This window comes from Phyllobates terribilis, unplaced genomic scaffold (assembly GCF_046119375.1).
Source record: "Phyllobates terribilis strain yellow unplaced genomic scaffold, ASM4611937v1 Scaffold_9__5_contigs__length_417890890, whole genome shotgun sequence".
NCBI lineage: Eukaryota > Metazoa > Chordata > Amphibia > Anura > Dendrobatidae > Phyllobates > Phyllobates terribilis.
Genome location: NW_027362769.1, coordinates 149,612,005 through 149,842,159, shown reverse-complemented (window position 1 = coordinate 149,842,159; position 230,155 = coordinate 149,612,005). Strand labels below are relative to the sequence as shown.

At 44.8% G+C, this 230,155-nt stretch overlaps 3 protein-coding genes across 6 annotated transcripts; all 3 read right to left on the bottom strand.

Annotated features, from left to right (window-relative positions):
- Positions 1–7,223: 7,223 nt before the first annotated feature.
- Positions 7,224–21,189, bottom strand: ARL5A (ARF like GTPase 5A). Its single transcript, XM_073647181.1, has 6 exons — positions 20,936–21,189; positions 16,325–16,385; positions 16,018–16,165; positions 10,505–10,588; positions 8,971–9,122; positions 7,224–7,970 (listed from the first exon to the last, which is right to left on the bottom strand). Exons 1-6 carry the CDS (start codon positions 20,979–20,981, stop codon positions 7,922–7,924), a joined length of 540 nt encoding a protein of 179 aa, XP_073503282.1. The 5' UTR covers positions 20,982–21,189; the 3' UTR covers positions 7,224–7,921.
- A 47,591-nt stretch (positions 21,190–68,780) lies between these two features.
- On the bottom strand, positions 68,781–193,146 carry CACNB4 (calcium voltage-gated channel auxiliary subunit beta 4). 3 transcript variants are annotated; one of them, XM_073647178.1, is made up of 14 exons: positions 192,359–193,146; positions 191,134–191,217; positions 110,706–110,825; positions 107,841–107,963; positions 106,839–106,969; positions 106,236–106,312; positions 98,878–98,897; positions 98,714–98,794; positions 97,232–97,290; positions 96,501–96,610; positions 78,631–78,782; positions 77,557–77,652; positions 75,316–75,501; positions 68,781–70,253 (listed from the first exon to the last, which is right to left on the bottom strand). In XM_073647178.1, exons 1-14 carry the CDS (start codon positions 192,419–192,421, stop codon positions 69,993–69,995), a joined length of 1,563 nt encoding a protein of 520 aa, XP_073503279.1. In that variant the 5' UTR covers positions 192,422–193,146; the 3' UTR covers positions 68,781–69,992. The 3 variants fall into 3 exon arrangements, with proteins under 3 accessions (XP_073503279.1, XP_073503280.1, XP_073503281.1); XM_073647179.1 differs by having other exon boundaries at positions 192,383–193,144; XM_073647180.1 differs by lacking the exons at positions 191,134–191,217; positions 192,359–193,146 and adding an exon at positions 139,450–139,864.
- Positions 193,147–194,197: 1,051 nt separating this feature from the next.
- STAM2 (signal transducing adaptor molecule 2) lies at positions 194,198–229,762 on the bottom strand. Of its 2 annotated transcripts, none has more exons than XM_073647175.1 (14): positions 229,590–229,762; positions 220,534–220,618; positions 216,359–216,434; positions 216,141–216,236; positions 214,897–215,043; positions 214,713–214,782; positions 213,203–213,392; positions 212,481–212,575; positions 208,237–208,322; positions 207,410–207,497; positions 206,644–206,698; positions 204,781–204,934; positions 201,160–201,338; positions 194,198–200,792 (listed from the first exon to the last, which is right to left on the bottom strand). In XM_073647175.1, exons 1-14 carry the CDS (start codon positions 229,627–229,629, stop codon positions 200,603–200,605), a joined length of 1,551 nt encoding a protein of 516 aa, XP_073503276.1. In that variant the 5' UTR covers positions 229,630–229,762; the 3' UTR covers positions 194,198–200,602. The 2 variants fall into 2 exon arrangements, with proteins under 2 accessions (XP_073503276.1, XP_073503277.1); XM_073647176.1 differs by having other exon boundaries at positions 208,237–208,319.
- Between the last annotated feature and the right edge of the window lie 393 nt (positions 229,763–230,155).

Below are 230,155 nucleotides of genomic sequence, written 5' to 3'. Positions count from 1 at the left end.
TGAAACGCGAGATATCTTGAGGGTGTTTAGGGACTTCTATAGTGACCTATATAACTCTAAATTAAGGAACACGGGAGATGATATAGACCAATTTTTTAGGGGAACTCAGATATCAAGGCTTAGTGAGGAGGATAGGGATAGCTTGGAGGGCCCCCTGACGGTGGAGGAGTTGGAGGAAGCTTTGGCTTCAATGGCAAATAATAAAGCCCCAGGAGCAGATGGCCTACCAACAGAATTCTATAAACATCTTAGCAATGAATATTCATTTTCTTTATGTACTATTGCCAAAATTGAAAGATGTGTTTTTGGCGGCCCTGGAGGTGGGAGAATTACCGGAGTCAATGCGGGAGGCTACGGTGGTGGTTTTGCCGAAGGCAGATAAGGACCGGACACAGCCTGATTCGTATAGACCCATATTCCTACTACCGGCTGATATTAAAATTTTAGCTAAAGTATTGTGTAACCGACTGAGCCGGGTGGTTTCTGGTGTTATACACCTGGATCAGTCAAGATTTATGCCGGATAGATCGACAGCCATTAACTTGAGGCGACTATTCTTTAATATGCAACTGGCCGCTGATAATGCTGGGCATAAAGTTGTGGTCTCATTGGACACACGGAAAGCCTTTGATAGTGTGGAGTGGAGCGATCTCTGGCGAGTTCTCCAGTTGATGGGAATTGGTCCGGTTTTTGCGGCATGGATAAAACTATAGTATACACGCCCGGTGGCCAGGTTGAGAGTAAATGGGGAACAGTCAGATAAATTTGATATGACAAGAGGAACCAGACAGGGCTGCCCCCTCTCCCCACTGTTATTTGCCCTGGCCATAGAGATGTTGGCTGCTGTACTGAGATAGTCAGACGTGGTGAGGGGATTCCGGTATGGTGTGGAGGAGGAGAAGATAGCGCTGTACGCAGATGATATTTTATTATTCTTACAGGACGCTCAGTTACAAATTAACTGGGATAAATCTCATATTCTGGAAATAGATACCCTGGATAGTTTAGATCTTGAACAGGTGGAGCGTACACAACTCAAATTGGTACGAGAATTTAAGTATCTTGGAATTATAATAACATTACCAGTAAAGGAGTACCTTCAGTTGAATGTATACCCGATACTGGGGAAATTAAAAGATAAAGCATCTACATGGAGCAAAATGCGCCTCTCGGTGGTGGGATGCACCAATCTTCTTAAAATGGTGCTGATGCCCAAATTGTTGTATGTCTTACATAACTCCCCTGTGTGGATTCCTCAGCCGGTGTTCCAGCGTATTAATTCAATATTTAGAGATCTGGTTTGGGGTGGAGGGCAGCCTAGGATTAAGCTGGAGACACTCCAGAGGCCGAAAGAGGAGGGGGGTCTCGCCCTACCAAACCCATGGGTATATTTCTTGGCAGCACAGTCCCAGCATATTAGAGGGTGGGCGCAGAGGGCAGTGAAGGGGACTATTCAGGCGGTTCTGGAACTTCATCTTAAAAAGAGTCCATTGGTAATGGGTCTAGAGACGGGACTTTTTGGGAAGATGGGCAAGTGATACCCGACCTGTGGCCTAGTCCATAAATTGTGGACAAGGGTGAAGAGGATTAGAGGCATAGTGGGGCTGACGATGTATACTCCTATTTGGGATAACGAAAACCTATGTGAATTTTACAAAATAAGAGAGCTGAGAGGCTGGATGGCAAGGGGTATACAGTACATTTATCAACTGATGGATAATCAAAACATCAAAACCCTAGAGATGTTGAAAGAGGAATTTCACTTATCGGACGGACACAGCTATCAATATACACAGGTTAAACATGCGTTTATTAAACAAGGGAAAATGAGGAACCTATCTGTTCAGAGGGATATCGTCATTGATTATATTTGTATGGGGGGATGTACAACAGGCGTCATATCTACGGTGTATGCTGATCTGCTTCACACCTTTCTACTGAATTATCCGGTCTTGGCGAAGGGAAAGTTGGAAGCAGATGTTGGTACCATTGAAGATGACAGGTGGGAGTCCATATTAGAATATATCCCCAAGCTGTCTCTAAGTGAACCTGCCAGAATGTCCCAACTACTTTTTGTCCACAGAGCGTATAGGTCGCCCGATTTTTTGTTCAGAATAGGGGTACGGGAGACTTCAGATTGCCCGAGATGTGGGTCAGAAGCTGCCGGTATAGTACGTTATGTGGAGTTGCCCAAAACTTGCAAACTATTGGTCTGAACTAGCTGCCCTAATTGAAGGGCGTTATCACTGTATAATTCCTAGAGATCCAATGGTTTACTTGTTGGGATATGTGGAGGAACTTGTGGGGAGTGATGTTTCAAAATTGGCAATTGCCAGACTCTTATATGCAGCTAGAAAGGTAATAGCTAGGTATTGAGTGTGAATGGAACCTCCCTCTAGACAAGAGTATATAAGGCAGGTGGATAATGTGGTACGGATGGAGGAGAAAATCTATTTCAAAAGGAAAAATGCCAAACTCAGTGACAACCTATGGGCACCATGGAAGGTGTGATTAATGCTACTGGAGGAAAGATTTCGGTGAATACACTACGAAATGCATTGAAATGGTTATAGAGTGGTTTGTGTGATATTGGACCATATCTTATATAACGTTGATGGATTATTGTTGTCCGTTAAAGGGAGGGTGGGTTGAGGGGGGGGGTTCTTTTTGCTAATAAGAAAATTGTTGTGTTGAAGTTGTATTTCATTATTTTTTCTTTAAATGAATAAAAATTTATCTGATTTAAAAAAAAAAAAAAACATCACTTTCTTCCACTTTTCAGATGTCCAATCTTGAGACTTCTTACAAAAGGCCAGCGTTTTCTTCTGCATTGCTGCTGTGAGCAGGAGCTTCTTTGCGGCATGGCGACTTGGTATACCCAGGTCTTTCTGCAGGTTGTGACGAATTGTCCTAGTTGCAATGTTCTGGAGAAGTGTAGGGGACTTGTTTATGAGTTCAATGGCGGTAATAGAAGGATTTGACATCATTTCAGGCTTCAAAAGCTTATCAATCCTTGGTGAAGTCTTCTTGGGTGCGCCAGAGCCCGACGTCCTCTGAGGTACCATCCCAGGAGGCAACGACGCCGCTAACTGCTTCAACTGATAAATTGCTATTAGAAAGTTTTTGATTATCTCCCCCACTGTGTGTACTTATAAGAAGTGAAATCATGATGCAGATTTTACATGTAAAGACTTTTTTTTTGCCGCCACTGTATATACACTGCTCAAAAAATAAAGGGAACACTTAAACAACAGAATATAACTCCAAGTAAATCAAACTTCTGTGAAATCAAACTGTCCACTTAGGAAGCAACACTGATTGACAATCAATTTCACATGCTGTTGTGCAAATGGAATAGACAATAGATGGAAATTATTGGCAATTATCAAGACACCCTCAATAAAGGAGTGGTTCTCCAGGTGGGGACCACAGACCACATCTCAGTAACAATGCTTTCTGGCTGATGTTTTGGTCACTTTTGAATGTTGGTTGTGCTTTCACACTCGTGGTAGCATGAGACGGACTCTACAACCCACAGAAGTTGCTCAGGTAGTGCAGCTCATCCAGGATGGCACATTAATGTGAGCTGTGGCAAGAACGTTTGCTGTGTCTGTCAGTGTAGTGTCCAGAGGCTGGAGGCGCTATCAGGAGACAGGCCAGTACACCAGGAGACGTAGAGGGGGCATTAGGAGGGCAACAACCCAGCAGCAGGACCGCTACCTCCACCTTTGTGCAAGAAGGAACAAGAGGAGGACTGCCAGAGCCCTGCAAAATGACCTCCAGCAGGCCACAAATGTGCATGTGTCTGCACAAAGGGTTAGAAACCAACTCCATGAGGGTGGTATGAGGGCCCGACGTCCACAGATGGGGGTTGTGCTCACAGCCCAACACCATGCAGGATGCTTGGCATTTGCCACAGGAAACCAGGATTGGCAAAGTCGCCACTGGCGCCCTGTGCTCTTCACAGATGAAAGCAGGTTCACACTGAGCACATGTGACAGACGTGATAGAGTCTGGAGATGCCGTGGAGAGTGATCTGCTGCCTGAAACATCCTTCAGCATGACCGGTTTGGCAGTGGGTCAGTAATGGTGTGGGGTGGCATTTCTTTGGAGGGCTGCACAGCCCTCCATGTGCTCGCCAGAGGTAGCCTGACTGCCATTAGGTACCGAGATGAGATCCTCAGACCCCTTGTGAGACCATGTGCTGGTGCGGTTGGCCCTGGGTTCCTCCTAATGCAGGACAATGCCAGACCTCATTTGGCTGGAGTGTATCAGCAGTTCCTGCAAGATGAAGGCATTGAAGCTATGGACTGGCGCGCCCGTTCCCCAGACCTGAATCCGATTGAGCACATCTGGGACATCATGTCTCGCTCCATCCACCAAAATCACATTGCACCACAGACTGTCCAGGAGTTGGCGGATGCTTTAGTCCAGGTCTGGGAGGAGATCCCACAGGAGACCATCCGCAACCTCATCAGGAGCATGCCCAGGCGTTGTAGGGAGGTCATACAGGCACGTGGAGGCCACACACAATACTGAGCCTCATTTTGACTTGTTTTAAGGACATTACATCAAAGTTGGATCAGCCTGTAGTGTGTTTTTCCACTTTAATTTTGCGGGTGACTCCAAATCCAGGCCTCCATTGGTAAATAAATTTGATTTCCATTGATGAATTTTGTGTGATTTTGTTGTCAGCACATTCAACTTTGTACAGAACAAAGTATTTAATGAGAAGATTTCATTCATTCAGATCTAGGATGTGTTATTTATGTGTGAATCAACAACAAGTGGGACACAATCGTGAAGTGGAACGAAATTTATTGGATATTTTAAACTTTTTTTAAAAATTAAAAACTGAGAAGTGGGGCATGCAATATTATCCGGTCCCCTTGAGTTAATACTTTGTAGCGCCACCTTTTGCTGCGATTACAGCTGCAAGTCGCTTGGGGTATGTCTCTCTCAGTTTTGCACATCGAGAGGCTGAAATTCTTGCCCGTGTTTCCTTGCAAAACAGCTCGAACTCATTGAGGTTGGACGGAGGGCGTTTGTGAACAGCAGTTTTCAGCTCTTTCCACAGATTCTCGATTGGATTCAGGTCTGGACTTTGACTTGGCCATTCTAACACCTGGATACATTTATTTTTGAACCATTCCATTGTAGATTTTGCTTTATGTTTAGGATCATTGTCTTGTTGGAAGATAAATCTCCGTCCCAGTCTTAGGTCTTTTGCAGACTCCAACAGGTTTTCTTCCAGAATGGTCCTGTATTTGGCTCCGTCCATCTTTCCATCAATTTTAACCATCTTCCCTGTCCCTGCTGAAGAAAAGCAGGCCCAAACCATGATGCTGCCACCATCATGTTTGACAGTGGGGATGGTGTTTTGAGGGTGATGAGCTGTGTTGCTTTTACGCCAAACATATCGTTTTGCATTGTGACCAAAAAAATCGATTTTAGTTTCATCAGACCAGAGCACCTTATTCCACATGTTTGGTGTGTCTCCCAGGTGGCTTGTGGCAAACTTCAAACGAGACTTTTTATGGATATCTTTGAGAAATGGCTTTCTTCTTGCCACTCTTCCATAAAGGCCAGATTTGTGCAGTGTACGACTGATTGTTGTCCTATGGACACTCTCCCACCTCAGCTGTAGATTTCTGCAGTTCATCCAGAGTTATCATGGGCCTTTTGGCTGCATCTCTGATCAGTCTTCTCCTTGTTCGAGATGAAAGTTTAGAGGGACGGCCGGGTCTTGGTAGATTTGCAGTGGTCTGATACTCCTTCCATTTCAATGTGATCGCTTGCACAGTGCTCCTTGAGATGTTTAAAACTTGGAAAATCTTTTTGTATCCAAATCCGGCTTTAAACTTCGCCACAACAGGATCTCGGACCCGCCTGGTGTGTTCCTTGGTCTTCATGATGCTCTCTGCTCTTGAAACAGAACCCTGAGACTATCAAAGAGCAGGTGCATTTATACGGAGACTTGATTACAACAGGTGGATTCTATTTATCATTACCAGTCATTTAGGACGACATTGGATCATTCAGAGATCCTCACTGAACTTCTGCACTGAAAGTAAAAGGGTCGAATAATATTGCACGCCCCACTTTTCAGTTTTTAATTTTTAAAAAAAGTGTAAAATATCCAATAAATTTCGTTCCACTTCACGATTGTGTCCCACTTGTTGTTGATTCTTCCCCCAAAAATTAGAATTTTATATCTTTATGTTTGAAGCCAAAAATGTGGCAAAAGGTAGAAAAGTTCAAGGGGGCCAAATACTTTCACAATGCACTGTATATCCAGGACTATATAATTTTTTTTTTTTTTTTTATTACCGGCCTAAGCACTAACAGGCAGGTAGTTAGTAACAACGTGCCTGGCACCGATTTATGGCAGCACAGATCATTACTGCGGCTTCCTGTGACATCACATCGACAGAGCAGAGGCTTCTCTTCCGCTCTCCTCTGTTGACAGGGCGTGACCGCCAACGTTATACTGGCTGACATTCAGCTCACCATTTCAGGAAGGCAGTAGACGCCCAATGCAGGGCCCCTACTCCAGCGCATAGCATTGTGGGATAAGGCCCCCTAATGGGCATTTGCAAAATGGGGTTGTCAGGATTAGAAAAACATGGCTGCCTTCTTCCTAAAACAGCACCACCCCAAAATACAGGATAGGTCCAATTTTTTAAAGTCACTTTTTTTTTTTGCATTCGTTGACGGGTTTGTTGTTTTTTGCAACAAATTTTTGAAAGTGGTGCACAAGGTTCATGAATTTTGCACAAAAAAAAGTAAAAATACTATTTACTTAAACCTCTTTTTCAACTTTGTAGAGTAAAAAAGTTGCATGTTCTGCTAAAATGGCACAAAATTTGCAAGTCGAAGACTGGAGTACATATTTTTGCAATTTAAAAAATAAAAAAAAATAAGTCGTAATTTTTAAAATCGACCAAACATCTTGAAATCTCCAAATCCTACCCACAGTGGTGAACATAAAAATAAACACACATAGGAGAACACAAAACTAAAAAGATGCATATTAAAAGAAAAAGGGCGCAAAAGAAAAATGGGTGAAAAAAAAAAAACGGGGGGAAAAAAAAAAAAGACAAAAATGCAATAATGAATTGGGCCTGTAGAAGTGAATAGTGACGTGGTTTTAGGAAGAAGGCAGCCGTGGTTTTCTAAGACCAGACAAGTAGGTAAAGAATTAAACAGAAACGACACCAGAGGATTTTCCCCTCCATCTTTACTTTATCACCAGGTCAAAATTTATTTCAGCAGGTTTTCCGGACAAGAGCAGGAGAGTTAAATAAAGAATGATGGTAGGTGGAGGGAAAATAACATGCAGATCGGCATACGCCAAGGAATGTACAATTTAAAAAAAAAATAAAAAAAAGCCCCAAAATCAAAAGAAACACAAAAAAAAGAAAAAAAAAAGTGCCAAACAATAGTCTTATATATCAGAGTTTTCAAGTTGGAACTGTGCAATATTAACGGTCATCAAGGCAATGTTTCTGTATGTTACTGGAACTGAGGAGCATGCGAGAACACGGGAAATATAGAGATATGTACCGAGTCGCTGGTCTCAATGCTGCTCAGTCCGTGCTTGATTCGTAGGCTCGCTGTTGTCAGCTTATTCCCACATTCAACTGGACAAGAACCGAAGCTACGATATAAAAAAAGTTTAAAAACCACCTTCTCTGACTTTCCATGTGTGAGGAACAGAGGGGAGGGGGGTGCAAAGACTAAAAAGAATGGTCAGGTCAATCACAGCTTTCATAGGACACAGGAGCCGCTGGATCGGGGGTCCCTGGTGTTGTCCTGTTGGTGGGACACGACGCTTATAAATACTTGGTTTGCAGCAGTTCAGGGATTCATAAATACAGTATGTCCGAAGTCTAATGTCTCCGCACGTGTGTCACTGGGGTCATCTGGATTTTAGTCTCGACATCATCCACTCCAGTCCTTGACAAAGGCTAAACAATGAGAAAAGGAGGAGAAGTGAACTGCAGAAGACGCACCAGGTATGTCTCCATTTATATCCATCAGTACAGCTACAGCTCCAAAAGCCTTCTCAGATGCAATAAGGAAAGTCTGCCCGATTAGATATACCTTAACATGCAGGGATCTAGGGAACACAGGTAAAAAAAAAAAACACTAAGCGTGGAATAGCAGAGGTGGGTGATCCCCAAAACAGAGACGGCTGAACAGAAGAGAGAAATCAATCGGAAGTTTCTTTAACTCTCAGAAAAAAATTGTACTTTTCTAAAACCAAAAACCCACTTTTTTTTGGCTGATTTGGAATATTCGTGAAGACAATACTCTGGAGGGGACCCCTGTAAATAGCAACCCTCTCTTTGGGGGACATGCCAATGTACTGGTTGCACGGGGTGCCAACTAATATCCAGTGATGGAGTATAACCAATTCACTAACTAGCCAGCTACCATCTTCCTTTGAGAAAGGAGTTGCCTAAAATAAAAAAAGAAGGGGTTATCCTAGGTGGTTGAGATCCTAGGTGAGGCTCTGCATGTCTCGCTCCACTAGAGCATGCTGGGAGATGTAGTTTCTAAACAGCTGGGCACCCAGAGGCTGGCCTAAGAGAATAACCCTTTTCCCAGAGTCCTGGTTAATAACATCACTATTGTTAGTTGTATTCCTACTAGAATAAATGTATTCGTGTCTATCCACTGTATAGGTGATAAAACTTTAGATGCCACTGATCACTACAATATCACCGGGGAGAAGTTTGAGATGAGTATGCATCCCACCACTCTATGGGAGTTCTAGAAAGTTTGCCCATGATATAAGCGCTGATGCCGGCAGAGGGACGTCACCTCTCTGGATGGGCACAGATAGCAGCAGCTGGTGCCCATATGTTACCAAACCTCTATATAAAAGAAAGGAGATGACCCATTCCTGAGAGAGACTATCACGTGAGTGTCACAAGTCAGGACAAATAATGGCCGTCTCCTCACCCCTCTCCAGTGAGCGCACAGCAGGCCTGTATGTGCCACTGATGATCCTTAACCGACGTCAACTTCAAGAACTGGGAGATTTCGGCCACCGTCATGCACTCCTTCACATCTTGTTTATTTGCAAACACCAGCAGTCCGGCTTTCTTTAGGTCCTTCAAATAGCAAAAGAAGTAAAATCTATCATCATTTCCGTATCTTACTTTTCCCTAAATAGCAATGTTTTTTTTACTAATCCAATGCAAATGTTACACACGTGTTCGGATGTCGTTCTCGTCGCGGCTGAGGTTTCGCCTTTAGGCTAATCCTCTGGGAGCTAAACAGCCTGGATACTATGAATTAAAGAGGTCGTCCACTACTTTTTTTTTGATGACCTATCCTGAGAATAGGTCATCAATGTCTGATTGGTTGGGGTCCGACACCCGGCACCTTCGCAGATCAGCTTTTCTCGGGGGTGTAACTGCTTGATTGTGGAGCTGCTCTGTCTTCTGATAGTACCCTGCTGCAGCCACTACACATCCGACAAAACCGAGAATAGCTGATTGGTGGGGGTGCCAGGTGTCGGACCCCAACCAATCAGCCATTGATGACCTATCCCAAGGATAGGTCACCAATGCGAAGGTAGTGGACAACCCCTTTAAGCACATATCTACATTGTATGCTAACTAACCGGACAGGAAAGCAATTTGTGCCGCTGATGAACTCCGCTCAGAGAGGACTGTCTGGACTGGACACAACTAGGTAGGGGCTACCCAGAGACACTGACTATTGCCACATAAAGATCTAGTAATTGCCAACAGGTTCATGCAAAAAAAAAAATAATACTGTTGGATTTTAGGTCACTACTTTGTCCCTTTGTCATGCGACTTGCCTGTGGTGTATCTGATTTGTCTGAGACGGCACCACATACAGCCGTCCTGACCTCCTAGTAAACTCTCAGCTGTGAGCAGACAAGATCAGGACACATTTCCAGCTTCAGAAAGTAAGCAATGAATGTTTCCATCTACTGACAGCAAGCAGAGATCTTCACGTATGATTAAGAGTGGAAGCAAAGCATAACCAGAAGGTTTCCGGACTTTCCCGCCAATTCACATTTCTGGGCACATTCCTAACATACACTTCAAACTAGAAACTATCGTGACATTCTGTCCTAGTGAAAGCGTGCGCACCCACTAAATTTCTCTCCCTTGAGCAATGAACCGGACAGTAAGAAGAAACCACTTATCGCCATCAGCGTGCGACCACTTGAAGTCACCTCTGGAGGCGGCGGCACTTTAAATAAAGGATGCACAGAGCCTCTTCGTACTGTCCCTTTAAAATGAGAGAACTTGAGCAACACTCGGATTAGTAACTATTACAGCCACTGATCGGGCGGTGTTTGCAGAGCAGCGCTCTCGTGTCTTCTTCCCATTTTATTGTATTCACTTTGAGTCCATTGTGAGAAAAGCAGAATACAAATGCTGGTTATCGTGGTATATGCACACAGTGGTTGCAGTTGCCCTGTTTGTTATTGAGCCCTCCCGAAGCTGTAACTCACCTCGTGAGATAACATCTTATAAAGCTCCTCTCTGGTCACCGAGATCCGCTCTCTATCGGTGCTGTCCACCACCACGATCACAAACTGCAGGAAAAGAGAAGAAACGTCTGAGGGGAAAGAGGTAAGAAAGATGCAGAATTCTCAACGCAGACCCAATCATGCCTTTAATTTTTGGACACGAGTGACGCGATTTTTCACACACCTGTCCGTTTTCAATCACCCATCTATTTTAGACCTAGCAATCTTTTTGCCACGGAGCATTAGCAAACTATGAATTAACACATGTGGAATTATATACTTAACAAAAAAGTGTGAAACAACTGAAAATATGTCTTATATTCTAGGTTCTTCAAAGTAGCCACCTTTTGCTTTGATGACTGCTTTGCACACTCTTGGCATTCTCTTGATGAGCTTCAAGAGGTAGTCACCGGAAATGGTCTTCCAACAATCTTGAAGGAGTTCCCAGAGATGCTTAGCACTTGTTGGCCCTTTTGCCTTCACTCTGCGGTCCAGCTCACCCCAAACCATCTCGATTGGGTTCAGGTCTGGTGACTGTGGAGGCCAGGTCATCTGGCGTAGCACCCCATCACTCTCCTGCTTGGTCAAATAGCCCTTACACAGCCTGGAGGTGTGTTTGGGGTCATTGTCCTGTTGAAAAATAAATGATGGTCCAACTAAACGCAAACCGGATGGAATAGCATGCCGCTGCAAGATGCTGTGGTAGCCATGCTGGTTCAGTATGCCTTCAATTTTGAATAAATCCCCAACAGTGTCACCAGCAAAGCACCCCCACACCATCACACCTCCATCATGCTTCACGGTGGGAACCAGGCATGTAGAGTCCATCCGTTCACCTTTTCTGCGTCGCACAAAGACACGGTGGTTGGAACCAAAGATCTCAAATTTGGACTCATCAGACCAAAGCACAGATTTCCACTGGTCTAATGTCCATTCCTTGTGTTCTTTAGCCCAGACAAGTCTCTTCTGCTTGTTGCCTGTCCTTAGCAGTGGTTTCCTAGCAGCTATTTTACCTTGAAGGCCTGCTGCACAAAGTCTCCTCTTAACAGTTGTTGTAGAGATGTGTCTGCTGCTAGAACTCTGTGTGGCATTGACCTGGTCTCTAATCTGAGCTGCTGCTAACCTGCGATTTCTGAGGCTGGTGACTCGGATAAACTTATCCTCAGAAGCAGAGGTGACTCTTGGTCTTCCTTTCCTGGGGCGGTCCTCATGTGAGCCAGTTTCTTTGTAGCGCTTGATGGTTTTTGCAACTACACTTGGGGACACTTTCAAAGTTTGCCCAATTTTTCACACTGACTGACCTTCATTTCTTAAAGTAATGATGGCCACTCGTTTTTCTTTACTTAGAGGCTTTTTTCTTGCCAGAATACAAATTCTAACAGTCTATTCAGTAGGACTATCAGCTGTGTATCCACCTGACTTCTTGCACAACACAACTGATGGTCCCAACCTCATTTATAAGTCAAGAAATCCCACTTATTAAACCTGACAGGGCACACCTGTGAAGTGAAAACCATTTCCGGTGACTACCTCTTGAAGCTCATCAAGAGAATGCCAAGAGTGTGCAAAGCAGTCATCAAAGCAAAAGGAGGCTACTTTGAAGAACCTAGAATATAAGACATATTTTCAGTTGTTTCACACTTTTTTGTTAAGTATAGAATTCCACATGTGTTAATTCATAGTTTTGATGCCTTCAGTGTGAATGTACAATTTTCATAGTCATGAAAATACAGAAAAATCTTTAAATGAGAAGGTGTGTCCAAACTTTTGGTCTGTACTGATATGTACACACACATCTATCTATATCATTGTCTTATCCCGTCTGTCTGTCTGTCCAGGAAATCCCGGGTCGCCGATTGGTCCGGCCCCGGCCAATCAGCAACGCGGCATTTCAGAAAAACATGGGGGCCATTAGCGGCTCATGTGCGGCACGGAGGTCAGCGGCGATGCAGCCGGGAGATGCAGCCGGCTGCTCGCAGCATAAGTCCCCCGACCGCAGGCGCCGCTGACCTACATGCGGCTATCGTCGGAAGATCAGCAGCTACGGCCGCTTATCTCCCGAGGACAAGTGTGACGCCCCTCCCCTCCTCTCCTCTCCCCTCTCCTCCCCCCACTCGATCAGGACCCCGGCACCCGGCATCATACTTACCCCTCCCTGTGCCTGCGCAGCAGCTCCTGTGTCTTCCGCTGCAGCTCTGTGACGTCTCAGGTCAGAGGGCGCGGTGACGTCTTTACACCGCGCTCTCTCCTGAGCGGTCACAGCGCACAGCGTGAAGATGCCGGCTACGCTGGAGTCCAGAGAAGCAGTGAGGTGAGTATTGGATTTTTTTTTTTTGTATGGGGCCATAGGGGACCTGCATGGGGCACTATGGGGGGAGAGGTGACATCCTGCATGGGGTATTATATAGGGGGGATGTGACATCCTGCATGGGGTATTATAAAGGGGGGATGTGACAGCCTGCATGGGGCACTATGGAGAGATGTGACATCCTGCATGGGGTATTATATAGGGGGGATGTGACATCCTGCATGGGGTATTATATAGGGGGGATGTGACAGCCTGCATGGGGCACTATGGAGAGATGTGGCATCCTGCATGGGGTATTATATAGGGGGGATGTGACATCCTGCATTGGGCACTATGGAGAGATGTGACATCCTGCATGGGGCACTATGGAGAGATGTGACAGCCTGCATGGGGCACTATGGAGAGATGTGACAGCCTGCATGGGGCACTATGGAGAGATGTGACAGCCTGCATGGGGCACTATGGAGAGATGTGACAGCCTGCATGGGGCACTATGGAGAGATGTGACAGCCTGCATGGGGCACTATGGAGAGATGTGACAGCCTGCATGGGGTATTATATAGGGGGGATGTGACATCCTGCATGGGGTATTATATAGGGGGGATGTGACATCCTGCATGGGGTATTATATACGGGGGATGTGTCACCCTGCATGGGGTATTATATAGGGGGGATGTGACTTCCTGCATGGGGCATTATATAGGGGGGATGTGACATCCTGCATGGGGTATTATAGGGAGACATATGCTAGAATACCCGATGCGTTAGAATCGGGCCACCATGTAGTAATATATTATATATATACACACACACACACACACACACACACACACATATACATACATACACTGCTCAAAAAAATAAAAGGAACACTTAAACAACAGAATATAACTCCAGGTAAATCAAACTTCTGTGAAATCAAACTGTCCACTTAGGAAGCAACACTGATTGACAATCAATTTCACATGCTGTTGTGCAAATGGAATAGACAATAGATGGAAATTATTGGCAATTATCAAGACACCCTCAATAAAAGAGTGGTTCTGCAGGTGGGGGACCACAGACCACATCTCAGTACCAATGCTTTCTGACTGATGTTTTGGTCACTTTTGAATGTTGGTTGTGCTTTCACACTCGCGGTAGCATGAGACCCACTCTACAACCCACAGAAGTTGCTCAGGTAGTGCAGCTCATCCAGGATGGCACATCAATGCAAGCTGTGGCAAGAAGGTTTGCTGTGTCTGTCAGCGTAGTGTCCAGAGGCTGGAGGCGCTACCAGGAGACATGCCAGTACACCAGGAGATGTGGAGGGGGCCGTAGGAGGGCAACAACCCAGCAGCAGGACCGCTACCCCCGCCTTTGTGCAAGGAGGAACAGGAGGAGCACAGCCAGAGCCCTGCAAAATGACCTCCAGCAGGCCACAAATGTGCATGTGTCTGCACAAAGGGTTAGAAACCGACTCCATGAGGGTGGTATGAGGGCCCGACGTCCACAGATGGGGGTTGTGCTCACAGCCCAACACAGTGCAGGATGCTTGGCATTTGCCACAGAACACCAGGATTGGCAAAGTCGCCACTGGCACCCTGTGCGCTTCACAGATGAAAGCAGGTTCACACTGAGCACATGTGACAGACGTGACAGAGTCTGGAGACGCCGTGGAGAGCGATCTGCTGCCTGCAACATCCTTCAGCATGACCGGTTTGGCAGTGGGTCAGTAATGGTGTGGGGTGGCATTTCTTTGGAGGGCCGCACAGCCCTCCATGTGCTTGCCAGAGGTAGCCTGACTGCCATTAGGTGCCGAGATGAGATCCTCAGACCCCTTGTGAGACCATATGCTGGTGCGGTTGGCCCTGGGTTCCTCCTAATGCAGGACAATGCCAGACCTCATGTGGCTGGAGTGTGTCAGCAGTTCCTGCAAGATGAAGGCATTGAAGCTATGGACTGGCCAGCCCGTTCCCCAGACCTGAATCCGATTGAGCACATCTGGGACATCATGTCTCGCTCCATCCACCAACGTCACGTTGCACCACAGACTGTCCAGGAGTTGGCGGATGCTTTAGTCCAGGTCTGGGAGGAGATCCCACAGGAGACCATCCGCAACCTCATCAGGAGCATGCCCAGGCGTTGTAGGGAGGTCATACAGGCACGTGGAGGCCGCACACAATACTGAGACTCATTTTGACTTGTTTTAAGGACATTACATCAAAGTTGGATCAGCCTGTAGTGTGTTTTTCCACTTTAATTTTGGGGGTGACGCCAAATCCAGGCCTCCATTGGTAAATAAATTTGATTTCCATTGATGATTTTTGTGTGATTTTGTTGTCAGCACATTCAACTTTGTACAGAACAAAGTATTCAATGAGAATATTTAATTCATTCAGATCTAGGATGTGTTATTTGAGCGTTCGCTTTATTTTTTTGAGCAGTGTATTTCTATACATGTGAGTCAGGGGTGTTTTTTTTTTTTTTTCTTTTTTAAACATCACACCTTGGTTCCGATAATTCCAGATCAACACTTTACTGTATTATGTGCACCTTTATAAAAACAAAGATGACATTTCAGTAGGACTTCATATTCTGAGGAGGTCCGACGGCCTGAAAAGTAGCTGTACTGCAGACAGTCATTTTTTCGGATCAATGTGCAACATGAATGGAGGCAACTATCTGCCTAGTTAAAAAGATGAAATAGTCTTTGACAACCCCTTGAAAAATTCAAGTGTTTTTCCCCATCTTATAAAGCTATGGCATTCTGCTAGATTATACAATTCAATAAATTCAATCGACCAGTATATGGACAATCGGCCATCTTTTATGGGTGGATGTGGGCCTTAATAAATTTATTTTTATACAAGTATTCCCATAAATAATTGGACATCATTAGGGATGAGCGGACCCGTGGAAGTTTGGGCTCTGGTACCCGACCGAAGTTTAGTCCAAAGTTCAGTTCAGAACTGTACCCGAACTGGAACCCCATTAAAATCAATGGGAACCCGAACTTTGGAGCTGGAAATATCTCCCTCTCTCCTCCCAGAACTCCTAACATTAAAACAGACTTCCGGGAGAAGTTCGTATTTAGAGTTTAGCGCCGGACACTAACTGTTCGGTACTTTTAAGTTGGGGTTCGCTCATATCACGGCCGTAGCAGTATGGAGAGATGCCATTTTTCATGCTGAGGACACAATCTCACCTCTGTGTTGGTATAATACGTATTCCACGACGAGCGGAGAGATTCCTGACCGCCGATGTCCCACATAAGAAACCTTGTGTTGTTCACCACTATCTCCTCCACGTTGCTGCCTATTGTTGGAGACGTGTGAACTACTTCATTCATGGAACTGGAAAATAAAAGACTGATGGATACATCGCTGACAACCAGCTGAACGACAAGGCGCGAGCTCCACCGCGAATCACGCGACAAACCTAACAGGAGAACATTGAGGCCCAAGGAAAGCCCAACCCTTTAGGCACAATAAAAACACGAAAGAGGTACTTACAACTGATACAGTATGGTCGTCTTCCCCGCGTTATCCAGGCCCACAATTATAACCTTGTGCTCTGAAATACAGAAATAAAATATATACAAATCATTATATGGGCATTTAAAGTGTTTATCCATCTATGAGGATCATAGACTTGTTGGCTAGTGCAATTTACTGTATATTAAAATTTGCAGCCGTTCTTGAGAAACTAACATTTTTATTTTGTTTACAGCTCGTTGCCTAGGAGACCGACCACCGATGCTGTCTAGCTTGTAAGAACTGCCTTTAGGCTTACAAGGTCAATAGGAAAGAGTTTTGGAGCACTGCATATGTTCTGCTGTCTAGTAGTGGTGGTCGGTCACCAAGGCAACGAGCGCAAAACAAAAGAAAAGAGTTGAGATCTCTAGAACGGCTGAAAACTTTAATAAGCAGAAAATTGCAAATGTGCTTGGATCCGTCTATAAAGGCTCCATTCATTCTCTATGAGGGCTGCCAGAAAAAGCTGATCGCAACGCTCGACAGCCCCATTAGGAAATAAATGGAGCTGTGGTCATTGCTGCTCCATTCTGCCCAGCGGTCGGACCCCAAGCGATCAACCAGTTAGGATGTTTTCACATTGCGTCTAGGGTCACGTTCGCTGGTCCCGTCGGGGCATATGTCTAAACCCCCAGCAAAACGAGATCCGAATGTATGAACCGACTAAGACTAATAGTGCCAGCAGAGCGAACATGCGCTCTGATGTGCATCATTTTCGGGACTCTACGCCTACCGGAGACGGACATTCAGATGCCTGTCTATTATCGCTTGTCCTGTGGATAAAGAATCGGAGAACTCCTATTCAGGTTATCCCCTATCGACTGGGGGAGCAGAATGACGAGCTGGTTGCACAAGTGAAACCTGCTGCTCTATTCCAAACCTATGATGATGGCAAAGACGGCCGAGTACAGCATCAAAAACTTGTGACTGGTGATCCTGCCGACAAACTTGTGGCCGTGAGGGGGGGGGGAGAAGTAGGGTAGCGGAGGACCCCTGTTCCGGCGATCAGTGGTCATCCATCACAATTCCAACAGCCTTCACCTATTCGATGGATAACTAATGATTTATAAAAAAAAAAAAACAGAAAACCTCTTTATGTTTGGAAACATTGGAAAAATAAAACAATTGGCTGAAAGATTGCACATTAAAAAAAAAATCTTTAAAATTCAATTACTCCAACTGCAGATGAAAGCTTGTGTGAGGTTAGACGAGGGCGTCCAGGGGCAGAGTCTCTGTGATAAGTTTTCACTATGGAGATCAATTACAGAGTAAACACAATACGCTGCGCAGAGCAAACAATGAATCATTAATACTATGGACTAAGTCACACACCGGGTATACAGCGGACTATGGGCCACCTGCAGCGCAAACAATGAATCATTAATACTATGGACTAAGCCACACACCGGGTATACAGCGGACTATGGGCCATGTGCAGCGCAAACAATGAATCATTAATACTATGGACTAAGTCACACACCGGGTATACAGCGGACTATGGGCCACCTGCAGCGCAAACAATGAATCATTAATACTATGGACTAAGCCACACACCGGGTATACAGCGGACTATGGGCCATGTGCAGCGCAAACAATGAATCATTAATACTATGGACTAAGCCACACACCGGGTATACAGCGGACTATGGGCCACGTGCAGCGCAAACAATGAATCATTAATACTATGGACTAAGCCACACACCGGGTATACAGCGGACTATGGGCCACGTGGGGGCACCTAGAGCACTACTCCTTCCCATTAAAATGCTGCATTTCAGGAAATTTCCTCCAAGCCAATAAATTAGCTTTTTTTTTCTGGCATTTACTTTATGGAATAATACATTTTATGAGATCAGACCTGTCTCATACTAGTAAAGCCCCCTTTGACATTAAATAAGTTCTGGAGGCAAATTCTTGGGGAGATCTATGCCTGGCCAATAGATCTTAAATGCTCATTTACATATTTTTTTTAAGATGTAGATTTCACTGGAATAAGACATTAGATCGCAGATACCAAGGTATCAATTAACTGAATGTCCTATGACCTGCATGTCCAATATAGACGGCTTAGGAGGGATGATCCTACTGACAGCTTCCGTTTAAGTTCAATGCTTTATGACCGTAGCTGGGGCCCAGGCTATAAGTATTAGGGCCACGTTTATACACAGTTTTGATGCATTTTATTTAGCTTTTTACAGCAATAACAGGAGGGGGCATGAAAATATGGAAAAGAACATACATATATTATTACTGAAAAACTAGCCAAAATCCATTAGCTGATGACACAAAGTCGCCACCTTCGTAGCAGATTCAGCTCTTGTTGTACATGAACTTGGAATAGGACTACTCCTTTAAGCCATGTTCATGAACAGAGCGGTGATTCAGGATGTTAAGATGCAGAATTATTACTGTTGCATAAAACTGAAATTATACACAGCTGAAAAACCGGTCGAAGAGTCCAAGAATTAATCCAACAGAGCAAACTGAAAAGAACTAGCCATATACACACCAACAAGGTCCAATGGATTGGTATGGAGGAGCAGGGTTAAATGTGAAGGCCGCTCATTCACACAGGGCGATTGTGGGTTAATCATTTCTAGCAGACTGATCTTTGAAGTCAAAGGTGAAGGCAAATAATACGTATTCATCTGCACTTCTGTCCATAAAGGTTTGTATATTGTAGATGGACAGATGTAATAGAAGTGAATGGTTCATCCCCAATATCCAACTTATTTGTTCTTCACTCCTGAACTGCTGCAGCCAAGTTTTTTGCTCGCTCTGATGCCATGGTGGCATCAAATGACTTCTATGTACCAACTTCCCGTCACGTGATCTCAAAAATCACTGCAGGCTATTCAATGCTGACAGCGCGCGCACTGCACACTGTGAGGATTCTCCGATGCCGGCGATCATGTGACCACAAGTATGTGATTTGCATAATTCTAGCCACAATCCAACTAGACATGCTTAATTCGCTTGCATTGACTGAGGCTGCGCACGTCTAGTCGGCACGTGACCGCATGTATGCAAAGTGTGCAGTGCAAGCGCTGATAGGATTCAAAACTCTGCAGTCACATAGACCCTGGACAACCCCTTTACTTAAATTATTTTATAACTCCTCCGCACTTCCCTCTCCCAGCCCAAAAAAATGCAATAAAAAAAATTATCAAAGCATCATATGTATGTACCCCAAAATGGTACCAATAAAATGTCAGCTCGCCACACAAAAAACAAGTCCTCATACAGCTGCATCAATAGGAAAATAAACAAAGTTAGAAATCTCAAAAAAATGGAAAAACAACCCCCATTTTTTTTTTTTTGCCCTCCTTAAGGTACGTTCCCATGATGAGTATTTGCTGCGTCTTTGATATGCAGATTTTCTGTACCCATTATGTAAATTAGCTTACTTGTGTTTTATCTCACTTTTTTGTTTCTTTGGGTCATGTTGTTATGTCTCCAGTATTTCTCCTCCTCCGGGATGGGGGAGATGTTTCTCTGGGGAAAAAGGGAGAGGGGACGCGGCCGCTTCTCCTCCGGGGGGGAAAGGGAGAGGGGACGAGGCCGCTTCTCCTCCGGGGGGGAAAGGGAGAGGGGACGAGGCCGCTTCTCCTCCGGGGGGGAAAGGGAGAGGGGACGAGGCCGCTTCTCCTCCGGGGGGGAAAGGGAGAGGGGACGCGGCCGCTTCTCCTCCGGGGGGGAAAGGGAGAGGGGACGAGGCCGCTTCTCCTCCGGGGGGGAAAGGGAGAGGGGATGAGGCCGCTTCTCCTCCGGGGGGGAAAGGGAGAGGGGACGCGGCCGCTTCTCCTCCGGGGGGGAAAGGGAGAGGGGACGCGGCCGCTTCTCCTCCGGGGGGGAAAGGGAGAGGGGACGCGGCCGCTTCTCCTCCGGGGGGGAAAGGGAGAGGGGACGCGGCCGCTTCTCCTCCAGGGGGGGGGGGAGGGGACGCGGCCGTTTCTCCTCCAGGGTGCTGGTACCACATCAGGAAGCGTCTGTTTTTTTTTTCTATTGCATAAATCATCATAAATAAGAGAAGCTGCTCAGAAAAGAGAGATCAATGAGTTGCAAACTCCCAATGAGAACGAGCTCACTGATGGAGCCTCAGATTCTGAAGCTCGCAATATACCACACAACAACAGAGGCTATTGAAGGCAAAATAGTGAATGAAACACAATTGCAAAGATGATAATGAGCCAAAACACACATGCATTTAAGAAAAAAAAAACACCCAAGGGTGTACAACCCCTTTAAATAAAAATAAAACAGAGCTGGGAATAGTATAATCGCCCTGAGGCGGAGAATCACGTTATCAGGTCATTTTTACTGCACAATGAAAGCTGTAAAATGAGAAATGGTGGAATCTTTTTCTTTATATTTTCACCGCACGTTGATTTTTGCTCCCATTTTCCAGCACATACGCCTGTATCAAAGGAAGAAAAAAAGTTACGGCTCTAGGGGGGAAAAAAAGGAAAAAAATGGAAGGGAAAAAAAAACATTTTGGAGGGAGGGAAGGGGTTAAATATGATGCTATATAAAGTGACTTTCATTCTATGGGGCATGATGGGAGTTGTAGTTCTACGCCGCTGCACTTACCCTGGTGGCTGAACAGCCTCCATATCTTAGTGAATAGGATTCCCATTCTAGGCCGTTTTCCTGTCGGCGGCACAAGGCGACTACAGGCCGCTTTACATCACGGGCAGCTCTCCCACGGGCATGTCTCGGTCACTAGACGCTTCCCACAGCCGCCATATCCACAGCGAGAAACAGCCACTAACACCCCGACTCCCTCATCTGACACATAGCTCGTCGCACAACTAATGACGTCAGCAGGGAGCGCCCTGAGAGACCCATTCGGCGCTACTAACCATCATTGTGTCCTCGATGCAGCAGCCATTTTTCTGTCGTCCGTCGCGTAGCCTTTCATGATAAATTGGTCTTTGACAAAATGGCTGCCCTTGTTCTACTCTAACCTCGTTACTGGAGACATAAAAATTAGCGTTGAATTCGCAGAAATCTGAAACCACGAAAATCACATGAGGAGAATTATTATTGCAGATTAATTCGAAGATGTAAGTTAATTACTAATCTATTAATTATATTGTCGTCTTCACGTGTTAAAATAAAAGGGCAAATGAAAAGTAAATGTAGAGGTGTTACCCATAGTAACCAATCAGAATCCAGCTGTTATGTTTACTAGCTAGGTGAGAAATTGAAAGCTGAGATCTGATTGGTTCCTATGGCTGTGATAGAAAATAACAACAAAACTGTCAGGAAAAGTGTTTTTTGTTGCCCATAGCAACATAATGCATTAATTTTTCCAGAGTTTTTTTTATATATGAGTTTTTATTGGCAAAATTTTGGGGTATATGTATAAATTACTGGTTAAAGGGGTTGTCCACTTCTGGACAAATCCATCTTAATAGATCTGTAGGGCAAAACTAAGTGAATAAAAAAAATAATACGAGTAATAATAATAAATGTAATACCACACGGACTGGTGGAGTTCCTCCGATGTCGGCGCTGTGTCTCCCCGCGGCCGCATGACATTATATCGCATGATGGCAGTGATATTAATTAAATGGGTCATTAAAATGGTTTTGGGGCTCTACATTAAGTCAATCATTTTTCTGTCATCCATTAAGACCTGGCTGTTCAGAGTAGGGGATCGGTGGGGGTCCCTGTTCAATCAAATACACTTCTCAAAAAAATAAAAGGAACACTTAAACAACAGAATATAACTCCAAGTGAATCAAACTTCTGTGAAATCAAACTGTCCACTTAGGAAGCAACACTGATTGACAATCAATTTCACATGCTGTTGTGCAAATGGAATAGACAATAGATGGAAATTATTGGCAATTATCAAGACACCCTCAATAAAGGAGTGGTTCTGCAGGTGGGGACCACAGAACACATCTCAGTACCAATGCTTTCTGACTGATGTTTTGGTCACTTTTGAATGTTGGTTGTGCTTTCACACTCGTGGTAGCATGAGACGTACTCTACAACCCACAGAAGTTGCTCAGGTAGTGCAGCTCATCCAGGATGGCACATCAATGCGAGCTGTGGCAAAAAGGTTTGCTGTGTCTGTCAGCGTAGTGCCCAGAGGCTGGAGGCGCTACCAGGAGACAGGCCAGTACACCAGGAGACATGGAGGGGGCCATAGGAGGGCAACAACCCAGCAGCAGGACCGCAAGGAGGAACAGGAGGAGCACTGCCAGAGCCTTGCAAAATGACCTCCAGCCGGCCACAAATGTGCATATGTCTGCACAAACGGTTAGAAACCGACTCCATGAGGGTGGTATGAGGGCCCAACGTCCACAGATGAGGGTTGTGCTCACAGCCCAATACCGTGCCGGAAACTTGGCATTTGCCACAGAACACCAGGATTGGCAAAGTCGCCACTGGTGCCCTGTGCTCTTCACAGATGAAAGCAAGTTCACACTGAGCACATGTGACAGACGTGACAGAGTCTGGAGACGCCGTGGAGAGCAATCTGCTGCCTGCAACATCCTTCAGCATGACCGGTTTGGCAGTGAGTCAGTAATGGTGTGGGGTGGCATTTCTTTGGAGGGCCGCACAGCCCTCCATGTGCTCGCCAGAGGTAGCCTGACTGCCATTAGGTACCGAGATGAGATCCTCAGACCCCTTGTGAGACCCTATGCTGGTGCAGTTGGCCCTGGGTTCCTCCTAATGCAGGACAATGCCAGACCTCATGTGGCTGGAGTGTGTCAGCAGTTCCTGCAAGATGAAGGCATTGAAGCTATGGACTGGCCAGCCCGTTCCCCAGACCTGAATCCGATTGAGCACATCTGGGACATAATGTCTCGCTCCATCCTCCAACGTCACGTTGCACCACAGACTGTCCAGGAGTTGGCGGATGCTTTAGTCCAGGTCTGGGAGGAGATCCCACAGGAGACCATCCGCAACCTCATCAGGAGCATGCCCAGGCATTGTAGGGAGGTCATACAGGCACGTGGAGGCCACACACAATACTGAGACTCATTTTGACTTGTTTTAAGGACATTACATCAAAGTTGGATCAGCCTGTAGTGTGTTTTTCCACTTTAATTTTGGGGGTGACTCCAAATCCAGGCTTCCATTGGTTAATAAATTTGATTTCCATTGATGATTTGTGTTTGATTTTGTTGTCAGCACATTCAACTTTGTACAGAACAAAGTATTCAATGAGAATATTTCATTCATTCAGATCTAGGATGTGTTATTTGAGTGCTTCCTTTATTTTTTGAGCAGTGTAGATAGGGGAAAGCTTGCAATCTTGGTACAAATCTTGTAAAGGGGTTGTCCACTTCTGGGGAATTGTTTTTACTTATATGCATGTGTTTGGGGCTAAAAATCGTATTTGCAACGGACATCACCGCTCTTCACAGTCGCTGGGTACTGACGTCACCGCTCTTCACAGTCGCCGGGTACTGACGTCACCGTTCATCAGGGTCGCAGGTTCACTCTGCACTCAGCGAGACCTGGTGGTGACTGCGAATAACAATACTGCTCAATTCACAGTCGCGTGGCCAGATGGAGTCGAGAAGACCCTCTTTTGGCGTCCGTCTAACTAAAGGAACCCTATGGAAACATTTATTGTTATCCTCAAGAGTTTTCCCGGTGTACAAGCTAATCATTTAAAAATGAATGTGAATGGAGCCTAACACAGCTCTGAGATCGGAGAGAACTGCAAACACAGATACGCATTGTTAGGCCATGGCCCCACTATCAGTATTTGGTCAGTATTCGGTCAGTATTTTTTCTCTGGAGTGGGAGCCAAAACCAGGAGTGGGTGATAAATGCAGAATTGGTGACTTGTTTCTATTATACCTTTTCTCTGACTACTCCTCACCTGGTTTTGGCTCCCACTCCTGAGAAAAAATACTGATCGAATACTGACAAAGGCCCCGGCCCCACTATCACTATTCGGTCAGTATTTTTTCTCAGGAGTGGGAGCCAAAACCAGGTGAGGAGCAATTAGAGAAAAGGTATAATAGAAACAAGTCACCAATTCTGCATTTATCACCCACTCTTTGTTTTGGCTCCCACTCATGAGAAAAATTACTGACAGCATACTGACCAAATACTGATAGTGAAGCCGTGGCCAAATACTGATAGTGGGGAATTGGCCGTACCTGAAAAACCGGTACCGGAGATATCTGTGTCCCGTGTGTTCGTGTGACTATGTGTGTCACACATACCGGCGCCTGGGAATCAGTGTACATTTACCACTGTTCCCAAGCGCCAGGTGCTGAACGCTGCCCTCATCATTGTTCCTTGCTCATGCTGCGATCAGCTCGAGCAAGAGATAATGTTGGGAGTAGTAGTGTCTGCTACCGCAGTGTCCCTGTGTAAGAATAAGATTAAAAGAATAAAATCCTTATACTCACCTGTCCTAAGTGTCCCCTGCTGTAATCCTCTGACCGCTGACGCCGAGGAGAATGACTCCTGCAGTGAGCGGGCGTCGGAGCCGCGCTCAATGAGTGACAGGACACAGCTCCTGAGCTCAACTCCGGGGCCCGCTCACTGGAGTGGATAATTTTTCCCGGATCCTCGGTGTCTGCAGTCAGAGGATTACGGTGGGGGACATCTCCGGACAGGTGAGTATAAGGATTTTATTATGTTATTCTTATTTTTACACATGGACACTGCGGGAGCAGAATACTACTCTCAACATTGTCTCTTGCTTGTGCTGATCACAGTGCGAGCAATGAACAATGATGAGGGCAGCGTTCAGCACCCGGCGCTTGGGAACAGTGCTAACTGTAGCACTGATTCCCAGGCGCCGATACGTGTCACACTGATGACACGGATGTCATCCGTGTGTGTTCAGCGTGAGATACTTTTGCAGACCGTGCATCCGCAAAAAAGGGCACGTCAGCGTGTGGAGCACACGGACACACGGTCCGTGGGAACACACTTACATATGCGCAGACCCATAAATTTGAATGGGTCTGCGTGTGTCAGTGTCTCCAGTACGTGTGGAAACTGTCACCACTCATACCGGAGATACTGAAATGTGAAAGAGCCCCTTTAGCCTCATTTTCTTAAAGGGGTTGTCCTGCAATTCAATATTTCTCTGTTAGATCATACAAAAGATTACAATTTTTCCTTAGGAATCATGCAAATTTTTTTCTTTTGAATCATGGGAATACCTCTTAGGCTTTGTTCACACGTTGCGTTTTTGCAGCATTTTTTTGCTGCATTTTTTTATGGAAATTTTCAGCTGTGTTTTACCGTACCAGCAAAGTCTATGAGATTTCAGAAATCTCATGCACACAGCTTGTTTTTTTTTGTCCTTAGTAGTTTGTCAAATACCTTGCTTTTTGCAAAATGCAGAATGTCACTTCTTTTATCGGTTTTGCAGCGTTTTTCACCCATTGAAAGCAATAGGTAGTGTAAAAACTCTTTTGGTGCCAAAACCTGAGGAAGTTGAATCAAGTTATTTTTTATGCACTAAACTTTGTCACCATGCACAAGAGACAAATGTACCCTGAAAAAATCGCAGTAAAGCCACAGCCCCACTATCTATATTTGTTCAGTATTCTGGCAGTATTTCTTCACAGGAATGGGACCCAAAACCAGGTGAGGAATAATCAGAGAAAAGGTATAATAGAAACAAGTCACCAATTCTGCATTTATCACCCACTGCTGGTTTTGGCTCCCACTCCTGAGATAAAATACTGACCGAATACTGATAGTGGGGCCGTGGCCTAAAAAAAACACAGCAAAAATGCAGCAAAACTCATCAGAACCTGCTTTTTTGAGGTTGTTTTTTTACTGCCAAGAGCACAGGTTTTGCCTGCAGAAAAAAAAAACTCAGCAAAAACGCAACGTGTGAACATAGCCCTATTCTAATAATCATGTATAGTCTGACTGTGTACTTTTTCTTTTTTGTGTGCAGTGATACAGTAACAATGCATAGCACTTACGCTGTGACATGCCACGGGACTATGATTAGTAATAATGACGCCGAGCTGCAAAGGTCACACACATATTGACGTGTAACAGCGGAGAACTCGATATCCTGGGGTTGTGATATAATAGGTGTTTGCTAATTGTCCAGTGCTGCTGCTCATAAGAGTGGAGTTCATTTTCTAAAGGAAGCCATGCACGTTAGGATGCGGTTGCATCATGTTAAAGGAGTTGTCCGGTATTCAAAATTAAGAACTTGGCACTCAAATATATTGTGAAGTGAGATGTCTTTCATATATTTTCATGCAATCCAATTAATATGTTACATGTTGGTCATAAACGCTGACCTTCTTCAGACATAAAGAAGAATAACGTAATTGATAGAGAGTGAGAGGGCGCTGCAAGTAAGGCGGCCACGCTGGTGCCGCGATGAGGAAGAGCTCTTTCCTCATGGAGGTGCGACCACCTTACTTGCAGCGTAACTTTGCTAATGCCAAATATATGTTGTTGTTTTTTTAAAATTTCTTCATTTTTTATGAGGGAGTTCAAATGTTATGTTTGTTTGTATTTTTTTTTAATCCTTTCTTTTTTTATAATTGTCCTTATTTTTTTTTTTACTTTTTTTTAGTTTTAAGGGGACATGAAACGGAGATCATCCAGCATGTACCGGGTATGGGAGGGCTCAGTTTCTGAGCCTGCACCATAGCCCCACACCCAGGGTGTGACGTTCATCTACGGTGGATGTGGTGAAACTGTTAGGGCTCTTTCACACGTCCTGATATTTCCAGGACCGGAGATATCCGTGTGCACCTGTGTGGCAGCCATGTGCCGCATCAGGATCACACATACCAGCACCTGGGAATCAGCGCTACAGTTAGTGCTGTTCCCAAGCGCCGGGTACTGAACGCTGCCCTCATCAGTATCGCCTGCTGTGATCAGCACCAGCAGGGGATAATGATGAGAGTAGTATTCTGCTCCCACAGTGTCCACCTGTAAAAATAAGAATAAAATAAAAAAATCCTTATACTCACCTGTCCTAAGTGTCCTCCGCTGTAATCCATCTGACTGCTGACGCTAGAAAGAATGACTCCTGCAGCGAGCGGGCCCCTGCTCTGTGCTGAGCTCAGTGAGTGACAGGACACTGCTCGCTGAGCACAGCTCTGGTGCCCGCTCGCTGAAGGAGTCATTCTCACTGGCTCCTCTTCTGACAATTAGAATAGGTGAGTATATGGATTTTTTAATTTTATTCTTATTTTTACAGGTGGAGACATCAGGAGCAGATTGCTACTCTCATCATGGTCCCCTGCTGGTGCTGATTGCAGCTCCGGCAGGGGCTATGATGAGGGCAGCGTTCAGCACCCGGCATGTGAGAACAGCGCTGTTTCCCAAGCGCCAGTACGTGTCCCACGCATGGCATCCGTGTGCGGTACGTGTTTACACGGACCCATTGACCCATTCCACGGTCCGTGGAAACACATGTGTGCAGTCCCATTCATTTGAATGGGTCTACTTGTGTCAGTGTCTCCAGTATGTGTGGAAACTGTCACCACACATCCCGGACACACTAATGTGTGAAAGAGCCCTTAGACTTATATATAGAGAGTTCTACCCCCCGGGATAGCAGATTAGTGGGGGTCCCACACACTCCACCCCCACTGATCAACTGTTTGTAGCATTTGCAGCAGCACGAACTCTCGAGCCGGGACACCGCTGCTCTGCACATTGTGGAGTGGCGGTTCTTAGGAGCTGCAGATCTGCCCCCCTTCTCTTTAATAGGGGCTGAACTGCAGTGCCAAAGAACCGCTGTGGTGTCCCCTGCTTGCTGCTTACTTCCAACCACCGCGGGACCTGCAAACAGCTGGCGCCCAACCAATCTGCTGTTGATGACTTATCGTAAGGCCTTAAGCAGAAGTCTATTCTTTACATACCGGTTCTGTCCTTGTTTTTCATTGATAGAACACAATCCAAAATAGTCTATGGTGTTTATTCACATGTCAGTGTTTGTCACAGATAAAATACGTACGCACTCGATATTGTTCAAAAATGTTGTGACTTTTGGCATTTTCATGCCAATTTCACCCAGCTCCCCCAAAATGGGCAGAGTTGGTGGTGGAATGGTGGTATGACGCCACAGCTCATCTAATTTATGACAAGCTGTGAACTACCTTATGCCACATCTCTTACTCCAGTCCCTGACTGGAGTAAGATTTGTGGCAATGCCTCTTAATGAACCAGGCTTCTCTGACTTCAGTACGCCACATCAAGACCGGTGTGATCATAAAATGAAAAAATAACAGAGATCTCCAATTTTCATCGATCAAAATCATCCATACAGGTCAATGGGTCCATAAAATTTACGGCCAGCACACAGATGCAGAGCAATGTGGGACAAACTTATTACATTTTTTATTTAATATACAAAAAGAAGTACAGTGCTTAAAAAGGGTTACAAAAGGTGAAATAACAAAAAGATATACATAAAACAAACAGTCAAATGAAAAGGATAAATAAAAAAACCTTACACAATTGGATCGTGAGACTTCTTTGTGGGGAAGACGCCGCGCAAAAAGGTTGTGGTAGAGAACGACCATACGCATGTGGTTCTTCTGGATCTGACCTAGATATTCGGTAGATGAAATATTAAAAAGACTCACTAGTCCCCAAACTTCTCCCTCCGCTGAGATAAGAGGTGGACGGCTGATTAGATTCGATTCTAATCCAGTTTTAGCCCTCGTTTCGGCTGTGGGACATATTTTCCTCCTAGAGAAGCAATATAGTCATCATCTTACCGAACATCCTTCAAGCATTCTAATCATACCACACATGAATATGATATATCCATAATTCAGGGAGATATTGTGCTCCCGTGGGTTGCCAGCTACCAAAAGTTTTGCAATTTTACCCACAGTAAAACTAGAATTATAATACAAAATAAACCTTAAAATATAGGTTTACCTTGTCCTGACTATGCACTTCAGACGGAGCAGTTGCCCAAGATGAAAGAATTGATGCCCCTACATTTAACACCTGAGTGCCAGTGGAGGCATACAGGGACACATCTTCTGGCCGTTTTTGCGGCGTTTTTGAAGCTTTTTTGTGAATAAAACGAACTTTATTAAACATGTACTGTGGAAAAAGCATGTATATAATCCACACTCAAAAAATGCTGCAAAAACGCTGAAATACAGCTGTTTTGAATACAGATCTTTCCTACTAAGAGAGCCGGTTTTGGCTGCAGAAAAAAAAGCAGCAAAAATGCTGCATGTGAATATAGCCTTGTAGTTTTTTGTAGAGGTTTGTAGACCATCATAGTTTTTTTATATAGAGGTCTGCACACTTTTATAGTTTTCTGTAGAGCTCTGTAGACCTTTATAGTGTTCTGTAGAGGTCTATAGTCCTTTATAGTTTTCTGTCGAGGTCTGTAGACCTTTACAGTTTTCTGTCGTTGTCTGTAGACCATTATAGTTTCATGTAGAGGTCTGTAGACCTTTATAATTTTCAGTAGAGGTCTATTGACCTTTATAATTTTTTTGTCGAGGTCAGTAAACCTTTATAGTGTTCTGTAGAGGTCTATATACCATTATAGTTTCCTGTAGAGGTCTGTAGATCTTTATAGTGTTCTGTAGGGGTCTATAGACCTTTATAGTTTTATGTAGAGGTCTATATACCATTATAGTTTTTTTGGCGAGGTCTGTAGACCTTTATAGTGTTCTGTAGAGGTCTATAGACCATTATAGTTTCCTGCAGAGGTCTGCAGACCTTTATAGTGTTCTGTAGAGGTCTATAGCCCATTATAGTTTCCTGTAGAGGTCTGTAGACCTTTATAATTTTCTGTAGAGGTCTGTAGACATTTATAGTTTTCTGTCGAGGTCTGTAGACCATTATAGTTTCATGTAGAGGTCTGTAGACCTTTATAATTTTCAGTAGAGGTCTATTGACCTTTATAGTTTTTTTGTCGAGGTCAGTAGACCTTTATAGTGTTCTGTTCAAGGGCTCCTGACCAGGAAGCTCCCACTTGCTCTCAGACGTGATATTTCTATCACTGTGGCGACCAGACCCCTGGGGTGCTACATAAACCTTTATAGTGTTCTGTAGAGGTCTGTAGACCTTTATAGTTTTCTGTGGGGGTTTGTAGACAATTATAGTTTCTTGTAGAGGTCTGTAAACCTTTATAGTTTTCTGTAGATGTCTATAGACCATTATAGTTTCCTGTAGAGGTCTATAGACCTTTAAAGTTTCCTGTAGAGGTCTGTTGACCTTTATAGTGTTCTGTAGAGGTCTGTAAACCTTTATAATTTTTCGTAGAGGTCTATTGACCTTTATAGTTTTTTTGTCGAGGTCAGTAGACCTTTATAGTGTTCTGTAGAGGTCTATAGACCATTATAGTTTCCTGTAGAGGTCTGTAGACCTTTTTAGTGTTCTGTAGAGGTCTATAGACCTTTAAATTTTTCTGTAGACCTGTATAGTTTTCTGTGGAGGTCTACAGACCTTTAAAGTTTTCTGTGGAGGTCTGTAGATCATTATAGTTTCCTGTAGAGGTCTGTAGATCTTTATAGTGTTTTGTAAAGGTCTGTAGACCATTATAGTTTCCTGTAGAGGTCTGTAGACCTTAAAGTGTTCTGTAGAGGTCTATAGACCATTATAGTTTCCTGTAGAGGTATGTAAACCTTTATAGTGTTCTGTAGAGGTCTGTAGACCTTTATAGTTTTCTGTGGAGGTTTGTAGACCATTATAGTTTCCTGTAGATCTTTATAGTGTTTTGTAGAGGTCTGTAGACCATTATAGTTTCCTGTAGAGGTCTGTAGACCTTAAAGTGTTCTGTAGAGGTCTATAGACCATTATAGTTTCCTGTAGAGGTATGCAAATGACGCACCCCCTGGGCCGTGTGTGCACGTGTGTGGGTTACCAGGAGCCGGGTCTCTGGGGGTTGTAGTCTCCGTGGCGGCGACCCGGTATCGTGGCTCAGGGTGGTCAAACCAGTGGCAGTCTTTTATATGTTTTAGGTTAATGTCCGACTACGCCACCCGTGGATTGCGGTCAGGGTGTACCGCTGCTGCAAGGCAGACCGCTGAGGCTGGTGTGTGCGCAGCAGAGTATGGGACAACTCCCCACGGGAGGAGTATAGCCTCAGGGCAGTGAGTGTGGATGATGGGAGTAATGGTGCACGGGTGTAGCAGGAACGACTGAGAGTCTTTGCAGTGCAGTTTAGGGTCTTTACTGATGATGATAAGGTAGACCCTCCCGGGAGTACTGGCTAGCATAAGAGGCCTGGTCAGTCTGTGAACAAACAGGAGTTCCCCTGACCAGGTGGAGTTGTAGGCCTCCCTGTCTGTCTGCACTCTTCCTGGCTACCTTGCTGTAAGCGAGTGGAAGTAGCCCACGTCCCTGAGCGTACCGTGTAGTGCTCACCCGTATGGCTGGTGACTCGGGGCCTTCTGGTAGCCTCCGCTCCTCGATGGCGGTGCTGGTCCCTTGCTCGTGACTGAGCCTCCGGGCTTCTATGGCCAGAGGACCTGGAATCCCCTGCCGGCTGGTTTCTGCTGCTGGAGTAGAGATCCTCACAGCCTCGGACTCTGTTGTCCGGTCGTAGTGTCTTCATCCAGGACGAGCTATTTCTGCTTCCAGTCCCTGGCACTCAGCTCCTGCTCCTACAGAGCTCCTAGCTGTTGTTTTCCTTGTGTCTGGAACTTCACTCTCTCCCTGCTTCACTTTCTCTTCTCTAACCCCGCCCCAGATCCAGTTTATATAGGGTAGGTTCCTCCCCTATCTGGTCTGGGACAGGAGGTGTTGCATGTTCAAGGGCTCCTGACCAGGAAGCTCCCACTTGCTCTCAGACGTGAAATTTCTATCACTGTGGCGACCAGACCCCTGGGGTGCCACATTACCCCCTAGTGAAATTTAGTACTCGGGGACTAAACACATTTTTGAAACATACATAACAGGGTATAAACAATAATACAACAACATATGTACAAGAAGTTTAGTCTTTAGAGGTCACGGCGCGTCCGTGACCGGGTGTCCATGTCACCCAATGAGCTGAAGTCTTGAACGGTGCGGGGACCTGTCCAAAGCTAACCCCAAATGTTGGCCCTGGGCGTGGCTGCAAGGCGAAGCGAACTACTTTGGACCACACGGGGCCACGCCAGACAGGTTTTTCTTCCGTGGCCGTCTTCGCAAGAGGCACCAAGTGCAACTATTTACAATGTAGTTCCGGTTATTCAGCGTCCATAACCTGACAGTCCAAATAAACCTGCAGGGTAACTAGAGGAACATAATTAATAAACAGGCAACAAAAACATAAACCATTTTCAGCATTTGCAATTTACTGGTTAATCCACATTACATTCTAGATTCTCCAGAGAGCAGGCATCTGTCCTCTAGTGCTCCTGGTGGACCTACGTAACCCACTATCTGGCTCTGCACTACAGGGTGTAGGAGGTGTTGAGGGTAGGCCTGGCAGCTTCCTGCGTACTCTTTGGCTTACTAGGGGCATGACAGGCTCACTACTAGCAGAGGGTTGATTCTCCGGAGCTGCTTGTATGAATCCTTCTGCCTCCTGGGCCGGCTGCTCTTACGACACTCCCTGTTCTTCTGTAGGCCCTTGAGGGGCTGGCTGGAGAAAGGTGAGGATGGGTACCATGACTGCGTTGTTGATCTGAGTCCAGGACCGGGGAAAGTCTCCGAGTACGGTACTGATCATTTCTTCCCTTTCCTCTGCGGGTTGGGGGTTCTCTTGATCTTCGTCAGTGCTTTGCAACTGCTCTGGACACTTTTTCAGGTGGTCTCTGGAGACAATGGCTGTGGTTTCTCCTCCATCCTTACTGATTATACAGACTTTTGGATTCTCATGGCGTGAAGGCAGTACGGTGTACGGTTCTTTCTCCCACTGGTCATCCAACTTATGGAGCCGCCTCTTTCTCTTCAAGACCTGCTCTCCAGGTACCAGGGGAACAGCGGGAACATGCTGGTTATCAGTCTTCTCTTGCCTTTCTCTTGCTTGAGACAGACTTCGCTCGACGCTCTCTTGTACTTTCCGGTACTGCTGCTGCCGTTCTGTATCCCAGTCTGCCTCTGGCGAGGTGTCCTCAGGTGTCAGGACTCCCATATCCAGGTCAATAGGCAGCTTACCAGGTCTTGCTCTCATTAGGTAAGCCGGGGTAGAGTTGGTGGAACTTACTGGGATGTGGTTATACAGGTCTACCAGATCAGGCAGTTTCTCAGGCCACAAATTACGTTCTTCCAGGGGCAACATTTTTAGCAAATCTATCACCACCTGGTTCATTTTTTCACATAGTCCATTGGTCTGAGGGTGATAGGGCGTTGTTCTTATCTTCCTGCAGCCATACAGGTTGCAGAACTCCTGGAAGACCTCCGCTTCGAAGGCTGGTCCTTGGTCCGTCAACACTTGCTCCGAATACCCGTGTGCACGGCAGAAGTGCAGCTGGAAGGCTCTGGCTGCTGTTTGAGCCATCAAGTCTTTGACAGGGACCACCACCAGGAACCGGGAGTAGTGATCTACGTACACAGATCGGCTCGGAGCCAGTTTCACATGGTCCAGAGCTACCAGCTCCAGTGGCTGCCTGGTGATGATGGGCTGCAGAGGAGTCTTCTGGCTGGCACGGTCTTTCCTTTTTAGGTTGCACAGTCCACAGTCCCTGCACCATCTCTCGATGGCTCCTCTCATGCCTACCCAGAAGAACCGTCCACGCAACAGGAACTCCAGCTTCTTCCATCCGAAGTGCCCTGCTCCGTCGTGGTATGTTTCCAGAACCATAGCCGCGTCTCGTCTCGGGACCACTACCTGCCAGGTCAGCTCACGTGTTCGGGAGTTGACCACTCTCCAGCACAGCTTCTCTTTGTAAAGAAACAGCTTACTTTTCTCTTTCCACAGTTGCTTGGTCTCCTCCGGAGCGTCTGGGTCAAGGCGGGCATCAGCCTGTGTCAGAATTTCCTTCACCAGACGGACTGCGGGGTCACTGTCTTGCGTCTCCGCCCAGCCGTAGTGGGGTAAGGGATTGAACGTAGCAGAGCGCCTGTCCCTTACATGGTGGGAATACTGGGTAATCCCATGACGGTGGAACACCGGGAGTTCGATCTCTTCTAGTTCTTCTGGATCTTCTCCTCCGTCCAGTAAGTTTGGCATTCTGGACAGGGCATCCGCATTGGCATTTGAGCGTCCCACCCGGTATTTGATGGTAAATTCATAGTTGGACAGGTGGGCCATCCATCTCTGCTCCAGGGCACCAAGTTTTGCAGTGTCCAGGTGTGTCAACGGGTTATTATCCGTGTACCTGGTGAACTTGGAAGAGGCACGGTAATGCTTGAAACGTTCGGTCACTGCCCACACCACTGCCAGGAACTCTAGCTTGAAGGAGCTATAATTCTCAGGGTTCCTTTCTGTGGGCCGTAGTTTCCGGCTGGCGTATGTGATTACTCGTTCTCTCCCCTGCTGGATCTGGGACAGTACGGCTCCTAGCCCGATGTTGCTTGCATCCGTGTGGAGGATAAAGGGCTGGCCGTAGTCAGGGTACGCCAGGATTTCATCCCCCGTGAGGGCCATCTTCAGCTGGCGGAAGGACTCCTCTTCCAGCTTTTCCCACCTGAAGGGTGGCTTCTGGTTTTTGGCCTTCTTGGACTGGCCTATCAGGAGGTCCTGCATAGGAGCTGCCATTCTGGTGAAACCGGGAATGAATCTTCGGTAGTAGCCTACCAACCCGACGAACTGCCGCACTTCCTTTACGCTGGAGGGGCTTGGCCAGTCCTTAATCACGGTGATCTTATCGGGGTCGGGAGCCACTCCGTCAGCACTCACCACGTGTCCCAGGTACTGTACTTTTGGTTTCAGTAGATGACACTTGGAGGGTTTCACCTTTAGGCCGTAGCTTGCCAGGGCGTCAAACACTTCTGCCAGGTGTTTCAGATGGTCCTCATAGGTCTTGGAATAAACGGTGACATCGTCCAGGTATAACAGGACCGTCTCGAAATTCCGGTGTCCCAGACAGCATTCCATCAGCTGCTGGAAGGTTCCTGTTGCGTTGCAGAGCCCGAACGGCATACAGTTGAATTCGCTGAGACCCATCGGGGTGGTGAACGCGGTCTTCTCCTTGTCCGCCTCTGCTACAGGAACCTGCCAGTACCCGCTAGTAAGATCCAAAGTGGAGAAGAAGTTAGCAGATTTTAATGCAGCTAAAGATTCTTCTATCCTAGGTAATGGGTACGCATCTTTGTGTGTGATTCGGTTGACCTTTCTGTAGTCTACACACATCCTCATGGTGTTGTCTTTCTTTTTCACTAGAACTAGTGGAGCTGCCCAGGGGCTACAGCTGTCCCTGATTACCCCAGCCTCCTTCATGTCTCGCAACATCCCCTTTGCATGCTGATAGTGTGCAGGGGGTACAGGTCGGTAACTTTCCTTTATGGGCGGATGGTCTCCTGTGGGGATGTGATGTTCTACCCCCTTTACTCGCCCGAAGTCTAGTGGGTGTTTACTAAAGACTCTTTCGTACTCCTGAACCACCCGGTAGGCTCCCTGTTTTTGGTGTGAGGGAGTGGAGTCAGTACCCAAATGCAGCTGCTGACACCAGTCTTCCAATTGTTTCTTAGAGCCGTTACCTTCCTCTGGTTGAGACGGAGGCAAGGGTTCTACGGCCTTTACAGAATTTTGGTTTATGGTGAACAATTTGGCTAATGTGGCATACCGGGGCAGGTATACTTCTCTCTCCCCGATATTTATGATGCGGACGGGCACCCTCCCATGGCGTACATCGACCACCCCCCGTGCTGTCAAAATGGTGGGCCTACTGTCCGAGTAGACGGGTTCGACCATTGCTTGGTAGTCTCTACCTCTCAGACCAATAGCTGCCCGGCACCATATCATCATCTCACTTTTCGGGGACATGGCAATAGGGAACGGGTCACACATTCTCACGCTACCAATCTCACCACCAGATAGTTCCACCTGTTGCCGTTTCATCAGCGCCCGGATCTCCTTTTGTAGGACACGCTGCTGGCTGGAATTGGCGTTCATGGCAACCTGCTGTAAAATGAGAATTATCTCTGCAAGACAATTTTCACCCAAGGTTATTTTAGGGTGACTCTCACGACGGTCAATGTCCACAATAATCAGTCCCTGTGCCGCCAGTTCAACTTTACCGATTTTAATGGTCACCTCTTTGAATCCCACCTGCGGCACGGGCTGACCATTGCTGGCGATGATACTCAGGTCGTCATCTGGGTAGCGAGTTATGTCCGAGTCATTCCAGTAACGCTTAAAGAGCACATAAGGGATGGTAGTCACCTATGACCCAGTGTCTAGTAGGGCACTCATAGGAATGCCATCCAGTACCACAGACAAGACTGGACGTCCCCCTACGTATTTATCACGCCAGTTCGATGGGCCTGATGATCTTATGCCTGGGGGTTGGCCCTCTGCCCCAGGTTGTGCCGGTTTAAATGACAGTACCTTGCCATATGTCCGGTTTGATTGCAGCGGTGGCAGATGGGTTGTCCGTCCTCGTTGTATCGGTCGCTGGGTCTTCCTCTGGACGATGGGATCCTCCTCTGTCGGCGCCACGGGACGTCCTCTGGTCCGGATGCCAGCTGGATCTTCCCAGGAGGAGAGACCTGTAAAGACTGCACAGTTCTGGTTAGCGCGGCAACGGTTTTGGTTAGCTCTTGGACCTGATGGTGCAGGTCTGTAGCCAGATTGTTGTCCAAAGCCTGCGCATCAGCTCCCACAGGCCCTGCAGACAAGGGCGCCGCCTCCTTGAGATTAGTGATAGCGGGGCGCCTGTGGGTTACAGTGCCACCCTGTGCCGGTTCTCGGAGCACCCGGATGGCTCTGTCCTTGAACTGTGCAAAATCTAAATTAGGGTCCTGTAGGGCCATTGCCCGCAACTGGGTTCGGTGGGCATTGGACAGTAGACTCTCTATGAATTGTTCAGTCAACAGCTTATCTTCATTCCGCACGCTGTCAGGGTCTGCCTGCTTAATGGCTCTCAGGGCCTCCTGCAAGTTCAAAGCATAGTCCCTTATACTTTCTTGTGCCCGTTGCTTGCACCCGAAAAATCTTAGTTTAATCTCAGCTGAGGTGCGGGTATCGAAAGTGTCCTTTAGACGGGCCAGTATTTCTCTGACAGTCCCCTTCCCCCGTGGTGGCCAGGACTTTACCTCCCTTTGGGCTGCTCCGATTAACTGGCCCACCAAGATGCTCACTTTTTGTTCTTCTGTCAGGGGGTATACTTGGAAGAGGCTGTTTAGTCTTTCCTTAAAGTCACTTAGGGTGTGTGACTCCCCTGAGTACTGGGGTAGCCATGCCGCTCCGGGGATATATGGCATTGTGAACGGCATCATTGCGGCAGCAGCCGCGCTGGCGGTGGGAGCTCCCTCCACTCCTGGTATCTTTCGCCCCCCTAGTTAACCGTGGCCTACCTCTTGTTGCTCTTCCTCCGTAGGCCGCGGCTCCACAAGCGATGGTCGGGGTTGAGGACCTTGCGTCGCGTGCTGATGACGTCGGCGTCCGCTGGGCTCCTTCCAGGACCTTCCACAGCGTCAGGACGTAGGGCGGGGCTTCAGCTCTCGCGCGTTTTCAGCGTCCACGCCCCTCTTCTTCCCGCGCGGCGTCCCGAAGATGGCGCCCAATGGCGGGAAAACGACTGCGGATGGCGGGAAAACGGCTGCGGATGGCGGTAAACTTCACCATGGCAGGTATGACAGTCTTTTGAAGGCACGCAGTACCCGGTGGTTGCGGGCACAAAATCCTGCCGACTATGCCAAAGTTGACGTGCCCCCTGGGCCATGTGTGCACGTGTGTGGGTTACCCGGAGCCGGGTCTCTGGGGGTTGTAGTCTCCGTGGTGGCGACCCAGTCCCGTGGCTCAGGGTGGTCAAACCAGTGGCAGTCTTTTATATGTTTTAGGTTAATGTCCGACTACGCCACCCATGGATTGCGGTAAGGTTGTACCGCCGCTGCGAGGCAGACCACTGAGGCTGGTGTTGTGTGCGCAGCAGAGAATGGGACAACTCCCCACGGGAGAAGTATAGCCTAGGGCAGTGAGTGTGGATGATGGGAGTGATGGTGCACGGGTGTAGCAGGAACGACTCAGAGTCTTTGCAGTGCAGTTTAGGGTCTTTACTGATGATGATAAGGCAGACCCTCCCGGGAGTACTGGCTAGCATAAGAGGCCTGGTCAGTCTGTGAACAAACAGGAGTTCCCCTGACCAGGTGGAGTTGTAGGCCTCCCTGTCTGTCTGCACTCTTCCTGGCTACCTTGCTGTAAGCGAGTGGAAGTAGCCCACGTCCCTGAGCGTACCGTGTAGTGCTCACCCATATGGCTAGTGACTTGGGGCCTTCTGGTAGCCTCCGCTCCTCGATGGCTGTGCTGGTCCCTTGCTCGTGACTGAGCCTCCGGGCTTCTATGGCCAGAGAACCTGGAATCCCCTGCCGGCTGGTTTCTGCTGCTGGACGTAGAGATCCTCACAGCCTCGGACTCCGTTGTCCGGTCGTAGTGTCTTCAGCCAGGACAAGCTATTTCTGCTTCCAGTCCCTGACACTCAGCTCCTGCACCTACAGAGCTCCTAGCTGTTGCTTTCCCTGTGTCTGGAACTTCACTCTCTACTCTCTCCCTGCTTTCTCTTCTCTAACCCCGCCCCAGATCCAGTTTATATAGGGCAGGTTCCTCCCCTATCTGGTCTGGGACAGGAGGTGTTGCATGTTCAAGGGCTCCTGACCAGGAAGCTCCCACTTGCTCTCAGACGTGATATTTCTATCACTGTGGCGACCAGACCCCTGGGGTGCTACATAAACCTTTATAGTGTTCTGTAAAGGTCTGTAGACCTTTATAGTTTTCTGTGGGGGTTTGTAGACAATTATAGTTTCTTGTAGAGGTCTGTAAACCTTTATAGTTTTCTGTAGATGTCTATAGACCATTATAGTTTCCTGTAGAGGTCTATAGACCTTTAAAGTTTCCTGTAGAGGTCTGTTGACCTTTATAGTGTTCTGTAGAGGTCTGTAGACCTTTATAATTTTTCGTAGAGGTCTATTGACCTTTATAGTTTTTTTGTCGAGGTCAGTAGACCTTTATAGTGTTCTGTAGAGGTCTATAGACCATTATAGTTTCCTGTAGAGGTCTGTAGATCTTTTTAGTGTTCTGTAGAGGTCTATAGACCTTTAAAGTTTTCTGTAGACCTGTATAGTTTTCTGTGGAGGTCTGTAAATCATTATAGTTTCCTGTAGAGGTCTTTAGACCTTTATAGTGTTCTGTAGAGGTCTATATACCATTATAGTTTTTTCGTCAAGGTCTGTAGACCTTTATAGTGTTCTGTAGAGGTCTACAGACCTTTAAAGTTTTCTGTGGAGGTCTGTAGACCATTATAATTTCCTGTAGAGGTCTGTAGATCTTTATAGTGTTTTGTAGAGGTCTATACACCAATATAGTTTCCTGTAGAGGTCTGTAGACCTTTATCGTGTTCTGTAGAGGTCTATATACCATTATAGTTTTTTCGTCGAGGTCTGTAGACCTTTATAGTGTTCTGTAGAGGTCTACAGACCTTTAACGTTTTCTGTGGAGGTCTGTAGACCATTATAATTTCCTGTAGAGGTCTGTAGATCTTTATAGTGTTTTGTAAAGGTCCGTAGACCATTATAGTTTCCTGTAGAGGTCTGTAGACCTTAAAGTGTTCTGTAGAGGTCTATAGACCATTATAGTTTCCTGTAGAGGTATGTAAACCTTTATAGTGTTCTGTAGAGGTCTGTAGACCTTTATTGTTTTCTGTGTAGGTTTGTAGACCATTATAGTTTCCTGTAGATCTTTATAGTGTTTTGTAGAGGTCTGTAGACCATTATAGTTTCCTGTAGAGGTCTGTAGACCTTAAAGTGTTCTGTAGAGGTCTATAGACCATTATAGTTTCCTGTAGAGGTATGTAAACCTTTATAGTGTTCTGTAGAGGTCTGTAGACCTTTATAGTTTTCTGTGGGGGTTTGTAGACAATTATAGTTTCTTGTAGAGGTCTGTAGACCTTTATAGTTTTCTGTAGATGTCTATAGACCATTATAGTTTCCTGTAGAGGTCTATAGACCTTTAAAGTTTTCTGTAGAGATCTGTAGACCTTTATAGTTTTCTGTAGATGTCTATGGACCATTATAGTTTCCTGTACAGGTCTATAGACCTTTAAAGTTTCCTGTAGAGGTCTGTAGACCTTTATAGTGTTCTGTAGAGGTCTGTAGACCTTTATAATTTTCTGTAGAGGTCTGTAGACCTTTATAGTTTTCTGTCGAGGTCTGTAGACCATTAAAGTTTCATGTAGAGGTCTGTAGACCTTTATAATTTTCAGTAGAGGTCTATTGACCTTTATAGTTTTTTTGTCGAGGTCAGTAGACCTCTATAGTGTTCCGTAGAGGTTTATAGACCATTATAGTTTCCTGTAGAGGTCTGTAGACCTTTATAGTTTTCTATGGAGGTTTGTAGACAATTATAGTTTCTTGTAGAGGTCTGTAGACCTTTATAGTTTTCTGTAGATGTCTATAGACCATTATAGTTTCCTGTAGAGGTCTATAGACCTCTAAAGTTTTCTGTAGAGATCTGTAGACCTTTATAGTTTTCTGTATTGGTCTATTGACCATTATACACTGCTCAAAAAAAAGGGAACACTCAAATAACACATCCTAGATCTGAATGAATGAAATATTTTCATTGAATACTTCGTTCTGTACAAAGTTGAATGCGCTGACAACAAAATCACACAAAAATCATCAATGGAAATCAAATTTATTAGCCACTGGAGGCCTGGATTTGGAGTCATCCCCAAAATTAAAGTGGAAAAACACACTACAGGCTGATCCAACTTTGATGTAATGTCCTTAAAACAAGTCAAAATGAGGCTCAGTATTGTCTGCAGCCTCCACGTGCCTGTATGACCTCCCTACAATGCCTGGGCATGCTCCTGATGAGGTTGCGGATGGTCTCCTGTGGGATCTCCTCCCAGACCTGGACTAAAGCATCCGCCAACTCCTGGACAGTCTGTGGTGCAATGTGACATTGGTGAATGGAGCGAGACATGATGTCCCAGATGTGTTCAATCGGATTCTGGTCTGGGGAACGGGCGGGCCAGTCCATAGCTTCAATGCCTTCATCTTGCAGGAACTGCTGACACACTCCAGCCACATGAGGTCTGGCATTGTCCTGCATTAGGAGGAACCCAGGGCCAACCGCACCAGCATATGGTCTCACAAGGGGTCTGAGGATCTCATCTCGGTACCTAATTGTTATGTTCTGCTACCAGAGCTAAGGAAAGAGAGGAGATCTGTCCCTACGATAGAACTCAGCTTAATCCCTACGATGTAACAGGGAACCTGATCCTGCGATCAGACCTGCTAAAGTCCTAAGCTAGTCTGTACGGAGACCTATAGATGTGAGGAAGGAATCCCTACAAGTACTAAGGACTGGGAGGAATATGGGACACCTCCTAACAGAAATAGTAGCAGACAGACGAACAAACAAAATATATAGAACATAGAGGTCAGTAGACCAAGCAAACTAACAGAGCAAGACACAGAGCACAGGCTAGCTAGAAAGTAGATATACAATGAAGTCCAGCAAAGCCAGAAGGGCGGAGCAGGATTAAATAGGCCAACAAGGTCATGTGACCAGCAAAGGAAAAAAAACTAAGAGCAAGGTTCTAACAGTACCCCCCCTTCTAAGAGGATCCTCCGGATCCCCTAGGACCAGGCTTATCAGGAAATCTCCTGTGAAACGCTCTGATAAGTCTGGACGCGGAAACATCATCCGACCTCACCCAAGAGTTATCCTCGGGACCGAAACCTTTCCAGGCCACAAGATACTGCAAACTACCTCTATACCGTCTAGAGTTAAGGATGCGAGAAATTTCATATTCCCCGTCCTCCACCACCGGAGGAACAGAGGCAGAGGCGTCACAATCTGATACAACAGCTTTTTTCAACAGAGAGACATGAAATACCGGATTAATTCTCCAGGAGGTAGGAACCTCCAACCTAACAGCAGATTGGTTGACAACCTGAAGCACCTTAAAGGGCCCTACAAACTTGGGACCCAATTTCTTTGAAGGAATCCTCAACCGCAGATTCCTAGAGGACAACCAAACCATGTCACCAACAGCGAACAAAACCTCCTGTCGTTTTCTATCAAAGTAGTCTTTAGATTTTCTGTTGGCCTCCTGAAGATTACCACGCACATCCGTCCAAACTCTCTCCAAATCACCGGAAAAATTCTCCTCCTCAGGCACGGCAGATCCCAACTTGGAGAACGACCCAAACGACGGATGTCTCCCAGAACAACAAAAAAAAGGCGAACAACCAGCAGAAGAAGATGTATGATTGTTCAGAGCAAATTCAGCAAGTGGCAGAAACTCAGACCACCCCTCTTGATTGTCTGCCACAAAACAACGCAAGAACTGCTCAACATCCTGGTTTTTCCTTTCTGTCTGGCCATTAGATTCAGGATGATATCCGGACGAGAACGACAAATGAACTCCCAACCTATCACAAAAGGCACGCCAAAAACGAGCCACGAACTGAGGACCCCTATCAGAAACAATGTCAGTAGGAACGCCATGAAGTCTGACAATTTCCTTGACAAAGGCCTTAGCGAGAGTTTTAGCGCAGGGCAGTTTGACGAAAGGAACCAAGTGACACATCTTGCTAAAACGGTCCACGACCACCCAGATGACAGTAAAACCCTCAGAGGGGGAAAGGTCAGTTATAAAGTCCATAGCCAAATGTGTCCAAGGAGCACTGGGAACCTCCAAAGGACAAAGCAACCCCGCAGCAGGAGTATGTGAGGACTTAGATCTAGCACATATAGTACATTGACGCACCCACTTAATGACTTCCTTCTGCCATCCAGGCCACCAAAAACTGCGACCCACCAGTCTCTTGGTCTCAGAGATTCCGGGATGACCTGCCAACCGAGATTCGTGACACTCAACAAACAAATCTCTCCTAAAGGTCCCAGGCACAAACAACCTCCCATGAGGAGTGTTAGAAGGGGCATTCTCCTGTGCTTTAAGAATCTCATTTTCCAAAACGGAGTCCAAAGCAGCTATCACAACACCTTCTTGTAAAATGTTCTCCTCTTTCTCAGCACCGACTATGGGAGAAAAACTGCGAGACAAGGCATCCGCCTTAACATTCTTAGTACCAGGGATGTAAGTAACGGAGAAATTAAACCGCGAGAAAAACAGTGCCCACCTAGCCTGACGGGCATTCAGGCGCTTGGCAGCATCAAGATATATCAGATTTTTATGATCCGTAAGAACCTGAACGGGAAATTCCGCACCTTCCAAGAAGTGGCGCCAGTGTTCAAATGCGAGTTTAATAGCCAATAATTCCCGATTACCAATATCGTAATTCAGTTCAGTCTCCGAAAATTTTTTTGAAAAAAAGGCACAGGGATGTAATCCATCCCCGTTATCCTGAGACAATACTGCGCCAACCCCCACAGAGGAAGCATCAACCTCAACCAAAAACGGCCTAGTAACATCAGGCTGCATAAGGATGGGAGCAGAGGTGAACCTCTCCTTGAGATACACAAAAGCTTCAATGGCCTCAGAAGACCACTGAACCGCATCAGCACCTTTCCTGGTGAGATCAGTCAGAGGTTTGACAATACTAGAAAAATTTTTTATGAATTTTCTATAGTAATTGGCGAAACCCAAAAACTTCTGTATCGATTTCAAACCAATAGGCCTAGGCCATTCCTGCACAGCCTGAACCTTAACCGGATCCATCTCAAAACCTTTGCTGGAGATAATGTAGCCCAAAAAACTAATTCTCTGTACAGCGAACTCACATTTCTCCAGCTTAGCAAAAAGCGAATTGTCCATTAATAACTGTAATACCTCACGCACGCTCCGCCAATGAGACTCCAGATCCGGCGAATAAATCAAAATGTCATCCAAATACACAACCACATTTTTACCGATCAAAGGTCTAAGGATGTCATTAATCAGATTCTGAAAAAATGCAGGAGCATTAGTAAGACCAAAAGGCATAACCAGATTCTCAAAATGACCCACAGGAGTGTTAAAAGCAGTCTTCCATTCGTCACCCTCCTTCATGCGCAACAGATTGTATGCCCCCTTAAGGTCAATTTTAGAGAACCACTTGGCCCCCATTAACTGGTTAAACAGATCAGGAATCAATGGCAGTGGGTAAGGATTGCGTACAGTAATTTTGTTAATCTCACGAAAATCCAGACAAGGACGTAAACCGCCGTCCTTTTTTTTTACAAAAAAAAATCCAACCGCCACAGGAGACTTAGAGGGCCTAATGTGACCGGCGGCCAAACTTGTCTGTATGTATTCCTCCAAAGCCTTCCTCTCAGGAATAGTAAGGTTAAATAAACGACTTTTAGGAAGAGTCGCTCCAGGGACAAATTCAATAGAACAATCATAGTCTCTATGGGGAGGCAAAACCTGCGATTCCTTCTCAGAAAAAACTCTCCAAAAATCCTGAATAGGAACAGGCAAGTCTCCCCTATCCAAAGCTGCAATACGCCCGTTACAACACTTGTCATAACATTTATGGCTCCAGGATTTAATTTCACTGGTAGACCAATCCAGTACAGGATTGTGAAATTTTAACCAGGGCAATCCCAATATTACTGGAGAAGGCAAGTTATTCAACACTACCAAATCCAATTTCTCATGGTGAACACCATTAATAGTGAGAGGAAATTCACAGACTTTGAGAGTAATATTCTTCAAAGGGGAACCATCCACAGAAACCACAGCAATGGGGGATGATAAAGGTTCAGGTTTTAAATTGAGTCTTTCCACGAATCCCCCATCAATAACATTCAGAGTAGACCCACAATCGACAAACACCCGAAATTCCATTAATTTTTCCTGAGCAATCGTGGAAGCAGCTAAAAATACACCCTTGGAATTTAAACAGGCAATACGGGCATGACTGACCATTTTTTTTCTTTCTTCATACGAAGCTCACAGTCTTTAATCAAATGACCAGATTTTCCGCAATAGAAACACAAGCCTTCAAAAAATCGACGGTCTTTTTCTTGAGAGCGAGGTGCCACCGATCCAATCTCCATCGGTTCACCACTGTTAGTACACACATTCTCATAACCAGAAACTGACATAGCAGAGGATTTGCTCTCATTAACCCTTGCACGCAGTCTTCTATCCACCCGTATAGCTAATTGCATAGCCTGTTGCAAATCTTCAGGTGTAGGATAAGCAATTAGCAGGTCTTTAACCCTTTCACTGAGCCCAGCAAGAAATAGACTTTTCAGAGCAGAATCGTTCCACCCTATTTGAGTAGACCAACGACGGAAATGAGTACAATATTTTTCCACATTACCTGATCCTTGTTTTAAACGTCTCAACTCAGTCTCAGCTGATGCGACACGGTCAGGATCATCATATAATAGTCCCAAAGCAGAAAAAAAACTATCCACTGATCTGAAGCATGTATCACTAGGTTGCAAAGAAAAGGCCCACTCCTGAGGCTCTTTGCGCAAAAGTGACATTATGAACCCTACGCGCTGGGATTCATCCCCAGAGGACTTAGGTCTCAAACGAAAATACAATAAGCAAGCATTTTTGAATGAAAAAAATTCTCGGTGTTCACCAAAAAATAAATCCGGCAAACATACCTTAGGCTCCAAGAAATGTGCTCCAGGACAGTTACTCACGTGCTGACGGAGCTCGGCCACCTCCAGAGAGAGTCCCTGCAGGCGATGAACCAAATCCTGAACCGACACCATGATGGAACAGAAAAATCTTACCTTAGAGAATTTGCAGGCTGGACTTACTGTTATGTTCTGCTACCAGAGCTAAGGAAAGAGAGGAGATCTGTCCCTACGATAGAACTCAGCTTAATCCCTACGATGTAACAGGGAACCTGATCCTGCGATCAGACCTGCTAAAGTCCTAAGCTAGTCTGTACGGAGACCTATAGATGTGAGGAAGGAATCCCTACAAGTACTAAGGACTGGGAGGAATATGGGACACCTCCTAACAGAAATAGTAGCAGACAGACGAACAAACAAAATATATAGAACATAGAGGTCAGTAGACCAAGCAAACTAACAGAGCAAGACACAGAGCACAGGCTAGCTAGAAAGTAGATATACAATGAAGTCCAGCAAAGCCAGAAGGGCGGAGCAGGATTAAATAGGCCAACAAGGTCATGTGACCAGCAAAGGAAAAAAAACTAAGAGCAAGGTTCTAACACTAATGGCAGTCAGGCTACCTCTGGTGAGCACATGGAGGGCTGTGCGGCCCTCCAAATAAATGCCACCCCACACCATTACTGACCCACTGCCAAACCGGTCATGCTGAAGGATGTTGCAGGCAGCATATCGCTCTCCACGGTGTCTCCAGATTCTGTCACGTCTGTCACATGTGCTCAGTGTGAACCTGCTTTCATCTGTGAAGAGCACAGGGCGCCAGTGGCGACTTTGCCAATCCTGGTGTTCTGTGGCAAATGCCAAGCATCCTGCACGGTGTTGGGCTGTGAGCACAACCCCCATCTGTGGACGTCGGGCCCTCATACCACCCTCACGGAATCGGTTTCTAAACATTTGTGCAGACACATGCACATTTGTGGCCTGCTGGAGGTCATTTTGCAGGGCTCTGGCAGTGCTCCTACTGTTCCTCCTTGCACTAAGGCAGAGGTAGCGGTCCTGCTGCTGGGTTGTTGCCCTCCTACGGCCCCCTCCACGTCTCCTGGTGTACTGGCCTGTCTCCTGATAGCGCCTCCAGCCTCTGGACACTACGCTGACAGACACAGCAAATCTTCTTGCCACAGCTCGCATTGATGTGCCATCCTGGATGAGCTGCACTACCTGAGCAACTTCTGTGGGTTGTAGAGTCCGTCCCATGCTGCCACAAGTGTGAAAGCACAACCAACATTCAAAAGTGACCAAAACATCAGCCAGAAAGCATTGGTACTGAGATGTGGTCTGTGGTCCCCACCTGCAGAACCACTCCTTTATTGAGGGTGTCTTGATAATTGCCAATAATTTCCATCTATTGTCTATTTCATTTGCACAACAGCATGTGAAATTTATTGTCAATCAGTGTTGCTTCCTAAGTGGACAGTTTGATTTCACAGAAGTTTGATTTACTTGGAGTTATATTCTGTTGTTTAAGTGTTCCCTTTATTTTTTTGAGCAGTGTAGTTTCCTGTAGAGGTGAGGTGAGGTCTGTAGACCCTTATAGTTTTCTGGTAAGGTCTATAGACCTTTATAGTTTTCTGTAGAGGGCTGTAGAACTTTATAGTTTTCTGTCAATTTCTGCAGACCTTCATAGTTCTTTCGATGTCTGTAGACTCTTTATACTTTTCTTTTTTGTAGAGTTCTGCAGACCTTTCAAATGATTAACCGTAAAAAGGGAATATGTCATCAGGGTTTTGCTATGTAATTTTAGAGCACCATATTGTAGGAGCAGAAACCCTCATTCCAGTGATGTGTCACTTACTAGGCTGTGTTTTGCTGTTTCAATACAATCAGTGTTTTATCAGCAGGAAAGTACAAAACAAGCTGCCTTGTGCTTCCTGGTCCAGCCATGCCCCCTCCACTGATTAGCAGCTTTCTGTCAATATACAGTGTAACCATAGGCGGATTATAATGAGGGCAATCTGGGCTACCGCCTGGGGCTCCGGGGGTCCCGAGGCTCCATGGCCAGATGGCACTCATTATAATATGTGCGGCGCCGCAGCACATACCGGCAGACAGTGGCGGGGGGGCCCCCGGACCGCTCCCCCAGCAGCGGCGCACGGCCACTGCTTCTTCTTCGGCCGGGCCTGCACTGCACCTGTTAAACTTCCCTGTTTGCTGGCCCGACCACGTCACTGCTAGGAGACACGGCCCTGTGCGCGGCCGTGTCTGCTAGTGTGACATCAAGCAGTGCGCGCTCGGCCTGCACTGCTGCACAGGAGAGAAGCTGGACGACTGGAGCTGAGCCGGGGAATGGTGAGTGAGTGTGTATGTGTGTGTGTATGAGTGTGAGTGTGTGTGAGTGTGTGTGTGCAGGCAGATATCATTGTGTGATGTCTGTTTATATGTATTTTTGTGTTTCAAATGTGTTTATGTATATGTCTGTATATGTTTGGGTGTGCGTGACTGCGTGCGGCCTCCCGCTGTCTCTGGGGGGGCGCCGTGCAGCCTCCCCCTGTGTATAGATGGCGCTGTGCGGCCTCCCGCTGTGTATAGATGGTGCTGTGCGGCCTCCCGATGTGTATAGATGGCTACGTGCGGCCTCCCGCTGTGTATAGATGGCGCCGTGCGGCCTCCCGCTGTGTATAGATGGCTACGTGCGGCCTCCCGCTGTATATAGATGGCTACGTGCGGCCTCCCGCTGAGAATAGATGGCGCCGTACAGCCTTCCGCTGTGTATAGATGGCTACGTGCGGCCTCCCACTGTGTATAGATGGCTACGTGCGGCCTCCCGCTGTGTATAGATGGCATCGTCCGGCCCCCTGCTGTGTATAGATGGCTACGTGCGGCCTCCAGCTGTGTATAGATGGCTTCGAGCGGCCTCCCGCTGTGAATAGATGGCGCCGTGCGGCCTCCCGCTGGGTATAGATGGCGCCGTGCGGCCTCCCGCTGGGTATAGATGGCGCCGTGCGGCCTCCCGCTGTGTATAGATGGCACCGTGCGGCCTCCCGCTGTGTATAGATGGCACCGTGCGGCCTCCCGCTGTATATAGATGGCACCGTGCGGCCTCCCGCTGTGTATAGATGGCACTGTGCGGCCTCCTGCTGTGTATAGTTGGCATCATGCGGCCTCCTGCTGTGTATAGATGGCTAGATGCGGCCTCCCGCTGTGTATAGAAGACTACATGCGGCCTCCCGCTGTGTACAGATGGCGCCGTGCGGCCTCCCGCTGTGTATAAATGGCTATGTGCGGCCTCCCGCTGTGTATAGATGGCTATGTGCAGCCTCCTGCTGTGTATAGATGGCACCGTGCGGCATCCCGCTGTGTATAGGTGGCACCGTGCGGCCTCCCGCTGTGTATAGATGGCACCGTGCGGCCTCCCGCTGTGAATGGATGGCACCGTGCGGCCTCCCGCTGTGAATAGATGGCACCGTGCGGCCTCCCGCTGTAAATAGATGGTACCGTGCGGCCTCCCGCTGTAAATAGATGGCACCGTGCGGCCTCCCGCTGTGTATAGATGGCACCGTGCGGCCTCGCGCTGTGTATAGATGGCACCGTGCGGCCTCCCGCTGTGTACAGATGGCACCGTGCTTCCTCCAGCTGTGTATAGATGGCACCTTGCGGCCTCCAGCTGTGTATAGATGGCACCAAGCAGCCTCCCGGTGTGTATAGAAGACTACGTGTGGCCTCCCGCTGTGAATGGATGGCACCGTGCGGCCTCCCGCTGTGAATAGATGGCACCGTGCGGCCTCCCGCTGTAAATAGATGGCACCGTGCGGCCTCCCGCTGTGTATAGATGGCACCGTGCGGCCTCGCGCTGTGTATAGATGGCACCGTGCGGCCTCCCGCTGTGTACAGATGGCACCGTGCTTCCTCCAGTTGTGTATAGATGGCACCTTGCGGCCTCCCGCTATGTATAGATGGCACCAAGCAGCCTCCCGGTGTGTATAGAAGACTACGTGTGGCCTCCCGCTTTGTATAGATGGCTACGTGCGGCCTCCCGCTGTGTATAGAAGACTACGTGCGGCCTCCTGCTGTGTATAGATGGCTATGTACGGCCTCCCGCTGTGTATAGATGGCTACGTGCGGCCTCCCGCTGTGTATAGATGGCACCATGCGGCCTACGGCTGTGCATAGACGACTACGTGCGGCCTCCCGCTTTGTATAGATGGCTACGTGCGGCCTCCCGCTGTGTATAGAAGATTACATGCGGCCTCCCGCTGTGTATAGATGGCGCCCTGCGGCCTCCCGCTGTGCATAGATGGCACCGTGTGGCCTCCTGCTGTGTATAGATGGCTACGTGTGACCTCCCGCTGTGTATAGAAGACTACGTGCGGCCTCTCGCTGTGTATAGATGGCTACGTGCAGCCTCCCGCTGTGCATAGATGGCGCCGTGCGGCCTCACGCTGTGTATAGAAGACTACGTGCAGCCTCCTGTTGTGTATAGATGGCGCCGTGCGGCCTCCCGCTGTCTATAGATGGCTACGTGCGGCCTCCCGCTGTGAATATATGGCTACGTGCGGCCTCCTGTTGTGTATAGATGGCTACGTGCAGCCTCCCACTGTGCACAGATGGCGCCGTGCGGCCTCCCGCTGTGTATAGATGGTGCCGTGCAGCCTCCCGATGTGTATAGATGGCTACGTGCGGCCTCCCGCTGTGTATAGATGGTGCCGTGCGGCCTCCCGCTGAGAATAGATGGCTACGTGTGGCCTCCCGCTCTGTATAAATGGCTAAGTGCGGCCTTCCGCTGTGAATTGAAGGCTACGTGTGGAGACTACGTGCGGCCTCCCGCTGTGTATAGATGGCTACGTGCGGCCTCCCGCTGTGAATAGATGGCGCCGTACGGCCTTCCGCTGTGTATAGATGGCTACGTGCGGCCTCCTGCTGTGTATAGATGGCTACGTGCGGCCTCCCGCTGTGTATAGATGGCATCGTCCAGCCCCCTGCTGTGTATAGATGGCTACGTGCAGCCTCCCGCTGTGTATAGATGGCTTCGAGCGGCCTCCCGCTGTATATAGATGGCACCGTGCGGCCTCCCGCTGTGTATAGATGGCACTGTGCGGCCTCCTGCTGTGTATAGTTGGCATCATGCGGCCTCCTGCTGTGTATAGATGGCTAGATGCGGCCTCCCGCTGTGTATAGAAGACTACATGCGGCCTCCCGCTGTGTACAGATGGCGCCGTGCGGCCTCCCGCTGTGTATAAATGGCTATGTGCGGCCTCCCGCTGTGTATAGATGGCTATGTGCGGCCTCCTGCTGGGTATAGATGGCACCGTGCGGCATCCCGCTGTGTATAGATGGCACCGTGCGGCCTCCCGCTGTGAATGGATGGCACCGTGCGGCCTCCCGCTGTGAATAGATGGCACCGTGCGGCCTCCCGCTGTAAATAGATGGCACCGTGCGGCCTCCCGCTGTAAATAGATGGCACCGTGCGGCCTCCCGCTGTGTATAGATGGCGCCGTGCGGCCTCCCGCTGTGTATAGATGGCACCGTGCTTCCTCCAGCTGTGTATAGATGGCACCTTGCGGCCTCCCGCTATGTATAGATGGCACCAAGCAGCCTCCCGGTGTGTATAGAAGACTACGTGTGGCCTCCCGCTTTGTATAGATGGCTACGTGCGGCCTCCCGCTGTGTATAGAAGACTACGTGCGGCCTCCTGCTGTGTATAGATGGCTACGTGCGGCCTCCCGCTGTGTATAGATGGCTACGTGCGGCCTCCCGCTGTGTATAGATGGCACCGTGCGGCCTCCGGCTGTGCATAGAAGACTACATGTGGCCTCCTGCTTTGTATAGATGGCTATGTGCGGCCTCCCGCTGTGTATAGAAGACTACATGCGGCCTCCCGCTGTGTATAGATGGCGCCCTGCGGCCTCCCGCTGTGCATAGATGGCACCGTGTGGCCTCCTGCTGTGTATAGATGGCTACGTGTGACCTCCCGCTGTGTATAGAAGACTACGTGCGGCCTCTCGCTGTGTATAGATGGCTACGTGCAGCCTCCCGCTGTGCATAGATGGCGCCGTGCGGCCTCACGCTGTGTATAGAAGACTACGTGCTTCCTCCTGTTGTGTATAGATGGCTACGTGCGGCCTCCCGCTGTGAATAGATGGCTACGTGCGGCCTCCTGTTGTGTATAGATGGCTACGTGCAGCCTCCCACTGTGCACAGATGGCGCCGTGCGGCCTCCCGCTGTGTATAGATGGTGCCGTGCGGCCTCCCGATGTGTATAGATGGCTACGTGCGGCCTCCCGCTGTGTATAGATGGTGCCGTGCGGCCTCCCGCTGTGAATAGATGGCTACGTGTGGCCTCCCGCTCTGTATAGATGGCTAAGTGCGGCCTCCCGCTGTGAATTGAAGGCTACGTGTGGAGACTACGTGCGGCCTCCCGCTGTGTATAGATGGTGCCGTGCGGCCTACCGCTGTGAATAGATGGCTATGTGTGGCCTCCCGCTGTGTATAGATGGCTACGTGCAGCCTCCCGCTGTGAATAAATGGCTACGTGTGGCCTCCCGCTGTGTATAGATGGATACGTGCGGCCTCCCGCTGTGAATAGATGGCTACCTTTGGCCTCTCAACGTGTCTAGATGGCTACGTGCGACCTCCCGCTCCGTATAGATGGCTACGTGTGGCCTCTTGCTGTGTATAGATGGCTACGTGCGACCTCCCGATGTGTATAGATGGCTACGTGCGGCCTCCCGCTGTGTATAGATGGCGCCGTGCGGCCTCCCGCTGTGTATAGATGGCTACATGCGGCCTCCTGCTGTGTATAGATGGCTACGTGCGGCCTTTCGCTCTGTATAGATGGCTACGTGTGCTCAATATTAAACCATACAATTAATGTAAGGCTATGTGCCCACGATGCAGAAATGCTCCGGATTTTTTCCTGAGCCTTTCTGCATCTCCCTGGCAAAAAAAGCGCATGCGGATTGTACATACGGATTGTACATGCGTTTTTCCTGCCAGGGACAAGCGGAAGTGAAGCGCTCTTCACATGCATTTCCGCATGCGGGTTGACAAGCGCTTTCCAAGCGATTTTAGCATCACTTGGAAAGTGCTTGACAACTTGGTCACACTATATAAATCCATGCAACCAGCATGGATTTATATAGTGTGACCGTAAAATAATGGTAAAAAATAAAAAATAAATATATACTTACCTTCTGATGGCCTGCCGACGTCAGCGGTCGCGTGACCCCTCACATGACTAAATGACGTCACCACAGGTCCTTTAGTCTACCGCGAGCTGCCGGCAAGCCAGGACGCATCGGATAAAGACACCGGGGGCCATCAGAAGGTAAGTATAATATTTATTTTTTTATTTTATTCTTCTTTTTACAGGTTCTATGGTACCCGAGTCCGGAGGAGAGTCTCCTGTCCTCCACACCCAGGTACCATCCGCACATTGAACCGCATGATATCTGCATGTGCACATGTAATGATGCGGATATTATGCGTTCCCATGCAAGTCAATGGCAGTGAAAACGCCGCTCTTCCGCAAAATAATTGGTAGTGCTGCGTTTTTTTCCGCAGCGGAAATTTCTGCAGCATGTGAACAGCACATGCGGATTATCATTGGGGAACATGGCAGACCGTCTACCAAGCATTTTTTAAGCGTTTCTGCAGCGGAATTGCAGCTGCGGAAACGCTTAAAAAACGCATCGTGGGCACACAGCCTAAAAAAAATTATAATCAATATATTAATATTGTGCCAAATTAATTTCACGTGAACTATCACATGATCTACCACAGGGGATCATGTGACATGTGATACATCAGGTGTGTGTGTGTGGGGGGGGGGGGGGGGCGCGCCTTCTAAACTGCCCGGTCCCTTGCTACTCTTAATCCACCCCTGAGTGTAACCAGAAAACTGCCTATCAGTGGTGTGGGCGGGGTTATACACAGCTCAGCATTCCGAGCTCTGCCTGATCTGCAGCAGAGAAAACTGTGATTCTATCACAACTGCTGCACACTGTAAACTAAGTGACACATCACTGGAATCAGGGTCTCTGTCCCTACATCATGATGTTGTTAGATTACATAGCGAACTCCTGCTGACCTATTCCCCTTAAGCTATATAATTCATTTTACCTAATTTAAAGCCCTCTCCATCCAGAAGTTAAAATAAAGACACAAGACACATACATTTAAAAGATTTTTAATTTATTATAGAAAAAAAAATGTTAATGCAGTTAAATTTTTTTTACACTTCTAAATTTCATAAAACAAGTCCAGAGAAATTAGGATGCCAGAAGCATGCAGTCTGCATTTGCTTTGTTAAATGTTCCTTTTTTTTCACAAAAATAACACCACTTTTTTTTTTGTAATCTCTGTAAGCCACTAAAGCAGAGGGAGAGCAGAGCATGCAACACTTTACGCCTTTGCATAGTCATTTTTTTTTTACCCAGCATGCCTTGTTGAATGCTACACATATCCATAGATAAAAGTAGAAAGGGTTAATCAGCAAAAACATATACAAATATTTTTTTTTTCTTCCCCGACTGTTTTGGTTTAGTAAAGGCAAAATTAATTTCCACAGTCCAGCTTCAAATGTTCAGCTTTGGGTATAGATCGAGTTTCACAACATGATATAAGCATCAGTGGGAATTCACATTTATTATAATGATGACAGATTACCGTAATAATTTTATATTTGCTCAGTTATCTTTAGTTTGTTCTTATTTATCACAGACTTTTTTTTAGTACACCTTCACCTCTTTATAAAGCGCTATCTACTTACATACAGTACAGACCAAATGTTTGGACACACCTTCTCATTTAAAGATTTTTCTGTATTTTCAGGACTGTGAAAATTGTACATTCACACTGAAGGCATCAAAACTATGAATTAACACATGTGAAATTATATACTTAACAAAAAAGTGTGAAACAACTGGAAATATGTCTTATATTCTAGGTTCTTCAAAGTAGCCACCTTTTGCTTTGATGACTGCTTTGCACACTCTTGGCATTCTCTTGATGAGCTTCATTAGGTAGTCACCGGAAATGGTTTTCACTTCACAGGTGTGCCCTGTCAGGTTTAATAAGTGGGATTTCTTGCCTTATAAATGGGGTTGGGACCATCAGTTGTGTTGTGCAGAAGTCTGGTGGATACACAGCTGATAGTCCTACTGAATAGACTGTTAGAATTTGTATTATGGCAAGAAAAAAGCAGCTAAGTAAAGAAAAACGAGTGGCCATCATTACTTTAAGAAATGAAGGTCAGTCAGTGCGAAAAATTGGGCAAACTTTGAAAGTGTCCCCAAGTGCTGTTGTAAAAACCATCAAGCGCTACAAAGAAACTGGCTCACATGAGGACCACCCTAGGAAAGGAAGACCAAGAGTCACCTCTGCTTCTGAGGATAAGTTTATCCGAGTCACCAACCTCAGAAATCGCAGGTTAACAGCAGCTCAGATTAGAGACCAGGTCAATGCCACACAGAGTTCTAGCAGCAGACACATATCTACAACAACTGTTAAGAGGAGACTTTGTGCAGCAGGCCTTCATGGTAAAATAGCCGCTAGGAAACCACTGCTAAGGACAGGCAACAAGCAGAAGAGACTTGTTTGGGCTAAAGAACACGAGGAATGGACATTAGATCAGTAGAAATCTGTACTTTGGTCTGATGAGTCCAAATTTGAGATCTTTGGTTCCAACCACCGTGTCTTTGTGCGACGCAGAAAAGGTGAACGGATGGACTCTACATGCCTGGTTCCCACCGTGAAGCATGGAGGAGGAGGTGTGAGGTGTGGGGGTGCTTTGCTGGTGACACTGTTGGGGATTTATTCAAAATTGAAGGCATACTGAACCAGCATGGCTACCACAGCATCTTGCAGCGGCATGCTATTTCATCCGGTTTGCGTTTAGTTGGACCATGATTTCATTTTCAACAGGACAATGACCCCAAACACCTCCAGGCTGTGTAAGGGCTATTTGACCAAGGAGGAGAGTGATGGGGTGCTACGCCAAATGACCTGGCCTCCACAGTCACCAGACCTGAACCCAATCGAGATGGTTTGGGGTGAGCTGGACCGCAGAGTGAAGGCAAAAGGGCCAACAAGTGCTAAGCATCTCTGGGAACTCCTTCAAGATTGTTGGAAGACCATTTCCGGTGACTACCTCTTGAAGCTCATCAAGAGAATGCCAAGAGTGTGCAAAGCAGTCATCAAAGCAAAAGGTGGCTACTTTGAAGAACCTAGAATATAAGACATATTTTCAGTTGTTTCACACTTTTTTGTTAAGTATATAATTCCACATGTGTTAATTCATAGTTTTGATGCCTTCAGAGTGAATGTACAATTTTCATAGTCATGAAAATACAGAAAAATCTTTAAATGAGAAGATGTGTCCAAACTTTTGTTCTGTACTGTATGTGCTCTTGTTAAAACTTATCCATCAGGTGATAGAATCCATATTGTACGCCAAGCCAGTGTTCTAATTTGTACGTTTTCTCAATTTGTTAAGAATTGGTGTTTTCTTTTTCTAAAACTGCATTTTGGTTTAAAATTTAAAAAAAATTAGTACATTTAAAGGGGACGTCTCAGGACAGATATTGATGGCACATCGTTTCGGATTGCTTAAATGTTTGATTAAATCGATCCGACCCCGGTGACCCCTGCCCATTGCCACTTTTTATTTTTTTATACATATTCAACCCAATAGTGAGTATCCAACACTAAGACCCTTTCAGAAAGCTGAGCCTACAGGAGCTGTAAGTACTTAACAATATGCCATCAATTATCAGGTACAAGACAGTCCATCAAGTCTGTGTCTTCTTCTGTTTGGTTGTTTTCTTATTCGTTTTTTTTCCTTTAAATCTATTGCTAATGAAGTTGGGAAACCAATATGGTCATCATTGCATCACCCATAGGGGTTAACAACCAGTTTTCCAAGGTTCTGAATGGCACTCTCCACTCATATGACTGCATAGGCAGAATAAAAATTCAGACAAAGAATTTGTGGGTGGTTGTATTGATGATCATATTGGTCTTCCCTGAAATAAGACTCACTGAGGAACTCAGTAGGGTAAATAAAAACTGAAAGACAGAAGAGAACAACTCAAGCTTTTTAGAATTTAGGTTTGAAAATAGCCTTTAAGGAGAACCTGTCACTTGCCATAAATATATAATTTTGTCACTTAATGTAAATGCCGCTGTTCTCAAGAATCTGGTGATGTTTTTCTTTTGTTCCTGCGCCTCTCCGTTCCTGAGATATGGCCACTTTTTCCTTGTATGTAAATCTAGGCTTGGAAGCTAAAGGGGCGTGTCCCTAATGAAGACGCCCACCTAAAAGTGTTGATGACCACACCCACTTAGCTAGATTTACATATAAAGAAAAAAGGGTCATATCTCTGGAACAAAGAGGCGCAGGAACAAAAGAAAAACATTGCAAGATTCAGGAGAACAGCGGCATTTACACCAGGTAAAAAAATAATAATTTTTAAAGGAAAGTGACAGATCCTCTTTCTTTACTCACCGTTTCAGGAACACTGGTTCAGCATACAAAAAGGCTGCCACCACTATATCACTTTATGCTGTACACCATGGCAACAATGTCAGTGCTACTTATTACATGGACAAAAAAGCGTTGTATGTTGTTCTAAATGAAATATGAACCCGTAAAAATAATCATCTTTATATATACGGCAATATGACACCGAACATTGAATGAAACACGTCATGGTGACACATTAATCTACAGATCTCAATATATATATATATATATATATATATATATATATATATTATTTTTCAATTTTCTTTATTAAAAACACAGCTGCCGAACGTGACAATCATTATTTAATTTTTGTAAACTAATCATCTTGTGCTAATTAATACAAATGTGCTTTAATACTTCAGTTTCAAATAATCGATTTTGGCAAAATATATGTATATATCTCTATTTATAATCTAGAACTATCTATACATTACATTATTTGGTCTATTCACCAGAAAATGATAACGCTCAAAATATGTGTCTATAGGATGCTATTGCATGTGGTTGGAGCGTGTTGGGAATGTGGCCAGCCAGTTGGCTGTGGAATTTAGGCACCATCGAAAATGAGGGTTTTGAGGGTGTCAGGGGTATACGGACAGAGGAACTCTCTGGTTTATCTCTAGATGCTTAGGACAGGTTTACACACCCTTGAGTACGATCAAAAACAAATTAAAATGAACGTTCAGCCACCTTTCAATATTTTTTTCTTCTATAATTTTTTTAAGATTTTTCCAATGTTGTTCAGAGCTCAGTTTACCTGATGCAGAGCTCCAAACTTCCCAGAACACCAGTCAAATATATATATATTTTTTAACCTGCTGTAAATGCTGCTGTTCTCCTGAATCCGGAGTTGTTTTTCTCTTGTTCCTGCGCCTCTCCATTCTTGAGATATGGCCCTATCTTCCATGTACATCAATTTTATCTTGTTAGCCAAGTGGGCATGGTCCTAAAGAAGACGCCCACCGAGAAGAGTTCATGATGACCATCCCCACTTAGCTAACAAGATTAGATTTACATACAGAAAAAGGGGGCCATATCTCAGAAATGGAAAGGAGTAAGAACACCTTTTTATATCTTTGGACAAGCCCTAGGGTGAAACCACTCTCATCTGGTGGCCAATGACTACCGGTTAAATGATGGCTGCACCACCTAGTTTCACTCTTATCTCAAGAAAACATATATGGAACTTTAGCCTCTAAAGTTGTGGACCTTAAAACTTCATGTCGTAAAGGTGGTTCCGGTGGAACGGAAATGTAGTATTATATGCTAATACAACAATGGCTCAAATCCACCATTACGGAGTCTGACAGAATGGGAACTACTCATATAGACGGGATACCCCTCTGCGATGTCCATATGTCCCTATAGGGCATATCTTCAGAGGTTGTTTCAGTGACCCAACCCCTTTCCATTACTAACTCCCTTTTTCGAGCCTACCTTCTATACACACGGCACTGCTATGGGACCAGAGGTGTGGGGCCATCTGAAAACCAGAAATCAGCCATTCGCAAATTCCGGATATCAGCTTTCTTCTGTCCTAGATTCTGCGAACAATTCACAGTCTTTGCAGCATACTAAGGAGGGGTGTCGATTTATAGACCCCAGAAGTGGGCCCCCGATCAAGAATCCATTATCTATCTAGCAATTTCTGTGAAATGCACAAAATCTCCTCCCATCAGTTGATATATGCACCTCATTGGGTTTTTTGTGGCAAATCCCCAACATTGGCTTCAATAGGTAAAATTTGTCATAAGGACTCAAAACAGTAGTATCATAAGGTGTGGCAGGACCAAAAATATAATCATGGCCACTCATGGCAAGACTGTGCATTAACGTACATCTCAAAGACTCAAAACAGTAGTATCATAAGGTGTGGAAAGACCAAAATATGGTAAGACAGTGCATTAACGTACATCTCTTACTTTTGCGACTGACCACCATACCGCTTCCACCATGTGTGCACCTAGCCTCACACAGTCAACCACCACCAACTGATACACTTGGACAACCCTAAACAGTCTGAAGTTCCTACTTCTCGATCCGGACTGGTATCTCCGAAAGCACATAATATCATTAGCTGAAGTTTCATCGATGACTCTCTTACACCTAGGGCCCAATTCATCATTGCATTTGCATAGTCATTTCCTCTTTTTTTTGGTCAATTTTTTTAATGTTTTTTACTTATTTTTCATTTGCGCTTTATTCTTTTACTTTGTGCCTTTTTTAAAGGTTTATTTTATATCTGTTCACCTATTTTATGTTCACCATTATGGGCATTGTTTGGGGTTTCAAGATGCCTTTGGCTAACTTGCCAATTGTGACTTTTATACAGTTGCAAAATTTTTGCACAAATACACTCCCAGTTCCTCTCTCCCCAGTGTTACTTTATGTACTTTAGAATTTTTTTCCCAAATTTTGCCAGAACACGTGACTTCTTTGCGCTAACAAGTTGCAAAATAGACAAAAGTAAAAAGGGCATTTCTGCATTTGTGAATTATTGATGAACCATATTTTGAAGAATTTGGAGCAAAAAGCTTCAACAAATGTCGCAAGACATAAAAAAAAGAAAAAGTGACGTAAAAAAAAATGCAAATGAAGAATCGGGCCCCTAACATTTTTCTCCTGAATAGACCATTAGTTTTTGAACCGCATCACTACGTTCCCATTTTTCCCTGGATTTTTTGTCTTTGCCTAAGTCTGGTTAGGTCTTCATCAGTCCTAGAAAAGGGGAAGTCTGCTGAGGTTGAGGAACCTGTGTGTAATAGTGAACACTACCCCAACAAGGTGGTCACTAGAGATGAGTGGATCGATTTGTGGGACTCCGGTTCAGTGTCCAGTTCGGAAGCACCTGGTGGCTAGGTGGGACGCCCGCTAATCTCTTACCTTCCGGCTCAGCTTTTGATTAGTCAGGGCTGGCTCAACGTCATATCCGCATCACGTCACACAGATGACATCACGCCAACCCTGACAAATCAGATGCCACGACGGGGACGCTGGAAGCTAAGATCTAGCCACCAGATGCCAGTGAACTAGACACTGGACCAGAGTCCCATGTATTGATCCGCTCATCTGTAGTACCCACAAGTCGAGTAGTATAGAGCTCATTACTGGTCAATGCCAAGTCATTCTTGCCATTAATCCCTGCCTCACCCCCCTCCCCCCCCCCAAAAAAAAAAAATTAAGGCAATATTATTTTACACTACTGAAAAGTGCAGCCTCCATCTACCAACACAAACAAGAAATTTTTGGTGGGCGATACAATGTTTTGTAAATAACATCTTTTAGGCTTTGTTCACATCTGCATCATGGCCTCTGTTCAGACCTTGTATAACAGATTGCGACGGCACCCAGTAGACCAAATTATAATGGGGGGTCCGCAGAGGTTTCCTGCAGTTTTTGCTATGGGCACATTCAAAAGTAACTTGATTTCCAATGGTGGCTCTGAAGTCCAATCAGCAGTGTGAACACAGCCTAGAGTTGTGTAGTTCTGTTACTAAATTTCCTCCGTTCGATAACATTTTTCCCAGAGTAGGTATTTAGTGCTATAGACAGCATAGACTCTATAGAAGGAGGGCAAGAGTGAAACTGTTTTTGTTGCCCATAACAACCAATCACAACAAAGCTTTAATTTTTCAAAAGGAAAATTTGAAATCAAAGCTGAACAGTTATCGGTTGCTAGGGCAACAAGGACAGTTTCTTTTGAATAGTTTCATAAATCTCTTCCACTGTGTTGTCATAGCAACTAATCATATTTTATTTTTACAGTAAATTTTAAAAAAAGAAGTAAAAGCTGAACTGGAATTGCTTTCTACCGGCAATAATCCTTGTCTGCTTATTGTGACAAGGATCACCACCGGGTCCTAATAGGCCTCAGGGCCCAAATACTATTGCTGCTCCCTTAATAAACAAGCCCCATGGGTTAAACAGGTAAAATTTTGTTGCTAATTTTAATCTGTCAATATGTTTTCAGACTACAACAAAAAGTTCCAAAGTTACATCCAAAGTACATTGATCCATTGATCTGTGCTTAGTTAGCCACTGCTAACCATGGCACTACCATGCTCTCGAAACTATATAGAATGGAAGCATTAATATCCTGGCAAAGGTTATTTCCAGTAAATTAAGTCCCCTTCAATAAAAGGGGGGCCAAGTGTTTGTAAAAAAAAAAAAAAAAGTTGAATTAGACTAACTGAAAACACACAGTTTACATACTACTTGCAATGAGAGATAGTCCTGTTTAGAATTAACAATTGTGAAGAATGACAACTTTCACAAAGGCGCTTTAAAAAGAAAATGTAGGAGTTGGTCAAAAGGGGATAGACTAGATGGTGTGATAACAGCTCCTGCTATACAACCCCTATAACCAGAGGGCTGTACAGTATACTATATTTGGTATTCAGCTGAAAAGGACTTAAGGGTGGAGCAATGTGAGTTACTGACTGCTATTGGCAGCAGCTCACAGTGCCCCTCCCCCAGATGTTCTTTTCAGCAAGATGCTCGCTGTACAGCTGTACCTCATGCCGCCTACTATTTTAAACCATTATTGTCATCTTTAGACAGTTATTGTTTAAAAAGCTTAAGCTTTTGTTTATTTTATTTATTTTTTTATTTTATTGCATTTCTTCATCATTTGAAATCACAAACAAAAATTGCCAAAAAAACACAGTTAAAAATCAGGATGGAATTTCATATTTTTCCTATGATTTTAGAAACCTGATTGAACACGGCCTAATGGAAGACTTGAGGAGAAGCTTTTAGTTTTTTAGTGTTTTTTTGTTTTATTTTATAGGCATTTTGTTTATGTTTTCTGCCTGCATATAGACCAGTCCTTACAAACCTACACCATCTAAAATTCACTGCTTCATTGTTTCTTATCTAAACTGCGCCAAAAATGAAACTTAGATGCCATTTGGTTATTATGGACTTGATACATGATGCCCCAATATCGCCTTCATAAGCATTATACTGGTATTGGGTGAATGTAGTCTGGCCAAATTTTTGTTCATCCTTCCTATAGAAAACAATTGAACATTATGGGCCTGATTCATCATTTGGGGCTTTTTTAAGTAATTTTTCTTTTTGTCTTGTGGTATTTGTTGCTGTTTTTAGCACCAAATTCTTCAAAACGGCACACAGAAGGTTCATGATTTTTGCACAAAATCAAAAATAAATGCGCTTTGTTTTTCTACTTAACCTGTTTTGCGCCTTTTCTGAGCAAAAAGTACACGATCCTTTAACAGGTGACACACAGCTCTAACATTTGGTCAAAAATTTCTGGCTTACAAAATACCTCTCCAGGAGGAAGGGGGGACTGTAATACATTTGATCAAAAGTTTTTGTAACTTTTTGAAAAGTTGCAAATTATCCGCAAACTTCTGGATTAAACCTTGTCCAAAATGGCATGCAGAGAAAAAAATCAGAGGAACAATTAGATAATGATCTTCAAAATAGGCGCAACTTAGAAAAAGAATTTAGTGCAAAAAAATGGTAAAAAAATTAGGACCAGATGTAATAATGAATTGGGCCCTATGAGTTGTAGCACTTGACAAACTGAGCTCTGCTGCACCGGTCTAGGAAACTTCATGATGCCTTCCTTTGGTGTGCTACATTTGCAAAAATATGAATGTTGATCGTACATACATTATGTGTGACTAACGTTTGAACATAGGAAAAGGGTACAAAAGGAGATTAATAATTTTTAGAGAATCCTTAAAGGGGTATTCCCATTTCATGAAGTCATACAATATCGCTACTTTGTTATAAATGGGGGGGGGGTCCACCAAGAGGATTTTACCCTTACAGTGGCGCTCCTGACAACCCAGCTGTGCAGGGAACTATAGCCAGCCACATTCACTTGAATGTGAATGTGCTGCATTACCGATGTGCTGGCCAGAGGATTGCTTTGCAGGGATCAAATGTGTGGATTCAGCTGAAAAGGGCCCCTTCAGTCTTAGTCCCAGAGGACACACCCTTACCAATCACATCCTTATGGCAATTTCTAGATGGGATTAACTCTTTGATGACCATTTCCAAATGGGTTAGTGGCTACTTAATTTTCCTAGTGGTTTAGTGTTCCAAAACCTGGAAAAATGCATATTATTCGATTTCTCATGCAAAATCTAGGACTCTCCTTTTGTGAAGCTGATTCAGTAAAGGCACTCCATGCAGACATTAGGTAAAGAAAAGCAAGTTTATGCGATTATACCCATGCATGACATTATCTGATTTGAAAATCTGGCCACTTGTAACTTATGTACAAAAATTAGACCAAGAAAAGCTATGGTATGACATCACAGGCATGCATGACATCACTGGTCGATGTGACATCACGGTAGAATGATACTCAGAGATAGGACAAAGTAGTTTGGCACTGAAGGCAGAGATGATAAAATATGCCCCTTTCTCCAAGCCAATCCTCTGGACATGATAGCAGTTGTACAGGAAAAACTAGGCAGTGCATGAACTTGTGTTATGCACCGCGCCTGAGGAACCGCCCAAAGCAAAACATAGTGCATCACTTTAACATAGGTACATAAAGAAAATTACATGCACTACCCATTTAGGTCAGGTCTTATGAAAATGGGTGCTTACCCTTGCCCCGGTCCTGCTAATGTGATATGACTATATACATTAATGTATTCCCAATGTTAATGTCATTTGCATACATTGTGAATAAATTGAAAATGCAACCAGACATCAAATAATAGTAGGTTACATAATGCATGCAGTGGAGGCCTTAAAGGGAATGTGTCAGGGCAATTTTACGAATAAAATTTGAGTTATGGCTGTATAGATCCCAATGCATCAATAAAACTGATACCTGCCTTGTAGTAATCGGATGTGCCATCACTAAGAAATCAAGCATTAAAGTCAGACGAAAATTAACCAGGAAGCACATTGATGCACTCTGAGTACACGCCCCCAAAGGCACTTCCTGTCTAATTTGCATATATCTTCAAAGCTTGATTTCTCAGCACTGGCACATCAGATTATTACAAGACAGGTATAATTTTTATTGTTGTCCTAGGACCTATGCAGTCATACCACTAGTTTTCACAGTAAAATTCTTCTGACAGATTCTCTTAAAGAAAAGAAGAGGGCAAATTGGGAGAAATCAGTCATTCATCTTCTATATAACGTTGTGCATCATGTAACCAGAGGTTGCAGCAGTAGCCAGATGCCTAAGGGGAACCAAAGGCCCCTCTGCCACCTGAGAAAACAGTAATATTAGAATAGGAGATGATATTTTCGGGGGGCCCTGGTACAGATTTTCAGGATTCCGAAACTTTTGCTTTGCAAGTAACAGACATATTGTCAAATTTCAGTTACCTTCTATAATTACATGACTATATCTACCAATTCCATTAACCTATTCAGTGCTGGAGTGCTACTGACATGATAAAAAGGCAGTTAAGGCAAATAAATTAATTTTGTCTTAAACCATCCCGCTGAAGATTTCCTATAAATCTAATAATCTATTCTACAGAACCTGACATTATACAGCGCTGTTTTAATGTGTCCTTCAGCATACAGTACATAGATAACATTTCTGTACATTTTATGGGCTGTCAATGTGTTTTATAGCAAAGCACCATGTATCTCATTCTTGTGCAGCGGATCTCGGGTTATAATAGGAAGTTATACGGGTGACATTGCATGGAGTACTTAATCCGGTTCACATTATGGTCACTGCCGCCCACTGTGAATATGTTACCAATACTCCATCAGTTTATAAAAGAACAGGCAATTAATTATGTCAACCTTCACTTAAAGGGTTTGTCTGGTTTCCAAAAAAACGATTCACAAAGGCCAAGACCCTACTACAGAATTCTGAGAATACAGAGATTGCCTAGTTTAAGACCCTTATCTAATAGCCATAAGCGGAGAGTGGCCACATAGAGGGCCTCACATGCCGGAGGGCTAGTCATAACCAGTGACTATACGATCATCTAATTCATTTTAATAGGCCCATTGTTATGCTTCATTTCACCTGCGGGGGAGCTGCTGGGATATTTAACACTTGCTTTTAGGGTTTTCCCACCGAACATGAGTGGGTCTCAGTGGCACAGCAACACCCATCTATCAAATAAGAATTGTTTAAAGCCGATCATCCCTTTACCCCTCTATGTAAAACAAGTTAGAAAAATAATTAAATACCATAATTAACCCCAAAAATTAGGACTGTGTTGTATTTAAGAAGCTTTGGTTGTTGGCCTGTCCTCAAGCCCATTGTATGTGACATGTTTACATTAGTGGTTATACCTCCTAATTCCAAGAAAACCATAGATAGATCCATGCCTAATTTACTGTGTACGACCTTCTTATAGGGCCACTCTCAGAATGAAAATTAATATGGCTGGTTACCTAACCCCAAGAAAAAGATGCCAGAAGTGTCCAGTAGTTCCAAAGGTATAGAGTCTTATATGCCTCTGGTTTCTCCCTCTAGACTGTGTTATATTTTAGAAAGGAGTTCTACATAAAAATCTGATTAATAGTGCAAGTTGAGATAAAAAAAAAATCACATGATTTGGCTGTTGTTCCTACGTGTGAACTATAAACAATCTTTTAGGTGATGAAACAGTCCCAGGATACGTGATCAATGTAAAGTCACTGGTGGTTTGACCACTAGAACCTGCACTGATCACAAAAACAGAGGCCCCAAAGTTCTTTGAGTGAAAAGAGCAGCAGTGAGCATGTGCGACCTCTGCTACATTCACCGTCTACAGGGAGTGGTGGTCGCACATGCTCAATACCATTCCATTCACATAGGCAACTTTGAGAAGCCATGCTCATGATCTGTGTGGATCTTAGCAGCCGGACCTCCAGTGATCATACATGTAACCCTTTTAATCTATTATAATGTGGTTTGGCAGAGAAAAGATAAGAAGAGATAAGGAAGTACTTGACCTAAAAAAATTTTTTTATGTTTTCATGCTTCTTTAATCAGATTTTTGATAAACTGGAAAGTCCTGACCCAAAAATTCAACCTGATCTAATACGACTTGGGCCTCAGACTGCGTCTGAGTGTCCACCTTCTGTAGGTGTACACTCCCGAAAATAGTGCACGTCAGAGCGCATGTTCATCACCATTATAGTCTATGGCCCAGTCGGCGCATACATCTGAATCCCATTTTGTGGGGGGTTCTGATGTATTCCCCGACGGGACCCACGGACGCAATGTGAAAGCACCCTTACAGTATAGAGTTGTCTTTTTATTGGGTGTCAATCCTTTCCCAATCCTGGGCTTGCAATATCAACTTTTGTGCTCCATTGTAGGATCCATTAATAATATCAATGTAATGTTGAGGAAGGTTGGCATAGACAACCCCTTTGCATTTGTCCATTACTCATATAATAGAAGAAGATCATCTATTTGAGTCCCCCATTACTCAGAGCAGAAAACTACAAAGAGCAGGTCTGAAGGACCCATATTCATGCCCACAAGGTCATCTCCTCCAATAACTCAACACAGTTTGGGTCATTCGATACTGCTCCGACCGTATTTTCGCGTTTTCAGCTCCAAGGCATAATATATGTACAAAGAACTATTCCCATGCATGCAGCTAACAGCAGATATCTGCATTAATTTGGGCGACATTGCAATGGACACTACGTACAGAATCTAAGTTTTTCAACGACACTGAATTTAAGAATGTTGCCAAGTATACCAGTTGCTAGAACACCAAGAAAATACCTTGCATATATAACATTTCTCAATCGTTTTTTATGAGCACCCAAATGAAGTCCAATTTTATCCTACCGGTCAATCTGAGAAATATGTGTTGCCATAATGTCAACGTTCGCCAAGCACGGTTAGATTTCTCTGGTCGTTTTATATATTTTTGTTTATATGGGTGGTACACAATTGAGTGGGGGGGTCTATTAGCAAAAATAAATTAATAAACAGAAGGTCCTGTTTGAATGGTCAACGTCATCCCAAGGTATGATGTAGTCTAATAGTGCAGATCTATATAATAGATTTTCCTACAGTTCGGTTCAACACAAAATTTAAAGGCAGACCAAAAAATGGGGGAATGTTTTTTTTGTTAGGTTTTGATTATATGTATATATATATTGTAAATTAAAATGAAAAAAAAAAGGCAAATTAGCCAACAAGCTGATTCCTCTCTCTGGAGAAGAGGAGCCATACTTAGGTTGACTCCACCCATGAGGTTCAATAGGTGGGGTCAGTAATTGCCGATATGTGCTTTATACTGAGTATTGCAGAATTATTATTTTTGGACTGTCATTATGATTAGTTTATGAAGACCCATTGACATTATCAGCAATGCAGACGATTGCCCAGATTGACCTCTCGGAGATCAGTTACACCTTAAAGGGTCAAGTCATACATTGCGGGAAATTGATCAAAAAAGGGAAGTAGAGCGCTCACATTTCAGAAAAATAAAAGCAGGCTTCTATTTTTTGCTACAGTAATTTTGATAAATCTTAGTCGATATTAAGCTATAAACAGATTTTTGCCATTTGATGAACTAGAGTCACATGACTGAGCCAAACTATTTTTCTTCTGTCCCATCATTTATTTTTCTTTCAGCAGTAACGTGCACGCAACAAAAAGTTTGTAGCCCAAGCTTTATATCACATGTTCACCTTTTTACCCTGTGTTATTTTAAGATTGCAGCTGTGCCCCAATTTTTCTCATACAGATCTTCAAATACCCTGCACAGAAATCGAGCTACATTATTACAGCTTCCCGCATACAATTTTATTACTGTGTTCAATGCATAATAAGTATACGGTTGGCTCCTAAGCTCCCCCTAGGGGCGGCCATAATATTATCATTTACCTCTATGTCTGTGCAGGAGGTTCGAAGTTCAGTATCAGAAAAAATGATGCTCTGACTGCTATAAAGAAATATTAAAATATATATTTGGTACATAATAGTGCCAGGGCAAGATTAACATTTTAAATTTAACACTATCCTGATTTCTAACTTTTCTAATGCAGAAACATACCGCAATTAGCAAAATATGTCTATATATTTTTTTTTTAATTTTGCATTAAACTAGAAAAGAACATTTTTTTTTGCTGTAGGTAAAACTGTATGTTTTTGTCTTTGTTTTTTTTGTCCCAAGCTCATCAAAGTGAAATTTGATGTCATTATTGCCTAGTTTTCTCTATTATTTCAACTCCCCCAAAAAGAAACCCCCAAACATCTGAACATTTTTTCGTAAAAATTTAAAATTATTCAAATCAGATTTTTGGAAAGTTTTAAAATTCACTTTGAAGCTTTGTGTGGTTTTTTTTTTATTATTATTTGTTTTGTGTATCGCTATTATTAATAATAGGAAAATTGTTGAAGTCATGTTTTATGCTATATAGTAAAAAATAAATGTATAGAGATTTTATGTTGGTTTTTTTTTTGTTTTTTTTTTATTAAACTTTCTCTTTTTCTATACCCATCGCACCCGTAATCCTGTCCAGGTTATTTTAAAGTGAATGCAACATGCTCAAGTAGACTTTCCAGTCGATTTACCCAAATTCCAACAGGAATTGGCTTTATAAATTGGTTCCAACTGGAACTGTTCTTTTGGAAATTTCCCAGTTCAGGAAATTATTCCTATACATGCCTTGACAAGTACCCTAAAACAGAAGTGACCTACTAAAATCCTCAAAAGCCATGGGCCGGTTAAGCCACGAGAATCTCCTCACATGGTAACAGTTTTAGTTAAAGGATCCTATGCTATGAATAGGTTGCTCTATCATGGTGACCACCAATGAAAGGTCAACTGGAATCGTCACTCAAAACAAGGCAGTTGGTGAGATATCTTCTGGTCCCAACATAACGGTGGAGATGATGTTCATTCCATATACATTTTTGAAAAACCCACTAAGATTGTACTACCCTCTACATAGCTCAGTAGATTAAGTAGAAATATTTGAGCTTTCTGTGATTAACTTAACTTTCTGACTTGCTCATGGGAGGGGACTATCATAAAGACCATTATTCCAAAAGACCTGCTCTTGCCATCATTAGAAGCCGTAATATGTTTAGGGAAGAAAAATTATTATAGAAGACACTTTGGAGAACCCATTAAGAGAAGTATCCATGCTAGGACCACTTGTTATCCATGTAAGGAGATTGTGAGGACCCACCCCTGAACAAGTCACTGTGCAAGACCCGCCCATGCTTTACTAGGTTGTTTTATTTATCCTCATGCAAGGAGATCTCCAAAACTTCAACGGCCCAGGTTATCAAGAAGTAAAGTGGACAACCCCTGCCCTAGGCTACAAAATGGATGTGTGCAATAATCCTTGTAAACACATACTGCTCAAATGTAGATGTCAAAGCAAAAAGAAGGTCTATTGAGAGGGCACAATAAATTTCTACCTACACGGAAATACTTATGGATGTGGTTAAGCATTTTGCCTGTGATGTAGCATCAAGTGACACTCGTACAGCTGGCAAAATAAAGTGATTTGTATATTCTATCTACCTTATGTTGCTGTCAGAAACTTGACCTTTTTGTTGTCTGTCTGACCCGCAATGCATTACAAAACAATGCACTGGAAGTTTCCTGGACAGCAAAGCGGTTAGTGACCACAATTTTCAAGTTCAAAAAAACTCAAAGCCTGTGCCTGGAATCATGGCTATATCCTCCCGGAGAGCCGCGGTTCCGATGAGGTTTATAAGTGTCCTGGTAGGAATCGGAGTACTCTTCTTCCACAAGAGGATAATGGTCACGACTGTGTTGAGAACTGGAAGACAAGCGGTTTCGGCTTTTCCGAGCTCTTTCGTTGTGATAATTTTCATCTGAGGTCATTAAACTTCGTCTCTCGATGGGGGAATTTTCAGTCGAGTGGTTACTATGTCTCATGCGTTGGCCCTGCAAATAGCAATGAAATTTTTGATGGTGTTCTACTCCATGGTGCACCAATTTTGACCTATACAACTGGACCTGTTTTTTTTATTTTCTAGGAAAGCTACATGAACAAGAATTTAGCCACAAAACCATGAGAAAATACAGATTTTGTTACAGGATTTTTTGCAGATTTTTTTTACAAAGTATGAAATCTGCGTTGCATTCAACACAAAGATTTTAAAATCTGCTTTCATCATCTTCTGATTACTAGAGATGAGCGATTTGATTTACTTTGCCCTGGTCCGGGGTCCAGTCCTCCGTGGCAGACTGCTTCAATTCAGCTCCCAATATCCTGGGTGTCTGGTGGTCACTAAGCCCTGCAAATTCATGATGTGCATCATGCCGCAACTTATTGATATTGCGAGGTCTAGTGAGCCCTTGAGATGCCCAGTGTCATAAATGTAATTGTAAAATAGGACCAATCTCTCAGATCATCTCTTGAGAAGGGACGTGTCACCCTCATATTGAGCATAGAAGCATGGCTTCATCATAAATTGTAAATTAAATAAAAAGAGCTAACACTAACATTCCATCTGACACCTGTTTCTGTACAACCCCTGCTGTGAGCAGGTAATTGAAGTAGGTTATCTGATGGAGAGCAGACATGAAGTCAGGAGACAGAGGCTGGGAGGTGACACTTTTCTCGCATGGGTAAATAAGTTTTCTTTTTTCAAAGCAACATTTGGTCAAAGATGTCAGACGCTTTGGCACCGATACCAGATTTGAATGTTGGGGGTTTTGTAACAGGCGTAGGTCCTATAGTTATTGGAGACATATTTTCGGCATCATGGCTCCAGGACGAACGCAATGCATATACTTGCATTGTGGCCAGATGGATAACGGCCAGATGGAAATCATATATGCCATGTCTCATATCTATGGAAAGCTAAAATCATGATCAGAAATATGGCATTAATATCTCCCGCCTGCAACTTCCAAGAGTGCAAATTTCCTTAAGGCTGGGGATTTCATAATTTTTGGTACCTGAGTCGCATCTCATTTACCCGCCCCCATCTGAGGTCAGATGGATAACGTTACATATGCCATGTCTCATATCTATAGAAAACTAAAATCATGATCAGAAATATGGCACTAATATCTCCTGCCTGGAACTTCCACTGGTGCAAATATCCTTAAGGTTGGGATTTGATCATTTTTGGTACCTGAGTCAAGTATCATTTACCCGTCCCCATCTGAGGTCACCAAGGGACGTAACTTTTAGTAGCTGGTAAAAGCAGATTCTGAATTATTGCCATTATTCAGTACTGGGAGATATACAGTGCCTACAAGTAGTATTCAACCCCCTGCAGATTTAGCTGGTTTGATAAGATGCAAATAAGTTAGAGCCTTCAAACTGCAAACGAGAGTAGGTTTTATGAACAGAAGCATAAATCTTACAAACCAAAAAGTTATGTTGCTCAGTTGAATTTTATTAAATTTTAAACATAAAAGTGTGGGTCAATTATTATACAACCCCTATGTTTAATATTTTGTGGAATAACCCTTGTTTGCAATTACAGCTAATAATCGTCTTTTATAAGACCTGATCAGGCCGGCACAGGTCTGTGGAGTTATCTTGGCCCACTCCTCCATGCAGATCTTCTCCAAGTTATGTAGGTTCTTTGGGTGTCTCATGTGGACTTTATTCTTGAGCTCCTTCCACAAGTTTTCAATTGGGTTAAGGTCAGGAGACTGACTAGGCCACTCCAACACCTTGACTTTTTCCCTCTTGAACCAGGCCTTGGTTTTCTTGGCTGTGTGCTTTGGGTCGTTGTCTTGTTGGAAGATGAAATTACGACCCATCTTAAGATCCTTGATGGAGGAGCGGAGGTTCTTGGCCAAAATCTCCAGGTAGGCCGTGCTATCCATCTTCCCATGGATGCGGACCAGATGGCCAGGCCCCTTGGCTGAGAAACAGCCCCACAGCATGATGCTGCCACCACCATGCTTGACTGTAGGGATGGTATTCTTGGGGTCGTATGCAGTGCCATCCAGTCTCCAAACGTCACGTGTGTGGTTGGCACCAAAGATCTCGATCTTGGTCTCATCAGACCATAGAACCTTGAACCAGTCTGTCTCAGAGTCCTCCAAGTGATCATGAGCAAACTGTAGATGAGCCTTGACATGACGCTTTGAAAGTAAAGGTACCTTACGGGCTCGTCTGGAACGGAGACCATTGCGGTGGAGTACGTTACTTATGGTATTGACTGAAACCAATGTCCCCACTGCCATGAGATCTTCCCGGAACTCCTTCCTTGTTGTCCTTGGGTTAGCCTTGACTCTTCGGACAAGCCTGGCCTCGGCACGGGAGGACACTTTCAAAGGCTGTCCAGGCCGTGGAAGGCTAACAGTAGTTCCATAAGCCTTCCACTTACGGATGATGCTCCCAACAGTGGAGACAGGTAGGCCCAACTCCTTGGAAAGGGTTTTGTACCCCTTGCCAGCCTTGTGACCCTCCACGATCTTGTCTCTGATGGCCTTGGAATGCTCCTTTGTCTTTCCCATGTTGACCATGTCTGAGTGCTGTTCACAAGTTTGGGGAGGGTCTTAAATAGTCAGAAAAGGCTGGCAAAAGAGATCTTTAATCCACACATGTGAAGCTCATTATTCTTGGTGTCTGAACTACTTCTTAATACTTTAGGGGGACCAAACAGAATTCTTGTGGTTTGAGGGGTTGAATAATAAATGACACTCTGAATTAACTTTTAACGTTTTTAAAAAAAAAAAAAAAAAAAAAAACAGAAACAAAATTTGCTGCAGTGCATTTCCCACTTCCAGGCTGATCTACAGTACAAATGTCACAATGCCAAGTTAATTCCGCATGTGTCAACCAGCTAAATCTGCAGGGGGTTGAATACTACTTGTAGGCACTGTAGCTTGATGTAAACCTGTGCCCTTTTCCAAAAGTAGAGCTCCCCTTTGCAAAGATCTGCACCATTCCTGTGACCACAGGTCTAGTCATTTTATTCTGTTTATCCATTTTATTTTATGTGATTGTATATACTGTATTGTCTTGTCCCTTTAGTAATATATTTTGTATATTTTTTATAAAGACTGCCTAATTTTTTGGATTAAATATATAAAATTTAATAGCTTCCTCTTGCTCTATAAACCGCACTCCTGAAGCCCCTTGTGGCCCCACGTTACCAGTAATGGGTGTCCTATCAGCCTGTATAAAAGACGGGTGCTGGCAGCTAATTTTTTCTGTGGTTATTACAGAGCTTGGCGGTAACCATACTGAAGTATATACAGTACATACCCAAGTGTTGAACCGGATGTGTATATACTATACGCTCACTGGGAAGCGCACAATAACCGGCCTAATAGCGAAAGCAGCCGTTGCCTCGTCCATCAGTCGTCAGTCATTTGTGTGATTGTCCTGACGATTGGGGGCAGGAGAGTGCTGCTCCTGACACCCAGGATACCGGGCCAAGGATGCCGGCTGCAGAAGTGAAGATCAGTTGCCTCGAAGAACCAGACTGAATGCCGACTGGGGCAACGTGAATCGAAATTGCTCATCTGTAATGATTACTATATGATTGTTGTGGATCTGACCGCTGCATCCCATCAAACCTGAGATGGTAGTGATTTTTCTGCTCCACGTCCATCTGCACAGTAGCGCCATGGGCTGCGCCGGGAACTGCAACCAGCCCTTCTCTATGACAGAGGAGGCTTGCTTAGTTATTAAAAAATGAGCCGCCAGCCTCCTTCACACACAGTCCTGATTATTTGCCAGCACAGGGCTAGACGTGGCGCTTCTCACCAGGACTAAGAATGATAGCAAAAAGTTGGGACACTTTTGGAAATAAAAAAGTATATCGGTAAGTTCCTTATAATCAAATTATGAAAACATCTAACAGTATTTTTTTGGTAGCAAACAACCCCTTTAATTTTGTACAATGTTTGGATTGATGATTCAAGATATTAAAGAGGTTTTTCCTGTATTAAGGGGATATGCCATCACTTGTTGATCAGTGGGGGGTACTCAGAAGGAAGAGTTTCTGTATAGTGGATGACTGGGAGCACCTTCTGCACATTTGATTTGACTGGGATTGCTGGATTACCAGAGGTCAGACCTGTGATCCTAGCAATATGGAATAATGTTATATGATCACAATACCCCTTAAATGAGGAGTCTGGTCACAATTAAAGAGAAACTGTCGACAGAATTTTACTAAGTAAAGTACAGATAGGGTCATATTGGTGCTGTCATACTGATTAAAATGATACATCAGGTGAAGAAATCGGTTTTGTAGATTTTCTTTAATCTGTGTTTAAAGTTTCCTTGTATTCATATCTTCGCTCATCGGGGCACGCCTGTGGGCGGGTTTGTGGGTAGGGTCTTCAGCTTTGTTCCATGCCCTTCGCTGTGTCTGGGTGTTTTTTCTCTTTTATTTAAAATTTCACGCCGACACCGTCCTAGCCGCAGGCGGTGCTTGTGCAGATTGAGCTCTTAGAAGTCTTCTACTGAAGCCCATCATTAGTCCTAGCCACCGGCGGCGCTTGGTCAGATTGATCTAATGGTGGGCCTCAGTAAAAATGCACGCATGCGCAGCCGCCTGAAGACTTACAAGAACTCAATCAGCGCAAGTGCCGCCGGCGGGTAGAACGAATGGTGGGCTTCAGTAAAATGGTGCCATGGCACTGAGCAATCTATGCATATGCCCGCGGCTAGGACGATGCCAGCGCAAAATTTTAAATAAAGGAGAAGAAAAGACACCCAAACGCAGCGGAGGGGACGGAGCAAAGCTGTAGACCCTACCCACAGTCCCGCCCCGATGCGCGAAGATATGAATACAAGGAAACTTCAAACAAGGATTAAAGAAATTCTCAAAACCAATTTCTTCACCTGATGTATCATTTTAATCAGTATGACAGCGCCAATATGGACCTATCTGTATTTTAGTTAGTAAAATGCTGCTGACAGGTTCCCTTTAAGGGATCAGTTATCCACCCTGGATCCAGTTATTTGGTTCTGTCTCTAAATAATCACTTAAAGCGAATGTTGTCATCCCACGACCGATACCTGTAATCCAGAGATAGCTGTTGGATACGATGTAAGAGCCGTGGATCCTAGGTTTCTTCCCAGAAGAGGAGTCATGGGTGTGCTACTAGTGGTATGTGTAGATCGCCAGTAAGCTTCCAGATAATCCGCCAAGTGCTCACAGGCATCTTCTAGTTGATTCTCATCCAAAATTACATCAAACATTTCCTGTTCGGCAAAATTAAGAGCAAATGTAGATCTTATAAAATAATCGTCTTATTTTTATTTTTCCAGAAATAAATTACACATGAAAATAATAAACTTTGTTATATATCTTATCAGAGAAATCTTCTTTCTCCTCTTGGACTGACCTTTCATTCTCAAAATTCTCAATTCACGGGTAAAATATGTAATTTTCCCATTAGTGAGGAAGGAGATGACAGTTGGTGCTTTTAAAATTCTATGGAGAAGGGGAGGAGCTAGAGGCAGACACAGACATTTCGCTGCAAGTTCTCCTAAAATGATAGTTACAATTTAAGGTACCAATTGGCAAAAAAATGTTCTCTGTATGGCCACTGCCCCACTATCAGTATTAGGTCAGTATTTTTTCTCAGGAGTGGGAGCCAAAACCAGGTGAGCAACAATCAGAGAAAAGGTATAATAGAAACAAGTCACCAATTCTGCATTTATCACCCACTCCTGGTTTTGGCTCCCACTCCTGAGAAACAATACTGACCAAATACTGACCGAATACTGATGGTGGGGCCGTGGCCTTATAGTGAGGATAGGGGCTATTTCCGTTAAGCTGATTTTTTACATTATTTCTGTACAGCAAAGGAGCCAGCAAGTTTAATTAGTGATCTCCTTAAAGGGACACTCCGGGCAAAAACTGTGTAATAACTAGTATAGAGCCTGAGGGGCCAAGCTGGCAACATGGACTCTCTTTGGGCCATGCATTTGGCATAACACAGAATATCAGTTCTTTCCTAAGGAACTCATTGTCTGTCCTGACATTCCTGTTTTTAGTAAATAATTGTATTTCCCATAATATACAGTATAAACCTGCTTTTATAACTCTACATTGTTCTATTCCTCTGTTATTTCTTTGAATAATTTGACATCTGGGTGTTTTCAGTTGGGGGTGAGTCCCTGCTCTGTCTGACACTGTTCAATCATTTCTGCCACTTTCAGACTGTAGGGAAGCGCCCCTTTGATCAGTTGTCCATTCATTCATTCATTCATTCATTCATTTCTAGAAGGAATTATAGGAATGGCACTACTGGATTAAGATATGTGGCGTAAGGAATGACGACGCTTGTTAGAGCTGGACGAAAACACCAAAAGTCGACAAATTTTTGCACAGCCTCGAGTTGCGCCAAAATTTTGAATATTTTCAAAGCTTTTTTTTTACACCAAAATTCAGGCATAAAAGCTTTGATGAATTGGGCCGAATGCCCTTCCTGATCATTGACAGAAATATGCAGTGGCACAGTTTTCTGTGTGTTGTATGTTGTGTGTATGTATGCTGCAATGATATTTGTGTGTATGTAGCAGCTCTGTGTGTGTATGAAGCAGTGGTGTGTGTGTGTGTTTATGTAGCAGAGCTATGTGTGTATGTATGTAGCAATTATACACATCGCATACAAGATTTCTCCCGTGCATCCCTCCTGCTCTGGAACTCTCTACCCCCAACATATCACACTCTCACCTACCGTGGAAACCTTCAAAAGGAACCTGAAGACCCACCTCTTCCGACAAGCCTACAACCTGCAGTAATCTTCATTTCACCATACCGCCGCACAACCTGCTCTACCCTAATCTACTGTGTCCTCACCAATCCCTTGTAGACTGTGAGCCCTCGAGGGCATGGTCCTCTCTCCTCTGTACCAGTCGCTGACCCCTTTTTCACATGTAAATCGCCATGGAATAAATGGTGCTATAATAATAAATAATAATATGTGTGTATATAGCAGTGCTATGTGTGTTTATGTAACAGAGCTGTGTGTGTATGTAGCAGTTCTATATGTGTATAAAACGGGGTGTGTGTATGTAGCAGAGTTGAGTGTATATGTATGCAGCAGTGATATGTGCGTGTATAAAGCAGTGCTGTCTGTGTTTATTTAGCAGGGCTGTGTATATGTATCAGAGCTGTGTGTGTATGTAGCAGAGCTGTGTGTGTATGTAGCAGAGCTGTGTGTGTATGTAGGATTGTACAATGTGAAATAGACATTTTGCATTAATAGACAATGCAAATTGAAGTAACATGTAATTACATATACTCACTGGTGGACATTGGGCAAGTTTGTCGGCAGCTACTAATTGTACATTTAAGTGTTTGCTTTGGGATTTTCCTCTGGATTTGATGAGTCGCTGTAATACCTGGAATAAAAGCATCAAATATTTTTTTCAATATAAAAGGGGTTAGATAAGAATCAAGTCCTGCACATTCCTACTACCTTATTATGTGATTATTTTCTGTCTTACTTCATATACTGCTTCCGCTGGTCTTTCCTCGCTCAGTGATTGAATTGAACAAAACTTCAGCTCACTACATGTGACTCCCATATTAGACTGGGAAACTTCATGTCCCAGCAGCCCTCTATTTCTCCCCTCTGGCTCCTTTTCCATTGGATTCATTCTGGGCTATAGCTGTCATACAATGGAGTAACAGAAGGAGCTCTCCCATTATTAAACTCCTTAGATGCAATGGTCGCTATTGAGCTATCAAAGTCAAAACCTAGATGTACAGTACAGTCACATTGTGGTGCTGAAAGTGGTTAAAACAAAATACAGTAAGAGTCTTAGCTCCCCCTAGTGGCGACTGCTGCTGTTTAGTTGAATTCCAACAAACCACTCCTGTAACCTCGTTTTTTGGGGGTTAATTCTCCACCAGCTCACTGAATATATAAAAAAAAAAAGTATCCAAGGCACCTTCAAGGCAATACGGAAAAAAGGAACTCCGACCCATACAAAGTGGTATTAAAGGGACTGTCTTGAGAAAATGACCTACCGTTTAAATCAGTGGACACTGATTGACTGCAGAGGTCACATTTCACTGACTGCAGAGGTCACATTTCACTGACTGCAGAGGTCACATTTCACTTAATTGAGAGGAAACAGTCTCACAGGAAGAGGAAGCATCGAGACAGGTGGGGGTAACAAGGAGCAGCAGGGATGTGATAGGAGAGTATGTGGCTTTTTTTTTAAGATCCCCATGGGCCCTTTAATATACTTACCGGTGATTTTTAAGAAATGCATTTTTAGGGGAAACAGGAAGGGAGCATTATACAGTGTCAGGACGAGCGCAGTCCACGATATAACACATGAAAGTGTGACACACGTGACAAATACTGTTACCTTTGGAGAAGACACTTTGACGTGAACGATAATCGGCGCTAATGACGTCTTGATTAGTTGTGCTGGATGATTAATGGTATCTGCATCTAGAATCACAAGCTGTAGAGAGCGTGCCAGCTCGAAGATTCGCTCTATTTCACTCTGTACTTCAGCTGGGAAAAAGAGTGGAAACAATTATCCTTATGCAAATATAATCCAGGCCATTGTGTTAAAGGGGTATTCCCATCTCCAAGATCCTGTCCCAGTATGTATTAGGTGTAATAATAATAATATTAGCAATTACCTCCAACTAGAAATGTAGTATAGTTTTTCTGATTCGCTATGTGTCTTTCCTCATGTCCAGGCATTGCAGGACCTTAGGTATCCATGGTTACGACCACTGATATAGTGACAGTTAGCTAGTTGCAAGTGGCCGTAACCATGGAAACCTAAGGTCCTTCAATGCCTGCACGAGGAAAGAGACCTAGCGAATCAGAAAAACTATACTACATTTCTAATTGGAGATATTTGCTAATATTATTATTATTACACCTACTACATATTGGGATAGGATCTTGGAGATGACAAATACTGACAAGCAGAGAAACATTGACAAAACATTGGTGCAAACAATGCAAACTGTCTATTCAGAGAGGAAAAAGATTTAAACTCTAGCGCCACCTATTGGAAGCAGCGATCCTAAAAGTCAATAACGGTCTGTGTAATATGACATAGGATAAAAGCCAAACCAGAATCTCCATTTGCAGACACGTGTTTGGGGGTGCTGCCCCTCGTCAGTACAAAGTATGAGATCTGATTTGGCTAGGTGAAATCCACAGCACCCTCTGCTGGCAACAAGATATATTTCACCACACAATGCAAATCCACAGCACCCCCTGCTGGCAACAGGAGATATTTTTCATACACAGGAAATCTGAAGCATCCCCTGCTGGCAACGTGTGATATTTCACCCTACAATGCAAATCCACAGTACCCCCCTGCTGGCAACTTGTGATATTTCACCCTACAATGCAAATCCACAGCACCCCCTGCTGGCAACAGTAGATATTTCACCCTACAATGCAAATCCACAGCACCCCCTGCTGGCAACAGGAGATATTTCACCCTGCAATGCAAATCCACAGCACCCCCTGCTGGCAACTTGTGATATTTCACCCTACAATGTCAATCCACAGCACCCCCTGCTGGCAACTTGTGATATTTCACCCTACAATGCAAATCCACAGCACCCCCTGCTGGCAACAGGAGATATTTTCCAGACAGCAAATCTGAAGCATCCCCTGCTGGCAACAGGAGATATTTCACTGAACAATGCAAATCCACCACACCCTGTGCTGGAAAGAAAATAGATTTCAGTCTGTACTGAAATTGGGAAACATGGCACTCGAAGGCTTAGTTGTTACTTACTATACATCTTTTGCTGTATCACATTATTTTATATATCTGCTTGTGTTTTTTAAGCCCATATTTTAGAGAACAACATAATCAGAAACCGACATTTGTACCCTTTTGACGATAAACTGACCTACGTCAGTACGCCAGTACATATAACTAGTCCTATGTAACTAATACCCTAAAATATGTTGTAATAGGGCACTATGACCGCACAACCTTGGAATCCTTTCTAAACTATTGGATTTCAAGGGGTTCCCTTTGTATCAAAAGCCCACTCCCTTTTTTACTGTATCAATTAATACTGAGCCCAATTTTAAAAGGCGGAGATGCTGAGAGTCACACATGAGTAATTGCATGGGTACAATTCATATTTGGCAAAGTTTGGAGAAGTACAACATTTCTGCAAAGTCTCCCCCTTTTACAGACAAACTGATGAGTGTACACACCCCTCTTGGGATGGAAATTACTACTACCAAATTACCCAAAGGGTAAATAGACCCAAATAAAGGGATGTATTAAAAATAAACTTTTATTATATTCGCTTCAAAAGTGATCAAGATTTAAAATTACTGTAGTAAACCTGTATTTTACTCTTTCAAAAATACAGCATCATTCAAATAGGTATCTTTTGTAAAGTGCACAGGTATCACTAAAACTAATAAGATCAACAAATAGCCACCCCAACACGTTTCGCCTATACAGGCTTCCTCAGGGGGCTGGGGCTATAAATCCCCCTGAAGAAGCCACAGACCACACCTTTTCCACTCCCTTCGGTTTCCTGCCACCTGAATGCAAGAAATCCCTCTGAAAATGGAACTTCTGCTTTCTAGGAGGTTTTGCCAGGTTTTTGCTGAGCCTTGGAAATTTGCCAACTCTTCTTGGAATCCAGGAGGTCTCCCCATTTTTTCGCCAGAAGAGTTGATAAATATGGAGCAAGAAGCGGTTGCTGGCCTTTCAATGATGGGATACCCCTAGTACAGGCTATCATTACATGATCCATCAGAAAAACATAGAAGCCACAGTGATCATTAAAGAGCCAGTAGGCCATCATTGAGATACAGCCGTATGTGAGCGCCATTACTCAACCTTTCCGCTAGCTCAGTCCCAACCAGTCACTTACTAATAAATGCCTTCAATATATTTTTCACAAGACCCATAAATAACTCAGAGCACAAGACCCAGCTAACATGGATCTCTAAATATATACCTGCTATCTGTATGCATGTGATTTGCGCAGCATCGAATTATCACGTTTAAGAAATCTGCTGTTCACAACTAATTATCGCTTCCCTTGGTGATGACTGGATACAGGTACACTGCTTACTACGTGGCTTAAAATATGGCGAGAATGTTCGCAAGTTATCAGTGCGGACGGATAATCAGCGAATGTGATTAATGAACCATTAAATGGATATAAATATACAGGACACATATTTTTCTTACATAGCGTCGTTCAGAAAAAGATTGGGAAATGGATCTTATTCATCGTTTATCAAGATCAAGAAGGGTTCAGGTAAGTAGAATACAAAGAAGCAAAGCAACAATGCTCAACATGAAGTAGATACAAAAGGATCTAAATGGGAATTCCCAGATTCTAAAGTTACCTCCTACCCAAAACTTAATGATATTCAGGGGTGTGACTGGTGGGAAACCTCAAGAACAGAGAAAAACGGCCTCTGCAGAGCCCCATCTGGACGGAGGAGAGGTGCATATCCTATAAACTCCGCTCCACTGACTGTCAATGGGACTGCTGGGGAAAGCCGATCACAGCGCTCCGCTGTTTGGCAGTCCAAGAGACAATGAATGGATCGGAGGTTGAGCATGTGCACCTCTCCTCCATTAAGTTGCATGACCAGAGACCGGTATGTGTCACTACTACATCCCAGCACAATACAAGCAAATGGGGTCACCGCCACCAAGTTGCAAAAAATCTAAGAGGGTACAATTTTTTGCGACTTGCTTGTGGTGGTGGCTGTGACTTTGGAGTAACCATGCGACCCCATTACTTGTATTGCGCTGCATTGTAGCAGTGACACTTACCAACCATTGATTGGGTCCGGAGCCCCAACCTTAAAGGGAACCTGTCATGTCTCCAAACACTATTAAACTGCAGATATATGGTTTATTTGCAAGCTAATAGTATTACAATGAAGGCATGGATACTGGGAGTAAGTGAACTTTATTCCTCCCGGGAGCCGCCGGCTTTCAGTCATAGAGGCGTGCCCGCAGTGGCTACAGTCACAGCTCAGGGCACAGTGAGTGGCGTCTGTAAACATGCCCCAGCACTTTTATTGACAGCTCACTTTGCACAGATGTGCTGCAGAGTCGGCTGTCAATCAAAGTGTATGGCTGTGCTTGCAGCCGCTGCTCACAATGCTGTGACTGAAGCCGCCCGGCCACGCCTCTATGACTGAAAGCCGGTGGCTCCTTGGAGGAATAAATTTTCTCCCGGCATCCGCGCTTTAAGTAAGGCGGCCAGACAGCATAGTAACGCTATTCACCTGCAGTTTAACCCCACATCTACATGTTAATAGCATTTATGGACATTAAAGGTTCCCTTTAAAGACAGGGATCTACACAGCCCCATTTACAGTTCTGGAACGCCTCAGGATGGCTGATGTCTGAGTGAGGCCTTATACATAAAAACTGTATGCCTTATCCCGTTCTTCCAATTGCCATCACTCTTTTACTTTTCCATCAATAGCGATATAATGAGGAGGTTTTTGCGTCACGAGCTGTCATTTTTATTGGCACCATTGTGTAGAACATACGATGTTTTGAAGACTCTCTTGCATTTTTTGGGGGGGAAAGTACCGCAACAGAAAAGCGGTAATTCTGTTGTTTCCATGTTTTTATTTTCTTTATGGCGTTCACATGGTGGGTCAAATAATTTTATATTTTGATAGAATAGACTTTTACAGACGTGGTGCTAGAAAATTTGCTTATTTTTTTTTTTTTCTTTGGACGGGCAAAACGGGGATGGGGGGAGTGATTATAATTTTTTGTTCCTATATTTTTGTAAACAATTTTTATTTATTTTTTTTTTTTTAACTTTTCACTTCATTTATTAGTCCCTTAGGAGATTTATAACTTGTAATATATTCTGAAATACTTCATAGGAGACAATGATTTGTGTGCATGCATTCAGATGGAGCCCCAGTTTGGGGTTTGGTGGGGTTCCCAGAGGTGGGGGTCCGCAGTGATCACCAAGTGATAATTTTCAAATTAAGCACAAACCCTTTAAAGGGGCTCAACCCCCCTCCCCCAACCCCTCAGAAACATTTGCCACCTAGACACAGAATAGGTTATAACTGTTTAATTGCTGAGGATCAGACCTCTGAGACCCCCACCGAACTTGGGAATGGGAGTCCCATACTCCTATATAGGAATGGTACGGTAGTGCGCATGTGCGACCACTGCTTCATTCATTGTCTGTGGGAGCAGTGGTAACACATGGGCACTACCACTTCACTCACATGAGACCCCCGTTCTCGGGATCAGTGAGGGTCCCAGTGATCAGACTCCTGTTGATCATTCATGTATCACCTCTCCTGTGGTAGGTGTTAAAAGATTCTTAAAGGGATAACTCCTTAAATTATTATTTCCTAATAACATATATGAGTTTCTAAGCTTCATTAAAGGGATGGTCCTGGCATATAATATTGATGACCTATCATGTTATTAGCTGATCTGCAGTACCCTGCAGCGACCACTACCGGAGCTAATAACAGCTGATCAGTGGGGGGTGCCGAGTATCAGACCTCCACCAATCGGATATTGATGACCTATCCAATAGTATTAGACGCCCGGACAACCCCTTTAAGTCTTTAATTTATAATCGATAGTTACATTTTGTAGTGATGGAATGAAGGATCCCTTTAAATGGCTTCCACAGGTAGGAAAAAAACTATTGCTATCATATATAATAGTGTCCCTGGGACATCTGTACTACAATCGCTCCTCTTAATCCATCAAAAAGAAAATATCAGTGGAAATATTCCATGAAACAACGCGCTTGTGTTGGGTTTTAATTAAAGGCGCGCGGCCCCCGCTGGTTAACATTTCATTCAGACTATTGATTTTTGTGCCTGATCTTTGCTTTTCACATCAGCAGCTCTTGGCAAGATCTACGGCGGATCTGGAAATGTAAGTGGATTTGTTGTGTTAAGTTGCACACTAATTCACAGTGACACCCATTGTCAGTCACACGGAGAGCGCAGCCCGCATTAAAGGGACGTGTCGTTCCTTCACCGAGAAAACCGCTTTACAGACCCAGTGGTCTGTAGCACATTTCATAAACCCGGGGAATGTGTACAGACAAATGTGTCTAGTAATTGCCAGGAAAAATTAGCCTGAAACACCATTGTGCGCTCAGTGAACAGAATGACGGCAACTTTTTTTTTGCTTGTTTGGTTGTTTTTTTTTTGCAAATAAGCATGAAGTGGCACATGAATGCAAAATATGGATTCATGCAAGAGCAAGCACGGGATTATATAACTAAAGATGCTTATATCTCACACAGCAAATGCTAACACAGCTCAGATCCTGGATGAAGTATGTATCGTGTATCGCAAGCGCACTTTAAAGGGGATTTCCAGGATTTTGACATGGATTTACATTTAGTAATAGCCGGAGCTATCGCTAGATTTCACTATACAAACTGCATACATTGTTAAATAGATCCCTTTACTTGATGAGGATGGTGTACTTACTGTGAAAATCCATGTCAAAATGGCTGAATAATGCTTTATTAAAGTTTACTCCCAGTCTACGTCCACCTAGCCTGACTGACAGCTTCTCAGTATCCCTCCTCCCTGATGCTGAATCTTCACTCATCTAGCCAGATTGACAACTCCACAGTGTCTCTCCTCCCTGCCGCTGCTGAATCTCCGTCCACCTAGCCTGATGGACAGATCCTCAGTATCCCTCCTCCCTGTTGCTGCTGAATCTCCGCCCACCTAGTCTGATTGACAACTCCACAGTGTCTCTCCTCCCTGCCGCTGCTGAATCTCCATCCACCTAGCCTGATGGACAGATCCTCAGTATCCCTCCTCCCTGTTGCTGCTGAATCTCCGCCCACCTAGTGTGATTGACAGCTCTTTAGTGTCTCTCCTCTCTGCTGCTGAATCTCCGCCCACCTAGTCTGATTGACAACTCCACAGTGTCTCTCCTCCCTGCCGCTGCTGAATCTCCGTCCACCTAGCCTGATGGACAGATCCTCAGTATCCCTCCTCCCTGCCGCTGCTGAATCTCCGTCCACCTAGCCTGATGGACAGATCCTCAGTATCCCTCCTCCCTGTTGCTGCTGAATCTCCGCCCACCTAGTCTGATTGACAACTCCACAGTGTCTCTCCTCCCTGCCGCTGCTGAATATCCGTCCACCTAGCCTGATGGACAGATCCTCAGTATCCCTCCTCCCTGTTGCTGCTGAATCTCCGCCCACCTAGTGTGATTGACAGCTCTTTAGTGTCTCTCCTCTCTGCTGCTGAATCTCCGGCCACCTAGTCTGATTGACAACTCCACAGTGTCTCTCCTCCCTGCTGCTGCTGAATCTCCGTCCACCTAGCCTGATGGACAGATCCTCAGTATCCCTCCTCCCTGCTGCTGCTGAATCTCCGCCCACCTAGTCTGATTGACAACTCCTCAGTGTCTCTCCTCCCTGCTGCTGCTGAATCTCCGTCCACCTAGCTTGATGGACAGATCCTCAGTATCCCTCCTCCCTGTTGCTGCTGAATCTCCGCCCACCTAGTCTGATTGACAGCTCTTCAGTGTCTCTCCTCTCTGCTGCTGAATCTCCGCCCACCTAGTCTGATTGACAGCTCTTCAGTGTCTCTCCTCTCTGCTGCTGAATCTCTGCCCACGTAGTCTGATTGAAAGCTCTTCAGTGTCCCTCCTCCCTGTTGTTGCTGAGTCTCCGCCCACCTAGCCTGATTGACAGCTCGTCAGTGTCCCTCCTCCCTGTTGTTGCTGAGTCTCCGCCCACCTAGCCTAATTGACAGCTCCTTAGTATCCCTCCTCCCTGCTGCTGAATCTCTGCCCACCTAGCCTGATTGAACACCTAGACAAAATATCACATGAGGGGCCTAATAAATAGAGACAACCAGCAGACACACAGCCCCCCTAAAAAATAACTTTTATTAATAATCTCTAAAAAGGACCTAAAAGTCCATAGACAAACAACAATAATACTCTAAATGATAGGACATATAGAATCAGGTAATACACCGACCGGGAGGGAATACAGATTAAAGCTGTCCCTGTTATGTCCCTAAATCCTGTCCCTACCTGACAGCGGAGGTTGGCACCCTAATTTGTACTTCGTGGCGCCCCCGCTCAACGTCGGTATCCCTAATGTCCCTACAAGGACCCTTGTCTTAAATTAAACAAAACCACAATAGTGAGAAAGGGTAGAAAAAGTGAACGTATAAGTACAGAAGCCGATAATAGGTGTAACATACCTGGCGGCGTCCTTGCATGGTGGTCCATCTCCCACTGTGCAAGAGAGCGCACTTGATCTCCTGTCCAGAGTGTCTCTCTGGCTTCCCTCCATGCTGTCTGTTTGTGTCTGTCTCTGCTGCTTAAGGGCGGCGCCCGATCACTTCCTGCTTTTTGTACCTGCTGTGGGTCACACCCCTTGTGCGTCCTCAGCCTATTGCTGTCTGACACTTGGTATATAGCTCAGCAGCTCCCTTCTATCCCTGCCTGAGCATAGTGTTTTCCTTCAGTGTGTGCTTGCACTCTGAAGGTGCCAGGTCCCGTCTTTGTTTCCTTGTCTGCCTTTCCTGTAGGCTGTATTTCCAGGCCTGTCTGAACTTAGTCCTGTATGTCTCCTGCTTTGCGGTATTAGTTCCCGTGTCTGAACTAAGTCCTGTATTTCTCCTGCTTTGCGGTATTAGTTCCTGTGTCTGAACTAAGTCCTGTATGTCTCCTGCTTTTTGTATCAGTTCCCGTGTCTGAACTGAGTCTTGTATGTCTCCTGCTTTTTGTATCAGTTCCCGTGTCTGAACTGAGTCCTGTATGTCTCCTGCTTTTTGTATCAGTTCCCGTGTCTGAACTGAGTCCTGTATGTCTCCTGCTTTGCGGTATCAGCTCCCGTGTCTGAACTGTGTCCTGTATGTCTCCTGCTTTGCGGTATTAGTTCCCGTGTCTGAACTAAGTCCTGTATGTCTCCTGCTTTGCGGTATTAGTTCCCGTGTCTGAACTGAGTCCTTTCTGTGTTCTCTTGTCTGTCCTGTCTGAACACGCTCCTTGCCTGTTCGTTCCGCCTTCTAGTGGCCGATTTCCTAGACCCGCTCCTGTTTCTGGTCTGTCCTGTCTGAACACGCTCCTTGCCTGTTCGTTCCGCCTCTCTGGGGGCCGTATTCCCAGACCCGCTCCTGTATCCCGCTGCAGTGTCGGTCTCCTCCGTACACTCAGTTCCAGTCTGAACTCTCTCCTGTCCTTTACCTGTTTTGCCTCTATGTCCGTTCCCTTCCTTTTTCTGCAGAGTCTGAACTCGTACCTGACTCCTGCTTGTTGCTTCTGCAAGTACTGTGTGAGTATCTGGCTCTGTCTTTCCCTTCCTGTCTGTTCCGTGTGAACAAAGCCCTGTCCTCCCTGCTCAGCCTTGTCTGCACTCTAGCTGTGCTTGCCTGTAACCCTCTGCCTGTATTGTTCCTGAGTCCCGGTGTGTACTGGGACCTATCCCGCCTATGTTCCTACCTGCTAGTGCCTCCCTGTCTGCACTCTAGCTGTGCTTGCCTTTACCCCCCTGCCTGCATACCCGCCTGCCTGCATACCAGTCGTGCCTGCCTATACCCTCCAGTCTGTGTGCCAGCCTACCAGCCTGTTCCTGTATTTCCCTGTGTGGGTCAACAGCCGTGTCCGGGGTCTGTCCTGGAGTAGCACCTGGTCCCTCTGCTCGGTTCCTCCTTGGTGCACTGGCGTCGTATGCCGTCGTGCGACCCTGGTCGGATCGGGTGAATACTTAGTCACGCCCCTCCAGGCATTCACTCTCCGGCACGGTCCAGTGGAATCACTACCAATCACACGCACACGCCGCTTAGCCCGGGCGTGTGCATAACAGCATGCTCAGGCCATGGTTCCCGTTGAGCCCCACGGCCTTCGCCCTCTGAGAAGTTTTCCAGCGAATATATGCATTAAAATAAATAAATAAATTTTTTTTCTCTTAGCTGAGTTCCAGGCGAAATTACGCACCGTCCAGATGGATCTATCAGCTCTCGTTCCTGCGGATCCGCCACGTTACTATGGGGATCCAAGACAGTGTCGTGCATTTGTGGAGCAATGCATGCTACACTTTAAGGCCTACCCTCTCTATTTTCCTTCCGATTGGGCTAAAGTGGCCTTTATTATGTCTTACCTGGCGGGTGATGCCTTGGAATGGATCAACCCCCTATATGAAACACAGGATCCGATCCTCCGGGACCTAATGGCCTTCCTGGTGGCCTTTCTAATGGTCTTCGATGATCCTAACCCGGAGGCTCCTGCTGAAGCTTCATCTCCCTGTATCCCGGAGAAACCCCAATGGGTAATGTGCGTGGGTAGTGCACCAGTTCTCCTGCCCGAAGAGACTTCTGCCCATCCAGACTCCACACAGGAGAACTTCCTGCACCCGGCATCAGATGCTTCTCTCTCTTTAACCGGTGTGCATGTCCAAGGATGCTCCAAAGCTGTGGTTACCTCTGAGTCTGTGCACCTCTACTACCTGGCGGAGGATCCCCTGTTGCCTCCTGAATCCTCCGGGATACCACTCGATGACAAATGGAGAGAGACTTCTCTACACCCGGTACTCAATACTTTGTCCGCTTCGTCCTGTGAGCCTGACAATGGGTACCCCAAAGTGGTAGTTACCTCCGAGTCTCTACACCCCTCCGACCAGGCGGAGGATCTCCAGTTGTCTCCTGAACCCTTCGGGGTGCTACCTGGTAACGAAAGGACAGAGACTCTCCTATACTCTGTACCTGATACCTCGCTCGCTTCGTCCAGTGAGTCCAACTTAGTGTACTCCGAAGCAGAAGTTACTCCCGAGTCTCTACACCCCTCCGACCAGGCGGAGGACCTCCAGTTGTGTTCAGAACCCTTCGGGGTGCCACCTGGTGGTGAATGGACAGAGACTTTCCTATATCCTGTACCTGATACCTCGCTCGCTTCGTCCAGTGAGTCCAACCTAGTGTACTCCGAAGCAGAGGTTACTCCCGAGTCTCTACACCCCTCCGACCAGGCGGAGGACCTCCAGTTGTGTTCAGAACCCTTCGGGGTGCCACCTGGTGGTGAATGGACAGAGACTTTCCTATACTCGGTACCCGATACCTCGCCTGCTTCCTCCAGTGAGTCCGACCTAGTGTACTCTGAAGCAGTTGTTTTCTCTGAGCCTCTGCACTCTTCTGACCCGGCGGAGGACCTCCAGTTGTTTCCTGAATCCTCCGGGGTACCACCAGATAACAAAGAGACAGTGACTTTTCCTCATTATGTACCTGATAACCCGTCTATTTTTTCCTGTGAGCTTGACAAGATGTACCTCGAAGCAGAGATTACCCTCAAGTCTCTGTCCCCCTCCAACCCAGTGAACGACTGGTCCTCGAATTCCCTGTGGAAGATTCTGGCAGGCCTGAAGAAGAGGGGGCGTAAGGGGGGAGGTACTGTAACATACCTGGCGGCGTCCTTGCATGGTGGTCCATCTCCCACTGTGCAAGAGAGCGCACTTGATCTCCTGTCCAGAGTGTCTCTCTGGCTTCCCTCCATGCTGTCTGTTTGTGTCTGTCTCTGCTGCTTAAGGGCGGCGCCCGATCACTTCCTGCTTTTTGTACCTGCTGTGGGTCACACCCCTTGTGCGTCCTCAGCCTATTGCTGTCTGACACTTGGTATATAGCTCAGCAGCTCCCTTCTATCCCTGCCTGAGCATAGTGTTTTCCTTCAGTGTGTGCTTGCACTCTGAAGGTGCCAGGTCCCGTCTTTGTTTCCTTGTCTGCCTTTCCTGTAGGCTGTATTTCCAGGCCTGTCTGAACTTAGTCCTGTATGTCTCCTGCTTTGCGGTATTAGTTCCCGTGTCTGAACTAAGTCCTGTATTTCTCCTGCTTTGCGGTATTAGTTCCCGTGTCTGAACTAAGTCCTGTATGTCTCCTGCTTTTTGTATCAGTTCCCGTGTCTGAACTGAGTCCTGTATGTCTCCTGCTTTTTGTATCAGTTCCCGTGTCTGAACTGAGTCCTGTATGTCTCCTGCTTTGCGGTATCAGCTCCCGTGTCTGAACTGTGTCCTGTATGTCTCCTGCTTTGCGGTATTAGTTCCCGTGTCTGAACTAAGTCCTGTATGTCTCCTGCTTTGCGGTATTAGTTCCCGTGTCTGAACTGAGTCCTTTCTGTGTTCTCTTGTCTGTCCTGTCTGAACACGCTCCTTGCCTGTTCGTTCCGCCTTCTAGTGGCCGATTTCCTAGACCCGCTCCTGTTTCTGGTCTGTCCTGTCTGAACACGCTCCTTGCCTGTTCGTTCCGCCTCTCTGGGGGCCGTATTCCCAGACCCGCTCCTGTATCCCGCTGCAGTGTCGGTCTCCTCCGTACACTCAGTTCCAGTCTGAACTCTCTCCTGTCCTTTACCTGTTTTGCCTCTATGTCCGTTCCCTTCCTTTTTCTGCAGAGTCTGAACTCGTACCTGACTCCTGCTTGTTGCTTCTGCAAGTACTGTGTGAGTATCTGGCTCTGTCTTTCCCTTCCTGTCTGTTCCGTGTGAACAGAGCCCTGTCCTCCCTGCTCAGCCTTGTCTGCACTCTAGCTGTGCTTGCCTGTAACCCTCTGCCTGTATTGTTCCTGAGTCCCGGTGTGTACTGGGACCTATCCCGCCTGTGTTCCTACCTGCTAGTGCCTCCCTGTCTGCACTCTAGCTGTGCTTGCCTTTACCCCCCTGCCTGCATACCCGCCTGCCTGCATACCAGTCGTGCCTGCCTATACCCTCCAGTCTGTGTGCCAGCCTACCAGCCTGTTCCTGTATTTCCCTGTGTGGGTCAACAGCCGTGTCCGGGGTCTGTCCTGGAGTAGCACCTGGTCCCTCTGCTCGGTTCCTCCTTGGTGCACTGGCGTCGTATGCCGTCGTGCGACCCTGGTCGGATTGGGTGAATACTTAGTCACGCCCCTCCAGGCATTCACTCTCCGGCACGGTCCAGTGGAATCACTACCAATCACACGCACACGCCGCTTAGCCCGGGCGTGTGCATAACAATAGGTCAATGATTATAGATGGCCAAATTCATTTGGTCGGGTAAACATAAATGCTCTAGGGTATTGGAGCACAGTGCTTGTTTTTCCATAGCCAAATCAAATCAAATAGCAGCCAGAGCAGTCAAATATGGACACATGCTCCACTTTGATAATCCAGCTATATACCTCAAAAGGGGCTCCAAAAACAGAATCCCACCCAGGTAAATGTCTCCCCATACATCAAATGGGATTTAAGTATTGGTATTTGAAAAAGCATAATATCTATATCAAAGTATCAGGTCCAGACTCTATCTGTCATAGATGTACATAATAGTAGACAGAAAGAAAGACAGTTATCATTATTAGTCCCTATACCTTTTCAAATAACTAGAAAATAGTAATCAGAATATAAATATCCATTAGTCTTAACCTTGATGGTCCCTAGTCCCAACAGTCAAAAAATAGATTATCGAAAGAGAGACACTCATCATTGTTAGTCCCTATTCCTTTTCAAAAGACTAGAAAATGGCAATCAGAATATACATTTTCATTAGTAAATAAACAGTAACACTAAACCTTAATGGTCCCCAATTCCAGCAGTCAGAAAGTAGATAGCATTAATAAGTAAAAAATGACACTTATCCTTAGTAGTCCCAACGCGTTTCCCCCTAGTTTCCACCAGGGTTCATCAGGGGATCTGGGGAGGACTTCAATCCCTCACCCCAGATTGCCAGACAATGCTGCATGTGTAGGGAATTCCTGCCCATATACCTCCCTTATAAACACAGCTCAGCCCTACAATTAGTAATAATCGCAAAAGCCTGTGTACTGCTGTCATCGTACACATGTCCGGCGTCCACCGCCAAATGCAGGTCCGTGGACCGCACATGGAACGCACGCACCCGGAAGTGACGATATGCTAATGACGCCCACCGGAAATGACGTCACCAGACTGCATCAGAATATCTGAAGCGCATCTGGAGCGCACGCACCCGGAAGTAACGGTGCCTAACTGGCGTCCACCGGGATATGATGTCATCCAAATCCAAATGTGGCGGTACATGGTTAGGAGGCAAGGTCTGCACCCATCCCCATAAACGTTTGTCAGTGGTTGTCATGGTAGCCAGCAATGCAAACACCGGCCAGACGGGCACACCTCCCACCAACATACCCCATATACTTAAAGTGCCATAGACGGACAGGTCGGCACCAGGGCTAAGATGTCCAGAAGTTATTCAGCGCAAAATAAATATATACGCTGTACATCGGGGGACAAAAGCATTAAGTATATAATAAACAGGAAGGTTGGAGTCTGACTATTATATAATTAAAGTGTTATCCACATATTACAATGTTGTTTATCATCCACAGAGTATTTAACGCTGTTAGAGTAGGAGAAAAATAAGTCCCAGAAATGTAAATACATATTTAACCACAATGGGTATATACATATGGTGATCATTAGACCAATACCATATAGGCTGGTTCTATTCGGCCCCTAATATCACATTCTTGGATCTTTTGGATGGAGTCAATGGCCCCTGGGGGCATTAATGAACAGTTGAGCTTCTCGAGTTTTATCTGATTCCAAGAATGTTTATTATATACTTAATGCTTTTGTCCCCCGATGTACAGCGTATATATTTATTTTGCGCTGAATAAACTTCTGGACATCTTAGCCCTGGTGCCGACCTGTCCGTCTATGGCACTTTAAGTATATGGGGTATGTTGGTGGGAGGTGTGCCCGTCTGGCCGGTGTTTGCATTGCTGGCTACCATGACAACCACTGACAAACGTTTATGGGGATGGGTGCAGACCTTGCCTCCTAACCATGTACCGCCACATTTGGATTTGGATGACATCATATCCCGGTGGACGCCAGTTAGGCACCGTTACTTCCGGGTGCGTGCGCTCCAGATGCGCTTCAGATATTCTGATGCAGTCTGGTGACGTCATTTCCGGTGGGCGTCATTAGCATATCGTCACTTCCGGGTGCGTGCGTTCCATGTGCGGTCCACGGACCTGCATTTGGCGGTGGACGCCGGACATGTGTACGATGACAGCAGTACACAGGCTTTTGCGATTATTACTAATTGTGGGGCTGAGCTGTGTTTATAAGGGAGGTATATGGGCAGGAATTCCCTACACATGCAGCATTGTCTGGCAATCTGGGGTGAGGGATTGAAGTCCTCCCCAGATCCCCTGATGAACCCTGGTGGAAACTAGGGGGAAACGCGTTGGGACTACTAAGGATAAGTGTCATTTTTTACTTATTAATGCTATCTACTTTCTGACTGCTGGAATTGGGGACCATTAAGGTTTAGTGTTACTGTTTATTTACTAATGAAAATGTATATTCTGATTGCCATTTTCTAGTCTTTTGAAAGGGAATAGGGACTAACAATGATGAGTGTCTCTCTTTCGATAATCTATTTTTTGACTGTTGGGACTAGGGACCATCAAGGTTAAGACTAATGGATATTTATATTCTGATTACTATTTTCTAGTTATTTGAAAAGGTATAGGGACTAATAATGATAAGTGTCTTTCTTTCTGTCTACTATTATGTACATCTATGACAGACAGAGTCTGGACCTGATACTTTGATATAGATATTATGCTTTTTCAAATACCAATACTTAAATCCCATTTGATGTATGGGGAGACATTTACCTGGGTGGGATTCTGTTTTTGGAGCCCCTTTTGAGGTATATAGCTGGATTATCAAAGTGGAGCATGTGTTCATATTTGACTGCTCTGGCTGCTATTTGATTTGTTTTGGCTATGGAAAAACAAGCACTGTGCTCCAATACCCTAGAGCATTTATGTTTACCCGACCAAATGAATTTGGCCATCTATAATCATTGACCTATTATCGGCTTCTGTACTTATACGTTCACTTTTTCTACCCTTTCTCACTATTGTGGTTTTGTTTAATTTAAGACAAGGGTCCTTGTAGGGACATTAGGGATACCGACGTTGAGCGGGGGCGCCACGAAGTACAAATTAGGGTGCCAACCTCCGCTGTCAGGTAGGGACAGGATTTAGGGACATAACAGGGACAGCTTTAATCTGTATTCCCTCCCGGTCGGTGTATTACCTGATTCTATATGTCCTATCATTTAGAGTATTATTGTTGTTTGTCTATGGACTTTTAGGTCCTTTTTAGAGATTATTAATAAAAGTTATTTTTTAGGGGGGCTGTGTGTCTGCTGGTTGTCTCCACCTAGCCTGATTGACAGCTCCTCAGTGTCTCTCCTCTCTGCTGCTATTAAATCTCCATCCACCTCGTCTGATTAACAGCTCCTCAGCATTCTTCCTCCCTGCCGCTGCTGAATCTCCGCTTACCTTTCAGTGCCTCTCCTCTCTGCTGCTGCTGAGTCTCCGCCTAACTACCCTGATTGACAGTTCCCCAGTGCACCTCCTCCCTGTTGCTGCTGAAACTCTGATCACTTATTCTGATTGACAACTCTTCAATATCACTTCTTCCTGCTGCTACTGAATCTCCGCCCTCCTAGCCTGATTGACAGGTCCCCAGTGCCTCTCCCCTCTCACACTGCTCAGTACAAGCTGCAGCTATCAGTCAGGTTGGGTGGATGAAAAGTGAATACACTTGGACACACGAGCTCTATGATTATTTTGATTTTAGAACTATACAGCCAATCTGTAGTGGATTTTTACAGTAATTACACCTGCCTCCTCAGGTCTAAAAGATTTGTTTAATTAAGTATGCCGTTTGTATTGTAAAATCTGGTGACATCCTCAGTAAGTGATTGGCAAATTTCACAGAACAAGCAGCAACTTCTTCATTGATCTACCAACATGGGTTAGTGGTTTCTGGTGCTCCTCTGCCCTCTATATTTCAATGGGAAGAGCTGCAATACCAGAAAGAGCCACTGGGGCATAGATGGTGCTGTGTCTAGAGGCCTAATCAGCGGAGGTCGTGAATGGGGTTACATTCCAACTGCTCCCAAATGCATCAGTGTAATATCCTGGAAAACCTTATTTACATGTTCACATTAAATACAAGTAAGTAGCAGGATGTTGTAAGAATTACTTGGAACACTTGTGTGGGAGGTTGGGAAAAGCTTCAAGAAGGAGGAAAGCATGGCTGCCCACAATCCCAAGTTAATGGGATTGTCATGATTTTTAGTGGTCATCCTAGGATGGAAAAATGGCAGGGTTTGTGTAGATCACAACCCAAAGTGGGCATTACCAGGGGACATTAGGGGGCTTTCTGGGCAGGTTACCGACTGTACTTCTGGTAAGTATGAAAAGGGAAGAGGAGAATGGCTCCTCAGGGGTGGGAACGACGACATGGGATTTCAAGGAGGGCCCTAAGGGCTTTTAGATTTTATCTAGAGATGAGACAGATAATGGATGAAAGGAGAGAAAGAAAAAAAGGATGAAAGAAAACAGGGAAAAAGAAAAAAAAGAAAAAAAGAAAAAAGTGAGATAGGAAGAAAGGATGAAAGTGAAAGAAAAAAGGAAGAAATAATTAAACAAAGAAAGAGAAAAGTTTCAGGTAGGACGAAAGAGAAAGAAAGAAAAAAACAGTAAAGACAAAAGAAAGAAAGAAAAAAGACAAAAGAGAAAAAGAAAGTGAAAAGTTTGAGGTAGGATGAACGGGGAAATAAAGAATGAAAGAAAAAAAAGTTTGAGGAAGGAAGAAAGAAAAAGAAAGAGAAAAAGAAAAGAAATTAAGAAAAAAATAGACAAAAAGAAAGAAAACAGAAAAAGAAAGAAAAGTTTGAGGTAGGAGGAAAGAGAAATAAAAAATGAAAGAAAGAAAGACAAAAGAGAGAAAAAGACAAAAGAGAGAAGTGTGAGGAAGGATGAAAGAGAAAGAAAGAATTATATAGAAAAAAATATAATGAAAGAAAAAAGGGAAGAAAAAGAGGTAGAGAGAAAGAGAGGTCTTTGTCTCTCTATAAGAAGGGGGGGGGGGGTAGTTATTTGTATCTTTACAGGAAGTGGGGCCGGGTTTTAGTCTCTCTGTTCCACTTGGCAGGTGCAAAGTATGATGGTGAAGGAGAAAAGGACGTTCCAGCCTCTATGGTGCTGGCAGAATACTGATGACGGGAAACAGGTCAATTCCTTCTTTGATTCAGTGCAGTCTTTTTTGGCAGTGTGTCAATGAGATTTGGCAGCATCTCATCCACTTTACTGCAATTAGCTGCAGATTTTCCATCCATAATTTCTGGACGGAAAATCTGTATATTGAATATTCACCATTTTACTAAGCTGTTATTATGACTTTTGCCGTTTGTGAATATGTGAAGTTCTTACCCAAACTGGACCTGGTGTTTGAGCGTTCGATTATTGCTCTTCTGCTGGGATTATTCAGGACTGATCTCTTGGCCAGAGAAATGTCGGCGGTGACCCTTGTGATGGATATCCTAGGAGAAAGCATAATGTGTTAAAATGACAGCTCTGTCCGCAATAAACACTGATATAGATTAGAGGACAAGTTCATTGATTTTCTTACTTTGTTTCCGCTGTCCTTTGTGGCAACGGTTTATATTCAGAATATGTCTGATTGGGATACACATAGATTAATGAACTATTATGACCTCGCCCATAGTGCTCAACGGAGCACTATCATTCTACTTTTATTCTACCGTTTTGTGTACACAGCTCCTGTGTAGACTTCCATGTAAACCATCTGCACGAAATCAGAAAAAAAAAACAGGTCTAATTTTGTTTCTCAGAAATAGTGCCACCTTGGTCATTAGGTTGTGTCAGGTATTGCAGCTTAAATTAAGTTGAGCTGCAGTACTAGATATAACCATGTGAAAGGGTGGCGCTGTTTCTGAAGATTTAGTATTTTTTAGGTGTGCACAGAAGTTGTTCACATAAAACGGTATAATATTTGTTTTGTGATTGTCACAACTGATATAAGCCGTATAACTGGCCAAAATTATCAGCCACCCATTCCCGTGTACAGTTTCCAATGCCCCATATGGTCCATGCACAGAATGTATATCACCTATATAATGATCTCTGTATGTATCCCTCACCTCCCATCAAACCTGTGCTTCAGGAAGTCAAAAAGTGCTTTCTGCATCATGTCCGTCACCTTCCCAGAAAAGAAGAGAATGAAGATACGAGGAGGAAAGAAGAGAAAAAAATAGACAAAAGTGAGAAAGAAAGGACAGAGAATGGAAATGTCTACACTTCATTACATTCAGCAGCTGGGAAGGAACCGCCCGCGACATGTCCTTCATGGAAAGAGTTAACTGCTACGGATAATTTCCAGTAGTTAACTGATCTGTTCTTTGAAGAATCAATTATCGCCCACAAAAATAATCTTGAAGGTTTCGCTCTCTTTGAAGGGACATAAGCAGAATTCTTCAGATCTGCGGAGCATCAGTGTCTGAGAACGGGGCTGCGGATAATCATTAATTACACTCTCCATGCTAATTGTATTTCTCTATCTATCTATCCCTCTATCTCATATTTATCTTTGTCATATCTATCTATCCCTCTATCTATTCCTCTATCTATCTAATATCTATCCCTCTCATATCTCTCTATCTCATATCTATCCATCCCTCTATCATTTATCTCATATTTATTTATTCATTATCTATCTATCTCATATCTATATCTCACATATATCTATTATTTTTACAAAGTATCTATCATTTATCTCTCTATTTAATAAACATCTATTTATAAAATTAGATAACTATTTTATCTTTTTCATTTACATTTCTCCCATATTAACAAAAAGTATACGTTTACTGTTTAAGTTTTTTATTGGATGGTGTTCAATTAGTATCATGACAAATTGTATAACTTAAAGGTGAATCTGTCACCAGATTTTTGCTATTTAATCTGAGAGCAGCATAATGTACAGAAAATAAGCCCGATTCCAGCGATGTGTCACTTACTGGGCTGCTTGCTATAGTTTCAATACAAGCAGTGTTTTATCAGCAAGAGATTATCACTACAGGACTAGGTCTCATGTGCACATCAGTCAGGTTAATCTGTGTAACCCCACCCCCACCACTGATTGGCAGCTTGCTCACAATGTACACAGAAAGCAGCCAATCAGTGGTATGGGCGGGGTTATATACAGCTCAGCATTCAGAGCTCTGCTAGATCTGCAGCAGAGAGTCTATCATAACTGCGCCAAGAAGATCAGTAATTTGACTTATCAGCTAAATAAGTATAGAAATATATAACATTACTGAAATGACATTGTTATTGCAAAGGTCTGTGTGCAGTGCTATTGGAAACAGTCAGCAAGCATGTTACCGTCAGACACTCCCCTAACAACTCAGCTGAGCTATAATGCAGTAGGACTATGACGGATTACTGTACAGCAGGGGCGTAGATCACTAGAGCAAGCTTTCATCACATAGTGATCCAGCAAAGAATGCTGGGAGATTTCAGCTCAGAATTGTGAATGCAGCTCAAGAATATACTCCCGCTCCTACTTGTAACCAAAGCCATCAAATCTTTCTGCTACTGTCATTAGATGCCCCGTCACCTACCTCATAGCCTTTGAGCGATGGACCCACTAACACTACAGGCCTCATGGATGGCACAACATCGTAAGGCGCAACATGTTCAGTCTGAAAACACAATAACATGGCATTAATGACTGTGCAGCTGGCAGTCAGAGGACGAGCCGCGAGATGCAGTCAAAACAACTCACCACTTTCTGCTTCGGCTTGGCTAGAAAACAAAGAGAAAACAGTCACATCCACAGAGAGATTATGAATGGAAAGCATGTGTCGCTGTATCGAGATGAAATACCATGGTGCCAAAATAAATACCAAAATAAAGGAGCACACCGTAAATAAAACATATATAATACAAGCCTAAAATGATATAATGGCTGCAACATTTTCACTAATAAACTAGATGCAGTCAAAATTCATTTCTAAACGTAATCCCTGCTCTCAAATTGCTGTCAACCTCAAGTTTTCGTACAGTGCCCCATATTAGTGTTACCATAACTGCAAGTTTGAGGGTACCTATTATTAGAGCCAGCTGAAGATATCCCTGTGATACTGTCAATCAGAATGCTCCATAGAATCATCAGTGTTCCCATAAATACTGCCTACTAGAGTGCCACCTATACAGCCCACACAAATAGTGCGTGTCAAAGTGCCCTCCATAAATATGAGCCCACACGAATAGTGACAAATACAGTGTCCACCTGAATAGTGATAATCAGAGTGCCCACCTGAATAATGACAACCAGAGTGCCCACCTGAATAGTAACAACCAGAGTGCCCACCTGAATAGTAACAACCAGAGTGCCAACTTGAATAGAGACAACCAGAGTGCTCACATGAATAGTAACAACCAGAGTGTCCACCTGAATAGTGATAATCAGAGTGCCCACCTGAATAATGACAACCAGAGTGCCCACATGAATAGTGGCAACCAGAGTGCCCACCTGAATAGTAACAACCAGAGTGCCAACTTGAATAGAGACAACCAGAGTGCTCACCTGAATAGTGACAACCAGAGTGCCCACATGAATAGTGACACAGTGCCCACCTGAATAGTGACAGCAGAGTGCCCACATGAATAGTGACAACCAGAGTGCCCACATGAATAGTAACAACCAGAGTGTCCACCTGAATAGTGATAATCAGAGTGCCCACCTGAATAATGACAACCAGAGTGCCCACATGAATAGTGGCAACCAGAGTGCCCACCTGAATAGTAACAACCAGAGTGCCAACTTGAATAGAGACAACCAGAGTGCTCACCTGAATAGTGACAACCAGAGTGCCCACATGAATAGTGACAGAGTGCCCACCTGAATAGTGACAGCAGAGTGCCCACATGAATAGTGACAACCAGAGTGCCCACATGAATAATAACAACCAGAATGCCCACATGAATAGTGACAACCAGAGTGCCCACATGAATAGTAACAACCAGAGTGCCCACATGAATAGTAACAACCAGAGTGCCCACATGAATAGTGACAAGCAGAGTGCCCACATGATTAGTGACAACCAGAGTGCCCACATGAATAGTAACAACCAGAGTGCCCACATGAATAGTGACAACCAGAGTGTCCACATGAATAGTGACAACCAGAGTGCTCACCTGAATAGTGACAACCAGAGTACCCACATGAATAGTGACAACCAGAGTGCCCACATGAATAGTGACAACCAGAGTGCTCACCTGAATAGTGACAACCAGAGTGCCCACATGAATAGTAACAACCAGAGTGCCCACATGAATAGTGACAACCAGAGTACCCACATGAATAGTGACAACCAGAGTGCCCACATGAATAGTAACAACCAGAGTGCCCACATGAATAGTGACAACCAGAGTACCCACATGAATAGTAACAACCAGAGTGCCCACATGAATAGTAACAACCAGAGTGCCCACATGAATAGTAACAACCAGAGTGCCCACATGAATAGTGACAACCAGAGTACCCACATGAATAGTGACAACCAGAGTGCTCACCTGAATAGTGACAACCAGAATGCTCACCTGAATAGTGACAACCAGAGTGCCCACATGAATAGTGACAACCAGAGTGCCCACATGAATAGTGACAACCAGAGTGCTGACCTGAATAGTGAACTAGATTGCCCACATAAATAGTGACAACCAGAGTGCCCAAATGAATAGTAACAACCAGAATGCCCACATAAATAGTGACAACCAGAGTACCCACATGAATAGTGACAACCAGAGTGCCCACATAAATAGTGACAACCAGAGTGCCCACATGAATAGTGACAACCAGAGTGCCCACCTGAATAGTAACAACTTGAGTGTCCACATGAATAACATCAGCCCACGTGAATAGCCACAACTCGAGTGTCCACATAGATAGTACTTTCAAGTATTGCAAAATGCTGTATCCAGAGCGCTCCCCCAAAGAATAGTTATAATCAAAAAGCCTCCTAGTAATAGTCAACGTGCAGCCACAGTGCCCACAAAATTTGTGCCACCCAGATTGCCCACATGAATAGTGCTTGCCAGAATGTTCCCTAACAATAATATCATCCCACATGAACGTCAGCAATTAGAGTGCCCACATAAATAGCATGTGCTTGAGTGTAAAAATAAATACTGCCAGCTAGAGTGCCCTTTATGAATAATAACAGTCACAGTGCCCAAATAAATTGTGACAACCCCAATGCCTGCATAAATAGTGACAGCCAAAGTACCTACATAAATAGTGACGGTCACAGTGTTCAAGTAAATTGTGACAGCCACAGTGCCCAAAGGAATAGTGACAGCCACAGTACCTATATAATTTGTGGCAGTCACAGTGCCAAATAAATTTTGCCACTGACAGTGCCGAAATAGTGACAACCACAGTGCCCACACATATAGTGATAGCCACATTACCCAAATAAATAGTGACAGCCACGGTACCCACATAAATTGTGATAGTCACCGTGCCCAAGTAAAAAGCGTAGTTACATTATCTTCTGGTTCTAGGAAAGGCTTCTCATGATACAGTCCGTGTTCCCTCACCCCAGTCTCATTCAAATAATTGTGACTTTGCAGCAATACCTGGCACTGCCAATGCCAAGAATGGCGCTATATCTGGAATAAGGCCTCATTTACGCTTTTCACCAGCTTTTTGGATGAGATTTTCACCAGTGTTTGGTCAGCGAGTCCATTTTTACCATCAGTGTTTCATCAGAAATTTTCTTATAGGCAAAAGAAAATAAATGCAATACCGCTCCTGAGAAACGGATGCTTGAGAAAGGCTTTAAGACCATGAGCTCCTTTAAGAAAACTGTTTTGGGCTTCTTGACTAGTGCACATGTTTTTTGTCTAAACTTGGTCATGAAAAGCAGCGGTGATCTGAAGAAGAGGAGAGGAGCTGCGCAACATTCCTCCAGTATCTGATTTTCCTACAAGTCCGCAATCATTTAGCAGTGGTTCAGACATCAGAGCTTCTGACTTTCTAATATTAGAAGGAGGCTCCATCATGTGTTGACAGGCGGCTGCAGATAAGCAGTTTTCCCATATCAGGAGCCTCAGATATGTCATTATTCAGAGAATACATCACCTTACAGCTCCAATGATGATGCACATAAAGGATCCCAATAATTATTTATTTCAGTACTGCCAAAACTGAGACTAATTGTTTTAGTCAAATATGCAGTAACAGAAACAAGAGCATAGGAATCAAAATAAGTCAAATATGGCACTAAGAATAGAGACATTCAAAATAATGCCATGAATAGTGCCATCCACAGTGCCCACATAAATAGTGCCATCCACAGTGCCCACATAAATAGTGCCATCCACAGTGCCCACATAAATAGCGCCATCCACAGTGCCCACATAAATAGTGCCATCCACAGTGCCCACATAAATAGTGCCATCCACAGTGCCCACATAAATAGTGCCATCCACAGTGCCCACATAAATAGTGCCATCCACAGTGTCCACATAAATAGCGACAACCACAGTGCCCACAGAAATAGTGCCATCCACAGTGCCCACATAAATCGTGCCAACCACAGTGCCCACATAAATAGCGACAACCACAGTGCCCACATAAAAAGTGCCACCCACAGTGACCACATAGTGCCACCCACAGTGCCCACATAAATAATGCCACCACAGTGACCACATAAATCGTGCCAACCACAGTGCCCACATAAATAGTGACAACCACAGTGCCCACATAAATAGTGCCATCCACAGTGCCCACATAAATAGTGCCATCCACAGTGCCCACATAAATAGTGCCTCCCTTAGTGACCACATAAATAGTGCCATCCACAGTGCCCACATAAATAGCGCCATCCACAGTGCCCACATAAATAGTGCCTCCCATAGTGACCACATAAATAGTGCCATCCACAGTGCCCACATAAATAGTGCCATCCACAGTGCCCACATAAATAGTGCCTCCCATAGTGACCACATAAATAGTGCCACCCACAGTGCCCACAGAAATAGTGCCATCCACAGTGCCCACATAAATCGTGCCATCCACAGTGCCCACATAAATAGTGCCATCCACAGTGCCCACATAAATAGCGCCATCCACAGTGCCCACATAAATAGTGCCTCCCATAGTGACCACATAAATAGTGCCTCCCATAGTGACTACATAAATAGTGCCTCCCATAGTGACCACATAAATAGTGCCACCCACAGTGCCCACAGAAATAGTGCCATCCACAGTGCCCACATAAATCGTGCCAACCACAGTGCCCACATAAATAGTGACAACCACAGTGTCCACATAAATAGTGCCACCCACAGTGCCCACATAAATAATGCCACCACAGTGACCACATAAATAGAGCCACCCACAATGACTAAATAAATAGTTCAACCGACAGTGTCCACATAAGTAGTGCAACCGACAGTGCTTACATAAATAGTGCCACCCACAATGCCCACATAAATAGTGCCACCCACAGTGCCCACATAAAAAGTGCCACCCACAGTGACCACAAAAATAGTGCAACTGACAGTGCTTACATAAATAGTGCCACCTGCAATGCCCACATAAATAGTGCTACCCACAATGACCATATAAATTGTGTCAACCACAGTGACCACATAAATAGTGCCTGTGAAGTCCCGGGGTCTACAGTGAGTGTAATACTACTCAGACAACACAGGGTGAGGGTAAAACAGTGTAGCAATACTTTACTGAACCATAAAGTGGATAATAAACACACAGAACAGTCCCAGCAAAATACTCAAGATGGTACAACATTACACAGTCTCACCCTTCCGCTGGCCCGCCGAGAACAAATCAGCTGCGGCTTTGGGACCTCCAGGGTCAAAAACCTCAACCAGTGGCCCCCAACTTTTGGCGGAAACCCACAGAGAGAAGGTAGCAGCATGCTTAGGAAGCTGACAGTCCATCGAGGTACAAGGCCAGGAGACCTGAGGGTCCCACCCTGGTCTCTCCAAGAGTTTCCATGGGGCCAGATGACCGGCTGGTCCCAGTCTGGCTTCTCCGAACGTCTCTATGGGTTCCAGGCATCAGGAGGGTCCCACCTTGCAACCCCAAATAACATATCTATGGGGCCAGGTGACGTCATCGACCCAACCTGGTCTCCCCAAATGTATCCATGCGTTCTCTGATGGTCAATGGAGCAGATCCGTAGCCTTCCAGTCAGGGACGTTTACCCTTAGGCCAGAATCATATAGAATCCAAATCTGTGTCTCTCTGGGTAAAGCCATGCTACCAAGCTGATGTCCTGAAGAGTCTGACTTTCTTTTCGGCCTGCTACAGAGGTATATGTCCCTTAACTAGTTACAATTGTCCTTCCAAGTCCACATCCACAGGGCAAGGATTAGGAAGGGTATTATTCCACAAGGCTCAGGTCTCATTGTTTGAGCATTTAATCAATTTACATAGTTGGTATAGCAGAGAGGCTCTTTAAATCAACATCTAGCTGGCTTTAGTACAATATGCAATCAGCATGGAAACAAACATCATTGTTGAGAAGTCAACATTCAGGTTTATACATATAATAGTATGTCCTTCTTGACCAGCCACAGAAAAACACATACGTTAACAAGTCAACACAAACACAATAGTGTATTTCTCTTGGCTTAACAAATCTAGACATCAGGCTGATTAAGATTAGAAGCTGTTTCGGCACAGTGCCACCCACAGTGACCACATAAATAATGCCATCAACAGTGACCACATAAATAATGCCACCAACAGTGATCACATAAATAGTGCCTTCTGAATAATTCAGGTCAAAATGCCCCTACGTGCAAGTCAGAGTGCCCACATAGATGCCTCCAAGGATAGTGCTGCTAAATGTCTTATATAAAAATTGCCACAAACAGTACACAGATAAATAGTGACTGCCAGTGTCCCCAAGGAATATCGGCTCACACGATTAACATAACCAAAAATAGTGATAGTCAAAATGCCACACATATGCCAGCCAGAGAGCACCAATTAATAGTGTCAGCAAGATTACCCACATAAGTGCCTTAATGGAGGCAGAATCAGCAGCCATAAAATCATGAACTGTTGGAACAAGGTTGCCTTGCGCTGGATATGGTTATACACACAATTATTTATTATGCTTTGCTTATATAAGGCCATTAATTCCATAGCGCTTTACAGACATCATCATCACTGTCCCCATTGGGGCTCACAATCTACATTCCCTATCAGTATGTCTTTGGAGTGTGGGAGGAAACCGGAGAACCCGGAGGAAACCCACACAAACATGGGGAGAACATACAAACTCCTTGCAGATGTTGTCTTTGGTGGGATTTGAATCCAGGACCCCAGCGCTGCAAAGAAACAGTGCTAAACACTGAGCCACCAGGCTGCCCATAAATACCATGGTTAGACTATGGACATTATAAGGAATCTCCTAATCTAATATTTTGTAAGAAGTAAGCAAGTAATGAAACTTAACCAGCTGTAAGAAATAATTTTTGACTTTGCTGTGCAGACTGGGAAAGAGTTAACAGAGTCATCTCATCATTAAAGCGCTGGGTCAGCAGTGGCAAAATATTTAAAAAAAAATGTTTACAGCAAGAATATTTTTGCCAACTTTTCAAGAGATGGAGGATTGCAATGCACTTCAAATTTTTATTTGAAAGATCCGAACTCCTTTCCAAAGACCGCTCCGCATCCAACCACGTTCTGGTCCCGTCCCCTGAATTTGTCAAGGCATGGTGTCACAACCATAAAAAAAAGGTTAGGGGCGTACATAGCACAAAGTAGATTTTGCACCTTATCTGAGAGTCCAGGAGGTCTCCCCTTTTTTTGTGGGGGAAGGAGTAAAATATCATTGAAATTCCAAAATAAAAGAACATGTAAAAGTAGAAACAAAAATGCTAAAAAAAACTGTCTGCCATATTTGATGTATAAAAAATGAATACAATTGACTCATACATTAATTAATCTGATACTATTAATATGATAAACAGCCATAACGCTTATATTGATGGGTATAGGATATCCTTTTATTAAAGGGCCACCATGCAGAAATACATGACAGCTTTCAACCTAGTGCTATATAACCCAGACATAAAAACCAAATTCCTCCTCACCAGCAGATGGTGGGGTTGCCCGAAATGTTCCCGTTACCATTTCTCCAAGGCTTGAAGAAGAAGTGCCACTTGGTTTACTGTGGAAATAAATTAACTAATTAATTAATTAAGCCTTCAAAGAACATTCACTATAGAAAAAAAAAACAATTCACTACAGTTGAGATCTATATAAAATTCTAAGTAAATATCTAAAATATATAAATAATTTGCTTGACTTTTTTTGCGTTGATTTTAAGTTAGGGGGTGTTTTTTTAATTAGAGAGGGCTATTAATCACAGGAGCCCTCCCATGGGTGATTTAGAGGGGCATATTTCTGATGCTGAGGGTCAGGGTACAGTGTAAAGGGTTTTTTAAGGGTTAAAAATGTATTCCAATATCTGACAATTATGGTATACCTGCGTCTATCTAAAAAATGGGTTCTGTCTTGTGCCACTCGGAATGGAGAGGTGGCTGCGTATGCTCATCTCTTTTCGTTCACTTCTATTGAAGTTTCACATTTTTGTAGATCCTCTCTTTACCGTAATTTTTAAATTGTTATTTAGAAAGAAAATTTGACAACCCCGGGTTATTGTTTTGCTTTCTCCTTAAAAAAGCTGGACTTACCCTGTATGAAATCTCCCTCTCTTCTGTTCTTGCTGTATTCTAATATTCTCCAGTCTCAGTGGACTTGGAATGAAGCCGATCTCACAACCTTCTTTAACTAACCTCCCAATCCACCAGTCATTGTTGTATTTCTAAAAATCCACAAACATTTCTTTTACAATTAAAGAACAAAAATTGTGAACAATTTTGACAAATCTATCGATAAAATTTTGACAAATTTGCAACAAAAAGTTTGACAAATTTGTAACAAAAATTTGGACAAAATTTTAAAATTGAAGTTTTACCAAATTAGTAATAAAATCAGCAGAGTTATATAGAAGTTTTGGGACCTTACTGTGCCTCTGTATGTCTCCCTATCCCTGTAATATGAAGCTGAACAGAATCTCACAACATTCTTTAACTAACCTCCCAATCCACCAGTCATTGTTGTATTTCCAAAAATCCACAAACATTTGTTTTACAATTAAAGAACAAAAATCGTGAACAATTTTGACAAATCTTTTGATCAAATTTTGACAAATTTTTAAATAAAATTTTCCCAAAATTTTGAAATTGAAGTTCGACCAAATTATCAATAAAACCAGCTGGGTTATATAAAAGTCTTGGGACCTTACTGTGCCTATGTATGTCTCCCTATCTCTGTACTATGAAGCTGAACAGAATTACTATATGGTGGCACTCTAAAGGTTTTTCCACGATACTGGAAATTCTGGGTAACCAGAGGGCAAGTTAAAAAGAAATTGATGTATATCTGTATGGCTTTCATTACATAACTGAGACCAGGTATTGACATCACAGTCACAGTTTTATGGCTCTGCAGTAGATCAGGAATAAGTAATTTATGGTTGGCAAAGACTTTTGTGCTGAAAAGGTTAATCAAATCCTTCCTCCGGAGATCTGGCAGCTGGTCAGTTTTCCTTTTAGCCTTAACAAGCTGTGGTCTGACCGCTGATGTTTTATTAGCTGGTGACAGGTGGCAAGAGAAATCCATCCCAGATTTACCTCTTTAATGTGTAAAAAATCCTTGGCATCGAAAGAAATAGCAGTGCCCGGTACAGGGACATCTTCATCCAGGGCCCCGCAGTAACTCACATTCGTCCTTACAGCAAATGCCACTGGTTTGGTCTAAGGACAAAAAGACCCGTCATGAATATCCGTGTAAATCTTACGCTCTCGTTCAGCGTCAGATATTGACTTTAGCATTTACAGTATGCGCTGCCAGGTTATTACAGGTGTAGCCGAGTTGAGTTTGATGCCAGGGTGATTTTCAGACTTTTAGAAAGTTCAAATCTAGAACCAGGCATTTCACAATCATAGGAGCCTTCATGCAATTTTGCAAAAAAAAAGCATAAAAAGTCTGAAATCCTTTTAAACTATAAACGTTCAAGATGGGCAGGTCTACATGTGATACTTACTCCTACACATACACATATCTTTACATATCCACCAGAACTAAATAAACCCAAAATATCAATGATTCGGATGCCATAAACATTTGAGCTATAAAGTCAAGAAATATCTGGAAAGTGTGAAGGGGAAGAGATGACAGTAGCAGATTATGATTGGTAAAATGGGTGATAACATAAAGAAAAGCTCCTGTATCCACCCACACCCCTCTGTCAGAGTCACTGGAAAGAGTGAAGGGAGAGAGATGACAGTAGCAGATTATGATTGGGAAAATGGATGATAACATGAAAAAAAGCTCCTATATCCACCATACCCCTCCATCAGATTCACCGGAAAGAGTGAAGGGGGAGAGATGACAGTATCAGGTTATGATTGGTAAGATGGATGATAACATGAAGAAAAGGTCCTGTAGTCACCCACACCCCTCCGTCAGAGTCACTGGAAAGAGTGAATGGGGAGAGATGACCATACCAGGTTATGAATGGTAAGATGGGTGATAACACGAAGAAAAACTCCTGTATCCACCCATACCCCTCCATCAGAGTCACTGGAAAGTGGGAAGGGGGAGAGATGACAGTATCAGGTTATGATTGGTAAGATGGGTGATAGCATGAAAAAAAGTTCCTAGTTTTCCCCACCCTGTGATCACTGGAGGTTGTACTGTAAGAAAGGTGACAGTTAAGAGGCTGTGATTAGAAAGAGGGCTGATTATATGAAGAAAAGTTCTGGTATTCGCCAGTTTGGGGTCACTGGAGGCTTTTACAAGGGAGAGATCACAGTAAAGGCTCATTCAGACATCCAATTTTTTATATATAAGAAAAAAAAGTCTTAGTTTCATCAATGAATTTAATCCGAGTTTCATAAATTTTTCTCAGAGGAGAAAATTTTTTTTTCCACCTTTTCCTATGTAGCAGTCCGTGAAAAATGGACAGCAATCAAATGCTATCTGAATGCTGTCCAATTTTTACACAGATCCATGAACTTGCATTGCTGATTTTGATCTGACACTCGGATCAATATCGGACATAACTCCACCATTTTGCTCAGACCACTTGGTCCAGCAAAACAATTGGACATGTCAACATCTCCGTAGACTGTACAAAGTATGAGCGCTATCCGTGAAAAGACTGCAATTAGTAAGAGGGATGATAACATGAGAAAAGGTACTGTGTCCCATCTTGGTGTCTATGTAGGCTGAGCAGAGGGAGAGATCACAGTAACAGGCTGTAATTAGTAAGAGGGGTGATTATATGAAGGAAATATACTTGGGTGAGAGAAGACAGCAACAGGCTCTAATCTTTATAATCTTTGCTCCTAGTGGCTAAATTTCCTCCTCCCAACATCTTCCTTCTACACTCACAGTACAAAGTGGTAAAAGTTTTCATGCTACTTTCTAAAGAGCACTGAACCTCAAATATTGCACCTAGACTATTGATATCACTCGAACCCTGAGAACCTATGATCTAAACTACAACCCTAATATTCTAGACACGGCAAGCATTTGATGTCATGACTTTTACATACATCCATGACAGTGAGACGGGTCCGTGGAATATGTTGGCGCTATATAAATAAAATTCTTATTTTGTAGCCTCTCACCCTTTTTAATAGATTAAGTCCTTAACTGAGAGATACTCCTCTATCTTCTAACATGGCATATAGAAAGGATAAAACTTTGCTGCATATTTGTATCAACAATATCATATAATTGCTAATTACAACGAGCATTTGAGCAACCCCTGATGCTGCTATGGTTTCTGAAAAAGGGAAGGTCAGAATGACCCAGTGCCAATATGCAATGTGAACACCTGTCCTGTCCAAGAAATATGGTTAATATAATATATGCTTATAAAACGGACCCTGTTTTTTTCTGGGGGCCTCTTTTTTATATGTTACGATACTGGCGTAGTACTGCTGGAAACCAGTAGCCTAAAAAGCACAAGCAGGAATAGCAAGCGGTAGTAAAAGTTCTTGGAGATAGCAAGGAGTTTGTAGGAAACAATCCGTAGATGAATAGAACAGTCTGGGTAAGAATGTTCAAGAGCAGGAGACTGAAACTAGGCTAACAGCTAGACACAATACTCAAGCAATGAGTAACAGATCCATGCGGCTTTAAGTAGGCCCCAGCAGGAAACAAGATGGATTCCATAGATTTAGAATCTGCCATCTTGGTAAAGGGCAATTGCAGAACACAACAGCATCCTCCAGTGGTAAGGAGTGAAACTGCAGCACAATATTAAAGTGAACAATACCAGCCACTTGTGGTCAAACTGTAGAAGGGCAACAGAAATCCTGACAACATATGCTCCACATGATATAACTCGTATTGATATACATGATTTGATGGCTTTGGTATGATTAGTGCACATTGTTCTACATGTCCTCATTTGTAGCTATGTATCTGATATGATGCTTTCTATCACATTTCTAGCTTTTTTCACCTCTCGGTGTGAGTCTTACTTTGGCTCTCTCAAGTTGCACTGCAGCTTGCTGTTCTCTCTCTTGGCGTATCGCTTCTCTGTCTTCTTCCAGAGAGACATCAGAATCGGATGGTCTGCTAGTGTAAGAATCTGCTGATCCCTAAAAGACAGAGAACAGGAATTAGGTCAAGATGCAATGAAAAGAAAGACTTCATACAGTATATCTACTAGTTATAGGTTTATACAGGACAAAACGGAGCCCCAACAGAGCTATGGGCATATTAACCCATGACTCAGCTTTGTAAGACAAACAAGGGGTTAATTGGCTTTCACGTAGTTGGGTGGTTGCAAGAAAGAGTGGGCACATAATCAAGGGAGGGAGGGGCTGAGAGGCCCTGAATTAGCACGGGGGTACCAGAGCAAAAGGTCCCGCCCATTCTGGTCTTTTTGGTTTCTCTTGGTAAAAGGGGCATAGGTAGGATTGTTATGGTATCATTTCGGCTTGGCGATCTGAAGTGATTCTTGGAATTGATGGAAAATTGTGGTGGGGGAGTTGTGCATCAAGTAGATGGCACCCTCCAGTTGTTTTTGGAATTTGGTAATGGCCTGGTGGAGTTTTGTGGCTCTTCAGGGTGGAGTCCATGGGGAGTCGGTGGCATGGAGAAGGCATTTCTGGTGACAGAGGTGCCCTCGAGCTGGTGGTCGTGGGAAGTTTACAATATTTGAGTACGTCAGGTCTTTGGAACTCCAAGAACCTCCGTTAACCCAAAGTTATTATTTATTGTTGTGTTTGTTGTAATAAAGGCTGTCTTGGCCCATTTAATCCAACCTATGGGTCTGTATTTATCGCAAAAGGGCGGTTGGGGTAACTGGGTGTCAATAAAAGAAGTTGTGTTGGAAGGTGGTGGAAGGACGGCCTCTACAATACTTGAGTCATGGTTATCGTTGATTTGGACAACTAAATAATGACCAGTAAAAAATGGTGAGAAACAGGAACAAACATTAAGACAGATTTATTTATCCTGTCCAAGTGAAAAAGTAGACTAAACGGTATGAAAATGCACCAAGTGGCTCAGATAGAATGATAAATTTAGGGCATCTTTGGATACTTTTGTTTGTTTTTGTACTGTATACTAGTTGGTTTACTTTGCACCACTATTTATCTACAAAATTTTGCTGCAACCAAGGTCAAGTTATTGAATATAAGTTATGCTCCTTTTCCGCTACACTACACCCCTTGAAAATAACCCACAAAAACGATCTACAATAAATAAACACAAAGGTCTAAAACTAAGTGCAACAATTTACGACAAAATGTGCAAAATTTGCTTCATACTTTCCAACTCTCATGGAATGTCCAAGAGGCTCCCGAGAAAAAGGGAATAGTTGGAAGCTTTCACAGTCACTGCGAAAGCCTCCAAAAACCTACCAAAAAAGCAGAGTTTTCATGGGTTTTCGATGCATTTCACAGGAATTTTGGCATTCTGAGGGCAGGAAATAGGCTGGACTGTAAAAAAAGGGGGTTTTGCAAAAATTATTCAGTTCACTGTAGAATCTCCCACAAGTTCAATTCCAAAAGTTGTCAAGTATGATTTACTACCAAAGTCAAAGTGCTCTTACAAAAGTAAGTCTACCATGGTGTACCATTAAAATAACAGGTTCAGTTAGTGATTTCCATGGACTTTCGGTTTTCTCAGAAGGGGAGACATTCGTTGCAGCTGCTCTTGACTCTGGCTCCTAATGGGAGTCTGGCTCAGTAGAATAAGGCTATGCTTACACGTTGCATTTTTGCAGCGTTTTTTTCTGCAGGCAAAACCTGCTCGCTTAGCAGTAAAAAAGCTGTTTACAAAAAGCAGGTTTTGCTGCATTTTTTGCTGCGTTTTCGCTGCGTTTCTCAGGATCCCAAAGTTCAGCTTTGCTTCCACCCCAGAAGCATGAGCAATGCAAGGTGTTAGGTCACCAGTGCAAAACATATGTGAAACCATAAAACTATTTTTAGAAAAAAGGGGCAATTTGATCAAATTATTTAGTGGAAAAAGATATTTATGTGTGAAAAATAGTGACTATTCTGAACAAAAATGTTCATATGAGTTTATGGAAAAATACCCAATTGCAAATGTAACAGCGCGGGGAGGTGAATTGGTCTCGGAATAGTTCACCTAAGACATTGGCAGATCATCGAGTTTGTAGGACACTGTTTACTTTCACACTTTGGTCAGCCCTTGAGTTGCTTGGGTATTGTTCAATCTCACACCTTGGTCAGCCAATGTTTACTTTACAAACATCACTAATTTAATTAAACTGTACTAATCCTAACTGCCATTCTCAGGTGAGGAGACCAAGACATTATGGTTTAAACTTGGGAAAGTCACAAAAATAAATTTGTTTCACATCCTGCTGTACATGCTTTTTTTTTCACTAAAACGCAGCAAAAACTGATAGCAACGTTTTTTGCTGCATTTTTTTGCACTTACTCATTGCATTCTATGGGTGAAAAAAACGCTGTAAAAACACTGAAAGAAGTGATATGCTGCAGATTTCAAAAACGCAGCAGTTTTCCAATTCAGTCAGGAAAAAAAAAACGATGTGTGTGCATGAGATTTCCAGCTCGAATAACTGTCCTAAAGGATGAACATGATGGTTGTTAGTTTGACCTGATGCTAATCTACACTCCAGCCTTCTTCAGTATTAAATATTGAGTTTTGCATCCTGCATACTGTAAAACGCATCTTTTAATTTTTCTTATTCAGGAGACTGTATGGCGAAACACAGAATTTTTTGGGGCTCCAATGTTGTGCTCCAACCAGTTCTGAATATCAGTGATATTCTAGGGAATATTTTCAAATTCTACTGGAATGTCCGAGAGATTCCCAGAAAAGGGGAGATCTCCCGGACTCCAAGAGAAGTTGCCTAAAGTTGGCAAGTATGTTCTAGAGGAGGACACCTTTGTACTAAGGCATGAGATAGCCATGCCACAATTTAACCCATACTTGGCAACTTTTATGGCGGTCCCTCCAGGAGGTAGTTGATCGATAGGCAATTGGGGTAAAATTTTTCCCCATGACCAATCCAACTAATACCCCCTGTATAAGACTTTTCGGGATATTTAGCCCACCAGGCTCCATCACAAGCAAAGTGTTGCTTTCTAGAAGGTTTCTGTGATGACCGAAAGATTTGTCAGCTCTGGGAGGTTTGCCCCTTTTTTTCCCCCCGAAACCTTATTATGACTCTGTACATTACAGCTTGTCGTGTCAGTATTGCAAAACCAGCAGAATACAGAATTTTTACCAACATCTCCCATAAAGCAGCTCGGTCCTGCTGTGATTTCAGAAACTGGAGCTGGTGCCTGTGCTGCATTATTCAATCACTATAGTTACAGGCAGAATATTGCGGTGAGGCTGCTGTATGTGTGTCATCTCAAGTCTCCCCAGGAATCCCAGAACTGGCTCACATTTCACAGAATTAAAGGGAACTGTACATTGCATTTGTTATGCACAGGTCATTATGGGTCGGAACTCGGAACAACTGTAGTAGGTGCCAGGTTTCTCCCCTGGGGCAAGGCTGTTATGCTTTGGTATTAAATTGCAGTATTATCTAGGAAAAATATGGCAGTATTATGTAGGGTCCAGATGTCGCATTTCTTAAAGTAACACACGAGAAAGTTATCACGATGCAGAAAGTTAGCACTTGCAACAAAAACCATTAGACTCATATATTTAGGTTTCAACTTACAACTTTCTGCATCTGAATATCGTTGTCATTTTAAGAAATGCTACATCTGTACCATTATTTAGCTACCATATAGCAGTATTATTTTGCCTGTTGGTCAGAATCTTATTTTTCATCAAATTGGCCTTGAAAGCCGTTGCCTGCCTAGAGCCCAGTACATTTATACATACAGATCAGATTTTCCGTTGCCGTATATTGAAATGTGATGGTGTGATGTGCTAGTTAAAGCATGAACATATCCGCTAACAGTCCAGTATTTCACAGGACTGTCCAATTATTGGAGTCTTGAACAAGGAGGAGTTTATGTTCAAAAGGAGGCCATCCTGGCAGTCTCAGGAAGGACGGAGCAGGGCTTATAATGTTCTGAGGAACATGTATGCACAAAGCCCATAGAATACAATGCAAGCACCAGTAGAACATGGAAGTACACAGTCATGTCTGAGCTCTCCTTCGCTATTCAGAGGCCTCAACTTTTACCTAAGGTATGACAATGAGGATAAATGACTGATGATCTCCCCAAATATTGTTGGGTACTAGAACTCTCCACCCAACACCTGACTGACAGCGCCTCAGCGTCCTCCTCCTCTGCAGCTGCTGAATCTCTGCTCATCTAGCCTGACTGACTGCTCCTCAGTGTCCCTCCTCTGCTGCAAAATCTCTCCTCACCTAGTCTGACTGAAAGCTCTCCAGTGTACCTCTTCCTCTGCTGCAGAATCTCTGCTCATCTATTCTGACTGACAGCTCCTCAGTGTACCTCCTCCTCTGCTGCAGGATCTCTGCTCATCTAGTCTGACTGACAGCTCCCCAGTGTCCTAGTGTCCCTCCTCCTCTGCTGCAGGATCTCTGCTCATCTACTCTGACTGACAGCTTCCTAGTGTCCCTCCTCTGCTGCAGGATCTCTCCTCATCTAGTCTGACTGACAGCTCCTCAGTGTACCTCCTCCTCTGCTGCAGGATCTCAGCTCATCTAGTCTGACAGATCCCCAGTGTCCCACCTCCTCTGCTGCAGGATCTCTGCTCATCTACTCTGACTGACAGCTCCCTAGTGTCCCTCCTCTGCTGCAGGATCTCTCCTCATCTAGTCTGACAGACAGCTCCCCATTGTACCTCCTCTTCTGCTGTAGGATCTCTGCTCATCTTGTCTGACTGACAGCTCTCCAGTGTCCCTCCTCCTCTGCTGCTGCTGAATCTTTGCTCATCTAGCCTGACTGACAGATCATCACTGTCCCTCCTCCCCTGCTGTTGCTGAATCTCCCCAAATCTAACCTGATTGCTGCTCCTAAATCCCAAATCTCCATTTATTTAGCCTTATAAAAAGCGCTGTCCCTCTTTTCTGCTGTTGATGAATCTCATCCCATCTATTCTGATTGACAGCTCCTAAATGTCCTTCCTTTTGTGGCGCCCCTGAGGGTTCGACCGCCACAGGGATGCTGCATTCTCTAATGGAGTGTAGTGTTCCTCCTCTGAGGTAAGAACAGTGTGATAGTCGGGACCCAACCTTTGCATCCAACACCACATTTCTCCACCAGAGGGAGCAAGTATGCACTAGGTGCTGTTCCCCTGGTTACAGGGAGACTGGGGAACCAAGAGTTAGGGGAACCAGTTAGTGGGTGAGGGTGGAGGACTTAAGTTAGTTACACTTTAAATTTCATATTTAATAAAAAGCCATCTTTGGTCTTGGTCTTTTGTGCTGTCAAATACTGTGTGTAACTGTGATCTCCCACCCTGAGCGTGAATCCTGTGTGGGCCCGCATCGGATGGAGACACGGCCCCCGTACCCTGGCCTTGGGTCGAGGGGCAGGTTGAAGACCAGGAATGTCTCAACCCGGCCAAGGACCAGGACCAATAAGGCCCGGAGCTTAAGAGTGTGGCTCCACAGCAAATGGATCCCGGGGAGGAAGCAGACAGAGCGGTGTACGCCACCTGTCCTCGCCATGCTGATCTATTCAGAGGGAGTCCGGCTGCAGGAGGGGTACCATCCCCGACAGCCGACCTTGCTACTCTATGTCCTGGACGGGAAAGCCCGGTATGCCCTGAGGATCCCACCAGGTATCGGACGGAGCGGAGCTGCCACCCGTGCCCTTGTTCTGAGAGGAGCTCAGAGGGAGACCCGGCCTATCTACACACACGGACAGGAAAGGATTCGGTCTGTAGTTCAGGAACACTCTGGTGTAGGGTCCTGATTGAATCCTGGACTTACTCGGAGGTTGTCGGACCCCCGTCCCTGGTAGCCGCAGAACTCCGCGGGGAGCAGGGAGTCGCCTTCCTTCTGCCATTTCTAAAGTGAGTAAAGCCTTGGAAGTTCACCCCTATGACCTCCGGACTGTTTATTCTGCGCCACACCGTGGGACGCGGCGACCGATCTCCTCTACTACTACCCCCTCCATCCTGTCCCTCTGCCCTGAGGCCCTGCTCCGCCTGTGGGGAGTAGTAATAACTTTGGCCGCCTTAACACCAGGCCTCAGTGGACTGCAGCAGCACTGGTGGCATTCACCAGGTGCCTCAGGTGGCGTAGTCATAAATCAGCCACTCAACCCGGACAAGCCCATACCATCCTTTTTAATGTGACGGCCCTGAGCACGGGTCGGGTCCGGGCCATGGCTGCACCCCATCTCTCCATCATAGGACGCGACTCCGAGTCCCCCATCTCCCAGGGTAAATAAAGGGCTTCCGAGAAGAGGCGTCACACTTCCTGCTGCTGATGCTCAGGCCATCTAGTCTGATTGACAGCTCCTAAATGTCCCTCCTTCCTGTTTCTGAATCTCATCCCAGCTAACCTGACCGAAAGCTCCTCAATGTCCCTCCTTCCTGCTGTTGATTCTCGGCCCATCAAGTCTGATTGACAACTCCTCAACGTCCCTTCTTCTCTGCTCTCAGGCCCACCCAGCATAATTGATAGCTCCTCCTATCCCTCCTTCTCTGCTGCTCCTGAAATCTCACTCAGTACAAGCTGCAGTTGTTGGTGAGCCTGAACTCCGCTCATGAATATATCTGGACTCATTAGCTCTTTCAGTCTTATTTTAATATTAGCCAGAAAAACTTGCAAAAAGAATTACACAGCCATTGAGAGATAGATTTTCATAGAAAGTACACCAGCCTCATCAAGTCTAAAAGACAGTAAATATTTAGTCTGGCCCAACAGGACATCAGAGGATCCTCTTGTAGGCTCACACTCAAATGCAATATTGGTCCCAAAGACCCAGGAAAAAAAGCAGCCCCTTTAGAACCTGATCACAGTCCACTACTTGGGTGTATTTATTATGGGTTAATTCATAAATAACGTAATAGATCCTATTGATGCACATGTTTTGTAGACATGGTGGGGATCCTTGGTATCATTGTCCCAGATTGACACTGCTCCAGGAGACCACCAGAGGGGATGCAATTGGCAGAGCTTTGCAGCGCTATCTCAAATGGTCAGTATATGAGGACTGACAATAAAGTCTAAGGGTTGTGAAGAAGGGTTACACAGATCGATCTACAATGGACACTTCAATGAAGATGTAGGATTGATCCGAAATGTATAGAATTATATCTATGCAACTATTGGTTCATCCAAAGGTAACAAGTGGCCATGGCATGGTGGCACAAAATGGTTGACTTGGCGGTGTCTTATTTTGGACAGGTACAACCTGTAGATGTGCAGCTACTTTATTTCCTCACATTACAAAGACCTTCAAGAGGAGGGACTGGACTGGGTTCAGCTCCTCAAACTAAAACTACAAAGTATTGGAAAGAAGAGAACGAGTCTTTATGTGAGAAGATGGATGGTTGGTGATCCATGGGGTCCCATGTTACCGCATCAGTCTGATACCTGGTGACAACATGGGCTTTATTCTAATTAATATAACCCGCGCATAGTGCCCCATGGGTGTCAGACGCTGCCTCTTCAAAATGTCCGGCCCAGCGTATAGCAGTGTCTCCACTCTGGGGTCATATCTGGCAGGAGAGTATGGCTGGCCACCCCTTAAAATCACTGAGCTTCAGGCGTGGACACAAACAGCAAAGCCGGTGGTGTAGTGTGGATTGCCAGCACACGGGGCAAGGCAAGTATTTTGCACGCCCCTAACCATGGGCCTTTAACACGCCCAGTCCACAATTGAACCACTCATCCCCCAAGCACATTTTAATAAAATACTGATGTAATTACAGTTTGCCCTTTACCATCTAGGTTTTTTTTTTTTTCTGAAATCCGACATAAAATTTTGAATATACAAAGTTATACATTGTTATATTTTTAATGTTTTTTTTTTGTTACATTTTTATGTTTTTTTATGTAATTATTTTATTACCCTAGCCCTAAACCTTACCTTATCCCTAATGCTATGTCTAATCCTACCCCTAACCCTAGTAGCTGCTCAGTCTCTGTCATCTTAATTGTTGCCTATGCAGAGTGCAGCAGTGGAGATGAGTAAGTGATCAGCTGCTGGGCTTTGTATAGGTGATGACAAAACTGACTTCACTTGACTAAGAACGTTGTCATTTGAGTTAATGCCTATGCAGAGTGCAGCAGTGGAGATGAGTTAGTGATCAGCTGCTGGGCTTTCTATAGGTAATGGCAAAACTTATTCAATGGAATGGTGGCGCTAATGGGTATGCCCTATATCTGCTGCAAGAGAGGACAACTACCACAGTTGTCTAACGTTTTCAAGCTAAAAAATATATAAAACAACTTGCGCTAGTGTATAGGGTATGTGGCAAGAAATAACAATGAAGATGTTAAAATTGTCCAATTTTATTAAATACGTAGATTACAAGAAGTTAAAAATCATTGTTTTAAAAGGTGGCTAGTAGGCTAAAAGCAATGGGAGGAGGGAAGATAGTCAGGATGGGAGCCCTAGAAGTTTTTCCTGGTTGAGAGGCAGTTATGAGCTTCCTGGAGGGTCTTTGATGACCAGGTCGGAGGGTCCCCCTTATATGGAGAAAAATAAGGGAATTGTTTAGTGGCATGTTTTTGAGGTTGCCTTCTTGTATTATTGAGATATCTAGTTACCTGATCTGAGGTGTAGGAGGGTTTTGGGGAAGGGGTCCGGTCAGGTGTGGGTTATTCACGTTCCAGTTAGGCTGCAATGGAATGAGAGTCGATTTTTCTTCAGTTACGGGGGGTCTTAGTTACCTAGGGAGGGGGAGGGGGGAAGAAAAATGGGTTTTTGTACCTGTGTTGGTCGATTGTAGTTAGAAGGTTTGGATGGAGAGAAAGGGGAGGCTTCCACTTGTGGAGTGAAGGCGATCACCTATATTTAGTGACAAAGGGAGTGGGAAAAAACTGATTTCACTTTACTAAGAACTTTGTCATTTGAGTTAGTGCCTATGCAGAGTGCAGCAGTGGAGATGAGTTAGTGATCAGCTGCTCAGTTTTGTATAGGTGATGACAAAACTGACTTCACTTTGCTAAGAATGTTGTCCTTTGAGTTAGTGCCTATGCAGAGAGCAGCAGTGGAGATGAGTTAGTGATCAGCTGCTGGGCTTTGTATAGGTGATGACAAAACTGATTTCACTTTGTCATGTGAGTTAGTGTCTATGCAGAGCGCAGCAGCTGATGACATACTCATCTCGACTGCTGCACTTAGCGTATGAACTGGTTGGTGGCAGTAGCCATTGAGTCGTTGAGATGTAGTGCTTGCCGTGCCATTCGGTAGAGTGTACGTACGTCACTTAGGCCCCCAATGCAAGAACAGTATATGGGGCCCCTCACATTAAGTAATAGTGTGGCGCCCAGCTGCGCTTGGTACCACAGATCCTGGAAGGGTGCATGAACGGATTCCTCCACAAGGGGCCCCCACAGCATACACACACCTCCACCTTCCACCTCAGACCACCAGAGGGAGCCCGATAGGGATATAAATAGGGAAGGTGGAGCTAGGCAGTTCAGTCTAGTCTGGAGTCGACAGAGAGTCAAGTCTGTTGGGAGAGTTCCTGCAGTAGTTAAGCTTGAGAGAGGTCAGCCTGCAGTGGAGCCCAGTCCAGAATCAGTTATAGCTCAGAATAGTGAGCTTAAGGTGTGCCGACGCCATAAGAGCGGTGAAGTGTGGCAAGCTGCCGCTAGTGTGTGTAGCCTAGTGAGGGCCTCGAGTGAAGCCGAAGGCTAGAGGAGTGAGTAGAATCGGGGGCAGAGGAGCTGTACAAGCTCACCCCAGAAAACATATACCGGACACGGGGTCCGCGTCTACAGGGCCGTATACCCCCCTGTAGAGACAACCGGAGACCCCTGGAAGACTTCAAGTCCCAGGATCACCCAAGAGCTGATACGTACCAGAGCCAGGAGTCACGGAGGCCCCGCAAGCTGGGAGCGCGTACTCCAAGAGAAGGCCCTACCACAACGTCTGCCGGAAGCAGGACAGAGACAAAGTTAGGCCTAGCTCCAGGCAGGTCAGAAACTTACTACACAAAGGCAAGAAACAGGAGGCCCTATACCCGCTCACTGGGGAGGACCCTGATATGCACCCTTCACCCTATAGTGCTCCGGGATGTGCCTGAATCTCCATCAGTAAAAGGTATGGAAGTGACTATCGTGTCTGCCTATCCTTCTTCAGACCCGGCTGGGTCACATCTGTCCTGCATCCTTACATCCCTGCTGCCCTGAGGCCCAGCTCCACCTGTGGGGAGCTATACCACGCAAGCTGCATTAACACCGGCCTCAGTGGGCTGCCGCAGCGCTGGTGAACCTCACCAGACACCACAGGTGGCGTACCGAACTTTCGTATAATTATCCATCACCCCCTTTTAAAGAGAGGCCCAGGGTACGGGCCCGGGAGCCGACCTCCGCGACATCCCCCAGAGTCAGGCAACAAGGCCCGGGCTCCGAGTCCACCCCATCCCCTGAGCTATACAATAGTTTATCATGTAGCACCTACTTTTTTTTTTACAATCGTCCTACCTCTCTCAAAAAGGACAAGTAATTGTTAGCACAGTCTCTTACAGGCAGTCTACTAGACAGGAGTTAGCGGTCTTTACGGGGGCATTTGGTCCCTAGATCCTAGTGCAGCTGCATGGGATGCCCATATAGCATGTCCGCCCCTTGTACTAGTGATCGGCATGGAGGATGGAGTCCACACATTCGGGTCGAAAGATAATCCACTCCTCATGTTATATCATTTATGGTGTTAACTTGTAGACATTGGAGATTTAAAAGAAGGAAGGATGTATGCCGCTTCCATGCTCTCGACATGAGCCGCCATACTACGCACCTTATAATTTCACGCTGAGTGTGTTTGTGAAAACGACTTTCTGACACACAGCTTTACTGCGTATAAGTGAAAATGAAAACCGTTAACCCTTCGGTGGTAGATGTAGCGCCGGATCTGATCCGTGTCATGTTCATCGATAAGAATTTTATTTATAAATGAGTTTTAACTAATGTTAAAGGGGTTTGTTCACTTCTATTGTATTATTTTCCAAATGGGCCTGTGGAGGTCCGAAAATAAAAAAAAACATCCTGACTTGCCGGAATCCTGCAGTTTCTCTGCACCACTACCTCTGTCCCCCCGATAAATCTCATTGTTTCCTCTTCTGGACCAAACGGAATGTTCCCGCTGCAGCCAATCAGCCACTGATTGGCTGCAGTATTCATGTGACTTTCCGCAAGAGAAAAGGAAGCAATTAGATCTGTGGGAAACATAAGCAGTGGTGTACAAGAGCGGCAGGGGTCTGGCATGTCAGTGAGTGTTGTCTTTTTTTTTTTTTAGGTCCACCATGGGTCTATTTATAAAATAAAGTATAGCAGTGGACAACCCTTACGATACTATGGAAATTCAGTCTCAGAAAAGTGAAAAATACGGTGGTGTTGTGCAAAGATTACAGGTCTAGTCACACCCCGGCCGCTCATGCCCAGTGTCCCTTCTGCCCCTTAAAGTTGTTCTCTGCTTTGGATAATCCTGACTGCTGACCATAAGCTGATCACACAGTCTTTCCTTGCTGAGACCCCTCGCAATCAGCTGCAATCTGTGAGGACATCTATCTGTAAGGTTGGGTTCACACTTCCGACATTCAGGGTCCTGCTATCTCTAACACTGAGAGAAGGGAGGGAGAATCACAGAGAGAAGGCGTCAGGAGCCGGAGCCGGAGCTATATAAAGGATCTCTGCTATCTCTAACACTGAGAGAAGGGAGGGAGAATCACAGAGAGAAGGCGTCAGGAGCCGGAGCCGGAGCTATATAAAGGATCTACAGACATTCTGCTGCAACAAAAGGGTAGAACATTTCTAATGAAGACTAATCGGAAATCTGCCACCAAGTAAAAAAAAGACCAGCTTTTGCTCTTACTTTATCACCGCAGGGCCCCTGAGTATTCCGTCTTTATTTATTTTTTTTAAAATCCACCATACGGTTTCAGAGATACAAGCCTTTTTATGTAGTGCAAATTGTTACAGTCTTTACTAAGAGGGCGTGGCTTACTGGATCCTCTGGGGCGTGTCTTAAACCGCTCTGCATTATAATCCTGTGAGCCACGCCCCCTTCATAAAGATCATAAAAGTGTGCACTAAATAAAAAGACCTCTATCTCTTGAACCATATGGCGGATAAAAAAAAAAAAAGAGTACACAAGAGATCATTGGGAATAAACTAGGGGCAAAAACGAAATAATTTTGACCTGATGACAAGTCCTTTTTAACTTTGCATATATCTGTGCAAAGGTGCACATAGTTTTTAACTCCAAGCATACCATGACAGCTGCAGGTTGCTGACCACTGCAAAAGAATAATTCATCTGTAAAACAATGTGTGTGCATGGCAGAAAAACGTGAGTACACAGCATTGGCTCATAGAATCGCCTGTAATTTGAAGTCATTGAGTTTCGTTTTCTGTTAAATGGTTTTCAGTCATTATCTATTTGGGTGACAAACAAGAATAATGCCAATATACAGTGGGTACGGAAAGTATTCAGACCCCTTTACATTTTTCACTCTTTGTTTCATTGCAGCCATTTGGTAAATTCTAAAAAGTTCATTCTTTTTCTCATTAAAGTACACTCTGCACCCCATCTTGACTGAAAAAAACAGAAATGTAGAAATTTTTGCAAATTTATTAAAAAGAAAAACTGAAATATCACATGGTCATAAGTATTTAGACCCTTTGCTCAGACACTCATATTTAAGTCACATGCTGTCCATTTCCTTGTGATCCTCCTTGAGATGGTTCTACTCCTTCATTGGAGTCCAGCTGTGTTTAATTAAACTGATACGATTTGATTTGGAAAGGCACACCCCTGTCTATATAAGACCTCACAGCTCACAGTGCATGTCAGACCAAATGAGAATCATGAGCTCAAAGGAACTGCCCAAGATGCTCAGAGACAGAATTGTGGCAAGGCACAGATCTGGCCAAGGTTACAAAAGAATTTCTGCATTACTCAAGGTTCCTAAGAGCACAGTGGCCTTCATAATCCTTAAATCGAAGAAGTTTGGGACCACCAGAAGTCTTCCTAGACCTGGCCGTCCAGCCAAACTGAGCAATCGTGGGAGAAGAGCCTTGAGCCTTGGTGAGAGAGGTAAAGGAGAACCTCAAGATCACTGTGGCTGAGCTCCAGAGATGCAGTAGGGAGATATGAGAAAGTTCCACAAAGTCAACTATCACTGCAGCCCTCCACCAGTCAGGCTTTTATGGCGGAGTGGCCCGACGAAAGCCTCTCCTCAGTGCAAGACGTATGAAAGCCCGCATAGAGTTTGCTCAAAAGCACATGAAGGACTCCCAGACTATGAGAAATAAGATTCTCTGGTCTGATGAGACGAAGATAGAACTTTTTGGTGATAATTCTAAGCAGTATGTGTGGAGAAAACCAGGCACTGCTCATCACCTGCCCAATACAATCCCAACAGTGAAACATGGTGGTGGCAGCATCATGCTATGGGAGTGTTTTTCAGCTGCAGGGACAGGACGACTGGTTGCAATTGAAGGAAACATGAATACGGCCAAGTACAGAGATATCCTGGATGAAAACCTCTTCCAGAGTGGTCTGGACCTCAGACTTGGCCGAAGGTTCACCTTCCAACAAGACAATGGCCCTAAGCACACAGCTAAAATAACAAAGGAGTGGCTTCAGAACAACTCTGTGACCATTCTTGACTGGCCCAGCCAGAGCCCTGACCTAAACCCAATTGCGCATCTCTGGAGAGACATGAAAATTGCTGTCCACCAACGTTCACCATCCAACCTGACGGAACTGGAGAGGATCTGCAAGGAAGAATGGCAGAGGATCCCCAAATCCAGGTGTGAAAAACTTGTTGCATCATTCCCAAGAAGATTCATGGCTGTACTAGCTCAAAAGGGTGCTTCTACTCAATACTGAGCAAAGGGTCTGAATACTTCTGACCATGTGATATTTCAGTTTTTCTTTTTTAACAAAATTTGCAAAAATTTCGACATTTCTGTTTTTTTTTCAGTCAAGATGGGGTGCAGAGTGTACTTTAATGAGAAAAAAAAAGAACTTTTTAGAATTTATCAAATGGCTGCAATGAAACAAAGGGTGACAAATTTAAAGGGGTCTGAATACTTTTCGTACCCACTGTATCTCTGGTAAGGAATGGTGAAACCACCCAATTTTCCCGGATTCCTGTTTGGAGCTTTAAAGCGGGATGCAAATGGGATTCTGAGTTTTGGCAGGAAATTTTCCACCTTTTCTTCGGTCGTCTCTGGGCAGATTCTGTCTAGGGTAAATTAAAAATTGATTGGTCATATAATACCTATTTCTGGAGGACAAGGCCTATTTGCCCCCATTATCTACGGGTTATTGGGTTCCTTTGGAAATTGGGAATATATCACTGCATATCTAAGCAGATTTTCCTATAATATCACAAATTCAAAACTCCTATAAAATACTAATTTCTTATAATTTTAAACATACTGGATTAATGGTTTCAATACTTTTTCATGCCAAGAAAGTCCAAACCCACTAAGATCCTACATAGGAAACCTAACCCATCATCCATACAAGCAAAATGTCAAGGCTGCGACGATAAAGTGTTACGGATCCGGGTGCTGGAACCTCTGTGCTGCGGTGCAAGGAGGGACCAGAGGGGCGTAACTAGGAATCAACTCGGACCGACCAAGGTCGTGCGGCGGCTCAATCGACTCCATGACCAGGGAAGGACCGAGCAGAGGGACCAGGTGCTACTCTGGGGACCGACCTTGTATGAGAGTAGGTGACTCCCACGGGTCAGAAGGCAGGGACTGACCGGTACAGCAGATGAGCACAGCAGGCAGGCAGACGGGTGATCCTGGTAGACGGACTGGCAGACACGGCAGGTAACAAGCAGGAGCCTCCAGGTAGGCTGATAGGTCGGCACGGCAGGTAACAAGCAGGAGCCTCCAGGTAGTCTGACAGGTCGGCACGGCAGGTAACAAGCAGGAGCCTCCATGTAGGCTGGCTGGTAGGCAGAGCAGGTAACAGGCAGGTGCTTCCAGGTAAGCAGGCGGGTAGGGCCGATAGACAGACTGGCGGACTGGACTGTAGACAGACTGTCGGGCTGGAGAGCAGAGAAGCTGGAGGACAGGACTGGTAGTCAGGCTGGCAGGCTGGACTGGTAGTCAGGCTGGCAGACAGGACTGGTAGTCAGGCTGGCGGACTGGACTGGTAGTCAGGCTGGCGGACAGAACTGGTAGTCAGGCTGGCGGACAGAACTGGTAGTCAGGCTGGACTGGTAGTCAGGCTGGCGGACAGGACTGGTAGTCAGGCGGGCGGACTGGACCTGAGGGCTGAAGCAGGGTTACACACAAAGCTACAACCTTGCACAGGCACCTCCATTTTGGAGGAGGTGTCTTTTATATGAGAGGTCCTCCGGACATTGGCTGGGGACTCCTTAGGACGGCGCGCGCGGCCCCTTTAAGAGGGAGGGAGCGCGCGTCCTAAGCACAGTGCCCGGGAAGCTGCACGCGACGGCAGCAACAGAGGCAGGAGCGCCAGAGGACGGGCAGGGAGCGCAGCAGTAAGTGGGACGGCGTCTCTGCCTGTCAGGGGGCAGAGACGCCGATACTACATAAAGAAAAAGTTCAGTCGTAAAACAGTAGTCTGGTAAAGGTCAGGGCAGGCCGCAGACAGGTAAATGAGGCTAACTATAAAAGCTGGACAGTAACAGGAAACAATACATCCTAGCAGAAAGCAGGAATCTAATGGACCTTATTTCTAATGCTCATAATGATTCCAGAAGGTCCCATATAAAACCCGGGTCTTCAGGGCACTGGTTGATAGCAGGGGTAATTGACGCTCCTGGAATTTTAATTTAGTGTAAGTCTGCACATGGCCCACAGCAGAGCTGTGCAACCCAATGGCAGCCAGAAAAAAGATGCTGCGCAGTGGAGGAGGTAGGCTGGTGCATTGTGTTATCTTCACTAAAGAACTTTTTGAAACCATTTGCATGCAACTTTAAAGCCTGTTGGTTTTGCTTGCTATTTTTTTTTTTATTTCAGCTTCCCTTTAAAGAGGTGATGTTACTCGCTCAAAAATTTTAGTTAAATTAATTTGCAAAGAATCTCTGAACTCCCCTGATTTAGCAGCTCTTTTCTGTTTTGCACTGCGTCACTCCATAGCAGAGATATTCAGAATTTTTGCTTTCAAAACACAGAATGTGAAATCTCTGCTTTGCAGTCCAACTCGGCATTTTTTCAGAGTCTTCTCTGGGGACCTGCGCTTTGTCCCCTCCCTCACAATCATAGCTCAGCAGTGTTTCAGCCTGCTGAACCGCTAAATCAGCTGCCAAGCTGTAATTAGCAGCATCAGGGAAGGTGGGGTGAAATTGTACACTCCCAGAGAAGACTCTGCGGAAACAGCCAGTTGGGCTGCAAAGCAGAGATTTCACATGCTGTGCTCCAAAAGCAACAAATGTGAATATCTCTGTAACGGAGTGACATAGTGAAAAACTGAAAACAGCAGCAGAATCAAGGGAACTCACTGTTTTTTTACAAGGCATGTAATTCAAGTGTTTATTTAGCAACTGACAGGTTCTTTTTACTTTTAAGTCTTAAAAAACAATTGAATGGTCAAAGTTGTAGTTCAAATCTCTGAGACCCCAATGCAAAATTTTCAACAAAGGACAGTAACACACATAGGAGATAAGGAACCCAACCAGTAAAAATGAGTCCTTAATTATGATCCCAGATTTTGCCACTTAGGACAGAGGGAACTGGTGTCTCTATAAGTCTTAGACCAAATTCCCTAATAAGAAGTCCCTTTAGAGAAGAAAGTTCTACACAGATTATTACGACCCAGAAGCAAAAGGAGTGGCCCCCTTATTTCATAGAACTCATAGAAAATGGTTGGCATCTTAACCAGGACCTCCAGATTTGTCACATAAGGCCCCAATTCAGACCGGGTAAAAGTCGTAAGAACCCATCGATCAGGATCAGCCAAGTATCTTAACTGTATGGAGGCCTACTGACTCTTTCCTGACAGATGATGGTTAACAAAGACGATGAAATTTCTGGTGGCAGCTTTCTCCTTTTGTCCTGTTGGTAAGACACGAATGCTAAGGTGAGCGCTCATGTGGATGGGGGAATAGTGAGAAACTGTCAAACGATCAGCCAATAACTATCTCATACGTATGGCCAACTGTACTGGTGTCTACTCGTCTACTAGAGGGGTCTTGGGGTTAGGGCTCTTCACAAGGAATAGGTCTAACAACCACCCATTGAGATGCCATTGGTCAACAAAGGGACAATTACAGAGACAGCTATTCCCAAAGTGTCTCGTAAAGACAACCAAGTATAGGAACTTCAAAGGAACAAAACTAACAAAGAACAAACCAATTTATGTCGATCTAGGCATCATTTCTACCGTGTCCCAGCAAGCCTATCAATACCCAGCCCACCTCCACCCCCTCATTTCATCAACATACAATCCTCCAGAGATTACTGCCCACTCTGTCCAAACAACATCAGCAGCAGCGGTGGCGGCGTACCGTAAGTCACTAAGAGATGGCTCATTTAAAGACTTTCCTTCTATTATTCTGCAAATGTCTGCTTACATAATGCATTGTGTTCATCTCATCATTATTTCTCTCTACTTTCAGTCAAGGCCAGGATGCACACTGCCTTCAGTTTTCGTCTCACAGGATTTTAACCACTTCGCTCTGGGGATATAATGATTACCTCATTTTCACACCTACTGCAGACACTGAGATCATCCTTTCTGGAGGAATTTAATTTGATTTTTTTTTTATTAAAAAAAAACCTCAAAAATAAATTGCCAACAACTTATTGAGCAAGCCATCACATGCATCCCAATGGACCCAGCATGCTGGATGGTAGGTATGATACCTTGGCCGTGTACCTAAATACTGTGGCCAAGGCAGAATGGACTTGTTGGCTTCCTCGTCCATAATGTTGTAGGGAAAGAGTTGTGTCATGTTTATTTTTTCTGAGGCATGGCTATTGAAAATAGTCTGAGACCAATCAACGAAAGTGAATAGGTGCCTTCCATAACATTGTGTACCTGCAGGAGTGGTCTGATCTAAGGGGCCCAAGGCCACCTTATCTTTCTGTACAGACCACCCTAATTAACCAATGTATCATGGCATCTACACCAAGCAGCCATAGCCTTAAGCCTGGCCTAATGTTGAGTAGACCTCCCCTCGTGCTTCTAAAACATATGGGCTCTTCAAGACGTCTGGAGGTGTCCTATGATAACGAGCCTTAAGATGATATCAGCAGATCCTTTAGGTCCTATAACATGTGAGGTGCGGCCTCCACTGACTTCTAAAAACAATTCCTATCGGATTGAGATCTACAGAATTTGGAGGCCGAGTCAACATCTTTACCTCTTTGCCACGTTTCTGAAACCACTTTTAACCCCTTCACAACTGGGTGATTTTCCGTTTTTGTGTTTTTCGATTTTTTTCCTACTCTTCTTCAAAGAGCCATAACTTTTTTATTTTTTCGTCGACATGAGGGCTTTTTTCTTTCTTTGCGGGACGAGTTGTACTTCTGAATCACATCGTTCATTTTATAGTGTGATGTACTGGAAAGTGGGGCAAAATTCCAAGTGCAGTGAAATAGCAAAACAAAAAAGCCCAATTTTGCAATTGTTTTTGTGAGTTTTTTTATTAATGGCATTCATTTTACAGTAATAATGACTTGGCAATATGATTCTCCAGGTCAGTATGATTACAGAGATACCGAACATGCATAGTTTTTGTTTTATTTAAGTGGTAAAAAAAAATTCATTTGTGTCGCTGTGGCACCCCAGGGGTCTGGTTTCCACAGTAATAGCAATATTACGTCTGTGAGCAGGTGGGAGGTTTCCTGGTCAGACATCCTATGCATGCCACACCTCCTGCCCAGTCCTGGGAGGGGAAGAACTTCCCCTATATAAAGCTGGGGCTGAGGCAGGGTTAGGGAGAAAGAGCAGAGAACACAGACAGAGACACAGTCTGGTCTGTAGTGGAGCAGCTATAGGAAAGAAAGATCAGGAGCTCAGTGGGAGCAGTGCTAAAAGAGGTCAGGGCTGGAAGCTGTAGAGCTCGCCCTGATTGAAGAGTTCTTACCGGACCCGGAGTCCGAGGCTGTGGGGACTAATCCTTACCCCGCAGCAGAAACCGCCCGGCAGGGGATTTCAGGTCCTCTGGCCAAGAAACCCGAAGGCACAGTCACACGCAAGGGACCAGCACCGCGACGTGGAGCGGAAGCTACCAAAAGGCCCCGAGTCACCGGCCATACGGGTGAGCACCACACGGTACACTCAGGGACGTGGGCTACTTTTACCAGCCTCTAGCAAGGTAGCCAGAAGAGTACGATTAGTTGGGGAGGCCTACAACTCCGCCTGGCCAGGGGAGATCCCATCTGCTCGCGGACTGACCAGGCCCCGATCGCTAGCCAGTACTCCGGGAGGGTCTACCTTTGCCACCAGTAAAGACCCTGAACTACACCGCACCGTCTCCGAGTGTTTCATCATCCACGTCCGCTGCCCTGAGGCCATACCCCTCCCGTTGGGGGTTATACCATCCCCGCTGCACAACCGTATCACCGGCCTCAGCGGTCTGCCCTGCAGCGGCGGTCTCATGACCGCATTCAACGGGTGGCGTAGTCGAACATTCTAACATCTACTGCTAAAGACTGCCACTCAGCTTGACTCCCTGGGCACGGACCGGGTCACCGCCACGAGACTACTACCCCTATCAGATCCGGCTCCGGGTAGGCTCCCGCGTGCGCAACGCTGCGCGACTCAGGCCCAGGGGCACGTCATCGCCATTTTCTGAGAACCGTAACGTTTTAAATTTTCGGGATATGAAGCCCTGTGAGGACTTGTTTTTTGTGATCCAAGCCTATGTTTTTATTGACATCACTTTTGGGTAGATACAATGTTTTGATCACCTCTTATTACATTTTTTTGCGTTGTGGCAGCGGCCAAAAAAATGCAATTCTGGAGTTTTGATTTTTTTTTCTCGTTACGCCATTTACCAATTGGGCGAATTTACTTAATATTTTGATAGATCGGATGTTTACGAACACAGCAAATACCAAATATGTGTATTTTTTTAATTTCTTAATTTTTAATGGGGTTGATTGGAACTTTTATATTTTTTTCTTATTCTTTAAAACTGTTTTTTTCACTTTTCACTGCTCCTGTTAGTCCCCTTAGGGGACTTAAAGCTGCGATTGTCCGATCGCTTGTGCTATACATAGCAGTGCATCAGCACTGCTGCATATTGCAAAAATCACAGTCTGCTATGAACGCCAGCTACAGGCTGGTTTGTAAAAGGATTAACATCTTGACAGGCAGAGGAGTCTTCAGCAGACTCCTGGCCATCAAGGCATGACATCAGCGCCCCGTGATCACGTCACGGATGCAACAATGGGCCATGGAATGACGCACCCCACTGCCGGTGTGGTGTAAATGCCACTGTCAGAGATCGTATAGCTGTGAATCCAGCTCTGGAGTCAAAAAGACTTGTTAGAAAGCTCAGCACGATCTTCCTGTGTCATCCACCGCCTGTCTTCTCACTCTGCTCCTGTCTGTTCTTCCCCTCTCCCTTAGAATATAATTTGAAGTGTAATATGACAGCACAGTGAGCGGATAGTCCGTCTTGCCTTGAGCAAGATGGATTTGGGCTGTTTTTACAGAGTGAATGATGAGTTCTGGAGGGAAACGGGAGGGAGAGAAGTGGGTCATGCAGTAAGTGGAAAAAGAATCACAACTGTCTGATAAAATATATTGTAAAGTTTCTAATATTCACCTGTACTATTAATTTATTCAAATAATTATTATTAATTATTTTGTTGACAGTAAAGTTCACAGGGCCGGTGTCTGTCCTGGTCTGCGGACCGGCCTGTGGGCAGCCATACGTTGCCCAGGACTCTCATATAACATGTCGGGGCTAGGCTTGATCTTGCAGCGAGAAGACATTCATGAAAATCTGCTTCCTGCGGAGAGCATTTACCGTGGACCAACACTTCAAGGGTCAAGATAGCAGAACTCACTAACTCTTTTCCAAACAGGGTTAAGGGTTTGATGAATGCGAGCAGTGGGAAAACTACATTTTAATATGCATAGATTGCCTTCGCTCCAAGTGGATTCTGTGAAATAAAAGACAATGTCCAAAAACCAAGGGGTCTATTTATTTCGTACTGCCGATCGTTTTTGTTCTTGATGAGATAAGCCTCCGCCAGAGATGTCTGGCAGTGACTTTCTCATAGACAGCACAAGAGCATTCAGCAGAGCGAGCACTCAAGTGTATGAGTCGGGCAATATAGCTGGGGACCGATTAGCCAATCATTTGGCTATTTATTGTGTATTGGCTTAAGAATCAGGTTGAGCATACCCATCAGATAGCTCTCGCCCTCCATACATATGCACGCTCCGCTTGGGTGAGCAAACACTTGATCTCTAGGAAAGACGGGTCTAAGACACTTCCAGACTCTTGTCTTGTGGAGCGTCTCCTTCGTATGGTGGTGTGGATCATGGACATTTGCAGGTCTTGGTTAGCGGGCCGATGGGTTGTAGACTTTTTTTTTTACTGATGTTATGACCTTGCTCCCTTTTCACCTCTTGTTAAATCAAAGGGGTTGTCCGCTATACAATACTAAAAACCTACAATACTCCCGGACAGGCGCCGTTCCAGCGATTTCTCCCAACGCTGATGTGACAATTTTAGGTCATGTCAATCTGCGGCTGGGAGACACAATCATTAGAACAGCGCCAGTCCGGGAAGCATGTACAGTTTATGTTTTTTTTTTAATATTATTTTATATTTGGGGTTGTAGCATTTTAGAAGGGGTTGTCCAGTAGTGGATGACCCCTTTAATTTTTTTTTTTTTTTACATAGTATGTAGACACTTTCCTAAATCCAAAGCGGTAAAAGCAACGTAACAGACCAGCGGCACTTTAACGTCTGCGTTTTACAAGCCCCGCGTTAACCTCTTTTACCAGTGCAGCAACACGTTTCTCAGCTCCACGTCTGACACACAAGGGGGAGAGAGCCGTATGATTTTCTATGTGATATTTACCGCGGCTCTAAAGCCGCCAGTAAGGCATTAAACATTCAGCAGCTCTCCCTATGTTGTTGCTTTGCACAGGGTGAGGCCGGCTTTCACAGCCTACGGAATAATTTGATTCAAATACAGCACAATCGCGCAGGTAAAGATTACAGTGCAACCCGCACTTACTCCATGGGAATCTGTTACGTATGAAAGCTAATTGATCCTCTTCAATTTGTAGCAAATAATTTTCCTCGAAAAGCTTCCAAATAGCTTGAAAATAATACTAAGTACTGCTCCTGCCATACAGACGCATTCACACTTCCCTTCTAGGTTAAAAAAAATAAAAAATTGCTGGTGGCTTTCCAAAATTCTAATTTAAAAGGGGTCACCCTGCATTAGAAAAAGGGGGTTGCTGTTTTTTTTTCCCCCCTAAAGCAATAAAAAAAAAAAAAAACTTTTTGTATTTGCATATAACCCCAGTGTCCTGATCCCAAAAAATCCATTTAAGGTGCATTCAGTATTATATTTAAAGTTTGAACTGTTAATAAATACTTTATATACTTAGAGTGCAGCTGTCCCTTAACCATAAACTTCACACTCTTTTCAAGTTGACAGTTCCTCTTTGTTGGCATTCTGCTCTGCCAGCACTATAGGTGCTAGGACTTCCTTCACTTCCCAGCTTGTATTGCTGCTGCCATTGTCCAATAGCTTTGAAATGTCTTTCCTGCTAAAGAAGGATTTACACTTGACAGCAGGCAGGGGACAGCAAAATGACATAAAAGAGACACTCTGCACTTCGGAGGGATTTTTTTTTTACATTATTTTTTAAATAAAGTGATTTGTAGATTATCTATTAGTCAAATAATATATCAAATGAGAACAAGCTTGTTAAAAGTACAGGGAGCATTTAAAGGAAAACTCCAGATATGTCATACTGATATGCAGTATGAGATGAAAAAAAAAATGTAGAAAAGTCAAAAATTTCTCGAATGATGCAATTTTTTAATAGTTTTCTTCCTTGTAACCCTTTGACCACAAGGTCAGACTCACACAATGGCAGCCAAAGTGTCTCTATTATGAAGAGTATCGGAGAGACCCCTTTAACATGGCCTGCAGAGCGCCCCTAATAAATTATAGGGCCCATATAAAAGTGGCAACAGAGTGACCTCAATAAACAATAGCGGCAGCAAAATATACCCCATAAACAAGCCCAGCATGGTGCCTGATGCCTAATATTCACGCGTTTCTAACCTTGTATGGGGTTTACTTGACTGTATGCAGCTAACACCTGATATGATGAGATTTTGCATAGGAGGGGAGAGTCTGCTAGAAATGTTCTGGCTTGGAATAATAAGTGTCATTCAGATAAGAGCCACAGACTGCTAAGGCTTCCATGTATAACGTGAGCTATGTCAGTGCTGGAGCCGTCGTTTAACATGTGCCGATGGTACACAAAAAAACATTCATTTATAATGGAGTCTGTTGGGTTCTGTCAACGTTTCTATTGTTTTGCTACGACAAATAGCACCATCAAATATGAAGGAATCTGCAACAGATGCTCGGAACGGGGTCACCAATGGAAATATGAACACAGCCTTAAATTTGGAAAATGTTTCATCATCGCTGTGGACCTGCTCATAACTGCTATTATTATTGGGCCTGCTGGATGACTGCTAAAAGGAGACGGCCTAGGATATTGTAAATGGTTGAGGACCACCTCCATTCTTTTATCTATATTGTTGTTAGGTAAAAACCAAGCTGCCTTGGTTCAAACAAGTGACCTGAGTGACCGAACTAACCTGCTAAACTCTGAAACCATCTGCTGTGAACTATTTTGTGAACTGAACCAGGAGACAGCTCCTTTTGCTGCTGGTAACTGCTAATCTCAGTGCCTCAGCTCTAATGTGTAATCACCAAGCTCAGTACCTCAACTCTGATGTGCTGCCACTAAGCTCAGTACCTCCACTTTGATGTGTAACAACCAAGCTCTGTGCCTCAACTGTGATATGTAACCACCAAGCTCAGTGCCTCAAGTCTAATATGTAACAACCAAGCTCAGTGTCTCAATTCTGATGTGTAACCACCAAGGTCAGTGTCTCAACTCTAATGTGCAACCACCAAGCTCAGTGCCTTAACTCTGATGTGTAACCACCAAACTCTGTGCCTCAACTTTGATGTGTAACAACCAAGCTCTGTGCCTCAACTGTGATATGTAACCACCAAGCTCAGTACCTCAACTCTGATGTGCAACCACCAAGCTCAGGACCTCAAGTCTAATATGTAACCACCAAGCTCAATGTCTCAATTCTGATGTGTAACAACCAAGCTCTGTGCCTCAACTGTGATATGTAACCAACAAGCTCAGTACCTCAACTCTGATGTGCAACCACCAAGCTCAGGACCTCAAGTCTAATATGTAACCACCAAGCTCAATGTCTCAATTCTGATGTGTAACAACCAAGCTCTGTGCCTTAACTGTGATATGTAACCAACAAGTTCAGTACCTCAACTCTGATGTGCAACCACCAAGCTCAGGGCCTCAAGTCTAATATGTAACCACCAAGCTCAGTGTCTCAATTCTGATGTGTAAACACCAAGCTCAGTGTTTCAACTTTGATGTGTAACCACAAAGCATAGTGCTTTAACACTGATGTGCAACAACCAAGATCAGTACCTCAACTCTTATTTTGGATTTGTGAAAAATAGTGGTGTAGAGCCCAAAAATACATGGTCGGCAAAGAGGAAGGATATTTAGCACATCTATCCAGTGAGAATTGATAAAAATAGCTTTATTTAGTCCTTTGAAAGCAAAGAAAAAAAGGGGAGAGATTAAAAAACTGACGCGTTTCTGGTGCACTCAGCACCATTAATCATAGTGTGAGTGCACCAGAAATATGTCAGTTTTTTAATCTCTACCCTATTTTTCTTTGAGTTAATGGACTAAATAAAGCTATTTTTATCAATTCTCACCGGATGGATGTGCTCAATATCTTTCCTCTTTGCCGATTACTGCTATGCTCCACCAGCTAATTCAAGCACCCTCTGGTTCCTACTATCCCTGGCTTCTCTGTCGATTGGTAGGTTTCTTTCATTTTCTCTACTATGATAAGTGGTGTATACCCGCAAGTTACAAAAAAGCAGGTCTAGCCTCTCATAGACCCATAAAAGTCAGCTAACGACTGATAGTCATCTCCACATGGTGGAACCTCCAGAAGAGATTGAAGTCCCTGGGTCCCAGTGTAGGTTGTGCCACTGTTGTGAAAAAGGAAACTACATTGTGAGTGTCTTCCAAAGCAAGCCCCTCTTACAAGTACAGTACACTTACGGGGAACACATGATTACTTTTGCCTAACTTTTTTTGCACCTGTGCTCCCACCTCAAAAACGTAATAAAATCAACAAAGAACCTCTGCAGTGTTAGGCCTAATGCACACAGCACACTCTTCCAACATATTGTGTCTTTGAAGTGTGGACCGCCAGTGAGTAACTCGTAGCATTTTCCATGTTATGTCATGCAATGCTGCACTACGTCATGTGTTGAACACTATTTTGTTGCAGGCACTATACATTTGATATGTAACTATGGTTCACCCCATGTATTGTGCCTCTAAGGCCACGGCCCCTCTATCAGTATTTGGTCAGTATTCGGTCAGTATTTTTCTCAGGAGTGGGAGCCAAAACTGGGAGTGGGTGATAAATGCAGAATTGGTGCCTTTTTTCTATTATACCTTTTCTCTGATTGTTCCTCACCTGATTTTGGCTCCCACTCCTGAGAAAAAATACTGACCGAATACTAATCAAATACTGACAGTGGGGTGGTGGCCTAAGTCTGAAATACGGTGATCATGCAAGATGCTTGGGTCAGAGGTCACATGTGCAGACGTTGCGTGTTGCGCCGCACTGGCTCCATTCTAGGTGGGGTGAGGTGATATCAAGAGGCAGCTTAGCGCATCAGATCATCAGTCAAAAAATGGAAATAAAGTAAGTGTGCGTATTAGGTAGAATGCCGGACAGCTATGATGCATATGTCAATAGTTAGGAGCAGTGATCTAAGTCTGTGGCTGAAAACAGCAGTGACCCTGAGACCTGGCGTGGTGGTGTCGGCCTGCTGAAGTGATCCATGGATAGAGATGGCCTTGGATATTGTAAGTGGTTACAGAACACTTCCATATTATAATCTGTACAAGCTGGCATTGCCTTCCTTGGTTCCTGTTGCTGTGTAATCTTTGTGCAATTTTGATGAGTAACCACCCTGCTCTGTTCCTCAATTTTGAGTGTAACCACCAAGCTCTGTGCCTCAATTTTAGTGTGTAACCACAAGGCTCTGTACCTCAATTTTTGTGTGTAACTACCAAGCGGTGAACCTTAATATTGAGGTGTAACCACCAAGCTCTGTGCCTCAATTTTGATGTGTAACCACCAAGCTCTGTGCCACAATTATGATGTGTAACCACTAAACTCTTTGCCTCAATTTTAGTGTGTAACCATCGGCTCTGTACCTCAATTTTGGTATGTAACCACCAAGCTCTGTGCCTCAATGTTGATGTATAACCACCAAGCCCTCGATACTGTGTGTAACTGCCAAGATTTTGTTCTCATTGAGAGACCTCTATGCTATTTGCCTCATAATAACTAGACACCTGATACAGCTAAATACTGCTAGGTCTCTGTGAGTCATTGTGCCATCCTCAAAGGGGGTCCTAAGTTAAGGGTTCATGGGCCACACACACACAGAACTGACCATTTTACAGGAATAGTCGTGTCGTATACTTATATGGGTTTTATTGTATTGTGGTCATGCACATTAGACCCCCAATAACAGCTGCTGGGGTAATAAATACTGAACTGACTTGCATGGCGTAAAAAATAGTGACCTATCTACATACTATGTGTGTCATATAAGGGGTATGACATTTCGAGGAGTGACATATTGGGGTCTCTTGCTACTAAGCCTGAATTTTCTGGTTTTCCATGGATCTGCACACCATGGGAGACAGGTACGTACTGCAACAACCCAATTATACATATTGGAAATCACCTCTGAAAAGCTGAGGACCCCAACCAACAAGGGAATGAGAAAGTCAAGCGGTGCAGAGTATCAAATCTGATAAAATAATGGACCCCAAAGCTCCCGCCGATTTGGAGGTGACTTTGAAGCAAATCATTCGCCCTTAGGGTTTATTTCTTAGGGGACGATACACAAATAACCTATTAATTATATATCCTATGCGTACAATGATAGCAGAGCTCATGTATATAAGGAGGGTGGACCCTCAGACTCATCCCCTTTGCTGGGCCCAAGGTGGTGTTATTTGTTAACACCCATATAGGTGCAAGATCGGACTCCATAGGCCTTTGCATATATGTCCTTTCTATAATGCAGACTATATTCATGATTCTCTGGAGTAATAGGTCCTGAAACCACCGACCTAACCCTATCACAGGATATAAGCTAAAGTGGGTGCGTAACTATTGGGGGTGTGGTCACCGTGAAGCACCGGAGCCTGAGAGGGTCAAAAAGTCTCTCTGCTCCATATAATGAGACCAATCCTAAAAATGACATAATAAGGTTTGGGGTTGAGGAACTTCCAAGTTTCCCCTTTGTGCTGAGATCAGGCTGCCATACTTTAACCTTAGATAAAAGCACAGACCTCCTTTAAATTCTATGACGATTTCCTAAACCCAGTCCCAATGTGTCCGATAGAAATATGTGGTCGGTTGTTCTGATTTTCCCTCCAAGAGCTGCTGTTACTACACAGGGGCTACATCTCCAGAGAGCGAGCGTGTGTCTCTTCTCCTAAAGATCCCTCCTCCTCCTCCTCATCCTCCACCTCCTCCTCGGCCTCCCCCTGAAAGGATAGATCCTGCACATCTTTTTTTTTTTTCTCAGGCAGGAGAAGCATTGCCCTGCCTCCTCCTCCTTCCAGTTTCACCATCGACATTTCAATGCAAAAACATTGCAAATAATGCCTATTCCTATCAAACCCCCCCCCCCCCGTATTTCTTCCCCAGCGAACGAAGGGGATGCTGCACGGACCACCGCGGTCTATCACTGGTTAATATTGCAGGAGAGGCTCAACGTGCACATGGGCCACCGTGCAAATCTGCCATCAGAAAAGCCACAATTGACACCATAGCTTTATAACTGCTGATGCTGGGGCGAAGGGATAAGAGCGCAGCATCGCAGCCTGAAATGTAATCTTATCTGCTCCCCTGTGCTTATCACACCAGTAAGTTTACACATCTGCAATGACGTAGGCACCGGTCCCATTTATGAAAATCAATGACTTCTTACATAACGATATAGACCTGCCCGGTACATTGTTGCATTGCTGTCATCACACCGGACCGTCACCAATCGTCCACCCTTTCCAACCCAAGCGTGCCCATGAAATCTAACACAATACAATTTCCAACTAAAAACATTCCATGAAAGGGATATCATTGCAGATCATTCTTCTTTTGCAACATAGACGACCAATTACCCTTCAAAATCCTAAATCCTTCCCAACGGGGGGTCCCTTTAAGCATTGTGAATGACCATATTCATTAACCTGCCATCACCGGTACTGTCAAAAACCTTTGCAATAGTCAAGCATGCATCTTCCTAGATGGAAGGATGAAGAAGAAGGGAAAAAAAAAAAGAAATGCTTACCGCCTCCGAATCTTCAAATCCATGTAGGTACAAATTGTCGTACATGGAGGTCTAGAATCCAATGCACCTTTCAATACAGAAACAAAAAAAAAAAAAAAAAAGCTAGCTCGACCACTGCTGGGAATTGAAGGCCTCAGCAAGACACCGAGCCTGCACTGTGAATTTTTTTTGTGTTTGTATTCCCCAGCCAAGATGCTGTTCATTCATATTATAGAGGGGAGGTTATCCCTAGAGGCAGTTCAGACCTGGCATTTTTATCTGTGTTCCAAATTCAGAGCATGAAAGCAAAACCCTTCCCCACCAAGGACTGGTGAGAGACCCAGGAATGTGCCCTGCGATTGGCTGCGAGCTCTCAGCTGAATGTTCATTTGCTTTGATAGTAAGATGACGAGCAGAAGGTCTATAATGTGCAATGCAAGAATCCTTCCCCGGCTCCTTTTCCTTTTTTTTTTTTTTTTGCAATTCTTTTTTTTTTTTCTTTCCTCCCTCCCCGTTTGGAAATTCCTACTTGAATCCTACGCCGATTGCAAGCAAAATACGTTTAAGGCTATGTTCACACATCATGGTTTTTTGATGCAGATTTTTATGCAAATTTTCAGCTGCCTTTTGCAGTACCACCAAAGTCTATGAGAAACCAAAATTTTCTGTTCACACATCATGGTTATTTTTTTAGTTGTTCAGGATTTTGTGCCTTGCATGTTTTTTTTGGAAAATAGAGCATGTCAATTTTTTCAACTTTTTTTCACCCATAGGAAGTAATGGGTGGTGAAAAAAGCGCATCAAAATTTGTATCAGCGTTTTTTCAGCATTTTTGAAGCCAAAATAGAATGGGGTTCTTTTTTTTCACAGAACTTTATGTACATACATAAAAAGAGACGGAAGGACAGTGAAAAAAATGCACCAAAAATGCATAAAAAAAGCACCAAAACTGCAAGAAAAACCCAGAACAAAATGCCCTCGAAGATCAGGTTTTGCAGCAGATTTGTGACGCAGAAAAAATAACATGATGTGTGAACATAGCCTAAATAAAATATTGCAACGGTTTTTATTTGTTGTTTGAACGATTTTTGTTTTCTAAATAGATTCACAGTGAAAAGAAAAATAAACAATTAGCTACAAATTATTTACTCAATAAAGATAACATTTTTCCAAGTCTGTTCCCATTTAGTTTTTCCATTTCTTCCAAATAATTTTTTTTTTATGATTATAAGGAACCTGTAAGAATAATTTGTAGAGTAAAATAAATAATCGGGAAATGGTTAGGGGATGTGATAGGGTGATGAATAGGCATGAAGCAAAGTTGTTACCCAATGTATAATATTGTTCATTCAGCTATTTTGCAGTAGTTCCTGGGAAAGTTGGGTGATGCAAAACCCGCAGACATTTCAACACAATGTTCCTTTAATCCTGAAAGACAGATCTTGCCATAATTTTTGGAAATAATAAGAAGTAATATTTGCCTTTCAGGATTTAGGAAAAGTTGGGTGACAACATCCCAGGAAGCGTAATGACGTGACCCAACTATATCTCAGAAATAGCAAAACAAACCCTGTAAGTAGAATTCAAGCCCAAACTAATATCCCAAAATCATCCTCAAAGGGGATTTTTGGTTTCAGAAAACTTCTGTCTGCAGTTTGTTTAAAAAACAAAACAAAACAAACAAACTGCGCTTTAGTCACCGTCCCTGGGTCCAGCACTGAGTCTCCGTCACTGCTGCCGGTGTCTGTTATTGTCTGAAATGCTGATGTCACATATCTGCAATCAGTTATTGGCTGTGTCAACATCAGACAGTAACAGGCACCGGAAGCAGAGGTAGAGCCTTAGCATTGGACCTGGGAAGGGTGAGAAAAGAACATTTTGCAATTTTGCAAACAAACTGTAGCCATGAGTAAGGGGGTTTCCGAAAAACCTCTTTAAAGGAGTAAAGGGGTTGTCTGGGCGTGTAAAAAATGATGACTTACGTCAGATCGGAAGACCTTATGCTCATATCAGAAGACTTGTCCTGATCACCCTGTTTCTTGAACTAACTGCTTCAGAGCCATATATAAAGCAGTTAGCTCAAGTCAGGAGACTCAAGAGTTGGTCCGGGTATTCCAATGCTTGCACAGTCCGTGTTTCATGGATGTGTGAAACCGGCCGTATTTTTAGAATAGGTCATAAATATCAAATAAGTGGCGGTCCAACAACCGGCACCCAGACCGATCAGTAGCGATCTCTTGGACAAGAGCTGAGAACCCCTTTAAACCCTTTCCAAAATTTCCGACATACCAGTACATCCCACGCTGGGTGTACATGTATGAGCGAGCTCAAAAACTGAATCTGCTCCGCACAGTACAAGTACCCCTGCCCAGGGGCGGACACAGACTGTAGTGGGCCCCTGTGCAAGAAATTTTTTGGGCCCCCCCCCCCTGCGCTTCATAAGGCAACAAAGTTATCTAAACATAACCCCCCCCCCATGTGCAGCTCTCGCCCCCCCATGTGCAGCTCTCATCCCCCCCATGTGCAGCTCTCATCCCCCCCATGTGCAGCTCTCATCCCCCCCATGTGCAGCTCTCATCCCCCCCATGTGCAGCTCTCATCCCCCCCCATGTGCATCTCCCATCCCCCCCCATGTGCATCTCCCATCCCCCCCCATGTGCATCTCTCAACCCCCCCCCATGTGCATCTCTCATCCCCCCCCATGTGCATCTCTCATCCCCCCCCATGTGCATCTCTCATCCCCCCCCCATGTGCATCTCTCATCCCCCCCACTCCTAGTTAACTACTTGTATTTAAAACAAATAAAACTTGTTATACTTACCCTCATGCGATCCCTGCAGAATCCTGGCGCTCGTCCACGTCGCTGCCACCAGACGGTGCCACATGCATAGCCATCAGCTTTTGTTTTGGCCAAAAGATTTTTAAAGCCGCCACCACGATAAGGTAGACTCTTCTGGCAGGGCCCTACTCTAACCTATTAAAATTTTCTTAAAATATCCAATACTCTTTTTAGATATATTTTTATTTAGTTTTCTTTAAGGGAATGTGTCATATACATTTTTTTTTAAAAATGACCAATAATACCACATACAGGGAATACTGCCACACCATGACCAGACCACATATTACCACAACATAGTGACCGAATAATACCACACAGAAGGGGGAAAAACTGCCACACCATGACCAGACCACATATTACCACCACATTACTAATATTACCATAAGTGTCATTATGCACGGGAGCTCTATACATGGTATGTATAATGTAAGTGTCCAGGTAATCTAGTGATCACCAGTGACATTATACACAGGAGCTCTGTATATAGTGTCAGTGTACAGGTAATACAGTGATCACCAGTGACATTATACACAGGAGCCCGGTACATAGTATATAGTGTAAGTGTACATGTAATACACTGACTCACTGGTGACGTCTCTAGGTGAAGTCCTTCAGCTACGCTTTTCTCCTTCATCCAGCACAGACCGCCATTACGTCTTCCAGCCAGGACTCGTCTCTGCATAAAATAACACAGTTATCTAGAGCACATTCCCCAACTTCTACATTACGCAGCTGAATACAGACTTGTATCCACCATCAATATATGGTTAGTTATTATACAACCTACCATTCCAAATATAAATTGTAATCCACCACGGTGCCCCCATTAACTGTAAATAGGCACTTAATATATAATTTAATTAGAACCTCTACTCTTTCCGCCAATTTGTTACCAGTTACACTCCTGCATCCGCAACGCCCCCTACTCTATACTTCCTGCTCCCCGCATTCATTATTTACATGCACCCCCTGCCCCAATTCATTATATCATGTCCTGCTCTCCCCACCCCATCATCATTTATCATTTACTGTCCCCCACCCCACATTCATTATGTGCAGCTCATTATCCCCCTACTCCCAATTCCCCCATGTGCAGCTCATTTTCTCCCAATTCCCCCATGTGCAGCTCTCACCCCCCCATGTGCACATCTCTCATCCCCCTCCCCCACATGTGCACCTCTCTCATTCCCCTCCCCCACATGTGCACCTCTCTCATTCCCCTCCCCCACATGTGCACATCTCTCATCCCCCTCCCCCACATGTGCACATCTCTCATCCCCCTCCCCCACATGTGCACATCTCTCATCCCCCTCCCCCACATGTGCACACCTCTCATCCCCCTCCCCCACATGTGCACACCTCTCATTCCCCTCCCCCACATGTGCACCTCCCATTCCCCCCACTCCTAGTAAATTGTATTTAAAAAAAAAAAAAAAAAACTTGTTATACTTACCCCCATGCGATCCCTGCAGAATCCTGGCGCTCGTCCAAATCGATGACACCAGGTTCTCCTGACTTCCGGTCATGTGACGGTGCCGTCACATGACCGGAAGTCGGGGGAATCATGAAAGCGCTGCCGCAGCAGCGCAGCGCTGAGATGTTCCGGCCCCGGCGCTTAGCATGGGGCCGGGGGCCCCATGAGGAGAGAGACGCACAAGAGGGGGGCCCCCAAGGGGGCCCCTACCGGCTGGGCCCCATACTGGAGTCAGGGCAGTCATGCCCTGATGGCGGCCCTGCTGGAGGCTGAAGGGGCCCCCTCTCCCTCGGGGCCCCCGTTCAATGAACCGGCTGCACGGGCGGTAGTTCCGCCCCTGCCCCTGCCTCTAACTGCAGCGACCAGAGATTACTCCAGTTGCTGCTGTTTAGACACTTACAGACTGGTGTCAATCTCTGACAATGATATTTAAGTGGTGCAGTGTGGGTGGGTGTCTGCTCCGGCGCCCATCCCTACCCGATGACATGATTATGGGGTGCTGATGGATAGCCATGTGAGCCAATGCCCTGTTGAAGGCCTTCTTAACCATGAAGCTGATGGGAGATTGTGATTTTTAACATATTGTGCAATTCCAAAATATTGCAGTATATGGTATAAGAGTGCAAACAATCAAGGGTCAGGTCCATTAGGGAGATGCTAAAAAATAAGTAAAAATTAATTTCAAATAAGTTTTCAAATATTTAAAAAAAAATAGAATAAAAAACATAAAAGTTTGAATCTAACCCCTTTTCCCAATCCAAACATAAATTAAAAATAAAAAAAAATTGGTATCGCCATGCAAAAAAAATATATAATCTATGAAATGATAAAATTCTTTAATGCATATTGTAAAAGGCATAAAAAATATAAATAAAAGCCAGAATGCAATAAAAAGCAATCAAAGCATTGAATGTACCCCATCATAGTACCAATAAAAATGGCAGCTCGCCACACACACACAAAAAAGCTCTCATATGGCTATGTAAATGGAACAAAAAAAATGATGTCTCTTGAAAAAGGGGGAGGAGAGATCGAAAACACAAAGTATGAAAATCCGCCTAGTGCCCAGCCGGGAAGGGGTAAATAAGTAAAACCAGGCCATGGATAAAAGTGGCAATATTTTCGGGGTTAAAAAAATCAAATAAACGCTTTTTTTAATCCAAGACAACACCTTTAATAATTGTATTATAAAAAGTTATGCAACTTCACGCAGACTTATGTCCAGCCTGTGCCTGTCTGATACTCATCAAAAAGCTATCTATCAGTTTACCTGTACCAGTCTGGAATCACTCAGATCTGACCAGTATCAGGTGGTCAGGAAGGGTCTGAAACACTCAATGGCCCCTTAATGACTTTTCTGTACATCACGCTCAGCCTGCAACCCAAATCACCCCCCAGCCCACTACTCTGAAGCATACAGTTACCCAGTTACCAGTGGTAGATAGGTAGAAAGGTTACTGGAAGCCGCGGGCAGATTGGATAGTCCTGGAGACCACCGACACGTAGCAGGGTTACTGGAAGCCGCAGGCAGAACAAAGACCTCAGACAGGTAGCAGGGTTATTGGAAGCTGCAGGCAGACCGGAGACGTCAGGCAGACAGCAACCAGGTAGCAGTGTTATTAGAAGCTGCAGACAGACTAGAGACGACCGCAGCCAGGGAACAGGGTTACTGTAAACAAGCAGGCAGACCAGAGACCTCCGGGAGACCACAGACAGGTATCAGGGTTGCTGGAAGCCGCAGGAAGACTGGAGACGTCTGGGAGACTGCAGACAGGCAGCAGAGTTATTGGCAGCCACAGGCAGACTGGAGATTTCTGGAAGAGCGCAGACAGGTAGCAGGCTTGCTGGAAGACACAAGACACGTCTGGGACACCGCAGACAGGTAGCAGAGTTACTTTAAGCTGCAGGCAGACCGGAGATGATCTGGAGATCACAGACAGGTAGCAGAGTTACTGGAAGCCGCAGGCAGACCAGAGATGTGTGATATTCCCTTTAAGCGGTTGTTTTTGCTGTGTGACATACCCTTTAAGCGGATGTCTGCTGTCTGACAGTCCCTTTAAGTGGGATTCTGCTGTGTCTGTCTGCAGACAGGTAGCAGAGTTACTGGAAGCCGCAGGCAGACTGGAGGATCAGGAGATCACAGACAGGTAGCAGGGTTACTGGAAGCCGCAGGCAGACTGGATACGTCCGGGAGACTGCAGACAGGTAGCAGAAGTACTGGCAACTGCAGGCAGACTGAAGATGTCTGGAACAGCGCAGACAGGTAACAGGGTTGCTGGAAGATGCAAGAAGCCTGGAGACGTCTGAGACACTGCAGACAAGTAGCAGGGTCACTGAAAGTCACAGGCAGACTGGAGTCATCAGGGAGACCGCAGACAGGTAGCAGAGTTACTGGAAGCTGCGAGCAGACAGGAAACGTCCTGGAGACCAAAGACAGGTAGCGGGGTTACTGGAAGCTGCGAGCAGACAGAAGACGATCTGGAGATTACAGACAGGTAGCAGAGTTACTGGAAGCTGTAGGCAGACCAGAGATGTCCGGGAGACCACAGACAGGTAGCAGAGCTACTGGCAGCTGCAGGCAGACTGGAGACCTCTGGAAGAGTGCAGACAGGTAACAGGGTTGCTAGAAGATGCAAGAAGCCCAGAGACATCTGAGACATTGCAGACAGGTAACAGAGTTATTGGAAGCCGCAGGCCGACCAGAGATGTCCTGGAGATCACAGACAGGTAGCAGGGTTACTGTAAGCCGCATGCAGGCCAGAGACGTCCGGGAGACCGCAGACAGGTAGCAGCGGTACTGGCAGCCGCAGGCAGACTGGAGATGTCTGGAAGAGCGTAGACAGGTAGCAGGGTTGCTGGAAGACGCAAGAAGAGTGGGTACATCTGGAACAATGCAGACAGGTACCAGAGTTACTGAAAGCCGCAGGCAGACTGGAGACGATTTGGAGATCACAGACAGGTAGCAGGGTTACTGGAAGCCGCAGGCAAACCAGATACGTCCGGGAGACCGCAGACAGGTAGCAGAATTACTGGCAGCTGCAGGCAGACTGGAGATGGCTGGAACAGCGCAAACAAGTAGCAGGGTCACTGAAAGTCACAGGCAGACTGGAGTCATCAGAGAGACTGCAGACAGGTAGCAGAGTTACTAGAAGCTGCAAGTAGACAGGAGACATCATGGAGGCCGCAGACAGGTAGCAGAGTTACTGGAAGCTGCGAGCAGACCGGAGACATCCTGGAGACCAAAGACAGGTATCAGGGTTACTGGATGCCGCAGACAGACCAGAGATGTCTGGGAGACCGCAGATAGGTAGCAGGGTTACTGAAAGCCGAAGGCAGACCAGAGACCTCTGGGAGACCGCACACAGGTAGCAGGGTTACTGGAAGCCACAGGCAGACCGGAGACATCAGGGAGACCGCAGACAGGTAGCAGACTTACTGGAAGCTGCAAGCAGACTGTAGACATCTAGAAGAGTGCAGACAGGTAGCAGGGTTACTGGAAGATGCAAAAAGACGGGAGAGGTCCGGGAGACTGCAGACAAGTAGCAGGGTTACTGGAAGTCGCATGCTGACATGAGACGTCTGGGAGACTACAGACAGGTAGTAGAGTTACTGGAAACAAGAAGATAGACTAGAGACATTCTCGACACCACAGATAGGTAGCAGGGTTACTGAAAGCTGCAGGCAGACCAGAGATGTCTGGGAGACCGCAGACTGATAGCAGGATAACTGGAAGCCGCAGGCAGACCACAGACATCCAGGAGAGCGCAAACAGGTAGGAGAGTTACTGGAAGCCGCAGATAGACAGGAGTCGCAGGCAGACTGGAGATGTCCAGGAACGCAGACTGGTAGCATAGTTACTGTAAGCCACAAGCAGCCAGGAAACATCCTGAAAACCGCAGACAAGTTACAGACAACGCTCCAGAGTAACTAGAAAGTCTTAATACTATGGAAACTGCAGGCGGACAGGAGACGTCCTGGAAGTCACATGAGGACACATAGCAGAGGTCCCTGAAGACCGGGAACAGATAGCAGACAGAACCCTGAGTAACTAGAAAGTCTGAATATCATGGAAGCCACGGGCGGACATCAGATGTCATGGAAGCCACAGGCAGACACGTAGCAGAGGCAAACTAAAAGTCTTAATGAGGTCCTGTGAGCTTCAAGCGGTCAGGAGACGTCCAGGAAGCCACTGGCAGACACATAGCAGAAGAAGTCCTGGAACCAAAAAATGGACATGAAACGTCCTAGAGGCCGCAGGCAGACATGTTGCAGAAGCAAACTAAAAGTCTTAATGATGTCCTGGAAGCTATAAGCGGGTAGGAGACGTCCTGGAAGCCGCAGGTGGACACGTAGCAGAAGTCCCGGGAGACCGGGAACACCAACAAACTAAGAGATTTAATACCAAGACACAGGTGTGTGTCTTGGTCGGCCTTATAAATGCCTATGCAGATGATCACATAGGATCACATCAGGACACCTGCAAAGCCCGACGTGTTAAGTGGACTGGAGTGAGGGGAGCAGAGCTCTAATTTAGGACAGGTGCGTAACATCAGTATCTGGGAAAGAAGGAAGAAAAATAAGGTAATGAAGTATATTAAAAAAATTAATGACTTTGCAATGCCTGGAGAGTAAGTAAATTAAAGATAAAAGTTTAGTAAAGCCCCTATAAACCTCCAATGCAAAATATGAAACAACCAAGTGGCATTTATAACACTAGTGTCTTCTTATGTGGTAGAGGGGCTCAACCATTCCTAACCAAATTGATTTCCAACATGGGGCACTTCAGCTGTTGCAGAACTATAATTTCCAGCATATGCTGAGAGCCACAGGCACTATCCGGTTATACCAACAATCACTGCAAACTAGTAGAAATCAATTGCCACCAGTAAAATTCTTTTTGTCTGTATTTCTTGCCACTGGCTGATCAGACCTGGAGGGCACATATCAGTTGATGTATATATCCTTCCACTACAATCTGGTTAGAAATACTTTTCATGCTGTAAGTGCCTCCTTTTTTATTGCCCCCATCTTCAATCTCTTAGAAGACAGGAAGAGCAATTATAGGGCCGTGGATATCCAGGTATTGATTATATTGCTTTCCACAGACTGTAGCATAAGGTATAATTGAAGCTAGGACTAATTAACTTTGTGGGAGTATAAAATTATTTTTTGAAGCATTTGTCATTTTTTTTCAGTAGCACATTCATTTTCCTGTAGAGGGTGCATAAACTTTACCCAATGCTTAGCCTAATGGTGTAAGCTTCGGATGTAGGCACCTATCATTTTTCTCCAGTTGTGTCAATAACAAACTCATTTCCGTCAGACTTTGACAAATTGAGTGAAGAAAAGCGCTGGAGACAGAAAAATCTAGGGGGATTTAAAGACGCAGATGGGATATTAACTGTGCATAACAGTTATATAGGGACATCTACAGAAATTATAGGGCCCCTTATCAAAATGTAACATAACATTGCAACTTAGAAAACCAGCATTAATACATTGATACATTTGTCTTATGGAGTTCCAAATCCTCTGCTTCCTTCATTTAGTAAAAAAAAATGTCTGTCTGTGGCCACCTCTAGGGGGAGCTCACTGAATATGGATTTATACAGAGACTACTGCAAACATCTTAAAGTCATTTTCCCCTTGTGGCAGCTGCAGAAACTTGACTATGACTATCTGTCGGGAGCTGGAAACGCAATTTAATGCACGGACACCTCTCTCAACAGCCCCTATGGAAGTTACTCTGCTTCTAGGAAAGATATAATACTGAAGAAAGAGCCCTAGTCTTACAGTATATCTTAGCCCTAGTCTTACAGTATATCTTTGCTGTTCATGTTTAGCTCCTCTTTTGGAACATCATGTTACAAGTTAAAACAATGCTCAACGTGCCCCTTTAGCCTATTATGTCCCCTTTAACAATCTGCAGAACACAAATGGTAATTCTCAGTTGGGATCCTGTTCGGGATGGATTTTGCTTACTCCTAGCTGCTGTCTCACATACCCATCAGTTGCCTTCGGAAGTCATCACCTGACCTTTCTTGTAATCCAGGGGATCTCTCCTTTTTCTCAGATTCTCCAAGACGTTCTGGGTTGTTGGCAAGTATGGCTAAAATACAGTTATATTGGGTCCCCTAATTGGTTTAATTCTCAATGTCATCACCTAAGAGTTGAGTTCACCTTGGGTTTCCATTCCCTTCATAATTTTAATTCATACCCGCCGGTGAAGGAACACCATTAATTTCAGCAGTTTTTCAGGATCTCTTAAGTGACCAATGATTGCAGCCCAAGATGTTGCTAGAGTCTTGTCACAAGCCTCAAGTTGTAAGTTTTTCATACCACCCCTTATGCATAAAAAAAAAAAATCAAAGGTGATGTCTTTTCTGATTGGAGTAGTTCACTTTCTCTTTTGTTTTCTGTCTGTTTCAGACCATCATCACGACTTCTTCCAGGCCTGGCTTGTCTCTGGGCAGAAACTTCCAAGACCTCATGTGTTTACTTTATCCCCCTCTGTGTTGTCCAGGTCCTCTATTTCTTGTTTCCTTTCCTGACCTTCATTTGCTCTTTTGTGTATTATACCTGTTAAGGGCTCACCTGATAAAGTGGATTCTCTAAGCTGACGGTCTGAGTAAACAGCACAGATTGGAGGCAATGGTGTAGAAAATCAGATCTTGATGAATGACACATGGATCAGCGAGATCCAGGACAGCAGGGCATGCAGGATAGCAAATAAGCAGAGCAGGTAGCACAGACATACAAGTTAACAATAACTGCATAGGAACCTGATATTTTCCAGCATGGATGAAGTTAATCACAGGCATACAGTCTGGTATAGTTCTGCAGGGCAATGGTTAATCACTGGTATGGCAGAAAAACAAATTCTGTCTGGTATATTCCAGCAGGAAAATGGTTAATAGCAGTGATGTAGGGAATGCAAACTGGGACTTGTAGAGAGGAAATGGTTAACCACAGGATAGCAGTGAAGTATAGAGAAACTGGAGACTCCCTTGAAAAGATGTGTTACTTTGACCACAGAGGCCAGATGTGATCAACACTGAAAACAATTGTAAGAAATTGGAAGTTTGCTTGCTGAGAAGTTGGTGTGGGCAACACCTAGTAAGCTGAACTAAGCTTGGAAATAATGTTGATAAATCTGATGGTAACATGGAAATCAGGAGTAGCAGAGGTTTTGATAGACACTTGGCTGGAGCTGAGCCGAATAAAGTAGTAGCAAAGTCCTGACAAGTTTGAGGACACTGTGGACAATGCTACTATAAAGGCCTTGAGTGATGATATCAGGACTACTGCAAAGGGAGACAGACATAGGAGAAGGGAGCAAGGCCCGGCGCTGGAGCTGAGACAGGTGAGTAACAATACTATTAGTGGCAGTTCAAAGTGGTCGTACACAGGGGAAAGGCTGTTCTCCCCTTCTCCATGTCATCATTGCTGTTCTTCTTGCGTTTGGCCAGCAGAGGTTGTGGCTGCCAAAAATGAAATAGTATACCCAAATAAAAGGGAAAAGGTGGATTGGACATAGGTCAAAGCATAGTGCAGGAAGCCACACGGCTGGTTCTTCAACTCACTATATGCTCAAATTTTCTAGCAGCCCTGTCAGTTTTACCTGGTGAGGCGAGTGAATAGGGTGGGTGAAGCGACAACTCACTTGAGTACCAGTGATGATCGAGCATGCTCGTTGATCGAGATTTACGAGCATGCTTGATCATCACTACTGGGTACATGTCATGGTCATAAAATGTGATGTCACTGCTGCAGCCAAACAACAGAGATCAAAGTAGCAGTGGTGACTCCTATGTTAACTGTGTACACCACATGTACAGTACAGACCAAAAGTTTGGACACACCTTCTCATTTAAAGATTTTTCTGTATTTTCATGACTATGAACATTGTACATTCACACTGAAGGCATCAAAACTACGAATTAACACATGTGGAATTATATACTTAACAAAAAAGTGTGAAACAACTGAAAATATGTCTTATATTCTAGGTTCTTCAAAGTAGCCACCTTTTGCTTTGATGACTGCTTTGCACACTCTTGGCATTCTCTTGATGAGCTTCAAGAGGTAGTCACCGGAAATGGTTTTCACTTCACAGGTGTGCCCTGTCAGGTTTAATAAGTGGGATTTCTTGCCTTATAAATGGGGTTGGGACCATCAGTTGTGTTGTGCAGAAGTCTGGTGGATACACAGCTGATAGTCCTACTGAATAGACTGTTAGAATTTGTATTATGGCAAGAAAAAAGCAGCTAAGTAAACAAAAACGAGTGGTCATCATTACTTTAAGAAATGAAGGTCAGTCAGTCTGAAAAATTGGGCAAACTTTGAAAGTGTCCCCAAGTGCAGTTGCAAAAACCATCAAGCGCTACAAAGAAACTGGCTCACACGAGGACCGCCCCAGGAAAGGAAGACCAAGAGTCACCTCTGCTTCTGAGGATAAGTTTATCCGAGTCACCAGCCTCAGAAATCGCAGGTTAACAGCAGCTCAGATTAGAGACCAGGTCAATGCCACACAGAGTTCTAGCAGCAGACACATCTCTTCAACAACTGTTAAGAGGAGACTTTGTGCAGCAGGCCTTCATGGTAAAATAGCTGCTAGGAAACCACTGCTAAGGACAAGCAACAAGCAGAAGAGACTTGTTTGGGCTAAAGAACACAAGGAATGGACATTAGATCAGTGGAAATCTGTGCTTTGGTCTGATGAGTCCAAATTTGAGATCTTTGGTTCCAACCACCGTGTCTTTGTGCGACGCAGAAAAGGTGAACGGATGGACTCTACATGCCTGGTTCCCACCGTGAAGCATGGAGGAGGAGGTGTGATGGTGTGGGGGTGCTTTGCTGGTGACACTGTTGGGGATTTATTCAAAATTGAAGGCATACTGAACCAGCATGGCTACCACAGCATCTTGCAGCGGCATGCTATTCTATCCGGTTTGCGTTTAGTTGGACCATCATTTATTTTTCAACAGGACAATGACACCAAACACACCTCCAGGCTGTGTAAGGGCTATTTGACCAAGAGGGAGAGTGATGGGGTGCTACGCCAGATGACCTGGCCTCCACAGTCACCAGACCTGAACCCAATCGAGATGGTTTGGGGTGAGCTGGACCGCAGAGTGAAGGCAAAAGGGCCAACAAGTGCTAAGCATCTCTGGGAACTCCTTCAAGATTGTTGGAAGACCATTTCCGGTGACTACCTCTTGAAGCTCATCAAGAGAATGCCAAGAGTGTGCAAAGCGGTCATCAAAGCAAAAGGTGGCTACTTTGAAGAACCTAGAATATAAGATATATTTTCAGTTGTTTCACACTTTTTTGTTAAGTATATAATTCCACATGTGTTAATTCATAGTTTTGATGCCTTCAGTGTGAATGTACAATTTTCATAGTCAAGAAAATACAGAAAAATCTTTAAATGAGAAGGTGTGTCCAAACTTTTGGTCTGTACTGTACGTAAGTGGCGTATATCATAATTAATTTTGGGCTGCTTTCAGCTGCAAGAAATCTTACTCCAAACAAGGGCTGGCGCACATTTCTGATATTATTTATGCCACAAAACTGAACTAACCAGTTGTTATCGGCAATGCCCCCTCCTGGCCAAGGTTTTTCCAGTTTTCAAAAACTTGGCAGAGCTGCCGGGACTGTTGTACAAACTACAAAAGTGGCAAATATTTTGCACAACTATAAGTTGAACAAACTTTTTGTGACACTTCAATCAATTTTTTCACCAGAAAGCTGTTATAAATCGGGGGGCTCAAGACCAATTTTTGTTGTTTTTTGTACTGTGCCTTCTTTTGCACTGAGTCTTCTCTAAACCCTGAGAATGTGCAAAATAATAAAAAAAAACAGTAAATGTATTAGTAAGTAAAATAGATACATAATTAGAACATCAGAATAATGGAATCGTTTTAGATATCCAATATCAACTGATCTATTGTGTGCATGATGGTCATAATGATGTGAAGAAATCGCAGTACCACTTACTTCAAATAGGTGGTGACAGAGCTGAATTTATGAAACTAACTGATCTCGTTCTGGATACACTTCACACATTTATGCTTTGAAATGTAAAACAGATTAATAATCTTTGGAATTGCAAACATAAAATAGGGTCACATTGCCGCTGCCATCATTATCAGAAATGCATCAGTGAACTATCATTAAAGCTGCATGCAGTGATCTCATAGAGGCAGATATGGGGCCCCTAGAGAAAGGGTGGCCAACCCTGGGCTAGTCCCATCCCCTTTGGTACTGGATGGTACACTATAATTTATGCCAGGTTCTGGTGTCAATTATTTTAATGGGGTTGTACCCTACTGGAGCAGGTTTAATGGTCCAAGGAGTTGGAAAAAAAATATAGAAAAAAAATTATACCTCCAGGACTGGCACCGCTTCTGTATAGTCAGAGATGGGTCACCCACATTTTGTTCAAGCGAAATAAACACTTTTTTTCCGCTTGGACAAAAAATGTGAACGCTGCAGCCAATCAGTGGCTGTAACACTGGTCCAGGAGGTATGAAATGTAATTTTTTTTCACCTTCCTGGATCCATTTATAAGGGGTTGTCCTAGAGTGAACAACTCATTTAGCTAGTTGCAGACCACCTATAGACTTTAAACGTCCAGGCGGTCCACACTTTACTCTGTGCTGATGTGCTTAAATGTCACTGCATAGTTTAACTGCTGCACAAGATCATGCAGCTGTGAGGGTTGTGAGCTGGGTATCAGACACAGCCAGACTCCCCATACAGAAGGCAGAGATGGTTTATTATCAACTCTGCCCTCCCAATTGCTGTATACACAGTGCCAAACAAGTGCTATGTATACAGTATAGGAAGTGCAGCCTTCCCCCTCCGGACTCAGTAATCATGTGATTGCTGGGAGTAGGAAGAGATCAGGATCTGCTGGATTTTAGGAAACCTAGTCACCTATGCAAGGAAGGGAAGAGGTTAAATTTCCCCTGTAACTGTGACTAATATACCAGCCCAAGTTACAGGAGAAATCAACAATCAACAATAAAAATAATTCATTAACATGTTAAACGGGCCCCCCGCTTATCCTTTTCAAATGTCTTCTAGAACCTTATGGGGGGCACAGTGAACTAAATGAAAAAATAAATAGAATAAAAAATAGAGACACAGCCAGTCCGAATTGCTGTTTCTTGGCCCACACTTATTGAAACAAAATATGTCTAACATATATTAAAAAAAATTCTACTGAAACAGAAACACAATTTAATTTTTTTTTTCCCTTTAGCAGTCCATTGTTTAGGGGGGGCAGGTCTGAAGCACAAACTGCTGCTCTACCAAGTCTACTGTGCAGCCTAACATAAGAGCACTTTCACAATTATAATATTTGGGCAGAACTGTGATATTTTTTTAAAAATGTTAAGGGTTACAATGTGGAAAAACATGTGTCCAACATGGTTCATTTACAGACCCCCCCACCCCCGTTGTATGCAGTTTGCAATCTGCTCCTAGTTCCAGACTTTCCTCGTTGTGAGGTTTGTAGATCCAAGATGCTGCTGCTTCCATTAGCTCTCGAGTATCAGCGCAGCTTCAGTCAACTGTTTTACCTTCTACAGTCCCAGAACAATCTTTTCTCCCTAGCATGGACAGACTCTGGTGCTGATGCATGTATGATCCCCATCCCCTGCTGTTGAATTCTCTTCTCTCTAATACATGATTTACGTGATTCAACCTCACTACTCCTGTGTGATCTGCCCTCCCTAAAGACTTGGATGCTTTCCTCCCTCTGCACGCTCTCATCTGCTGTGTAAAACTTCCTTCAATCTTCAAAAGAAGGGTTTAGGGGCTGCAGAGAGAATAAACATGGTCAGGAGCACTGTGCTGTGAGATTAGTATCAGCTTCAGCAGGAAAGCCGGCTATGTGAAGGAGTTACCGGCAATCTGCAGCAAAATGGTGGGAAAATTTAATGAAGATTGTTTAAAACATCGATTTATTTTGCAATTAGGAAGCCAATGAACAATTACAAAAAGTATCATTGCAAAGGTGTCAATAGCCTGTAATAAAATCGAAAATCCGAATCTCCATATTCCGCTCAAGATTCAAGCGGTAAAATGGAAATGAAGTTAATGCAGGGTCTGCTCGCTCTTATTATACATTCTGTAGCTCCTGCCAGAATATTCCTTTGTACCTGACTTGTAATGATGTCTTTATCGGTTGCCTATTAATAGAGCAGTCCAGAGCGCTCCGTTCTATCTAACACCGGAATATTCAATGCGAAGCGAATGAAAAGCTGCAAACAAGCTGCAGGCCTATTGTGAGATAAGTTACCAGACCAGAAAACTTGCTTCTTTTTAAGTTGCCCCCGTTCCCATTTTGTGTTCACTGAAGTCTGGTTACCATGGAAATGGGTCCAAGTTAAAAATTGAGCTTTGTTCCGTAAGCGCAACATTCGCATTCTTTTTTTTTTGTGTCTTACACGAGATCCTGACTGTCGATGCACGACTGAAGCTGGAGCTGATGCAACGGTATAGGGGATTTTTTTTTTTCTTATGTGTCTTTAGGAAAAATACTAATTTTTTTTTTTTTTTTTTTTAAAAAAAAGCTTTTTCTTGAAATAGAAAAAAGAAAAATGCAGTCAGATGTGTGGGTAGAAGCTTACACATAAACATGACTCATAGCTCCACGGACCCCCGGGAGCTGAGAATCTCCACAGGCTTTACACTTGCCCGTTTTGTCACCATATATCTTTAATGCGGTTATCCTCATCAATGTGCATAAGGGGCACTCATTAGAACATTGGGAATATGGAGGTCACTTAAAGGGTTAAAATTGTCCAAAAAAAAAAAAGCATTGGGCATGATGGCGGGCGGTTTAGTATTCTTCATTAACAGGATAATGAATCATTAAAAAGTTCTGCAACTTTCTAATAGTTTGTTTCAGAATTCTGGTGTAAAACTGTTTGAAATCTTAAGAAGTTTTTTGCACAACTTTTGTGACTTTTGCCACTTTTTTTTTTTTAAAAAGTGTGGCGGAGCGCAGCTGGAAGAGGAGTGTTATGTGTTTCAATTCTTCATCGTTTTCAAGATCTCTGTTTGCTGTCAGTGAATGGAGACCGCCAAAGGCCAAAATCCATGAAGTTTTTGCGGCAAAGGTGTTTTTTGGGTATTTAAGTCACTATTTTGCATGCAAGTGTGGAGGATAAACAGAGAAAAACTTTAAGGCCATGTGTACATTTTGGTTTTATTTGGTATATCGGTACCACAAATCTCTTTTCTGTTATGACTGTTTGTTACTATGTATCAGTGCAGGTAAAATTCCACTAGCTCAGAAAGGAATGTCTAGCTTATATACAATTGTAACAAAAGTCTCAAAAATACTGGGGAACTGAAGCACATTTGGGGGGAGTTACTAATCCTGTCCAATATTTAGAAAGTCTGAAAATCCAAGTTTATTAAAGTAGAAAACTGACCAATTGTTTATATCATATTTTTGTGTTAAATGTAATTTTTTTTTATTTTGGTAATTCTTTGTTCCATAACTGTATTAAAAATAAAAATTAGAAATCCTGCAATTCTGACACCAACCACTGGGGCTTTTTAGACTCTAATTTCCTATTGTTTCAGGAAACAACACATGTACATTAGCAACAATGGTCGGATCCCAGCCCTATCTTTTGTATTGAAGCATCTAATGAGCGTGTGGAAAAGCCTTTGTGAATGGAAGGGGAGCAGGTGAGCTGTGACCATCGCTTATTGGTGGATCCTGCTTTATCAGCTGTGTTAACTGTCATTGTAATCCTGTCTGTCATTAAAATTCTTCCTGAAAGTACAAGAAGTAAGAGTCTGAAGTAGCCCTAGTGGTCAGTATGAAAAAAAAATTACAATTCTACTAATTTATTTATTTTTTAATCAAGTTATTTCTTTTCTAATAAAGATTGTGATGTGAAAAAAAAAAAAAAAATACATGTAACAAAAAACGGATTTAAACAATGGGTAATTTCTACACATTTGCTGGATGATAGATTTGGTGCCTCTTTATACACTTTTTTTTCACTTTATACCACTTTTTGTCTTACTTTGTGCCACTTTTTTTGCTGAAATTTTGGTGCATTTTGTCACATTTAGATCATACCCTCCCTTACTTCTAAAGACACCCATTTCCATGCTCTTGTTGATTGAGTCTCAAAAAGTGTCTAAAAAAAACTAAATTTTGCATTTTTACCGCAAGAGTCAAGTTGCCTTCACAATAGTAAATCTGCCCCATTGTGCTTATGCACAAATCATGGTTTTGCTGCCATTTTACCCTAAAGTCTCAGGCATCCAAGAGTCTTTGTTGAGGCCAAGAATTTACCTGGAGGACATGGACAATGTTGGCCTTGGCAAATATAAATATGGCCAGGGAATAAAGTTCATTCATTCCATATAAGACATAATTTACACTCAAAAGTCTTCAGAAAATAGTTCTGGAAAGATTTGCTTGTCTCTTGGTTTGGGTACACTGTCCATGCTGAATGAAATTGTGGAGTCTGAATGTAACACACAGAAGTAAGATGGCATTTATCTGGGTCAGTAAGATTAATTTGCATCACTGTTAGAAATGGTGCCAGTTTGTCCCCAATAGTGGCAATGTATACACCATAAATCACTAACGTAGTAAGTAATACCTGTCATCATTGTATTATCTACTGATACAACTATATAAAATTTCACTACAATGTATATCTGGCTATGTTCTCCGGTCAGAAGGAACGGCTGACCCTCGGATTTGTGCCATTGATCGGCACGAGGATTAGCCCCATTGTCATTCAACAGTTGCATGTGAGTGTGGATGCAAAAATAGATGCACCATGTACTCCTGAGGAAGCGGCACTCACCACTGATAACAGACCCAATCAGGGATATTTTAGGCAAGATGTGGCCCAGGGTAAAATAAAAAAGGGGGGCTCCAAATTCAAAGTGATTGTACCAAGACAGACAATTCAGAAGGTGGTGTGTTACACAAGCTGCTCCTATGGTCCCTCCTCCACAGACTGCTTCCCATGGTTTTTCACCACATACTGTATAGGCTGTTTCCCTCCTACACATAGACTGCACCTTATACTACCTCTGACAGACTTCTCCATCATGTCCCTTTCTCTCACAGACTTCTCCTTATGGTTCCCTATACCACATAGGCTGATCATCTCCAACACACTGACCTTATCTGAAAGTTGTAAGTCATATGTGCTCTATTCCCAGTACTGTCTAATCCTGCAGGAGGTGAGACCAGGAGATCAGCTCTGAATCCTTACATCTCACACACTGAGAAACCTAAGCTATGGCGGGTAGTGTTCTCTCTCTAAGATGTTTCCGCCTGCTTATGATTGGGTAACTCATACAGGGAGAAGAACTACACGCCCCCCCCAGTAAAAACTAATAACACCCACTTGGACTCAAAAAAGTTTACTCATTATGTGCCAATACTATGATTGCCAATATTTCTGCAATGGAGAGGTTAAATAAAAAAAACTAACAAAAATCACATTTTATTCCGCTCTGCAGCGGCTATTACATCCAGTGTCTGGTTCAATATGAAAAATTTGGTGAAAGGTCCTTGTTTGGTGGTCTAAGACTCCCGTTAACAAGCTTGGCAAAGTATTGCCCCCTACAATTTGTCACTGGCAGCAGTGAACGGAAAGTGCCCCTTCATCCAGAAGAGCATTTGTGAGGTCAGACCCTGATGTTGGGAGAGACCGGGCTCATAAACTCCGTTCTAGTTCATCCCAAAGGTGTTGGATGGTGCCAAGGTCCAGTCTCTGGGCTCTTTGCCAAACTTCCCCAACCAGGGTACCTCAGTCCGGCCTCCGAGGACTGTTGATAGTTTTTTGCAGGTGGAGAGAACATTTTAAAGTAGACATGTCACCCCAGGGTGACCATGGTCAGTTCAGTACGTTCTCCAGGATCATCTAAGTGACTGACCTCTTCCACCAGAAGCAGATGAAGGTCGCCGGCTTCTCCTTCCAACCACTTTAGTAATGAGCAGAGTTTCCTTCACGGGTTATTTTTTAGCCTTCATATGCATAAATAAGCGGCGCTAAAACGAGTCCTGATAAACCTTGAACAGAAATATCCAATCCATCTAATGAAATATCACTCTCGCAATTACAATTTGCTGAACCTATTTCTGTGACTTTTGCGGTGACGTATTTAGAGCTGTCTGTTTTGCCATCACTGCCATTTGGAAAGTTAATTTTAGAAGCTGCAGACGGCCAAAAATGAACCACGCACTGTTATTACAGTAGGAAAACGAATCCTTCTGAAGAATTATGGGTGCAAGGAAGAAGATCATGGCATTGTGCAGCGGGTTTTACCGGACATGAAGGAACACTAGTAATGATTGGTAGTCTAAGTCTACAAAACCTATGACATGAATAAAAAAACATTTAAAAAGGGGCACCACATCAAAAAACACCCACTGATAAAATGAAAACTGTAGACTCCAGAGGAGATTTTTGACCCTGGGCCTTTATCAAATTCTCACAAAGATGACCAAGTTTTAATGTTTTAAAGAGGACCTTTCACCAATTTTTTTTTTTTTTTTTTTTTATTTTGCCTCTCTGTTGCAGAGATTTTAGCAATCAAAGAATTGGCATATAATGAACTAGAATTAAAGTCCAAGTGGAGGTTATTAGTTTTCCCTGGGGGCGTGTACTTATTCTCCCTGTATAAGTTACCCAATCATAAGCAGGCAGCAACATCCTAAACAGAACATGCCCCCGTTAGTTATCACTGGGGGCGTGTACTTCTTCTCCCTGTATAAGTTACCCAATCATAAGCAGGCAGCAACATCCTAGAGAGAACATGCCCCCCGTTAGTTCTCACTGGGGGCGTGTACTTCTTCTCCCTGTATAAGTTACCCAATCATAAGCAGGCAGCAACATCCTAGAGAGAACATGCCCCCCGTTAGTTCTCACTGGGGGCGTGTACTTCTTCTCCCTGTATAAGTTACCCAATCATAAGCAGGCAGCAACATCCTAGAGAGAACATGCCCCCCGTTAGTTCTCACTGGGGACGTGTACTTCTTCTCCCTGTATAAGTTACCCAATCACAAGCAGGCAGCAACATCCTAAACAGAACATGCCGGCAGTTAGTTCTCACTGGGGGCGTGTACTTCTTCTCCCTGTATAAGTTACCCAATCATAAGCAGGCAGCAACATCGTAGAGAGAGAACACACCCCCAGTTAGTTTTCACTGGAGGCATGTACTTTTCCATGTACGAGTTACCCAATCATAAGTCGGTAGCAATATCCTAGGGAGAGAACACACCCTCACAATAGTTTAGGTTTCTCAGTTTGTGAGAAGTAAGAATACAGCTCTGATCTCCTGGTCTCTCCTCCTGCAGGATTAGACAGTGCTGGGGTATAGAGCACACATTACTCACACCTTTCTGATTAGGTCCCAGTGTAGAAAGGAACAGCATGGCTGAGTTTAGCTGTGTCACATTGCAAATTCTTCTATCAGCTCTGCTGCACTGCCCCTCCCTATCACTACCTGTCCATAGGTGATAGCTCAGGTTGTAAGTTCAGGATGAACAATGCCATAGATCCTGACCAGATAAGCTGATAATACACTACACAATGAAATTCATAATTGTACCCATAAACCATGAATGGGATATAAATTTACCCCGATTCATGGCAATACATGTGTGTTAGTCTATTTTATGTCGGCCATTCTGTACATGAACCAGGAGGCTCAGGATGTGCAACATTAAGGTATTCATGCATAAGTGTAAATTTATTTTTCTTTCAGTATATTTCATTAGGTGCGATGCGTAGCATTGTCCATCCTGAGCTTTCTGATTCATGAACAGACTGCCATAATAAAACTGACACACATATATTGCTGTGTATCGGTGCAAATTTATATTCCCTTCAGGGTCCATGGGTACAATTCTAAGTTTCATTGTGTAGTCATATGTGCTCTATTCCCAGCACTATCTAATCCTGCAGGAGGTGAGACCAGGCGGTCAGCTTTGTATCTCTCACACACTCTGAGAAACCTAAGCTATGGTGGCGGCATGTTCAAGGATGTTGCTGCCGGCTGATGATTGGGTAACTCATACAGGGAGAAGAAGTACTGTACACACCCCAATGAAAACTATCTGAGCCCACCATTGTCTCTGGCTGTTTGCTTGTTTTTTCTGAGTCTTTGCCACTGCTTCTGGTGTCTGTGTTATTGTCTGCAGCATTGAGGTTACAACAACAGCGCTGCAATGAGTCGCTGAGCTGACTGATTGGCTGCAGAGTTGTCAAGTGGGAACTGTAGGACATAAGAAAAGAGGAGTCCAGAAGTATCATTGCACATAAAGCAGACATTCCTCCGCTGACTTTCTTTCTGCAGTTCTGATGATGGAGACTGTACTCGGTCACATTCTCCCTTTTTACAGTTTCTTCTGCATGCCCACACACTGTTTGCAAATCATCTGTCTACTTTACATACAGGGCACCTTAGCAATTACTCACGGGACAGACAGCACGATGCTTGGCAGCGACTGGCACATTTGTCTGCAGGTTCACCATAGTAATGAATGGCATTGGCTGCAGAGCTCTCCAGGGAGGTCAGTGAGAACTGCAGATCCTGCTCCCCATGGAGCAGACTACACATTATATCTTAATTCTGTGCATACTGGGAAAGAAGATAAGGTGGGGGTCCCAGTAATTCCAAGAATGGGGGTCTGGGTACCTTGTGTGCATAGAACGGTATAGCACAGGCACGACCACCTTTCCTTGCACTGTCTATGGGAGTCATGGTCCTGCATAAGCACTACCGCCCCTACAGACCCCATAGAAGTGAATGGATCAGTGCTCCTATACTATGCATTATCCTTCCATTCCAGGACACCTGTTCTTGGGAACAGTGGAGGGGCTTAATTGTTTGGACCCCCCCCACACCAATCATACATTTATCACATATACTGTGGATAGGTGATAAATGTTGTCGGGGGTTACTAAACCCCTCTGAGACCTTCAGAAACACCTGCTTTTTACAATCATTTCTTCTACAAACACTAGGTGGCGCTGACAGTGCTTTGTTACTGGAGCTGTATAAATCACTCTACAGTGAGCTCCCCCTAGTGGAAACTGCAGGCAAACACAGTTGTATCATGTAACTCTTTGGCTGTGATTTGGAAGAATGTATTCAAAAATAACAAGTTCTGTTTTAAATTATATAGAATGAAATCATAGTTTAGGCCACCTTTCATTAACCCTGCACCATCAAAAATCACCAGGAATATTACCTAACAATCAGCATTTAAGGTGATCTTGAAAATGCCATTGCTATTGTCGACGCTTACTAAAAGCAATGATTTATTTTTTAGTTTGAAATGCACTTCTTCATAAGAGGTTCAGGCTCTGTCCGCCATGCTTTACACTACAGTTGTCATTAGTCCCAATGACTGTTGTTTTTTTTTAAGCACAAGCTGACGCCGGGCTCCATATTCACATTACCCAAAATAAGGAAAATAAGACCCAAGACTCAATGATACAGTTATCTGGAGTGCAGTTGGAGCAGTTGCCATTAAAGCCGGTGCTCATGGGGACCTCACAGCCCCCGATGCGGCATAACCGAACATCGCCACTATATATGGAAGCACAAAAACTCATCAGGATAACTGCAAATAAATGTAGTCGGTCTATACAGGGAAATAGTCAATGTCAGTTGCAGCTGAACCGCTGTACACTACTGCCACCTGGTGGTGAAGAGCTAAACATAGAACAAACTCCTAAAATATAAGACACCTGTCCATTTACGCTACTTTTTTTTTTTTTTCCTATCAAATTGCAGAAATGTTAATTTTAATAAACTCCATTATTTAGAATCAGTGGAAAGATGAATGAAAGCAATGTGAAACATGTTAAAATGTAGGGGCAGATTGGTGATTGGATTGGGCAGCATAATGCACTGAATATATAGGATGAAGGGCAGAGGGGAGGTAACCAGGAAAGTTGGGGAAAGTTGTATCAGAGGGCATCTGAATCCTGGTGAGCGGCTTAGGGACTAAGGGAGGGCATGTGCCAGGGGGCATGCCAACAAGTCAGCCTGATATTTGCCACAGATCAGGGCAGCAAATGAAATATATCTTCGGTGGAGAAAGATCACAGCTCCACCGCTAGGAGCCTTTATATCAGTAGATGCTGAGAAAAACGAGAGGAACGAATAAAAAGACCAAAAAGGAGAACGCGGTATACCAAGGAATTCCAGCAGGGGGCGTAACTATAATAGGTACAGAGATTGCAATCGCATCCGGGTCCTAGAGCCTAAGGGCAAAAAATGTCCCTTTGCCCTATATGAACAGACTATTACTATTGATTGTTGGGGGCCCTGTTGGAGATTTTGCATTGGGGACCACAAGCTTCAAGTTATGCCGCTGAATTAGTGTAGAGGGATGCTGCTAAGGGGGCATGTTGTGCTGCACTGTGATCTTTTGCTTTGCTGTGTGCACTGCATGGTGCTAATTGTACTGCACCGTTGGGGGCAATATAGGCTCCGCAAGGTGGTATCTGGTCACTGCTGAGGCACCCGGCATAACCATGGATTGGCTAGTGAGGGCTGAACAGAAAAAGTTTGAGAAGCCCTATGTGATGTAGTAAAGTAGAAATGCGGGGTAGCCACACACACAAGAAAATGTACTTTCCCTAAAAGGGCTCGTAGATCCGAAAGAATTGGGCCGATTATGCAAATGTCACTCTGATCATAGTGTGATCTGATTCTCACAGATGAGAAGATGGAGAATAAAATGATTCCATCTTCTCCATAGTGTCCGTGCGCAGAAATCGGACCGCAATCACATGTCATTCGAGTGCAGTCTGATATAGTTTCCACAGACTCATTGACTCGCGTAGCCGAGTGCAACCGAGTATCAGATCCAACTCGGCCGTGCAGCGAAAAAAAATAGAACAAGTGCAACGGCTCCATAGAATAACAATGATCCGGGTGTGATCCGATATTTTGTTGGATTGCATTCGGACCTGCCCTAATACCTGTGTCGTGCCTTTGCCCACATGTGCGGTGTTGGACAACAGCCGTGAACTATAGCATGTGTATGTCCGGGAGACCGGGAGAGAACAGTCTCGTCTATCAGCTTCTGCCACAGAAGATAAAGAGTAGGTGGATTTGCAAATTTCACATGAATGGAAAAAACTTTTTTTTTTGAAGACAACAGCCTGACAGAATGTGGGCAGAACTTCCCGATCTATTACACTTGGAGAAATGTTCTTTGTACTTTGCGGAGTTTAGTAGAAAGATAAGTGATTGAGTCATCCCTGTCCCCCCACACGATCTTCATCGCCTTACACACCGACTGATCTGCACGATGACTACTGCATTATACTTGGAAATATGAGTCTGCACATGAACCATTATTTATAAAGAGTTCTGGAAAAAAATAAGAAGGCGGAGAGAATTAGGGCAGAAACAAAGGCAATCAAAGTCATTGGAAGTCCTTGCGAAAATAATTTGGTGTCGTCTTTCCCACCACCATCGACGTGACATAATGCACGGATGAGTAAAATGGTCAACAAACTTTGCGTAAATAATTAGTACATTTTTGCAAAATAACTTTTGCAGTTTCTCCACTTATGAGTCACGTCTTCTCCGCACAGGCCCCCCCGAGCTCATCACTCACTCTGAAATCCTGTTAATCTCCACAAGATGGACGTTCAGAGGACTAAGGTATCAAAGTCCATGCTGCCTATGGAGAAGGGAAAGGGGAGAGGGGGCAGCGGCAGAGAGAAAGGGTCAGTTGTGAAACGGATACCGAGAAAATCGATATCTTTCTTGCTGAAATCCGCCTTGCCATTACTGAGAAATCCACTGTGAACAGCAATATGCAAATTACCTGCAAGTGCATTGGGGCGTGTCATGTCTGGCGCTTGGTTTGATTGACAGGTCAAGTCCAGCCTTTGTCATTTGCTGCCCCATCTCAGAGATCTCACGTGTTGTGTTGACACTGACACCAGTCACTGATGGCGACTGCATGAGATCTCAACGAGAGGCAGAGGATGACAGAGGCTGGACTTGACCTGTCAATCAAACCAGGCACCAGACAGGAAGGAGGAAGGGTTGGACAGCAAGAAGTGCTTTGAAACGCCCCAATGCACTTGCAGGTAATTTGCATATTACTTTTCACGGTGGATTTCTCAGTAATGGCAAGGCGGATTTCTGCAAGATATCGATCTGTCAATCAAATGCAGACATCAGGCGCTGGGCAGAGGATAAGGAGGGAGGGCTGGAAAGCTGCAAGTGCTGTCACACCCCAATGCACATGCAGAATATACCTTCAGTGGTGGATTTCTACAAGAAAAGCATTAATTAACTCAGCATAATGACGCCAACGCAGCCTTTATTTTAGGTAGAAATTACACCTGATGGGTTCCTTTTAAGAATGTACTGGCTCAATCCTTGTGGAGTAAATGCAAACTTAAAAACTCTATTTTTTCCTTATTGGTCTTTTGTAGAGCAGAGACATGCACAGAGACTGTATTGCTTTCTGGTAAGTGTTTTATCTTATTACAGTGCTGGATTCACAGCTACACTGCTCAGTACTTCTGAATAATGTCCTCCATGAAGCGGATGCTTCTGGGGGTATGCTATTGTGAGATAGGGGAGCAGGATCTCATTATGTTTCTGTGTACTGGATAGTAATTCAGTGATGATATACTGTATACGGAGCCTGCTGCTTATGCATAAAATGCTTGGTTACAATTTAATGTGCATACATTATGTGACAGCTACTGATACAAGGAAAGCTGGGTTACAGATCAGTCTTTAAGAGACTGCTGCTAATGCTTGGAAAGCTGGGTTGCAGCTCAGTGATGATACGTTATACTGCTGCTGACAACGGGAAAGCTTTGTTAAAGCTTGGTAAGGATCCATTCTGAAACTTCTGATTACAGTGGGAAAGATGGGTTTCAGCTCAGTGAAGATAGGTTCCAAAAGTACAGCTGCTCATGCTTGGAAAGCAAGATTGAAGATCAGTGACGACACGGTCTCAGACTGCTTCCAATGCTGGGATAACTTGATTGCAGCTCGGCGACATGTCCTAAGACTGCTGACTGCTGCCAATGCTGGGATAACTTGATTGCAGCTCGGCGACATGTCCTAAGACTGCTGACTGCTGCCAATGCTGGGATAACTTGATTGCTGCTCGGCGACATGTCCTAAGACTGCTGACTGCTGCCAATGCTGGGATAACTTGATTGCAGCTCGGCGACATGTCCTAAGACTGCTGCCAATGCTGGGATAACTTGATTGCAGCTCGGCGACATGTCCTAAGACTGCTGCCAATGCTGGGATAACTTGATTGCAGCTCGGCGACATGTCCTAAGACTGCTGACTGCTGCCAATGCTGGGATAACTTGATTGCAGCTCGGCGACATGTCCTAAGACTGCTTCTAATGCTGGGATAACTTGATTGCAGCTCGGCGACATGTCCTAAGACTGCTGACTGCTGCCAATGCTGGGATAACTTGATTGCAGCTCGGCGACATGTCCTAAGACTGCTGCCAATGCTGGGATAACTTGATTGCAGCTCGGCGACATGTCCTAAGACTGCTGACTGCTGCCAATGCTGGGATAACTTGATTGCAGCTCGGCGACATGTCCTAAGACTGCTGCCAATGCTGGGATAACTTGATTGCAGCTCGGCGACATGTCCTAAGACTGCTTCCAATGCTGGGATAACTTGATTGCAGCTCGGCGAAATGTCCTAAGACTGCTGACTGCTGCCAATGCTGGGATAACTTGATTGCAGCTCGGCGACATGTCCTAAGACTGCTGATAATGCTAAGAAAGATGGGTTTCCATGATAATACTTTCTGAGATTACTGCCAACGCTGGGAAAGCTGGGTTTCTGTCACGGGTGTGTCGCCACGAAGATCGTCACGATTACACAGCCTGACTTCTCGCAGCTGACTTTTTGGTGCTTTGTGTTTTTCGGCAGTGAGGGAGTTAATTCTCTCTCTCTCTGTGCTAGACGAGGTCCAGCCTCGCCCAGCTGCAATCAATGCTGCTGTAGTGAGACTCCTTCAAATGCCTGCTGGTCTGTTAGGGAAGTGTCGGTGAAAGCATTTCATGCAGACTAACAGAGCGGATCGTGGTATTTGGAGTTTCAGAGATAAGTGTATTCGGAGAGTTTTTTCCCTTCCTCGCTTTATCATTTATCTCCTTTCCCGTTGGTGTTCCCTCTGTTGTAGTTGTGTAGTTTTTGTATGCAAGGTGGTTTTGGTTTTTCCCTTGTACTGTCTCGTTCGTCTAAGTACTGTGTGTGGGCATATTATTACTTGTCCCCTTTTGTTGTGATCGGGGTCCTTCTCAGGACTAGATTACTTAGGTGCAGGGATCCTCAGGAGGTAGGGGTTACGCTGGCGGCCTGGACCTCTGTACCTTTAACAGTACCTCCAGGTTGAGGGATTAGTCAGGGCCCCAGCTTAGGGTCAGTTTAGGCCCCCTACCTCCAGTATACAGAGACAGCGTGACATTTTCACCGACCACTTAGTTTTTCTCCAGCTACCATGGATCCAGTAGCCGGTCTAGCTCGGCAGTTGCAGAGTTTGTCCATGGAGCTGGCGGACGTTAGGTCCAAGGTTTTGTATCCTCAGGAGCAAGCCGGACCAGAACCTAAAGTAGCTCTCCCTGACAGGTTCACTGGGGGGCGGGACAAGTTGTTTGTTTTCCGGGAGGCATGCAAGTTGTACTTTCGGCTGCGGCCTCGGTCATCGGGGAGTGAAGAACAAAGGGTGGGAATTGTCATCTCGCTCCTACAAGGGGACCCACAATCTTGGGCGTTCTCTCTTCCCCCGGGCTCCCCGGCTCTCCAGTCAGTGGATAGGTTTTTCGCTGCTCTGGGACTCGTATATGATGACCCAGATCGGATCTCCCTTACTGAGTCTAAGTTACGTAGGATTCAGCAGGGAGATCGTCCGGCGGAGGAATTCTGTTCGGAGTTCCGTAGGTGGGCCACGGACACCCAGTGGAATGACCCGGCTCTTAGGAGCCAGTTTTGTCAAGGTTTATCGGACAAATTACAGGATGTGTTGGCACAGTAGGACTCTCCCGCGTCACTGGAAGCCGCTATGGCCCTTGCTATTCGCGTTGACAGACGGCTTCGGGAGAGGTGCGGGATAACTCTACCCCCTGTGATGACTCCACCTCCTACAAGGTCCCCTCATATGGTGGTTCCCCTGGTCAGTCCAGAGGAGCCTATGCAATTAGGAGGGACATCATTTCGGGGGAGGGGACCGGTGGTGCGCCATAAGACAGGAAGGTGTTTCTTCTGCGGGAGAAAGGGACATTTTATTGGGGGGTGTCCATCCCGTCCCTTGCAGAGTGAAGAGTCGTCGGAAAACTGTTGATCCCAGGTTGTGTGGTGGACGGCAATCTGGGAGTAGGTATTTCGTCCCTAGGTTCGTCTCAGTTTCTCGTACCGGCGGAGGTGGTGGTGGGTACGAGAACTGAGAGGATATCTGTTCTTCTGGATAGTGGGGCCGGGGCTAATCTGGTTGATGCTCGGTTTGCCCGGGTTCAAGGTATGCGATTGAGTGAGTTGGCTAAACCCATCCCCATATTCTCGATCGATGCCAGGCCTCTCGGTCAGGGAAGTTTTTTGCAAGCTGTGCATGACGTAAAACTTCAAGTGGGGGCGATACATAAAGAACTGTTGTCTTGCTACGTGTTGGAGGGTCTTCCCACTCCTATAGTGTTGGGCCTTCCTTGGTTAACTAAGCATAACCCGGTTATTAATTGGCAAACCAGAGAGATAAGCCAATGGAGTAAATTCTGTAATAAAAACTGCATGAACACGGTCATCGGTGCGGTTACTCCTTGGGTCTTACCTCCATTTCTGGCGGACTTTGAGGATGTATTCTCGGAGAAAGGGTGTCAGGAACTACCTCCTCATCGCGAGTATGACTGTTCTGTAAAACTGCTCCCTGAGGCCAAGTTACCTAAAGCTAGGTTGTATAACCTTTCTGGTCCTGAGAGGCAGGCCATGAAGGATTATATTTCAGAAAGTCTGGCTAAGGGGCATATTAGACCTTCATCTTCACCGGTGGCTGCGGGGTTCTTCTTTGTTAAGAAGAAAGATGGAGGCCTACGCCCTTGCCTGGATTTCCGTGAACTTAATCGGATTACGGTCCGAGATCCGTATCCGCTCCCACTTATTCCCGATCTCTTTAATCAGATCGTGGGCGCCAAATGGTTCTCTAAGTTGGATCTCAGGGGGGCGTACAATCTGATTAGGATGAAGGAGGGGGATGAGTGGAAGACAGCGTTTAACACTCCGGAGGGGCATTATGAGAACCTTGTCATGCCATTCGGTCTGACTAATGCCCCGGCGGTGTTCCAACACTTTGTTAATGACATTTTTCGCCGCCTGGTGGGACAGTTTGTTGTCATATATCTGGATGATATCTTAATTTACTCGCCGGATCTGGTGTCTCATCAGGAGCACGTTAGGCAGGTGTTACAGATCTTGCGGGATAATAAACTGTATGCCAAATGGGAAAAGTGTGTGTTCGCCGTACAGGAACTCCAGTTTTTAGGCTTCCTGGTTTCAGCGTCCGGTTTTCGTATGGACCCTGGAAAAGTGCGGGCAGTTCTTGAGTGGGATCGGCCAGAGAATCTTAAGGCACTACAACGTTTCCTGGGGTTTGCTAATTATTACCGGAAGTTCATTCGTAATTTCTCGTCCATGGTTAAGCCTCTCACAGACATGACTAAAAAGGGGACGGATTTTTCTAGGTGGTCTGACAAGGCTTGTCAAGCATTCTCCTCCTTGAAAAAATGTTTTGCCTCGGCACCCATACTCATTCAACCTGATGCGTCACAGCCATTCATTGTAGAGGTAGACGCTTCCGAGGTAGGGGTGGGAGCAGTATTGTCACAAGGTTCGTCCCCTGGTAAGTGGCATCCGTGCGCCTTTTTCTCTAAAAAATTGTCGTCCGCTGAGAGGAATTACGATGTCGGCAATAGGGAACTCTTGGCCATTAAGTTAGCTTTTGAGGAGTGCAGCCATTTTTTGGAGGGGGCAGTCCATCCGGTCACCGTTATCACCGATCACAAGAACCTGCTATATCTGGAGTCCGCGAAACGTCTGAATCCCAGACAAGCTAGGTGGTCATTGTTTTTTACCAGGTTTAATTTTGTCGTTACATATCGTCCTGGGTCAAAAAATGTAAAGGCGGATGCCTTATCTCGTAGTTTCCCTGGGGCCGGGAATACGGACGACCCGATTCCTATCCTTCAGGAGGGGGTGGTGGTTTCGGCAGTATGCTCTGAGCTGGAGGAGGAGGTATTGGAGGCTCAGGGGGACGCCCCTGTTGGACCTCCGGGGAGACTGTTTGTTCCAGATCAGTTGCGACAAAAGGTGATCGAGGCACACCATAACTCAGTTTTTGCAGGACACCCGGGGAGTAAAGCAACTGTGGATCTCCTCTCGCGTCGGTTTTGGTGGCCTAACTTACATAAGGAGGTGGTAACTTTTGTCGCGTCCTGTGGGGTTTGTGCACGCTCTAAGACCTCACATACCCGTCCGTCTGGGGCCCTCTTACCTTTGAAGATCCTGGAGCATCCTTGGACTCATCTGTCTATGGACTTTATTACGGACCTCCCTCCGTCTTCGGGTAAAACGGTCATACTCGTAGTGGACAGGTTCAGCAAGATGGCACATTTTATCGCTCTTCCTGCTCTCCCTAATGCTAAAACTCTTGCGCAGGTGTTCATTGGGGAGATTGTGAGGCTTCACGGGGTACCCTCCGAGGTGGTGTCTGATCGGGGGTCTCAGTTTGTGTCCAAGTTCTGGAAGGCGTTTTGTGCACGGCGGGGGATGCATTTGTCGTTCTCATCGGCTTTTCATCCTCAGACCAATGGTCAGACGGAACGAATGAACCAGAGCTTGGAGACATATCTCCGGTGTTTTGTGTCAGAGAACCAGGAGGACTGGGCTTCTTTCTTACCTCTGGCAGAGTTTGCTCTTAATAATAGGCGGAGTGAGTCCACTGGTAAGTTCCCATTTTTTGGGGCATATGGTTTTCACCCCCAGTTTTGTACTTTCAGTAGGGGGGGTTCTTCGGGGGTTCCTGAGGAGGAACGATTTTCCTCATCACTCGCTTCAGTATGGAGAGGGGTGCTGAAGAATCTGAATACTATGGGGAACAGATACAAACGTATGGCTGATAGGAGGAGAGTGTCTGGTCCGGACCTAAGTGTGAACGATCGGGTATGGTTGTCTACCAGGAATATAAAACTTAAGGTTCCCTCCTGGAAACTGGGTCCCAGGTTCATCGGGCCGTACAGAATCAGTTCTATAATTAATCCGGTGGCATTCCGTCTTGACCTCCCCCCTACGTTTAAAATTCACAACGTGTTCCACAGATCGTTGCTTAAGAGGTATGTGGCGCCGGTGGTACCGTCACCTTTACCTCCCCCTCCAGTGGTGGTCAATGGTAACTTGGAGTTCCAGGTATCGAGGGTCATCGATTCACGCTTTAATCGCCGGTCCCTTCAGTACCTGGTTCATTGGAAAGGGTATGGTCCTGAGGAGAGGATGTGGGTTCCTGCGTCGGATATTAACGCAGACCGATTAGTTCGGGCCTTCCACACGACTCACCCGGATAAACCTGGCCCTGAGGGTCCGGAGGCCCCTCGTAGAAGGGGGGGTTCTGTCACGGGTGTGTCGCCACGAAGATCGTCACGATTACACAGCCTGACTTCTCGCAGCTGACTTTTTGGTGCTTTGTGTTTTTCGGCAGTGAGGGAGTTAATTCTCTCTCTCTCTGTGCTAGACGAGGTCCAGCCTCGCCCAGCTGCAATCAATGCTGCTGTAGTGAGACTCCTTCAAATGCCTGCTGGTCTGTTAGGGAAGTGTCGGTGAAAGCATTTCATGCAGACTAACAGAGCGGATCGTGGTATTTGGAGTTTCAGAGATAAGTGTATTCGGAGAGTTTTTTCCCTTCCTCGCTTTATCATTTATCTCCTTTCCCGTTGGTGTTCCCTCTGTTGTAGTTGTGTAGTTTTTGTATGCAAGGTGGTTTTGGTTTTTCCCTTGTACTGTCTCGTTCGTCTAAGTACTGTGTGTGGGCATATTATTACTTGTCCCCTTTTGTTGTGATCGGGGTCCTTCTCAGGACTAGATTACTTAGGTGCAGGGATCCTCAGGAGGTAGGGGTTACGCTGGCGGCCTGGACCTCTGTACCTTTAACAGTACCTCCAGGTTGAGGGATTAGTCAGGGCCCCAGCTTAGGGTCAGTTTAGGCCCCCTACCTCCAGTATACAGAGACAGCGTGACAGTTTCAGCTCAATGATGATGCATTCTGAGTAACAGGTATCCATCAGCTACTTGTCCTTTCTTTATAGTAAAGAACATAGCACAAGGATACTTCAAACACTGGATTACTGTTGGTCAACGGAGCAGGCAGATAGGGTAATGGATCTCCAAAAAAAGATGATTGATCACTATTAGTCCTACTTACAAGCTTTTGACAGCAAGAATCTGAGAGGACTATCGATTTGGACTATAAATTTGTCATAACCGTTGCCCTCGACGAAGAGGTTTTTGTGATATTTCAAGCAGGTTTGCCGGCGCCTGCCGATTTGATGACTCCGTTTCCTATTTCCAAGAGCCTTTCAGACACTGCAGGAGAGTTGGCAGGTACGCTATTAGTAATAAGTTTAGCATAAATTATCTTTTGTCACATCCTGAAACATATGTATTGTGGGAGAAAATGCTTAAACGGAATCTGTCACTTTGGAGAACTCCATTTACCTGCAGATATAAGCAGCCTGGTCACCTTACTGAAAGTGCGGCTACTGGGAGAAAATTAGCTTTACTTCTCACAGCAGCTGCCGGCTGTCAGTCATGAGGGCGTGCATGGAGCACACTCTCTATACTGTGAGTGGTGATTGACAGCCGGCTCTACAACGCATCTGTGCAGAGCGAGCTGTTAAAGTGCCGCAGCATGCTTACAGCTGCCACTCACAGTTTAGAAAATGGTGCTGTGATTGGTGAATGTAGTCGCTCTGCACATTCCTATGACTGAAAGCTGGCAGTTCTTGGGAAGAATAAAGTTTATTTTCTCTTGGTAGCCGGACTTTCAGTAAGGCGGCCCAGTAGCATTGTAATGCTATTTACCTGCAAATGAATCCTTTATTTATAGGTACAGGTTCCCAGACTTTGCTTCATTCCCCTGTGGCCGGCTCCCTCTATGCTCATCTGTGCCATGTTGCTGACATCACCACTCAAGGCCTTTTAAGGCCGGCTCAAGCAGCTATGTGCTGTCGGAGAGTACAGGAAGCAGTTTTTAGCTTACATATATATTACAGGAGGTTGCCTCATCCATTTCACTCAGGTGTATAATCATCTTTCCAGAAAATTCCTGCCTGCTCTACAACAATCTGCAACTACTTTCTAGCTCAGTCCTGTGAATCCTGGTGCTATTGTATTCTGAACTCTGCTGCTACAGGTACCTATGACCAGACTCTTCTCAGCTAATACTGGTGCTGTTCAAACCAATGTCTCTGCAAGCAAGGTACCAGATAATGACTATTGGTCCTGGGTATAACCACATCTCTGCAAGCAAGTAACCAATTTGCCTACTCATATGCACTATGAGGACATCATATTGTGTGTGAACAATAAGGGGCTGCACTGTGGGAATTATTTCTGTGTGGCTGCACAAAAATGAATGGGAAGGGTTAAAGGGAACCTGCCAGCAATCCATGGGCAGCATGTACGATTTCAGTCATGTTTGTTGCGCCAATTCAGAGAAAAACACTTCAAAATCCAACCGACGACTGAGCCACACGTGTGGTTAATCGGGAAGGTGGGCCCCCGGCAGTGCCAGAATGTTTGACAACTGTTTATCTCCATTTTACTGGTGAATAAAACCTTGTAAGTAGGGCTGATCCTGGCATACATTTTTATTAATGTATGAATCTAGAAATATGGCTGCTTTCTTCAAGAAAGTTTTTTTTCAATGATGAAAAAGATAATTAAAACCCCTCCCGACACTATGAGAGCTGTCACTTTATGGGAATGAATAATCAGCAAGTGGTCTATTGTTTAAAATCAGGTTATTGCGCTTAATGTATTTTTTTTTAAATTAACAAAATTATTTTTATATCAGAATCTGTATAGTAATCTTGCAATTTTCACGCTGAACACTGAGGCTATTTTAGACTCAAACTTTCTCTCCTATACAAAGGACTTTTCAGCAGGCTCATTATCATTAGAAGCAGGATTACAGCGACAGATAATACTTCTATACACAGAATCCACCAATCACAATAGGCAATATCGCAGCTCACTTCCTCTCCTTTCCTTCACAATGACCTTTTCAAGCGCTCATTAGATGCTTCATAATAAATTATAGGGTCGGAGTCTGTTTATTGCTGCTAATGTACATGTGCATTTCATAAAAGAACAGTATGTAGACTAGAATTGCCCCAGTGGCCAGTGTCAAAATTGCAAGTATTCTAATTTTAATATGGAAAAATAATAAAAATACCAAAAATTGTTAAAAAAAAAAATACATTTAACGTAAAAAAACTAATTTAAACAGTAGGTAATTTTTTGATGACACATTCCTTTTAATAAAGAGTCAGGCCTGTGATTTACCCTTCCTCCCACAACCCTTCCTTTATCACCTGCCTCGAATCCGGGCTTTGCTCCCCTCTCCTCATTCCACTGAAATCTGTTGTGCTCCACCTCAAGCTTTGCAGATGGCCCAGCGAGATCCCATGTGATTATGTATAGTACCTGAACCTAAATAAGGCCTACCAAGACACACCGGGATCTTGGTTTTAAGACTTTCTAGCTGCTCTGGAGTGCTGTCTGCTACCTGTTCTCTGTCTTCCAAAACTTCTGCAAAATGTCCACCTGCAGCTTCCAGGATCTCTACCTGCTCCTGGTCTTCTATGACTTCTGCTACGTGCCCAACCTCGGAAGTTTCCTGTCCCCTGCAGCTTCCAGGACCTCTGTTACCTGTTCCCAATTTTCCAGAACCTCTGCTACCTGTTCCCACTTTTCCAGAACTTCTGAAAAATGTCCATCTGCAGCTTCCAAAACGTCTCCTGTCCACATGCAGCTTCCAGGATCTCTACCTGCTCCTGGTCTTCTATGACCTCTGCTAAGTGTCCACCCGCAGCTTCAATGAAGTTTCCTGTTCCATATGGCTTCCAGGACCTCTGCTAACTGTTCCGGGTATTCCAGGACCTCTGCTACATGTCCATCTGCTGCTTCCAGGACGTCTCCTGCCCGCCTGTAGCTTCCAGGACCTCTGCTACTTGTTTCTCGGTCTGCTGTTTGCCTACAGTCTCCCATACCTCTGTCACATGTTTCCCACATGCCTCATCTGCCTGCTGCATTGACCCCCATGGCCCATTTGCCCAGCTGGACCTTGAGCTTTGAGGATCCACTTCACTTAGTGAGCCTAACGATTGGCTTGTTTCCTCCAGGTTCTCCGGTTTCCTCCCTCAATCCAAAGACATCCTGATAGGGAATGTGAGCCCCGATGGGGACAGTGATGATAACGCCCATAAAGCGCTGTGGAATTAATGGCGCTATATAAGTAAAATAAAAAATAAAAATAAAGCATTGTGGTATGATGCGCTGTGAGGTCCTAGGTTCTATATAGGATTTTATTATTTATTGTGTGCTCTGTTCCTGTATATTGTATATTTATCAATGATTGATTTATTAAAAAAAAAAAACACACTTTTTTTTGTCAAAATATAAAGGACAACCTATCAATATCAAAAGGTAACCATGTAATGCTCCATCTCCCCTGCGGGGGGCATTGCAGGGAAAAACCCAAGTCTCCCAACAGACTACAGCTTATCTCTACAGGGACCCTAATATAACAATGGAACCTTTCTAAACAAAACAAAAAAGTTTTGTCCGAGGTGGAGAAACCCCTTTAAAGTCTTTACCGAATGCTCCTTTCTTCCAGCGTCTGCTAGACACAAGAATTTGGAAGCAAAAAGGAATTATTCGTATTAATGTGACACATGAGGGATGATATCAGGAGGATGTACGACAAGGGCTGACCTACTTACTTCCCCAGCCTAATATCCTGGTAATTGGTTACATTCCCAAATGAAATTTTGATTGAAATTCTATACGCCAGATGAAAAAAGAGATAATGTCCCCACATCAATTCCCCGTCCGCGGCTCGCGGCCTCCAACTTTTTATAGGGACGTTTAAATATCAGAGAAAATTTCATGGTGTCAGGATTTGTAGAAAAGCGAAATCATATATTTATAATGTGCATGAAGAACTTAAAGGGGAACCCCAATAGCACACTGCATGGGGCAAACAAACTTTTTTACAAGGTACACTACCGTTCAAAAGTTTGGGGTCATTTAGAAATTTCATTATTTTTGAAAGAAAAGCACATTTTTTTTCAATGATGCTAACATTAAATGAATCAGAAATACACTCTATACATTGTTAATGTGGTAAATGACTATTCTAGCTGCAAACGTCTTGTTTTTATTGCAATATCTACATAGGTGTATAGAGGCCCATTTCCAACAACCACCACTCCAGTGTTTTAATGGTACATTGTGTTTGCTAACTGTTGTTTAGAAAACCCTTGCACAAGTATGTTAGCCCAGCTGAAAAAGGTTTGGCTGATTTGAGAAGCTATAAAATTGACCTTCCTTTGAGCTAGTTGAGAATCTGGAGCATTACATTTGTTTGTTCTATGAAACTCTCAAAATGGCCAGAAAAAGAGCACTTTCCTGTGAAACTCCACAGTCTATTCTTGTTCTTAGAAGTGAAGGCTATTCCATGCAAGAGATTGCCAAGAAACTAAAGATTTCCTACAACGGTGTGTACTACTCCCTTCAGAGGAGAGCACAAACAGGCTCTAACCAGAGTAGAAAGAGAAGTGGGCGGCCCCGCTGCACAACTGAGCAACAAGACAAGGACATTGGAGTCTCTAGTGTGAGAAATCGACGCCTCACAGCTCCTCAACTGGCAGATTCATTAAATAGTACACGCAAAACGCCAGTGTCAACGTCTATAGTGAAGAGGCGACTCCGGGATGCTGGCCTTCAGGGCAAAGTGGCAAAGAAAAAGCCATATCTGAGACTGGCTAATAAAAGGAAAAGATGAATATGGGCAAAAGAACACAGACATTGGACAGAGGAAGATTGTAAAAAAGTTTTATGGACAGACAAATCAAAGTTTGAGGTGTTTGGATCACACAGAAGAACATTTGTGAGACGCAGAACAACTGAAAAGATGCTGGAAGAGTGCCTGACGCCATCTGTCAAGCATGGTGGAGGTAATGTGATGGTCTGGGATTGCTTTGGTGCTGGTATAGTGGCAGATCTGTACAAGGTAAATGGGATTTTGAATAAGGAAGGCTACCACTCCATTTTGCCCCGCCATGCCATACCCTGTGGACAGCGCTTGATTGGAGTCAATTTCATCCTACAACAGGACAATGACCCAAAGCACACCTCCAAATTATGCATGAACTATTTAGGGAAGCAGCAGGCAGCTGGTATTCTATCTGTAATGGAGTGGCCAGCGCAGTCACCAGATCTCAACCCCATTGAGCTGTTGTGGGAGCAGCTTGACCCTATGGTGCTCAAAAAGTGCCCATCAAGCCAATCCAACTTGTGGAGGGGCTTCAGGAAGCATGGGGGGAAATTTCTCAAGATTACCTCATCAAATTAACAGCTAGAAAGGTCTGCAATGCTGGAATTGCTGCAAAGGAGCATTCTGTGACGAAAGCAAAGTGTGAAGGAGAAAATTATTCTTTCAAATAAAAATCATTATTTCTAACCTTGTCAATGTCTGGACAATATTTTCTAATCATTTTGCAACTCATTTGATAAATAAAAGTATGAGTTTTCATGGAAAACACAAAATTGTCTGGGTGACCCCAAACTTTTGAATGGTAGTGTATGCGGTGCTGTAGGTGGGTGTAGGGAGGAAAAAAAAAAAAAAAAAAAGGTTAATAATATGATGGTACCAATTTACATAAGGAAAATAATCCAACAATAAATCACCAGATCACTTATGTTTAATGACATGGAGACTTTTTTTTTTTTTTTTTTTACATACAATTATTTTTATAATTGTGTGTCATTCAAAATTTAGCTTCGTTTGACTTTTACAGGCTCTTGGTTTCCCTACATATTGCTAACTGCAGAATGAGTTAACTGAGAATCTGTCAGTGAGCTGGATCAGACAAGGAGTTAGTTTGTAATTGGTTCATCCATTTTTTTTTTTTAGTCTGGGTTCCTCTCATGTGATTTATAAGTAGGGATAAGCGGATCCATGGAAGTTCACGTTCTGGTACCTGACCGAATTTTAGTCCAAAGTTTGATTCGGGTACCAGAACTTGAACTTGAACCCCAATGGGGACTCAAACTTTGGAGCTGGAAAATCTCTTTCTCTCTCCCAGACTCCTGAACTGTAAAACGTACTTTCAGAAGTTCAGCACTGGAAGCTAGGTATCCGTTACAAACCCCCAACCTTTACAGTTCGGGTTCACTCATCTCTATTTATAACCACAAAGTTGAGGTCAAATTTGGTCTGTCGTCATAAATCTGCACAGAGGATTTCAGAAAAAGACTGATAAGAGTTAGAAACGCTACCATTAGATTGAGTTCACTGATGGAATCTTAGTTGACTCATTCTGCAGCCAGCAATAGATAATACAACACAAACATTATAGAATGCAACATTTTTAATAAAATACAATTGGAAAAAAACAAAATAACAAAATCAAAAGGTGCTCGTATCCTATAAAAACGCAAAACAGAATAAAAAAGTCCATCTCACTTTTTTCATCCTTTATTGAAGCTGCAGTATTTCTGATATATTATGTGTAGTGAATATGTGTATAAGTATATAAGTACATTGCAGTCTATGTATTGTTAAAGGTCCCCCTTAATTATACGTACCACCTTAAGGCTTGTTCACACATTGCGTTTTTGCATAGGTTTTTTTTATTTCTGCGCATTTTTGCAATGACATACACAGCCTGTGAATGGGGTGGTGCCGTTTCTGGGAGTGGGGGTGGGGGGCAGACTTTTTTTTTTCTAATCCTGCACACCCCCTTTAAGGATTAGCACTAGTAAGTCTAGCAAACTGAACTTTTTTTTTCCACAGCTTGAAATAGGCTTCAGTGGAAAGTCCGGAAAATGCATAGTGTGAGGTGCTGAACAAAGCAGTGTATGTGTGAAATGCAATTTAAATAGAAAAGAACATGATCCGGGGAGAAAATAAAAAAACAGAAAACTAAAAAGGTGGGAACCGACATCATCGTCATCTTCAGAGATTTATTAATAGGTGGACATCAATAAAGAGGTGGGGAATTGGACCAGGAAAGGCAAAAAAAAAGGCCTACATAGGGTCCTATTTCTGAGGGGGGGTACCAACTAACGTGTTTCAAAAATTTGATATAGTTTCAAAACTCTCTAAGGCTATGTGCACACTGTGCACTTTTGATGCTTTTTTGATGCGTTTTTTCGGCGCGAAAATGCACCAAAAACGCTAGGTAATCCATGTGCCAGCTAATGCAATGACAGTCCTGAAGTGCTGTGCACATGATCAGGAGTTTTCCAGACAGAATTGTCATTGGGTTTAAATCTGCAGAATGTCCATTCTTTGTGCGTTTCTGCAGCGTTTTTCACTCATAAACTTGAATTGAGTCAGTAAAAATCGGCAGGAAAATCGCAGGTATAAATATATTTGCGTATTTGACTGACTTAATTCAGGTCAATGAGTCAAAAACGCGCCAAAAACGCACAAAGAATGGACCATGGGAGACTACTCCTCCCATCATCCGGCTGCCGCGCTCCCGCTGATAATAACGAGAGCAGGTGTAGCCGATGGGAGAAGTAGTCTCCTCAGCTGGCGTCTGTGCACGATGTTAAAAAGTAAAAATCTATGTTAAAATAAAAAACACCATATTCTCCACCTGTCCGCCGTCCTCCCGATGTCCCCCGGCGACCCGATCACCTGGCAATACACTGACGGGAGCGCGATCACTCCCGGTAGTGTACATCGCTGCGCTGCCGGGACTGAGTTCACCAGCTGAGAGCTCCGGTGCCCTCACTTACGGCATCTGTACTGCGTGGGAATTTTCCCATGCAACACTGATGCAGTAAGTGAGGGCACCGGAGCTCTCAGCTGATCATCAGCTGATGAATTCCGGTGAACTCAGTCCTGCAGCGCAGCAATGTACACTGACAGGAGTGATTACTCTCCTGTTAGTGTACAGTGCTGTCTTCTACGGCAGTCACATCAGTGATTGCTGGTGTGACTGATGTAGAAGTGACCCGGATCGTCGTGGGACACTATGATTACGTCATGACGGCGGACAGGTGAGGGATATTGCTCTTTAAATTTTTTTTATTTTTTTACAGGAGACGAGGGCTTTGGGGATTGGGTGTTAGGTGAGTATACAGCGCAAATGAAAAGAATTTGTCGCAAAGCAAAAACAGACTAAAAAGAAAAAAAAACAGGAACTAGACTATAAAAAAAAAGGCACAAGTGCAATAATGAATTAGACCCAAAAATAAAAAGATTTTTTTTTGTTTTGCTCAAAATTTACAATCTGCATGGGCCATTTTAAGGATTTGGAGCACAAAATGGTAACGTATGCCTAGAGGGGGAAAAAAAAAAAAAATGTGACGTAGAAAAAATATAAATGATGAATCGGCCCTTACTGTGCAGAGAGCAGCTGTCACTTTCCTTCTCTTTCACAGTAGTCAGCAGTTTCCTAGTATATCTATTAGCCAAGTGCAAGGCATGCATGCAAATCAAAGCAAGGGAAAAAAAACTATGTATGAAAGTGAATTCATTATGTTCTAAAGTCTTGCAGGGGTTCTCTAGGATTGTGGAAAAAAAAACATTGTTGCTTTTAGAAACAGCGCCACTTTTGTCCATGGCTGTTTCTGGTATTGCTGCTCAATCCTATTCAAGTAAATTGCACTGAACTGCAAATAACAGTCACAGTCTAAGGCTGTGTGCCCACGATGCGTTTTTGGTGCATATTTGCAGCGCGTAAACGCTCCAGAAACGCATTGCATACCTTATCCCATGACTTCCAATGACATTCTGCAAGTTCTGTGCACATGGTCAGGATTTTTTCTGCGTAGATTTTACTCGCAGAAAAAATAAGGACATGACCAATTCTTGTGCGTTTCCGCATGCGTATTTGCGTATACAATGCACTGGAAAAACGCATGGCAAATACGCGTCAAAAACGCATGTAAAAACCGCATGTGTTTTTCTCCCGAGGACATGCAGAAATGCGCAGGAAAATTTCTGCTTTATTTCTGCATCGTGGGCACTAAGCCTAATCTGTCTTTGCGCCTCAACTGCTGGAGATGGATTACACTTGACAACAGGCAGCGGAGAGCAAGTGACAAAGAACGGAGGCACTGAGTGTCCAGCAATAAAGACCAAATTTCCAGGAGTAAAACAACAATTTTTAAAAAGAAAAAAAAAAAAAATATATTATATATATATATATATATATATATATATATATATATATATATATATATATATATATATATATATATATATATATATATATATATATAATTTATAGATTGTGTATTATATATCAAGTCTGAGAGTACACGGCGCATTTAAGCCAGTCACTTTTGACATAAAAACGAGGACATTATTAAACACATGGAGATTACTGGTGAGACTGGCCTTAATGGTTCTCCAAAATAATCCATTAAGGCAAAATAGAATTTTCTAAGAAAATCTAAACATCACCTAATTGTCTCTCTGACCACCGCGTGCAATATATTGTCGACCCCCCCCATATTCTATAAATACAGATTGTGACATCATGGAGGATAAGTGACAGAGCGCTCGCTTGGGTATATGCTGTATATGTCCTTGGGCAAAAACACTCCACAGGTTATTTAATCAATCCTCCTCTGCCGCGGTTTCCTTACCTGACAGAATTATATTTCTCAGGTTCCAACTGGCTAGTTAGTGATCGCTCGCAGCGTACAAACGCCACGAATAGGGTCAGAAAATAAAAAGCTGGTGTAAGCTATTTTTTAATATGTGCTATATACACTGCTCAAAAAAATAAAGGGAACACTTAAACAACAGAATATAACTCCAAGTAAATCAAACTTCTGTGAATTCAAACTGTCCACTTAGGAAGCAACACTGATTGACAATCAATTTCACATGCTGTTGTGCCAATGGAATAGACAATAGATGGAAATTATTGGCAATTACCAAGACACCCTCAATAAAGGAGTGGTTCTGCAGGTGGGGACCACAGACCACATCTCAGTACCATTGCTTTCTGGCTGATGTTTTGGTCACTTTTGAATGTTGGCTGTGCTTTCACACTCGTGGTAGCATGAGACGGACTCTACAACCCACAGAAGTTGCTCAGGTAGCGCAGCTCATCCAGGATGGCACATCAATGCGAGCTGTGGCAAGAAGGTTTGCTGTGTCTGTCAGCGTAGTGTCCAGAGGCTGGAGGCGCTACCAGGAGACAGGCCAGTACACCAGGAGACGTGGAGGGGGCCGTAAGAGGGCACAAATGTGCATGTGTCTGCACGAACGGTTAGAAACCGACTCCATGAGGGTGGTATGAGGGCCCGACGTCCACAGATGGGGGTTGTGCTCACAGTCCAACACCGTGCAGGACGCTTGGCATTTGCCACAGAACACCAGGATTGGCAAAGTCGCCACTGGCGCCCTGTGTTCTTCACATATGAAAGCAGGTTCACACTGAGCACATGTGACAGACGTGACAGAGTCACTACACCAGCATATGGTCTCACAAGGGGTCTGAGGATCTCATCTCAGTACCTAATGGCAGTCAGGCTACCTCTGGTGAGCACATGGACGGCTGTGCGGCCCTCCAAAGAAATGCCACCTCACACCATTACTGACCCACTGCCAAACCGGTCATGCTGAAGGATGTTGCAGGCAGCAGATCGCTCTCCACGGCGTCTTCAGACTCTGTCATGTCTGCCACATGTGCTCAGTGTGAACCTGCTTTCATCTGTGAAGAGCACAGGGCACCAGTGGCGACTTTGCCAATCCTGGTGTTCTGTGCCAAATGCCAAGCGTCCTGCATGGTGTTGGTGTGTGAGCACAACCCCCATCTGTGGATGTCGGGCCCTCATACCACTCTCATGGAGTCAGTTTCTAAACGTTTGTGCAGACACATGCACAATTGTGGCCGGCTGGAGGTCATTTTGCAGGGCTCTGGCAGTGCTCCTCCTGTTCCTCCTTGCACAAAGGCGGAGGTAGCGGTCCTGCTGCTGGGATGTTGCCCTCCTATGGCTCCCTCCACATCTCCTGGTATCTGCTCCATGCTCTGGACACTGTGCTGACAGACACAGCAAACCTTCTTGCCACAGCTCACACTGATGTGCCATCCTGGATGAGCTGCACTACCTGAGCAACTTCTGTGGGTTGTACTGTAGACACCGCCTCATGCTACTGTACCTCTAGGGGTGAGAGCAATGGCAAAACGAAAAAGTGACCAAAACAACAGACAAAAAGGATGGGAACAGAGAAATGGTCTGTGGTCACCACCTGCAGAACCACTCCTTTATAGGGGGTTATCTTGCTAATTGCCGATCATTTCTACCAGTTGACTGTTCCATTTGCACAACAGCAGGAGAAATTGATTCACAATCAGTGTTGCTTCATAACTGGACAGGTAGATTTCACAGAAGTGTGATTGACTTGGAGTTACATTGTGTTGTTTAAGTGTTCCCTTTATTTTTTTGAGCAGTGTATATATATGTATATTATATTTTATATATATATATATATATATATATATATATACACACACACACATACATACATACATACACACACACACACACACACACACACAGTACAGACCAAAAGTTTGGACACACCTTCTCATTTAAAGATTTTTCTGTATTTTCATGACTATGAAAATTGTACATTCACACTGAAGGCATCAAAACTATGAATTAACACATGTGGAATTATATACTTAACAAAAAAGTGTGAAACAACTGAAAATATGTCTTATATTCTAGGTTCTTCAAAGTAGCCACCTTTTGCTTTGATGACTGCTTTGCACACTCTTGGCATTCTCTTGATGAGCTTCAAGAGGTAGTCACCGGAAATGGTCTTCCAACAATCTTGAAGGAGTTCCCAGAGATGCTTAGCACTTGTTGGCCCTTTAGCCTTCACTCTGCGGTCCAGCTCACCCCAAACCATCTCGATTGGGTTCAGGTCTGGTGACTGTGGAGGCCAGGTCATCTGGCGTAGCACCCCATCACTCTCCTTCTTGGTCAAATAGCCCTTACACAGCCTGGAGGTGTGTTTGGGGTCATTGTCCTGTTGAAAAATAAATGATGGTCCAACTAAACGCAAACCGGATGGAATAGCATGCCGCTGCAAGGTGCTGTGGTAGCCATGCTGGTTCAGTATGCCTTCAATTTTGAATAAATCCCCAACAGTGTCACCAGCAAAGCACCCCCACACCATCACACCTCCTCCTCCATGCTTCACGGTGGTAACCAGGCATGTAGAGTCCATCCGTTCACCTTTTCTGCGTCGCACAAAGACACGGTGGTTGGAACCAAGATCTCAAATTTGGACTCATCAGACCAAAGCACAGATTTCCACTTGTCTAATGTCCATTCCTCGTGTTCTTTAGCCCAAACAAGTCTCTTCTGCTTGTTGCCTGTCCTTAGCAGTAGTTTCCTAGCAGCTATTTTACCATGAAGGCCTGCTGCACAAAGTCTCCTCTTAACAGTTGTTGAAGAGATGTGTCTGCTGCTAGAACTCTGTGTGGCATTGACCTGGTCTCTAATCTGAGCTACTGTTAACTTGCGATTTCTGAGGCTGGTGACTCGGATAAGCTTATCCTCAGAAGCAGAGGTGACTCTTGGTCTTCCTTTCCTGGGGCGGTCCTCATGTGTGCCAGTTTCTTTGTAGCGCTTGATGGTTTTTGCAACTGCACTTGGGGACACTTTCAAAATTTGCCCAATTTTTCGCACTGACTGACCTTCATTTCTTAAAGTAATGATGGCCATTCATTTTTCTTTAAGTAGCTGCTTTTTTCTTGCCACAATACAAATTCTAACAGTCTATTCAGTAGGACTATCAGCTGTGTATCCACCAGACTTCTGCACAACACAACTGATGGTCCCAACCCCATTTATAAGGCAAGAAATCCCACTTATTAAACCTGACAGGGCACACCTGTGAAGTGAAGACCATTTCCGGTGACTACCTCTTGAAGCTCATCAAGAGAATGCCAAGAGTGTGCAAAGCAGTCATCAAAGCAAAAGGTGGCTACTTTGAAGAGCCTAGAATATAAGACATATTTCCAGTTGTTTCACACTTTTTTGTTAAGTATATAATTCCACATGTGTTAATTCATAGTTTTGATGCCTTCAGTGTGAATGTACAATTTTCATAGTCATGAAAATACAGAAAAATCTTTAAATGAGGTGTGTCCAAACTTTTGGTCTGTACTGTATATTATATATATATATATATATATATATATATATATTTATTTAGTAACCCTTTATTCCCCTGTTGATGGGATACGGTGCTAATTCTGGTTATAGGAAGTTTCGTCCCCAGCAGTTCGCCCCCATGTAGATTTCGCCACTATCATTTCGATGCTGGGGACGAAATGTGCGGGGGTGAAATGTACCCGGGGGCGAATTGCTGGGGGCGAAACATCCAATTCCCGCTAATTCTAATACGGTGCACTATACAGGCCAGAGAAAAGGCTGGTTATAAAGAGAATGTCTCTAATCCTGGAGGAACTGACCTGTCCTGCATTACATGTACAACCCATTGATTTAAATAGGTACTATGTAATACTTCATTTCCCCTCTGGGAGTGCTGCAGGGAATCACATACTGTCCAGTTTGCTCATAGACTACAGCTGATGGAGTAGGTGGCACTTTGTAATTCATCTTATATAGTCAAGAGACCATTTTAACCCTCTAACATTTACACAGATCATTAGAATATCACTACATCAGAGCTTAAATTTTAACCCCTTCTGGCACTTGATCCCTCCATACACAGCAAATGCCGGCTGTGTTATTCAGATGCCCATCTGCCCCCACACCCAAGGCATGACCGACTGTTGGGTTGCTAAAGGCCCCTGTTGCTGCTCCTGGGCTTCATAGAATACCATTATTCTCAGTATATACTGTAGCACTGCAATATATAGAACAAGCGATCCAACTATCGCAGGTTCAAGCCTCTTATGAGGTGTAAAAACTAAAAGTTTGAAAAAAAAGTTAAGTATACAAAAATGTAAAAAAAAAACCTGGAAAATTCCAACACCACCTCTTTTGCCCAGTTACAAATAAATAGATAAAACAGTAATATTCAGTATTGCCATGTCCATAAATTCCAGCCCATAAAAAATAACATTAACCGCTACAATAGACACCATAAAAAAAATTTAAAACACCATTTTTTTTTTGTCGCTGCAACTCCCCCAAGAACAGAATAAGTGAAAAAAAAAGTTGTGTCCCAAAATTGTACCATTAAAAAAACAACAACAAAAAAAAAACTATAAAAAAGAAGCAAAAACTTTTCCAAAACTTTCAAAAATGCTATTTTATTACAACCAGCATGTGATATGTGATCCATAATGTGGTTTCTTTTTTATTATCTTGGAGGAAGTTCAGAAGAACATAAGAAGGTCATAGTATCCCCATAGTGCAGTTTTCTATTCAGAATCAATCCCGAGGTCCCGGTACTGCAAAGCGGGAACGTGAAATGGAGACCTTCCACAATGCCACTGGTCAGCGAACCATGTGAAGGCTAATGCACGGCAATTCATTTATCAACACTGGGGTGGGAGAAGTGCAATGCAGCAAGGATGAGATATGGGAAGGATGTGCACCACATACGGTATTATTTTACATGTCGAAAAGGAGTTTACAGAACTAGAAAAATGTCTGCTCCAAAATACAAAACAGCACCACCACCATCCATAGGCTGTGCCTGGTATTGCAGCCTTCAAGTAAATGTGACTTAGCAGATATAGGTTTCCCCAAGGAATGATTAACTCCATGATGAGCCATGACAAAAATATAAAAAACGCACATTGAGCTGCATTTATTTAAATTAGAGCTGTATAATACTTCAAATCTCCTGTGGGGGCGCTGTAGGGAAATGAAACACTTATCTGGGGAGCCTTCCAGTGGGCCACCTTGTGATCAGTTTCCAGTCTGGTGACAATTCCAAGGAAGGAGGACTGACCAAACCCTTTATTAAAGGGATTTCCCACCATAGACATTCATGGCATATTGGTAGGAATTTTCTTCCGTCTCTGGCTAGTTGGGTCTGACCTCAAAAGAACGGGGGATATTTTGAAAGGTTGCACGGCTTTATTCGAGTGAATCGGGTCTACAGTGAATAGAAATCTACATGGCCGGGGGCACGGATGTGCAGGGAAAACTGAAGGGACGAGATGCTATATTGCATCCTCTTCACTCTCAGCATCAATTGGGGGTCCCAGAAGTTGGACCCTCAGTGCTCCTGAAGTGGTGGATATCCTAGTATCATCCCTTAAATTTACCAGATGGGATTATACCTTTAACCTGAAGAGTTGCAGTGCTCAGCACAGGACCGGATTCACACAAACACCTTTGTTTCAAGGGAACCTGTCCTTTCGACGGCGTTCCTTCAGCTGCATATATGGAGTAAAGGATCGGTCCTCACGTCTTAATCACAGATTTCAGGTTTTTCTAACATTCCCCTTGCCCCTGGTATATACCATCCGGCCCCCTGCCCCCTAGGGTATAACATCTGGCCCCTCGCCCCCCATCCCCGGTGTATAACATCCGCACCCCCCCCACCATGCCATCTGCCCTAACTAACGTGACAGAACGGCCGGTGGTGCAGAGCTCACTGATCCCATGGTGGTCCTGTAATAGCACCCATGAGGGGAACATTTCCATTCATGACATTTCTTCCTCCTGAATCTTCCCCCATCACCTGTGTGTGATATTATTGAGAAGTGGAAGGGACTGCAGTCACAAAGTAGAGACCCCATAACGTTAGAGCAGGGGGCCGAGTGCTGAGGAGCAAAGAACAGAAAAGTCACCAGTGCTCTTCTGACCCCTTAACTGCATAGTCCAGACCTCCTATGATATCAGAACAAGCACTGCGCCCCTACCGGGAGCTTCATGGCCGAGCAGCTGCATGCAGCCGTACATCACCAAGCACAATGCTGAGCGTCGGATGGAGTGGTGTAAAGCTGCCACCACTGAACTCTGGAGGAAACGTGCTCTATGCAGTGACGGATCGCACTTCTCTATCTGCGTATGATGGTGGAGTCTGGGTTTGAGGATTCCAGGAGAAGGTTACCCCCTGACTGTATTGTGCTGCTGTATGGATTGGTGGAGGAGGATAATGCTCTGGGCTTGTTTTTCAAGGGTCGACCCCGGCTCCTAAGTTCCAGGGATGGAAATCTTAAGGTTTCAGCACAAGACATTGTAGACAATTGTAACTTCCAGATTTGTGGGAACAATTTAGGGAAGACCCTTTTCTGTTCCTCATGACTGTGCCCAGTGCACAAGCTCCATACACACATGGAGGGGGAGAACATGACCGGCCAAACAGAGCCCGGACCTCAACCCTATCCAGCTCATCAGCATCCAGCCAGAACTATAGGAGCAGAAAATTCCTTACCTTCACTTCCCAGCATGCATTGCTTCTTCGCTGTGCATTGGTTTACCAGCCCTGAACCAAAATCTTGTCTCTTTTTTTATGACTTTATGAGCTTTGACAGGAGAGCAGGGGCAGAGAAACAAAGACTCAGCCCCTCTTCTTGGGATCCGTCTTAGCAGCTAGTGACGGATTACACTTGACAGCAGGCAGGAGACACTGAATGGCTGGGGTAACACAACAAACTTTAAATTTTCTATCACATTATGTATAAAATGAGTCCAAGATGTCCGAAAGGACAAGACTCGCGTAACTTTCCCACTTTGTAGAAAGGGCAGACTAATTTTTCATCTCTCAGAAAGTCAATGGCACCTCTACGGTATAAATTATTTCCAAGCTCTTGAGAATATATAAACCATGTACATGCCCTCCTCTAATTAACATGCTGTCATTATAACCCAAGCTCATATCATCAGTAGGAGGTCAGCCTTATGCTGCAGTAACGACTGTGAGCACAAAGTGCAATGATTTTATAAATAAAAAGCAAATTAAAATATATGTTACACGACACACAAAACTCACAATATTGGTCAAATGCTCGATTCCGTTCTAGGCTATTCGACCTCCACAAGAAAAAAAATAAAAGAATACACTACAGGGTATATACTTTCTTTTTGCAGGATGCCTTCCATGTAAAAAAGTTGTCCACTATGCTTTTCTATATGTAAAAAAAAATGTATACAATCTTTAGGCCTCTATCAGGTGACTGAAAGCCCATGGCGAAGTTTGGCGCCCATGCCGGGAGCTTCCTGGCACAAATATTGAATATGTTCATGAAACGTGATGTGAACAAAGCCTAACTCTGCGCAGTAGTTCTCGTGACACCAGCAGGGTTTGCAAAATAGAAGCTCTTCCTATTGTAACTGGAAAAAAAGTTACAACCATAAGTCAACCATTTTGGAGGATATAAGAAGTTCCCTCTGGTCACTCGGTCACCCAAGCTGCAAACACATATATAGGTTCTTCATTGCCTTCTACCACAACTTTGTCCTCACTTATCTACAGTAACTCTTTATCTTGTCACTTAATGGGGTAATCCGGCTCTGATGACGTCACGGTCTAGCATGCACAAGTAGCATGTATCACATACCGGTCTTACTCTAATAAATAGATATCTGCCGCTTTAAAAGAAGCCAGGAGATATCTGTAACCGTAACATCACCGGCCCCACTCACATCCAAAGTGGAAGTGAGCCAAACTGGTTTACTACTTCTAAAGTACAAAACAATATATCAATCCGCTCGACACCTCCTGCTCAGCAATATCCTACCTCTAGATCCTGCTAACCGCATGTTTCCTGGACATTTTGACAGGAAATTCAACAAAAAAGGATTTTTGATGCCAACTTGTTGGATTAGTGCACAAACGGATGTCAATGTTGTGAGTACTGGGGGAAGAGGGCCAAGACCAGGTTGGCTTCATCCCTCGTTATAATGGGTAGTAAGAACATGTGCACGTGGTGTACAATATTGGCTAAGGCCCCGGATCATGGAAAGGAGACAAAAAATTGCAAACAAGTACAAACTGAAGACTAAACCACCTAGGGTTCATGTTGTAGATCTCAAATACTGAGGCACATAAGTATTTTGGAAGTATAGCCATTCATTTCTATATTAACATTAATATTAAAATGATCATCATCCTACCTGTCTGAGGATGAAGCTTGTAGAGGTGGTACTTCCATCCGACCTCTTCAGTCTACTTCTTCTAGAAGCGGTCCCTCGCGATACCTCAACAACAATGGGAAAATTCCCTAAGTACAATGAAGAACGAAACCAAAATCTCTAGCTACATGACTTGCTTTGGGAGTTCAGAGACTAGATTTCCAAGTAATTAGACCCAAGATCATTCCAAAATTAGATAAAGCCCCAATGGCATGACACACTATCTCCTAATAAATCCTTACTGTATGCTTTAGCCACGCTAAATAAGAACATTCGAAAACTAAGTAGACCTCCGAGAGATCTAGTAGACCTTCTGTGACATGACACAGTATCTCCTAACAAATATTTTTCCAATAGCCACTCAACAGAAGAACATTTGAAAACTAAAACTTCATAGAGATCTAGTAGAACTTCTGTGACAAGACATGGTAGGTATCTCCTAACGAATATTTATCCTATATCCAGCCTACAGAAAAATATTCGAAAACTAGGAAGACCTCAGAGAGATCTAGTAGACCTTCTATGACATAACATAGTACCTCCCAACTAATACTTATCCTATAGCCATACAGCAGAAAAATATTCGAAAACTAGGAAGACCTCCGAGAGATCTAGTAGACCTTCTGTGACAAGACATAGTATCTCCCAACTAATACATATCCTATAGCCATAGAACAGAAAATATTTGAAAACTAGGAAGACCTTCGAGAGATCTAGTAGACCTTCTGTGACAGGACACAGCATCTCCTAACAAATATTTATCCTATATCAAGCCTACAGAAAAATATTCGAAAACTAGAAAGACCTCCGAGAGATCTAGTAGACCTTCTATGACATAACATAGTATCTCCCAACTAATACTTATCCTATAGCCATACAGCAGAAAAATATTCGAAAACTAGGAAGACCTTGGAGAGATCTAGTAGACCTGTGACAAGACATAGTATCTCCCAACTAATACATATCCTATAGCCATAGAACAGAAAATATTCGAAAACTAGGAAGACCTTCGAGGGATCTAGTAGACCTTCTGTGACAAGACATAGTATCTCCTAACTAATACTTATCCTACAACCACACTATAGAAGTAAATAGTCAAACTACAGATACCACCTCTCTGGCATTTCTTCCATCTGGCTCTCTGCCCTTGCTATAGACCAAGGGGTCAACTAGGCAAGGGACATCCTGAGACTGATGCTAGTTGTACCTGGAAGATTGGAGCGTTCAGTACCTCAGTTATTCCATTTTTTGGGTAGGAATTCCTAGACATGTCTACAAGAACATGTCCTCACAGCAGGGGTAAAGGAAGATACGCTCATCAGTGCTCTTGAACAAGGTCCTACTAGCTCTTCACAGTCAACATCATTTCTTCATTTTCGATATAGCTGGCATCTTCAGCACCACAGCTCCAAGCCCAGCATCCGAGAGCAGAGAATTGAATGCTAACCCTTGCTGAATCACTGATGCTTCAGCAAAGTCTGTTCAGCTCAGAAGCAAGTCCACAGTCCATCTAGTCATAGATAGTCACCCTTCTTCTTCAGCCTGGCAGAAGTAAAGGTTCTCGCCAGCTATGACCTACCTCTCAAGGTCTTCCAGGAAGAGTGAGCTGGACTGGCAGTCTTGAAATGTAGATTTAACACAAGACTGTGATAGGCTGCTGATTTTTCCAAGACCTGCCTTAACCGAGGAAATGTGAATTAACCTGTGATGACCCAGAGGAGATGTTTTGTTTTCTTTTTTTTTTAGGGAGATTTCAAGATTTCTCCAATCTTCTTATCTCAGTGCTGTTTACATTGCTCTATTCATGATTTTTAATGAACACTCCAGGGCTCTGGGAGCTTGGTAGACAATTTTAGAAACTACCAGCAGTTGCTTTGCAAAAAAGCATTGCCATATGTTTCTGCATGCATCAGTGCTGTACTTTCTTGAGGACAGTCTGTGCAGATCTCTAACTGCAGCCTTCTCTGTGTAGCAGGGAGCCTTGTTCTTTCCGAAGACTCTTGAAATCCTTAATACTGCACCAAGTTTAGCAGAGTCTTGGGAGGGAGCCAGATAATTGCTACCTTGATGTTCTTGCTCTGCCACTGTTCCTAGAGAATATTTAGCATCCAACCATCCTATTTATCGTAAGTAGGACGACTTTCCTTATTTCTTCTCATTCGTGGAAACTTAAAAGAGCAGCAAGACAGCTTCTAAAAACAGCTGCGACTATGATGTATGTGCGGTTAATGGAGGAGAGATTTTTTTTGCAGTCTCCCTTTAAAGTGGTTGATAACAGAGAACAATAGACAATTTATAAAAAGGGAAAAGAAATGAGAATTTTGGTTTCGTGACTCTCATCTTCGTATGCATAGTTTTGATAGAAAGGAAAGAGTAAATGGAATGAGTAGTAGATATAAATGCTTAACCGGAACCTATTGCTATGAAAATGCTGTCCAAATGACCAGCAGCAGGATATATAGGTCGCTGGAAAAGATTCAGGATAAATTGTAATTATTCATTCAAATTCCTGCTTGTTTAGAACTCAGGAGTCCAGTGGGAGGCGGCATCACCCAATGATTGACAGCCTTCTCTGTGTGAGCATCAGTACAGATAACTGCCAATCACTCATTTGTGGCCGCCCACTGGACTCTTAAGCTGAAAATTAGCAGGAACTTCAAATCAATAAGTTATCCTAAATCCTTTTTCCACCAACTCATCCATCAATCTGCTCAGCACACTTGTGCTGTGAGGATTCACAAGTCTGCAGTCACAGAGTCACAAACCTGGAACTCCCCTTTAATCAAACATGCTAATTAGGTTACTTGGTGCACCCTGGGAGTGGCCAAGTTTCAAAACCACTGTTCTGTCCACTGATTTTGCATATCCCCGCCTCCCTCACTGGCGATTGACAGCTCTGACTTGCCTGGAGTGATCACAGTCTTCGGAGTAAGCCAGTGCTGTCTAATCAATTAAAGCAATTTTATTTGGGATATTTTTTTTCCTTTTTTTTTTTTTTCCCCATTTAAACATTATTAGATTTCATTAAAATAAAAATATCAAACACTTTTTGGTAGAATTTTTTTTTTTTTAATTGATAACAATCCTGAAAATAAATATAACAATTTAGTATTGTGCAAAGGAAGAGAGAGAGAGAGTAAGCAAACATCCCATGAACACCATGAAACCTCCTCGTAATGTCATAGCAAAGAATAAAATAATTATTACACTATCTACAGAGTATCTTTCCATTAAAGTGATCAGATTACAAATTAAAGGTGATTTTCTGCCGCCCCATCGCAACGCTGCCGCATATGTACAAAACGGAAGAGTTGTCCCCTCCGCCAGAAGAGAAATGGGTTACGCGGGGTAAATATAGATATAAAATTTCACATAGACAATTGTCTATGTAAAACGTGGGCTATGAGCTGATGTCGAACTACAAGCATCAGAATGCCCTGATGCTTGACGGTCGCCATCAGTGGCGCACTTTTGGTCTATATACACTATACATTTTATATATCATAAACTAGTTCATCTGTAAATGCGATCAATCTACGTCAATTCCGGAACATGACGACATAACACACGGGATATCACCGAAAATCACACGATGAATCAAGAAAGTAAAGAATAGAAGAGCTTGAAGAAAAGAAGAAAAAAAAAATAGGACAGGTGCGAACGGGCACTAGAAACAGGCAACAGCTGCAACGAGTGGTCCTAGACGTCTCCTAGGCGTCGGTTTCACACGTCCGACAGTCCCAGTCTGAGTAAGAACCTTGATGTCCGGATTAGATAAATATGGCTGCTTTCTTCTAGAAACAACGCCACACTTGTACACAGGCTGTGCTTGGTACTGCAGCTCCACTCCAATGATATGAACAATGGTGGCACTGTTTTTTTTTAAGAAAGCAGGCATGTTTCTCTAATTTTGTCCAAACTCTTTAAAAAGGCTTTTTTTTTTTTTTTTTTTTTTTTTAATAAGGTGCGTGTTTCCTATTTCACAGTCTCTATCACTCGCCACATTCATCCATTTTTTTAGCAAAGAAAAATGAGACATTTGGCAGTGACGTCCAGATAAGTAGGTCTCTACCAAGATGGCATCTACGATCCAGCAGCCGATTGACCACAGCATTGAGCAAAAGGGGCAGAGAAGAGGAGACGAAAAGACAGCTTCACTGCCATAAGAAGAATGTGGCAATGGCGCCGGGATACAAGAGACGCTTCCCGGCAGGACAAAAATGGTTCTTTTTTTTTTTTTGGACTGGAGGGCAAATATCAGAGTTCTGAGATACAGCGCTGGTGGACTCCATACACAATAAGGAAGAGCCCCCGATCCTCAGTTCTGCAGGACCAGAGGGAGAGCCCCCGATCCTCAGTTCTGCAGGACCAGAGGGAGAGCCCCCGATCCTCAGTTCTGCAGGACCAGAGGGAGTGCCCCCGATCCTCAGTTCTGCAGGACCAGAGGGAGAGCCCCCGATCCTCAGTTCTGCAGGACCAGAGGGAGAGCCCCCGATCCTCAGTTCTGCAGGACCAGAGGGAGAGCCCCCGATCCTCAGTTCTGCAGGACCAGAGGGAGAGCCCCCGATCCTCAGTTCTGCAGGACCAGAGGGAGAGCCCCCGATCCTCAGTTCTGCAGGACCAGAGGGAGAGCCCCCGATCCTCAGTTCTGCAGGACCAGAGGGAGAGCCCCCGATCCTCAGTTCTGCAGCACCAGAGGGAGAGCCCCCGATCCTCAGTTCTGCAGCACCAGAGGGAGAGCCCCCGATCCTCAGGCCTGCAGGACCAGAGGGAGAGCCCCCGATCCTCAGGCCTGCAGGACCAGAGGTAATGCCCCCGATCCTCAGTCCAGCAGGACCAGAGGGAGAGCCCCCGATCCTCAGTTCTGCAGGACCAGAGGGAGAGCCCCCGATCCTCAGTTCTGCAGGACCAGAGGGAGAGCCCCCGATCCTCAGTTCTGCAGGACCAGAGGGAGTGCCCCCGATCCTCAGTTCTGCAGGACCAGAGGGAGTGCCCCCGATCCTCAGTTCTGCAGGACCAGAGGGAGTGCCCCCGATCCTCAGTCCTGCAGGACAAGAGGGAGAGCCCCCGATCCTCAGTTCTGCAGGACAAGAGGTAGTGCCCCTGATCCTCAGTTCTGCAGGACAAGTGGGAGAGCCCCGATCCCCAATTCTGCAGGACCAGAAGTAGTGCCCCTGATCCTCAGTTCTGCAGGATGAGAGGGAGAGCACCAACTTTCAAAGCTCTGCAGGACAACAGAGACAGCCCTGATCCTCAGTTCTGCAGGATGAGAGGGAGAGCCCCCGGTCCTCAGTTCTGCAGGATGAGAGGGAGAGCCCCCGATCCTCAGTTCTGCAGGATGAGAGGGAGAGCCCCCGATCCTCAGTTCTGCAGGATGAGAGGGAGAGCCCCCGATCCTCAGTTCTGCAGGACGAGAGGGAGAGCCCCCGATCCTCAGTTCTGCAGGATGAGAGGGAGAGCACCAACCTTCAAAGCTCTGCAGGACAACAGAGACAGCCCTGATCCTCAGTTCTGCAGGATGAGAGGGAGAGCCCCCGGTCCTCAGTTCTGCAGGATGAGAGGGAGAGCCCCCGATCCTCAGTTCTGCAGGATGAGAGGGAGAGCCCCCGATCCTCAGTTCTGCAGGATGAGAGGGAGAGCCCCCGATCCTCAGTTCTGCAGGACGAGAGGGAGAGCCCCCGATCCTCAGTTCTGCAGGATGAGAGGGAGAGCACCAACCTTCAAAGCTCTGCAGGACAACAGAGACAGCCCTGATCCTCAGTTCTGCATAACGAGAGGGAGAGCCCAGATTCTATAACCTGCATAAGTCTCATAGAAGTGAATACAGCGAGGGTCACACATGCGCACTACGGCTCTATTCACACTCTGGACTCTGGGTTTGCAGACAATCCAGCTGCTGGGATCATGCATTTATCTCCTATCCTGACAGTCAGAGTACGCACTGAATGTCATTTCAAGGATTAAATATTTTCTCTTTCTATTTTGGAGGAAAGCGCTTATCCGCAGTATATTAGAGATTCCAACAGCCAGGGCATGCTACGTAAATGACAAAAAAAAATATGAATCCCCTTTCCTTGAGCTGTATTCCCTTTTTGTATTTAAGAGAGGAGTGCACCGAGTGGCTGAACGGTGGTACCAACAGATGGCTTGGATGTGAATGGGAATAATGAGAAAGTTACCCAACGCATTTCTGGCTGCATGATCTGACTACAGAGGACAGTACTGGATGGATCTAGGGACGTGGAGCTTGGGGATATATAATGTAAGAGGATTTCTTGTAGCAGATGCATGTGTGGACTCAAGGAATGAGTCTGTCTGACCCCATTGAGCTGTCAATCATTCTGAATGGGTGGTGGGCAGGCAAGATTTTCTCAGCTTTTTGCAAAGTCCTACTAAAGGGAGGTTGTCCAGGATTAGAAAGACATACCTGACCTCAGCAGTCCTGGCTGTATCCAATGCTGTCCTCAGATATGACGCCATAGAAAACCTGACATCCATTCTTTACATATTTTGCAAATCTTATCAAACTGTCCCTTTTTTTTTTCTTTCTTAAAAAGGTGTTTAAAATCCCATTTTTCCATCCGACAGTCTAAATATTTCCTACTTACATTTATTTTTTTTAATTCCCCCCTTATTTATTCAGCAGAAATCTCCCATTTCTCGAGCGGATGTGACTCATTCATGAAAATAGACTTTGAGCAAGCGACGGCTCTCGCTGCTCGGCTCCTGTTATTCTCACATTTCACCATCCCCCTCATTGTGCAGATAAATTAGATCCCTGCAAAATATCTCACCGTGCTTCACAATCCCATTCAAATATTAAAGGGGGACTTTCACATTTATGACCTGTTTAGGATAGGTCATCAATATCAGACCGGGTGGGGGTCCGACAACCTGACACCTCCATGATCAGCTGTTTGCAGGTCCCACCACGGCTGTAAATACACATTTTAATGAGCAGGAATAGCACAGTTCAGGCGGGAACCTCCTAGCGCACTGACGCAGTGTGAACTGGGCCTAAGGTTGGCGCACTTTCTTGGGGAATTTTTTTTTTTTAATTTTTCAAAACCTTTTAAACATCTTTTTAGTGTTTATTTCTATGGTGCAGTTATATCACAATATTTCCACAGTCATCAGAAGGCTCCCACGGATTTTGGTGGGACTGACTGACGTCAGGGTAAAGAAGGGTTATGCATGTTGGATTTGAACATGTCCAATCCTTCTGTTCTTGAGATTGAAGCGTACAGGAGAGGTGACGGTGGCTTATTCCTCCTCCCCCATTGAGAACACATGCACCGAGCGTGCATATACATTGCAAGGTTGCAAGAAGTTTCTGATGTCTGAACCAGTGGGTAGAGTTGCACCTGCTTAATGACCCTTAAAAAGTGATGGCTGGATAAGGGAGGGGGCAATACCTAAAGTACTAACTGACAGAGGTTAAAACAGAAGTTTGTCATGGGACCCCCTATATGATGAATGGCTGAGAGGCTCACAAAGGGGGAAGCATTAATAAACTGATCAGCCTTGGGGTCATGCAAATCGGTCCAAGCACGGACCGGCCGCATCTCACCTGACCCGAGCGTCACTGCCTCAAAAACATATATGAAGATGTGACGTTTGGGTCGGTAGATCCGCGGCCGGTCCGTGCTTGGACTGACATGATCACTTATGAAATTTTATTAATTAGCACAATTACCCCCACTAGTTCTGTGTTATCAGGTCATCTACTTGGACACATGTTCGATACGAAATCTTTAAAAGTGCAAGTGAAATATGTTTCCGTACTAGGACTAAGCTAATCAGACTGCACGGGGAAAGTGTCACCATTATTTTAACACCCAGAGAAAATGACGGCAGAAGAATTAGAGCTTGGTTACCTTTTCAGTCTTTCAGCTTTATAACGTGGTACATAAAACCTCGGCTATTTTTACATCTTCTTAATTGAACCAGTTGGCACAATTCTGCTCTGTTAATTACTACGTTAACCTTCTGCTGACGGAGCCTTTCAGTGATGGGCAGCGTTACATCAAACCGAATAGCCGCGGAGAAGGGCTGATACTCGCACGTGAATACGTCCCCGGAGCCTCAGAAGATCGCACGCCGTACGGGATTGTTGGAATCTCAGACTCGATCTACAAGACAATATTCTGATCTATAATATATAAAACCATAATTTTTGTTTGTGGAGCTGCGACTTGAAGCTCGTTTCCTTTAAACAACATGTCACGGTTTACATCTACATGATTAGTTGAGTAACTTTGCAAAAACTTTTCTTTTCATTTGTGCAGATTGGAAGCATCATTGTGACTTTTCTCCATCATGTCACCTAACAGCTAAGCTTTAAAAAAAAGTCCCCAAATGCATAAACTCAGCAGGACCAGTCAACTGTGGCAGGACCGGCCGTTGACAGGACAGGTATAGCAGCCATCATGGTGTAGAGCGCGAATGCTACAAGAGTAGGTGACTTCTCAATCAAATTGGGTTTTAAGCACACGGTGCAGGACACTGCGCTACTAAAGGGTTTATTCGACACCGCTCAATTCTGCAATGGGAAGTGAGTAGCACCGATGACACCTGCCAGGAAGCGGATACTGCACGTGTCCTATTTTAATGAATAGGACACACGCGCCGTACCAGATTGTGAGCGCACTATACAGAGCGGCATGATCAGCGCCACTTGCTTCAGCATTGGGAGACAAACCCTTTAAAGAGGTTGTCCACTACTTTTACATTGATGGCCTATCCATGGGATAGGCATGTCTGATCGGCCGGGGTCCGACGCCCGGCACCCCCGCTGATTAGCTGTTATCGGTGGCCGCCGGCTGGAAGTACTCACTTGCGGAGCTGGCCGTCTAATTGTAGTGGCCTCGGCCGGGTACTGCATATCCGCCTCCTATTCAATTCTATAGGAGCAGGATGTGTACTAACAAGACCCTATCCTAGGGATGGGCCATCAATGTAAAAGTAGTGAACAACCTCTTTAATGTAGAGTTCTGCCCAAAGTGGCGACATCACATAAGGGAAACTCCAGATTCAAGAGGAATCGGGCATGCTGAATGACAACGCCCGATTATTTTGCTCTAGAGACAGAAGTTTCTGGAAGTCGCTTGCTCCATTCTCCCTACTGAGAATACATGCATGCTTGGACGAGCCGAGCATGCACATGTTATGGGAGGGATCAGGAGTAATAGAAGGTGTACAGGCACATTTGTCATCCGAGCAACATTTACAATGCATGCTACCAGCGACAAAACGCCAGCAGATCCAAAATATGCAATCAGCGCAACAAATGTAAAAAGAAATGGATTTGCAAAGTTAGCTCAGTTTTAAACGCAGAACCGAGGAATGTTGTACAAAATGTGGTCAGAAAATAAGAGTTTTCCTTTTAGGAGACTTGTGACTGATACACACAAAGTTAGATGCACAGAGGTCTTTTTACAAGTTTACAGTCTCAGAGAAGGGGCTGCTGGTAGTAAGTTGGGGCTTGTTGAGGGATTGAGTGTAAGGGGGCGGCCATTGTGTAGCCGGGTCCTGGAGGCAAAGAAGACGTAGTGTTCTGATAGGCTGACATGTCGGCGGACATTCCCATTGGTTGACCGTAGTTTGAATAGGGAGGATTTATACCGACGTCGTGTCCTGTGCTGCAAATACAATAAAAAAAAATAGAATTAGACTTACTGGTAATTTGATTTCTAGGAACCCTCCACCACAGCACCATGGGAGTACCTCCTGTGATGCTGTCGTGGAGGGTGACTTGAGAAAAAAACATTATCATAACAGATAAAAATAAATTTAAGAGGTTGTGCAAAAATTCCCTCCCGCCTGGTCTGCAAGTGGGGCTTAATGTCCAGAGAGAATAGCGCTAAAAATAAGAACAAGACGCATGCACGATAATCCTGTCCTGCCTAGCATGCGTTTATCTCTTCACACTCAAAGTCAGCAGGCAGGAGAGTTTGCCTGGACAGTCCCTTTAAGCTGATCTATACATGACAGTCACAAGTAAATTACCTCAAAAATGGCGTCTGAGCGGCCTGGGTGGTTACTGTTGCGTTGATGTTTGGTGGTAGAGATCTCAGGGGTCCGATCTGATCGGGGTTCATGCTATATCCTTGTGAAAGAGCTGGAGGATGTACCTGGGGTATGCCGTGCACCATATAGCTGCCACCCTGAGGCTGTCCGGGATAACCCTGCGAGGAGGATAGAACTTGTTATACTGGATTATAACTGGGGGGTTGAAGGGAGTCACACACGACTGTAGGATCAGACTGCGCAGGGGTCACTTGTAATAAGAAATAGTCTGCGTAGGAGCCTTATACACAAAAACTTATCCGCAGAGATAGATTCCCCCTTTTTTGGCCATTTTGGTGTGGCATATAATTTTTTTCTGCAACCATAAAGAACAGAACCAAAAAGCCTGAGCAAGAGCGCTATCTGCAAGATGACACCGAAGACGACAACCAGGTAAATTAAAAGTAGCAGGATACATTCGTGCGGTGAGAAGTCGGCGGCGGTGGCTTTGCTCAGGTCTTCAGAGACCAATCTTTTGAACAAAGTGTCTCTTCTTAACAAGCGGTTCCTCCGGAGTCAGTGTCAGGGGTCATACTAAAAATGGTTAGTGCGGAACGAGATCAAAGCAGACGCTTCCGGAGACATCATCCTGCCCGGTGTATGAAAAGATCATAATCCAATTTACTGCTGCTGTCAGACCAGCGTGCAGCCGAGAAATCCCAGCTCACCTTCACCACTCCGAACGCTGCTGATGGACCTGGGTAAACGTTTGGAGATTTGCTTTTATATCCAGTTTGCAAATGAAAGGAATATTCCCCATGTTAGCCAAAACAGCACAAAAGAAATGTGACAAATGGCACAATTACACTTTATATCACAGTAGAATGGACTTGTTTCTGTAGTATTCTGCCACATTGAGCCACAGCACGTCACATCCAAGTGTCACCCGAAGATTTCCGCTCCTTATACTGTAGTTTGCAATAAGCAAATATCTTCAGGGTGAACAAACCCGTAAAAAGTTCCTACATTTTCTTCACTTTTAACTGCCCCCCGTCATTATACTGTATGGAGGACTATGTGGGGCCATTATACTGTATGGAGGACTATGAGGGGCCCATTATTCTGCACGGAGGACTATGTGGGGCCCATTATTCTGTACGGAGGACTATGTGGGCCATTATTCTGCACGGAGGACTATGTGGGGCCATTATACTGTATGGAGGACTATGTGGGGCCATTATTCTGCACGGAGGACTATGTGGGGCCCATTATTCTGTACGGAGGACTATGTGGGGCCCATTATACTGTATGGAGGACTATGTGGGGCCCATTATTCTGTACGGAGGACTATGTGGGGCCCATTATACTGTATGGAGGACTATGAGGGGCCCATTATTCTGCACGGAGGACTATGAGGGGCCCATTATTCTGCACGGAGGACTATGTGGGGCCCATTATTCTGCACGGAGGACTATGTGGGGCCCATTATTCTGTACGGAGGACTATGTGGGGCCCATTATTCTGTACGGAGGACTATGTGGGGCCATTATTCTGCACGGAGGACTATGTGGGGCCATTATACTGTATGGAGGACTATTTGTGGCCCATTATACTGTATGGAGGACCATGTGGGGCCCATTATACTGTATGGAGGACCATGTGGGGCCCATTATACTGTATGGAGGACTATGTGGGGCCCATTATTCTGCATGGAGGACTATGTGGGGCCCATTATACTGCATGGAGGACTATGTGGGGCCATTATTCTGCACGGAGGACTATGTGGGGCCCATTATTCTGTATGGAGGACCATGTGGGGCCCATTATTCTGTATGGAGGACCATGTGGGGCCCATTATACTGTATGGAGGACTATGTGGGGCCATTATTCTGCACGGAGGACTATGTGGGGCCCATTATTCTGTATGGAGGACCATGTGGGGCCCATTATACTGTATGGAGGACTATGTGGGGCCATTATTCTGCACGGAGGACTATGTGGGGCCCATTATTCTGTACGGAGGACCATGTGGGGCCCATTATACTGTATGGAGGACTATGTGGGGCCATTATTCTGCACGGAGGACTATGTGGGGCCGATTATACTGTATGGAGGACTATGTGGGGCCCATTATACTGTATAGAGGACTATGTGGGGCCCATTATTCTGTATGGAGGACTATGTGGGGCCATTATTCTGCACGGAGGACTATGAGGGGCCCATTATTCTGTACGGAGGACTATGTGGGGCCATTATTCTGTACGGAGGACTATGTGGGCCCATTATTCTGTACGGAGGACTATGTGGGGCCAATATACTGTATAGAGGACTATGTGGGGCCCATTATTCTGTATGGAGGACTATGTGGGGCCAATATACTGTATAGAGGACTATGTAGGGCCCATTATTCTGTATAGAGGACTTTGTGGGGCCCATTATTCTGTATGGAGGTCTATGTGGGGCTTATATACTGTATAGAGGACTATGTGGGGCTAATATACTGTATAGAGGACTATGTGGGGCTAATATACTGTATAGAGGACTATGTGGGGTCCATTATTCTGTATGGAGGACTATGTGGGGCCCATTATTCAGTATGGAGGACTATGTGGGGCCCATTATTCTGTATGGAGGACTATGTGGGGCCCATTATTCTGTATGGAGGACTATGTGGGGCTAATATACTGTATAGAGGACTATGTGGGGTCCATTATTCTGTATGGAGGTATGGTAACAGATCAAGATTCATCACGACTTTGTCCAAGATTTTTATTTTGGCCCTCTCTGTAATTGAGCTTGACATACCTGGACTAAATGATTCAATGATGATAAAAGAGCTACGACAAATGTGGAGCTCATGATTCATCCGAGAACCAAATCCTGTAAGAAGGAATAAAGCCAAACCCAAAAATGAATCTTAGCATCATTTGGACATTAATCTGAAGCATACGGGACCTGAATTAGATAATTTTTAGCTCTGCAAAACAATTGTTTCTAGGTTTGGGCTATAGCAGTAGAGCTGCTCACACGATCTGGCCCCCAGTGTTCACACCGCAGTATAAAGAGTGGATCATTTTCATGACTTATCACCTCGTCCATTATATTGAAAGAAAGTTTTAAAAAAGTTATACCCTGGTTTCAGTTGGTCCCGATACTGTAGATTCCCATCTTTAAAGTCAGGGCGTTTCATTAGGATATGCCATCAATGTCTGACCAGTGGTGGTCTGATCTCTGGGGCCCCAGCTATCGAGGGAATGAAGAGTCGGCACTAGTGTATGTCTCGTGAATATTGTCTACCGGTGGGCTGGCAGTGAAAGGAACAGCAGTAAATTGCATACAAGTACATGAGGTTGTCTGCCGGTCCCTGAACAGCTGGAAAAATGACAAAGAGATGCTGCGCTACACCAGTGCTGTGCTCCCTCAGTCTCAGGATCGGGGGGGGATCTCAGAGATCAGACCATCCCCGATCATAAAGAGATTCCACATCCTAGCATAGTTTGATTGGTGAAACCCCTTGCTGCTATCCATACATCTACAAGGTGACACAGACTGTGCAAAGAACCTGGGGTAACCTATTCCAGTGACTCAAGCTGCTGCTATCATAAAACAAAGTGTCCAAACCTGCATGGTGACCCCAAGGGACGTTGGGGGGTACTGGGTCTGCGGAGGAGGCTTGCTGTACATAGAATACATGGGAGCTTCATTCACGAGCTTGTTGTAGAGCTCTAAGGCTTCCAGCACCTTCACATTCAGCTCAGACAGCTCCGAATGTTTCCTGGAGAAACAAGAGGGACAGATATAACACAAGGACAATCCAAAGCGCAACACAAAACTACCGAATAAAAAAGAAACTTTCCCAGAGTGTGCAAGTCATTAATGGAGGATGTCAGCAAGTAGGAGGCGATTCTCAGGGATCCCGTACAGCGAGCGCAGATCACTCACGAGGCCGATGGACCGGATCCTGCGAATCGATCTGCACCATTTCTAGCAGCCCCCAAATTTTAGTCAACAGATACAATTAACGAAAAAAAACAGACATGCGAAATGCGCAGCTCGTGATCTGTCTGTAATGACTTTGCTTCTGCCATTGATTGCATCTGTAAAAGCCCGAGCGGATCAGCAGTCACTTGCTTCCCGCTTACATGGAGCAGTTTGTGCGCACAAATGTTGTCTGCAACAAATGTCCAGGGCCGCGTCGATGATCAGTAACTGATGATCGTCCGATCCTTCGTCCAATAATCTTACTATGTAAACGGTCTATTCACATTTATTTTATTTCGTATCCTTTAAAAGTGGTATTCCCATCTCCAAAATCCTATCCCAATATGTATTAGGTGTAATAATAATAATAATATTAGCAAATACCTCCAATTAGAAATGTAGTATAGTTCTTCTGATTAGCTATGTCACTTTCCCCATGTGCAGGGCATTGCAATAACTTGGGTATCCATGGTTACGACCACTCATATAGTGACAGTTAGTGGTCATAACCATGGATAGCTAAACTACTGCAATGCCCTGCATAGCGAATCAGAAGAACTATACATTTCTAATTTGAGGTATTTGCTAATATTATTATTATTATTACTACATCTACTACATGTTGGGATAGGATCTTGGAGATGATCAGCCGTACTAGCCCTCTCTCTTACACAGGAGTGCTCGGATGAACAATCGCTCCTGTGTCCTCTATGAGAACGCCACCAACAGACATCTCTGCCAGTGACTTACCTCCACGAGAACAAAGTGATTGTCAGTCTGAAATCAGACATGCCCGATTGACGTCTCCCCGACAATCAGTTGGCTGGTGCCCCCATGCACATTACAGTGCCAATATAGACGGGTGCGGCCGACGTGAAGTCTACTGTGTATGGAGGGGTTGAGGCCCATTGTACTTAGTCATGACATCAGCATAGCTATTTTTTTTTAGCTGTAGCGTAAAGCGTAGTCTGCAATGGAGTCAATAGTCTATATATGAATCACAAAGGAACCAGGTCTATCACCTGTAATACCGACCCTAATATATGACAGTGACACATTCCTCTGAAGAGTACCTAAGTCCCACTAAGGCAGTGACGTGTGGTATGGTAAGAAAGAAACCAACCAAACAAAAAAATGTAATCAGAAATGTAGTATAGTTCTTCTGATGCGCTATGTCTCTTACCTCACGTGCAGGGCCTTAGGTATGAATGGTTACGACCACAAGCAACTAGCTAACTGTCACTATTTCAGTGATCGTAACCATGTATACCTAAGCTACTGGAATGCTCTGCACATGGGGTAAACGACATAGCTAATCAGAAGAACTATATTGTATTTCTAATTGTAGGTATTTGCTAATATAATTATTATCATCACACTTACTACATATTGGGATAGGATCTTGGAGATGGGAATACCCCTTTAATGATAGTGTCTCAGCCAAGCAGATTACACAATAAGTAATACGTTGTGTGTGGGTGTCCACTGGATTTAAGGACTCACCTGTCAATCTCCTCTAACTTCTCATCAATCATTGGACCCATTTGTTGACAGACATCTAAAGAAAGACAAACACAGAGAATACTCTACGATTACCATGGTTTTTTTTCCCTGCATTTTCCATTAACATTGATTTTAATAGGAATTTTCACCTTTGAGAACTTTTCTTCCTCTACATAAATGCTTGCATTTTGGGATCAAAATAATAATTTTTGCAATTGGGCGTCATTAAAAATGTTGAAATTGATTATCTTTTATAGGCTCTTTGTTTCCAGACACATTACTCACTGCAGACTGAGTTGACAGAGAATCCGTCAGTGAGCTCATTTTACATTTGCTTTTTTTTTTTCTGCACTCCTTTCTGTTGCTTTTGACCAGATCAAACTTTAACTCAATTTTGATGTGGTCTGTGGTCATAAATCGGCACATAGGAGTTCAGAGGTAGATCGATTAAAGAGTTACAAAAAAGCTCACTGATGGATTTTCACTTAACTCATTCGGCAGCCAGAATGAGTGAATGGACATACAGTAGATCTTCCCAGAAAACCAAAGGATCAGGTATGTGAAATTAACCACTTCTGACTCTTTTCCTCCCCCAACATCTGTCGTCTGGGGGGAGTAGGGGACACCACTAGACACATTATATGGTCGGTCACTCCAGCCCCAAAAAAGACAGGTTCAGCCAATATTCGCCTTTACTCCTGAACGTTAATGGAGACCCTGGAATAGGTGAAAAGTGGTTCCTGTATATTTGGATATAATAGAATACCTTCTAAATCAAGCAGAGTGACGGAGTCCGGCTTGGGGTCTGTTGGATCAATGCTCTGAAGTAAATGTAATGTCTGGTCCATTTTTTCCTGGAAAAGAGTAAAGAATTAATTTACCAATAATTCTAAAATCTGCAATGTTGTATCGTCATGTGACCTAAAAGAGGGGATTCCAGTGACTCTTCTAGACAAAAGGATTGGAGGGGTCCGGACTCTGGGAACCACATGGATTTCCTCCAAATATAAGGAACTGTTTGTATAGAGGCGTGGTGGACTGGAGTCCCCACTATAGCAATGACTGGTCATTCTACAGGAGGAGGTGAGCTGTGACATCACCTATTGTGAATGGTGGATCCTGTGTTATCTTCTGTATATAGAGGTGTTATCAGTCATTGTACAGGAGGAGGGGGAGGTGAGCTGTGACATCACCTATTGTGAATGGTGGATCTTGTGTTATCTACTGTATACAGAGGTGTTAATCAGTCATTCTACAGGAGGAGGTGAGCTGTGACATCACCTATTGTGAATGGTGGATCCTGTGTTATCTACTGTATATAGAGGTGTTATCAGTCATTGTACAGGAGGAGGGGGAGGTGAGCTGTGACATCACCTATTGTGAATGGTGGATCCTGTGTTATCTACTGTATATAGAGGTGTTATCAGCCATTATACAGAAGGAGGAGGAGGAGGAGGAGGTCTAGCATAAGGCCTTGTGATCAGGGTGAAAATTTCAAGATTTTTATTTCTTTTTATACACATTGTGATATGAATAACTGAAAAAACAACTAAAAATATTTATTCTCTTTAAGAAAAAAAAACCCGCACATACCTCATCTATGAATACTGGCTCAGGTTCAGACTTGGTTGCTGCTTCGAGCACGAGCTCTTCAGAAGGAGACGTGGTATCAGCTACTGCTAAACAAAACGCAGAACAGTCAGTGACGCGGCCACACACAGATAATACAGGACATGATACGGGCCGCGCCCCGCACAGAGGTTACGTGCCGCGCCCAGCACAGAGGTTACGGGCCGCGCCCAGCACAGAGGATACGGGCCGCGCCCCGCACAGAGGATAAGGGCTATACCACGTACAGAGGATACGGGCCGCGCCCCGCACAGAGGATACGGGCCGCGCCCCGCACAGAGGATACGGGCCGCGCCCCGCACAGAGGATACGGGCCGCGCCCCGCACAGAGGATACGGGCCGCGCCCCGCACAGAGGATACGGGCCGCGCCCCGCACAGAGGATACGGGCCGCGCCCCGCACAGAGGATACGGGCTGCGCCCCGCACAGAGGATACGGGCTATACCACGTACAGAGGATACGGGCCGCGCCCCGCACAGAGGATAAGGGCTATACCACGTACAGAGGATACGGGCCGCGCCCTGCACAGAGGATGCGGGCTATACCACGTACAGAGGATACGGGCCGCGCCCCGCACAGAGGATGCGGGCCGCGCCCCGCACAGAGGATGCGGGCCGCGCCCCGCACAGAGGATGCGGGCCGCGCCCCGCACAGAGGATGCGGGCCGCGCCCCGCACAGAGGATGCGGGCCGCGCCCCGCACAGAGGATGCGGGCCGCGCCCCGCACAGAGGATGCGGGCCGCGCCCCGCACAGAGGATACGGGCTATACCACGTACAGAGGATACGGGCCGCGCCCCGCACAGAGGATAAGGGCTATACCACGTACAGAGGATACGGGCCGCGCCCCGCACAGAGGATACGGGCCGCGCCCCGCACAGAGGATATGGGCTATACCACGTACAGAGGATGCGGGCCGCGCCCCGCACAGAGGATGCGGGCCGCGCCCCGCACAGAGGATGCGGGCCGCGCCCCGCACAGAGGATACGGGCCGCGCCCCGCACAGAGGATACGGGCTATACCACGTACAGAGGATGCGGGCCGCGCCCCGTACAGAGGATACGGGCCGCGCCCAGCACAGAGGATACGGGCCGCGCCCCGCACAGAGGATACGGGCTATACCACGTACAGAGGATACGGGCCGCGCCCCGCACAGAGGATAAGGGCTATACCACGTACAGAGGATACGGGCCGCGCCCCGCACAGAGGATATGGGCTATACCACGTACAGAGGATGCGGGCCGCGCCCCGCACAGAGGATGCGGGCCGCGCCCCGCACAGAGGATGCGGGCCGCGCCCCGCACAGAGGATGCGGGCCGCGCCCCGCACAGAGGATACGGGCTATACCACGTACAGAGGATACGGGCCGCGCCCCGCACAGAGGATAAGGGCTATACCACGTACAGAGGATACGGGCCGCGCCCCGCACAGAGGATACGGGCCGCGCCCCGCACAGAGGATATGGGCTATACCACGTACAGAGGATGCGGGCCGCGCCCCGCACAGAGGATGCGGGCCGCGCCCCGCACAGAGGATGCGGGCCGCGCCCCGCACAGAGGATACGGGCCGCGCCCCGCACAGAGGATACGGGCTATACCACGTACAGAGGATGCGGGCCGCGCCCCGTACAGAGGATACGGGCCGCGCCCAGCACAGAGGATACGGGCCGCGCCCCGCACAGAGGATACGGGCTATACCACGTACAGAGGATACGGGCCGCGCCCCGCACAGAGGATAAGGGCTATACCACGTACAGAGGATACGGGCCGCGCCCCGCACAGAGGATATGGGCTATACCACGTACAGAGGATGCGGGCCGCGCCCCGCACAGAGGATGCGGGCCGCGCCCCGCACAGAGGATGCGGGCCGCGCCCCGCACAGAGGATGCGGGCCGCGCCCCGCACAGAGGATGCGGGCCGCGCCCAGCACAGAGGATGCGGGCCGCGCCCAGCACAGAGGATGCGGGCCGCGCCCAGCACAGAGGATGCGGGCCGCGCCCAGCACAGAGGATGCGGGCCGCGCCCAGCACAGAGGATGCGGGCCGTGCCCAGCACAGAGGATACGGGCTACACCACGTACAGAGGATACGGGCTACACCACGTACAGAGGATACGGGCCACACCACGTACAGAGGATACGGGCTACACCTCGTACAGAGGATACGGGCTACACCTCGTACAGAGGATACGGGCTACACCACGTACAGAGGATACGGGCTACACCACGTACAGAGGATACGGGCTACACCACGTACAGAGGATACGGGATATACCACGTACAGAGGATTGGGATATACCACGTACAGAAGATACAGAATACACCATGTACATAGGATATGGAATATACCATGTACAAATTATATGAGACGTATCAGACTTGAGTGACTCGATTGGCTGGACCCTAATTTAGAGGTCATGTCATTTGTCCATGGCCACCTGAGCCCTGCAAACCACTTCCTACCTGCTGGCATCCCCGGTGCCTCTTCTGATTCGTGGGCCTGGCGTGGCGCACACATGGTGCCGTGGGAAGGTGGCAGATAGCCAGTTTGTAAGGCTCCTGCGAATCGGCCTAAAGTCATCCATGTGCATTGGATCAAACTGAAGTGCACCTACCGATTTTGGAAGGACCAGCCGACCATCTGATGTGTATGGAAGGGTCTCATCTCTCCTCCAAATAAGAAGGATTGGACATGTTCAATTTCAACATGTCTCATCCTTTTGTTCTCGGGGGAGCTTTCTGGCACTGGCTTATTCCTCTCTCTATGTGCTCAGATGAGCCGTGTGTGTATAGGGGAGGTGAAGGATGGAGGGGTATAGCGATCTAAGGTTGCAAATTGCGGACATGACTGGGTCAGTGTGCAGCTCCGGGCCTCATCCGCACTGTGGACAGGTGCAGGAGCTGCCTGTGATTAAAAGCAGTAATTTATCATTTGCAAATCTGCAAGCTGCAATTCTTTTCGCTTTGACAAACTTGGTCCATTGTGTACACAGATAGCTCACTGACGGAAAGCATGGTCGTCTGTCGACACGAGATGCTTTTAGAGAGTCAAAGTGGTGATGCATCCGGGGAGAACAGCACGGAGATAACCAAGGACACATTATGTGCAGATCAGTTTGCACCTGACGTGTAGGCCGCTTTCTATTTTCGTACAATTGGTACCTAAAGTGTGACCCGACAGCAAAGATGTAAAGGGAGGAGGCTTCTGCGATCAGCCGCAGAACTTCAGAAGCCGTCCAGGATCTGCTCTTCTCATTAGACATCAATTAACATTTTCTGCTCAGGAAGCAAAGAAAACCCGAATACACAGCAGCCATCTGTTGGGCTATTTGCATTGCGGCACAGATTCGTGACATTTATAAAATTGGATGCTCCTAATTCCTCTTAGTTAATAAATGTTCCTGTTCAATATGGAAGGATTCTTCTCTGTAAGTAAAACTGTCATAGAGCAGAGCAAAGGAACGTGGAGGCCACCTGAAGGCAAGACGCGGCTGCCTACAGACAGGCGAGACCCCGTGCTAAAGCCTTACAAAGCCACAAATTTCTATATGAACCATCCCGACTGAATAACTATAAAAAAATGTAATACTCATCTCCAAAACAGATGTCATCACTGTGGAGGAATTATGGCAAATAAACCCTTAATAAGTCGCAATATTTTTGCACAACTCTTGGAAAAATATTGCGTCATTTGGATTTTACACGTCAGTCTGGGTCATTTACGCCAGGACGGGGTGTCAAAGTCGTAAGTTATGAGCCTTTACTGGTGTACTTACTCCAGCAATGTCCGCCCGCGCCTTGCTGGAGGACATTTCTGGTGGTGCCGCCGGTTATCAGATGCGCTTAATTCATTAAGTGGCGTGCGAAACACCAGCCTTAATGAATCGGCCGATTTATCTCCCCAGTGCTGAGTGTGATTTTATTAGGACACGTGACCGCTGCAGCCAATTAGTGGCCGCCGATTGGCTGCAGACTTTACTATCTTGTTACAGCAGAAGTCCGGAGAGGACTGACGGGTCTAGGATTTTAATGGTCTGATTCCTTCAGTGTCAGAGTGATAAGCCGCCACCAGAGGTATCTGAAGGTGACTTATTCCCCTCTCCCCATACAGAGTATGCACGCTCATATGAGACCTGTATGTGGATGGATAGCTGCTATATATTGTTTATTGCTGACGCAGACATTACACTGCCCCATCTGCCCCGTTACATACCTGCTTCAGGCTCCGCATTTAAGGCTGTAGACACAAAATTGGACGGAAACAATCCGACCCCTCTGTGATTTTCTCCCTTCCACCAGTTTGTATCGCTGTGAATGAAGATCATGTAAAATAAGTCCGAGCTCTACTACCTAGATATAAATTGCAAAAGAAAATAACACAACATGTGAATAGAGGCATCAATGAGGTTCTTGTAGGGGATTGAGGATTTTTTTTTCCCTCCTGTCTGATTTAGTGCACATGAAAATCCAAACTTGAACACATGATAGTCCCTGGATTGAGGACATCTTAGCAGACAGAAGGGTATTAATAGAAAGGGTTAAGAGGTACAGAGAAGCACCCATAGAGGTATCTAATTTGTTGTGGAATAGTCCAGAAATCCATTCACACTTGTATTTGGAGGAGTTTGATCAGGTTTTCCAGTGCAGTAAGAATGGCAGCGATGTGAGTGGGCTCTCCATCGGTTTACAGTTTACCTAGTAGTATCTGTTCTTGGTATTGGCACATTATCCCATTAAAGTGAGTAGGACGTCGCTACAATATCAAGAACAAACCTGCTAAGTAGACGACGTGCCGGCAAACCAAGCAGTGCATTCACATACGCTGACTGGTGGGGGGTGCCGAGCTTTGGACCCCCACTGATCTGATATTCATGGCCTTCAATATTGTGATCATGGAAAGCCCCAGCATGTGAATGGTCGCACACACTTTCTTACCTGTCGTCCAGCACAATTATGATTTCTCCGCTTTTAAAGGTCAGCTCGTTGTCCTCCACGGCCTCAAAGTCATAGAGCGCTCGGACTTTCCTGGCCGTCTTCTGGCTGTCATGTTGTGCGTCCACAGTTGGGTACAGGGATTTGGTCTCTGATGGTTGCGTCTTTTGCTCTTGCAGAGATAACTCGATTGCTGTCAATTGGGAGCAAATTGAATTTGATTTTAATTCAGGCAAAAAAGAAAAACCATGATAATGACTGAATAACACATGAATGTATAAGAGAATCCATAGTGAGTCCAGATCATCGAGACCTCCTGCAGTTCTCGTGTAGAAAGTGATGGAAGAACCATATACTTTGCATTCGGGACCTGCCATGGAAATGCCCTCAGACAAAAAAAAAAAAAGAACCTCCTTTCAGCCTCTATGGAGCTGATAGTCATTAGTAGACCTATACAGTGCTGTCAAATATTTATGTAGGGAAATCCTCCCAACCCCTATACCGCTGACATGCAGTGCGAACGCATCTAAATACGAACATTATTATGTGGCTGCATTAACGAGGTTTCCCAAAAAAAAATACAATCTTTCACCTACGCACAGACTAAGTGATCGCTGGACACCCGGCAAATCCAAGAACGGTGACCCCAAAGTCACGTCTGTGAGGCTGACAAATGTAGTTTTAGAAAATTTGTGGTGGTCGCAGCAGTTCTACCCACACTGATCACTCATTTATTGCCCATCCTAACTTTTAGTGGGAGAACTCCTTTAAGGCCATCTAATACCTACCAGACGTAGGTCACATTCAGACATCCATTTTTCCTGTACGAGTTCTCTCCGTGTTTTGGGGTCGTTCACACATTTTTTTTTTTTTTTTTTTTTCGTGGTCCGAGCAGTCCGTGCAAAAAAGGAGTAGACATGTCTGACAATGATCTGAGTGTCGGATCAAAAATGGCAATGAAAGTCTATGAACCCATGAAAAAAAAGTCGGACTGCACTCGGATGCCATCTGTTTTTCATGGACTGCTTTTTTTTCGCTCATCCAAAAAAGACTGATGAAACTCAGACCAAACTCTGATGACAAGCTGATTAAAACCACTGATGAAACTCGTTCTCCAACGTAAAAAAAAAAAACCTGATGCCTGAATGAGGCTTTATCTAGTATCCAGTCACCTACTGAAGCCAAGTTTTATCCTGTAGCTACAGAAAAAAAAAGGAATTTAAAAGGATTTGTTTTCAGTTTATTAGGTGGTCACTGCATTAGGCCATATTATATAAGCTCCATAAAGCCAAAGCTGTTATGTGACTTAGTGCAGGAGTATTTCAGTCTGTCAAACCTCAAATGTCAATGAGATCTGGATGTTTCTGAAGAAATGTGTATTGTAAATGGTCAAAAAAAAAAAGGATCATAAGCCTCTGTCCATTAGTCTCAAGGTAATAAAAGGAGCCATGACAGCTTTCAGACAGATCCCATCGGACGATGACGGACCACAGTGACTGATAATAAAACTTACCTTTAGCGATATCTTCGTCTTCTTTGTTCTTGGGTTTTGCCGCCCCGTTTTTCGGGGTGTTTGAAGCGGTCTGAGGAAAAACCAGAAGATTTAATGTCAGTAATGAGACAAGTAATGCAGCACCGTGTCACTGCTCAGTCATGTACATGCAAATCTAGGAAACATCACCCCAATGTCGCTGTACCTGACCACCAGACGTAGGAAACGCTACACCTTCTTCTTTCAGAGATTTGATGGTGGCCGATATTAAGCTGAACTGGGGGTCTTTCTGAAATTCTTCCGACCATTCGACCATCATTGCTTTAAGTTTATCGGAAACTTTTGGATGTGCCTAGAAATTAAGAAGAAACATCATAGGTGGGAAATAATGGAGCGAGCTGTTATCTTGCGAATTACATGTTCCCTTCTGGATCGTATTCGTGGACCTACTAAAAAAAAGCAACGCTGAACCTGGGATCCATGTGTAATAGGGGTTGCTAATTGATAGAATTCAAAAGTGCTTGTCAAAACCTTCGTTCAGCAATTTTTAATTCTATATTTTACTGCTCGTTGCCAAGGTTATCTGCCACCTCAGAGGTGGTCAGTCTTACAGGCAAGGAGCTTGTGCTTTACAGCTTTCAAGCTCTCCTCCCTTACTGCAGAGGCAAGGTTGCAACCTCAGAGAGTGCAGAGTTCTGGCCGGAAGTGCAACCACCCGCCGTCCTGAACTGTCAATCAAGAGCACTAACTCCCCCGGAAAGTAGGAAGCAGAGAGGCAGCCCGAGCGAACGTCCCCGACAGCAGCCCAAGCGAACGTCCCGACAAGTGCTCGTTTGTCATTAATTGCTTGTTCGTCACATTCACTAGGAAAATTTCAGCTGCTAAACTAATGGTATCCATAGCCGCCATTCTCCCTTTGGATGCTAAAAATGTGTTTGCATGTGGTTTGCTTGTTCCTATACGATTTAAGAAAGCACGGCAGACCCTGGTTTACTATACAGTGAGCCACGGTAAAGCAATGCACAGACATACGTCATAACTATAGGACAGGAAATACTCGCCGTTTACCCCCCTCTCGTGATGTGAACAGAGCTTACCTTTGATAAAAAGAGACCCCCATCCTCCATGGTCCGCATTGCACGGCTGGCACAGCAGTCCCCACGTAACCTGTGCTCCTAATCTCTGCTTAACAGCATGCAGATAAATATTTTTTTTATTTCCTCATTAAATTGCATATTTTACCACTTGATATTTCATTGCTTTCTAAGAATGTTTATCCGGGGCACTATAACAAGGCGCCTATCATCTCCCCGATGTGCAATCACGGGTGCGTTGTCCTTATCGCCGCTGTTCAGGCCGTGCGTTCAAGGTTAAAGCATAAATCAATAATGTCTTTTGTTGGAAGAACCTGGCGAACGTAACAAATGAAGAAGCTAATTATGAACATACCTTATTTATAACGCCGCGCACTTCGCTGGCAAAATCCCTGGAACATATTTCTAGATGAAAGGCCTTCCCGCAGTTTGACACGCAGGCCCCTAATAGCTACGGAGGCACAGGAAAGAAAAGGCATTGTGATGAGATATATTTCACAGCTGACAGGAGGGTAAGTAACTGCTGTGTCTGGGAAGGAATATGGAAATCAATAGGAGGCGAAATCTACTTACAGTCAGCGCGTGAAGGGCCACGTGGGGGACTTTGTGATTAACCCTTTTCATGATTGCCTTCAGGCCGTCCTTCGCTCTGGAATTCAAAAATACAGCGGTCCGCGTTACCAACAGCACAAAATTAATCAATCTGCTCATATTATGTTCAGCAAAGTATTTGGCATGGCCTTGCTGCCCTCATACCTAGCTACAAGTTAAAACTGGTGCACACACCGTCTTATATGTCCACAAACTATCCACAATATCTTGCTCTGTAACTTACTGAAACTCAAAGATTTATTCCTCTTCATTAGCATCCTTCTAGCATTATAAGTGTTGGAACTTCCTTTCTCTCACTTTCAAACATGTATTGCTCCTGCCATTGTTTAATAGCGTATCTGCCCTGAACTGAAAGTACGCCTCCAAGTTATGTCTGTAAATAGTCTGACAGACAGGAACACAGGAGTAGAGACAAAGACCTGCCCGCACTTGCTGTAAAGACAAAGCCCCGCCCCCACTTCCCGTAGAGACAAAGCCCCGCCCCCACTTCCCGTAGAGACAAAGCCCCGCCCCCACTTCCCGTAGAGACAAAGCCCCGCCCCCACTTCCCGTAGAGACAAAGCCCCGCCCCCACTTCCCGTAGAGACAAAGCCCCGCCCCCACTTCCCGTAAAGAGAAAACTCTGCCCCCACTTCCTGTAAAGAGACAAAGCCCCATCCCCACTTCCTGTAAAGAGAAAACAAAGCCCCACCCCCACTTCCTGTAGACAAAGAGCCGCCCCCACTTCCTGTAGAGACAAAGCCCCGCCCCCACTTCCTGTAGAGACAAAGCCCCGCCTCCACTTCCTGTAGAGACAAAGCCCCGCCTCCACTTCCTGTAGAGACAAAGCCCCGCCACCACTTCCTGTAGATAGAAAACTCTGCCCCCACTTCCTGTAAAGAGACAAAGCCCCGCCCCCACTTCCTAAAGACAATGACCCGCCCCCACTTTCTGTAGACACAATGACTCGCCCCCACTTCCTAAAGACAAAGACCCGCCCCCCAAAGACCCGCCCCCCAAAGACAAAGACCCGCCCCCCAAAGACAAAGACCCGCCCCCCAAAGACAAAGACCCGCCCCCAAAGACAAAGACCCGCCCCCAAAGACAAAGACCCGCCCCCAAAGACAAAGACCCGCCCCCAAAGACAAAGACCCGCCCCCAAAGACAAAGACCCGCCCCCAAAGACAAAGACCCGCCCCCAAAGACAAAGACCCGCCCCCACTTCCTAAAGACAAAGACCCGCCCCCACTTCCTAAAGACAAAGACCCGCCCCCACTTCCTAAAGACAAAGACCCGCCCCCACTTCCTAAAGACAAAGACCCGCCCCCACTTCCTAAAGACAAAGACCCGCCCCCACTTCCTAAAGACAAAGACCCGCCCCCACTTCCTAAAGACAAAGACCCGCCCCCACTTCCTAAAGACAAAGACCCGCCCCCACTTCCTAAAGACAAAGACCCGCCCCCACTTCCTAAAGACAAAGACCCGCCCCCACTTCCTAAAGACAAAGACCCGCCCCCACTTCCTAAAGACAAAGACCCGCCCCCACTTCCTAAAGACAAAGACCCGCCCCCACTTCCTAAAGACAAAGACCCGCCCCCACTTCCTAAAGACAAAGACCCGCCCCCACTTCCTAAAGACAAAGACCCGCCCCCACTTCCTAAAGACAAAGACCCGCCCCCACTTCCTAAAGACAAAGACCCGCCCCCACTTCCTAAAGACAAAGACCCGCCCCCACTTCCTAAAGACAAAGACCCGCCCCCACTTCCTAAAGACAAAGACCCGCCCCCACTTCCTAAAGACAAAGACCCGCCCCCACTTCCTAAAGACAAAGACCCGCCCCCACTTCCTAAAGACAAAGACCCGCCCCCACTTCCTAAAGACAAAGACCCGCCCCCACTTCCTAAAGACAAAGACCCGCCCCCACTTCCTAAAGACAAAGACCCGCCCCCACTTCCTAAAGACAAAGACCCGCCCCCACTTCCTAAAGACAAAGACCCGCCCCCACTTCCTAAAGACAAAGACCCGCCCCCACTTCCTAAAGACAAAGACCCGCCCCCACTTCCTAAAGACAAAGACCCGCCCCCACTTCCTAAAGACAAATGCCCGACCCCACTTCCTGTAGACACAAAGGCCCGACCCCACTTCCTGTAGACACAAAGGCCCGACCCCACTTCCTGTAGACACAAAGGCCCGACCCCACTTCCTGTAGACACAAAGGCCCGCCCCCACTTCCTGTAGAAAAACAAAGACCCGCCCCCACTTCCTGTAGAAAAACAAAGACCGGCCCCCACTTCCTGTAGAAAAACAAAGACCGGCCCCCACTTCCTGTAGAAAAACAAAGACCCGCCCCCACTTCCTGTAGAAAAACAAAGACCCGCCCCCACTTCCTGTAGAAAAACAAAGACCCGCCCCCACTTCCTGTAGAAAAACAAAGACCCGCCCCCACTTCCTGTAGAAAAACAAAGACCCGCCCCCACTTCCTGTAGAAAAACAAAGACCCGCCCCCACTTCCTCTAGAAAAACAAAGACCCGCTCCCACTTCCTCTAGAAAAACAAAGACCCGCTCCCACTTCCTGTAGAAAAACAAAGACCCGCCCCCACTTCCTGTAATCTATACCGGGATCTACCCATCTAGAGATGGATTACACTCGACAACAGGTAGGGGGACAGCAAGTTACACAAAAGGAAGACACCAAGTGGCCAGTATAAATTTTTGAGAGGTAAAAATTCCTAAATAAAAGTAATTTGCAGAATTATCTATAAGATCATGTCTACAAGTAGTGGAAACATTTCAAAACTAAGAACATCTTTGATATGAACACATTTTTTTCTACATATGTTAGGGGTTCTCTTCATCTAAAAAAAATCCACAAAGTTTTCGTTTGCAACCTTCATTTCTACATTAATATAAGAATTCCTGAAAATGCAAACAACTCAGATTTTTCTCATGTGAGCCTGCTCCTCCCTGTAATACGTGTTGGACATTCTTCCTGTGTGTCCAGGATACTGCTGTTTTTTCACTGGTGCCCATGTATCAGCACAGCCTCGTTCCTGGACTAATTTTCCCTTCTAAAGCCCTTGAGGGATTTTAGCCCCTTGTGCTGACTTCTACTGATGCTGAGAGTAGGTGACCTTCTGACCTTCCCAGCAGTCTGTGATGTGTTCCCTCTTCTCTGTACACTGAAGCACATCCTGAGAGATTCATCCCAACTAATTACCTATCTGCACTCTGATGCAATACAGCCTCTGTAATCTCCCCTCCCAAAAAGCTTGGATTCTCTCCCAATGCAGCAATTTCTAACACTAGGAGAAGGTAGGGGAAATGCAGAGAGCTGACACAGTTGAGAATCCATGACAGAAACAGCAGGACAGCCAGCTATGTGAAGGAGCTACACAGACACTACAGTAGCAAAATGGTAGGACATTTTTAATGAAGACTATTTAGAAAGTTGCTCAATTTTGAATTTAGTAGGCAAATGGACAATAAAACAAACTAACAGTGTGATGGTATACATAGACTTTACAAAGAACTAGTTGGTATGTTTTAACAAATGTAAGGTGGAATGGCTGTATAGATGCTTGTCACCCAACAAAAATTATCCCTTTTTTTGTAGAGATGAGAAATCTGGAGTAGAAGCCATATATTTCACCCCTGCCTCCCAGAGGCCGACTGATTGATCAGCTGTGATTAGCAGTGACTGGAAGGGGTGAAAGGCACCAGAGTGCCCTGTTGGACTATAAAGCAGAGATTTCTCATAGTGCGCTCCAGAAGAAAAAAAAAAAAAAAACATGAATCTCTCTGCAATGGAGTGACGCAGCACGAAACTGAAAAGAGCGGCAGAATGAATTTATTTAACTCTTTAATGCAGGAATGGAATATTTTGTCTTGGGCATTCTTGAAATAAATAGTAAACCACGAGTTGCATGACGACAAGCTGGCGGTTTACTAAAGCAAAACCTAGTGGCGGGTTCCCTTTTGATGGGTAGGTGCATGGAAAACAATAAACTGCATTAAAAAAAGGTGTATGACGACCAACACAAATTAGCAGAAGTTTATCCCTTTTATACAAAGCAGTAAAAATAGTGTAAATGACATAAACAGAAGAATATACTTGCTCTCCTGGAAGAAAAAACAGAATTACCGATTAGAACCTTACCCGTTGGGAGTATTGAGGATTTTGTCACATATGTCCATGATGTGGCCCCAATCTTCAGACGTGTTATATTCATTTGTTGCTTTCTCTGAAAAAGGGGGAAAAAAAAACAAACACAAATAAGAGGCAGAACCCAAATAAGACTATGCAGGAGGAGTCTGGACATTTTTGCTTTTTCCTGACCTTTTTTCAAGAGCTATAACTTTTTCATTTTTCCGTCGACATGGCCATAGGAGAACTTGTTTTAAGTGAGCCAAACTGTTCACCATTTTGGGTTACATACAACTTTTTATTCTAACTTTTCGGGGGGAGACGAGATGACCACCAATTTTGTAGTTTAAATTTTTCTCTTTAAATTTTTATCACCGTATAGGTTAAATAATTAGATTTTTTTTTTTGATAGATTGTACTTTGTTTTTTATTTCTTTATTTTTAAGTGGGAAAATGAGGTTGATTTGCACTTTCATTTTTTTTTTTAAACTGTAGTGTTTTTTTTGTTTTTTGTTTTTTACATATCTTAGTCCCCATAGGGAACTTGAACCTATGATTGTTTGATCACTTGTACTACAGTCATGGCCAAAAGTTTTGAGAAAGACACCAAAATTATATTTTCACTTGATCTGCTGGCCTCTGGTTTTTATTAGTGTTTGTCTGATGTTTATATCACATACAGAAATATAATTGCAACCATACTATGAGTACCAATAGGTTATATTGACAGTTAGAATGAGTTAATGCAGCAAGTCAATATTTGCAGTGTTGCCCCTTCTTCTTCAAGACCTCTGTAATTCTCCCTGGCATGCTCTCAATCAACTTTTGGACCAAATCCTGACTGATAGCAGTCCATTCTTGCATAATCAATGCTTGCATTTTGCCAGAATTTGTTGGTTTTTGTTTGTCCACCCGTCTCTTGATGATTGACCACAAGTTCTCAATGGGATTAAGATCTGGGGAGTTTCCAGGCCATGGACCCAAAATCTCTATGTTTTGTTCCATGAGCCATTTAGTTATCACCTTTTGCTTTATGGCAAGGTGCTCCATCATGCTGGAAAAGGCATTGTTGGGCGCCAAAATGCTCTTGGATGGTTGGGAGAAGTTGCTCTTGGAGGACATTCTGGTACCATTCTTTATTCATGGCTGTGTTTTTAGGCAAGACTGTGAGTGAGCCGATTCCCTTGGCTGAGAAGCAACCCCACACATGAATGGTTTCAGGATGCTTTACAGTTGGCATGAGACAAGACTGGTGATAGCGCTCACCTCTTCTTCTCCGAATAAGCTGTTTTCCATATGTCCCAAACAATTGAAAAGGGGATTCATCAGAGAAAATGACTTTGCCCCAGTACTCAGCAGTCCACTCCCTGTACCTTTGGCAGAATATCAGTCGGTCCCTGATGTTTTTTCTGGAGAGAAGTGGCTTCTTTGCTGCCCTCCTTGAAACCAACCCTTGCTCAAAGAGTCTCCGCCTCACAGTGCGTGCAGAAGCACTCACACCAGCCTGCTGCCATTCCTGAGCAAGCTCGGCACTGCTGGTAGTCCGATACTGCAGCTGAAACAGTTTTAAGATACGGTCCTGGCGCTTGCTGGTCTTTCTTGGGTGCCCTGGAGCCTTTTTGACAACAATGGAAGCTCTCTCCTTGAAGTTCTTGATGATGCGATAGATTGTTGACTGAGGTGCAATCTTTGTAGCTGCGATACTCTTCCCTGTTAGGCCATTTTTGTGCAGTGCAATGATGGCTGCATGTGTTTCTTTAGAGATAACCATGGTTAACTGAAGAGAAACAATGATACCAAGAACCAGCCTCCTTTTAAAGTGTCCAGTGATGTCATTCTTACTTAATCATGACTGATTGATCGCCAGCCCTGTCCTCATCAACACCCTCACCTGTGTTAATGGATCAATCACTAAAATGATGTTAGCTGCTCCTTTTAAGGCAGGACTGCAATGATGTTGAAATGTGTTTTGGGGGTTAAAGTTCATTTTCTGGGCAAATATTGACTTTGCAAGTACAGTAATTGCTGTTAAGCTGATCACTCTTTGACATTCAGGAGTATATGAAAATTGCCATTACAAAAAATGAAGCAGTAAACTTTGGAAAAATTACTATTTGTCTCATTCTCAATACTTTTGGCCATGACTGTACATACTGTAAAATACTTCAGTATTGCAGTAGATGTTGAAATTAACCATTTCCTTTGAAGCATAGCCACAGAGTCTGGGCTTCGTAAGAATAAGTGCTCATGATAATGTCCATGTAAATCGGTCTGGACACGAACCACAGTGCACAGACTGGCGATCGCTGGTTCAAGTCCCATCAGGTTAATTGATGTGGTTCGGGCAGCACGAATCAGGTTCCCTTTAAAGTTTCATTCTTACGCAATACAAAGACCCGCGATGTCTCAGTCCAGCGAGCATGTTCTCAAAGGGAATATTACACAGGATTAAAGGATCGGATATGTTGAAGTTCAGCATGCCCAATCTTTTTTTTTTTTTTTTACATCTGCAGAAACAGTGATTGGAGTGGGTGACCATCTAAGTTGCTTTGTACAACGTCAGTGAGTTTGAACACCTTTAGTTCTGGTCAGACTGAGATTTGCAGCCATAATACAAGCCCAGAAACGTGCCCTGTTTTAGCAGACTGCAAAAAAAAAAAAAATGTCTGAGTCACAGATCAGACTCGTGTGTCATCCTACTGTTGTCTGTTTTTTTTAATGTGCAACGGGTAGGAAAAGCTAGAAATTTATTTTTTGCATACCCGAAGAACGTATGCCGCACCGATGGATGAAAATGGGATTTTGCACACCGAGGAAACAGAGTGCATTTTTATCTTGTGCGCAAAAAAAAACCATCTGAATGAGGGACAAGGGTATATTTACATGAAATGTCTCTTTTTACCACAATTTCTGGAAAAGTAGAAAAAGAAATAAATAATAAACTTCTGTGAATTCAAACTGTCCACTTAGGAAGCAACACTGATTGACAATCAATTTCACATGCTGTTGTGCAAATGGAATAGACAATAGATGGAAATTATTGGCAATTATCAAGAGACCCTCAATAAAGGAGTGGTTCTGCAGGTGGGGACCACAGACCACATCTCAGTACCAATGCTTTCTGGCTGATATTTTGGTCACTTTTGAATGTTGGTTGTGCTTTCACACTCGTGGTAGCATGAGACCGACTCTACAACCCACAGAAGTTGCTCAGGTAGTGCAGCTCATCCAGGATGGCACATCAATGTGAGCTGTGGCAAGAAGGTTTGCTGTGTCTGTCAGCGTAGTGTCCAGAGGCTGGAGGCGCTACCAGGAGACAGGCCAGTACACCAGGAGACGTGGAGGGGGCCGTAGGAGGGCAACAACCCAGCAGCAGAACTGCTACCTCCGCCTTTGTGCAAGGAGGAACAGGAGGAGCACTGCCAGAGCCCTGCAAAATGACCACCAGCAGGCCACAAATGTGCATGTGTCTGCACAAACGGTGAGAAACCGACTCCATGAGGGCCCGACGTCCACAGATGGGGGTTGAGCTCACAGCCCAACACCATGCAGGACACTTGCCAACACCATGCAGGACACTTGCCATTTGCCACAGAACACCAGGATTAGCAAAGTCGCCACTGGCGCCCTGTGCTCTTCACAGATGAAAGCAGGTTCACACTGTCAACATGTAACAGCTCATCAAGAGAATGCCAAGAGTGTGCAAAGCAGTCATCAAAGCAAAAGGTGGCTACTTTGAAGAACCTAGAATATAAGACATATTTTCAGTTGTTTCACACTTTTTTGTTAAGTATATAATTCCACATGTGTTAATTCATAGTTTTGATGCCTTCAGTGTGAATGTACAATTTTCATAGTCATGAAAATACAGAAAAATCTTTAAATGAGAAGGTGTGTCCAAACTTTTGGTCTGTACTGTATATATATGGCGTCTCATGTAAATTCACCCTTGCATTTTGCCCCTTAATCGCCATTATTATTCCTGACAATGAGCGTCTCCCAGAATGAAATTTAAGCTGCAGTCAAATCTTGGAGAATAAAATAGAAAATCTTATAGCTTTTTTTTCCATCATTCTGTTTCAGTAGCAGAAAAACAAATCAGTCACCAGATAGCGGCGGCTCTCACTGCAACCACCTGGATTTATTTGGCCTCAGCTCGCAGAGATACGGATCTGTTAGCAGGAGGAGGCCGCTCACCTTTGAACACCATATTACATGTTACACAAACTACACAGGTGCTAGTATTACTAAGGGTGTGTTCATACTGAGCCTATGGCAGACGTTAAATGACTGTTGATCGGCTACACAGACTCCGATCAGAGAGGATTTATCACCCTGTTTAGACGGCACTTTCTATGTGTATCAGTAACAGATCCGTTCTGTGCACATAGCACGACATTGTTCTCGGCAGCTCACGACCTGTCTACACAAGACAATGTGCTGCTGAGAAAGATGATCTTTAAGCAAGCTTAACAGAGAACTTCACTTGATGGACAAGTGTTTTGCTTGTTCGTCGGGTGATTGGCAGCCTGTTTACACCACTGTATATGCACCCGATGTTTACTGGTCGGACACTGTTGATTTACAGTATTACACTTCCAGCTTGTATTATAGATCCAGCTGCATTCATGAAAACAGTCAGCATGTGATAAAAATGCAATGTGCAAACTTTACAAGTGGTTTTCCCAAAATCTCAAGTATCCCCTTATTCCTGCAGATACACATTTGTAGAAAAAGTCACATGCAGCATTTTAAGGTCAAAATGGAGAAGATGTCACAAATGTGTTTTTTTTCCTTTTTCCATTTTCTACGCGGATAATGTCCTGATGAAGGACTCATTTCTCGATGTAAAAAAGTGAGCTGGAGGGACGAGAGGCGGGGGACGAGAGGCGGGGACGAGACTTTTATGCAGACCAACATTCAGCAAAAAATTTAAAAAAATTGACTTGTAAACAGCACCAAAGAAAATAATGCATCATTGTGCTGTCAGGCAAACACGGATGTGTGAATAAGGCCCAGCAGCCATATGCAAACAGCACTTATCCACTAGCTGGGCGATTAATGTTCAGTCTGTGGGGGTCTGACCACCGGGACCCTTAGTCCTCCAGAAAAGTACAGTTCATTGTGCACAATGCAAACTCCATGGCAGCGCAGATTTGATTAGTAGCGGTACTAGTGGTCAGCCGGGTCCCACCAAACTAACATTTATCACTAACCATTAAACAGTAGATAAATGTTTCTAGCTTTACTTTTTGTAAAGTCCAGCAATGTAAATGTGACCCAGAGGTTTTTGATGAAGGATTTATTTATTTATTTTAAATACAAAAAGTAGTTTTTGATGCGTAATTGTGACTGTAAAGTACTTTGAGTGGCAGCATGGGTGAGGGGCAGGGGCATGACATGACTCGTCTTTGATATAAAGTCAGGTTTTATTTGCATTTGTGAAAATTGTCTAGAAATCAATAGTAAAAATTGGGTTAAAACTATAATAATAATTTTTTTATAATAATATTTTTTATTTATATAGCGCCAACATATTCCGCAGCACTTTACAATTAAGCGAACTATGACAATTTTAGCCCTTTCCTTTTAAGATGTACCAGAGGGTAATAGAGAACATCTGACAAGGACAGGCGAAGCTCTCACTGCTGGGGGTCACCAGATACATTGCAGGGGCGAAGCTCTCACTGCTGGGGGTCACCAGATACATTGCAGGGGCGAAGCTCTCACTGCTGGGGGTCACCAGATACATTGCAGGGGCGAAGCTCTCACTGCTGGGGGTCACCAGATACATTGCAGGGGTGAAGCTCTCACTGCTGGGGGTCACCAGATACATTGCAGGGGTGAAGCTCTCACTGCTGGGGGTCACCAGATACAGTGCAGGGGTGAAGCTCTCATTATTGGGGGTCACCAGATACAGTGCGGGGGTGAAGCTCTCATTGCTGGGGGTCACCAGATACAGTGCAGGGGTGAAGCTCTCATTATTGGGGGTCACCAGATACAGTGCGGGGGTGAAGCTCTCATTGCTGGGGGTCACCAGATACAGTGCAGGGGTGAAGCTCTCATTATTGGGGGTCACCAGATACATTGCAGGGGTGAAGCTCTCACTGCTGGGGGTCACCAGATACAGTGCAGGGGTGAAGCTCTCATTATTGGGGGTCACCAGATACAGTGCGGGGGTGAAGCTCTCATTGCTGGGGGTCACCAGATACAGTGCAGGGGTGAAGCTCTCATTATTGGGGGTCACCAGATACATTGCAGGGGTGAAGCTCTCACTGCTGGGGGTCACCAGATACAGTGCAGGGGTGAAGCTCTCATTATTGGGGGTCACCAGATACAGTGCGGGGGTGAAGCTCTCATTGCTGGGGGTCACCAGATACAGTGCAGGGGTGAAGCTCTCATTATTGGGGGTCACCAGATACAGTGCAGGGGTGAAGCTCTCACTGATGGGGGTCACCAGATACAGTGCAGGGGTGAAGCTCTCACTGATGGGGGTCACCAGATACAGCGCAGGGGGCGAAGCTCCCATTACTGGGGGTCACCAGATACAGTGCAGGGGTGAAGCTCTCACTGATGGGGGTCACCAGATACAGTGCAGGGGTGAAGCTCTCACTGATGGGGGTCACCAGATACAGCGCAGGGGGCGAAGCTCCCATTACTGGGGGTCACCAGATACAGTGCGGGGGTGAAGCTCTCATTGCTGGGGGTCACCAGATACAGTGCGGGGGTGAAGCTCTCACTGCTGGGGGTCACCAGATACAGTGCAGAGGTGAAGCTATCATTATTGGGGGTCACCAGATACAGTGCAGGGGTGAAGCTCTCATTATTGGGGGTCACCAGATACAGTGCAGGGGTGAAGCTCTCATTATTGGGGGTCACCAGATACAGTGCAGGGGTGAAGCTCTCATTATTGGGGGTCACCAGATACAGTGCAGGGGTGAAGCTCTCATTATTGGGGGTCACCAGATAGTGTGGGGGTGAAGCTTTCACTGATGGGGGTCACCAGATACAGCGCAGGGGGCGAAGCTCCCATTACTGGGGGTCACCAGATACAGTGCGGGGGTGAAGCTCTCATTACTGGGGGGTCACCAGATACAGTGCATTGGTGAAGCTTGCACTAGATGACATTTTATAGCGCCTTCTAGAGGAAGCCAGTGATCTAGTAATTATAGGGGTCAGCATCAGCCACCCCACCTACGAGAACATCCCAGACTTTCTCATTCAGACGTCCGTTTTTGTATACGAGAAGAAAACGGGCCGTTTTTCATCAGTGTGCGGGATCAAATTTTCCTCCATCTTTGATCCGTGTGTCCATTTTTACCTGCAGTGTAGCATCCATTTTTCCTTTATGCACAAAAAAAAATTACAAGCTTCTCCTGCCCATTAAACAGTAAAAGACACATCACATGGATTGGCTCTATGTACAGCTCATTTATTTACAAGATAGCTTCATTTATGAAATCAAATGAAATACAAAAAAGTCTTTGATTTTTTTTCTGTGGACAGTTGGTTCCCCCCAAACACTGGGGTAGAAACATGCCCAACTAAAATGGGCGTGCATCTTCAAGAGGAGTCAGATGATATAGCTAAGGTGTATGGGCCATAACAGCAGGCGTAGTACACAGACAACCTTGCACTCCTTTGCAGCTGTCCCGGGCTCACTACACAGGGGTCCGCAAATCCCGATCTCGTCACCAGTATCTTATACACAGTGGGGGGATTCCTTTAAACAGGTTATAAAAAAAAAAAAAAAAGTCATTCTTTATTCACCCTCTCCGGGGTCCATAGCCGAGTCTCTGCCAGTGCCATAGTCTCCATTATGTTGCTGCAGAGGAGAATGTCTCGCCCGGGAGAATCGGTGAAGACTCAACTCTGGACCCGGGGAGGGTGAGTAAAGTGCAGGGTTTTGGGGTTTGTTTCTTTTAACAACCAACTGTACAGATCAGGAAAAGTTTTCTGAAAGGGGTCAATCCCCCTAAAGCTACAAGTCTGTCTTAAAGGTGCTGTACATGTAAATCAGTCAGAGAAGAGAAGAAACTTCCTGTAAGAGACCGCCTTCACACGTTCTGGTGATTCCTGTACAGGAAAACCAGTACTGATGAGATCCGTGGTCCGAGTCCATAGGCCATCCGTATGTCAGTATGTGACATCCATATGGCATACATGTGACATCCGTGTGTCATCAGCATGACACGTACTGGCGCCTGGGAAAAGCAGTACAGTTCACACTAATTCCAGGCGCCGGCTGCTGAAGACAACTCTCATCATTGTCCCCTGCTCGCACTGATCTCAGCACAAGCAGGGGACAATGATGACACACGGATGCCATCAGTGTGCACGTGTGCAGCCAGCATATTGTGTGCGCTGCGCAAAAAATCTGACATGTCTGAGGGTTTTTCATGCAGACACCTGGTCCGTGTGAAAAATCTGACATGGGCACGCCCATTGAATACAATGGGTGTGCGTATGTCCGTATTTACGGACGTGTGAAGGAGGCCTAAGACTGATCTGCCCCAGACTAGTCCAGCAGGAAGTGAAAAGCGGCGCCCATATAACCATGCCGCTTATCTATGAATAATCATTAATATCAGAATCTGAAGTTTATACAAAAATAAAAACAACTATTTACAAATAGGACAATAAACAAAATACCAACACAAAGCAGCAAAATAAAAGCAGGGACGGCGCTGGGATAGGGGACGGTGAACGACTCCTGACCCCACTGAACACGTCAGGGGCACAGAGAAGCGAGCTGTACGCCCCCTGCTGGCACCGGCCATGGTTACATCACACCCCAGAGACCCTCACCACATTCTGTGCCAAGAGCAGAGGAACAGGGAAGCAACAGTCCAAAGGGACCAATCAGATTTCAGCTTGCAAAAGACTGGAAAATTAACGCAGCTTACTGATTGGTTGCTAGCAACCAATCAGATTTCAGCTACTAACAAGACTGGGAAATTAAACCAGTAGTTTGATTGGTTGCTACGGGCAACTGCTCCATGGCTCTTCTATATGTACAGCGCGTACTATAGAGTCGGGGGTATAAAGGAATTCCACGTCTGACTCACCGACATCCTGGTCGAAGGGGTTGGAGCTGAAGAGCGGCATAGCTGGGGAGGGTTAAGGGGGAAGACGTCTCCGTGAAGCAGGCTCCTGTCAGACTCTTCCTCGTCCGGCTTCTCCCGTCACAACATCCAGCACAACTGGCTTCCGTATACCCGGGGCTGCCCCTTTACCGCCTGACAAAAAAATGATTTGATTTGTACGTTTCTTAACAATAAAACGTTCTCCCTGTAGCGTTCAGTCAGTATATAAATAATAAGTCGTTGTTCAGAGAGAAGTTATTTTGTATTTTACGGTTTAAGTTCGGTCACTTTGTGCCAGGCAGTTGTGAGGACAGCCCGCTGTGCGGTCCTTCGTGTTTCTGAGGTCCTTCAGCAGTGGGAAGGGCAGCGACGCTGAGATCAGGAATGTCACGTGGGTGACGTCACGCGGATGATTGCGCAGAAGCGCAGGGCGGAGTGAGGAGGCTCTGACGTCATGATTTAAAGGGGACGACATGGAAAGCAGTCACTTTTTTTCTTTTAATTAATTTAGTGGCTGATGGGTTTCTTAGGAGACCATGATATTACAC

Bases quoted from the DNA above. Each gene is read 5' to 3' on its own strand.
- STAM2 (XM_073647175.1), bottom strand. From the start codon at position 229,629: ATGCCGCTCTTCAGCTCCAACCCCTTCGACCAGGATGTCG. The intron at 220,619-229,589 runs GTGAGTCAGACG...CCCCTTTTTCAG, and splicing joins CCCCTTCGACCAGGATGTCG to AGAAAGCAACAAATGAATAT. The intron at 207,498-208,236 runs GTATGTGCGGGT...ACTCTTTTCCAG, and splicing joins AGCCAGTATTCATAGATGAG to GAAAAAATGGACCAGACATT.
- CACNB4 (XM_073647178.1), bottom strand. From the start codon at position 192,421: ATGTCTAGGAATTCCTACCCAAAAAATGGAATAACTGAGGTACTGAAC. The intron at 191,218-192,358 runs GTACAACTAGCA...ATTGTTGTTGAG, and splicing joins TGAACGCTCCAATCTTCCAG to GTATCGCGAGGGACCGCTTC. The intron at 98,898-106,235 runs GTGAGGAGGAAT...TTTGTTTTCTAG, and splicing joins GGCAACCCCACCATCTGCTG to CCAAGCCGAAGCAGAAAGTG.
- ARL5A (XM_073647181.1), bottom strand. From the start codon at position 20,981: ATGGGAATCCTATTCACTAAGATATGGAGGCTGTTCAGCCACCAGG. The intron at 16,386-20,935 runs GTAAGTGCAGCG...TCTGTATTTCAG, and splicing joins GAGGCTGTTCAGCCACCAGG to AGCACAAGGTTATAATTGTG. The intron at 16,166-16,324 runs GTAAGTACCTCT...TTTATTTTCCAG, and splicing joins ACGACCATACTGTATCAGTT to TTCCATGAATGAAGTAGTTC.